Source organism: Sciurus carolinensis, chromosome 2 (assembly GCF_902686445.1).
Source record: "Sciurus carolinensis chromosome 2, mSciCar1.2, whole genome shotgun sequence".
NCBI classification, from domain to species: Eukaryota; Metazoa; Chordata; class Mammalia; order Rodentia; family Sciuridae; genus Sciurus; species Sciurus carolinensis.
Window position 1 is genome coordinate 22,598,643 of NC_062214.1, and position 242,235 is coordinate 22,840,877.

The 242,235-nt window shown below is 42.0% G+C and overlaps 6 protein-coding genes, 1 non-coding gene and 2 pseudogenes across 14 annotated transcripts; 5 read left to right on the forward strand and 4 right to left on the reverse strand.

Annotated features, from left to right (window-relative positions):
* The first annotated feature begins 12,092 nt into the window (after nt 1–12,092).
* Trpc4ap (transient receptor potential cation channel subfamily C member 4 associated protein) lies at nt 12,093–85,746 on the forward strand. The gene is given in 20 exon segments (XM_047540921.1): nt 12,093–12,308; nt 29,386–29,514; nt 31,429–31,545; nt 41,259–41,316; nt 43,513–43,568; nt 44,119–44,247; nt 49,537–49,744; nt 54,779–54,964; nt 69,650–69,792; nt 73,993–74,124; nt 75,860–75,880; nt 75,882–75,919; nt 78,114–78,215; nt 79,342–79,425; nt 80,491–80,581; nt 81,488–81,628; nt 82,123–82,231; nt 83,620–83,732; nt 84,470–84,676; nt 84,861–85,746. Coding segments are annotated over 20 exon segments (2,370 nt in total). The 5' UTR covers nt 12,093–12,140; the 3' UTR covers nt 84,999–85,746.
* LOC124977407 (ELMO domain-containing protein 3-like) lies at nt 58,967–65,803 on the forward strand (annotated as a pseudogene).
* Myh7b (myosin heavy chain 7B) lies at nt 85,728–126,734 on the reverse strand. 4 transcript variants are annotated; one of them, XM_047540917.1, is made up of 43 exons: nt 126,667–126,734; nt 122,150–122,259; nt 108,118–108,242; nt 106,724–106,830; nt 106,443–106,586; nt 105,749–105,905; nt 105,452–105,479; nt 104,358–104,454; nt 102,168–102,191; nt 101,960–102,052; nt 101,760–101,823; nt 100,832–100,930; nt 99,888–99,991; nt 99,588–99,726; nt 99,190–99,308; nt 98,952–99,101; nt 98,656–98,826; nt 97,398–97,577; nt 97,176–97,308; nt 97,007–97,083; nt 96,390–96,477; nt 96,086–96,203; nt 94,496–94,619; nt 94,273–94,409; nt 93,374–93,629; nt 92,294–92,536; nt 91,443–91,619; nt 91,215–91,360; nt 90,865–90,955; nt 90,394–90,783; nt 89,692–89,818; nt 89,483–89,601; nt 89,198–89,394; nt 88,712–89,061; nt 88,471–88,595; nt 88,251–88,366; nt 87,458–87,854; nt 87,247–87,372; nt 86,973–87,143; nt 86,781–86,885; nt 86,604–86,699; nt 86,066–86,203; nt 85,728–85,974 (listed from the first exon to the last, which is right to left on the reverse strand). In XM_047540917.1, the coding sequence occupies exons 3-43, from the start codon at nt 108,206–108,208 to the stop codon at nt 85,963–85,965; spliced, it is 5,826 nt and encodes a 1,941-aa protein (XP_047396873.1). In that variant the 5' UTR covers nt 108,209–108,242; nt 122,150–122,259; nt 126,667–126,734; the 3' UTR covers nt 85,728–85,962. The 4 variants fall into 4 exon arrangements, with proteins under 4 accessions (XP_047396873.1, XP_047396874.1, XP_047396875.1 ...); XM_047540918.1 differs by lacking the exon at nt 126,667–126,734 and adding an exon at nt 125,011–125,027; XM_047540919.1 differs by lacking the exons at nt 104,358–104,454; nt 106,443–106,586; nt 106,724–106,830; ... (1 more) ...; nt 122,150–122,259; nt 126,667–126,734 and having other exon boundaries at nt 85,730–85,974; nt 105,749–105,834.
* On the reverse strand, nt 121,751–121,857 carry LOC124978347 (U6 spliceosomal RNA). Its single transcript, XR_007107383.1, has one exon. It is a non-coding gene; the product is annotated as a U6 spliceosomal RNA (small nuclear RNA).
* Nucleotides 126,735–126,803: 69 nt separating the features above from the next.
* Nucleotides 126,804–154,446, forward strand: Gss (glutathione synthetase). 3 transcript variants are annotated; one of them, XM_047540925.1, is made up of 13 exons: nt 126,804–126,879; nt 130,398–130,532; nt 137,987–138,132; nt 140,878–140,953; nt 141,271–141,410; nt 142,131–142,247; nt 146,547–146,627; nt 146,720–146,797; nt 148,038–148,104; nt 150,693–150,887; nt 151,378–151,459; nt 152,753–152,942; nt 153,919–154,446. In XM_047540925.1, the coding sequence occupies exons 2-13, from the start codon at nt 130,404–130,406 to the stop codon at nt 154,040–154,042; spliced, it is 1,425 nt and encodes a 474-aa protein (XP_047396881.1). In that variant the 5' UTR covers nt 126,804–126,879; nt 130,398–130,403; the 3' UTR covers nt 154,043–154,446. The 3 variants fall into 3 exon arrangements, with proteins under 3 accessions (XP_047396881.1, XP_047396883.1, XP_047396882.1); XM_047540926.1 differs by lacking the exon at nt 126,804–126,879 and adding an exon at nt 128,861–128,879; XM_047540927.1 differs by lacking the exon at nt 142,131–142,247.
* Nucleotides 133,036–134,326, reverse strand: LOC124972582 (N-acylneuraminate-9-phosphatase-like; annotated as a pseudogene).
* A 724-nt stretch (nt 154,447–155,170) lies between the features above and the next one.
* Acss2 (acyl-CoA synthetase short chain family member 2) lies at nt 155,171–200,620 on the reverse strand. 2 transcript variants are annotated; one of them, XM_047540922.1, is made up of 19 exons: nt 200,380–200,620; nt 195,339–195,534; nt 169,922–170,013; nt 169,627–169,730; nt 169,315–169,387; nt 168,968–169,043; nt 168,703–168,817; nt 167,841–167,879; nt 162,698–162,835; nt 161,376–161,546; nt 160,936–161,069; nt 160,612–160,744; nt 160,475–160,531; nt 160,211–160,291; nt 158,630–158,738; nt 156,973–157,041; nt 156,463–156,639; nt 155,844–155,918; nt 155,171–155,711 (listed from the first exon to the last, which is right to left on the reverse strand). In XM_047540922.1, exons 1-19 carry the CDS (start codon nt 200,555–200,557, stop codon nt 155,584–155,586), a joined length of 2,145 nt encoding a protein of 714 aa, XP_047396878.1. In that variant the 5' UTR covers nt 200,558–200,620; the 3' UTR covers nt 155,171–155,583. The 2 variants fall into 2 exon arrangements, with proteins under 2 accessions (XP_047396878.1, XP_047396880.1); XM_047540924.1 differs by lacking the exon at nt 167,841–167,879.
* On the forward strand, nt 173,018–183,514 carry LOC124972589 (eukaryotic translation initiation factor 1-like). Its single transcript, XM_047537085.1, has 2 exons — nt 173,018–173,027; nt 182,870–183,514. The coding sequence occupies exons 1-2, from the start codon at nt 173,018–173,020 to the stop codon at nt 183,241–183,243; spliced, it is 384 nt and encodes a 127-aa protein (XP_047393041.1). The 3' UTR covers nt 183,244–183,514.
* Nucleotides 200,621–202,961: 2,341 nt separating the features above from the next.
* Nucleotides 202,962–230,110, forward strand: Ggt7 (gamma-glutamyltransferase 7). Of its 2 annotated transcripts, none has more exons than XM_047541767.1 (15): nt 202,962–204,148; nt 211,470–211,705; nt 212,274–212,425; nt 213,851–213,980; nt 215,065–215,132; nt 215,344–215,417; nt 215,700–215,896; nt 218,609–218,696; nt 220,477–220,604; nt 220,779–220,867; nt 222,785–222,934; nt 223,053–223,170; nt 223,935–224,072; nt 225,248–225,347; nt 229,459–230,110. In XM_047541767.1, the coding sequence occupies exons 1-15, from the start codon at nt 203,809–203,811 to the stop codon at nt 229,620–229,622; spliced, it is 2,172 nt and encodes a 723-aa protein (XP_047397723.1). In that variant the 5' UTR covers nt 202,962–203,808; the 3' UTR covers nt 229,623–230,110. The 2 variants fall into 2 exon arrangements, with proteins under 2 accessions (XP_047397723.1, XP_047397724.1); XM_047541768.1 differs by having other exon boundaries at nt 202,964–204,148; nt 213,851–213,968.
* Nucleotides 230,111–242,235: the final 12,125 nt, after the last annotated feature.

Sequence of the window (242,235 nt, forward strand, 5' to 3'; positions counted from 1 at the left end):
ATATACGAAGGTGATCCCTTAGGTTAAATGGAGTTGAAAAATTCCTTTTGTCTCAGGGAGCTGGTAACTGTGACAATGTGTAGCACAAGTGCCATGTGTTTGTCGTGATGATGTTGTGAACAAACCTATGTGCTGCCAGTTGTTTAGAAGTATAGCACATATAATTATGTATAGTAAATAACACTTAAAAATGAAAGTAAATGACTATTTATTTATTAACCCAGGGGCACTTAACCACATTGAGTGATTGAGCTCTGCCATCTAGGTTTGGGGAGCATCCTGTGATCTTCACACAAGGACGAAATCACCTAACAATGAACTTCACATCGTGAAGCGACACACGACACATGGTTCCTAGTTATGGGATAATTCTGACTTTCTATTACCTCTTACATTAATTTAGGTAAGTACTTTTTTTCTACAAATTTGTTCCATCTAAAATTTCAAGTGTGTAAACATTAAATTGTTCATCATATCCTCTTATGATCTTCTCCCGCTACCCTTCCCCCTCCCCCTTCTCCCTCTCCTCTTCCTCCTTCTTTTCTTTGTCTGTGGTGATGGAAATTGAACCCTGGGGCACTTTACCACTGAGCTACATCCCCAGATCCTTTTATTTTTTATTCTGAGACAGGAGACAGGGTCTTTCTAAATTACCCAGCCTGACATTGAACTTGCAATCCTCCTGTCTCAGTCTTCTGAGTGGCAGGGATTACAGACATGTGCTACCATGCCTGGTTTATGATCTTCTTACTATTGGAGATTCTGAAATGGTATTCCCTTTTTAAATTTCTGACCTTAATTTCTGGTTGGAATCTCTTTTATTTTACTTCATGTGGTCTGTTCTAACTTGATTGTTTTCTAAGATTGCAGCACAACAGTCAATCTGGGATTTCTTTATCTTCTATTGGCAGCTTTTTTAGAAAACAGAAAACTGATAGTTATGTAAAATGTTAATATTAGGGAGAGCTAGTAAATGGCATAAGGGATGGTTTAGACAATGCTTGAAACTTCTGAAAATCTAAAATTTTTTTTTATATTTTTGTTGGTATGCATTATAATTGTACATAATGGTAGGATTTGTTCTTACATATTCATATTAGAGATTAAAAATTATTTCATGATTAAATGTTAGAAAAAAACCAGAAAATTGCTGTTAATCATTCACTTATTTATCCAGCTCCACTCAGATGGCTTTGGGTTGTTTGTAAAACTGCAATCTACCAGATTCCAAAGACTGTAGAATCCATTCAGGGGCAGGTTTTTTTTTTTCCCTTTTGTTTTAAAAGACATTTTTGGAATTGTTTCAAAGAGGAACTTCAAAAAGGGATTGAACTGGGTAGTGGCACAGACCTGTAATCTCAGTGATTTGGGAAGCTGAGACAGGAGAATCCCAAATTCAAGGTCAGTCTGTACAACTCATAATACCCTGAGGCTGGGGATGTAGCTCAGTCTCTCTCTCTCTCTCTCTCTCTCTCTCTCTCTCTCTCTCTCTTTCTCTCAAACACACACACACACACACACACACACACACACACACACACAGGATTGAAACATTGTAACTTTATTGTAATCATTGTACAATTCAAGGAAACAAGGATTCAAATGTGTTTTGAACTATATTTGTGTTAAAGTTGTGGGTGGGAAGTAATCTGATTGCTTTATATTTCTATTAGATGCACTCTACCTAGAAAGGAAAGAAACCACTGAATTATAGAACAATATTAAAAAGGTTTGTGAGCAAGTATTAAGCAGTAAGACTTTGAAGAAAAGTGGTTCCCAAGAGTTCATGAAAGGGCAGGAATTTAGTTTTTTGTTTTTTTTTTGTTTTTTTTTTTTTGTACCAGAGATTGAACCCAGAGACACTTACCCACTGACTCTCATCCCTAGCCCTTTTTATATTTTACTTTGAGACAAGGTCTTACTAAGTTGCTCAGGGCCTCACTAAATTGCAGAGGCTAGCTTTGAGCTCATGATCCTTCTGCCTCAGCTTCCCAAAGAGCCACTGGGATTACAAGTATGCACCACTGCACCCGCAGGAATTTAGTCTTAAAGGAAATATGGAATCTCCCAGAGTTAGGAGATCTTTCTCACTGTCAGCATGATAAGGAGTCTCTGAGGGTCCTGTTCTGAAATTTCTGTCAGCATGTGGAAAAACTATGGGACTGAGGGCTGAGTACTTGAAGACAAAGGACTGAATTTTGTAGAGCCTTAAAAATGCCAATTTAAAAAGCTAAGTGTTGGAACTCGAGGTATAGCTCAATGATGAGTGTTGACAAATCATGCACAAGCCATTGAGTTTGATCCCAGTACCGGAAGGGGCTTAAAAACAGAAAACAAAAATAAACAAAAAAGCCCAAGCAAGGTGGCTCATGGAAACTGAGTGGGAGGATTGCCTGAGAAGTTCCAGGGACCAGCCTGGGCAACACAGTGAGACTCTGTCTCAAAAAGAAGAAAAAAAGTATTACCAGTTGAGGCCTTTGAATGTTACATATGTTGAACAGAAAATTTACATAGTATAAATTATGTAATAGTAGTAATAATAATACCTGACATTTTTCAGTGTTTACTTTGGCCCAGGATGATATTTAGTGCCTTATACAAAAGGCAACTCAGAATAATCCACTTAAGTAGGTACTGTTATTTTCAGCGTTTACAGATAAGCAGTGAGGCTTCACACAAATTAAAGTTATTAAAGTTCACGGTTACAACTTGTGTGGGGCTGGATGTGCTGCTCAGTGGTAAAGCATGTGCTTAGCACACTCAAAGCCTTGAGTTGAATCCCTGCAAGTCTTACAGGGGCCATTTACAATTAAGATCATCCCAGAAAATGTCAAAGGACAAAGGAACAGGTTTCAAAAATGAAGTTCAGGATAATATGAGCATCCAAAAGAATAACAAAAGGGAAAGGAAACATACATATAAAAAACTTGTATAAGAATATTCAGAGTAGCTTATTCATAATAAACCCAGTCTAAAATAACTGAGATATCCACAAACAGGAGAAAAAATAAACCAATCATTATAGTCATACAATGAATAATTGCCAACAGTAAAAAATAGTGAACCATGGACAAATGAACAAGGTGAAACTAAAACATTATGTTGAATGAAAACAAGTAGACATAAAAGGTACATACGCACAGGCCTATAATCCCAGTGGCTTGGGAGGCTGAGGCAGGAGGATCATGAGTTCAAAGCCAGCCACAGCAAAAGTGAGGCACAAAGCACCTCATTGAGACCCTGTCTCTAAATAAGATACAAAATAGAGCTGGGGATGTGGCTCAGTGGTCAAGTGCCCTGAGTTCAATCCCCGGTACCAAAAAAAAAAAAAAGACTGCATATCATATGGCTCCATTTAAATTAAATTGCATTCTAGAACCATCAAAAGTAATGCATGGAGGCTAGGATTGCAGTTCAGTGGTAATGTCCTAGCATGTGTGAGGCACTGGGTTTGATCCTCAGCACCACATAAAAATAAATAAACAAAGGTATTGTGTCCATCTACAACTTTAAAAAAATCTGATCTGTGATGATAAAATTAAAACAGGGGTGGCTTGGAGGAGGTAGGAATTGACTGGGAAGAGGTATGAGGGAACCTCTGGAGTGGTGAAAATATCTATAACCGTTTCAGTATTCTTTAATTGGGGTATCAGCTCTACAGGTGTACTATTCAAATTTATGAAACTATATACACTGAAGATAAATGCATTTCACAGTATATAACTGATGCCCTAATAAAATCAAAGTAACAGATCATAGCACATTGTACAAAAAGAATTCTTAAGTTCACAGTAATATCCCAGATGAAAGGTAGGGAAGAGTGTTGTCTAATAAAGGGGCAAAGATGATAGAATTAGAAATTGCAATTTTTCAGTCACCAACATCAAGGAAGGAATCATGAAGGCATGCTAAAAACTATGGAGCAAAGGGTGATTAGGGAACAATATATTCTCATAACCTTAAAGGCCACAGATATTTATTAATTAGAAAGGGGAAAGCACCTTTTAAAAAAGGTTCCATACTAGCCAAGAGATCAAACGGCATCATCAATAATGGAACAATTTATATATTTTCTCCTGATGTGAAACAATGGGTAAAATACCCCATGACCCATGTAGCATTCTTGCCAAAAAGCTTAATCCTGATTATATCATGAGAAAACAATCAAGCAGATCCTGATGGTGGGGCATGCAGTACACGTGGCCTCAACTCTTAATTGTTCAGTATCACAAAAGACAGTGAGGATGAGGGACTCTTCTAGATTAAAGAGACAGCATTCAAATGTGATGTATTCAAATGTGATCCAATAAGATGGATTCTGGATTTGAAAAAGGAACTCTAAGGGACATTTGAGGACAGATATTTTAATAGATATCCCAAGATAATATATCAGAATTAAATTTTCTTGGGTGTGATGATATCATGATTATTACAGTGTCCTTGTTCTTACAAGATACACACTGACATATTGAAGTGAGTTGTCATAGCATTTATAATTTGCTTTCAAATGGTTTTGCAAAAAGTGACTTAGCAAAAAAAGTTCCTCTCTCTATATTAAATATACTCATATCTACATGTGAGACTATATGAAGATAGATGTAATGTATTTCTCTGTATAAGAATATATAGAGAGGCTGGGGTTGTGGCTCAGTGGTTAGAGCACTTGCCGGGAATGTTTGAGACACCTGGGTTCAACTTCTCAGCACCACATAAATAAATAAATAAATAAATAAAATGTCCATTGATAACTAAAGAAAATATTTTAAAAAAAGAATATGAGAGAAAGATAAACACACTTGGTGAGTCTCCGCAAAGAATATATAATGTTCATAGTATTCTTTTTCAACTTTTCTGTAGATTGAAAATATCCTCCAAAATCTAAGAGAAGAATAAGACAGTGCAAATGAATTGCTAGGTGCATGGTATAGTGCTCAGCAAAGGGTAAGTGGTACCCAAGAGTATACGCTCCATAGGGAGCAGGGATTTTGCTTTTTTTATTTAGCACTGGTTCGCCACTACCTGTAATAATGCCTGGTACATATGGTGATCTCAACAAATATTAAAAATCAAATCATTAAGAAATTGTACATTAGAAATGTAATGTGAAAAATAGTGTCCAGATGAGACCACAGGATGATGCATAGTTAGGGATAACTCTTCCCATGACCTGAAGATAACTGTGCAAGTTGCTTGGTTAAAATGACTTCATGATTAAAAAACATGATTCAAAAAATTGCCCAAGAAAATTCTGTCTGCCTAGCTGAGATGACTCTGGCAAGTCATTTTACAAGAGGTAATAGTCTATGAATAACATCATCATATTTGGTCAAACCATTTGGGATTCCTGTGGAAACAAACAAACTCACCATTTTGATAGCTTCATTTTTTTCTAGTGCTGACCCCAATCACCATCAACAGGCCTCTGCTGGAGGAGTACTATGCCCTCTGGTGGTGAGAGGCCCTCAGCGGTTTCCAGGGAAGGCCAGAAAAACGGAGAGGAAGTCGGAGACAGGCTTTATACAGAGGTTTCTGCAAACCTGTCTCCTCATTTCCTAATCACATAGTGTCCTTAGGGGCTGAATTTGAGGGGATCATTTTGACTCATGAATAACCATCTTTGGGGAATGCCTGGGCCAGGCTGGACTAAGGAAAGCTACAAATAGGAATGCGAAGTGACATTTGCAGTTGGGTAAAAGCTGAGGTTGGAAGATTTGTCCCTAGCATGATGAATGCCAAGGGAAACCTGGAGGACTGTTTGAACTGTGAAATTTGTCAAGCTCCTGTCTTCTCGCTGTGACAAGGATGAGAATATAACACCGCCATATGCTTCAGGAGGAGCTCTGGGCAGAACCCAGGGGTGGTAGATCTTTGGCTGCTGCCCCGACCACTCACCAATGCTGGCTTTGCATCCCTGGGAATGTCTTCCCTTTTTAAATTAATTTCAACATTGAAAGACATTTTTCTTGAATGTAAAAATGATACATGGCCTATGCAAAAAATTATGAAAAATATTAATAAAATAAAAATCACCTGAAATCTGTCCACATTGGCGATAACCACAGCTGACATTTTTGGTGACATTTCTTTCTTTCAAGGTAATATATGTGTATAAACAGATAGAGTAGGAATGTTAATGTACATCAGTGGGATCATAAGTAAACCTCTTCCTTTGCAATTTGCTTTATCTTGTTGCAATAGATCTCTAGAACCTTTTCATCTTGCAAAATGAAACTCTATAGCCATTGAACAATTCCCCCCCACCAATTTCCCATCACCCCCAGAATCTGGTAACCAGTCTTTTACTTCTATCTCTGTGAATTTGGACTATCTAGGGACCTTCTATAAATGGAAACATATAGTATGGTCTTTTTTATGCATCAACTTATTTTCCTTAACATAATGTCCCCAAGGATTATCATGTTGTAGCCTATGTCAGGTTTTCCTTCCTTTTAAGACCTGAATATTATTCCCATCATCTGTATCTACCACATTTTCCTTGTCCATTCATCTGCCAAAGGACATTTGTGTTACTTCTACCTCTTAACTATTGCGAATGATCCTGATCAAGTGTTTTCAGGTATCTTCAAGATCATGTTTTTAATTCTTTTGAATATATAGTGTTATGGATGGATATGGATTTAGTGTGTCCCCCCAAGTTTTATGTGTTTGAAGCTTACTTAGTCCTCAGGCGGCAGTATTGGGAGGCGGCTTGAAACTTTTAAGAAATGGGGCATAGTCAGAGGTCCTTAGGTCAACTGAGGGTGCTGCCCTCAGAAGGGAATAAGGTAGATCTAGTGCGACCCTTTGCGAGTTCTTTTTTTTGGGGGGAGGGGTGCCTGGGGCACTCCCCCACTCAGGGGCACTTAATCACTGAGCCACATCCCCAACCTTTTTTTTTTTTTTTTTTTTTTTTTTTTTTGGTGTTTTATTTAGAGACAGGGTCTCACTGAGTTGCTTAGCTCCTCGCTTTTGCTGAGGATGGCTTTGAACTTGTGAACCTCCAGCCTCAGCCTCTGGAGCCACTGGGATAACAGGTGTACGCCACCATACCTGGCCTTTGAGAGTTCTTAAGAGAGGGTTTATAAAAACTTGAGCCTGGTCCCATTCAGCTCTCTGGCTTTCTGTTTTGATATGTGATCTCTCCCTTTCAAGCCATTTTGCCATAGTCATTCTGCCATGAGGTGACACTGTCAAGAGGGTCTTCACCGGAACTGAGTCAGTACAAATACCATGCCTTCAAACCTTCAAAAATGTGGGTTAAATAACCTCTTACATTAAGTTTTATTCCTAAGTATTTTATCCTTTTTTGAAGTTGTTATAAATGGACTGGTTTTCTCTAATTTGTGTGTTGGTTATGTGTATTTTCATTATAGCAGTGAAAAACTGATTAATAGGTGTACCCAGAGAGTGGATTGCAGGCTCATATGGCAATCCAAATTTTAGTTTTTTGAGGAAACACCATATTGTTTTTTTTTTAATTGTAAACAAATGGGATACATGTTGTTTCTCTGTTTGTACATGGAGTAAAGGCATACCATTTGTGTAATCATAAATTAACATAGGGTAATGTTGTTTGATTCATTCCGTTATTTTTCCCTTCCCCCCACCCACCAAGAATACAAATAACCCAATTGACAAATGGGCTAAAGAAATGAACAGACACTTCACAGAAGAAGATCTACGAACAATCAACAAACATATGAAAAAATGTTCCACATCTCTAGTAATAAGAGAAATGCAAATCAAAATCACCCTAAGATTCCATCTCACCCCAATTAGAATGGCGATTATCAAGAATACAAGCAACAACAGGTGCTGGTGAGGATGTGGGGAAAAAGGTACACTCATACATTGTTGGTGGGGCTGCAAATTAGTGCAGCCACTCTAGAAAGCAGTGAGGAGATTCCTTAGAAAACTTGGAATGGAACCACCATTTGACCCAGCTATCCTACTCCTTGGCCTATACCATATTGTTTTTGTACCAATTCTTTATAGTTTTGATTTCCACTTTGATTAGTGAAATTGAGCACCTTTCATATGCTTCTTGATTATTGTATGCCTTCTTTGGAAAAATATCTATTTAAGTCCTTTGCCCATTTAAAACCATCTGGTTATTATTGTTGTTTCCGAGTTGTAGGGATTTTTTTTTAAATGTGTTCTGGATATTAAAGAGTCTGCAGCCCCGCATGGTGGCACACACCTGTAATACCAGTGGCTCGGGAGGCTGAGGCAGGAGGATCTCGAGTTCAAATAAACCTCAGCAGAAGCAAGGTGCTAAGCAACTCAGCGAGACCCTATCTCTAAATAAAATACAATATAGGGCTGGGGATGTGGCTCAGTGGTTGAGTGCCCCTGAGTTCAATCTCCAGTACCTGCCACCTCCTTGCCCCACCCAAAAAATGTCTGCAGACATTTGATTTGGAAATATTCTCTTACATTCCATAGGTTGAGAGACTCATTCTGTTGATTGTATGCTTTCATGAGAAGTTCTAAAGTTTGATATCATTCCATTTGTTTATTTTTGGTTTTTATTTTTATATATTTATTTATTTATTGGTACTGAGAAATGAACCCAGGGTGCTTTGCCACTGAGATACATCCCCAGTCCTTTAAATTTTTTTTTTTTTAATTTTAAGACAGTTGCTGTGTGGCCTTGAACTTGTGATACCCCTGCCTCTGGCTCCTCAGTAGCTGGGATGACAGGCATGTACCACCAAATCCAGCCTATTCTTGCTTTTGTTGCCTGTGCTTTTGGCATCATATTCAAGAAATAATTGCCAAATCCAATGTCATGAAGATTTTCCTCTATTTTCACCTAGAAATTATATAGTTTTAGGTGATATGTTTAGGTCTTTAATCCTTTTTGAGTTAATTTCTGTGTATAAAGATAAGGGCCCAGTGTCATTCTGTTGCATGTAGATACAGTTTTCCCAACATTATTTGTTGAAGAGACAACAAATTTTCTCATTGTGTGGTCTTGGCACCTTTGTTGAAGCTCATCTGACCACGAGTGAGAATTTACTTCTGTGTTCTTTATTCAATTCCATTGACCTGTATCTGTTTTTGTGGTAGTACCACACTGTTTTGATTACAGGAGTTTTGAATATGTTTTGAAATTAAGAAATGTGAACTCTTTGACTTCACTCTTACTTTTTTGAGATTGTTTTGCTTATTTGGATTCTTTGAGACCCAAAATTAGGATTGTTTTCTGTTTCTAAAAAAAAAATGTCATTGGGATTTTCATAGACCTTTCATTGAAGCTGTAGGTTGTTTTGGGTTAATGAACATTTTGACAAACTTAAGTCTTCCAACCCATGAACATAGATGTCTTTCCATTTATTTGTATTTTGTTTAATTTCTTCCAGCAATGTTTTGGATTTTCAGTGTACAAGTCTTTCACTTCCTTGGTTAAGTTTTATTCCTAAGTATTTTATCCTTTTTTGAAGCTGTTGTAAATGGGTTGGTTTTCTCTAATTTGTGTGTGTTGGTTATGTATCCTGTAACTTTGCTGAAATTGTTTATTGGTTCTAATTGTGTGGGTGTGTGCAATCTTTAGAGTTTTCTACATACAAGATCATGTTATCTGAAGATAGAGACAATTTACAATTTGAATGCTCTTTCTTTTTATTTCTTTTTCTTGACTGATTGCTCTGGCTTGGACGTCTAATATTATACTGAATAGAAGTGGCTATAGAAGTAACTATTAAGTCAAAAAGTTTGAACTTCTTTATGACTCAATTCATATTGCTAAACAATTGCTTTCTAGAAATGTGTATTGATTTATGTTCTCATCATCATTATTCTACTATTGGTAAAATTGAGGTTTATCCTTTTCTACATTTGCTGGTCATTTCCTCTCTGTGAATTGCCTTGATCCTATCTGCCTATTGTGTTGTTTGGCTTATCTGTGTCATTATGTAGGACTGCATACATCTGTTCATTAACCCATTGGTCCCATTAGTAAATATTTATCACCTACCACGTGTCAGGTACTATTGTCGGTGCTGGGAATGGATGTAGCAAAGAACAAAACACATCAAAATTTTATTCTCTCGTCCAGGGGTAGGGGTTCAGAGAATAATCAACTATATATTTCAGGTGGAGACAAATGCTATTTTTCAAAAGTAAGTAATAAGATGAAGAGTATAAGAGATGTTACTTTATATAGGTAATCAGGGAAGATCTGTCTTTGATCAGAGAACTGGGGGTGGGAAAGCAAGCCATTCAAAGAGCTACCTGGGGTTGAGAACTTCAGGCAAAGAGAACAGTAAATTCTTTGTAAAATCTGGAGATATTAATTCCTTCCCAGAATATCATGTGCCTTTTATAGGTTGTTCATGATATTTTGTACAGATTATCCTGTTGTCAAAGTCAATTTTATTAATCTTCTATTCCTGGTTCTAGATTTTATCCTTAAAAGGTCCTTCTCTGTCAGGTGCTGTGGTGCATGTCTGTAATTCCAATGACTTGAAAGGCTGAGGCAGGAGGATTGCAGATTTGAGGCCAGATTCAGCAATTTAGTGAAGCCCTAAAGCAATTTAGCTAGACCCTTTCTCAAAATAAAAAATACAAAGGACTGGGGTTTAATCCCTACTACCCCAAACAAAAACAAATAAACAAAAAATACACAGAATCTTTTCTATCCCCAGATCTTAAAAATATTCTCCTATATTCACTTCTATTGTTTTTACTCTTTTATTTTTAACAGCTTTATGGAAGTATAATTTGGATATCATAAAATTCACTCATTTTGAATATATGATCCAGTGTTTCTTTGTAAATTTATGGAGTTATACTACCATGATTATAATCCATTATAATGCTTTGATTTTGTTATGTTTAGCTTTTAATATGTCTAAGATTCACTCTAGCTTTTAGTATGAAGTTAGAGACCTATCATCATCATGATCATTTATTAGAGATCTAACATTATTATTTTTTTCCCTTCTCATTGATTTGAAATATCTACTTTACCACATGCTAAACTTCCATGTATATGGATATCTTTTTCTGGTCTCCTTCTTCTAAGGATTTTCCAGGGTTTTATTTGGCCAATACAGGTTTCAGAATTGGGGGATTTCACATAAAAGCCTGACTTTTTACTTTTTTGGAAAAAACAGACAATCCAGCATTAAAATGCTAGAGGTGAGTAGAGACCACACCTTTTAAATGGGTCTCAGTTTGCTCAGGATAATGCCCTATTCTTTAAAGTGTTCACTTAGTTATGAGTCATATCCTAATTCATCACACTCAGCACGCCTGTTTCATAAATCACAAGATTGCATCCTAGAAGGGAAATGGGGAGGAGTCGATGCCATCCTGCTACAAAAGTATGTCAGAAGAATGAGTATGTGGGCTCAGAGTAGAGAGAACATTCTGTCCACTAGGGAGAAATTAGGACAGGTTTTCATCTGACAGTCGATGTAACAATTTACTAATCCTTTCCCTTCCATTATTTCACTTAACTTCAAAACGACCTATTCAGTTACACACCTTATCCAGTAAGTTATTGTACATTTATTCATGTGTGGATCTGCTGTCATCTGTTATAACCTGCATTCCAAAACAGGGTCCTAGACCGTTCTGCTTCAAGCTGCACCCCTGACTTCAGCGAACCATCGAATGACACGTACATAGCAGACCCCTTAGGAAATATCTATTGGCAGAAGAATGAATGGACTAACGAGGAAACTGAGGTGGCAGGTGCAGAATGCTGTGACTTGGTGGAGGTCAGTGGCGAGACTGACTCAGAGGGAAGGAGGCAGGAAGCAGACTTCAGAGCTTAACTCCTGAACTGTAGTCCAGAATCTTTTACTGCCCAGTTGGCTTCATCCTCCACAAATAGGAGAGAAATCCGAGAGTGCCCACTCAGGGACTTCGACTTGGAGGAACCTCGCGGAAATGCTGAACCTATGGCCTTTAAAACTGAAGATACAGGAAACACCGCATCTCGCTGTCACCTGCCCCGCCTCAGAGGGGGACTACACTTCCCAGCAGCACCCGGGGCACGCACGGACCCTGCCACGCGGCTTGTGCCTCTGCCGTCAGCCCACTGGGGGCGCTGCGGGAGCCCTCCGCCGCCCCGTAGAAATCTACGCGGCCCCGGGGCCGCTTGCTTCCTGTTTGTCCGACGAGGAGACATGGCGGAGGCGCCCGCGGCGGCTGGGGCTGGCGCCGGCCGGGGGAGACGGTCGGCAGCAACAGTAGCGGCATGGGGCGGATGGGGCGGCCGGCCGCGGCCCGGTAACATTCTGCTGCAGCTGCGGCAGGGCCAGCTGACTGGCCGGGGCCTGGTCCGGGCGGTGCAGGTACGAGGCCGGCCCGGAGGGGCGGGGCGGGGCGGACCAGGCGGGAGCTGGCTGGGGGCCGGGGAAGAGGCCTTTCCAGGCCTCTGCAGGACGGGCCAGACCCTTCCAGGCTGACCGCAGGGCCTCCCCGTGGACTGCCTGGACGCTGTCAGCCGCGGTGGGGCCGTGGGCAGATGCCAAGTAGAGGCCCCCGGACAGGGACCGAGCGGGACTGGGCTGTTGTGGGCTTTGATGGCGTGTACAAGCCCTCGGCCCAGTTTCTGGATCCTCCCTTCCCTGCGCCACGTCTACACGTCTGGGGGACCCTGGCGAGTTTGCTTTATTCTCTGTGGGCCTTGAGTTTCTTCCCAGTGAATTGGGCGGGGGTCCTCATTGCAACCCTGAAAACGGTTCCCAAGCGTATCATAAATGTCATTTTCTCAGAGAGGCCTTTCCTTGACATTCCTCCTTCCCCCTTTCTAAAGTAGGTCCCCATTGTTAGTGTGTCAAAGCCCCCAACTGGTTTCGTTCACATTACTTTCTTCGCGTGTAATTACATATTTCTTTGTTGTCTGCCCTTTTCTCGTCTGTCTCCCACATTAGGCTGAGCTCCAACGGGTGCAGAGACTGTTTTGCCAGTGTAGAGCGTCATGGTTTTACAGCGAGGACTCAAGTCAGGCCAGGGTTCAAAGCGCTGCTTTCTTTCTTGCTTGTGCAGTTACCATCACGTGCCTCAATTTCTTCATTTATAAAATGGAGATGAGAATTAGTTACTTACTTTTTAAGGTTGTTGTGAAGATCAAAGGAGAACAATTGTGTAAAGTGTTAATATATATTACTGGTGCATGATAAGGATTCAAGGGTAATCAGTGACTGTTATACTTAGTGTTGGACTTGTAATGGATGCCCAATATATGTTAATGTTTTTTAGGATGAATGAAGGACACTACTTTAGCAAAAATCGGAATGGCTAAGAACTATTCACTCTTCACCAAACTCCACTGTCCCTGAACTACTTTCTAACACACCTGTAAAACATTAGCATAATTTGAAGAAAGCTTTTGCATAAAGTTTTGAAGAGTACACAAGAAACTAATAGTGGTTGGTGGAAGAAGGGTAGAAATTGGGTGAATGGAGGAGAGAATGGGAGTGAGATTTTTCACAGTACAATTTTATTCAAATTTAGTTTTGAACCAATTGACTATTACTCAAAAGACTAAAAAGATAGAATAAAATAAATGTAGGTGTTCTGTGTGGAGGATTGCAGATGAAGGATTTGTTCTGAGTGAGCCATATTTTCCTGGACATCAGACAACCATAGATGAGCAGACTTTTTTCCTCTTGCATTCCTTTCTATCTGCCTTAAGATCATGGAAATACTTGCTCTGTCCTATGAACCAGAATACCTTACTGAACTGGGTATGTAGGGACAGGCAGAAAGGAGTAGGGATAACTGCCCCTTAGTAAGCACATACTTATGCTCAAGCACCATGCAAGGTGTACAATATCTTTAATCCTTGATCTTTTGAGCTATGGGTCAGACTTATTTCTTAGCACAGATGAGGAACCTGAGACTGAGAAAGGTTAGGTAGTATGATTTTGAACACCTATCTGGATAATCTGTGTTCTAAAAAGGAGGAGCCAGTAGAAGTTCTTTAGCATGATGAGTGAGGCAATTTAGGAAGGTTAATTTATTTCCATTGCTGAAAAAATTTTAGGATGGGAGGAAACTAGAGAAGCTCACTGGATTAGAAAGCTACTAGAATATTCTCTAGCCTGATTTAGGCTAATTATTGTGGTTATTGATAATTGTATTGCAGAGGTTGAGATAGGGACCCCTGCCCAGAACTATAGTGAAGATTCATCTTTAATATATTTTCTTTCTTAGTAACTTTGATGTATTCCTTGTCAAAGCCCCTCCTCTCTCACACTGCAGAATAAATTATTTGCTTAACCATATCTCCAGAGCACAGTGAACATATCCATTATGACATATGTATAAATCGCAAAACACCAGGTTTTAAAAAACTTTAAATTTTATAAAATTACGTATAACCATCATAAGCATTTATAAGTGTACGAGTCAGTAGTGTTAAGTACTTTCACTTGTGCAACAGATCTTCAGAACTTTTTCATCTTGTAAATCTGAAACTGTATACCAACTGAACAACTCCCCATTTCCCTTTCTTCTGTCCTTGGTAATCACCTTTCTACTTTCTGTGTCTGCGAGTTTGACTACTATTATGTAACATAATAACCTCATACAAATGGAATCATGCAGCCTTTTTGTGATTGAGTTATTTCTCTTAGCATGAAGTTCATCTGTGTTGCAGCATGTGATAGAATTTCCCTAGAAAAAACTAGGTTTTGAAGTAAATGGACCTAAATTGAATCCTAGTTCTGTAACTTAGTAGTTGAGTGACTGAGGTTGTTTCTTAATCTGTCAGAACCTTATTTCTAAAATGGTGATAACAACATCTACCTCATTAGGTTATTAGGAGAATTAAGTGAAATAATATGTCTAAAACGCTTAGCTAGCATGGCACATATTAGGTATTTAATAAATAGTTGCTCTCAGCTAGTAGTTACTAGACAGGGTTTCTTCGTGGAATGTATCTTATTTTTTCTTGGTATCTGCAGTGCCTGAAACCATGCCAGGTACTTGATACTGAGGACTCGGTAATTTAAATACTGTATTCTCAGTCCTTTGTGCATTTGTTCTCACTGCCCAGCAACCCCATGACCTCAAAGGGTTCCAGAGTCAGATTGCCTAGTTTGAAACCTGGCTCTGGTACATACTTGATTGTCTTTAGGAATAATAATCTTTATTCTTCAGTTTCTTCATTTTAAAAGTAGGAATAATAGGACCTAACCTCCTAAAGTTGTAGTGAAGGCCAAATGAGTTTAAACATATAAAGCACTTAAAATAGTAACCAAAATGTATTAAGCACTATAAAGGTTAGCTTGTTTTGTTCTTAATACTCTATATTCTGATGGATCTGAAGTCTTATTTCCATTCCTGATTTCTTCCTTTAGCTCCAGATGGATAGGTGTATCCAGCTGCCTGCTTAGCATTTCCACATAGATGTCTAATTGGCAACCCAGTTGGATTTTGAAAACCAAATTCGGATTCCTCTTTTACCAGATCTGATCATCCCTATCTCCCTAAATGAGACATAAGGGAAGCCTGAGAGATTACAGGCCTCATGATTTAGAATGAGCATGTCCTACTTGAATTTTGTTTGCCGTATTTTCTTCCCTTTTCTGTTCTGCCATTTGTCAAGGTAATAAAATACGCTGGTATACTTTAGAGTTTACTGAGCCCTTCTACATTCATCAGCACATCTGATCCTTAAAATAATTCAGATTTTATAAACCCCTTGCTTAAAACACCCCATCCACATCCCATTATAGTTAGAATCAAATCCAGATTCCTTACCATGTGTGTACAAGGCCCTGGGTAGTCACTAGGAGTTGAGGGAAAGGATAGACAAGGTAGACCCTGTGCACCAGGGCAGTGCACTCACACTACAGGTCCTGACCCACCATCCCTAGACACCCTTCAGTTTGGTAGTCTAGTGACAGATTGGATTATGGGAGCCTCTTTCCGTTTCCCAAGTGCCAATGTGCCCTTTATGATTATTGGTATATCTACCTCTCATCCCATGTTTTTTTTTCTTTAAACACTTCAATAGGAACTACTTATTTAAGCCTTATTCTAAGCATTTGTGTTTGTAAAGCCTAAGGATTTAAGTAAAATCTTCCCTTGCCTGTCAAGGGTAATTGGATACTGAAAAACACTTGGATAGGATAAATTCTCACATAAGAGCTATTCCAACAAGGAAGTCTTTGTATTCACAAGCTCTAAAATGTCCTCCTAATTGTATTTAAACAACACAAACACCATTAAAATGTATTCAGTGGTTAACATTTGTTGTCAGAATAACCTAACAAGATATTTAATCTTTATTAATAATCCTTTAAGATGTCTATTTACTTGCACTTAACTTGGCATTTTGAGACACTAGATACACTTAGGATTAAACAAATAAGATGTACATTTGTTTTTATGGAATTCATCCTTTACTTAAAAAGAAAAGCAGTAAAATAAAAACTAAATGTCTGAAGATGTTTCATTGGCTGAACCAGCTGACAGCTTAGGGTGCTTGATATAAGAGATTATCACTACGGTAAACTGTCAAACCACAAGTACTCTAAGAGAAAAACCCATGTGACACCTGCCAATAATTCAGCTGTGAAGATGACTAGAAGGTGACTTTTTTCATCACAGTACTGTGCTATTCACAAGGAAAACAGAATCCTAATAATTATTTTTAAATGAGAGTAAATGCCTTGTAAGTCAATGTAGAGGCCGTAACAAATTCTTTGTAAAGTTGAGTATTTGGACTGTGATTGGATCTTTGGGTATCCTGAGGCTTGTAACAAAAAACAGCAGTGGCCTACCCTACTCTACCTCCAAATACTTCGAGTTTCATATCCCTGAGGCAATCACTCTCCATGCTGTAACTATTTTACAAGAAAGCCTAGGAGCTGGTGTTTCTAAACAACATGCTTTTAAAGCTATTTCTTGACATTTCAGTTTGCTTTTATCTATTTCTTCCTCCTGTAAAAGATTAGGATTTAATTTATAACACTTTATGCCATCTTTCTTGTCTCCACCATTCACCACTATCATAGGTTTGGTCATTGGTATAGACATTGTGCTGATATAATTACTGTTTACAACAAAACCATATGTGTAAAACAATTGTGTAGGTTTTGTTTTGTATAATTTTAAATTGAAGTATATGCATAGTAAAACTCACTTTTTTTTTTTTTTTGGTGCTGGGGATTGAACCCCCCCAAGGCTTTGCATATGCTAAGCATACCCTCTACCACTGAACTACATGCACAACCCACATTCACCCTTTTTAGTTTATAGTGCTCTGAGTTTTGGTAAACATGTAATCATGTAATTACCACTACATTTATAGAAAATTACCTTGTAGTGGTGAACTCCTTTCCACAACCACTGATCTCTTTTCTTCCTATTTGTTTTTTTGTCCTTTTCCAGACTCTCATAAAATGGATGCATGTCTTATAAATACATATGCAAATATACCATGTGTAACCTTTTTTTAAAATTTTTTTTAGATGTTGATAGGCTTTTATTTTATTCACTTTTTAATATGTGGTGCTGAGAATCAAACCCAGTGCCTCACACATTCTAGGCAAGCACTCTACCACTGAGCCACAACCCCAGCCCCCATGTGTAACCTTTTGAGAGTGGCTTCTTTCACTAGTGTAGAATTGCATCTGTTTAAAATTGCTTTGTTTTCTGTATACTCATAATTTGTTCCCAAATTCTAAGATAATTTTTTTTTTTTTTTTTGGGAAGTCCTTCTTCCTCCTCTTACTGGCAGGAGTTGGGGTTGGTAATTACTACATGTACTATACAGCTGAATTCTTGGGACTTCTCTTTATCACAGTGCTTTATTTGCTTTTCATGTTTTAAACTGGTTTCTAAATTCTGTGTCTGCCTTTTCTTGGAGCATGTTCTTTAGTAGCCTCCCAAGAAAGAGTATATGGGAGGTAATTTTTTTCAAGCTTGCATATTTGAAAATGTCTTTTAGTTTGACATTTGTACATTTAGTTCAGTTAGGTATAGAATTCTGAGTATTTTCCCTTAAATTTTAAATGGTGTTGTTCTATTGTCTTGAAAAAAGTACATTCTTTCAGTCTACAATGTTGGTTAGATTCATCTGTGAAGTTGGTGAAGCTGTATTTTGTTCATTTTCATTGAGATATTGTATTCTATTGTATGAAGGGACCACAATTCTGTCTACTTTTGAGAAATATTTAGAATTCTTCCAGTTTGGGGCTATTGTGAATAATTCTGATGTGAGCATTCTTTTTTTAAAAAAATTTTAAATTAAAAAAATTTTTGTCATAGATGGACACAGTAGTTTTTATTTTATTTTTATGTGGTGCTGATGATCGTACCCAGTGCCTCACACATTTGAGGTGAGTGCTCCACCACTGAGCCACAATCCCAGTCCCAGATATGAACATTCTTGTTCTTGTAGTTAGTACATGTATGCACAGTTTGGGGGTATACATTTAGAAGTAGAATTGCTGAGTTATAGGATATGCATACATTCATTATAAGTGGCTATCTCTAGGGTTTTCCAAGTGGTTGTACTAATTTACACTTCCACCAGTTGCAGTTATGAGTTCCATGTTCTCAATAACCTATGGTACTGTGTCTTTAATTTTTCTTCTTCTTACAGGTATGTAATAGCATATCATTATGGTTTTAATTTATTTCTATGATGACTTAATGAGCACTTTTCAGCATTATTGACCATTCAGACATCTCCTTTGTTAATTGCTGTTCAAATATTTTGCACATTTTTCTGTAACATCTTTTAAAAACTTGATTGGAAGTTTTTTTTCGAATTTTTTGTTGTGTTTTATTTTGTTTTTGCTGTGCTGGGAATTGAACCAGAGCCTTGTACTTGCTATGCAAGCACTCTACCACTAAGCTATATCCTCAGCCCTTTTTTGAAGTTCTTTACATTTTATGGATATGAGCCCATTTTAGTGAAGTTTTACAACTTTCTCTTATTCTGTGACTTGCCTTTTTAATCTCTAATAACATCTCTATATGAACAGAAGTACTTCACTTTACTACAATTCATTGTATCACTTTTCCTTTGTGGTTTATGCTTTTTGTATCCTGTTTAAGAATCTTTGCCTACTCTAAGGTCATGAAGATACTTTGTGTATCTTCTAGAAACTTGATTACATTTTACATTTAGGTATACATTCTGCTGAGAATTGATTTAGGGGTATATTGTGAGGTTTGTATGTAGATATTCAGTTTGATCCATCATTATTGGAAAGTACCCCTGCATCCTGCTCTGTAGTGCCACCTTTGTTATCTGTCAGGCATATATGCATGGTTCTGTTCCATGTCAGTTATGTTCTACTAGTCTTATTTATCCTTGTGCTGGTATTAATGTTGTCTTATTTTCTGTAACTTTATATATGTTGATTTTGGGTAGAGTACATGAAATAGTATTTTTTCAACTTAGTTATAGTCAAGATTGCCTTGACTCTTCCTGACACCCTTTGCCCTTTTTTTTTTTTTTAAGATGGGGGGAGTACTGGGGCTTGAGTGTAGGGGCACTCAACCACTGAGCCACATCACCAGCTCTTTTTTTGTATTTTATTTAGAAACAGGGTCTCACTGAGTTGCTTAGCACCTCCCTGTTGCTGAGGCTGGCTTTGAACTTGTAATCCTCCTGCCTCAACCTCCTGAGCCATTGGGATTACAGGCATGTGCCACTGGGCCTGGCCACTCTTGCCGTTTTTATACCCATTTTAGAATGAACTTGTACATTTTTACAACTAAATTTTAATTGGGAGTGCATTGAGTCTTAATGCATTCATTCTCTCTCTTCCTTTTTGATTTGATCATCTTTAATTTCTGTTGATGTTTACAGTTTTCTGTGTGGTAGTACTGCATAACTTTGCCTGGTTTGTTCCCTGGAATTTGACTTTTTCAAATGATGTTGTAGTGTTTTAAAATTGTACTTTAAAACTGTAGCTGTAAATATAAATTAAGATTAATTGGGGGCTGGGGAGATAGCTCAGTCGGTAGAGTGCTTGCTTTGCAAGCACAAGGTCCTGGGTTCGATCCCCAGCACCCAAAAAAAAAAAAAAAAAAAAAAAAAAGATTAATTGTTTTATATTTCTCATAGTTTGATAATTTATCTTTTAGACTCAGATTATATATGTGTATAATCATATTGAATATCATATCTGCAGTTGAAGCTTTATTTTATCCTTTCTAATCTTGCACCTTATATTTCTTTATCCTATCTTAATCTACTGCCTAAGACCTGCAGTACAATAAATAGAAGTGGCATGTTCCTGATCTAAGAGGGAAAAAACCTTAAACATTCCACCATAAAGTATATTTGCAGTAAGTTTTCTGCAGATACCTGTTACTAGAAATTCACTTTTTTATCATGAATGTCTTGAATTATATCAAAGTGCTTTTTCTGTACCAATCAATATGCTCATATAATTATTCTGTTATTAATGTGGTAAATTACATTGAATAAAACTTTCAGCTACTAAACCAACTTCTAATTTCTAACGTAGACTTATTTTTTAAAAATTTGTTCTAATGGTTATACATGACAGTAAAATGCATTTTCACATATTGTATACAAATGTAGCATAACTTCTTGTTCCTCTGGCTGTACCTGGTGCTGAGTCACACCAGTAATGTAATCATACATGTATATAGGGTAATGATGTCTCTCATTCTACTGTCTGATGTAGATTTCTATCCTTTTTGCTAAATTTGATTCCCTACTTAAAAAAAAAAAAATTTTTTTTTTTTGGTTGTCAATGAACTTTTATTTTATTTATTTATTTATATGTGGTGCCAAGAATTGAACCCAGTGCCTCACACGTGCTAGGCACGCACTCTACCTCTAAGCTATAACCCCAGCCTCTCCCTACTTTTTTAATTATGATTTTTTTTCCTTCTATATTCATTAGTGAATCTGGACTACAATTTTCCTTTGGAGGGATTTTGGTATCAGGTTTATAATAGTTACTGAACATGGATTTACTTGCACCCCATGAGTTTTTGATTTTTTTTAATTGTAAATGGACACAACACCTTTGTTTTATTTATTATTATGTAGTGCTGAGGATTGAATCCAGTGCCTCACTGGGTTGCTAGGCAAGTACTCTACCACTGAGCCACAACCCCAGCCCCTACCCCATGAGTTTTTATATATGAAATTTTCATGATCTTTCATTTGAGGATATTTTCAAATTTCCCCTTTGATTTCTACTTTGATCTGTGCATTTTTTTAGTAGTATCGTTTTTAATTTCCAACTATGGGTATTTTATAGTTATCTTTTTCTTAATAGATTTTAGGTTAATTGTGTTGTGGTCAGAGAACTTAGTCTGTATTTCAGTTCATTTAGGTGTGTTCCCATTTGCTCTGTGACCCAACAACTGGTCATTTTGTAAATGTTCTTTGTACTTATTAAGAATGTGTAGAGAGGGGCTGGGGAGATAGCTCAGTCAGTAGAGTGCTTGCCTTATAAGCACAAGGCCCTGAGTTCGATCCCCAGCACCCAAAAAAAAAAAAAAAAAGAAAAAGAATGTGTAGAGAGTAATTATTGAATGTAGTGCAATAGGAGTGTCAGTTTTATTTGTGTTTATTCTCTATTCTTTTTAAAAATATTTTTAGTTGTAGATGGACATGATATCTTTTTTTTTTTTTTTTTAATGTGGTGCTGAGAATCAAACCCAGTGCCTCACACATGCCAGGCAAGCGCTGTACTGAGCCACAAACCTAGCCTCTATTCTATAGTCTTACTAATTTTTAGATTACCTATATCAGTTTTAGAAAGAGATATATAAAAATTTCCCACTATGATTATGAATTTTCTTATTTCTCTTTTTAGGCTGGTCAGTTTTTGCTTGTGTATGTTGAAGCTTTTATTGTTACATTTAATGTTAGAACTGTAATATCCAGATTGACTTTTTTATCCTTCTGAAGTATCTACCTCTGGTAATGCTGTTTGCTTTGTGTCTCTTGCTGATTTTGATAGTTACACCACCTTATTTTGTTGTGGGTTTCATTTAGCTTTCTCTAAGTGTTTCTCTGGTAGGCAGCATAACAAGTTTTATTTTTAATTGGAACATTTAACACATTTACACTTAATGTAATAATTGACATTTTAGGATTTAAATATAAATACATTTATATATAAATATAATACAGTGTTTTCTTTTTAAATGTCCTACCTATTCTGTGTTCCTTTTTTGATTTTTTATTATATTCTTAAAGTTTTATTGAGACATAATATAGGTGATCAAATTACCATTATAAATGTTTGATTTGATGATTTTCAGCAAATTTATAAAGTTATCCAGCTGTCACCATAATCCAGTTTTAGAACATTACTCTTACTCTAAAAGGTTCACTTATGTCCGTTATTTATTTAGTTTTTATGACAGCTTTATTGCAGTATGACTCACATACTGCATACATCACCCACTTAATGTGTACAAGTCAGTGATTTTTCACTATTTATACAAAGTTATACAGTTATTACTGCAGCCAGTTTTAGAACATTTCATCACTCCATAAATAAACCCTTTACCCAGCAGCAGTTACTGCCTGATTCCTTCTTCCCTCTGGTCTTTGGCAATAACTAACCAATTTTCTGTTTCTGTGGATTTGCTTATTTTGGACATTTCATATTAAAAGAATCAAACCATGTGTCATCCTTTGTGACTGGCTTCTTCATTTAGCATTATGTTCTTAAGAGTATGTATTAGTATGCCATTCTTTTTTCTTGCTGAATAATATTCCATTGTATGAATATATGGTACTTATTTGTACATCAGTTGATGGGCATTTGAATTGTTTCTACTCTTTGCTTATTAAGATTAATATTGCTGTATTTGTGTGCGAGTTTTTGGTGGACATTTGTTTTCTGTTCTCTCTCTTAGGAGTAGAATGGATGGATCATTTGAAAACCCTCTTTAACTTTTGAGTTCTGTCAAACTTTTTCAAAGTGGCTGTACAAGTTTTATATTTTATATTTCCACCTGCAGCAAGTGAGTGTTCCAATTTCTCTATACTCTCACAAACACATCTTATTTTATGTGTTTTTGATTATGCTTTCCTGGTAGGTGTGAAGTGATATCTTATTGTGGATTTGATTTAGATTTCTCTTGATAACTTATGATGTTGAGCATCTTTTTATGTTTCAACTGGCCATTCATATAGCTTTTTTGGATAAATGGCTATTCAGAGACTTGGCCCATTTTAAAAATTAGTAACAATTTCCTTAATAGATGATTTATTCAATGTATCTTTTTAATGTGAGTTTTGGTCGTTTGTGTCTTTCAAAGAATTATTCATATAATCTAAGTAATCAAATTTTGAGGCATGTTCATAGTATTCCTTTTAATTTCCATGAGATCAGTAATAATAACCCTATGAACATTTCTGATATTAGTAATTTATATCTTTTTTTTTTAATTTTGAGAGAGGGTCTTACTAAGTTGCTGAGGCTAGCCTCAAACTTGTGTTCCTCCTGCCTAAGGCTCCCGAGTCACTGGGTTTACAGGTGTGTACCTCCACACCTGGCTTTTTTTTTTTTTTTTTTTTTCTTTTTCTCCTTGTTTAGTCTGGTTATTGAGTTTTATCAATTTTATTGATCTTTTCAGAGTCAGCATTTGGTTTTGTTAATTTTCCCTTGATTTCCTGTTTTTGATATTGATTTCTGTTCATTTTTATTTCTTATTTTTTACTTGCCTTTAGGCTTAAATTGTTTGTCTTTCTCTGGCTTACTAAGGTGGAAGCTTAGGTTTTTGACTATAGTATTTTTTATTTCCTAGTATGTTCATTGAATGGTTATAATTTTCCCCTTAAGCACTGCTTTTGCCTTATCCCACAAACTTTGGTAAGTTGTATTTTTATTTTCATTTAGTTTAAAATATTTTAAAATTTCTCTGGAGATATCTTTGACCCATATTTTATTTAAAAATGGGTTGTTTCTTGTCCAAATATTTTGGGATTTTCAACTCTTCTTCTGTTAATTGGTTTCTAACTTAATTGCATTGTGGTTTGAGAACATACTTAGCATAATTTCTAAATGCAAAGAACATACTTCGCATACTTTGTGGCCCAGAATGTGGTCTATCTTGGTGACTCTTCAGTGTGAGCTTGAGAAGGATGTATATTCTGCTGTTGTTGGATGAAGTATTCTGTGAATGTCAATTAGATTCCCTTGATTGATGGTGGTGGTGTTCGTGTCAACCATATCCTTATTGATTTTCTGCCTGATTATCTTTTTTTTTTTTTTTTTTTGTACTGAGGTTGAACTTAGAGGCACTTTACCACTGAGCTATCATCCCTAACCCTTTAAAATTTTTATTTTTAGATAGGGTCTCACTAAGTTGCTTAGGGTCTTGCCAGATTGCTGACCCAGTGATAGAGGGTTTTGAAGTCTATCTATAATAGCTTTATCAGTTTCTCTTGGTGTTTATTTAGATTTTTTCCTCACTTTTTTTTTTTTGCCTTGTAGTACTGGGGATGGAACCCAGGGGTTCTTTACCATTGAGCTATATCACAAACACTTTTTATTTTTTATTTTGGGACAGAGTCTCACCAAGTCGTGGAAGCTGACCTCAACACTTGTAGTCTTGCCTCAGTCTCCCAGGTTGCTGGAATCGCACATGTCCCCCACTGTGCCCAGCTCCATTCCTTTACTTGTAACCTGTCTATATCTTTATATTTTAAGTGTATTTAGACAGTGTGTAGTTGGGTCTTGTTTTCTTTTTATCCACTCTGGCAGACTGGTCTTTTAATTGGTATGGATGTTTACAGTGATTGGTGATATAGTTGTACAAATGTCTGTCATATTTTTAACCTTTTTCTATTCATTATACTTGTTCCTTTTTTTACCTTCTGATTTTTTTCTTCCTTCTCTGTATTTAATTGAATACTTTATATGATTCCATTATTCCTTCTCATACTGTGTCCATTATACCTCTGGAGTTTTAGTGGTTGCCCTGGAGTTTGCAGTATTTATTTACAATGAATCTAAGTCCACTTTCTTCAATAATGCTGTGCTATTTCATGGGATTTGCATACCCTATTGCAGATATTCCCTGTTCCTCCCTCTTACCACTTTTAAGATTGCTGTCACTCATTTCACTGCTCCAAATCCTGTAGTCACCTAATGTCCTTTTATTAGTTTGAATGATTATTAGGTTCATTCAGAATAAAAAAGTTAAAGCTATTTTTATTTTACATTCATTTGTTCCATTTTCAATACTCTTGTGTGTATATATGTGTGTGTGTGTGTGTGTGATATATTATATATATATCTGAATTTCTAACCTATATCATTTTCCTTGCCTCTAAAGAACTACTTCTTGCATTTCTGGTAGAGTGGGTCTCCTAGTAAAAATTCTCCTAGCTTTCATTTATCTAAGAAAGTTTTAATTTTCTTCGCTTTCTAAGGATCATTTCACTGGTTTCGGTGTTATTTAGTGCAATTTTTTTTTCTTTCAGTGCTTTAAATATTTTACTCTACTCTTGGCTTGCATGACTTTTTAAATTAAACACTATGTAATTCTCTTACCCTAGTTCCTCTATAGATAAGCCCTCCACCTTCTTTCAAGATTTATTTCTTTGTCGTTGCTGTTTGTTTTACACTTTGAGTATGATATGCTAACCTATCATAAAAACAAAACAAAACAAAACTCTTGGGTTCTCTGAATTTCCTGGATCTGTGGTTGTTATTTGTCATTAATTTTGGGAAATTCACAGCCATTATTATTTCCAGCCATTTCTCTTTTCTCTTCAGGTGTTCTAGTTACATGTACACTATACCTTTTGTGATTGTCAGCCACTTCTTGGATATTCTGTTATACTTTTTCATTTTATATTTCACTTTGGAAGTTTCACTGATTATTTCTTTGGCAATGTTCAATATACTGATGAACCCATCAAAGGCATTCTTCATTTCTACTATAGTACTTTTGATTTCTAGACCATTGTATATTTGTAAAATTGAATTGTTTTCTCATTGTTGATTTGCAAGAGTTCTTAATATATTTTGGACACTAGATCCTTATTAGATAACTAGTTTACAAATACTTAAGATTTTTGTGGGTTGTCGTTTCACTTTCTTGATACTGTCCTTTGAGGCATAAAATTTTTTTACTTTTGATGAAGTCAAATTTATTTTTTCTTTTGTTTTCCCATTCTTTGGTGTCATAACTAAAACTATTGCCTAATCTAAGGTGATGACTTTTGCACCTGTTTTCTTCTAAGATTTTTATGGTTTTAACTCTTACATGTAGACCCATGTTGAATTAATTTTTGTATATAATGTGAGGAAGGAGTCCATCCTCATTCTTTTGATTATGGACTATCCAGTTACCCTGTCAGCATTTGTTGAAAAGACTGTTCTACCACTGAAAAATTCTGATATTCTTGTCAAAAGTCAATTGATCTTAAATGTGTTTTAGTTTTGGAATCGCAGTGCTATTCCCCTGATCTAGATGTCTGTACTTATGCCAGAACCATTCTTGATTATTTTAGCCTTTTTGTGAATTTAGAAATTAGAAAGCAAGATTCTTCCAACTTCAAGGTTGTTTTGATTATTCTGGATTCCTTGCATTTCCATATGAATTTCAGAATTCACTTGTCATTTCTGCAGTGAAACCAACTGGGATTTTGATTGGCATTCATCTAATCAGTCAGGGATTATTGCCATTATAATAATAGTAAGTCCTCCTATCCATGAACATGAGATGTCTTTTTACTTATTTAGGTCTCCTTTGATTTCTTTTAACAGTATTTTATTTTCCTGTGTGAGTCTTATATCCCATTTTGTTAAATTTATTCTTAAATATTTTATTCTTCTTGATGCTGTTACAAATGATATTGATATACTTGTATGTTATCTGCAAGTGCAGTTTTTATTTTTTCCTTTCCAATCTGGATGCCTTCTGTTTCATTTTCTTGTCCAGTTGTTTGAATTTCTAGCAGAGTGTCAAGTAGAGGTGGTGAGAGTGGACATCCTTATTTTTTCCCCTCAATACTTTAGTAGGAAAGTATTTCATCTTTCACTGTTAAGTATGATGTTAGGTATGGATGGTAAGTGCTTTTTCTTTTTTTTTTCTTTTGTATTTATTGATGTATAACGAGGGTTTTGTTTTCATTGCTATGATATGCTGTATAACATTGATTGGTTTTCGTATGTTGAACTATCCTTACCTTCTTGGGATAAATCTTGCTTGATCATGGTTTTGTAATCCTTTTGATACATTGCTGAATTTGGTTTGGTAATATTTTGCTGAGGATTTTTACATCTGTATTCCTAAGAGATACTGATCTGTAGTTTTCTTGGGATATCTTTGTTTGGATTTATTACCAGGGTAATACTGGCCTCGTAGAATGAGATGGGGATATTATCTCCTATTTTTTAAAAAATATTTTTTAGGACCGGGGATATAGCTCAGTTGGTAGAGTGCCTGTCTTGCATGCACAAGGCCCTGGGTTCAATCCCCATACCAAAAAAAATTTAAATAATAAGTAAATAAAAATTTTTTTAGCTATAGATGGACACAGTATCTTTATTTACTTTTTTATGTGGTGCTGAGAATTGAACCCAGTGCCTCACATGTGCGAAGCAAACTGTACCACTAAGCTACAGCCCCAGCCCTATAATCTCCTTTTTTAAAGAAAAATCTGAATTTTTGATGTTAATTCTTCTTTAAATGTTTGGTATAACATACTAGTGAATCCATCTTTCTGGACCTGGACTTTTGTTTGTGATTTTTTTTTTTTTTTAATCACTACTAATTCAGTCTCTTGTTATAGGTATATTCAAATATTCTTTCTTAAGTCAGTTTCAGTTTGTATTTTGCTTGTAATTTGTGCTGTTTAGGTTTTCTAACTCATTGGCATATGATTGTTTATAATACTCCATTATAATCCTTTTTTTTTTGTAAGGGTGATAGTAATATTCCTTCTTTAATTTCTGAGTTTTATAATTTGAGCAAGTAGAAGTTAGTTGGTACATCTAAAGATTTGTCAGTTTTATTGATCTTTTCAGAGAATTTTGGAACTTTTGGTTTTATTGATTATTTTTCTGTTCTTTATTTCATTTATTTCTGCTATGCTACAACTTTTTTTTTTTTGGTAGTGATAGGGATTGATTGGCCTTATAGCATGGTCAGCAGGTGCTCTTCTACTGAACTACGTTCACAGACTTCTTTTTGGTACCAGGGATTGAACCCAGGGTTGCTTAACCACTGAGTCACATCCCCAGCCCATTTTTATATTTCATTTAGAGACAGGGTCTCCCTGAGTTGCTTAACCTCACCAAGTTGCTGGGTCTGACTTTGAACTCATGATCCTGCTGTGCCTCAGCTTCTCTAGCCGCTGGGGTTACAGGTGTGTGCCACCGTGCCCAACTCTACAGACCTTTTTATTTAAATTATATTTTGAGATAGAGTCTCAGTTGCTCAGACTGGCCTTAATTTTGTGATCCTCCTTCTTCTGCGTCTGGACTCTCTACAATTATATGTGTGGGTCACTGGGCCCTGTTCCTGCTGTGATCTTTTTAATTTTCTTTCTTGTGTTTGACTGTGTGTACTCCTTTTTCCCTATTTTCTTATGGTGAAAGTTTATATTATTTATTTGTGATATTGCTTCTATTTTTAATATCGTTGTGTAGAGCTGTAATTTCTCTTAAGCTCTCTTTTTGCTGAATCCCCTAACCGTTTGTTTTCTTTCTTTGCCTTCCAAAGAAAGAAGATATATTTCCATTGTTTTTGAGCTTCTGTTGATTTGAACTTGCTTGAACAAAATGAAATTGCTGATAATGGGGTTTGTCCATTATCATAGGAATGATAGATATCAGGATAAAACCAAAATATTGAAGATCTGTTTGTCTTGTACTAATAGTTTCTAGAAGCTTTTGATCTGATTGAAGGACAAATGCACATGAAAATAATTCACATCTGGCCCCTCATAATGGTATGTTCATTGTGTTCTAGAGAAGAGGGACAGATGAATCTTATGATATGATAGAATAAAGTATGCAACAGATAAAGCCCCCCAAAAGAGTGCCTAATCTCTTAGAAAGGAGAGAGGAAGGCCAATCAAGGAAGATTTCTTGCGTTTTAAAGGAGAAGGAACGTTTCAGATAGAAAAGACTGAGAGTGTTTTAGGCAGGAAAAGAACGTGTACAGAGAGATGCAGAGAGAGAAAACACATGCGCTTGGAAGCTAGAGTGTGCCTTGAGGAATAGATGAGGCCGGAAAGCAGGGGTTAGCTTATGAAGGGCATTGTATCGTGAGGTAAGGAGTTGGACTTTTAGTTCATAGGCTCTTGGGAGCTTTTGAAGATTTGTACAAAGAGGCCTTTGAATTGTTTTCCTGGGTACTGTAGGGAGTCAACTACTCTGCTGGCTAGTAGTTCTTTCCTCCTCAGTAAAATGTTCCTTTTTTTCCCCCAATTCACAGTTCACTGAGACTTTTTTGACGGAGAGAGATAAGCAGTCCAAATGGAGTGGAATTCCTCAGTTGCTTCTTAAACTGTATGCCACCAGCCACCTCCACAGTGACTTCATTGAGTGCCAAAACATCCTCAAGGTAATTTGTGGGGGCCCCAAAAGGGCTGCCTTTAGAGTCTGTAGGTGATACAAACTGTGTGCCATTTAAAAATAGCTGGTCTTAAAATTATGTGAACTGTACAAAATTTGAGAATTTCAGAAAAAGTACAAAGAACTAAAAATCACCAGTAATCCCACCATCTGGAGATAATCACCATGAAGTTTCCTGTGTGTTTTTCTATGGGCTTTATTCATGCTTTTTTTATGGTGGTATTGATTAGTTTTGGAGGTCAAAACTGTTTCAAGGATTTGGATAACATTCCCCGCCTCCCGCCATGGTGCTGGGGATTGAACTCAGGGCCATGTGTGCATGGTAGAAAAGCACTCTTCCACTGAGCTACATCCCTACCCCTGGATGACATTCTTTGAACAGAGTTTAAAAGATCCCATATTGCTAAAGGCTCATGAAAGGTGCCTTATAAGTTGTTCATAACTACCATCAACATAAGAAGATTGAAGGGTCCAGGTTTGATAGTTAGAAAGCGGTGGAAAGAGTGCAAAGACATTATGCTAGGGCAGTTATTCTCAACAGTGTTCATCAGAGTGCTGGGCTCCATCCCCAGAGTTTCTGATTCAGTAGGTCTGGGGTTATCTTATTCAAACTTTAGTTTGCAGCTGGGCCCAAATGTAAATTTAGAGTACCAGATCTAGCTGCAGTTATAACCTGTGTAAGTGTATTTATCATAATGAAACTGAATGATATAATGTTCTTTAGAGGTAAAGTTTTGATGATTATATTACAGAAGTTTTAAAATACAATAGTCACAAAGCCTCAGCTTTCCCTTTAGGAAGAGATGTTTTCATGTTCTTGCTCTCATAGTGTCATTGATAGAAATAATTATAGCTTCATATACTTACTTAGGAATGCTTTCCTAAGAATTTTATATTCTTTCATTTTTTTTGTAAAACCTCTCAGAGATAGGGTTGAGGTAAACTTGAGGGGGAGGAAAATTAATATCTGAGTCTCTGATGCCTGATCATTTTTTTTATTCATCTAACAAATACTTATTTGAGGCTTACTCCACAGAGACTTTTCTATAAGATTTTCTATAAGGACTCTGTGGCTCCCAAAATTTGTTGAACCATTGCCCTATTTCTACCATATCAAATACCTGTTATGTCTTGTGACCTATGGTAGAAAAAACAAAGAGGAATCCATTCTGGCCTTCTCTTCAAGGAGCATTGTATTCTAGGGAAGAAATAACATAGATTTATAAATAGATACAAAATAAAAGTGCTGAATGTGATAAATGACTTACAGATTGCTTTGGGCCTTTAGAAGAGCATCAGATTGCTTTTGAATGGGAGAAATCAGGATGGACTTCCTTCAGGATGTGACTCTTCAACAGATTTGGTTATTGGTGCAGACCCAGTCACCATAAAACTTAGTAGCTTGAAGTAGTAACTATCATTTATCTCTCACAATTCTTGGTTGATTGAGTGGTTCTTCTGCCTCTTCTGCTATCAGATGGGATACTGAGACATCTGGAATGTTCAAAATGGCTGGTTGGTGTGAACTGTCAGTTGGAGATAGGCTAAAGGTATCAGTCCTGGCCTTAGTTCTTCTCCTCATGACCTCACTAGATGGCTATGTTGAATTTCTCAGAGCACTACAGTTAGGTTCCAAGATGGTAAAAACCAACTCTTAAGGGTTATACCAGAAGTGGCATAGTGTCACTTCTGTCACATTTTGTTAATTGAAGCAAATCACACCAGCCCAGATTCAGTGTGGACAAGGACCCTAAAGGAGTCTGAATACTAGGAAGTATAATTCATTTGGAGTTATTTATCTTTGTGCTCATGAGGATTCAACTTGTGGCTAAAATGCAAACTGATATTTCAGTCTGTGTTGAATTCTAAAACAGAATATCTTTGTACTATTTTTTTAAACTAGGAAATTTCTCCTCTTCTTTCCATGGAGGCTATGGCATTTGTTACTGAAGATAGGAAACTTACTCAAGAAACCACTTATCCAAATACTTATATTTTTGACTTGTTTGGAGGTGTTGATGTAAGTAACTTTATTATTATTGTTATTTCTCCTACTTGAACCATTTTGAGAATTTAAGTGTTTAAATGGGAGACAGGAAACCTTTCAGAATTTATAGCAAACAATTCAGATTTAATCTTTTAGAAGCTGAGTAGCATTCTTATATGTTGAAGCAGCATATAGTTTTTTTTTAAGAAGAATTTATTTATTTGAATTGATACTATAGCCACCTTTTTTTTTTTTTTAAGATACAAAGCAAAAAATGTGTCTCCCACTTTCCCTGTGTCTCCTTCTTAGAAGCAGTTGTAATTATTAATTTTTTGTATGTCTTTCTAGAGATATTATGATGCAATATGTGTGTAAATACTCCACACTCCTCAGTTTATAGTCTCTCCACATGCAGGGGCATACCATACACTCTCCTCTGCCTTGCTTTTTTTATGTTATTCTCTCTATCTTGGGGATAGTTTCATTTCAGTACACATAAATCTGCCTTTTTTAAATAGCCAAATAGTATTCCTTGATGTAATTATACCATAATTTATTCATGCAGGTCCCAGTTGATGGGCATTTCGTTTTTCCATACCTTTTCTTTTTTTTCCCCTTTTTTTCTACACCTTTTCTATTTCAAGGTTTCAGTGAAGATTTTGTATGTATTTTTTTCTACATGGGTGAGTGTAGACCTTTGGAATCAAAGCACATGTCTTTTATTGTTTATTAGCCTGCAGTTTATAGTTTTATCAACTTGCATCCCCAATAACAAAGTATATGAGTATCTGTTTACTTATACCATCATCAATATATTGTATATATGTGTGAAGTTTTATGGCTTTCTATGGAAGTATAATCTGTATGTAGAAAATTAAAGCAATAATTACTGTAAAATAAATTCATTTTTGTCTTACTGCCTAAATCAAGAAAAAGAACATTACCAGACCTGGAGAGTTTCACCAAACTGTCTTTAAGTATTAACTAAGCAGATGTGAGAAAAGTAGTATTTCTTCATAGTTTTTACCAGGCTTTTGTTGAGATATGATTCACATGTCATGTAATTTACCCTCTTAAAGTATAGAGTTCATTGGTGTTTTAGTGTATTCACAAATATGTGCAACCATCACTGCAGTTTTAGAACAATTTCATCACCCCAAAAAAGAAACTCCATATGGATTAGCTTTTGCTTCCTTATCTTTCTATCACTGTCTAGCCCTGCCTTGGCTATGAATCTACTTTTTGTCTCTGTAGTCCATGTTCTGGACGTTTCATATAAATGAAATCATATAATGACTGGCTGCTTTCACATAGCGTAGTGCTTTCAGGGTTCATCCATGTTGAAGCATTTATCAATACCCATTTCCTTCTTATGGCCAAATAATATTCCATTATATGGATAAACCATATTTAGTACATCCATGTGTCTGATGGACGGATAGGTTGTTTCCAACTTTTGACTATTATGAATAACACTGCTACAAACATTTTTGTACAGGTTTCTGTGTAGACATGGATTTTCATTTCTCTTGGGGCATATACCTAGGAGTGGAGTTGCTGGGTTGTGTGGTAACTCTATTAAACTGTTTGGGGAACTACCAGATTGTTTTTTCAAAGAAGCTTGCACTATTTATTACTATTATTGGGATATAAGAGGTCTTTTATGTATTTATAGTTTTTAAATTTTACATTCTTCTGTAAGTGAGATTGAATATTTTTCATGTGTTTATAAGTAGATCCTTTTCTGTGAATTGTCATAATACCTTTTGCAGCTCTTCATATTTGATGATTAGTCCTTTTTCCTACTGATTTATAAGTACTCTTATTTTTTAGAAATCTTTTGTTATAAGTGTTTTAATGTGTTAACCACACCCCCAACACACATTGAGAACTGAATTTTTACTTTGTGGTACTTTTAAATTGGAAGTGTTTACTTTTTTGTGTGAGATTAATCAGTCTTTCCTTTTATGGCTTCAGAGTTTTCTTGCATGTTTTTTCCTGCTGTTGGATTATAAACTGTGACTGTTTCCTTCTTAATATTTTAAAATTTTTATTGTATCTTTTAAATTTTTATACCACTTGAATTTTATATTTGTTAGGGATTGAAATTTGACAAGTTTTTTTTCTAGATCTCTACCATTTCCTTTATTATTTGGAAGGAATAGAAGGGAGCGATCGTAGTGGGGTGTTAGGGTTATTCTCTGTCTTGATCTAGGTGGTGACTATATAGGAATGTTGTTCTGTTTGTAAAAACTCATGCTGTACTTTTAAGATTTATACTGTTTATTGTGTTATACTTCAATTTTAAAACTTTTCTTTTTTTAAAAATTGTTTTTAGTTGTTAATGGATTTTTTATTGTATTTATTTATTTATACATGGTGCTGAGAATCAAACCCAGTGCCTCACACATGCTAGGCAAGTACTCTACCACTGAGCCACAACCCCAACCCTCCTTTTTCTTAAAGATACCATTTTCCACAAAAGTAAAGAATATTTTATCTGCATCCATATCAACCATGGTCCTTATTCCTCCCTCCCTGTTTCAGTGCCGGGGTTTGAATTGAGGTCCTTGTACATGCTAGGCAAATGCTTTACCCTGGGCTATACCCCTCCCCATCTTTTTTTAAATTGCTGCTTAGCATTCCCTCTTCTCAGCAGAGCCAGTGGTCCTGTAGCATTTGCTTACTGGTCATCGAGGGGGACCCTTTACTTCTGAATTTGTACATCAAGGGATTTACTGATTAAAAACCAACATATTTATAAAAGGAAAAAGAATAATAATGTGGGCTGGAGAGATAGCTCAGTTGGTAGAGTGCTTGGAGACCCTGGGTTTGATCCCCAGCACCGCAAGAAAAAAAAAAAAAAAAGAATAATAATGTAAGTCTGTAGCCTGGTTTCTGTTTGTAGTGAAAGTGTAGCTTTGTATAGTAAGTGCCTGTCCTATATTAGGACCTCTTTGGATCAACTGTTATTGATTTCGTGGGTTTCTTTTTTTTTTTTTTGGTAACAGGAATTGAACGCTTGGGCGTTTAGCCACCAAACCAGCCCTTTTTTGTATTTTCTTAGAGACAGGATCTTGCTGAATTGCTTAGGACCTCTCTAAGTTGCTGAGGCTGGCTTTGAACTTGTGATCTTCCTGCCTCAGCCTCCTGAGCTGCTGGGATTTTAGGTGTGCGCCACCTCGCCAGGTGATTTTTGTGGGGTTTTCTTTCCTATTGTGAATTAGATCAGTTTCCTCAGGAATCCCCATCTTCATAAATATGGGTTTTGCTTTGGTCTTTTGTGTCTCACAGACTTTCAGTTATTGTATTTGTTCTTGTTGAACTTTGTTGCTGTCTTGCCTTTGAAGGTGTTTTTCAAACAAGTTCATTTCCTCTGCTCTGTATTAGCAAAATCCCAAAATAAACCTCTGTTGGTTGTCCTGCCCAAACCTCAGCTGGATTGGAATGACTGACCACAATCTTGGCTGGATTATTTCTTGTCAACTTGACCCAACCCCAAACATGACACTGATAGTATATCTTAGAGTTTGTAAAGTCACATGCCAAGTATGTAACCAAATGGAGCAAAATCATCTGCAGTAATCAAAAGACTACAGAGGCTGTGGAGAACTGTGGAGTTTGTGCCTGCATTTCTGTGCAAGAAATGACTCTTCCATTCTCATCAACAATTTCCCTGAGGGGATGGAAATCTAGATGTGTGGGTAAAATCTCCCAACTTTTTAATAGATGTAGGCCAAAATATACATCTATATTCTATTATCTACTGTAATAGAATATAGCTGTGTTGTAAGTGTGAGCCAAAGCTTGACATTCAGAGACTATTATTCATTGACCTACTCCATCTTCCATTTGAGGTAAATTTATTTTAAATATAGTATTCTGAGCAGTTGAGCATGTTATTTCTTGCTTGGTGATTGTGATCTCTTTTGAAAAGCATTTTTGTAGGATGCCTGGCCACCTTAAAGATCAGTGTTTATTTTGTGTTGTTGCATTCATTTCATGACTGTCTCCTAAGGACATAAATCAAAATGAAGTAAAGCTTTATATAAAAAATTTTTTTAATAAAAGAAAACTTTGTATACATAAATAGTATAACATTATTTGTTTGTGTGTTTACCTTTGTTTTATTTATTTTCATGTGTGTTGAGGATTGAACCCAGTGCCTCACATGTGCTAGGTGAGTGCTCTACCACTGAGCCCTAGCCCCAGCCCCAGTACAGCATTATTTGTAATGATTGAAAAGTATCCAGCCAGGTGTGGTGGTGCATGCCTGTAATCCCAGGGACTCAGGAATCTGAGGTAGGAGGTCAAGGCCACCTCAGCAATTTAGCAAGATTCTAAGCAATTTAGTGAGACCCTGTCTCAGAATAAAAAATAAAAAGGGCTGGGAATGTGGCTCAGTGGTAAAGTGCAACTAGATTCAATCCCCAGTACTACTACTGCTACTATTAATGTACATACCATAAACATAGTTCTTTAACCATTTTTCATTAGTTTCTAGTGTGTTCATGAAGTTGTACAGTGATCAGCAGAACAATTTTCATCATGCCAAAGGAAATTTCATATCTTGAGCAATCATTCTGCCTTCCTTAGCTCTGGCAACCACTAATCCATTTTCTGTCTGTGTCGATTTGCCTATTATAGACAGTCACATAAATAGAATCATACATTGTGATTTTCATGTCTGACTTCCTTAGCATAACAGTTTTATTGAGATATAATTCATATACCATACAATTAACCCATTTAAAGTGGAACATTAAATGGTTTTTCACAAATTTACAGAGTTATATAACTGTCACCACAATTTATTTTAAAACATTTTTATCACTCTAAAAAAGAAACCCCACATCCTTTGTCACATCCCATTTCCTCCTAAGCCCCCCATCCTTAGGCAATCACTAATCTACTTACTTTCTGTCTGTATAGATTTACCTGTTTTGAACATTTCATATAAATGGAATATATAATACGTGGTTTGTGACTCAAGATTTATCTGTGTTATAGTATATATCAGTACTTCATTCCTTTTTATTGTCAAGAAATAATCCCGTCGTATGGATATACCCTATTGTGTTTATCCATTCATCAGTGAGCATTTGGGTTGTTTCCACTTTTAGCTATTTTTAATGCTGCTTTGATTAGTAAAACTGCAATGAACATTGAAGTACAAGTGTTTCTGTGGCCATATTTTAAAATTTCCTATTGGATTGGGTGTTTTTAAAATTTTCTCTTGATATATATGTAGGAGTGGAGTTGCTGGGTCATATGGTAGCTCTATTTAACTTTTGAGGACCTGCCAACTGTTTTTTAGAGCAGCTGCATTATTTTACATGGCCATCAGCAGTATATGGAGGTTCCAGTTTCTCTACATTCTTTCCAACGGTTGTTATCTGTAGTTTTGATTATAGCCATTCTAGAGGGTATGAAGAAGCACCTCATTGTAGTTTTGATTTGTATATCTCTGATGTCTAATGATGTTGACCATTTTTTCTTTTCCTGTGTTAATGTATTGGCCATTTGAAGAATAACTTGGAGAAGCACAAGTTTTTAATTTTGTTCAAGTTCATTTTCTTTAATTTTTCTTTCATTCTTTGGGCTTTGGTGTATATCTAAGAAACCATTGCCTAATCCAGGGTCCCAAAGACTTACTCCTGTGTGTTTTTCTAAGTTTTATAGTTTCATCTCTTATATTTAGGTCCTTGATCTATTTGAGTTTCTTTTTGTTTATTTGAGGTAGAAGTCCATTTTCATTATTTTGCATGTGACTGTCCAGTTGTCACAACACAATTAGAAAAAAACTAGTCTTTTATTGTTTGTCTTGACACCCTTGTCAAATGTCAATTGATCATAAACACACATGGGTTTACTTCTGTACCTTAGTTCAAGATTGTTTTGGCTATTATCTGCCCCTTGCATTTGCATGTGAATTTCAGGATTGGTTTTGTCAATTTCTGAAAAGAAGCCAGCCAGGATTTTGATGGGCATCGCTTTGAATATGTAGGTCAGTTTGGGGGAGGATATCTTTAGTTTCTTTCAAAAATATTATCTTTTCATTGCACAGTCTTGTACTTGTTTAATTTTTTCCTAAATTTCTTATTCTTTTTGGTAAGTGGAATCTTTTTAAAAATATTTTTCTTTACTTGTAGATGTCTATAATACCTTTATTTATTTATTTTTATGTGATGCTGAGAATTGAACCCAGTGTTTCACATGTGCTAGGCAAGCACTCTACCACTGAGCTACAACCCCAGCCCTGGAATTTTTGGTTTGATCATTGCTATAGTTGTAGAAATGCATGGTATTTTTATGTATTGCTCATGTATCCCAAAAGTTTACCGAACTCTTATTTATTCTATAATTTTTTTTCTTTTTTTAGTGGACTCCTTAGGATTTTCTGTATTATAGGTTGTAACATCTGCAAATAGAGATATTTTGCTTTTTCCTTTCGAATTTGGATTCCACCCCCACTTTTTTTTTTTTTTTTTTCTTTCTAACTTTGCCCTGGTTAGAACCTTTATATGATAATAAATAGAAGTAGTGAGAGTGGACATATTTGAATTCTTTCTGCTTTCAGTGGGAAAGCACTCAGCTTTTTTTTTTTTGTTTATTTATTTTTTTTATTGTTAGTGTCTTTTATCAGGTTAGGAAGTTCCCTTCTATTCCTTATTGATTGTTCTCTTTTTTTTATCATGAAAGTGTGTTGAATAGTTTTCAAATACTTTTCTGCATCTATTGAGAGATGTTTGTGTGGGTTTTATCCTTTCTTCTGTTGATAATGTTACTAATTTTTGTTTTCCAAAGGCTGAGTCCTTTTTCCTTCTGGGAATTGCAGAACCAATTACAAGACCAAGCACTGATTAAGCAGTGGAGACTTTTAGTTTGTGCCAAGAATAGGAGAAGTAGGAGATAAACTTGCAAATCAACTTCCCGCTCCTTAAGGGTCTGGTGGGGAGTTTATAGACATAGGGTGAAAGAAACAAGGGGGAGGGGCAGGCTAATAAAGGGGAGGAATAGTATTTTATTATAATAAAGTAGAGATTTTTGGCTGTCACTCTGGCCACCTTGTTAGACCCAACCAATTTCAACCAGCCATCATGAAGATCAGTGTCTGCCTTTCAGACACTGTCCTCAAAGGTAAGAAAGATTAGGGCAGAATAAAAATTCAGCAAGGGCACCCAGGCAATACAAGACCAGGGTGGAGTAACAATATGGTGTATCATATTAATTGATTTTCATATGTTGAACCAACCTTGCCATTCGGGTATAAATTCCACTTAGTCATGGTGTATAAGGGTTTTTATATGTTGCCGGATTTGGTTTGCTAGTGTTTTTAGGATTTTTTTTTTTCCTGTGTGTACATTCATAAGAGATATTTGTCTGTGGTTTTATGATATCTTTGTTTGACTTTGGTATCTGGGTAATTCTGTCCTCATAGAATAAGTTGGAAAGTGTTCCTTGCTCTTCTGTGTTTTGGAAGAGTTTATGAAAAATTGATAACAGTAATTCTTCTTTAAATGTTTTGTATAATTTACCAGTGAAGCTGCTTGGGCTTCTGCTTTTCTTGATGTATAGAAGTTTTTGTATCCTTGATCACTGAATCAGTTGCTTTATTTTTTATAGGCTATTCAGATATTTTGTTTCTTCTTGAATCTTTTTTTTTTTTGTAGTTTGTAGGAATTTGTTCATTTTATCTAGGTCATCTAATTTATTGGCATGCAGTTTTCCTCTGTTATTTTCCATTCTCTATTTCACTAGTTTCCACTCTAATACTTATTTCCTTCTCTCTACTTGCTTTGGCTTTAGTTTATTCCTCCTTTCCCAGTGTCCTAAGGTAGAAGATTATTGATTTGAAGTCTTTTTTTTTTAAAGATCATCATTAGCTATAAATTTCCCTCTCAGCATTGCTTTATGTATAAGTTTTGGTTTATTCATGTATCTCAGATACTTATAAATTTCCCTTGTGATTTTTATTTTTAAATCTTATTGTTTGGGACAATTTTTGTAATTATCCACATATTGATGAATTTCCCATATTTCTTTCTCATTTCTAATTTCATTGACCAGAGAATATAATTTGTATTTGATTTATCCTGAAGAATGTTCTGTGCATACTTCAGTAGAAGGTATTCTGCTGTTGCTGCATGGAGTGTTCTAAAAATTTCTGTTGGGCTGGGGAGATAGCTCAGCTGGTAGAGTGCTTGCCTCACAAGCACAAGGCCCTGAGTTCGATCCCCAGTACCGCAAAAAAATAAAATAAATAAAATAAAAAAACAAAAATAAAAATGTCTGTTATTCCTAGTTGGTTTATGATGTTCAAGTCTTCTGTTTTTTTTTTTTTTTAACTGATCTTCTGCCTAGTCATTTATCCATTATTGAAAGCAAAGTATTAAAGTACTCTTTTAGTCAGCTTTTTTGCTGCTGTTACTAAAGGACCCAACCAGAACAGTTTTAGAGGCGGAAAAGTTTATTTGGGGGCTCACAGTTTCAGAAGTCTAAATCCATAGGCAGCAGACTCTACTCCTTGGGGCTCAAGGTGAGGCTGAACATGGCAGAAGAGTGTGGAGGAGGGAAGTCACTCACAGGATAATCAGGAAGCAGAGAGACTCTACTCACCAGATACAAATATATGCCTCAAAACCACAGCCCCAATGCTCCACCTCTTCCAGCTACACCCTGCTTGCCTTCAGTTGCCACTCAGTTAGTCTCATTAAGTGATTAATTCACAGATTGGGTTAAGGCTTTCATAACCCAATCATTTCTTTTCTGAATCTTCTCACATTGTCTCACATGTGAGTTTTCAGGGGACACCTCACATCTAAACCATAACAAGTATCCTCCTGTTTTGTTTTTTGGTACTGGGAATTGAACCCAGGAGTGTTTTACCACTTACCTACACCTTCAGCCTTTTTTATTTTTTATTTTGGAACAGGGTCTTATTAAGTTGCTTAGGTCCTAAGTTACTGAGGCTGGCCTCAAACTTGCAATCCTACTGTCTCACCTCCAGAGTTGCTGGGATTACAGGTGTGCACCATGACCGACTCCATTATATTTGAATTGTCTCTTTTAGTTCTGTCAGCTTTCACATCTGTACTTTGGAGCTCTGTTGGGAAGTGTGTGTTTATTTAAAATATATCTTCATGATGGATTAACCCTTTTATCAATTATAAATTGTCTCTTTCCAACAGAATGAATTTTTAAATACATATTTATTCTAAAGTTTAAGGAAACTTGTGTACTCTATTAAAAGTATGTAAAATGAAAAATATATGCATATCACCCCCAGCCCTTGGTAAAAATCAGTGCCAATGATTTATGGTATACCTTTTGAGACCTTTTTAATAAACATACATGTGTTCTTTAAGTAAAAGAAGAGCCATGGTAGTAATAATGTTCTGTAGCTTTTCAAATATTAAAGTCACATTGAACCTCAGAGATTACATTGATCTAACTTACTCATTTATAAAAATGAGAAAACCAAGTCCCAAATAGGGACATTGGCATGTGTAAGTTTACATGAAAAATATGTGGCTGAGTTGGGACTGGAATCCAGGTTTTCTGACTCTGGTACAACTCTTCTTCCCCTGAATCTCATTGTCTTCTGGCACAAGAAGATCTTGTAGTTCTGTGACAGCTACTTGGGCCATGAACTGTGGTAGCAAAGAATGTTTTATAGTTTGTGCTTTGAATTAATTTTTCAGATTTTTATTCCTTTTTTTCTTGTTGTTTTTGTTTTTAAATAGCTCCTTGTAGAAATTCTTATGAGACCTACAATCTCTATCCGGGGACAGAAACTAAAAAGTAAGTATGTTTGTCAGGCACTGTTTCTCATTTCCCAATGTACCAGTATGGTGGCATTTCTTCAGCGTTGCTCTTCTTTCCCTTCTTAACTCTTAACAGCTTACCATATTCAGTTCCAATTGCTCTCTCTATCCCCAACTAAGCAACACTCTTCCTTCATTCCATACTATATAGAAATATAGACCTAGCACTTTCAAAAACAAAATAAAGCATGAAAATCACTGAGCTAAAAGAATTGCCTCTTTAAACTTTTTGAACTTTTTAATTTTTTTTGTACCAGGGAATGAATGCAAGGGCGTTTAACCACTGAGCCACATCTCTGGCCCTTTCTATTTTTTTATTTTGAGGTAGAGTCTCCCTAAGTTGCTTAGGGCCTTGCTAAGTTGCTGAGCTTGGCTTTGAACTTGCAGTCCTCCTGCCTCTGCCTCCTGAGCTACTGTCAGCCTCCCTTGCCACTATAAATCTTTTAGTAGTTGTTTGATCCAACTTTTTTTTCTTTGGAGATTCTTATTTCACATATATAGCTACCTGAGAGTAAGGAATAACCTGGTATAATCACTTTATTTACGTTTTTGAAAAACCTATTAGGTTTTTGTTAGAAGAGTCATACATGCTCTTTGTAAAAAGTCAGTCGTTACCAGAGCACAAATGATAAAAAGTCAGAGTTTTTTGGTACTATATAATTTTTATTTTGGGTAGTGAGTATATGGGTATTATTCTTCTATTATTTGTAACTTACACATGTTACAGATGTTCTTTTTAGGTATTCAGTATTTAATTTTTAAAAAGTAAGTAGGGAGTCTTAAAAGCCAGAATGCCCTTCTACAAGCATCACATGTATGTTTTTTTAATTTTTAAAAAATTTACCCTTAACATCAATAACACATATTGTATAAGGCCTCATTTGTGTGTGCAGTAGTGGTTAAGAAAATTCCTATTTATCTTTAATGCCTTAGTGTTGTGCAGTAGGTTAGTCCTTCATGTTCTCTACCTTGACAGCAAGTAGCATCTTGTAATTGGTAGTGCACTTGTTTATTTTCTTCTTCCTCCCTCTAGATTTTGTCTGTCTCTTTCTTTCTGTCTCTCTGTCTCTCTCTCTCTTTTTTTTTTTGCTACTGCTATATGTTTTAGAGTAGGTGCTAAATGAATACTTGGTTAATGCATGAATCACAACAACTCTCTTTGAAACTGGAAAGCCTAGAAATATTGAAATAGGTTGATCTGGTATTCCACCCTGCTCAGAAGCCACTAAATATATAAAGCAAAAAAGGTTGAAGTGGGTTGAGAGGTAGTGATGAGGGATACAGGGCACCTGTATTGTCTCAAGATATATGAGGCAACCTTTCTGGTCAAGCCAGCTTGGCAGGACTGCTCATTGGGACCTCAGGGAGAATTTATGGCAGCATAGGAGAGAATTAAGATAGTTTTTTAAAAAATACAAGCAGTGGAAGACAAAACACTTTTGTCCATGTGTCGTACTTCGTTTTATCATCTCTGGGTTTTGGGGTCATGAAAAATTAAGTTTACATTTTTGTGCTGTTTTATTGTTCTGCTCACAGAGAAATACTGAGTTCACTGGAATCAGTAGTAGGTCAAACACTAAAAGCTATTTGCCCAACATAATTAACAGCAATTAAAAAAAATAAAACACTCAGTTGGTGAATCTTTAGTAAAAGTGGTACCTTTGTTTGCTGCTAGCAGAACATCCAATTGAAATTATAATGAGCAATTAAGATGCTTGTACTTTGGATTTTAGTAGTTCTCTTTTGAAAATGTACCTTGAGGCAAAAATTGAACCCAGGTATAAAGAGGCTATACACACATATTAAGTTGCTTATTTATAGTCTATTTAAATAGCAAAACCGCCCTCAAAATTCTGGCTTATCCTAAACAAAGACACAAAGGAAAAATGACTTTATTGAGTGATGGCACCACAGCAGATTGAATGTGAAGAATGTGGTGTACAGTAGGAAATTGGCTGCTGTATCAAACCAGAAAGTAATATACAAATTGTTTTTTAAGTTCTGATGGGCACTGTGAAATCTTTGATAGACAAATTTTTGACAGACTGGAAGGAGATATACTAAAAGAAAAGTAATCATCTTGGAGAGAATTATTATAGTTCTTTAAAATGTAATAATGTTATACTGTCCTTTCAGTGAGAAAAATAACCAGTTATTGTGCCTTCCCTTTCAGTAAGTGATGAAATGTCCAAGGACTGCCTGAGCATCCTGTATAATACCTGTGTCTGTGTAAGTACCCCTGCCATTGGGGCACCATTTATCTCCCTACCACATCTTCAGTGGTTAAGAAGGGAACGTGTGAGTGGGGATGCAGACACAGGAACTGTCTTCAGACACTCAAGAGAATTGGATTTATTTTATGTGTGCCTTAGAACCAGGACCAACAAGTAGAAATATTGGGGAGGCAGAATTCTGAAATAATTCTTTTAGCTCTGAGTGAAATCACTCACATTAGTCACCAGTTTCTGTTCCAAATCATGTTTGTTTGTTCTCTAAATTTGGGGCTTAGATTTTATAGGTCAACTAAGGCCACTGCCGCCTACTTTTCTCATTCTCAGCTTTAGAGTGGCTCCCTGTTGTGTGTCAGAGGCTTTTTGATGCATGACTGGGCATTTGCAGCTGTTCCCCACAGTTAACACATGATGTCCTAGATTTATTGGGGTACCATTTTTCCAAGGTGAGATTGCTTTCCAGCACCTGGAAGGAAGGTCTTGCTGTTTATATTTTATGGTCACAACCTATTCACAACCTTGCTTTTTCTTCTCTCTCCCTGTGACAGACGGAAGGAGTTACCAAGCGCTTGGCAGAAAAGAATGATTTTGTGATCTTCCTGTTTACACTGATGACAAGTAAGAAGACTTTCTTACAAACAGCAACCCTCATTGAAGATATTCTGGGTGTTAAAAAGGTGAGCTGAGGGCTGGAGATAGCTTAGTTGGTAGAGTGCTCGCCTCGTAAGCACAAGGCCCTGAGTTCAATCCCCAGCACCGCAAAAAAAAAAAAAAAAAAAAAAAAAAAAGTTGAGCTGTGTCCTCCAGCAGGTTGCTGAATAGATGGGGGAGCATATATTAGATTATTAGATTCTCAAACCTAATGTAATGTACAGAATTCCTTCAAAAGAAATTCTTTCATACTTGCAGTGTTAAATTGTTTTTTGGTGTTACTTAGATATATTCAAGTATAAAACTAGTATCAGTGAGTCTTTTATGACTATGAAACTTAAATAAGTACATAAATTAAAACCAAACTAATTAAGAAACTAAAACTTCAAATTGACTTTGTGAATTTAATGTGATAGCCAGTATTTCTTTGCTAAGATAAAATTGCCCCTCGATAATTATTATGGTAGACATTCTTTTTAGCATATCTATACCACTGTATGCTGTGTGGTAACTCTAATTTAGAACCAGTTCTCTGTATTTGAAACTGCTGTGAAACCATTATTCATTAGGGTAAATTCCCCATGGTGGTAATGTTTGGCCTTTGCTTATTAAGTCTTCCTCAGTTTTTCTCATATGCCTTTAATGATTAAGATTGGTTAATTGCTGCCAACATAGTAGACAAAAATGTGAGCACTGAAATCCTGCTACTTGGTTATTTATAAGGTAGACATTCAAATTATCCATAGTTTGGTTGTTTTTTTGTTGTTGTTTTGTTTTTTATAATCAGCATTTAGGTGCAGTGATAAATACCTCTCTTCTCAGCTACTTGGAAGGCTGAGGTAGGAGAATTGCAAGTTCCAGGCCATTCTGGACAGCTTAGTAAGACCCTGTCTTTACAAAGGGGTGGGGATGTAACCCAGTGGTAGATTGTTTTGGAGTTCAATCCTCAGTACCAAAAAAAAATTTTTAAATTAATTAAATTTAAAAATTGTGACTTATAAATTTCTCATCAAGAACTCACAGACCCCGCCAAAAGACTTTTGTTAGAGACTCACTCTTTTAGAATTTTGTTGTGATCCTTGTTAGGACTCAGAGCCTGCTTCCCCAGTCCTTATCTGTTCTGAGCCTCTTTGTTGGTTTCTGGTTGACAGATTTCTTCCCCCTTATGGCTGAGCAGCCTCCTTAAGGTTGCTATCGCAGGAAGTAGGTACTCGTGACCTCAGCTTTCATTTGTCTTTCTGCTATGCTCTTCTGAGGACTTGCTTGTCATTGTTCAGGCAGAAGTAGCACAAGTGACCCATTGTCTATAGGAACACATTGGAGATGTGTGCAGGCCCCAGACAAGTCCTTTGTGCCCTTTGACAAAAAGACTGTTATTTTCCCAGTAATTGTGTGCTCTAGCTAGTGTGTAGAGGGCCTTCATGGCAGAAACTCCACTCTCTAGCAGTCTCGCATAGGAGGCTGATATAGGAGCATAGGAGTGATGACTCTCCATGACTTTCCCCACCTGATCCCTTATGCCTTCTCATTCATTTCTGTGCTGCCAAAAATGATGATGGAGTCTACTATACTTGATGGGTATCTTGGCACAGTTTGCAAAGGGTATAGACACCAGGAGAAAAGTGGAAACTCAAACCACAAACTGGGAAAATGTATTTGCAATTCATGCAACAAACAAAGGATTAGTATTCGGAATTTCCTTACAAATCACTCTGAAAAAGAAACGTAGCATAGTTGAAAAATGAACAATGAAACCAACAAATATCTCACAGTAGAGTAACAAGTGAGCCATAAATGTAAGAGAAGAAGACTGACTTCATTGATAAACAAGGAAATGCAAATCCCATATGAATAGGGAGGGACAGAGGGAGGAAATGTTGGTGAAAATGTGTATCCATGGAAATGCTTACCCACTGCTAATTTTTTAGTATCAGGAGAATTTATTTTTACTTTTTGTTTTGTTTTATACTTGAACAAGCACCTAGGGAAACTGTTCAGAGGGCTGAGGCATTAGTATTTTGCCATGGGTTATTTGTAAACTGTTTCTGAACACACTGTGGGAAAGCTTAGTCTCCAGAACAGTGATTCCTAGAGATGAAAGTGCTAGATAGAACTCAGAGGAGTTATGAAATTAAGGGGTCTAATAACTAAATAAAAAAGATCAAAGTGTGTGTCATGCAAGGGTATTGTTTGAAGATATTTTTTTTCCATATTTATACATTCCCACATGTGTATTTATTAGGCTATGATGGAAAATATAATTTATTCTGTGCATCAGGTAACATATGACAACATTCATAGCATCATTGTTTCAGAACAGAACCTGAAAGCAAGTCAGTGATCCATGTCTCTTTATACAGTGGAATATTGTGAAGTATTATAAGTGAATGAACAGTTGCTTTAGGTAGCAACATAGCTGAATAATGGAAATGATTGATAGAAACTAGTGGTAGAAGACTATAGATAGTATTTCATTTTTATAAAGCTCAAAAATAAAATCAGATTCTGTGTATGATAAAACTCATTGATGGCAAAGCAATAATTCACAGCAGTGGTTACATCTGACAAGCAGAGAGATGTAACAGGAAAGGCATATAGAGGTATTCATTTTCTTATTTCAGAACATGTTGTATATATCAAATATTAAACAAAAAATGTAAAAAGAAGTGACTTTTGGGTGGTGGGGTTTGATTTGGGACCAATACACCAGGGTTACAGGAACTGAAGAGCTGGAAGTAGTTTCCAATAATAAGACTAACATTTATGTGTACAACTGACATTTATGTGTACTGACTAGGGAAAGAAAAGACAAAGGTGGAAGCAACTGCTCCCAGTTCTCCCTCCACAGCAGATTCCTCTCCTCCATCTCCAGAAATAGAGGGCAGTGGGATTCATGAAAACAGTTAGGAATCATTAGCTTTTTAGTGCATGTTTGTGGATTCTTTCGCTACTGGGTCTTATGCTTTAGGGCTCTAGACAAAAGGTAAACTATGCCCCTCCCTCAAGGTAGTGTCACAATTATTTGGGAAATAGATGCAGAAACAAATAATTACAAGTCTACATTATATGCAGTGCTAGAGAAATTCCTGATCCTGTGGAAGTGTAGTAAATCGGTAGGATGAAGGATAGCACGTGTTACCTGGGGAATATAAGACCCATTTGAAATAAGGAAAGCTCACATAGTACACACATTTGCAGACTCCCCCCCGCCCCCCCCAATACTGGGGTTGAACACAGGGACACTCTACCACTGAGCAGCCCTTTAAAAAAATTTTTTTTATTGTGATACAGGATCTGAACTAAATTGCCCAGGCTGGCCTTGAACTTGTGATTCTCTTGCCTCAACCTTCCAGATACCTGGGATTATAGCCTGGCGGCATTTGCAGATTTAAAAAAAAAAAAAAATATTTGCGAGTTTAAGCAAGAAAAAGAAAAAGAATATAACCAACTAAGAGTCATTTCAAAAAAATTCAATATTCATTCATAATAAAAACTAGTATTTTAGTCAACTTTTTGTCACTGTAATGAAATACTGGACACAGGCTACTTATGAAGAAAAAGAGGCTTATTTAGCTCACAGTTATGGAAACTGAAAGTTCAGAGAGCATTGCACAGGGTCTGTGGCAAGGGCTGTCCCTAGGCTCTATCACCTCAGGGCAGGTAGCAATGTGTGAGTATATAAGAGGGAGCAAGAAGATTACACTTTGAGGTAGGAAACAGAGAGAGACCTGGGTGAGACCTTTTATAACAACCCTTTCCCAAGAACTACCAAGGAGTTCCAGGAGAAATAACTTGTGAGGGTACACTCCCAGTGTCATTAGGACCTCTTAGAGTCCCCACATCTTAAGGATTCTACCACCGTGATAGGATTACCCTGGTGATCAATTTCCCAGTATAAAAGCCTTTGGTGGGTTGCAAACCATATTCAAACTGTAGCAATTAGGGCTGGGACTGTAGCTCAATAGTAGAGCCTTTACCTAACATGCATTAAACACTGGGTTTGATCCTCAGCACCATATAAGAATAAATAAAATAAAGGTATTATGTCCATCTATAACAAAACAAAAACAAAACTAGAGATAAATGGAAAATTCCTTATCTTAATATAGGATATGTATTGAAACTTACAGTAAACATTAATTTTGAAACTTTGAAAATATTTCTCTTAAAGTCAAGAAAAAAATAAGAATACTTGCTTTTTTGTACTCTACATAAATGGGTATATATACATGTACACAAGGAGCATCAGTAGGAATATGCATTGTAACATTGTTTCATAGTGAAAGTTACACTTACCTAAATGCATAAAAAGGAGAACACTTAAATTGTGGAATAAAGGGAAAAAAATAATTGAATGAAAGCTATTTGGATCCATGTAGATAAACACACCATTGAGTCAAAAGTAAGGTATAGTATCATAATCACACTGTGCATGCAGAACAGTAGCATAAAATTTAATGAAAATATTTATAAGAATAAAATCATGCCCTGGGAATAACAAATGCAAAGTTCAAAATAATGATTACCTGGGGCTAGGGATATAGCTTAGTGGTAGAGCACTTGTGTAGCATGTGCAAGACGCTGGGTTCAATACCCAGTTTAAAAATAAATAAATAAATAAACATATATATATATATATGTATATATATATATATACACACACACACACACACACACACATATATGTTAACTTTATATATAAAATCTATATATATATAAAATTTCTTAAAATGAAAAAAAATCTAAGCCAGGCATGGTGACTCATGCCTAGATCCCAGATACTAAGGTAGGAGGATCACATGTTTGAGGCCAGCCTTACCAACTTAGTGAGACTCTGTCTCCAAAATAAAAATAAATAAAAGGGGCTGTGGATATAGCTCTGTGGTAGAATGCTTGCTGAACATGTGTGAGGCTCTGAGTTCAACCCCTAGTTTAAAAAAAAAAATCTGTAGCAAAAGTGGTAGTTTATGATTTATGTAATTTGATGCCCCACACCTTTTTTTTTTTTTTTTTTTTAAATAGCCAAAAATGCGTCACAAGAGCAAAGGTAGAGCATGGGAGCTGTGGTGCTCAAAGGATAAATTTAAACCGTGGACTAATCCTAGGAAGTATGTTAGTCTCATTTTACAGATAGCAAGGAAAGATGAGAGATACCAAAATTTACTTATCTCGCACAACTGCTAATTGTAGAGCTGGGATTTGAACACTTGAGTGGTCTCACTACTGAGACCCATTTCTGAGGAAATGCACAAGGGCAGTTAACAATCTCTTGAGCCAACTGAGCATGGGAATTGTTTCATTTGTATCTTCTGTAGGAAATGATCCGACTAGATGAAGTTCCCAATCTGAGTTCATTAGTATCCAATTTCGATCAGCAACAGCTTGCTAATTTCTGCCGGATTCTGGCTGTCACCATTTCAGAGATGGATACAGGGAACGATGACAAGCACACACTTCTTGCCAAAAATGCTCAGCACAAGAAGAGTTTGAGCTTGGGGCCTTCTGCAGCTGAAATCAACCAAGGTAAAGTTCTCAGAATTTTGAGATTATACCTCTGAGACCCTTCCTAAATCATCTAGCTCTTTGAATATCTCTAGAGATTGAGGTGTAAGAATCCTGACAATCCATTTAGAAATTTACACGTATCTGTGTTTACCTAAAAATAAAAATAAATAAAAATCCACTGTTTATCAGAATTACAAATATTTATACCTTTTGTCCTACTAAGCCTCTCTGAACCTTTATCTTATAGATGTATATCAAAGTTATTCATTGCAACATTATAATAACAAAAGTCTTACTGAGTGCACCTGTAATCCCAGCAGCTCTTTGGAGGCTGAGGCAGGAGGATCATGAATTGAGTAAAAAATACAAAGTAGGAATACAAAATGGAAATGTGGCTCAGTGGTTAAGTGGCCCTGGGTTCAATCCCCAGTACCAAAACAAAACAAAAGTCTGGAAACAATCCAAATGTCCATCAATAAGAAACTACTTAATTTATATAATGTTTATATGATGGAAAATTATATAACTTTAAAAAAAGATCTCTATGTACTACCATAGAAAAATCTCTAAGAAATATTAATGATAAAAAGGAAAATACAGGGGCTGGGGTTGTGGCTCAGTGGTAGAGCTCTTGCCTAGCATGTGTGGAGCACTGGGTTCGATTCTCAGCATCATGTATAAATAAATGAATAAAATAAACGCCTGTCAACATCTAAAAAAATTTAAAAAAAAAAGAAAATGCAGAACAGTGTTTATAATACGATACTTTCATATTAGGGAGGGAGACTAAGACTATTCATTTGTTTGCTTACATACAGTCTGCATAAAGAAACTGAAAGGATACCTAAGAAATCTGAAGTGGTTACCTGCTAGGAAGTGGCTGGTAATGGTGGCCAGTGTCATCAGTGGCACTGGGACTTCTTAATAATACTTATATATATTTGATTTATAACCATGTGGATATGTTAATTATTAAAAAAAAAACCCTATTCTAACCAATCTACCCCACATATTTCTTTTCAGTAGCAGAATAACTCTATTTTATTGATAATGTATTATTCTGACCTAAGATGGTTTTGGGGAAACTGGGTATACATCTGGCTGTAAATATATAGATGATAAATTTTTTTTAACTATCTTTACAGTTAGTTCCTTTGAGGGCATTATGTTAAATGAAATAAGCAAACTTAAAAAGTCAGGGGTTCTATGTTTTCTCTCATGTGGAAGCCCGAGAGAGAAAAAGAAAAAAGAAAAAAAAAACGTGTGTGTTGGGGAGGGAGCGTCTCGTAAAAATAGGAGACCAGTAGAATAGATAAAGGAAATGGAGGTGCGGGAGAAGGGGGTAGAGAAAGGGGAGGTAGTATCACATTGTGTACATGTATAAATATGTAGCAACAAATTCCACTGTTTTGTATAATTATAATGTACTAATTTTTAAAAGCTAGTTCTTGACTGTTAACAGCTAGAAATTTAGACATCAAATTGTTGATAAATAAATGTATCACTGCATATCAGTGTGTACCCTAGGGTTAAAAAAATAATAATAATAAAAATGCACTAGAAAACTCTGACCATCCCAAGGTAGCTCTGGTGGTGCTTAGAAAACAATACTTTGTTTCTGCATTCCAGGGCTGTCTCTGCAGAGTTACTGAAGTGCTTGCTACACAGCAGCCTGCTTTTGTAATATTGAATGTGCCCTCCATTAACTCTGTTAAGGTCCTGATGGTTATAACTGTGCTTTGTAGGTTATTAAGGAATAAATTTTACATATTTCAGTCATGATATCTGTAAAAAAAACATGAGTATGTGTATTCTGTGGACCCTAGATGAGTGTGTTTCCCTACAGGTTTGCATTGCCTTCTGTGTCTATAGAAAAGGCCTTCCTTGTTCTGTTAGGTGTTTCTTCTTCTCTTCCTTCCATATGATTTTTGGAGCATTCTCATTGTAATAAGTTGTAAATAATACTTTAAAAAATTATAAATTTTATTATAACTGAATTATACCTTAACACTGACATGAACACACATTACGTAGACATTGCTCCTGCTCTATGGCAAACACTGAGCTAACTTCTTTACGTAGAAGTAGTGAGAAAGACCTCTGTTGTCATTTTTTAACTGAACTCCAGTATTGAATACTTTTAAATGCATATAGCTGTGGCTGCCATATGAAATATCATAGACTGAGGGACTTAAATAACAGAAGTTTATTTTCTCCCAGTTCTGGAAGCTAGAAGTTCAAAATCAAGTGCTGTCAAGATTGGTTTCTGGCAAGGCCTTTCTTCTATGGAGGTGGCTTACATCCTCTTGGGGCTTTTCCTCTGTGGATACAAAGAGAAAGAGAAAGCTCTTATGTCTCTTCCCTTTTTTTCTTTTCTTTTTTTGGGTGACTGAGGATCAAAGCCAGGGGTACTCTACCTAGGAATCTCTGGGGTGAGAAGTAAGGGCCTCATAACCGTGAATGCTGGGAAGGTCACATCTGAAGGGGTATATTTAGTATTCAAGAATAGGGAAAAGTTGGACTGGGTTGTGGCTCAGTGGTAGAGCACTTGCCTAGCATGCGTGAGGCATTGGGTTTGATTCTCAGCACCGCATATAAGTAAATGAATAAAATAAAGGTCCATCAACAATAAAAGAATGAGGAAAAGTGAGTCTTCTGAATAAAGAAACTTGGAGTTATTTATATTGGAGAAAAGAAATACAAGAAAAATCCAATGAGGTAAAAATTTTTGTATACAACCCAAACTCTTTTTTATTTTTAGAAAAGGAATACATACCTAAGTATTTTTTTTTTAATCTAAACAGTACAAAAGGAACAGCAGATAAACAGTAAACAGTACAAAGTTTGTCTCCTTCCTATGTAATTTATTACCAGTCTTCTTCAGAGATCTCTATATGAGCCAATTATAGGATTGGGGGTAGGAGGGAAAGATTGACTCTTGTTTGTATATATGGCAGTGTGTGTGTGTGTGTGTGTTTGTGTGTGTGTTTATTGTAGATGGACACAATGCCTTTATTTCATTTCTTTATTTTAATGTGATTCTGAGTCATCAAAGTCAGTGCCTCACATGTGCTAGGCAAGTACTCTACCACTGAGCCACAACCCCAGCCCCATGTGATTCCCTCTTAATTAAAAAAAAAAAAAAAAAAAACAAAAAAAAAACTTTTAGTTGTAATGGACACAATAACTTTATTTTATTTATTTATTTTTATGTGGTGCTAAGGATCAAACCTAGTACCTCACATGTGCTAAGCAAGCATTCTACTACTGAACCACAACCCCAGCCAGCTCTGATTCCTTCTTATAGCTACATTTTATTGCATTATATGAGCCTACCATAATTTATTTGACCAATGCCCTATTAATGGAAATTTATTTCCAGTTTTGTTACTACAGGTAACAACTTTGTGTGATAGAGTATAATATGCTGGGTGTTGTTTGTATTTTAAACTTTGATGGAAGTTGACAAATTAACCCTTCCTAGTACAGGGCATTTTCAGATTTTTTGATATTTGCCAAGCTGTTGAGTAAAACAATGGTATCTTTAAAAAAAAAAAAAAAAAAAACTATCTCAATATAAATGTTTTTTTTAATTGAAATAAAGGTCACATAACATAAAATGGACCATTTTAAAGTGAACTGTTGAGTGTATTTACATGTTGCACATCTACCCCACTCTGTCTTGTTCCACATTATTTTCTTATTTTGAGACAGTCTTACTAAGTTTTCTAAGGCTAGTCTTGAACTTGGTTTCCTCTCACCTCAACCTTCCATTCACTCTTATTCCCAATGACCTAATTCCCTCTGTTCAGTTTGATGGACATTTGGGCTATTTCCTCAGGCTGTTTCTTATGACATCTACTGCTGCTGGTTTCTTTTCTGTCCTTCCTGGGAGGTTTAATGCATATTTAAATAAATATATACAGACATTAGCCTCATTTTCAAGAAGGTTAAATGATGGTACCAGGATTTAAACCCAATATCCCTGTCATTAAAGTTTATTGTTCTCTTATACTGATCTTAATTTCTCTCTTAATATGAGTGAATGGGATTAGTAGAAATACAAGATGAAATCATTCAGTTATCATTCAATCATCCTTAGAAAGGATGCTTGTCTTCTTTCTACTGGTAACTGTTTGTTATAGGAAAGTCAGAAACTACAGATATGTAGCTTGGTCAGGGGGATACTGGGGGCTGAATCAGGGGCCTCATAAATGCTAGGCAAGTTCTCTAAACCATTGAACTACATCTCAAGATAAGTAATTTTTAAAATTTGTTGTTTTTAGATAAGCATGACATATTATATATACATGGACCATTTTTAAAGGAGCATTTATATGCTTTCCTACTCAGGAATAGCTGCGGTATATTACATGCTTTTCTTCTTTATATGTATATATATATATTTTTTTTAATTTTTAAAAATGTTTTTTAGTTGTAGGTATGTATATTTTAAAGAAACAAATGTTTAAATTTTTGAAGAAAATGAGCTTAAACCAATATTGTTTAATAATTTACTTTTTTCTCTAACAAGTAAATTTAAAAAGTTTTTGAGTCTGTGTAAAAATTTGTGTCATCATTCTCAAAGTCTGTGTTAAATTCCATTGTGTGGATTTATCGTTATATTTAATCAATCTGCTGTTGATGAACATTTAGTTATCTTAACCTTTATACTATTCCAAAAACCACATCAGTGGAAATCTTTATACAGATATTTTTGTATTCATGACTGGATATTTTCTTATGATGGTTTCCCAGAAATGAATCTGTTAACTCAAAGAAACACAAATTTAAGGTATAAGGGTTATTCCAGTATATATTTGCACCAATAGATAAAAGAGAGCTGTAGTTTCCCTGAACCTGCTAAAAATTGAACTTGTTTCTTAAATTTTATTGCTATTTTACTTTGGCTTGGCATTTTTTCTTAAAAGAGCAGCTCTGACTAACTGCTATTTCAGTAAGAATCATTTACTATCATTCATATAGTTGAGTGCTTTAGAGCTCATTTGCCTGGTGATTGTTTTGGAAATTTCCTCATTCTCTTCCTGACAGCGGCCCTTCTCAGCATCCCTGGTTTTGTTGAGCGGCTTTGCAAACTGGCAACTCGAAAGGTGTCAGAGTCAACAGGTACAGCCAGCTTCCTTCAGGAGTTGGAGGAGTGGTACACATGGCTAGACAACGCTTTGGTGCTGGATGCCCTGATGCGAGTGGCCAATGAGGAGTCTGAGCACAATCAAGGTACTTCGGGTGGGTCCTCTGAGTGGTGAGCTATTTTTCATTGGGGAGCAGGGCCTGGAGACTTTTTTTTTTTTTTTTTTTTTTTGCCATACTGGGAATTGAACCCAGGGCCTTGTGTTTGCAAGGCAAGCACTCTACCAGCTCAGCTATATCTCCAGCCCTGGAGACATTCTTAATCACCTTTTCAAGAAGGATTTATTTGAGACTTGCTAAAAGTAGAATTCTCCTAACGTCATCCTAGAGTGTGACTATTAAGACTTTTTTTAAAAAAAATATTCTTTCAGTTGTCAGTGAACCTTTATTTTATTTATTTATTTATATGCAGTGCTGAGGATTAAACCCAGGGCATCACACATGCCAAGCAAGTGCTCTACCACTGAACTACAACCCTAGCCCCAAGACTCTTGACAGCTGATTACAGCAGTCTTTTGGAACTCCTCACAGTGACTGATTACAAGAAGTGCTTTGTTGCAGAACCTGAGGCAGATATGTTTAAGGATTGATGGGAGCCAATAAACAGAGCATTCTTAGGAACTCAGGAAATCTTTCTTGTCTGGTATTCATCCTACATATTTCTTAGTCTTTGTTTTTGCTCTGCCCTAACTTTTTCTTATTCCTTGATGGGACTGGGTAGCTTAATGAGTTCATAGACTCCTAGTCTAAGCCCCATCTTCCTGATAAAGGACTCTGGCCCATCTTGGGCCAGGTGCTTACACCTGAAGCATTTGACTCTGGGCAGCAGGATGGAATCAGATTGTTCAAACCCAGGAATTCTTAACTTCCAAACAAGGAATATGGTACCTCCCTAGGATGCAAGGTCACAAACTTTTCATATCCCCTCCAACTCCCAAATTGAAGAAGCTGAGTTCTTGGAGAGTATGATTTAACCCAGCTCTGTACTACACTCATAATGTGGAAGCTTTGCCCCATGTTTTTCAGGCCAAGAATACTATGGCTTCAAATGCTCTTTCCCTAACTCACTTATTTCCAAAGATTTCACACCAGGAGAGGTAAGTGGAGAGAACTAGGGCCTATGACCTTATTCCAGACTAGCGACTCAGACGTTTTGCCTAAGGGAAGAGAAGAGGTACTTGGTCAGAACAGAACCTGGAGAGATTCATACCTAAGGGCAGTAATTTCAAAAATAATAGAGATTTCGATGATAAGCAAATAAGAGGAGGGTGGTAGTTCTTAAGTAAGAATAACAAACTAAACAAATAAGCTCACTAGTTCACCATAAAAGCAAAGGAAGAGACCTGTAAGAAGAGCTCTCCTAAGGTCAGAACTGACCTCACCCTCAAAATCTATCCCTACTTGGGGCTGGGGTTGTAGCTTAGTGATGGAGCACTTGCCTTGCATGTGTCACTGGATTCAATCCTCAGCACCACATAAAAATAAATAAATAAAATAAAGGTATTATGTCCATTTACAACTAAAAATATATATATATTAAAATTAAACAAAAACTATCCCTGCTTGAATTTAACCATAGCAGACTTTGGAGCAATTTATGCCCCAAGGCATTATCAAAAACAGAATTCAGTCAGCACTTGGTGGAACCTGACTTCTGGGTGTGATTCCAGAAGGGACAGAAAGCGTAACAGAGATCAGGGAAAGAACCAGTCAGAGAGAACCATCCCAGGGAGACTGTGCATGCGCTCTCTGAGGTACAACAGTAAAGTCTTCACTAGACTATTGGAGAAATGGACTTTACTAAAATAGGCCAAGTCACTAAACAAATAAACAACAAGCCCTAAAGGGGAACCATCTCCAGAGTTGTTACAATATATTACCTAAAATGTTAGTTTTATGATACATACAAAGAAACAGAAAAATGTGAGCCATACACGCAAAAAAAGTAAGCAATGAAGATTGCCTTTGAAGACCCAGATAAGAGATTTAACAGTGACTACAAAGCAGCCCATATAAATATGGACTAAAAAGTAAAGGAAACTATATTTGTAGAAGTTAAAAAAAAAAAAAAAGTGCCTGACACAGTGGTGCACACCTATAATCCCAGTGGCTCAGGAGGCTGAGGCAGAAAGATCACAAGTTCAAAGCCAGCCTCAGCAACTTAGGGAGGCCTTAAGCAACTCATTAAGACCCTGTCTTTAAAATAAAATACAAAATGGTCTGGGGATGTGGCTCAGTGGTAAGTGCCCCAGGCTCAATCCCCAGTACCAAAAAAAAAAAAAAAAAAAAAAAAAAAAAAGCTTTGATGATGCTTTCTCATTAAATAGAGAACAATAGAATGGAAATATGAAAAAGAGTCACGAGTTGAATAGTAAAATAACTGAAATGAAAAATTCATTGGAAGAACTCAGCAGTAGATTTGAACTGTCAGAAGAAAGAATCAAAACACTTGAGGAATAGATTAAGATCCAGCATTCTGAAGACTAGCGAATAAACAGGAAATACGAACAGAGCCTCAGAATAATGTGAGAGAATGTTACGTGCACAAAGGTGTGCATAATAGAAGTAACAGAAGGAGATAGAAAGGAACAGGAAAATATTCTTTTAAAAAATGGTGAAAACAACCCAAATTTAATGAAAAACATTAATATACATATCCAAAAAGCTCAAAGAACTCCAAATAGAATAAACTCAATGAGGGCTACACCCAGACACATAATAAAAATGGTAAAAGACAAAGAAAATCTTGCAAGTAGCAAGAGAAAAATGGCTTGTCATGCTCAAGGGTATCCAATAAGATTTAGTGACTGATTTTTCATTAGGAATAGTGGATATCAGAGATAGTGATACCCAAAGTGTTGAAAGAGAAAAACTGTCAACCAGGAATCATCTGTCTTGCAAAACTATCCTTTGATAATGAATAGACATTCCTAGATGAACGAAAACAGAAACCCCTTATTAGACAAATATGTGGAAATTAAATAGTACCATCTTATGAGAAATACCAAAGGAACTTCTTTAGATTGAAAGATGACTTCAGTGATTTGAATGCACACACATGCATGTTCACGCACATGCACAAAAAGCTCCAAAAAAGGTAATTATATAATTGTAAATGACAGTATAAATGTGTATTTCTTCTTTTTTTTTTTTAACATAGGATATGCATTTATTAACAGTGAAAAAGCATTTACCCAAAGTGAATGTTACAAAATACAGAGTATCTCCACACTCTTGCTAGCTCGTCATTTTAGGCATTTTCTCAACATGCATAGGGTTTCTCTCTCTCTCATTTGACCTTTTCCCCGCCTCTATCACTGACCAAAGTTTAAACTTTCAGACAAACAAGGATATTAAATGCCTAAACCTTTACCAGTAGTTACTAGAAGAAACATTAAACAATTTATCTGCTCTCAAACCTGGGTATTTAAAAACTAAAATATCTACTAAATTAAAAAAAATAACAAATTAGATAGGAGCTATAACAAAAGCTAGTTTGATAATGTTCACAGTATCATGGTGATAACTAAAGTATTAAATATAGTTCTTTGGCTTAACTAATTTAAGAAGCATTTATATAAAACTGTGTTTATATTTGACAATAACTGCACCAAGAAAGTGGGTGGGATGAAAGTTGTATTGGAGAAAGGAAAGAATGCTAGATGATAACTTGACTCTAGGGGAATAAATGAAAGGAACCAAAATGGTAAATAATAAGGTTAATGTAAATTCTGCAAATATTTACTTACAGTTTTCTTTTCTCAGGTTCTTTAACAGAGCTAAAATTTTATAAAATAGGGCTGGGGCTCAGTAATAGAGCTCTGGCCTCACATATGTGAGGCACTGGGTTCAATCCTCAGCACCACATTTAACAAATAAATAAAGATATTGTATCCATCTACAACTAAAAAATATATTTTAAAAAATTATATAAAATAGTTATAACAATGTGTAACAGCTATTATTGGGTTTTTAACATGTGTAGACATAATATGCAAAGCAGCACAGAAAGTGGGGAAGGGACTAAAGCTGTATAGGAGCTCTGGAATTTAATATAATTCTGAAAAAAAAAAAAAAAAAGTCTGTTAAGATGTATATGGTAAGCCCTAGGGCAGTTGCTAAGATAGTAGCTTAAGACATATACTGAAAAAATCATTAAAGGAATTATATCGTACTGAAGAATATTCACTTAATCCAGATGGAGCACTAAAGGAGAAATAGAAGTTGGCGTGGTGGCGCACACCTGTAATCTCAGCTACTTAGGATGCTGAGGCAGGAGGTTTACAAGTTCAAAGCCAGCCTGGGCAACTTAGGGAGACCTTGTCTCAGAATTTAAAAAGAAGGGGTGAGACTGGGGATGTTGTTCAGTGATAGAATGCTTTCCTAGACTGGCCAAGGCCATAGGTTTAAACTCCTCCTTCCCACCGCATAGAGCTAAGAAGAGAAAAAGAGCTCCAGAGAAATAGAGGAACAAGAAACCCACACAACATGTAGAATGGAAAAAGTGAAATGGCAGAAATGTGAAGGGGTTGATTCAAAAGACAGATTTTAATATTGGGTTAAGCTTAAAATATCCAATTATATCAAGTGTATAGGAGAGACACTGATTCAAAGACAAAACTAGATTGAAAGTAAAGGATTGAAAAGATGAATCATGTATATTAGCATCCATAAAAAACTGGAGTGACTGTACTAAAAGAGACTTTAAAACAAAAACCGTTGTCAGAGGTAAAGGGGGATATTTTGTAATAATAAAAGTTGACTACGTTTAGAAGATATAACAGTTATATGTATCTAACAACAGTACCAAAATTTATATTAAACAAAAACAAACAGATTTAAAGGGAGAAATAGACAAACTGTAATAATTGGAGACCTTAATATACCACTTTCAGTAATTGCTAAACAATCAGTAGGGATATAGAAAACTCGAGCAATACTGTAAACCAGTTAGAACTAACAGGTATAGAAAATTGCACCTGACAACTGCAGAATACACATTCTTCTTAAGTACACATGGAACATTTTTCATGATAGGCCATATACGATGCTATTTCTTAAAAGCCTTGATTTTGAAAGGTTTAAAATTGTGTGAGGTGTGTCTTCTAATCCCAGTAGGACAAATTTATATTTTTATTTAATTTTTTATTTTTGGTGGTCTAGGGATTAAACCAGGGGCACTCTACCACTAAGCTATATCCCCACCCCTTTTTATTTTTTATTTTGAGACAAGACAAGTTGTGGAGGCCGACCTTGAACTTGTGTTCCTCCTGAGTTGCTGGGATTACAGTTATATGCCACTACACCCAGCTTATAGTGGGGTAAACTTAGAAACTGATAGCAAGAAGAAAAATTTGGGAAATACACAAATATGTGGAAATTAAGTAGTGTATTTCTAAATAATCAGTGGTTTAAACAAAGGAAATTAGAAAATATTTTGAGACAAATGAAGACACAGCATAACAAACTTACAGGATACATTTGAAGAATGGTTACACGGAAATTTATGCCCAAATGCTTACATTTATTAAAAATTTCAGTGACCTAAACTTCTACCTTAAGTTGTTGAAAAATGAGTAAACCAATTACAAAGCAGGCAGATGAAAGGAAATGGTAGGATTAGAATGGAAAATGGCGAAATAGAATAGGAAAATCAACAGAGAAATCCAGAAAACTAAAGTTGGTTGTTTGAAATGATCAACAAAACTGACATACCCTTAGCTATACTGACAAAAAATAGAGAAGGTTTAAATTACTAAAATCAGGAATGAGAATTACAACCAACCTTACAAAGACGAAGAGTACTCCAAGAGAAAACGGTAAGCATTGCAAATAAATTACATAACATAAATGAAATGGACAAATTACAAGAAAAGACAAATTGTTGCAACTGACTCAAGAAAAAATAGAAAATTCAAATAGACATATAAGAATATAGTAAAGAGATTGAATTGGTAATGCAAAAACTACCTACAAAGGAAAGCCCTATACCACATGGCTTCTGTCAGATGAGCTGGTGAATTCACTCGGTGAATTCTACCAAATATTTAAAGAATTAAAAACAGTAGTGCAGGCCATATAGCCCATCTCATAGAGGGCCTGCCTCTCATGCTGGAGACCCAGGTTCGAGTCCCCAGCACTCTGGGATTGTGGAATTAGCAAAGAAACCAAACAACAGTACTTCATAGACTCTTCCACAAAAAACAAGAGGAGGGGGCATTTCCCAATTTGTTCTTTAAGGTTGTTATTATCCTGATACCCAAACCAGATAAAGACATCACAAGAGAAGAATATTGTAGATCAATATTTTATAGATATGGATGCAAAAATCCTCAAAAAAAAAAAAAAAAAAAAAAAAGTACTAGCAAACCCAATACAGTAACATCCATGAAAGATTTTACACCATATCCAAATGGGATTTTTTCAAGATTGGTTCAACATATGAAAATCAGTTCATGTACTAAACCATACAGCAAAAGCATGAAGAATAAAAACTACATGGTCATTTAAATAGATGCACAAAGAGCATTTGTAAAATTCAACACCTCTTCATGATTTAAAAACAAAACAAACCACAACAAACTTAGAATAGAAAGGAATTTCCTTAACCTGTAAAGGGCATCTATAAAAATCATAAAACCCATAGCTAATATTATGTCTTATGGCAAGATACTGTACACTTCCCCTGCAAGACTGTGAACAAGACAATTATGTCTGGTCTTGGCCATTTCTATTCAAATTATACTGGGGGTTCTGGTCAGGGCAGTTGGGGACAAAAAAAAAAAGAAAAAAAAAAAAAAAAGAAAAGAAATTAAAGGCCTCCAAGGGCTGGAGTTGTGATTAGAATACACACCTCACACAATTTTAATCCTTTTAAAATCAAGGCTTTTTAAGAAATAGCATCTTATATGATCTATCGTGAAAAATGTTCCAAGTGTACTTAAGAAGTGGTAGAGCACTTGTCTGGCATGTGTGAGACCCTGGGTTCGATCCTCAGCACCACATATAAATAAATAAATTAAATAAAAGCTCCATTGACAACTAAAAATTACTTTAAAAAAAAAAAAGGCTTCCAAATTAGGAAGAAAGAAGACTCTTTGTTCATAGATGACATGTGAAAAATACTTTAGGAATTTGTTTTAAAAAAATTTTTTACTAAACTAATAAGTTGAAAGTTCCAGGATGCAAGATTCATGTTTTAAAAGATCAACAGTTTTGCTATCTGTTAACAAACCAAAAATCAAATTAAAATTAAAAAAGCAATTTCGCTTAGAATAGCATCAAGAAGAATAAAATACTTAAGTATAACAAAGAAGCGCAAAACCTATATTCTAAAAATTACAAAATATCATTAAAAGAAATTAAAGAAGACCTAATAAATGAGAAGAAATTCCATGTCCTTGATTTAGAAGACAATATTATTACAATATCAATGCCCCTTATCTTGACCTACACATTCATTGTAGTCCCTATCAAAAATCCCAACTTGCTTTGAAGAAAGATGTTAGTTGATCCTAAAATTCATATGGAAATTCAGGGACCCAGAATAACCAAGACAACCTCAAAAAAGGACTAGGTAAGGGAATTCACACTTTCTGATATGAAAATGTAATACAAACCTGTAGTAATTAAGATGGTGTGCTGCTGGCATAAAAAATAGACATATACAGAGCAATGAACTATTATCAAGAGCTCAGAAATAAATCCATAAACATAGTCAGTTTATTTTCAACAAGGTGTCAAGACCATTCAGCAGGGGAAATGATGGTCTTTTCAATGCATGGTGTTGGGACCTTCAATATCTACATTCAAAAAGAATAAGTTGACTCCTATAGCTCACATATATAAAAATTAACTTATAAGAAAGACGTAAATGACAGGCCTGGGGTTGTAGCTCAGTGGTAGAGTGCTTGCCTAGTATGTGTGAGGCACTGGGTTTGATCCTCAGCACCACATAAAAATAAATGAATAAACAAAATAGAGTTATAAAAATATATTTTAAAAAATTTTTTTAGAAAGACCTAAATGTAAGATTTAGACTTATAAAACCTGTAGAGGAAGTCGTAAGAGTAAATCTTGCTGAGTGCGGTGGCTCATGCCTGTAATCCCAGCGGCTTTCGAGGCTGAGGCAGGAGGATCTTGAGTTCAAAACCAGCCTCAGGAAAAGCCAGGTGCTAAGCAACTCAGTGAGACCTTCTCTCTAAATGAAATACAAAATATGGCTGGGGATGTGACTCAGTGGTCAAATACCCCTGATTCAATACCCTGGTACCCGCCCCCCCAAAATAATCTTTACCTTGGATTTGGCAGTGGTTTCATAGATGTGACATCTAAAATACAAGCAATAAAATTAATAATAGACAAATTGGACTTAATCAAAATTAAAACCTTTTATACTTTAAAAAATACCATCAAAAAAGCGAAAAGAGGCAGGTGAGCAGGCTGAGGTCAGGGACAGACAACTGGCCCTCCACAGTCCACTCCAAGGTTGCTGCCTTTACCCCTGGTGCCTCCAACAGCTGGCCTAAGAAACAACCCTGTCTCTCGCTGGGGAGTGCAGGCCTCAGGGACACACGGCCTCCCTCTGATCCCCATGTCTGCAGAGCACCCATCTCTGCCCATAGCCTTGTAATAGGCATCTGCAACCATCCCACCTGAGATCTGACCTTCACAGGCCCTTCCCTGGAGGCTGGTATACTCCACATGAGGTGAAAGAGTTGATGCAGGGCCAATTATGGTAATGGAGTGTCTGTCTTGCACCATTGAAAATCCAATCTTAGCAGTGGCCAAGCTGGCCAACGGCTACTGTGTATACTGTGTTGAGCTGAGGCTTCAAAGGCCTCAGGGACTTCTTCATTACTTACAGAAATAAGCTATACCCTGGTGATGGTACAGGACTATTTTCTTACTCCTGATCTGAATGACTACCAGAAGGAAGGCATAAGATAGGACAGTTAATTGGACCTTTGGCTCTCCTTGTGGTATCAGATCTCAGACCTCAGACCTCAGAAACCCCCTTTTTGAGCCTAAGAACAAAACTTGCTTGAACAAATGATTTTGAGTCTTGAATGAAAAATCTCACTCTTTCTATAATGAGAAAGAATTAAGAGAGAAACAGTTGTGATGCAGAGATGCTCAGAATCCAAGAGGAATGGGAAACCGTGTGTACCATTCAGCCAGACACAGGGAGCTAAGACAGCGCAGACCAGTCTGGACAGCTTATCTCCTTTGTTGAGGTCCTGAAACACTTCCAGACTCTGGACCTCTTCTCCTTCAAGAAGAGAATCTAGCTAACTGTTCAGAGGACTGGACTTGCTGCCTCCAGAGCCCTACCAGGGCCTTTGGAAAGAAAGGGACTTGGTCCTGACCATTTCTCAGTGTGACTGTTGGGGCTACCACAGGACAGATGCTGCATAGGTTGTCAAAACAGAGTGCCACCTCAGTTGAGGCCATGCCAGGACTCTTGCATGTACCCTCATGGTGGGTGAGAGTGGGAACTGAAAGGAGGGTGTCTTGAACACCCAGTTGAGGCCATGCCAGGACTCTTGCATGTACCCTCATGGTGGGTGAGAGTGGGAACTGAAAGGAGGGTGTCTTGAGCACCCAGTTGAGGCCATGCCAGGACTCTTGCATGTACCCTCATGGTGGGTGAGAGTGGGAACTGAAAGGAGGGTGTCTTGAGCACCCAGTCCTCCCCCAAGGGACAGTCTAGCAGGGAGTATGGGTGTGTTTGGGGCAGGTGGCCAGGACAACCATGACCCAGTGCATGGCCATGTCCACCAGACCATCAACAAGAATCTGACAGGCTCCAATCTGGACTGTGCCCTCCACAAAGACCACTGGGAGGACCTGGGCTTTCAAGGAGGAAATCCAGCCACACTTCTTAGAGGGACAGGCTTCCTTGCCCTCCTGCACCTGCAGTACCTGATTATGAGCACGAAGACCTTGCTTATGGCTTGTCACCATTTCTAGCAGTTCTCTTTCAGTTTGATGTCCATGAATGTCACCCACATCACCATCCAGACCTTGAGAGAGGAGTATCTCTCCAGAGAGTGTAATTGGCAGCAAAAGGTCATTGCCGTGGTGAACATCTTCTATGCTGTCACTTCCCTCTGCCTCACCAGTGCCTGGAGGATCTAGCAGAAGACTATCTCAGACTCAGGCTTTGTCCTTAAAGATTTGGAAGTGTTGGTCAAGAAATATCCACAGCAGCTGCTTGAGACCCTAGAGATCAATTTGGCCTGGGTGTTAAACAGATAAGCCTCCTTGTTGACAAAAGTGCCCTGGACCATAAGCCCCTCGCTCCATTGATCTCACTTCCACAGTTGTGTGTGACCTGTAGCCCCACTCATCTGAGAGTGCAGGACTGATCTGAGCAGCCCCAGAGACTGATAGGAAGACTCCTGGTCTGGGCCACCAGCCTTCAGAAGGCATGGGGCAAACCACACCTGGTGCTCCCTGACTGGGCTAATGGCTTTCCTGCCTTAGCAGGTGAGATGGGAAGCTCCTGGGTTTGGTTGCAGAAAGCCAACCACCCTCACCAGGGGGAGACAGCGTGACTAGACCTGACCTACTTCCTACAGACCTGCCTCTAGAGCAATGAGAGTCTTCCCTGTTCCCACCTGGACTCCAGGTCCCAGGTCTGGGTTTCAGGAATCAGTGGCAGTGAGTTGAGCATGAGGCGCAACTGGACACGCCACACCTCCCCATGGGAAAGGAGATTACCAAATAGAAGCAGCTAGAATTCTGACTCCCTAGCTAGCCTCTGGTTATCATCTGAAGGAGAAAGACAGCAAGTGACTGCAGCCAGCAGGAGGCAGCATGACCCAGAGAAAGCCCACTAATAGGCTGGGGAGGACCTGTTTCTCCTCCCCAGTCCCTCCCTTCCAGTCCAGTTTTGTGATTTAGAAATGGACATTGGCTAATGTGTCCTGGCTGCTCCCTCCTAACCATTCATGAACTAGGGCTTCCTCTGGGGAAGGCTGCATACTTGCCCAGGATGGTGTTCTGACCTGAGTGAGGAAGGAGGAAGTGGCTTACATAAGGTGGGTGTGGTAGGGGGAGTGAAAAGACAAACGCACAAGAATGAGGGAGGGAGAACATTTTTGTAAACCAAGTATTGAATAAGGTACTTGAATCTAGAATGTATAAAGAACACCTGTAATTTAATAATGAGACAATACATTTCAAAATATAGAAAAAGGACCCAAAAAGACATTTCTTCAAAGAAAATACACAGATGGCCAGTAAGCCATGAAAAGTTGTTCAGCCTCATTAGTCATCAAGGAAATGCAAATTAAAACTACAATGAGATACCTCTTCATACTCCCTAGGATGGTTATCATTGAAAAGACAGATAATAAGTCTTGAGAAGGATATAAAGATACTGAAATGCTTATTCAGTTTCTTTTTTTTTTTTTTTTTTTTTTTTTTTTTTGGTTTTTTGAGATGGGGTCTCTCTGTGTTATACAGTCTGGCCTTGGCCCTGAACTTGCAGTCCTCCTGCCTCAGCCTCATGACTTGCTGGGATTACAGGCAACCACCACTGTGCCCAGGCTTATTTGCTTTTGATGGCATGTAAGGTAGTGCAGCCATTTTGGAAAATAGTCTTGACAGTTCCTCAAAAGTTAAACATACAGTTACCATATGTCTCAGAAATTCTAATCCTAGCTATATACCCAAGAGAAACTAAAACATGTTTATACAAAAACATTTTCATGAATGTTCACTATAGCTTATTCATAATAGCTAAAATATGGAAACAACCCAAATATCTACCAACTGATGAGTAGGTGAACAGGATATGGTTTTTTTCATACAGAATACTATTCTTCAGTTTAAAAAAAGGAATACTGATACATGCTTCAATACGGATAAATCTTGTAAACATTGTGCCAAGTGAAAGAGACAGTGATAAATGACCACATATTATGTGAATTCATTTATATGAAGGATCCCATAGAGGCAGAAATTAATTGAGTGATTGCCTAGGGCTGGGGGTTTAGTGGGAAGTGTAGAGAGTGACTGCTGATGAGTACAAGTTTTCTCTTTTAGGATATTGAAGATGTTCTAAAATGATTGTGGTGATGATGGCACAGCTAGGAATATTCTAAAAGTCAGTGAATCGTGATTGATTTAATGGTGAAGTGTATGGTATGCAAATTGTAGCTTAAAGCTGTTTTTAAAACCGGTGAGTTAGTATGCCCCAGAAAGTGGAGGGCAGTGCAGACATATGGAGAATGGTCACCACTTTCATCAACGTTAAAGAGCCGAAGACATTTGGAGGAAAGGACATGCCTCTTGAACTAGTTTTCCCTTTCTTCATCCTTGGAAATGACCTTGTTGCTAAGCTCTAGCTATTGCTTTGGAGACCTTCTCTCAAATATTTATCCCCACAGAGTTTGTCAGATTGTACTAGCCCAGCACCAAAAGTTGACTGTGACTTGGGGCAGGATCTGGGCTGTGTCTCTCTCTCCACAGACACTCATTTCTGATGATGCCTGTGTGCCCCAAATTGCACCTGCTCCTTCCATAGCTCTCTTTTCCTGCAGGCCTCTCTAAAGCCCCCGAGCCAGGCGAGCCAGGTCGTGCAGATGTTGGGGCTTACCAGGTTACCAGCAAGTGTGCAGCAGAGGTAGATTGTGCATATTGGTTCCCCAGAGTCTCCACAGATCACTGGACTCTTACAAGATCTGGGAACTGACCAAGGAGTCCCAACATGGACTTAGTAATTCTGGTTTTTCTCTGAAGGTGCAGGAAAATATATGTGAATAGATAGAATTTTCTTAGACTGTCTCTGGAAAAATTTTCCTTAGTCTTTGCCTACTGTCAGTTTAGTTGCTATTAAGATGGAAAAGAAGAAACATGGGTAATAAGTTCGTTAGATATGAGTAAGAAGTTCTGGTGTACTGTTGCCCAGTAGGGTAACTGAAGGTAATAATTATGTACTGTATAATTGTGCTATATCTCAAAAAGCTAAAGAAAAGGGATTTTGAATGTTTTTGCCTTAAAGAAATGATAAATGTTTGAAGAGATAGATGTGTTTAAAGATTTAAGCATTACATAACATATTCATATATATCAGCACATCACGTGGTACCCCATTAATGTGTACAGTTTTTATCAGTTTCAAATTAATTTAAATCTATAAAAGAGAAAACAGAAGAACTCAGAGTTTTTTATTTCTATTTAATACATGCAAGCATATGTTGATAACTTGTGGTGGCCATTGTTCTAAGCACCTCCAAAATACTAGTTTCTTATATTTTTGCAATGTTATTAGGAGGTACATACTGTTGTCATTAGCACTGTTTTATAGATGAGGATGGCTACTAAAGCACATAAAGGTCAACTGAGGCTTCCCAGCTAGTGAATGAGTTTCCAGCTCAGCAGTCTGACTTCAGCATCTGTGCTCTTACCCACTGTGCCATGCTGCCTCCTAAGTCATGCTTCATTTAGCAGCTTGTCCTCTTCCAGGGTTATGATTTTTATATTGGTGATGTAATATGACTGGGAAAAATTGCTCTGGGTCTGTAAGGTGGAATAAGTCAGCTGTTACATTATGACACCCTGCAAAAATCAGTGTCTCCTGGGTGGGCCTTCCCTGAATGGGTTTGGTCACCACTCCTCTGTATGTTTAGTTCTTCTGGCCTTTGCAAAAGGCCTCCAGGGAAATAAGTCCAGTAGGAGCTTGAAAGAACCTTAGCGGATACTGATTCATTCTTTTACCTTAAAGATGAGGAAACTGAAAGGAAGTGAATCTCCTAAAGACACCCAGCCTCTCTGAGCTATCACCACTGCCCTCTTAAAAGGAATCTGATGGTGACTGAGGCTTCCTAAGATTCCATTGCTGGCCTTTTCGTGTCTTCCTCATGGTAACCCTCTCTGTCCACTATAGTAGTTCAGGACAGTCTAAGACCTAGTGAGGAGATGATTTGCCCAGTGTCACTTAGCCAGCAGATTTCAATTCCAGAACCCTCCATCTTCATCATTTTGCTTTCCTACCTTCCCAAGGGTAAACTCCTTTTTGGGGTGGACCAGACAGAGTTTTGTCAACTGGGTAGCAGAGTGAGTGAGTTGGGTTACCTAAAGTTTAGCGCACAATACTGTACAGGTACCAAGCATCCCATACATACTGCTTATCTGCTGCTATTAGTAATGATGAGATCCTATACAATGAAAATCTACTGGTAGATAATGTTCATCTTTATCTCTGCTATCAGTAGTAAAACCAGGTCTGCTTTAGAAAAATTGAGCCTTAGAAAACTTGAGATGGTTCTTTGAAAAATGGGGGAAACCTTCAAAAAGATCCAATCCCTTAGGCTTTCAGCAGTGTGCCCTCATAGAATCTAGACAGAAAAACCAAGGACTCGGAGTCATTTAGTCACTTGAAGAGTTCCATACAACTTGCTGTAAGACTTCTGAACTCTTTCTGCTTGGGGCTTCTGCTTGGGGGCAGGAGAAGGAGTACCAGTGGGGAGGATAGAATATGACACTGCATTGACTATGTCAGAATATTTTTACTTGGTAAAAGTTGGTGAAACAGACCAGAACTACAGTCTGTTTTTGTAAGTTTCTGGCTTGCTTAGCTTCTGGGAGTTTAAGGGAATTTAGAGACTTTCAAAGTCTGATGCAGGCGAGGGCCCAGTCTAATGGCTTTGTATTCTCTTGTCTGTTCAAAGTGGGTTTGAGGGCAGAACGTGTTTCCTCAGGAGCCATGACTTACCCCTTTCCCTGGGGCTGTGTCAGCCTCCACTGTGTTCCCTCCTCCAGGCTCTTCTGAGGAGAATGGGCTACCTCACACTTCAGCCAGGACCCAGCTGCCCCAGTCGATGAAGATTATGCATGAGATCATGTACAAACTGGAAGTGCTCTATGTCCTCTGCGTGCTGCTGATGGGGCGTCAGCGAAACCAGGTGGGCACCACCCTAACATCCCAGAATAGTGGGAGCCAGGAGCAGATGCTGCCTGGCTTGTGGTGTGCTGGGTTCCCTTCTATCAGCCTTCGTTTAGAATGGCACTCACTCTAACCCAGCAAAGCATATGGGTTGTTTTCCTTCTCATAAGGAAACTAGGCTCATTCTAGAGCTTGGGGTCTTTCCAGGTACCGCTGTAGGCAACATTTCTAGACAGCATTGGCACACAGACCAGAAGCAGGCATCTTACCTCAATAAGGCGAGGAATAAAGACTGGCCTTGTAGATGTGCTGGAAGAGTTTCTGATCTGTTGCAAGGTCAGTGTGGTGGGTAGAGCTCAGAGCTGTGTCTACTTATGAAACCTGGGCAAGTACAGAGGGTTCCAGATGTCGTAGGGTTTCCTGAGCCTTGAAGCAAAGAATAAGCCTTGAAGAAAGGAATAAGTTTGTGTAACCTGCAGTGGCAGAAAGAGGGCTCAGAAAGTTTCAAGACTGATGAGAACTAGACCTCTTCTACTAACTCTGCTGGTATGCCAGGCATACTGACAGGAGAGACTTCTGTGGGATGAGAGCTTAGGCAATCAGTAGCCTAATCACATGCATTTTTCTGAGTCAAATGCTGGATCGTCACATTATCTCTGGATGACAAATGTGCAGTTAACCTCATTTTACAAATGAAGAATAACTTCAGATAGGGTGCCCAGGGAAAAGACTCCCTTTAAAAATAACATTTGAAATAGCAGTGCACTGAGGAAAGTGAGGGCCTGCATTGTTGAGACCTGAGACAGCTGACCAACTAGAGGGAGCTATGCCCCTGAGGTGAGAGAAGGCCTTGTAGGTTGGTGGAACAGAAAAGAGACCAGAGTAGATGACTAGGACAGTCAGTGAGAGAGGAGAGCTGAGGGATCATGGGCCAACTTGCATTGGAATGTCATAGGCCATTTGAAAAGACTTTGTTTTTCACTCTGAGTAAAGTGAGGAGTTGTCCCTCTGATTGCTTTTTGAAAGTCTGTGAGTCAGCAAGAATGGGAGTAGGGAAAGCCCTTAGGGACCCAATTGAGCAAAGATTTGGTAGCTAGGACCAGCACTGATGGGGTGCTGGTGGGAAGGGGTTGCATTCTGGTATATTTTGAAGATGGAACAGAATAGATTTGCTGATGATTTGGATGCGGAAATACGAGAGGGGAAGAGTTAAGGATGAGTCCCAAGGTTCTGGGGATCGATTTGCCATTTATTGAAATGGTTAAGACTGGTAGGTAAGGAGTGGAGGGGCAGATTTAGGGAAGATGAGTTTGGTTTTGAACAGGGTAGGATTAGGTGGAAGTTGGAATAACACTTGGATTACCAGCAGTTAGAGTTGGGGAGAGGCTGGGGTAAATGAGTTACTTTGGGAGTCCTTAGCATACAATTAGGTAAAACCAGGACACTAAATGAGATCCCACACTTTCTTCCATAGCCTTGGTGCCTTAGGGTTCTTCTCAGTAAGACAGAAGAGACTTGACTTGGTGACCACCATAGGTGTCAGCTGCACTTCCCTACCCCAGTAAGCAAAGCAAGGTCGGGCTGGGTTTTACAGAAGCCTGAGCAGCAAAGCAGACATCATTTCACTTTGTTAGTCTGACAGATTCTGGACTGCCCGTGCATCTCACACTGGCCAGAGGTTTGACTTCTGTGTCCACAGACATCCATGAAAGTGGAGTCATAGGCAGTAGTACATTTGTTGGGTTTGGTCTCCCAGGATCAGTGATGCCAGTGATGGGCTGGAAAGAGGCAGATCTCAGGATAAGACCCTGAATTAGGTGACATGTCCTCTACCAAGCTTGCCCAAGCTGTGAAGCTTGCTGGACTTCCTTTCCCTGCAAAGCATTGGCACCAGAGCACTGGGCCATGCTCCTGGCCTCACATGCAGTCTCCAACTTCATCTGTATGACAGCCCTAAGATGGGGATAACAACAGCTTTGTTTCATGTTATGTAAAAAAAAATGTAATAAGCAAATAATCCTCAGAGTTGACATAAATTAGTATCAGCGAAGACTGTGTTCCCTCTTCTCAATTTTCTGGGTCTTCCATGAAATAGCTAATTTTACCAGTTGTTAGCCCTTCTAGAGGTATGTATGCTTATAAAAGTCAATAGTTTTTTTAAACAGTCAATAATACAGCATATCAGCATGTACACAGTTCTTTCTTTTTTGGTACTGGGGATTGAACCAGGGACACTTTACCACTGAGCCACATCCCCAGCTCTTTTTTGAGATAGGGTCTCACTAAGTTGCTTAGGGCATCGCTGAGTTGCCAAGGCTGACTTCGAATTTATGATCCTCTTGTCTCAGCCTTCCAGGTCACTGAAATTAGAGATGTTTGCCACTGTGCCTGGCCACTTGCTTTCTTAATATTGTGTATTAGCAATTGTTCAACTCACTACATGTAAAATACCTTGTTTTTTTTTTTTTTTTTTTTTTTTTGCTGGTGCTTTGTATTTCATTGTGTGGATGTACATTATTTAATCCCTGTTGATAAAAATGTAGGTATGTCTGTTTTGGGGGGATTATAAATAACGCTTCCTTCAGTAATGTCATAAATATGTCATTTATTATTTGTAAGTTTTCTGTCTGAGAATAAGAAAATGGAATTGCTGGTCAAGGGGAATGTGATTGTAATTTTTAGAGAGATTGCAAGATCATCCTCCCTGTGCAGGTAGTACCAGTCTGCTCTCTCACCCCTAGAATGTGAGTATATCTGGTGCCTAGTCACCAAAATGATGCCAGAGTTAGATAAAACTTTGTCTCCTTTGCCCATGTGAAAAATCAGTTGAGATTTGAATTTATCTTAAAGTTGTAAGTGAGATTAAGCCTTTTTCATATATTTAAGAACCTATTCTGCCGGGCGCAGAATACATGCCTGTATTCCCAGAGGCTCAGGAGACTAAGGCAGGAGGATCGGGAGTTCAAAGCCAGTCTCAGCAAAAGTGAGGCACTAAGTAACTCAGTGAGACCCTGTCTCTAAATAAAATACAAAATTGGACTGGGGATGTGGCTTAGTGGTCAAAAAAAAAAAAAAAAAAGAACCTTTTCTATTCTCCTGTCTATATTGTATCCTTTGTCCACTTTTTTTCTGTGGGATTTTTTTTTCCCCCCACAGTGCTAGGGACTGAACCCAGAGCCTCATGCATGCTTAGGCAAGTACTTTACAGATTGGTCTTTTTGTCTGAGATTTATAGGATTCCTCTTAGAGGAAATTTGCTCTGCTTATGATATGAGTTACCAGTATGTGTTCTCCGTTCGTCATGTTTAACTTGTGACTTTTACTTTTTGTGAATTTTGTGACAGAATGTTAAAAAGATTTGTGTGGTTGAAATCAACAGACTCCTTTCTTAACTTCCAGGTTTAGTTAATCCTTTTTGTCCACTCTTGGGTTAATTTTATTTTTATCATTTTTTTAAGTTTTCACATAGATTTTTCTAGGATTATTAGCAGGTTTTTTTTTTTTTTTTTTTTTTGGTGGTGCTGGGGATTGAACCCAGGGCCTTGTGCTTGCGAGGTGAGCACTCTACCAACTGAGCTATCTCCCCAGCCCAGCAGTTACTTTTTGTATCTTGCCTCAGTTGAAATTTATCCCATTGTAAAGTATAAGGCACATTTTCATTTTTTTTTTCCTTTTTGGTCCCAGAGATTGAACCCAGCAATGCTTTACCACTGAGCTGAAGCCCCAACACTTTTTATTTTTTATTTCAAGACATGGTTTTGCTATGTTGCTGAGCCTGACCTTAAATTTATGATCTTCTTGTCTCGGCCTCCCAAGTTGTGTGGATTTATAAAGTATGTGTAACCATGCCCAGCCACATATCATCTTCATGATATTGCAAAGATACTGACATTTAAGGGACTTTCTTAGGGTTCTGGAGTTTACACATGGTGAGGTTAAGAATAAACATAGGTCCAAAACTCATGCTTTTAAGATAAGACCTTCTACATTGTGTGACTTACAGGATTACCTTGAGCAGTCATGAGCAAGGTCAGAAAGTGTGTGTAGCGAGGTTATCCAGGTAGGGCATGTGTAGATGTTTTCTTTAAACCTCGACATTCTACTCTGACTGCTTTCTTAGTCCTAAAGATCGTGACTGTCCGTGCTGAGTATGAGGCTTTGGCACGTCTTTGAAGCACATTTGTCTTTCTTACTGTTTTTCCCTTCCCACCCCATGCAGGTTCACAGAATGATTGCAGAGTTTAAGCTGATCCCTGGACTCAATAATTTGTTTGACAAGCTGATTTGGAGGAAACATTCAGCATCTGCCCTTGTCCTCCATGGTCACAACCAGAACTGTGACTGTAGCCCGGTGAGAAGGGAACCTTGGGGACACATACGGGACTTTACTTGCTAGAAACAGTTGTTTCAGGACCTGCCACTGACCCTTTGGCTTCTTTGGGAGTAGGAAGGAACTGAAAGTCCTGTTTTATTATGCCACAGTGGGAAGTCAACTATACCATCCTCTATAACTTGGTTTACCTGCAGGCATCATGCACCACCAACACCCTACCTCAGGAAACAGCTTTGGAATGCTTTGGTTTTCTGAGGCCAAGCACTCACCTCTCTGCCATACATTGTACATCTCACAGTGCCCTAGACAGAATACTGAACTGAGAGTCAGGAAGCCTTTGTGCCGCTCAGCTTTTTGGGAGAACTTGAATGAGTTACTGAGTATCTGTTTTCTTACAAAGACTCTTACAAAAGGAGAATCATACTCCTACTCTTGCTGACCTCTGGCCCGAGGCCCGCCCAACAACATGGGAGGGAAAGTGCTCTGGGACCTTGAAATGCTGTGCAGCCTTCAAGGCCCAGTGCCATGAGCCCCCTGAACCCTTCATTCTGGGTCTTTTCTCGGTATCTCAACTCCCACTGTATCATTTTTTGTCTTTGGCCTTGTCAGATATGCCTTTCAGTCCATCCATTTGAGTTTTTAATTTTATGTGAATATATTTTGTATTTATTTTTTTCTGACTCCTTTTCAAAAACTGCTTGGTTTTTGTTCATGTAAATATGATGTTTCTTGTGTTTTCTACTTTTGCATGTTTTCTTTATATTATTTGTAGCTTACTTTCTTACAGTCTCTTTTAATTGCTCATGGAGTAATGATGCTTGTGTTTGGGTCTTCAGACCCTCAGAGTACAGCTTTACTTCATGTTTGTGGCGAGGCCACCTTGAGCGAGGCTTGCTTTCCCTGGTACCTGTGTAGCCTCAGCCCTGGAATTACTTCTCCAGGGCACCTTTGCTTTCATCTCCCAGGTACTTTGGGGGAGCATCTAACCCAGGGCCAGATTTCATATTTGGTTCTTGGCCCTGTTGCTCTGTTAATATGAGCCTAGGTTTCTGTTTCTCCTGGGAGACTCCAGCCTCCACCTTCGCTGCAGGGTCTTAGAATCCCAGCCCTGGTGTGACAAGGCCCCCATCTCTGCACACAGCCCTCAGCTTCCCAAGTGTCAGCATGAGAGCTTGCTGCTCGGGCCCCAAGCCTGTCTTCATGTCCCATTCCTACAGGTTTCCCTTTCTAGTTATGAACTTAGTCTCACATTTAAAAGTATTTTGGTGATTTTTAAAATTCAATATGTGAGATTTTTAGAAGGAAGGGTCTACATTAATTAAATTTGCCATTGGTTAGATGTTGAGATCTAATAGATGGTTTCTTCTAATAAAGAAAAGTCCTCATTGTGGGTGAGGACCGAAGCTCAAAAGCAGAGTGGCATGCCAGAGTCTCACCAGAGTCTCTTTTCTTTTGGATAGGGCGTTTTTGTATTGTTGTCCACAATCCTCAAACTCTTGGGCCCAAGTGATCCTCCTCCTTCCCCCACCCCCCACACTTTTTTATTGGTGCATTCTAGTTGTACATACTGATGGAATTTGTTGTTACTTATTCATATATGCACACAATACACAATATAAACCATACAATTTACCAGTATCACTCCTAGCACATCCCCCCCATGATCTTTCTGCCTCAGCCTCCCAGTAGCTCACGACTGGTATTGCCCTTTCTTATTAGAAACAATATGACTATGGTTTAAACATGTATTTAGGACATCACCTTGAAGATCCATTTTTTTGAGACTTCTCCAGAGTTTCAGCGACCACCATGAGTAAGTACACACACCATGAATAAGTACTTGTATGTGTCCCTGCAGAGAGAATTATCAGCTGTGTCCCAAAGACCTCTCTTTGTCCTGTGGCTGCTGTCTGCTCAGGAGGAGGATGTGGGAGCCCTCTGTCACCTCCATGTTACCAAGTGTGGCTGCGCTTCTTTGACCCTGTAGTATGAGTTGCTTTTTGACTCACCAGGGGCAGAGCTTTCCCTGAGCCACTCTAATAAGTAGGGATAGACATTATTCACTCCTTCCTACCCTTGGAAACAACACATCTCTCTACCAACTGTCCTCTGATCTCAGACAGGCAAAGCCAGCAGATTTTTTTACCTTGTGTTTTCCCCATTTTTTCTTGAATATGTTCTGTCCTCTCATTTTATATTTTTCAACTTTTTATGGGAAATATACAGGAAAGTTATTTTCTGCTATAAGGATAATAGTGAATGGAGGAAGGAATAGCAACTAACCCTTGACCTTAGTTAGTTAGCATAGTGATGGCAAACTTGTGAACTGGAATGACAGGCAGCCACTCAGCCCCAGCAGCTGTGCATGTATAGAGAACTGATTTCACTGTTGCTGACTTTGGATTTTTCCCTCAAGGAAAGCCAGAAATTAAGATTCATAATGAAAACTGAGCACAGTTGCTCATGCCTATAATCCCAGTGGCTTGAGAGGCTGAGGCAGGAGGCTTGCAAGTTTGAGGCCAGCCTTAACAACTTAGCAAGACCTTGTCTCAAAATAAAAAGAGAGACTGGAGGTGTAGCTTGGTGGTAGTGCACTTGCCCAGCATGTGTGAGTTCCTGGGTTCAACCCCAGGACCATGTTAATTAATCAATCAATTAATTAAAATAAATAAATAAATAATAAAAAAGGACTGGGGATGTATTTCAGTGGTAGAATCAATCCCCTGGAATCAATCCCTGGTACAAAAAAAAGAAAAAAGAAAAACATTTATATAAAAGGTCCTGGTGTTTTGTTTTGTTTTGTTACAGTGCTGGGGCTCTGATTTTTAAATGGTGGTTTAAATTCTTTTAGAACATTGTATAAGCTAACATTTGCCTAAGAACAAATGTGACCCACAGGCCTCTACGACTTCTCTCATCATGTGTGAGCACCCCATGAGAGTTGCTCTGACTGAGGGCACTGATAGGTTACAAAAGTGTATGGGGTTTTTGGTTTGGTTTGAGAAAATGAATCCCTAGTTTTCATCAGACTCTTAAATCAGCACTTGTGTGCAGGGATCAGGGGATACAGCGATGAATGAAAACATCTGTGGCTCCTGTCATGAAGAATACAGGCTGGGAAGGGGTTAGACATTGATCAGAGTATGTCACCAGTAAATGGATGTATGCTGGCCAATGAACATTTTATGTGGGAGGCAAGGAGTATGCGTCTGTAAGAGGATGGCTGGCAGGAGTGCTGTCTGGCCACCTGATGCTCAGGAATTCTTCTTTGCAGAAATAACTTGTCAGCTGAGGCCTGCAAGGTCAGTCGTAGTAAATGTCATGCAGGAGGGTGTGTGGTTGAGCCAGGTGCCCTGCCCATGCAGAAACCCCTGCTGGAGGAAGTGTGGCATGGCCAAGAAAAACATGGTAACCAGATGGAGGTGGTCAGTGACTGAGCCACATAGTGTCTTGGGGCACATTCTTAGCCCTGGATATTTTATGTCCTCAAGCAGTGGGAAGTCAGGGAGTGTTAAATGCAGCTGAAGGCTTCTGGGGGAGCTGTGTGAAGGCTTGATTCCTGCAGGACTGATTAGGAAACTGGCACTGTGTGCCAGACTCAGGCTGAATGAGAGAGAGTGGGAGGTGTGTCACCCCGGCCAGGCCTTTGCTATGTGACTGGCCTCTGGGAATACTGCAGCAGGGCTAGGCGTGAGGAAGGCAGCAGGTATGACTGGATATGCTAGGTGCAGTTGTCTCAAGAAGTCAGATAGAAGTGTTCAGTGGGCAGCAGGAAAGCCTAGAGCTGCTAAGAGACGGGGCCTCCTTAGTGATGTGGCAGACAGAAAGGGCCTCAGTGCCCTCCTGCACAGTGCCACTCGGGGTTGCAAGGTCCTGTGCAGGAGGCATCCTGTGGGTTCTCAGTTTCCCTCTCCCCTCAGGAAATGGGCAGAGGCTTTCTGCCCTGGCACATTGCTGACGGGCAGCCCCAGCTTCTGTCCTTCACCCCTGCAACCCTTTTGTTTAAGGAATAAGTACCTGCTCCTCAACAACCAGGAACTGAATGAACTCAGTGCCATCTCTCTCAAGGCCAATATCCCTGAAGTGGAAGCCGTTCTCAACACTGACAGGTGAGTATAGGTGAGCATGGCTTCGGCCACATTCCTCCAGCTGCCAGTGTGCCTCAGCTCACAGCTGTGCACACAGGTGTACACACTCACCTTGTCTTGCATGTAGGTATAATGTCCCAAGAGCTTCTGTGTACCTGGCAGTTCCTCAGGTCTCCTGTACTTTCTCGCTGCAGCCTTGCAGCAGCCCTAGGAGGGAGTGCCCTCATGACCTCCTCTTTACAGATGAGGGACAAAGGCTCCAAGAAGTCACCTGCCAAAGGGCATCTGCCCTCCCCTTGTCACATGCGTGTGTGCACTCAAGCTGATGTGGACCTTTCCTGCTTAGTGATGGCTGGCCACGCGGGGCAACAGAAGCCCCCCTTCCTCCCGTCCTGAGGGTTAAATCCTTTTATACTTTGTTTGTCTGGCTTTGGGAGCAGGGTAACAAGGGTCATAGGAGCCAGAAGAGGGTGGACCTTTTCTAGCAGCCATAGCCATGACTTTTGGGCCTTATTGTGAAGGGATTGAAGGGCAAAACTCACTCAGGTCAAATTGAACTCGGGTTCCTACCCTAATGTCTGCAGGGATAAAAGAAGTGCTGCTATATTTGAAGAGGGAGTTTAAGGGTCAAGACCCCTGCCAACTTGATCGTCTTCCCCACCAATGGGTCTGAGTCATTTCCTCACCTACCACCTTTGCTTCATATTACAGAAGCCAAGTCCTTATGCACAGCCCAGATGGAACTGAACCTGGGGCTGGGAACACCTGGGCCCCACCCTGTTGGCACGAACTCTATCCCATCTGGCAGAATCTGTCATGGCCTCAGACCCACTTGTGGTGTAAATGACCCTACCTCTAGCAGTTCTGAGCCCCATCTGGCTCTGCATGTGGCTCAGGTCTCTCACCAGCAGGTCTCAGGAAGGCAAGCTGGCCTGAGGTGCAGTGGGAAGCACATGGCTTTCAGTTGATGGTCACAGGAGTCTTTGGGATCTCTGGACCCAGGTGGAGCAGGAGGACACCCTGCAGACCTGGAAATGTCTTTTTTTTTTTTTTTTTTTTTTTAACCATCTAAGCCATCAGAGTGATTCAACCCCAAGGACCCTGTTAATCTCTCAGATCTGCCACCAATGCTCTTTTTTTATATCAGGAGTCTGGTGTGTGATGGGAAGAGGGGCTTGTTAACTCGTCTGCTGCAGGTCATGAAGAAGGAACCAGCTGAGTCCTCTTTCAGGTGAGCCTAATAATAGGTACCTGTCACTCCTGAGGGACCCAGGAACCAAATGTTAGAAACACCACCTTTAGTCCCCAGCATCCACCCTTGAGATGTGATCACTGTTGGGGAAGCTGGCTTGATGGCCATTTTGGCCTTATGCGACTCAGCAGGTCAGTAACTGCCCTGCTGTGGACCTGCAGGGCCTGCCAAGAGGTGACCAGGCATTTATTTGCCAAGTACCTCTTCTGTGCTGGTGCTGGAAAGGAGGGAGAGAAATGGGACACAGACCCTTGCCTGGGTGGCATTCTCTGGGGTTGTGGGGAACAGGCATTAAAAGAAACCCATTTCCATGAAGCATGCAAAGGAATGGAGTGGGGTGCTGTCCTAGGAGCTGTGGGAGCAAAGGAAAGCTCTTCCCCTGCCGGGGGGTGGTGAGGGTGGGCACAGACAGGCCTGCTTAAAGTTCCCAAATCCCTCAGCGACGAGTCTCGAAGGATGTATGCAGGAAGAATTCCAGAAGGTCTGGGTGTGAAACTGTCAGTAGGCTGCACCCCAAGTGAGACCCTGTCACTCAGCCTTCCTAATCCAGACTTCCTATCATGAATCCCAGCTGAGCCCTCTGGGCCATTTGGTTAACATCAGCCATCTCGAGACCAGCCCAACATGTGAACTCAGTGGCCTGTCTGCATATACTTTGTGCTTCCCACACCCATTCCTGGCTCCCAGTTCTGATGTCCTCCCATTCTAAAGGGCAAAGCCTGGAGTATTTTCACATGGGACTTGCTGGAACAGCCAGCTCTTTGTTCCTAGATGCTACCTTCTCTGTGATACAACTCCTTCTACACAGACCCTATAGAAGACTATTCCTCACTGAGCTGTCAACATCCATGAGAATAAGGATTCCCTTGGTCACTGCTGTATCCCTGGGGCCTGGGGTGAGGCCCAAAGCCTGGTAGATATTCAGCAAATGTCTGTAAGTAAATGAAAAGTCAGTAAACATCTCCCAACCCCTGGGGATTTGAACTGGGGCCAGGAGAGGGCAGCTTAGCCACCTGGGCCTGGGGGTCAACGTTTGGGTCGCAGGTTTTGGCAAGCACGAGCTGTGGAGAGTTTCCTCCGAGGGACCACCTCCTATGCAGACCAGATGTTCCTGCTGAAGCGAGGCCTTCTGGAGGTATGGCCTGGAGAAGCCAGGGTGCTGGGTGGCCATCCTCCCCAGCCCCACACATTGCTCTTCTGTTCTGAGCCCTAAGCAGTTCACCAGGAGCAGACCAAATCTCAGCATTTTAAAATGCCAGCACAGATTTTCCTAGGGCTTGCCCTGGGTTTCTGTCTGTGGCTTCCCCATGGTGCTTCAGGGTCAATGCCAAGGCTTGGTGTGTGACTCTGTAGGAGGGTAAGAGTCTAGTTACCCAGCAAAGCCTTTGACCCTGAGGGTATTTTGATTTTGACTAAAAGCTAATTTTTCTTCATTGGGTAATGGCCAGTTATAATTGGTTTTTACAAATCAATATGGACAAGAACCCATGAATTGTAAAATCCATATGGAAAAGAAGTTTTATTGATCCAAATCATTATAACTTCAAGAAAATTTTGAAAGACTTTAACTGTTAGAAAACTTTATCAAGGAGTTGACTTTATGTTTTTGATAAAAATTTGCTTATTTTGGTATAAACACAAAGACCACCCATGGAATCAAAATGTGCCCTGTGCTTTTAAACTCTGGCCTCTGGCCTCAGTGCTAGGGCAATGACCAGTGTTAGATCTGGAGATGGCTCCACTGCCCAGGAGCTAGAGAGCTCTGGCTATGTTGGTGACCACACAGCAGGTCAGAGGCTTCAGCTGTGAGCAAGCAAGTACCACATGCCCAACCCCCTGCCCCTCCTGGTGAGGTATGTCAGCCTGGTCCTGTCCTTGGAGCCACCAGCCTCCTCAGAATCTAGACAAGGCCATAGGTTCCATAGAACTGGATGCTTGCTTAAAGCAAATGTGTAGTCTGAGCTCCATGCCAGGCCCCAGTGGGAGACTAGTGTAGGGCAATGGTATCCACACCTTCACTGTGTGCCCCTCCTCACCCCAGCACATCCTGTACTGCATTGTGGACAGCGAGTGCAAATCAAGGGATGTGCTCCAGAGCTACTTTGACCTCCTTGGGGAGCTGATGAAGTTCAACGTTGATGCATTCAAGAGATTCAATAAATACATCAACACAGATGCAAAGGTGAGGCTCCTCTGCTCTGTGGTGTTGCTGCACTGCCACTAAGTTATCTTGGAGCCCTGATCCAATAGTCCTCCTGGTGTGGGTTTTTAAGTGGAGAGTGCTAGGATTCAGTGGGAGTCTTCAGCAGACATTCGCTAGCACCTAGTGTGTGCCAGACCCCGGAACTGCAGGTGTGAAGTGTGGGGGCTGCAGTGGGAGACCCAGAATGGAGCACTGGCCCGGAGTGTTAGGCAGCCTGGAGTGTGACAGACCCAGTTGAGACTAACTGAAGTAAAAGTGAGAGGAGCCAGCACCCTCGGGGCAGAACCACTGATAAGTGGACCTCAGAATCTCGGCAGCAGGTAGAGAGAGCAGGTCACTCAGGTTGCCTGTCTATAAAGCAGCAGGGCTGGGATAGAGGATCACTGAGGTCTGTGGTGGCAACTACCCACCCTGGGCCACAGCCAGCTTGGCCAGCAACCCACTGCCTCGCCTGAGTGCTGTCTCTGCTCCAGTTCCAGGTGTTCCTGAAGCAGATCAACAGCTCCCTGGTAGACTCCAACATGTTAGTACGCTGTGTCACTCTATCACTGGACCGATTCGAAAACCAGGTGGACATGAAAGGTGAGGAAAAGTCAGGGTTCCAAAGCAAATGGGTGCAGTGCAACGGCATTGGGGTTAGTTGCCTGACTTCCAGCCAGCAGATGGAATGATTGAAGCAGCTGCCCCAGACAGAAGGTGCTTGGAAGGTGATGGTCTCAGCTAATTGACTCAGGTGCTTTGACTTTTCCCAGTTATTTGTGTTTCCTTTGATGAGCATGTACAACACTTTGATACAGGAGGAGAGCCACTGTGGCCAGCAAAATGCAAAAAAAAACCCCAGAAAACCCACTTCCCTCTTCTGGGATGGGGTGAGTGGTACCCCTTCCATCTCTCTCCCTGAGTGTGGGCATGGAGTGGAGCTGTGACTGGGGCAGGGCTCGCTTAGAATTGCGTGCACTGAGTTCATGTTTATGATTATGTGCATACATGTGCTTGCTTTTCCTAGGAGAGTCTGTGGCATCCAGCAGATTCTCACAAATTCGTGAGCACACCCTCCAAAAACAGTTGTCCCTTGTGATAGTCACCTTTGGTTTTTTGTTTTTTGTTTATTTGTTTTTGTGGTGCTGGGGATTGAACCCAGGGCCTTGTGCTTGTAAGGCAAGCACTCTGCCAACTGAGCTATCTCCCCAGCCCAGTCACCATTGTTGATAGCAAGAAGCATCCTGGTGCTGGGGGTGGAGGTACGCACCTATAATCTCAGCTACCCAGCAAACTGAGGCAAGGAATCACAAATTCAAGGCCAGCCTGGGCAGCTTAGCAAAACCCTGTCTCAAAATAAAAAGGGCTGGGGGGTGTAACTCAGTGGTTGAGCACTTGCCTAATGAGTAAGAGGTCCTGGGTTCAACCCCCACTATTGCCCAGAAAACAAAACAAAAAATAAACAAACAAAACAGCACCCTTGGTAATTTAGCCATTTGCCTACTGTTTCTGCCCCTAAAGGATCTATTTTACGGGAATGGCTACATGGACTTTGGTACAGTCAGCCATCACATCCCTTACCCTATAGTGTGTTTGCTCTTTGCTTGGTGCTCACATGCACTGTGATCTTGACAGTGGGAGGACATGTGGTGCTATGTGGGAAACCAGTCTAGTTAGAAGTTTTGGAAAATGATTGCAACTTTCCTTCACTGGTTTTCTTAATTAGCACCATGGGTCTACTTTCCTGTGGATGCACACTGTCCTGTGGAGAGGAGCCACGGGTGGTGCTAGGCTGGGGAACAGGGCTGCTCCTGAGTGTGGTTCTGAAGGACCAGATGGGACTCTGAGAACACAGGCAGCTTTTCTTATAGCTATTCTGGTGAGAGGCTCCCGGCTGCAGTGTCAGGACCCAAGGGGAGCCCCAAGTAGAGGCATAGGTGGCCTGGCCACTAGACCTGAGCCTGCTGCTACCCCTGTGCCTCCCTCCACAGTGGCTGAGGTCCTGTCTGAGTGCCGCCTGCTCGCCTATATATCCCAGGTGCCCACCCAGATGTCCTTTCTCTTCCGCCTCATCAACATCATCCACGTGCAGACACTGACCCAGGTGAGAGGCCCCACCGAAGGGCAGTCAGAGAAGGGAGCTGGAACCCATTCCCTCTTGCTGGAGTGCAGCATATTTCTCTCTCTCACCCTCGCTCTAGAAATGCCTCTCTTGGCAGTGCTTTGCCCACTGCCCCAGTTTACAAAAAGGGCCTACAATGAGGTAGCAAGTTTCCTGAGTTCACAGACAAAGTCAGGGCACAGTCAAGATGGGCACGATGTTCTTTTAACTTCCAGTCAGTGCTCTTCCCCAGTGTCCCACATCTACACCCCTCCAGCTATTTGGAATTGGACCAGATTGCCCCCAATTGTGTCCCTTCTCCACACCTCACACCTGTGTTTTCTAAAATGGGGCAATACTAGTACCTATCAGAGGTGATTCTCTTGTTCTGTCATCTAACAATGTAGAGAAGCTGGGCCCCAGGTGGGGGATGCTTGATGAACAAGACAGCCTGAGACCTCCCTCCCAGGACACCCAGTCTAGTGTGGAAAGTTCTGAAGTGAGACAATTGTACCTAGTATGTGTACCCAGCCCTGCTAGGTGATCAAAGTTTCCAGAAGAGGTGATGCCCAAGCCAAGATCTAGATGAGGACAGATATTGTTGCCATCAGGGTGGGCACGGGGAGTAGGAAGATGCTTGGGAAGGGGCAGCTCAGAGGGAGACCCATGGCTGCGCAGGTTCACCAGAGGCCACTGGGACTGCTGGCATGCACCCAGCCCAGCTGCCTGCGGCTTTGCAGGAGAATGTCAGTTGCCTCAACACCAGCCTGGTGATCCTGATGCTGGCCCGGCGGAAAGAGCGGCTGCCCTTGTACCTACGGTTGTTGCAGCGCATGGAGCACAGCAAGAAGTATCCCGGCTTCCTGCTCAACAACTTCCACAACCTGCTGCGCTTTTGGCAGCAGCATTACCTGCACAAGGACAAGGACAGCACCTGCCTGGAAAATGTGAGTGCCCTGGCCTGGAGTGAGTGGGCAGTGGGCATACAGACCCAGGGCTTCTGAGAAGTATCCAGGGCACAGTTCTCAGCTGGGCTGTGGGGCAGGCTGTTTTTTGTGTCCTTTCCTCCCCTGTGGTGCTAGACTAGGCCTGAATTCTCCAGACACCCCCAACCCCTCTCTTTTTGCCCAGAGTTCCTGCATCAGCTTCTCATACTGGAAGGAGACAGTGTCTATCCTGTTGAACCCAGACCGCCAGTCACCTTCTGCCCTCGTCAGCTACATCGAGGAACCCTACATGGACATAGACAGGGACTTCACTGAGGAGTGACCTTGGGCGGGGCCTCGGGAGGCTACTGGGCCAGGGCCAGTGCCGGTGAGCGTGGCTACATGTGCCACACACGCCCTGCCTGTTCCTTCCCTCCCCTGCCTCCCTGCCTGACCCAGGTCTTCAGGCACAGGCTCAGTGGGAGGAAGCATCCTGGAAGCCCTGGGCCTCTGGATCTGAGGGTCCCAGTCATTGAGGAGCCTCAGTTCCCTCACAGTTCACATGAGGACAGGGCACCATGCCCACCCTTCCCTCATAATCCTGGGACTCTTGGCCTGCCCAGAGGAAGAAAACTTACGAAAAGAGCTCTGTCTGAGCTCCTGCCCGGTCTCTTGGCTGGCAGTCCTGGGATAAGGAGGGAAGACAAGGTCACCCATGTATGAGCCAAGCCTCCCCTGTCCTCAGGCAGAGGCTCCTGAGGACAGGGGTGGGGATACCAGAGAATGCTGCCTTCCCCCAGGCCTACCCATCTGTCCTTCCCTCGTCTTCCTTCAGCTCCTCTGGTTCTGTTTGCTCATTGGCCGCTGTGTTCATCCCAGGGGCTTCCTCCAGAAGTTAGGGGGCCTTTTCTCCCCATCCCTTGGGGCACAGGGTGGCTGTGCCTGCCCTGCCCCAGAGCAGCATCTCCTGCCTGAGCCCAGACACAGGAGCTTGGCTAGGAGCTCACCCTTGGCCCCTCCTGTGTTGCCAATTTATTAACAGCAAATAAACCAAGTAAATGGAGACTATTAAAGAACTTTATTTTAAATGACTGATGTGGACCTGACTTTGTCCATGAGACTGTGTTCCCTTCCACTGAACCCCCGAGAAATGAGGACAATAGCTGTGACTGCAAAGATGGTCTTTATTCAGGGTGGTCCAGGGCTTAGGGGATGTTGGGGGATGTTGGATTGTCAGCCAAAGGGGGTGAAGAAACCACAGGACAACAGGTGTCCCTCTTCATAGCTCAGGGGCTCGAGACAGGTTCTCACTCCTTGTGCTAAGAGGTGAGGGAGGATGAGTGAGCTGCACCACCTCCCACCCCCAACCCACACGCCCGATGGAAGGCAGTGGGCCATCGGACCCCTCACCTTGGGGCCCAGGGCATCCCGGGTCCGCGCTCGCAGCTTGTTGGCCTGGGTCTCTGCCATGTCTGCCCGCTCCTCTGCATCATCCAGCTCGTGCTGGGCCTTGCGATACTTAGCCAGGTTGGTGCTAGCCTGCTGTTCCTGGGGGTTACATAGGGCCTTGGTTCCCCTTTGGTAGTAACAAATGGTCATTCTGGTCCCCATCCCATTCCCAGAAGGAACTGGCTTCTCCTGGTCTTCTACTCTACCTACCACCAGCCTCCCTCATCACCAGGAACCACAGCAGGAAGAAGGAAGTGGAGACTACTTCAGGAGGTGCCTGAGTGCCAACCTGCCCATCAGAGGCAAGCCTGGACAGTTTGGTCTAGTCTCTTCTGGAGCTTTCAGGAAATTCTCTTCCTGTGGGGAGCAGGTGGTCACTGCACTCAGAGAATAGGACAGCCTACTGCTGATGTCTCACCTGACCCCAAGACCACAGTTGAAATTGGGTCACCCTGGCCTCTGACTAGTCTCCCGTGTTCCCAGACCCTGGTGTACTTACCGCCTCCTCAAACTGTCGCTTGTAGCTCTTGACCTTGCTCTGCAGTTTGTCTACCAGGTCCTGCATGCGAGCCAGGTTCTTCCTGTCCTCCTCGGCCTGAGCAGGCAAAGGGGACTCAGGGGTTGCCTGGACTGGGCCAGCTCCAGGGCTGCCCAACAGGATGGGCCCATCACCCACCTGGTATGCAAGTTCCTTGACCCGGCGCTCATGTTTGCGCACCCCCTTGAGGGCCTCAGCATGCTTCTTCTGCTCTGCATCAAGCTCGGCCTCCAGCTCCCGCACCTGCAGACAGGGTGGACCTGCTTGCTGGCAGTTCTCAGCCACCTGCCCACCCACCCTGCTGGGGAAGGACTAGGGGCCTACACACACCTTGGCCTCCAGCTTCTGCACCTGCTTCTTCCCACCCCGGAGGGCAGCCTGTTCGGCCTCCTCAAGGCGTGCCTGCAGCTCCCGCACTGTCTGTTCCAGAGTCTTCTTCATCCGTTCTAGGTGTGCACTTGTGTCCTGCTCCTTCTTTAGCTCCTCAGCCATCATGGCCGCCTATGAGGGAGGAGGTAGCATGGTCAGGAAAGGACCAGCCCCAGGGAAGCTCCTTTGGCCTCTGCTCTACCCCTGACCCCACAGAGTCCTGGCCCAGTCTCACATCGGTGATGGCCTTTTTGGCCTTCTCCTCAGCCTCCCGTCGCTCCTGGGCAGCCTCCTCTACCTCCCCACTCAGCTGGGCCAAGTCCACCTCTAGCTTCTTTTTCTGGTTCAGAAGCCCTGTGTTCTGTGGGGAGGCAGAGTCTCAGCTTGCTAGCAGGCCCCTGCCCTGCTCCCCACAATCCTTGTGGACATCCTTGTCCCAACCCCACCTGTGAATGCAGGAGATTGAGGCGCTCAGTGGCCTCCAACAGTTCCTGCTCTGCCAGGCGCCGGCTGCGCTCGCCCTGTTCCAGGGCAGCCCGCAGCTCTTCCAGCTCTGCAGCCAACAATGCTGCGCGGCGCTCCAGGGCCTGGGCCTGCTCGCGGAGCTCAGCAGCCAGCCGATGCTCCTCATCACGCCCTGCCTGTTCCTCCTTGAGTTGGGCCTGCAGCAGTCGCGTCGCTGCCTGTGCCTCCATGGCCTGGCGGGTGGCATGGCCCAGCTGCAGCTCCAGGTCATTGAGGTCACCCTCCATCTTCTTCTTAAGCCGCAGTGCCTCGTTTCGGGCTCGGGTCTCTGCATCCAGGGAGGCCTGTAGAGACTCCACTGCGCGCTGATGGTTTCGCCTGTGGGAGGCAGGATGAAGGGCAGGCTTGGCTCATGGAGAGGCAGGTACAGAGCATGCGCTCGCAAATACCTAAGGACCCTTGGAGATAGGAACCCATTTGGGGAACAGGTGTCCCTCCCTGTTGTAAAGCCCATCGTGGCTGCCTGTTGTCCACCAAAACAAGGGAGGCCCTGAAATACATGGACTGAACTCTGGCTCTACTCCACTGTGTGATCTCGGGCATACTTTAGCCTCATGGAGGTTCACTTCTAGAATGGGGAGAACCACCCCAACCTGAGAAAGCCATGTGGCAGTGTCAGACTAGATGTCTGTGCCAGTGTGCTACCATGAGCATAGCAACCCTGCCTTCCATCATCGCTCCACTCTCAGGAGGCCAGGAGGAGAGGTACCAGACCTCAAGTTAGTGCACTCCTCATCCTTTTCCGCCAGCTTTCGGTCTACTTCTGCCTTGACCTGGGACAGCTCCAGCTGGATCCGCAGCGTCTTAGTCTCCTCCAATTCTAGGGCCCCCTGGGAATGCAGAGTAGGCAGTACAGGGTGGAGGCCAGGGGTAAGTGGTCAGGAAGCAGGAAGAGACCAGTCAGCATCCACCCATCCCTGCAGCCAGTCCTGACCTCAGCCTCCTCCAGTGCTGCCTGCAACTCACTCTTCTCCCCTTCCAGTGCCTTCTTGGCTTTTTCTAGTTCCTGGATGCTCTTCCCATTAAGGCTGACCTGGTCTGTGAGGTCACTGATCTCCTCTGCAGAATGGAGAGAGTGTTGAAGGGCCACCCCAGGCTCACACCCCAACCCAGGTCACTTTCTTCACTTTTAATTCCAAGGGTGACCCTAAGGTGCTTCCAAGTCCATGTCCTACCCTGTAGGTTCTTGTTCTCCCGCTTGAGTGTTTCCAGGGCCTCAAGCGCCTCCTCATGGCTATGGCGCAGCCGAAAGAGCTCTGTGCCTAGGCCACGGGCCTCCCTCTGTGCTGCCTCCAGCTCCCGCTGCATCTCCTCCTCCTGCCGCCGACGCTCCTCCAGGGCCCTCTCCAAGTGCCGCTGCTTCTTGTCCAGGGCAGCAGCTGCTGAGGTCGCCCGCTCCAGCTCCAGGGTCACATCCTCTGACTCCGTCTGCAGCCGCAGCTTGGCCTTCTCCAGCGATGAACACTTGGCATTTGCGGCCTCTACACCTTCTTCTGCCTCTTGCAGCCGCAGGGCCAGCTTCTTTCTGGGCCATGGATCAGATAGTGTGTGGACTATGGAGGGAGGAGGCCAGCAGAAGAAAGGACCTAGCATCTCCCCTCACCCCCTGCTGGCCCCAAGGCACAGGCATAAATGTGATGGCCTGGCCACCAGATGCTCACTTGGCCTCCTCCAGCTCCTCAGTCCTCTGGATGGCATCTGCCTCATACTTGCTCCTCCACTGGGCCACCTCAGCATTGGCCTTGGACAGCAACCGCTGCATCTCAGCCTGGGCCTCAGCTTCCTCCTCATGCTGTTCCCGCAGGAGGTCACAGTCATGCCGCAAAGCCTGCACAGCATGGGCCAGCGCACTCTTGGCCTGCAGGGACATCCGGGCCTCATCATCAGTCCATGCTGATGGCCACAGCATCCAGCTGCCCATTCTATGATCACTGGCACCAGCTCACCTTGCTTTCTTCCTCTAGCTGCCTCCGCAGTTCCTCCAGGCTCTGGGCAGCTGAGGCCTTCCCACGGCTCAGCTGGCTGATCAGAGACTCCTTCTCTTCCAGCAGGCGGCCCAGCTCCCCTACAAGCAAAGGGCAAGCAGACAGGTCAGGTGGGTAAGGGGCAGTACCTAGGTCACACCCAGTGTGGCCCGGCTGAACCCTGACCTCACCATTCTCCGTCTGTAGTCGCCCACGCTGGGTGTTCACATCCACCAGTTGCCGCTGCAGCTCCTCCACCTTGATCTTGGCCTCACTTAGCTGATCCTCATAGGCCCTGCACAGCTTCTCTGCGCTGGCCTGGGACCCAGAGTCAGGGATCAAGACAAGTTTGTGCACCTGAGGGCAGGGATCTGGAGCTTCCAGTCAGAGACTGGGACCTGGGATCAGGAACTGGAAAGCTAGATATGGGCCCAGGAATCAAGGGGAGACCAAAGACCCACATTCAGGGTCAGGGGTTCTATTGCTAGGCTCATAGCTTAACTAAGGACTCAGAGTGAGAGGGCTGGACCAATCCCAAAGCAAACGGGTCGGGTGAACATTGGATACTAGATTGGTGTCAGCTAAGGATAACAATCACCAGAAGTCAAAAGCTCATGGGTCAAAGTCAGGTGCTGGGTTCAGAACAGCAGAATCAGGACAGGTATTAGTTGAGTTCAGGAGTCAAAGGCTGGGGGTCATAACTACTGTTGGGTCAAGGGTCTGAGGTGAGAATTGGAAGCTGGGTCACATGTTCTGGAACCATCAGAATAGTGATGAAGAGTCAGGGTTGGATGCTAGGTTAATGGGTCCAGGGTCAGATTCAGGGTGAAGGCTGTTGTGGGGTCATGGGGTGGCCAGGGATCAGAGGTCAGAGTGAGGAAGAAGGCTGATACCTTGCCTCGGGCCAGCGTCTCCACACTGGCACCCAGATCGTCCACCTCCATGCGCAGCTCGCTCTTCTCCTTTTCCAGTTTTTGCCGTATCCGCTGCAAGCTGTCCACCTGTTCTCCCAGCTCAGCTGCGCCATCTGCCTGCTTACGCCGCAGGGCAGCCACTGTGGCCTCATGCCTCAGTGCTGCCTCCTCCAGTTCCCGCCGAAGCCGGCCCAGCTCAGCCTCACGCTTGCGGCAGCCCTCACGCTGCCCAGCTGAGGCACCACCAGCTTCCTCAAGTCGCTCACTCAGCTCTTCCAGCTCCCGAGCCGCTTCTGCCCGCTGCTTTTCCACCCGGGCCCTGGCTGCACGTTCAGCCTCCAGCTCTTCCTCCAGCTCTTCAGCCCGTGCCTAGGTGGGTAGATAGGTGGCGACATCAGCTGGTGGGCCTCTGACCTGGGCCTGGCCTGCCTGCCCACCCTCCCCTCGCACCTGCAGCTCCTTGATCTTCTTCTGCAGCTGGGCACCCAGGAGCTGCTCATCTTCCACCCGCAGGTTCAGCTGACTCAGCTCTGAGTCCTTCCTGGGAGCACAGGGTGGGATGAGCCAGCTCAGGCCCTGTCATTCACCTGCCTGGGCCCCATAACCTCCAAGCAACCTCCTTCCCTGAGACTCTAAGTGGCCACATTCCTGTGCACTTGCTGCTCTCATCCCTGAACCACAGGACACTACCCCTGCCCTGGTGACCCATTTCTCAACCCCAACCCCACATTCACTGAACTTCCATAGTAACAAGACTAATAGATCCAGAAGGGAAGGACCTGGTCAGGCCCCATACCTACTTCTTGAGCTTCTCCTCCAGCTGCTGCTTGTCCTGGGTAGTGTCCGTCACTGCCTCCTGTGTCAGCTTCAGGTCGCCCTCGAGCTTGCGCTTGGCCCGCTCCGTGTCCATGCGCAGCTTCTTCTCCTGCTCCAAGGAGCACTCCAGCTGTGGAGCAGGGTGGGGCTCAGCCTCAAGCCAGCCACTACTTGCCCACCAACCCCATGACTCCTGAGCAGCTCTAACTCACATCCTCCACCTGCTGCTCCAGCCGCAGCTTGGCCTTGGCCAGCGCACTCACGCGGTCCTCCTCAGCCTGTAGGTCGCCCAGCGCCTGCTGGTGAGCCTCCTGCAATGCCTTCTTCTCCTTGGTCAACCGGGCCACTGATTCATCCAACGTGGCCATTTCTTCCGTCAGGTTCTTCACCTATGCCAGGGCCAGAGTCACCAAGGGGAAATCCCTCCCAATACTCTGGTCTCAGCAGCCACCACCCAGCAGGTGAGAGCAACTGCCCCTTCCTGCTGAGAGCTCAGGCGAGTCACTACACTGTGAGCCTTCCTCAGGGTGAGTGGAGGAATTAATGGGTGAAGCTCACTGAGCCCTGAGCACAGTGCCAGAGACTGGTGTGTGTTCAAGTTAGTCCTGGCCTAGTCCTAAGCACCTGTGAGAACTTTAACAAACATCCTCCACCCCAGCTCCCCTGTATAAATAAAGGCAGTACTCCCAGTGCTGTGAACCACCATTGTAAGCATTCGTGATAAAAGCCACATGGGGGATGTGAGGGGCGGGTATGGGTTCCTGCCCTCCAGGATCAAGTGGTCCTGGCTGGATGAAAATTATTAGCATTTGCTGAGCTTCCAGTGTGTGGAGCCCTTAAGTGAAGGCCATTTACATGCTGAACCCTAGGCTACCCTACTAAGGCAAGTTCTGTTACTCTCATCTGACAGATGAGGAAACTGAGGCCCATAAGAGGCAGTTAGTTACCTGCTCCAGGTTACACAATAGAGGCCCAACAGAGAGTCAGGAGGGGGACCTGCAGCTGCCTGGTCCCCTTCAGTCCCCAGGCTGAGGCCCTGCCCCATAGCTGACCCTGCCCATACCTTGTTCTCAGTGGCTTGCTTTTCTTTCTCAGCCTTGGCCAGAGTCAGCTCCAGGTCATCAATGTCCTTCTTGAGCTCTGTGCATTCATCCTCCAGCTTACGCCGGCGAGCAGCCAGGTCGGCGTTCACCTCCTCCTCATCCTCCAGTCGCTCATTCAGCTCCTTCACCTTTGCCTCCAGCTGCACCTTGGATTTGATCAGCAGGTGGCAGCGCTCCTCAGCATCTGCCAGGTTCTCCTGCTCCTGGAGGGGACACAGAGAGTGAAGCCAAGCTGACTCAGGGTCAGCTGAGGGACACCAAGCCAGGCCATTGGTTTGTCTATGCAAAGGTTTGACACCCACACTTGACTGGGCCAAGAACCAATGCCTTGACCTGCTCTTGGCCCGAGTGGGGAAAGGGGCAGAAGTGGCACCATGAAGAAAGTAACATTAGACAGGCTGGGGCAATCCATGGAGAGGCCTAAGAAGCGCTCTAGGAGGAAAGCCCACTGCCCACACCCATGCGCTGGGCTGAGGTCTTGAGGGGCGGGTTGGGCAGTGGCAGACATGTGGAGCCCTGCATGGCTACAGAGGGGCTCCTGGAGACTATTCCTGAAGGGGCTCAGACATCCTTTCCTGTTTCCTGGCTGCCTGGCTGCATAACCATCTCCAGCCCTAGTGATGACCACAAGTACCTCCAGGGCTGGCACACAAGCAATACTAAAACTGTGTGGAAGGAAGGACAGTCTGCTCTGTGGACCTGGGGAGTTTCCAGACCTTTGGTCCCTACCTGTGGTTAAGGCCTGTCACCTACCACCTGTGGCTTCAGGGGATACTGGGGGTGAGGGCTTTAGGACACAGACAGACAAGGCCTGCAGATGGGGGCTGGGTATGAACACAAGCCACAGCCTCATCAGATGGCGCCTTCAGAGTAGGAAGACAGATCCAGGTAAGACCTGAGCAGCCGGAGCATTCCAGGGCCACCCTGGCTCTGGATCTTGTGGGTGTTCCTTCAGAAAAGCCTGGGGTTCTCAAAGTGCCAGGAGACACCGAGTCATCAAGGGGACTTCCTCGTCCTCCTCCTACCCCACCACCACTCACTGCCTGTAGCTGCAAGGCCAGGTCATTCTTCTCCTGGGTGACACTGACGTGAGTCTCTTCTAGCTCCTGGCGCTTAGCCTCAGCAGCAGCGAGTGCCCCTCGAAGCCCCCGCAGCTCTGCTCGCAGGGCCGCCAACTCCTCCTCAGCCTGTGCTGAGCGCAAGAGTGGCTTCATCTTGAAGAAGAGCTTCATCCATGACCAATTCTTGACAGCGTTGAAGGCACGGATGTTCCACTGGATGGTGAACAGGGCATCCCTGGGGAGAGGCAGCCCGTGAAACAGGCCCACGACTGCCCACTTCAAGGGGTGACTAAAGTTTCTTGAGCACCTACCCTTGGCCTCCCACTAAGACCGTGTTACCACATCTAGTCTTCCTGATGATCCTCTGGAGTGGGTCCTAATGCCTCTGGGTTAGGGGTGAAGTTGAGGGAGCAGGCCCCACAGGTCTGCCTCCTGGAGGCACTCTTGAGGCCCACATGTCCAGTGCTTGAAGACAGCAGAGGGGGCTCAGCCACCAGGCTGTGGGGGTCTGCTGCCTAGGCTTATGCCCAGCACTCACTGGGTCTTTACTGGATCTGACTGAGGGGTGGAGGCGATCACAGCACCTACCTCTTAAGACTGCCTCAAACTTTAGTCAAGAAAATGCAAATAAGGTATCTGTCCTGAGGCCTGGAAAACACTGAAAGCCATTATCACCCCTCCAAGCCCTGACTCCAGTGGCACGCAGTGGAGTGGTGGGTGCTCTCAAATTCTGAGGCATGGAAGTGGAGGCTGGGTGTTTGGGGGCACAGAACAGATCCTCACCCCAACAAGCCACAGGGAGGGTAACCTGACCACAAGGCAGCATGACAGGGCTTATAGAGCCTACATCCTGTCCCCATCCCTTCTCTCACACCCACCTGCCTCCCAGCATACGCTGGTACTCAAGTCGCATGAGGCGGCCCCGGCTCCGTGCCTGCAGCAGCGTCAGCACCTTGGCCAGGCGTTGGTCTCGGAGCTCCTCCAGGACACCTAGAAGCCCAGCCTTGAAGAATACCTGGGGGTGGAGGGGGCAGCCAGGTGTGACTCCTGCCCAGTGTGACCCCACACCCACGATCGACCCCAACTCCAGTGAACCTGGACCTTGGTGTGGCCAAACTGGTATTGGGTATGGTCAATGTCCAGTGAGCCCAGCAGCTTCTCTGTGGCTTTTCTGCTGTCCATGAAGGTGTCGTCTGGGATGGCACTGGGATTCAGGATGCGGTACCTAGGAAAACAGGGAAAGACTGGTAAGAGGACAGCGCACAGGCCACTGAGAATGGGGACGCCAAAGAGAGAGAAGGCGACTGGGTAGCAGGGAACCATTCCTGGCCCTTCAGAAGTGGAAGAAGTAGTTCCAGAGAGGCACAATGAGCAAGGTGGCCGGGAAGGCAGTGCCGAGTTGGGGGCTGGGCATGTTCTGTTTGAGACCCTCAGGGTGTTTAAATGCACTGAGGAAGTTAAGAGGATGTCATTTTGACAAAAGGCATATGCTACTTTTAAAAGGTAACATCCTGTACCACATCACAAAACTGAAGGAACAATTGAAAAAATTCTACTCAAAATGAGTAAGGCACTGGGCATGGTGGTGCACACCTGGAATCCTAGTGATTCAAGAGGCTGAGGCAGGAAGACTGCAAGTTCGAGGTCAGCCACAGCAACTCAGTGAGGCCCTAAGCAACTTAAGACTCTATCTCAAAATAAAAATAAAAAGGGTTGGGGATGTGGCTTAGTGGTAAAGTGCTCCTGGGTTCAATCCCTGGTGCCAAAAAAATTACAAAGAGCAAGGGTTCCCAGTATGTCCATTTCTTAATGGACACCTGTGCACGTGCAGAGGAAGGAAAAAGTCCAGAAACATGGAAGGCCCTTCACTACGTGGACTCATTAAACAAAGCACATGGTTCACTAGCCTATGGGATGTTATACAGCCAAAAAAAAAAAAAGAATGCTGCAGACTTATGCCTGCTGACAAGGAACAATCTTCAAGACGGACAGCTACATGAAAGCAAACTATGGGAGAGTTCACATGCCAACACAGACATCCTTTAGAAAGGACTATGTGGATGCCCAGTTACTTCTAAAAGGGGAAGAACTCTGGGTATCTGTAGTTTAACAAAATCAAACCTGTGGAGGGAAGAAGGAAGGGAGCTGATGGTAGTGACTGAGTGCTCACTGTCAGGCATCATGAAGCCCAGCTCTGCTGAGCTCCAGAAGAATAAAGCAAATCTCCCGCTTGACTTCCCTTTGGGGTGTCTGCTGCAGACATTTCCAATTTGACATGCTCAGAGCAGAGTTCAAACCCCTACCCTGTCACTTCCCCAGATCAAAACACCCTGCTTTGCATCTTGCATCAACCTCCCAGTTGCTCAGGCGCCAAACCTGGGAGTCACCATACTCTCCTTTCTTTCTTACTCTGTATCCTGGTCATTGGAAGGCCTGTTGGCTCCACCTCCCTTATTTACCCCAAGTCTACTCCCTTCTCTCCCCAGGACCCTTTCCAGGTCCTAGCCACCCCAGGGAGACTTGCCCAGCCCCTCACTGTCCCTGGCCTCCTCTTCAAGAACTGGAACCTTCCTTTATCCCATAGGCTCTAATATAAGCCTTTCCTGCAGCTTCCACCCGGAGCTGAGAGCCAGGGAAGGCAGCTGAGGGTGGAGGTGGAAAAGGAGCCAGGCAGGGCCAGGAGCCACCCACCGCTGCCTGAAGTCTGCATAGAGCAGCCTGTTGGGGAATCCTTGGCGGCAGATGCGGATCCCCTCCAGGACCCCATTGCAGCGTAGCTGGTGCAGAACCAAGAAGGCGTCCATGACCCCTGGATATGGTGGGGAAAAGGAAAAGATCAGAGGTCTAAGGATACACTTCAGGTGTCATAGAGAAGAGTCTAGACCCAAGGTCTAGACCCTGGTTTTACTTTGAGGCTGTGCAGACCCTGCAAAGGCAGGGGAGAAGACTTGTCTTCCCTTCTCCAGTGTCCCCACATACCCCAAGCCAGCCCTACCTGGGGTCTTGTTCTCGTTGGGGACAATGCAGCGGACAAAGTGGGGCTGTGTGGCCCGCAGGTTGGTCATCAATTTGTTGAGGTTCTCCTGGGAGTGGGGAGAGTGGGGAGAAGGTACAGAAGGCAGAGAACCACAATTGGATGTCGCACTGGATCGGGGCTGGAGAGGACTGGGCAGAGGTCCTAAATGTAGGACTGGGGATGCAGCTCAGTGGTGGAGGGTCTGCCTAGCATGCACGAGGCCCTGGGTTCAATCCCCAGCATGCCAGAAACCACATCAGAGGTGCCTAAACGTGCCCTGCACCTTTGTTCTTTCACTCCTGTTCTTTGTGGCAAGGTCCTCTCCCGTCATGACAACCAAAGCCTCCACCCTGCCACCAGATCCCATCCCTCACAGAGGCCCATGGCTCCCTTCCCTCCCCCTCAGCCCTGCCCAGGCAGCGTGGGGACGGGTAGCAGCACAGACTTGCTGTGATGTTCACGTGGAGACGAGTTAAACATCACTGCAAGTCTTAACAGCCGCCCGCCCAGGAAGCAGGGGACATGGCAGGGAGCACAGGATGGGCTGGAGGCTGGTGAAAGCGAGGGTCTGCAATGGGGCCCACTCTGGACCTCACCTTGTGCAGCTGGGACACCGTCTGGAACGATGCTGCCTTCTTACGCTTCTCCTTCACCCCAGACTTAGGGGGCTCAGCTATGGAGACGCAGGGGACACAGTCAGACACTCCAGAAAATGCCACTCCATGGGCCCTTATGGGAATGGCAAGCTTGTTCCTCAGTACTCACTGGAGCAGGAGCCTGCATAGTTCTCATAGAGGGTGGCCAAGAGCCTGTTCTGTGACTTTTGGAAGATGGGGACCACAGTCTCATTCAAGGGATCCTTGTTTTTCTCGAGCCAGCCCACAATGCTATAAGGCACCTGGGCAGAGGCAAGACAGGTGCTGAGCCAAGGGAAGGGAACCCCAAGGAGGGGAGTGGCAGAGGGGTGTTATTCCAATAGGCACCTACCACGCCTGCATAGTGGACCACCTCAAAGTGGGCCTGGTACTTGCGCTTCTTATCAGGTCGAGGCTGCTGGAAATTGGGTGACTTCCCTGCATGGTTGTCATAGAGCTTGGCCCGAAAGCTGGCATCAGAGGCCTTGGGGAACATGCACTCCTCCTCCAGGATGGACAGGATGCCCAGCGGCTGGGGGATAAAGACCAAGTTTGAAGGGCCAGCCCATCCTGGCTGGGATGGACCCGTTTCCCAGAACACCTCCCTCTGGGAAGACATTCCAAATCCCCAACTCCAGCCATCTCCCCAAAAGATCAGAGACCAAACCCACTTCTGGGAGCCCCAACTTCTGAGATAAAAACAAAAGTGAGTGTTGGCTTCCAAACCACTATGTACAATTCCCAATAACTGAATTTCCTTTGTTCATGAGACGTGTACAAACCCAATACCCATTCTCACCTCCACAACATCTGTGGCTCACACACAGTAACACGCAAATATATAAGTTAAAAAAAAAGAAGCCACCAAGTCCACATGGCTTCCTCACTATCTGTGGGGACCTTATGCCTCAATAAGCTTCAGCTTCCCAACCTGCTATCTGGGAAAGTGATTATCTTCAGTGCCAAATGTAACAACAAAAGAAATCCATCACTGAAATGCCCAACGGTTGGGGATTATATGAGAATCATCTGCTCCATGACCTATTCTGCTCAACAATATTCAAAATGCATATGCAGAGGAAAAGTAAGGTATGAACCGAGTTTGTGTCCATAAAGAAAATATATACCCAGAACAAAGGATATGGAGGAAATTAACTCAAGGGCCAGGACAGGCTATAGTAAGAGTGGATGGAAACATTTTTACCCCTTTATTTCTAATATTTATTTCCAAATTTAATTTTCCTCCATTCTTGGTACAATAGGGAAATATGGTATGTTTCACAATTAAATAAACATGGAAACACTCTGTCCTGCACAGGGCAATTTGGAGGACCCAGTGAAATTGTGGCTGCAAAATCATGTGCACCCAGAGGGGTTGTTGCCAACAGACTTTCACACTCCCATTGCTCACACACACCAACACTCTTTCACATCCAATCCTGCACACCTATACAAACGTTCCCATTCATACCTGCATACACAGTCACAATCACACATGAATATGCTTACTTCAATGTAAAACCCCCCCCCCACACACACACTCTTACACAGGCTTGCTCACAAATAAGCACACACTCCCCTCCTCACAGGGGCCTTGCCTGGGGCCCCACCTTCTCAATGAGGTCAATGCAGGGCTGCAGGTCAAGGCCAAAGTCAATGAAGACCCAGTCGATGCCCTCACGCTTATACTCCTCCTGCTCCAGCACAAACATGTGCTGGTTGAAGAACTGCTGCAGCTTCTCATTGGTGAAGTTGATGCACAGTTGCTCAAAGCTGTTGAACTGAGAGGGAGGTGCCCAGCTCAGCAGATGGGATAGAGGAACACGTGAAAGCTCACCCTGCCCCCTCCCACCCATGCTGCCCCACTTCAGAGAGAACTCAGCCAGGGTTGCAGGTCTGTTCTCACCTCAAAGATCTCAAACCCAGCAATGTCCAGGACCCCAATGAAGAACTGCCGGGGCAGCTTTGTGTCCAGTGTCTGGTTGATCCGAGACACCAGCCACCGAAACAGCCGGTCATAGGTGGCCTTGGCCAAAGCCCCCACAGCAAACACCACCTGGGGGAGGAAGAAGGCTAGGCTGGAATTTGGTAAGGAGGGGACCCTGCCCAGCTGCCTCCAGGCAGCCTCACTAACCTCCACTCACCTGCTCCACACTCTGCCCCTTGGTCACGTATTCATTCCCCACACGCACCCGGGGGTGCAGAAGGCCTTTGAGGAGGTCCCCACTGCTGACGCCCATCAGGTAGGCAGCCTTGTCAGCACCTGGCAGGGCACATGGGTTGGCTAAGAAAGGAGGAAGGCAACAATGTGGGCACCTGACTCTATTGCCTCAGCCTGGGGTTAAGAGGAGGGGTGGGAGGGGTCAAGTTCAAGACCAGCACACTGTCAGCCTCGGGAGAGTAAGGGTCTGGAGTTGAATAGGAGCACAAAAGACTGAGGTCAAAGGTTGTGGACATAAGTGAGGGTTAAAGATCATGGACAGGACATGGTAATGGGGTCAATGTGAAGGCCAGGTCAGAACAGGGTCAGGTCCCCCCTCACTCTCAGTGCCATCGGCCTCGGCCTGCTCCTCTCTCTGCTTCTGCTTGAACTTCATGTTGCCAAAGTGCAGGAGGGCACCCACGATCTTGTAGCAGGCACACTTCTCATCCACGCTGAAGCCCAGGATGTCCATGGCATGCTAAGGGTATGGGGAGCACAGAGGGTTGAGAAGTCTGGGGTCCTCCAGGTCCAGTCAGGCACTGCCACTGACAGTGCTCCCTGATCCCTACCCAGCCCACACATCCATGAGCCCCCACACCACAGGCACCCTGCTCAGTTCCCCAGCCCCACAGCCCATACGTCTGTGGCGATGAGCTCCTCCCCATCGTCCATATTATCCACAGTGATGACACCCTGGCTGCAGAAGTGGTAGTCGTAGGGGTTCATAGACAGAAGCAGCATATCTGTGGGCATGAGGCAGCAAAGGGCAGATCAGGCTATGTCCTCTAGCCCAGCATGACAGACCTTAGGGGGCCCAGCCAGCAGGAGTCTAGGGCCCTCCCAGGACTTGTCCAGAGCCTGTTGCTGATCCCCAACCCCATGCCTTCTTTTTATTTGTTCCTTTTTTTTCCCCCCCAGTACTAGAGATTGAAACTAGGGCCTTGTTCATGTTAGGACAAGAGCTCTACCACTGAACTATACCCTCGTCCCTTTTATTATTTTTTTTTTTGGGGGGGGGGTATTCTCTTTGTTTATGCTTCACTGAGGAATGAACCTCTGTCCCTCATGGCCACCCCTCTGGCCCTAGTGCTGGGACACAGGGAAGACTAGATTCTGCCCTCAAGGGGCTTGTAAAGGAGGGAACTTATGGACAGTCACTGGGTCCACTGTGATATGGGTCAGGGGGTTCTAATCTCAAGAGGGACTTCAGTTTCTTTTTTTTTTAATTTTTAGCTGTAGCTGTACACAATATCTTTATTTATTTTTTTATGTGGTGCTGAGAATTGAACTCAGTGCCCTGCACATGCTATGCTAGTGCTCTACCACGGAGCCACAACCCCACCAGGGACTTCAGTTTCTTTGAGAAGATATATAAGGACAGCAGAACCAAGAGGCCTGCTGCCTGGCACAGGAAGGAGAGAACTCAATAATAACCAGAAGTTCCAGAAAGGAGTGCAGAGACAGAAACAGGCTCTGAGTGCCCAGGAGGGAACGGCCATCCCAGGACCTGGCCTGATGGGGGACAGGAAGAGTCAGGCAGTCCCCTTGGGTTATGACTCCTCCCCTCCATCGCTGGCCCTCACCCTGCAGCTCTGGCTTCTTTCCGGAGAGGATCTGATAGTAGATGTGGTAGCCACGCTCACCAGGCAGCTGGAAGATCACTCGAGATTTCTCTAGGAGATCTGCAGAAAAGGGGCACTGACCTGCCATCTCCTAGACCTCCCCAGAGTGGACACCCCAAGAAGGGACGGGGTAGGGAGGAAGTGACAGTTAGGAGCAGGGGATGTGGAAGGTTGCTGTGTCCATACACAGGTCAGCACCTGCATCACTCTGTGGGATGTGTCTATTTATACTGCTGTATCTCTGGCCACACGTGCCTGTGTGTGTAGATTTTTATCTGCTGGTGTGTTAGTCCACGTGTGCTTATCTATTCAGGATCTGACATGCATCCAAAGGGGGGGAAGTGGTCAGCACAGCAGCTCTTCTGTGGGTGTGACCCATTCGTGTGGCCCAAACACTGGTCTCTAGGTAACTGGACTATATCAGACAGGATGAGCAACCATGCAGACAGGTGTTAGGAGCATTCTCTAAGTGTGGACATGAGGCTGAGGCAGGAGGAGCAGAGGGCAGAAGTGCCTGGTCAGGGGCGATGGACAAGATGGGATGCAAGCAGACCCAATCACAGGAGCCTTACTGGCTAAATAAGAATTTGGGTCTCTATCGTTAGGTGACAGGATTTAGGGAAGGTTTTTAAGCAGGGACAGGTCAGGATTAGAGAGACTGTGGCTGGAAGACCAAGCAGAGGAGTGGGGCTGGGAACCCCTAGGGAAGCTGGTGTGACATTGTGTTGAAAGGTAAGGTGGCCTGAAATGGGCAGTGGTCTGATGGCGAAAAAAACCTAGGGCAGGTGGAGCCCCGAGGACTTGAGCGGGATGCCAAGTCTGAATGGAAAGGCTCAAACCAGCTCTGTCCCTTCTTCCCCACCCGAGCCCTCCCCTCACCCCGACTCACAGCTGTCAATATCTGCAGAGGCCAGCTTCCCAGAGGGACCGAAGTGAATGCGGATGAACTTGCCCTGCAGGCAGAGGAGCTGCCCTCAGTCAAGGGGCTCAGGTCGCTGCCCAACCCACTGAAGGCTCCCACCACATGGGTCCTCCTGGCTACTGATCCCTCTCCACCCCCAGCCACCCACTCCCACTGTGGCCACTCACAAAGCGGGAAGAGTTGTCATTCCTCAGGGTCTTGGCATTGCCAAAAGACTCCATGGCAGGGTTAGCCTCAATGATTTGATCCTCGAGGGTGCCCTAGTGGTGGGGGCAGGGGATGAGGGATCTCTCAGTGCTGCCTGCTGACTGGGAAGGGGAGGGGGCTGCTCAGGACTTCATCACTGTTGCCCCCTCACACTGGCCCCATACTTACCCCAGTCTTTGTTGCCAGAAATTGCTAGGGGGTGGGGAGAAGGAATATATTAGAGGATGTGAGGTCTCCCAGGTGTTGGTGGGGAGAAGAGTTAGAAGGACAGTGAATGTTAGTCACCAAGTATTTACTAACAGTAAATGCAGCGCCCGTCTCCCCGCTTCCCACGGCTTGGCCCCTGGGTGGTTAGGAGCAATGTTAGAAAGGCGCAGCGGGCTCAACCCTAGCCAGCAGCTTCAGGCAGGGGCTGCATTAGGGTCTCCTCCTCACTGCCCATTCCCTCCCCCAACCGTCTCTGCCTCTTCAGTACTCTCTCATTTTCCACGCCAATGCAGTGCCACCCATCCCAAGCCCTAGGGGCTCTTGACTAAAATCTCCTCTTTAGAGCCCAGCCAAAGCACCCCCTCCTCCAGGAAGGCTTCCCTGATGCTCTATGGCTGGAAGAGACCTCTTTCCTGCTCTACCTTCCTACCCTAACCTCCCTCTGATGGCCCTTCCATATACTTCTTTGTATTGTGATTACGCATGTTTTCATTGTATGCTGTACACCTATTATTCAAAATGGCCCTACCAGGCACCTGTTATTAGACCTAATTTGCAAATAAGGAACCCAAGACCCAGAACTGGGAGCTGATCTGTTCAAGTGGATGGTAGAGTAGGCCAAACCCAGGCCTCCTGCCTCCCTCAATGCCTACCAGTCTTATGTGCCTCACCCAGAGGGACTTTAGGAACTGAGCCTTGCTCCCTCTTCCCCTCCTAGCCTCATCCTTCTCTTCCCTCCATTTTCTTCTGCCTTCTCTTCCCTACCCTGGATGCCATAAACCTGAGAAGAAAAAGAGAGGAAGGAAGGAATGGATTCTGGAGAGAGCAGATACGCCACAAGGGACTTCGGGATTCACTTATTCACCTCCAGGAAGCCCAAGACTTAAAAAATGCCCTCAGAGACATCGTTGGGAAGACGGAGGCAGGAAGGAAATGGCAGGTACCCCCTCTTCACACACTCCCATCTAATATTTTCATGCAGGGTTCCCTCCAGGACTGTTGGGCCAAGGGGAGAGGGTCAATACAGCTTTCAAGTTCCTGTGTCCTGTGGGCAGCCTTCCCTCTACCTCCCAAGCCTGACCCTTTATCCTGGACTCCTTTCTGCCCAGGTGCTCCCTGCTCCCAAGCCTCTCTAGTTATGTCCTTGCCAATTCTGGCCTTCCCCTGCTATTTTTCCTATTGCTAGACCTACACAACTTTCTGTAGATCTCCCTAAAGATCTTTTGGAAAACAGGGTGGGAAGGGAAGGAAGAATACCAAAAAGTCAACGGCAAAAAACAAAACAATGAAAACAACAACGGCCACAACCAAAAAACAAAACTAAAACAAAAATCAAAAACCAAGAAAATAAAATGGGAAAAAAGAAAAGGGGGGTGGATAAAAAGTAGAAAAGAATAAAAAAGAAAAATGCCCCAGAATAAAGCAAGGCTCAACAGGACCAGGAGTGAGGGCTGTGCAGAAGGCTTCTGGAAGGAAATGGCAGCCCATTTTGGAGTAGATGTGTGGGGGTGAGGGAAGAGCCACAGAACTCTGAACCGCTGGTCCCTGAGCTAGGTATAAAGACAAACCAAAACAAAATGGGGAAAAGGAAAAAAAAAAAAAAAAACCACCTCTAAGAAATTTCCAAAAACCTTAGTGTATCACAGGTCACAAAATCACTGAGAACACCCAGTACCCTTGACTCTGGCTACTGAATGTTTGTGTAAAGCCTGTTCCCTCTGGCTGAGCAGGTAACTGTCTTTGGTGTGTGGAAAACCAAGAAAACAATGACTTAACAGGAAAAACACCCTATTTGGTAAGCTCTCTCAAAATACAAATGTCATAATGAAAGAGAAAAATCACATAAAAAAGTTTAGGAATAGCATCACAGCACAGCCATCCTGTGTTACAGGAGGGAACATTGTGGCAGGCGGGTGTGGGACTAACTCAGTGTGCTTTAGGTGGCCACAGTTTTTCAGGTCAAGCCTTGCTCAGGCCAGAATCTCCCACCAAGGTGAGAGGCTCAGGCAGGGCTGGGAACTGTGGGGAGTAACATTTTAAAAAGGGGAAAAAGAAAGAAAGAGGGAGGGGGAAAAAAAAGAAGAAGAAGGGGAAGAAAGAAAGAACAAGCGAGAAGCAGTGGGAATCTGTGCCCAAGTGGGCAAGTCTTACGGCCTTCTTGCCTGGCCCGTCTCCCAGGGCAGCGACGATGGCAAAGTACTGAATGACCCGCTTGGTGTTAACCGTCTTACCGGCCCCCGACTCTCCGCTTGGACAACACAAACATGAGTCACCAATGCCCATCTTGCCTAGATCCCCAGCCCCAATGCCCTATCCCTCAAGTAGGACACCCTTCTCTCCTTCCCCCATCAATCAGCACCCAACTCAGTACCCCAAAGTCTAAACCCTCAGGGATAGATCAACCCTCTAGGTGCTTTTACAAAGCAAGCCAGCAACCCATTCCTGTGAAATAACACGCATGAGGGTGCCACTGTTCACTAAGCACTAACTTAGCTCCAGGTGCCAGGCCAAGTACTTGACCTCCATTGGCTTAGTTAAGCCTTAGGAAAGAAATCCTGTAGACAGGTACCATTTCCATTTTATGCATAAGGAAACAGGCCTCAAAAATTCTGGACTGTCCCTGCTGTGTGCCAGGCACACATATCAACTCATTAACTTATTATTCTATATAGTAGGTAGGATTGTTCTATTTTTATTGGTGAGGCTCAGAGCTCCAGGGCACACAACAGGAAATGGAAACATGAGAACCTGACTCCAGGTCAACTGGTTTCAAGGCCTCTGCTCTTAACTACCAGGCTGCAAGTTTTTGCATGTGTGTGCATGTGTACACACAGACACTGTCCATATTGGCTTAGCTGGACATGAACCTGATATATAAGAAATCTACCACCTTTCTTTGCCTTCAAAGGAAGAAGGATCAGAGGTAAAAGATGGTGAGGAGGAGGAAAGGGAAAGGAAATCCCTCCTTCTTCCCCCTTTTCTACTTAGCAAAAATTAGAACCCCCAAAGGATCAAGGTGGAGATTCTGGGCCCTGGGGAGAAGCAATACTGGAGCAAGGCCTCCCTACTGCTCACCCACAAATGGGGCAGAAATGCTTAGGCCTGATTTAGCTTCAGCTGGCAAACTGGCTCCCGATGGCAAAAACCCTGCCCTCAAGCACTTTGGATTCAAAGTCGGGAAATTATTTTGGTTCTATCCCCTTCCTGCTGCATATCCCACCCCACCCCCAGAGCCCCACACTCACGTGATCAGCATGGACTGGTTCTCCCGGTCTGGAGGAAAGAGGAGGGGATAGAAAAGTCAGCCAAGGTGGAACACGTGGGGTGTTCAAGGCACCAGCAGGCAGCCCCCAACAATCCAGGGACAAAACCAGGAAGGGCAAGTGGGACAAGCCAGTCTGGAGAGGCACATGGCTGCGCTAGTCTCCAGAAGCATCAATGGATGGCAGTACAAGAGGAGGGAAGGGCATCCTCTACAGAGGCCTCCCTGGGGGCGGGGGTAGAGGTCTTGAGTGGGGGAGAGGAGTGGAGGCAGCCCTTACTGCGCAGCATGTCGTTATAGGCATTATCCGCCACTGCGTATATATGAGGTGGGGCCTCTGAGCGGCGCTTTCCCTTGTAAGCGGCCACAACTGAAGCCGTGTAGACAGGAAGCCATTTGTAGGGATTGATGGTGACACAGAAGAGACCCGAATATGTCTGAGGAGACAGTTTATAGGAAGGGTTTTGTTTTGGGGGTGCAAATTCACATTCCCAGGAGCCAGTCCTCACAACACCATGATCCCTGCAATATTCAAGGAGCCACCTGACAGGCCATGCCACCATTTTTTTTTTTTTTTTTTTTTTTGTGGTGCTGGGGATTGATCTCAGGGCCTTGTGCTTACAAGGCAAGCACTCTAGCGACTTAACTATCTCCCCAGCCCCACCTCCTCTTAACTAACCCTTACTCCTGTCCCCAGCTCCGCCCCCACAGGGCCAGCTAACCTCCTTCCACGTCCCAGCAGCAGTAGTTGCACCCCTGTGGACCGCAGCCACGACTCCAGCTCTGCCCCAGCCCTGGATACGCCTCTACCACACCAGGATCCCACCACGCCCTACCTCTGGGCCGCCTTCACATTTGCCTAGGCTGTTCCCCAAGCCCAGCCTCTACAACCGCAGAAGCCTTGCTTCTAGCCCCACCTCTAGCCCCAACTCCATCCCCGCCCACTAGCAGCCCCGCCCCAGCGCGCAGCTCACGTAGATCATCCAGCGAGCATAACGCTGGCGCAGGTTGTGCAGCACCGCTGCCTCATTGAGGTGCGTCATCATGGCCATGTCCTCGAGTAAGTCGAAGCGGGGTGGGTTCATAGGCTGCAGCTCAGTTTCACGTACTGTCAACACCTGCCAAGAAGGGGTGTCATATGGTGAGTGCTGCAGAGAAACCTACTGACCCTTCCTCATTCCCAGATGGTTCCCAAGGGTCAGGAGTTTTGCCCCCAAAAATAGAGGGACTAATCTCAGGAAAAGGTAAGCTGAACCTTCTGGTCTTTGGTCTCCACGGTGACTCTGCCCCCAGTAGCCTCTGACTTGACCTCGGCCTCCACATAGGCATCCTGTTCATCCGGCACCCAGACCCGCTTCTTTCCTAGGTGCCAGAAAGATCATTGAGCCTTTGAGAGTGGCTTGAGCCCTTCCAAGGGTCCAGGTGGGGTTCCCAAGCCTGTTCATAGAGTTGTACCCCTCCCAGGAACTACTCTACTAGGAAGCAGAAGCCCCAGTGAATACTCCTCCAAACCCAGGCAGAGCTGGCAGTCCCTTGAGATCTCCAAGGATCCCGATCAGAGTAACGGTCTTGGTAGCACGTATGGGTTCAGAACCCTGCTTCAGCCCTACTTGCCCTGCAACCTGGGGAAAATCCCTCATTCTCTCTGGAGTTGTTCCCTCAAATGCACAATGTCTTGAGGCTTTCCTGAGGTCCTCTGTGGAGCAGTCCCTCAATATCAGGAGCATAACTTTCAGGGGGTTTCTGCCTTCCCCATTTCATTGAAGACTCAGGTCTAACTGTCTGTGCTCTTTCCTGCCACCTCTTTCCAGCTGGTCTCAGAGTTTTGGGTAGCCCAGATTTTGTGATAGTTAAAAAACAGACTCAGGTTGCAGACTAAAGGTTCTATTCCTTTCCTTTGTACTTGCTAGCCAAGTGACTTGTTCAGGATCATCTGCTTAACTTGAAGGCCTCAGGTCAACATAATGCAGACTCATATGTCAAAAAAAGCTTATTTAACAATTCAAGGTGGCAACAGTAGAGTGCTCAATCAAGCAACAGATCCTTTAAGATTGGTGCCCTGTGCAACCACAGAGGTTACACACCCTTGAAGCTGCCTCTGGCCCTGTCCCCACCTTCCAGGTTGTTGAGAGGATGCATGCAAAGTCATCTGCATCTGGACCTGGCGCACAATAAGCACTCAATACACATTACCTATTGTTATTATTGTCCTATGAGCAATCCAGGTCATAAATAGTAGTCTTTATTTCTGTCTCTAACAAACAGTGACTTTGGCTCTGTGGAAAGCACTAAAAATAAGATCAGCATAGGTTTTTTTGGACATGTTGAGGCTACCTGCACACATGCTACTGGTCTCATCTCAGAGGCCTCAGGTTCCAACCTGAGGCCTTCGTAGACTCAGCTCCAGGAGGCAGGTGGTATTATCCCATTTTATAGAGAGACAAATCAAGGCTTGCTGACAGACACACATGATCCCTGGGATTTTAGCCTCCAAGACTTAGAATCTGAGGAGCAGGTCCAGAGCTAAGGCTGTCAGGTCAGAGTGCCACTTCAGCCTGCACTGGAGTGTCACTCTTCTCCATTCCTGGTCTGAGTTCAGAAAGGCTTCGCTGAGGCCATGCCCATCCCCCACCCCCAGCCTTCACTTACCATCCCATGGGACAGTGTGCACCTTCATCAGCTCCTGGTAGCCTTGGCGGAGGTAGCGGGCAGACTCTCCAAGTTCACTCACATCCATCATGGCAGTAAGAAGTAGAGAAAAAGGGCCTGGAAATCTGGGGAGTTCAAGGTGGTCCTAGGCAGTATGCATTGAATATGGCAGTGACAAGGAAACTGAGGGACCAAGGGCCCCACACTGAGGCAGGATCCTCCAACCCAGAAGGCCTGATACTAGGTAACTCCCTGGTTGAAACCCGTGTGTGTGTGTGTGTGTGTGTGTCTCTCTCTCTCTCTCACACACACACACACACACACACACACACACACATACACACACACACACACCATAGCATCTTCTCCTACAGATATGGAAGATCTGTAGTGCCACCCATGGGCACTCTTGCCTGCCAACCATTTGGCTCCCACCCCAGCCCTGATCACCCACCTCAGCACCGCGGTGAGGGCAGGGAGTTGTGCTACCCCTTTTATTGCTGCCGTCAAGGTCATTGGAGGAGAGCTATGTCAGCAATCTCCACGTGTCACAGCCCCCCCAGCCTGGCTACAGGACACAAAAGGCAAATTCCCTTTTATCTCCACCAGCATGGCCCCTGGGCTATTTTTACCTCCCATTGTCAGGGGATCACAAAGGCGGAGAGAGACACTCCACTCAGAGACAGGGAGGCTGGGATTCAGAGACTGACAGGGGCAGAGACAAGGCAGTGAGGAACTCAGAGAGAGAAACTGAATAACAGAGACTCTCTTACACCCACAGAAAGACCCTCACCCCCAGAAATGGAGAACAAAAAGACTCAGAGAGGGGGAGCCACAGAATACCCTCTGAGACCATCTAGTTCAATTCTTCTTACACATTCAGGGAGACTGAGTCCCAGAGAAAGAACACTGGCCAGTCTCACAAATCAGTAGAGATAGATCCAAAAGAGAAACAGAATGAAACATCCCTCTCCAGCACCTGGACACTATCTCTTGTATCCCTGCTTTTGTCTCCAGCTCTCTGAGGGTACCTAAGGGAAACCATATATGAAGAAAACCAGCCCTGGGACCATAAAATAAAGGAATGATTGAGCTGAAGAGGAAACAAATCCAGGAAATGTAGACCAATTAGGAACCCCTTCATATTCTGACATTCAAGATTCAAAGGAGCCAGGCCCACACCTGTAATTTCAATGACTCAAGAGGCAGAGGCAGGAGGATCTTAAGTTCAAGGCCAGCTCAGCAAGAAAGCAAAATCCTCTCAAAATAAAAAATAAAAAGGGCCAAAGATGCCATGTATGGTGGCACATGCCTGTGATCCCAGTGACTAAGAGACTGAGGTAGGAGGATTGCAAGCTTGAGATCTGCCTCAGCAACTTAGCAAGGCCCTGAGCAACTCAACAAGATCTTGTCTCAAAATAAAAAATAAAAAGGGCTGGGGATGTGGCTCAGTGGTTCAATACCCAGTACTCCCCACCCCCAACAACAAAAAAAATAGGGGCTGAGGATGTAGCTCAATGGTAGAGTGCCCTAGGTTCCATCCCCAGTACTGCAAAAAGAAAAAGATTCACAAGGAACCAACTTCCTTTACCCCAATCTCAACAGGTTTTGGGGTGCTGACAGTCTATAGACTTCTGAATGTATGGGAGCACTTCCAGGTTTTCCTGTCCATCATCTCATTCAGGGTTTGAATTTGACAATCAAAGAATCCAAGAACCTTAGACACCGGACACACAAAACTAGAGAGTTTCAGAGCCTGGATTCTAACCAGATGTCAGATAGAGTTCATAGAGAGAAATCTTCTGTACTGATGGGCTAACTACTTCAAATGCATAGATGTACCAAATAAAAGATTTAAAAGTAATTTCTAAAATATCTTTTCAACCACGCACAGTTCAAAAACTGGCAAAACTAGTGTATGGGGTTGGAAGTGGAAGAGTGGTCCTCTGAGGGAGTGTAATGGCTGGAGGGGCACAAGAGAGACCTCTGGAATACAGGAAATGTTCCATGCACTGAGCTGAGCAGTGATTACACAGGTGTATCCACCTTGTGAAATGAATGAAGCAGAACATTTAAGGTTTATATGCTTTACTATATATTCCATGAAAACTTTTTAAAAATGCATTGTCAAATTTGGCAATACCTGTCAAAATTCAAATGCCTAGGCCCTCTTAGGAATTAATCCTGTACTTATTTCCCAATGTTATGAAACAATACAAGCCCCCTTTGGGTAGACATTCAGATTGTCTCCTGTCTTTTCCCATTATAGTCAGGGTTGTGGTGAACATTCTTGTACAATCTGATGAATGTCACAAAGTAAACATACTGTTAGGAGACAGAAACTATCATAAATTATGAGAAATTGTTCCCCTAAAACCTTCTTTCAGACAACTCCCCTTCCCCACCCCCAGTCAGGGTATTATAATCCTGACGCTACCTTCATGGATTAATTTTATCTATTTTCAGAATTTATATGTGTGGAATTTTACAGTATATGTTCCTTTCTTTTTTTCTCTCAACATTGTATTTGTTAGGACATCATTTTGTTTTAACTGTCTTTGTAGAACTTAAGTTGTTTCTTGCCTGCCTCCTACTGCTAGAAAGGAACTCCATGAGGCAGGGGCATGGTCTGTATCCCCAGCAGCTTGCAGAGAGTCTTCACATAGTAGAAGGTCAATAAATATCTACTAAGTAAGTGAATAAATCAAACTTCATAGTTTATAGTTTTAATTTCTATATGGGGTCAGAGGCTGGGAGAGCTGACTTGAACCATTTACAGAAAGCATAGAGGGTGGAGAAAGCTCTTCACTGTTGAAGGATTCTCAGAACCAAGGGCTTCTTGCCCAGGGATCAAGCTACAAAATTAGCCTAGCGAATTAGAACTTCTAATAAGCCTAATCTATGTCAAGTATAATGTGGGTCTGATTCTAGAATTGCATGTGCTCAATATATAACCTGGTACTAAAAAACCAACCAAAAACAGTCTAGAATTGCCCTGTTAGGTTCATTTCCACTACCCAGAATACATCTTCCTGCTGAGAGGAGGTCATGATAAACTAACAAAGCAAAGAGAAAACCCAATACCCTGAGAGATGCAACAAAGACTACAATCCACAAGGAGTTAAGGTGCTGACTTTAAATACTTGAAGAGCTGTCCTGAAGCAGAGGGAGCCTTTGGGATTCTTGTGGCCTCAAAAGCAGAACAGTGGGCAGGGACAGGAAGCAGAGTTTGGATGCACACAAAGGAGGACTTTCATACTCCGAACCAGTAAGTAACAGAAGCTGCTGCCTTGGAAGAAAGTGAGCCTGCCCACACCAAGGAGGACTCAGGCAGAGGTTGTGCAGGGCTTGAGGCTTTGGACTGGGTGATCTCTGAAGTCTGTTCAAACTTCAGGGTTCTGGGATTCCAGGATTTTAGAACCCAGTCCAAAATACACTTGCCACCAATACACCTCAGTGCCTAGAATTCCCTCTTTGGGTCAGAGTCCTTCTTTGAGTAGAAATATTGAGGGGACACTGTGAAAAGGCTACAACAGCCAGGAGAGACACAAGACTCCAACTCAACAGGCATCTGACAGCTTCTACTCGGCATCCAGGGTTGGAACAAGAGACACTCATTGTCCAAGAAAGGAAAGATACTCAAGGAAGATGTCCGAATGGAGGAGGCTGAAGGACAAAAGCAAATCTGACACCCAGACTGGCAAGGGCAGGGGCATGACAGGTTTCTTCCATCAAAGAGCTGACATTCCCCTGGGAGGCAAAAAATAAAATCAGCAAATATATTTTTGAAGGTAATTAAAGATTGTGGCAGGTGCTATGATGGGAATAAACAGCAGTGCTCTGGAGGGCAAGGGGGTGTGTTTTACTCAGGTTGACCAGGGAGAGCCTCTCTGAAGGGGTGACATCTGAGGTGGCAGTTGAAGGATGAGAAGTAGCCAACCAGCCCAGAGAAGGTTCATCCAAGCGTAAGCAATGGAGGATACAAAAACCTTGAGGTAGAAAACATGAAAGGATTTCTGAGGCACTGTCCCGATGGTGGTGCGACTGGGTATGGTGAACAAGGGGAGAGTTTTACAAGGTGTAGGTAGAGAAGCAGACAGGTAGGCAAGATCCTTCAGCATCTCGAAGGAACTGGAAGGGACTCTGGGTTTTATTGCAAGTACAATGGGAATCTATTAGGAGAGGAAAGTATGAGATCTGAAGTTCAATAATGGCATCTTGGGGTTCCATGTAGCAAGGGGACTGGAAGGAGCAAGAGATGTAGGAGGGAACAGTTGAAGAGGCTGCTGTGGTGGCTCAGGTGGGAACAGATGGGCCTGGACAGGTAGAGGCACTGAAGGTAGGAGAGAGGGGATGGATAGCATGAGCCAAAAGTCCAAGGCAGAAGAGAGTAAAGGTATGCCTGAGCAGTCACACTGGCTGAGGCTGGGTCCCCAGGGGCACGAAGGGAGACGAGACTGGATGGAGCAATTGGGACTAGATCATGAAGGGCTTCAAAAGCCAGATTAGGATTTAGAGCTTTCCCCTGCAGGAGTTGGGGCACCATCAAAGGCGTTTTTATTTATTTCTTCATCAAAGAGCTCTGAGAAAGGGAATCAGACCGTGTGGTCAGATTTATGTGTTCATCAGATCCTCGTGGCAGCTGGTGTGGAGGATGAACTGAAGGGGCGAGACCGGTGGCAGGAAGACACACTCAGGAGGAGGCTGCCATAATGGTCCACATGCAAGGTGGTGAGGCCCCAGCAGGGACCTGCCACCCTGGCACCCTGGGGGTGGTTGGGCACCTGCTTGTCCCAGGTCTGTTCCCCTCCTGGGGCCCTGGGCAGCTGCAAAGGGCTCAAGTGGGCCCCAGCTCTGATGCTTCAAGCAGAAAATAGGATGAGGGCAGCCAAAAGGCATCAGGGCTGTTTATCCGGAGGAGAGACGCCTCAGCATGGATTTATGGCTGAAAGGTTACTAGGGGGAGGGGGTGGGGAACCAGCTGTCCCCCATCCCCACAAAGGGCAAACAAAGGAGGGGACTATGGTTTCTGTTGCAGCAAGAGGGGGGAGGTTATACATGTGAGGGGAAATGTCCTGATAGCAGAGGACAAAAGGGCCCTTAAGTGATCATCCAAACCAACTGTCATTGAACAGTCAGGGAAACTGAGGCACAGAGGGAGAGCAGATCCTTACCTAAGGTCACATAGTGAATTAAAGCTACAACTAGACCTTTTGTTTCTGGAGACCCCTAAAGGCCTCTTGGAGCATTTACAAGGATCCCTCAAATTTCAGGGTACCCCCGGAAGAGTCCTGGGATGTGGCCATGTCAGAGAGCAATGTACAGATGTAGTTCTCCCAGAGGGATGGACACAAAGATCTGGACAGGACGGAGGTGCTCTGCACCCAGCACCAGTCCTGGTCCAGGTCTCTGTTTTGCTGCATCTGTGAGTCCAACCTTTGTCTTAGGTTCTCATTTTGTCAATAGCTCTGTCTCTACCCTTGCCTCCAAACAGACTCCATTTTTGGCATTTGGTAGGAGTGCCTTGTAACTCTTAAGGGTCTTAGTCTCTGTGTCACCTTGTTTCTCTCTACCCTTGAGACTCCATATTTCTCTGTCTTGGCTTCTGACTGTCTCTAGAGATTAGCTCAGCTGGTCCAATCTCCCACCCGCAGGGGCCCTCACTGGTGGAGTGCCCCATTGTAGACAATGCTTAGGCCCAGTGCCCAGGCTGGAACAGGTGACAGCAGCTGTGGGTCTATCTATAGCTCCCTTGCCCTTCAATTGTTCCCAACTTCAAACAATAGTTGGGCCCTGGATTAGAGATGCATCCTCCACTAGCTCTGCTGAAATGAATCCCAGGGGGAAAGGGGATATGGCTCACCAGGGTTACATGGTGATCTGGATCCCCATATTTCCACCTAAACTGAGCTCTCAGCTCCAAGGCCTCTGAACTCAGAGCCTTCTGACTATAGAACTCATGGGTAAGGGAACAGGGTGTGTCCAAACATCAGACCTGTGCATGGGCATGTAGGTTTTCCTCCTCCTGCCTTGACTGACAAGACACTCATGGGCACTGGGGTGCCAGTTCAATGACAGCAGAGACCTGGTCTTTCTAAGACTCTGCCAAATCCTAGCCTGAGCCTGGTACCTGAGAAGTGTTCAATATACACTTCTTATGATTCAAGCGTGAGAGGCAGACTCAAGTAGTGATGACGAACACCTTATCTAAAGTCAGACAGCCTGGGTTGGAATCCCCGCTCTGCCAATTACCAGTCATGAAATCTTGGAAAATTGTTTACTCTCTTAACAATGGATATGTATAAGCTGTACCTACCTCACAGGGCTGTGATGAACATTTTATGTGTTAAACATCTCAAGTGCTTAAATTAGTGCCTGGCACTAGTGGAGACTCAATAAATTACTAATTCCAAGTAGAGTATTAAAAAAAATAAGTGAGTGGGTAGATATGTAGAACAGTGATAGAGTGCTTGCCTAGCATGTTTGAGGCCCTGGGTTTGATCACCAGCACGGTTGGGGACAGGGGAACAAGGAGCACATGAATGTATGGGACATGCCATCACCTGTGTAAAAATAGAAGAGAGATTTGTGCATTTATATGATCACCAATGGGCGGATTACCTCTGGAAGTCACTCTAGATGCTGGTCACAGAGCAGGCACAGTGGGAGTGCAAACATGAAATCCCAGTTATTCAGGAGACTGAGGCAAGAGGATCATGAGTTCAAGGGCAAACTGCGCAACATAGCAAGACTTTGTAAGTAAGAAAGAGGGAAGGAAGGAAGAAGAGGGAGAGAGATGAGGAGAGAAGGGGAGTTGGGAGTCAGGAGAGAGAAAGAGAAAGATGCTGGTAATATAATTGGTGGAGGAACAGCCATGAAAGGGAGGGACTGTGAACCCAACGGGCACTCTACCACTGAGGTTTATTTCCAGCTCTTTTTATATTTATTTTTAAAAATATATGTATATATTTTTAGTTGTAGGTAGATACAAGACCTTTTATTTTTTAATATTTATGTGGTACTGAGAATCGAACCCAGGGTCTCATACATGCGAGATGAGTGCTCTACCACTGAGCCACAACCCGTCCCTCTTTTTATTTTTTGAGATGAGGTCTTACTAAGTTGCTGAGGCTGACCTTGAACTTGAGCTTCTCCTGCCTCAGCCTCCCCAGATTTTTCCCCCTTGCATGACCTTTTAATCATGTGTACGAACAACTTATTTTTAAAATGTGTGCTACCTGAATAAAGGCCACTTCCAATACGATGCTTGATTATAAAAAAAGAAAAACCCCTACTCTATCAGTGGGGATGGACTTGGGTGAGGGTTCACTGCCTTCACCCCTAGGTGGGGCAGCCTGGGTCTGAACCCTGAGAGTACCTCTTTCCTCCAGCCTCATGGTAGACAAGTATGTCCATTCGAAACTATCCCGGAACAAATGGTAGGACAGAAGGGAGGCTTCCCAGCTTCCAGGCCAAGAATCAGGGGGAGCGGGGAATGCATGTTCCTATCCTCTTCCCTGGCCCCAGCCTCCAATCTTCAGCCTGAGCTATTCTTAGAGCCCAGATAATGCCAACAGTTGCTGCTGCTCATATTTCCAGAACCACCCATTCCTGAGAGGCCCAATCCCATCCCCATCTCCTTTGTGTGCTGGCCTCCCTGTCTGATATGGGTGTCCTGCTGACTCTATCCACCACGAGTAGGTAAGGACCTGGGTGACGGGTCTCTCCAACACTCCTCTTGCCAGGCAGCTAGGAGAGATAGGAAGGGCTAAATGACATCCTCAGGTAGGAGATGCATTCCTAAGGGTTACCATTCAGATAGCTTGGCCCAAACCCATGCTACAAGCTATATTATGAATATGAATGAAAGGTGGTTACTCTGGACAAGGCTTAGCCGGGGGGCTGGGGCAAGGGGAGGGCAGAAAAAGTAGCAAGGAAGGGCCACCAGAAGGTCAGTGCTGGAGGAAGCCAACAACAAGAGGTCTAGGGAAGGGGTGGCAGAAGAGGTCTGACTGTCTAACTCACTAGTGACCTAAAGTAGACTGCTTTTCCTCTTAAATTTCCCGCATAAATTGGGCATAACCTTATCTCACTGGGGGGCTAAATAGATTTAATGAAATAATGTATGTAAAGAGCTGAGGCTGCCTGATCTACAGCCAGCACCATGCCCACAGTATCACTAGCTCCTTAAGAGCAGGTAAGGTTTCTTTTTTAGCTTTGCAGCTGCAGGGGCTTCTCAAATCTTTGCTCTGACATTTGCAAGCTAAGTGGCTGCTTTACCTCTCTGAGTCTTGAGTTCCTTCTCTGAATACAGAGAGTACCTGCCTTGGGAGTGTTGAGAGAAATAAGTGAAGCAGTTCTTAGCCAGTGGTAAGAGGTCAACAGTGTGAACAGGTGAGGCTGTGTACACTGGGGTCTACAATGGGAAAACCTTTTGTCTGCCACTCTGCAGATGGAATTTGAGACAGTGCCTGGGGCAGCCAACATTCTGGAAGAGAAGGACCCAGTGATGGGAGGGAAGTCCCAGGATCTTGCAAAACCACTGTGATGCCACCCCTGAAATCCTGTGCCAAAGTCCAGGCCCTGCCTGGGGTTCTCATGATCAGGATGAACTTGCCCCAGCCTGAGTCAGCTTCCCATTGAGTTCAATCCAACAAATACTCTCTGATGTCCCCCACTCTGGGGCTGGGCTTGCTTCTAAAGTATAGCAACCTCAGACTGGTGGGGGAGACAGGCATCAAAACACAGACAGTTAATAACAAATGACAGGGCTGGGGATGTAGTTCAGTGATAGATGGTGTGCCTAGAATGAGCAAGGCCCTGAGTTCAATCTCTGGCACCACCAAAAAACTTAGTAAAATAGCAAATGACAGGGTATCCCCAGGAATAGCATTTAACCCCACCTGGTGGAATAAAAAATAGGGAAAGAACCCCTCTCTTCAGTAGAAGATCAACTAGAAATGGAGTATAAGGGTGGGGTGGGTTATGATTCTGCCCTTGAAGTCTTGGTCAATCAGCTTGGGAGCTGAGGGAAGAACGACACTCAAAAGATTAATCTGGGAACCCACCTGATAGGTCTACTGGTGCCCAAGATCCACCCTGAGTATAAGTACCTTGCTTCCTCCCCCATCACACAGCATATGGCTTACCTTTCTATGAAGCTGGAAAGTCAAGGACAAGACTCCTCAAGCATAGAATCAGTTTTTATGGATTAAAAATTTTATTATTACAATTATCTTTATTGTTCTAATGTTTTAGGTCTTAAATATTTTCTTTTTTTTCTTTTTTGGTTGCAGTACTGGGGATTATACCAAGGACCTTGTGCATGCTAGGCAAGCACTCTACCACTGAGTTACACCCCCGCACAAATTTTATTTATTAATTGAAATATTTATTGAGATTAGTTTATATTCACATGCAGTTTTAAGAATACAGAAAAATACCCTGTCATTGATATAATCAATTGATAGTAATATAATTTATCAATCTTATTCAGATTTTCCCAGTTTTACATATACAAGTGTGTGAGCACATGTGTGTATCCACATGCATTAAGTTCTTTAGTTTTATCATCTGTGTTTTATCATCAAGATACTGGATATTACCCTTTTATAATCACACCAATCTCCCTACCATCTTTAACCCCTGGCAACCAGTGATACATCCTCCATTTCTAAAACTGTCATCCAAAATGGGATATAAATGAAATTATAGAGCATATATTTTGTTTTGTTTTGTTTTGTTACTAGGGGTTGAACTCAGGGGCATTCAACCACTGAGTCCCCAGCCCTATTTTTTGTATTTTATTTAGAGACAGGGTCTCACTGAGTTGCTTAGCACCTTGCTTTTGCTGAAGCTGGCTTTGAACTCACAATCCTCCTGTCTCAGCCTCCTGAGCTGTTGGGATTATAGGCGTGCACCACCACACCAGACTACATGTAATCTTTTGAGACTAGTTTTTCCACTAAGCATAATTCCCTGGAGATTAATCCAACTTGTTGCTTATATCGAGTTTGTTCTTTTTTATTGCTGTATGGATGCAGTGTAGTTTGTTTAACCAGTTAAGCATAGAAGGGTATTTGGAGAGCCCTCAGTTTGAGGTGCTGCCTTCTTACCAGTGTCCTGGGGGACTGAGGCATCCCCCATACCAAACACACCTGGGGAATCAGGTGGGACACAGCTTCCAAGCTCTTGTTCCAGCTTTCTAAGGACATATGCCAAAACTGGTATTCACCTACCTCCCCTTTCCCATACCAGATAATGGAATTCAGCCACCCCCAAGTATGTTAACACCCAATCCTTGGAGACAAGCAAGAAGAGAATGTCATGGAGTCCCTGGACTTGATTTAGACTTAAAGACTATAGACCTGTATGTTGGCTCCAGCATGACCCAGCCTGTCAACTCCTCAGCCTCATCCTGGAAATGTGAAATCTTTTTATTTATTTATTTATTTTTTGTAATTATAGATGGACAAAATGCCTTCATTTGTTTATTTTTATGTAGTGCTAAGGATAGAATCCAGTGCCTTACACATGCTAGGCAAGCACTCTGCCACTGAGCTACAGCCCCAGCCCCTCAGTCTCATCTTGGGCAGCTCCCCCTTCTCGCACATTCTATTCCAGTTCCACTGGCCTTCTAGGAGCTTATAAACTACACCAACCTCCTCTGTCTCAGGGACTTTGCATCTTCCATTCCCTCCACTTAGAATCCTCTTTCCCTAAACTAAGACAAGGCTGCCTCCTTCTTTCCCTTCAAGTCTCAGGTTAACTGTCACTTCCTTAAAGGGACCTACCATGATAACCTTAGCTAAATTAGATCCTTTCTCTATATGTTCTCTTATCCCCCTCTGTATCACATATCCTGATTTTTAAATTTATTACATTTATCACTTGGCTTATTTATTTATCATCTGTCTCCACTACAAGATTAGATATTTCTTAAGAATTAGGAGCAGACAGGGCTGGGTCTGTAGCTCAGTGGCAGAGTGCTTGCCTAGTACATGTGAGGCACCGAGTTCAATCCTCAGCATCACATAAAAATAAATAAAGATATTGTGTCTGTCTACAAAAAAAACTAGGAACAGGCAGATGGCACTCTGGGTCCCCAGCAGCCAGGATGGGGTTGGGTACAGAAGAGACAGCAATGAGTGCTCGCTGAATGAGCCATGTCTCCTGGGATGTGGGACAACTGCTCTTAAGAATCATCTTCTCACCAATTAGAAAAAAATTTTTAAAATTAATTAAAAAAAAAAAAAGAACTATCTTCTCCATGGGCCTCTCTCTCTGCTCCCTGTTGTTTCCTCCATGCAAAGCCCAGAAAATATCATGACCCCTATTTACCTCCCACCCCAGCCTGGACAAGGCTCTCCTTTCTTCGATCTCTTGGGCTCAGCTGGAGCCAAGATAATACAGCATGATGCTTAAGAGCTCAAGAGTCTGTCTGTCTGTGTGTAAATCCTCAGTGATTGTTCCTTTGAGACAGCACCTGTCCCATACAGAATTAAATGAGGTTAATACATATTTTATTAAAAAACAAGCACAATGGCTAGCACATAGCACATAATAAGTATTTAGTAGATAATCATTACTTTTCTTTTTCTTACCATTGTCATCTCCACACTCAGTACACAGAGAAAGAAAAGTGCATGTCCCACCAACACAGAGATTGGGAGGAGGAAAAGCATCATTTCTAAGACTGTGGGCCCCCATTCTCATCCTTAGGCAATTCCCCTCTGGTCTTGCTGTCTCTACAGCTCCTTCCCCTCCTAGTGAAATTTCAGGGAGATAGAAGGAGAGGACTTTAACCTCTGCCTTCACTACTTACAAGGTGCAAATTGCCCTCTCCTACATACAGAATTGTCAGCCTGCCTCAACATTCCCTAGCTCCATGGTCTCCCTGCAAATAGCCAATATAATCTGGGCCCACAGCTCTGCATCCTCTAACCACTGGCAGAGCTATGCGCATTCTGCTTTCGAGCATCCATCTACCCAACCATGCAAACATTTAATGAAAAATAAGTTTTGCTATTACTATGTGAAATAATAATGAAATCATTTCACAATCACTAGACTGGCAAAGACAAAACAAAACAAAATTTAAACTCCTGAAAGTTCTATATCTTGGTGAAGATGTAGAACAAGGGCAATTCTAACACATTGCTGGCAGGAATGCAAATTGGTTTTAAAAAAAAAAACACTTGGGAGGTAAATTCTAATATTATCTAGCAAATTGTTCATGATCTTCAATATTTAAAGAGGTACCTACTAGCCTGTACCATGTGCAATGGATAAAATGTTAGAGAAAACCCAAAGGGCCATTCATAGAAGAAACCAGACAAAATGTGGTGCTTTATGCAATGAGACCTACAGAGCAGTGAAAATGCATGAACTAAAATTACATGTACAACATGAATAACTCTCAAGATAACACTAAATGAGAAAAGCAAGCTGCAGACATACATGTGATATGTTATCATTTAAAGTCCAAACACCTTGAAAAACAGTATCATATGTTATTTACAAACATACCTAATAAAGGAATAAAAAAAGCACAAGACCTAACTCATGTCATATAAAAAATTAACCTGAAATAAGTAAGACTTAAATAGGAATGAAAAATCTTAGAAGAAAACCTAGGTGTAAACCTTTTTTCTGGATTAGGCAATGGTTTCTTAGATATGACATGCAAAGCACAACCAACCAAAGAAAAAACCTAGATAAACTGGATTTCATCAAAATTTAAAAAGTTGTACTTCAAAAGACACAACTGGAAAGACAACTATAGAATGAGAGACTATTTGCAAATCATATGTCTAATAAAAGTCTAGTATCTAAAATATATAAAGAGCTCTTAAAATTTTTAAATGGACAAAAAATTTTAAATAGACACTTCTCTAAGGAAGATACACAAATGGTCAATAAGCACAGGAAAAGATGCTTAATGTAATTAGTCATTAGGAAAATGCAAACCAAAACCACAATAAAGGCTAGGGTTGTGGCTCAGTGGTAGAGTGCTTGCCTAGCATGTGTGAGGCACTGGGTTCGATTCTCAGCACCACATATAAAACAAATAATTAAAATAAAGATCCATTGACAATTTAAAAAATATATTTAAAAAAACACAATAAGATGCCACTTCACACCAACTAGTATGGCCATAATTAGACGAGTACTCATAAAGATGTAAAAACAGAAACTCTGACACTTTGGAAACTTTTCTGACACTTTCTGAAACTTTTCCACTTTGGAAAACAGTTAGAAATTCCTCAAAAAGTTAAACATATAGTTACCACGTAACCCAGAAATTCTACTCCTAGGTATTTACTCAAGAGAATTGAAGACATTCACAAAAAACCTGTGGGTGAATGTTCTGAGTATCATTATTCATAACAGCAAAAAATGGAAACGACCCAAACGTCTACCATTTGAATGAATGATTGAATCTTGCAAATATGCTAAATGAAAGAAACAAGACACAAAAGGCCACAAAATGTATGACTGCATTTATATGAAATATCTAGAACAGGGAAATTCATAGAGACAAAGGAAATTACCAGTATTCAGAGCTGGGGTGTGGGAAGAATGGGGAATGTCTGCCAATGGGTATGGGGCTTTTTTTTTTTTTTTTTTTTTTTTTAATATGGAACACTTCATGAATTTGTGTGTCATCCTTGTGCAGGGGCCACGCTAATCTTCTCCGGATTGTTCCAATTTTACTATGTGTGCTGCTGAAGCAAGCACGGGACGGGGCTTCTGTACAGAATGATGAAAATGTACTGCAATTAGTGGGGATGGTTGCACAATCTTGTGACTATACTAAAACCCACTGAATTGTGTCTTAAAAGGATGAATTTATTTTTAAAAAAAGGATGAATTTTATGGTATCTCAATAAAAAGTTGCACAGGGTACCATGCCAGTGGTAAAATGTGTACTTAGCATTCACAAGGTCACAAGTTTGATCTCAAGCACCACGTAAACAAAAAAACAAAGTTGCACAGGGATAATAAACACCAAATTCAGGAGAGTCCTTACCTGGGGGCACAGGGAGTTCAGCCATAGTGGGGCACACGTGGGCCTTCAGCTACACAGTAGTCCCCCTCTTATCCAGGGCTTCACTTTCCATGGATTTAGTTACATGTGGTCTGAAAATATTGAACAGAAATTTTTAAAAATAACAATTCATAAGTTTTAAATAACCTCTATTACAATATATTGTTAGAATTTCTCCATTATTACTTACCATTGTTTATCTCTTACTGTGCCTAACTTATAAATTAAGCTTTATCATAAGTATGTACATATAGGAAAAAAATATAGTTTAAAGAGTTTGGTACTATTTGTGGTTTCAGGCGTCCACTGAGGGTCTTGGAATATATCCCCCACAGATAAGAGGGTATTACTACTATATTAGCAATGTTTTATTTCATAAGCTGTATAGTAGGTATGTGGTTGTTCATTACATTAATATCTTTCTCAGTGTTATCAAAATAAATAAAATTTAGAAATATTTACTGAGTTTAGACCTAGATTAAACATTGAATTCCATGGGTGGTATAATGAAGAATAAACCAGATCCCATCATGTCCAAAAGTGAGTAGAGAAGTAGTAAGTAGAGAAAATGGTATTAAGTGAGCCATCTTTACTTTCTGGGCTTCTCTTTGCTCACAAGTAAAATGACAGCTAGATTAGAAGCTTGTAAGAAGAAGGTCTCTGAGGATCCTGGGGCCTAGAAGTGCATCTCAGCCCATAGCCCCTCCACAAGTTCACCATACAAGATGAGAGCATGGCCCTAGAGCCAGTCCTGGTGCCAGCAGTCACTGAGAGCGGGCCCAAGGCAAAGTCCACCTTCTCTATGTCTGTGTCTTCTCAGTAAAATAAGACCAGTAACTTTTCCCTCCCAGCATTACTGTAGGAGTGTAAATGAGATAGCACATATAAAGTGTCAGGACAGGCCTGGCACACAGTAAATCCTCAACACATGGGAGAGTCCTCACTTCGATTCCACAGGTATTTCCTGAGCTGCACCACTGAGCCAGGCCATGCTAGGGGAGAGAAGGCAGAGGAATTCCACTCTGAATGGCCAAAACAGTGGCCCCTAGCCAGGTGGGGAGACAGCCTCATAAATAACAATGCCAGGCAGGGTGTTGTCACTGCTAAAGAGAGACAACAGGCATGTGCACAGATGCAGAACATGTGTGATGCAGACACTGGGGATGGGAGGTGTCCCAATCAAAAGGCCCAGTCCAGACTTGGAAAGAGGCCCTCACCAGGGGCAAAGGCAAGGCACAAAGTTAAGGGACAGGTCTCCATTCACACTGTAGTGCAGCCCTCCTTGTGTCTCCCCCCCCCCCACACACACACCTAATTTATACTCCAATGTTCCCACAAACTAGAACAGAGACTTCAATGAATTCAATTGTCAGCTCATGGACATCCTAAGGTAGGTGAGGTGGGGGATACAATGTCTAACAGTGTTAAGCAGTCTAATCTGGCAAGTCAGGATACCTCTTCAAACCTCCACTTCTCCCACCATAAAATGGAGATCATAATCAGAAACAGTGGCACATGACTATATTCCAAGTTCATGGCCAGCCTCCGCAAAAAAGAAAAAATTAAAGGACTGGGGATGTGGCTCAGTGGTAAAGCACCCCCGGGTTTAATTCCCAGTACGAGAGAGAGAGACAGAGACACACACACACACACACAGACAACTACTGACAAGTTGTGGAATGAGGATTTAAACCCAGATCTGAGATATCAAAGGCTCAGTATATCATTATCATCTCTCTGTACTCCAGAATCTACAGCTTCCCTGTAGTCCAGTAAATGGAATCCATTCTTGCTATGGAGTGAGGACCCAGTAAAGGTTTGGAGCCAGAAAGATCATGGGTAAGTTCCCTCATCCTGGATTTCTTGATCTAAGAATGGATCAAGAATTGATCTTGGGCTGGGGTTGTGGCTCAGAAGTAGAGTACTCGCCTAGCATGTGAGAGGCATTGGGTTCAATTCTCAGCACTGCATATAAATAAATTAAAAATAAAGTCCATTGACAACTAAAAAAGTATTTAAAAAAATAAGAATTGATCTTGATCTTGGAAATACAAGAAATTCCTAAGAGGGCCTAAGAAGATCTGTGGATTCCTCTACATGGTACACACAAAAATTTGTGTCTAATAAAGATTCTCAAAGGAATCTAAGCATCAAAATTAACAAACCACTTGATCTCACTTAGTATGTTTTCTTATCCACTCAATGGAGAAAACAGTGCCTTGAAAGACTGTGAGGGGATTAAATGATATAATTTGTAAGGTACCTGAAACATCCTAAATTCTCAATAAGCATCAGTATCCACTCTTCCTCCCTTCCTAACCTATTTTCATCATTCATCAAATGTTACTGAGTATCTACTATGTGGCAGGTGCTGGGAGGTGAAGTGGTGAACATGACAGATTTTGGTCCAATTTTGATGGAGCTCACATTTTAATAGAGGGAAACAACAGACAAAAGTAACAATTTCAGGGGCTGGGATATAGCTCAATTGGCAGAGTGCTTGCCTCACATGCACAAGGCCATGGGTTCAATTCCCCAGCATCACAAAGAGTAACAAAGAGTAACAATGTCAGGTACTAACCACTACTATGAAGAACACTCACAGGATTATGTGATACATATTGATGGCACCTGACAGGGTGGCATCTAAGAAGAAAACATCTGAAAGACAAGGAACCAAGTCATGCCAGTTTTAGGGGTAAAGCATCTCACAGAGGGAGAAGGAAAGGCCAAGCCCTGCTAAAAAGACCTAGTCCCACCACAGATTGGGTCACTTTGAACACATCATTTAATTTGTGAGGTTCAGCTGCCACACCTTCAAAATAAGAATTAAGCAGCCTTACCTGCCACAATGTGAGGGGATTCAATCAAAGGACTGTTAAGATCTGGAATCCTCCCCAAATCTCACCAACAGATACCCAATACATGTCACTGGGTACCCATCTTGGAAGTGGGGAACCTGCACAGAGAACCTAGGTCACATTTTTATATTTTTCATTCATACTGTGCTAGAAATAACTTCTTTTGTTCCTGGTTAATGCAGTGGCCTTTTTTCGCCCGCTGCCAGCTGAGGACTATTACAATAATGCTACTTCATATCCCCCTGAGGTACAGAAGCAGACAAGGAAAAGACATCAACAAACACTGTTCTGGCAATAAACAGATCACCTATCTGTCACACCTGCCCTCATCCACACAAGAATATTAGTGGGTTCAGCTGGTCCTGTAGTCAAGAAACTGTATGTTTTCTGTAAGGAGTTAGAAGGATTTTGGACCCTAAATTGGGCCACTGAATTATATAATCAGTCATAGTTTTCCCTCCAAATTCTCTATCCATCCCCTCCTTTTTTCCATCCCCATAACCACTGCCTGGCTCACATTTATTGCCTCACCACCCTGTCTGAGTTCTCTCTAGCCCTAGTCTCCCCACTTTCAAACCATTTGCCACATTGTAACCAACGCCTAACATACAACATTGACCATGTCTCTCTCCTGGTTAAAACCCTTCCACAGCTCTCCACTGTCCACTGGATAAGCACCAAACACCTTGACCTGATATCCAAAGCTACCTCTCCAGGATAGAGCCCCCAACAGCCAGGTTTTCCTCATTATCTACACCAAACCTTTGTCTCTAAAACAAGTCCAACAAGCCTCAGGATTATATACACCTTTGTTGGTTTTGTTTTTGCTACTTGGAATACCCAATCTCTTACCTCCACCCCAACACATTCTAACCCATTCTTCAAGATCTGAAGAGCAGCCTTCCTTAAGTCCTCCAAAAAAGTACTAGTGACTGTCTACCTTCGTAATCGGATTGAAGACAGGGGCTAAATTTTACTCATGGTTAATCCCTAGGGCTTGGACCGATATATTTCGTTTAACTTAACTAAAATTCTCATTAGGTGCTTCAAATTGCAAACGATCCTCTCATAACCTAGGAGAAGGAACAGTTAAGATGCTGAGGGCTGCCAAAGAGTAAAGTGGCGGTAGGATCATAAATCCATATATTAAACAAAATAAAATGTAAAAAACCGAAACTGCCCCAGATCCTGATGCAAGAGGCATCCAAAGGGTCTGAGAAACACTGGGTCACCCTCGAACACTCCTGACTTCAAAATTCCAGGAAAAATAAAAATGCTTTCCTTTTGCTTCTAAGGTTTGCCCTACTGCTACCTTAGGGGAGAAAAATCAGGTGGGTTTTTCTGGGATTTGAGTGGTCTAGGAAAATAACCTGGGCGCCAATGCTGGCTCAGCGCCTAACAGGCTACACGACCCTGCGCCAGTCCCTGCCCCTAAGACTCTATTACCACGCCCACCCCCGCCCAACCCCTGAGGTCGTGACTGTCCCTCTTGAGCATTAGTTTCCCCATCTTACACTGGACGTCGACAGCTGTGCTCTGACCCTCTATGAACTAAGCATACCCCCAGCACCCCGACGACCCAGCCTGACCCCTCCCATACTTCCCAAGTCCGGGTTCGCCTGGGTGCAGAAGACGCACCCTTAAAACTAAGATCGCCCTCACACGGACTGCCCCTTCCCGGCCGCCGTCCACCTCCACGGGCACGGTCTCTACCCCCTACCCCCGCCCTACCCTTTAAGTCCAACGGGGGCGGTCCGCGCAAGCGCACTGGGCCACACCGAGACCCCGCCCCCTGAGTCTGGGTAGCGGCGCAAGGGGCCTGAGTACGGTGCGCGGCGGGACCACGAACTAGTAGGTTGGGGCTCGGCAACGGCGGCTGGCAAGGGTCATGTTTCCTCTGGAGGAAAACTGTGAGGGAGGGGTCTGGCAAGCAATTGGAACGCAGATGCCTGGAGACCTTGTAACTCAAACCCATTGCAGGCACAGGGAAACTTATGTCCAGTGAGGGGGGCTGGGCTGGCGCGTGTCGATCCCAGATATCCCAGTTAGGGCGGGTGTCGGGGACACAGTGCCATTGAGACTGGAATCAGAGTTTAAAGGGAAAAAATTAAAAAACAAAAAACTGGGAGCGATTAGAACCAAACTTCGTTCCTGGTGGGAGCGAGCGGGCCCGTGGAGGGCAAGCCTGAACGGGAGAACATCTTTGCCCCGAGCGCTGGGCAGGCACTGGCCTCGCCCTGGTGATAAAGTCCGACCGGGTTTCCCTGTGGGCGTTTTCAGTGTTTTGGTGAATGATTCATTTAAGGTTCACTGAATCCAGTTCTAGGCGTTAGTACCAACTAGAAAAGTAATCAAGACAAATGCAATTCCTGTGGTACCGAGAAAATCAGTGGACAGGGAAGGCTACCAAAACTAAATCAGGAGTAGTGGGGAATGTTCCAAAGGGAAAACAGCACCTGCCAAGGCCTGGAACAGGGAGCGAGGCTGGTGCATCCTGGTCACTGAAGATGCCTCATTCTGTATCTGTTTAGTGCCCAGGAAAGAGAAGACAGCGGGCAGACCTCTGCTACTAACAGTGGAGATAGACATTGAAGAATTCAAAACTATGTACTTAGGCAGCAGAATCCACAGGGTTGGAGTAAAATGGAAAGAACTATACATGAGGCTTGGGTGCCAGGATGAGGTTCATCAGAGAAGCAGATTTTGTTGAGACAACAAAAAATTCCACTCTGGTTGTGTGGAGACTTCCAGGAAGCAGTTGGATATTCGACTTTGACCATCAGGAAAGTACTGCTGTGAAAATATAGATTTGAGCATCATCAGCAAAACTGAAATAAGACACAAGAGCAGAGACTATAGAATGAGAAAAAAAGGGCCCAGTTTGAACTTCTTGTAGTGATTTATACCTGTAATTCCAGCTACTTAGGAGACTGAGGAAGGAGAATTACAAGTTTTGGACAATTTAGTGAGACCCTTATATCAAAAAACAAAAAGGACCTGGGGTATAGCTTATAATATGTGCAAGGCCCTGTATTCAACTCCCAGTACTGCAAAAATAAAAATTAAAGAATGAGACTGGCTGAGCACAGTGCTTGTAATCCCAGCAACTTGGGAGGTTGAGGCAGGAGGATTATAAGTTTGAGGCCAGCCTCAAGAATTTAGCAAGGCCCTAAGCAACTTAGTGAGACCCTGTCTCAAAATAAAAAATGAAAAGGGCTGGGGATGTGCCTCAGTGATACAGTGCCTCTGGGTTCAATACCCATTTCCAAAAAGAGTGACTCTGACCCTTATAGTCATTCTGTTTGGTTCCCTCTCACTTGCTTTCCTGAGTTTGTAATGCCATCTGCATGAGGTCCTCACCAAAGCCAGTGTCATATCCTTGAATCTCCCAAACTGTGAGCTAAATAAACCTCTATTTATAAAGTTATCCAACCTCAGGTATTTCATTATAGTAACAGAAAGTAGAATAATACAAGCACCACACACTGGTGAGAAACTTCACACAGACTTTTCTCATTTAATCCACACAATGAAGTTACTTATAAGGGAAATAATATTGTGTACTCAAACCCAGGTCTGACTGACTTCAGAGCCTTATTCTTTACTATGACTGTTGTTATCTGTCACCCAACAGGGGTGTCATCAGGACTCTCTTGAGATCACATGCTCATGCTTTCAAAACATTGTGCTGAGGCCAGCAGACTTGCATAATTGGCCTAACACCAACTCTGTCATGAGAAGATGGGGGCAGAGCTGAATGCAATGAGGGTTACCTCTCATTCCCTGGCTCTCTTCCTGGGAACCACTGAGTTGGGCAGACATGTTCTGCTCTCAAAATCAAATGACAATAGGTAAGAACAAAATGAATGACTGGCATTTCCATTTTTATCTAGGTCTTTCTAAATTCCTGAGGCCTAGATGCCAAATGAATGAGTAGCAAGGTGTGTGTCTTTGGGCAAACAGTCAGATTTCTTCTATTATAGTAGGCACTTGGGTTTCTGCTTTTTGGGTTTTGTTTGTTTGTCTGTTTATTTGTTTTTCAGTGTGGAACCCAGGACACTTTACCACTGAGCTGCACCTCCACCCCTTTTAATTTTTTTATTTTGAGACAGGGTCTTGCTGAATTGCCCAGGCTGGCCTCAAACTTGTAATCCTCCTGCCTCAGACTCCTGAGTAGCTGGGATTATAGCATTCACCACAGTGCCTGGTGGTTTCTGTCATTTCTATTTTTTTTTTTTTTTTTTTTTTTTTTGTGCTGGCGATTGAACCCAAGGCCTTGTGCTTGCAAGGCAAGCATTCTACCAACTGAGCTATTTTCCCAGCCCAGTCATTTCTATTCTGATAATGTGATTTCTCAAAAATATTTTCTCTTAAAAAAATAAAATAAGTAAGATCTTAAATATATATTTTTTCTCTTTAGGTGCTGTGATAATAGATATCCATACATAGAATGTAATTGTTTTTTGCTAGCATGTTTGCTTCAGGTTAGTGTGAGGGAGGAGTTAACCTTCTCTGCAATTCATGGCATTCCATAAAAGGCTCCCTCCCTGCCTCCTATGTAATTATTTGAGATCTGCTGACATGGGTTGTTGGAATAAGAAGGGAAATTAATCTACTATGATGGCCCCCATCCCAGGAAGACTCATAAAAATACAAGTCTCAACCTCTTCCTCCTATTGGACCTCTTTGAATCAGAATCTCTGGAGTATGGTCCAGGAATATATATTTTCTCAAGCAACCTAGAATGTTAATCCAGGTTTGGAAACAACAGATTTCCCCTATACCCCTTGTTTCACAAACAGGGAATCTGCATCTCTAGGAAGGGAAGGAACTTGTCCCAGTCACATATGACATTAGTGCTTCTTTTTCCAATGAAGAGTATTGGGCTGGGAGTCCAGAGACCCAAGTTCAAGTCTAGGCTTTGCCAGTCAGTACGTAGGGCAAGACCCTTCACTTTTCAGAGCCTCCATTTCCTTCCTATGAGAATAATGCTATTGCTGTATTAGAAATCAAAAGAGAGGGGCTGGGGTTGTGGCTTAGTGGTAGAGCACTTGCCTGGCATGTGTGAGGCCGTGGGTTCAATCCTTGGCACTGCATATAAATAAATAAATTAATTAATTAAAGGTCCATTGACAACAAAAGAAATATTTTTTAAAAATCAAAAGAGAGAATAGCCATGGAAATACTTTGTCAAACTGTTTCATGCATATGGAAGTTAAATGCGGGGACTAGCCAGCGTTCATTCCTCTGTACCACAGACACTGTCTTTTCAGGGGACCCAACCAGGGTCCCACAGTGTTGGGTGGCTATCTGCCAGTTTCAGTGGTTGATGGACCCCAGGCCATGTGTCACCAAGCTCTTTGTCACAGGTTGGGATGGCCACCAGCTGGGGGAGCCTCTTGCAGGATGAGCAACAGTTGGAAGAGTTGGCCAGGCAGGCCGTGGACCGGGCCTTGGCTGAGGGCGTGTTGCTGAGGACCACACAGGAGCCCAGTTCCTCAGATGTAAGTCCTAGAACCTCCCCACAACCTGATCACCCTTCTCTGATCCCACTGCCCATTGCCTGGCCCTGCCAGACTAAGGGAAGATCTTTTGGTTCAGAAACCACATCTCTTTTGCTTTATTTTATTTTCTTCAATACTTAAAATTGACCTCTAGACGTATGTAAAATAAAACAGCAACATGCTGGAGTTATCAAATTTAAATCTGGGATTCAAAGTATGACTTAAGCAAGTTACTTAACCTCTCAGTTTCACTTTCTTCAAATATATAAAAAGGGATAATAATAGGACTTACCTAGTTGGGTCGGTAAAAGAAGATAATTCACATAAAGCACTCTGTCTAGGGAGCTAGTATTTTTTAAGCCCTCCCTAATCACACTAATTTCTTAATAATTGATTTGAGGTAAATCCTTTCAGGTCTTTTTCTGTAGAAATGCATAATTTAAGAAAAAACAAACTGGATCATACTTATTATTCTATGATATGTTTTGTTTTTGTTTTTACAGTCTTTCTCTTAGAACTCTTTCTAACATCTTCCATTAAGAGTCTGTGTCACTCTGATGCATAATATTTCAGATGTGGATGGGTCACAACTTAACTTTGCTCTCCCAAAGGCCATCTAGGTGACTTCTAATATTTTTATGACTACAGATAACACAATAGGGAATACCCACGTACATGCTTGTTTGGACCCTGTATAAGTGTTTCTCTAGGGTTGATATGTAAAAGAACTGCTGAGTCCAAACCATATACATATATTTTCTAAATCTCATCCTTCGGCTGGGCATGATAGCTTGTACCACCTTGTCCCATCTAGGCAGGATGAGGCAAGAGGATCGCTTGAGTCCACAATTCAAGACCAGTTTGGGCAATATAGTGAGACCTCATCTCAAACAAACGAACTTCATCCTTAAAAAAAAAATAAATAAATAAAATAAAATAAAACGTGGTTACTTTGAACTGGGTGCTACATTTTCATGGTTCAAAGTTTAAAATACACGAAATTCAAAAGTTTTTAAGAGTTTACAGTTTAACCTTCCTTTCCACATTTCCTAACTACCCTATCCTGAAGGCAGCTATGTTTTAGTGTTCTTATTTATCCTTTTAGGTAGTTGATTCCTAATAAGTAAATAACTACATAGACCTTTTCTCATTTTTAACACAAAGAAGCTTACTAGACAAGCTCTTTTGTACCTTTTTTTGTTTTGTTTGTTTTATTTGTTATTTTGGTTGTTTGTTTTGTTTTTGTGGTACTGGGATTGAACCCAGGCAAGGTCTACTGAGCTATATCCCTGACCCTTTTATTTAATTTTTATTTAATTAAAAAAATCTCCTTATTTGCCATTCTTTTCTTTATTAACCTCTTCACTCCAAGTTTAATTAATGAAATCATGGACTGTCTAGTCTCATGACCTAGGAAATATTTTCAAGTTGCCAGCTGATACACGCCATGGAGCCATTAATTGATAACCTCCAAGTAAACCCCAAATTAGATGCAGAAATTTGTGAAATAGCAATTATTTCTGAAAATGTGAAAAACAGATTTAAGGCAGATGGTAACCCCAAGAGTCACCCAAGTATTAAAATGGCACTGTGGAAATGGTTCATAGCAAAACCCAGTGTTCTATTAGTTTCATCATGTGTGTGAAACCATTCACTCATAGAGAACAGATAGGGTAAGAGAAACTGCCTGCTTAGACCACATGGAGGCAATTCCCCTCTTACAGATCCACCAGAGGAAAAATGACTTCTGTTGCCACATGATCTGCACCTATCCCCAGCAAGTCTAGTCTCCTCAACTCCACTGTGCCTGCAAAAACAGTAAAAATATCTCTACACGAGGTGAAGATTACAAAGGAATTACAAACTCACTCTAGAAAGGTGTGAAAATAGCGTGGAAAAGGAGCACTACGTGTTGATTTTAGCTGCTTTTTTTTTTTTTTAAACTGGGGCAATCTATTTGTCATGCACACACCACAGAAAAATCGCCCCCCCCAAAATGTCATGCAGAAAATTTAGATCTATAATAGAAAAGTACATACCCAGAGTAGGCAAAAATATGAGTTATGTTAAGAAATATGCAAAATAATTTCACTATGAAATACCTTGATTTACATGAATTAATACTTTGTATGAACCAGATCCATTTGCTTTGGTAAATCTCTATTATACATGCTTTAGAATATCTCTTTTTTTAAGCCATATAACTTGTATTCATGTGTCCATGCATAAGCTATTCTGTGTGGTGTCATGGAGCCAGAATACTAAAAGATTAATAATAAAATAATTTTAAAAAGTCTCAAGTCACAGACTAACAAATAATGTATCCTCAAGTTTTCTGGATTATACCCTACTAAAAGTAACCTATATTCATGCAGTCTGCCTTTTAAGATATAATATAAGTCAGTGGTTGGTTGTCAAAAGCAATAGGATTGGAAGGACCATCACAAAATGACCACTAAATCCTAAGTCAAATTATTCTTAGAACTGTATCATAATATGTGCTTTAAACTGACATACTGACTTTGCAATCTAGATTTTGTAAGAGAACAGGTAATTCTAGCACATAAGGAACTATATAATATGGAATGGGGATGACTTCAGTGGCACTATTCCACTTTGGTTTATCCAGGCTGTTGCTTTCAGTTCTACATTGAGGCCTCCATATATATCAGTTTCTAATGTGTCCCCAACCATCTCACAGTCCCCAGGCTGTACTCCAAGAAGATCACAGCAGTGATAAAATATGGAAGGGGCACATTTCTCCTGTTTATAATTTTTTTATATCTTTAACGTTTTTTTAATGTGGTGCTGAGGATCAAATCCAGTACCTCACATATGCTAGGAAAGCACTATACCACTGAGCCACAACCACAGCCCTGATTTCTCCTCTTTCTGCTTTCCACCTACAACAGTAGTGTCAAAGTAGGACTGACAGGCACAGGCCTCAATCATCTCCCTCTGTGTCTGTCACTTTTTTTTTTGTCCTGGGGATTGAACTCAGGGGCACTTGGCCACTGAGCCACATCTATCCCTATTTTTTTGTATTTTATTTAGAGACAGTGTCTCACTGAGTGGCTTAGTGCCTCACTTTTGCTGAGGCTGACTTTGAACTCAAGATCCTCTTGCCTCAGCCTCCTGGGCCACTGGAATTATAGGCATGCACCACCTCTGGCTTGGCTTGTCACCTTTTGTTAATAAGAGTAGGTGAACTTCCTTGGGAAGTTTGGCCGAGGTCTTCTACTAGGGTCATATGCTGTAAATGAGTAGGTTTCCACAGGAAGTGACATTCTTCAGCCAATTTCCTATTGTTTGCCTTGCCTTTTGTTTCTGGAATTGCTTCTTCCCAGTGTTAAGTTCTCAGCTCTACCATGCATGTACTGTAAGGATGAAAACATTCCTTGCTAAGTTTAACTTGAACTTTATCACAGATGATTTCAGTCTTTTCTTTATAATGGTATTTCAAATGTAAGAGCTTTATTGCCTACAGCATCCCTCTCCTGCTCACCTGGCCTTGTCAATGCGTGTGTCATCCAAGTCAAAGAAAATGCTTTGTAACACTTGACTCAGTCTGCACTTTGTTCAGTTCAGCAGCACCAGCAGCTCAAGCCACAGACCATGCATGTACGAGGCAGGCCAGTGGGCAAGAAATACTAATTTTTATTTATTTATTTATTTTGAGACAAGATCTTGCAAAGTTGCCCAGGCTGACCTCCAATTTGCAATCCTCCTGCCTCAGACTCTTGTGTATCTTGCTTACTTTTTTGTTGTTACTTAACAGTATACCTTGAGAGCATCCTTATTGGTGACTAAAGAGCTCCTAGGATCTTTTTTTTTTTTTTTAAAACCCAACCACATTCTTTTTTTCTCTGTGGTCCCCAAAACTAGTATGGGCCTACTGGAGAGTCCAGACCTAGTAATATGACCAAAGCATATGAGAATGGCCATCATCTAAAGTAGGCTGATGCTGTGAAAAACCTGCCTCTGGCTTTGGGAATAAAATTGCTTTGTTTGTGAGCCTAGAGTTGGTGAATTGTTTGCCAGAATCCAGAATGCAACATCTTTTCCCATTCAAACCTTTCTTTCTTCTGTTAATAAATAGGCATTATGTGGAGCTCCAACACTTAGTCTTTCTTGGAATTAATGCAGTTTAGGAAAGGCCCAATCCTCAATGAGATTAATAATCCAGAGAAAAATACAGGAAGTGTGTGTGCACATGCGTGTGTGATTTCATTCTAAATCTTTACCTGTTGCCTGCTCTATGCCAGACCATCCTAGACACTGAGAACAGAGGTAAGTCAGCCAGAAGCCTGAGCCTCTGGAGCTCAGGGTTTATTTGGAGAACATAACCCAGCACAAAATTAAATAATGTCAGTTCTATGAGGAAACAGCTGTACAATAGTAGCTATCATTTATTATTTACTGTGTGCCGGGCACTGTACTAAACACTTGGGAATTGCTGACTTATTTAACAGAGATGAGGAAACCACAACCCAGAGAAGTTAAGTAACTTGCCTGAGGTCATATAAATGGTGGAATAATTGGCAGAGCCAGAATTGAAATCCAAAGGGTTTGGCTTCTGAGACCATGCTCTCAACATCCAAGCTTTACTGCCTCTCTCAGGTCACCTGGAAGAAAGAATAATTTATGATGATTAGAAGGTTGAGATGAGCGATGATATTGCTAGTCCTTAAAAGACAAATGGGGAAAAGAACAGCATAGCGGGGGCCCCAAAGTAGGAAAAGACAAAAAAGTATTCAAGAGAATGCAACTGAAAGGCAGGGATGTTGTAGAAATGAAGGCAGACCAAAGTCAGATAACCAAGAGGCCTTGGATACAGTGTGGCGTAGGAGTGTGAACTTTACCTTGTGGTTCTGGGCTGTAGGCGAGGCACATGCAAGCTAAAGATTTGGCTCCTGCAGTGTTTACAGAGTTAATTCCTTTTTGAGTAAGTAATGAATGAACAGGGTACAAAATTCAAAAAGACTTTAAGGGTACAGTAAGTCTCTTTGTTCCAGAGACAAGCATTATTCACAGTATTTTTTTTTTTTTTTAAATCAGAGTGTTTAAAAGTCAGAGCCAACATTAAAAAAAAAAATCTTGGGGGAGAAGAGTTGGAGGTACCTACCCAGCCTGTCTCCTCACCACATTTCCCACTACTCTCTGTTGCTTTCCTGACTGCAAAGCAGAATGCTATTGTCATGCACATGTACTAGTTTTTCCTACAGTAGAACAATGCTATTCTATGTTCATTTCTCCGTCAAAATGAGAGATCATGTGTTTAATACCTTTAGCGTGTGAGCAGCAAAGAACACATGTGCACCATTAATCCTAAAATTCAAGGAAGCAATAATGAATCCTGGGGTCAGGCAGGGGTAAGTCTTAGAAGAATAACTTGAGTTTTCCAACCAGCTGGGAGGTGTTGGGAAAGGTGGTCTTCTGACTGAAAGCCAACACCTTGTAGCCATCATGTATGCACTCAGGGTATTCGCTCTCCTTTTACATAATCTGCAGTAATTCCCATTTTAGCCCATAAAGGCTTCAGCCTGAATAAATCTTACTTTTACGAATATCTTTGCTCAGTTTCATCTTAAATACTGAGGAGGGTTATTTGGGAATTATCTGCCAAAATTTAAAATGGATCTAACCTAATTACCTGACATTTCCACTTTTAGAAATTTAGAATTTATGAACCTTCTCACATAAAATATCTAAAATGTGTATTCCAGGATGCTTATTAAAGCATTGATTGTAAAAGGAAAAAAGAAAGAAAACACTCAAGTAGTCATCAACAGGAGGCTAGATTCAGTAAGTTATGGTATATCCAAAGAGTGGATGTTACACAGCTATTAAGATGAATGTAAGTGCTTTAATTGTTAAGGAAATATTTTACAAGTGGAAGAACAGCATATATAGAGAATTTTACATGTATAAAAAAGAGAGGAAGTAGCCAGGCACGCACGGTGGCACACACCTGTAATCCCAGCAGTTCGGGAGGCTGAGGCAGGAAGATTGTGAGTTCAAAGCCAGCCTCAGCAAAAGTGAGGAAATAAGCAACTTGGTGAGACCTATGTCTAAGTAAAATACAAAACGGGGCTGGGGATGTGGCTCAGTGGTCGAGTGCCCCTGAGTTCAATCCCTGGTACCCACCTCAAAAAAAAAAAAAAAGAGAGAGAAAATATATGTGTATACATATGTATTAGTAAATAGATGTCTGGAAGGATTTGTGAAACACTAGTATACTGTTTGTGTCTGTGAGGAACTAGGTGACTTGGTTCAGAGTGGGAATGAGACATATCACTATGTATCCTTGTGTCTCTTAAATTTTGTATCATGTGTTTGTATTATCTATTTCAAAATAGAAGTATTTTTAAAGTAAATATATAAATGCCAAGTTCTTTTTTTAAAATATATTTTTAGTTGTCAATGGACCTTTATTTTATTTATTTATATGTGGTACTGAGAATCAAACCCAATGTCTCACATATGCTAGGCAAGCATTCTACCACTGAGCTACAATCCCAACCCCCAAAACGCCAAGTTCCAACATCATAAACTTATATTACCATAACCACAAACTGATATTAACTCAAAGATTAAACTCGGGAATGCTTCATAATTCAAGTCATAAAGTCTTCTTATCATCTTACCCAAGTTCTAGTTCATTTGTTGCTGGGAATCCCAGAATGCATTTTCCCCTTGTAGAAAGTATCTTAGATGTTTTTTGGGTTTCTTGGTTATGTTAAAGTGCAAATAACCTAGAAAGCAGATGAACTCCAGACCTGTTAACCTGAGTACCTCGAGAGGAGTCAAGGGGAATCACTCCTGGCTTCTACTCAGGGACCCAGAGTTCATTTCTATTGCAGTCCTACCAGCAGGACTGTCCCTCTACCCCAGCTAGAAGACAAGGGGACTGGGGTGTGAGTTCTTAGCATAAGGGGCCTGGACTTGAATTATCAGCCAGCTAGGAATTCATGGGGTAGGTGAATGTGGTTTAGTAACCATCCTGGTTCAAATCCTAGTACCACTTACCAGATGAATATTTTTTGGACTTATAACTTAACTGTCCCAGGTCCTTTATCTGTTAGGTGTGGATAATAGTAGTATCTTCCTTGCAGTGTTAAATGATGAATTCATGTTATGTATTCATTTGTGTTACATGTGCCTTGCACACAGTTAGTGCTTAATCATTTTTGTGGGTTTGTTTTTGTTTTGCTGTTGCCTTTTTGCTTCTTGTTTTTTAAAACATTTAGAGATAAATTGTCACATAATCTGAAAGCTCTCTTAGTATCCCTTACTCACCCTTTCCTCCACCTCCCCTTCCAGATCTAATCACTATTTTGCAATTGGTGTGTTCTCATTAAATGTAGGCCAGGCTTTGCAAAGGGTGATGTTTGCAGAAAGACACCCCCAATCACAGGTTTTCTAACCATGCCCCATTCTCTCTCATTGATTAGGTGGTGAACTATGCCCCTTTCACGCTCTTCCCCTCACTGGTCCCCAGTGCCCTGCTGGAACAGGCCTATGCTGTGCAGATGGATTTCAACCTGCTAGTGGATGCTGTCAGTCAGAACCCTGCCTTTCTGGAACAGACTCTCTCCAGGTACTAGGAAGTGAGACCTGGGGATCCAGGAGCTGCTAGAAACTGCTAAAAGCTCTTGGAGGTTCAGGAGCTGCTGGAAGACTGGTGTGACATGAAGTGTTGCTGTGTCAGTGACTTGGTGGAATAGAGGTCAAGTACCCCACAAGAAAAACAAGCAGTAGTAGTATGGGAGTCAGGAAAGCTGACTTCTAATCCTGGCTCTGTTGCTTGTTTATGTTGCCTCACAAAAGTCCCTTTCCTTCCGTGGACCTCAATTTCTTCATGCAAAAAATGGGAGGCTGGCTAAAATCTAAGGTCCCTGACAGTACCAACATTCTGCGACTCTGTAATCCATGACCCCTGCTTTGAAGAATGAAATTTCCATTTAAAATTTGGGACAGTCAGCCTAGTTTAGAAGAAAATTCAAGAATAGGGAAGGTTATTAGGCTTAAAGTGAGATTTCCTACATCTTCGCCTAAGCAGCGTCCCTATCTTGTCACCTCAGGCCTCTTATCTTTGGGTGATATGGGATAAAGACTGGGCCACACCCAGGACAAGAGGAAACAACCCCTGAAATGGCTCACCCCACCCACCCACCCCTTTCTGTTTCTTCTCCCTGGGTTTTTTTTTTTTTTTTTTTTCCAGATTCTTGGACAAGTGAAATATCTCGATTTATTTTAGAATGAAACACAAATAAGTTATTTATTTTAGCAGGGCATGGTGACACATGCCTGTAATCCCCATGACTTGAGAGGAAAGCAGGAGGATCACAAGTTCAAGGCCAGCCTGGGCAACTTAACAAGACTCGATGTTTCAAAATAAAATAAAAATGTCTGGGGATGTACTTCCATGGTAAAGCAATTCCCATTCTCTCTCTCTCTCTCTCTCTCTCTCTTCCTCTCTCCTGCTCACACACACACAGCATTTATATTTCAGAATTAAGTATATAAATGTACATATTTATATCTATGATATGATTGCATGTCTTTGATAAATTTTTCCTTTTTTAAAATATTTTTAGTTGTAGATGGATACAATACCTTTATTTATTTTTATGTGGTGCTGAGGATCAAACACTGTGCCTCACATATGCCAGGCAAGTGCTCTACCATTGACTCACAACCCCAGCCCTGATTAATTTTTCAACAGATGACTAGATTATTTTGTTAGAGACAAAATCTTCTGAAAATGTGCACTTGGTGTGTGGGTGAATATGATAAGGGATCCTAATGATGAGAATTTTGGAAACCATTGATTTGAAGCCAAAAGCCCAATGAGTCATGCATGTATGAACCCTACCACCACCTTGTTAGAATGCGCCCAGCTTTGTACCTGCAGTTCTTAATTGTGGGAAATATAAGCAGCCTGGTTTATGGCTTTTAACTTAGCCATGTGATTATGTGGGCAATCTTCCCTTCAGTCCATCTCTGTAACCCTAACTTCCTTGTTCCTTTCTCCTCTAACACACACATACACAACACCCTCACTCCTAAGGGAGAACAGCCTCTTTGAGCCTGGGATTGAAAGTGAATACATCTTCAGGAAAGGGAAAATGTCTCCCAATTTTTCTAGACGCTAAAGCCCACCTGGGCACTCTTGGAGGCGTGTTGAGAGTTGAGAAAGTCCCCATGAGAAAACTCACCCTGAGACAGAGCTGGCTGGGAGCAGAGGAACTTCAGGACAGTCCTGAGCTACTTGATTCCTCCCCCACTCTCTGCTGCAAGGTCCCTATAACTAGGTGAGCCTGCAAGCCAGGCTTGAGCAGATAGGCAGAGTCCACCCTGAATCTTGAGAGGCAACAAGTGTGGTATTAACAAGCTATGTCCTCCTGCCTGTGCCTCTTCATAAGGCACCAGAAAGCCATAGCCATAGCAGATGGGCCCCTACTACATTTCACATGTCACAGCAGCACACTGGATTATCATGATCCCACTAAGACACAGCCCACCTTTGTTTAGTTTATAGACAAACAGGAGAGGGCTGGGGATATGACTCAGTGGTAGAGCACTTGCCTAACACGCATGAGACCTTGGGTTCAATGTCCAGCATGGCAAAAAGGAAAAACAAACAGGAGAGATGACACTAATCGTTACGTAAATAAAATGGAAAGATGAACAGTAATCAGTGCTTTAACAGAAACATCCACAGTGCTGTGAGAGCACCTAGCAGGGGGATCTGACCCAGACAGCAAAGGCTCCTCTGAGGAAATCACCTCGTTAGAGGGCTGATTGAAAAAGAAAACCAGGATATTTAATTTGGGTTTGAGAAATCTCATTGGGGCACAGGGATCACTGTCTTGGGAGCTGTGTGGATAGGGAGAAGGAGACATATCCTGGGAGGTACCAAAGTATAGGGGAAGCTATGAAGAGGTAACATCAAGTCAGTCAGAAAGCTTACCAACCATCAAGTGTAGAGTAGTTAGTTATATCACATGCCATTTTTGAGTTCTTTTTGGGACCAGAAAAACATATTCAATTTTTTGCATGTAATGTCTCATTTACTCTTCACTGCAACTCTATAAGTACAGTTATTTTTCTCAAAAGGAATGTGAGGTTGTCTAATGGTGGATGATAGAGCTGGGATTCAAACCTGAGTCATCTGGCTGTAGGGCTGAATTCTTAACCACTATTCTTTACAAGACTGGAATGGGGATTCAAGTTTTGGCCTGAAGACCCAAAGGGGATTCAGGGACCATTGAATGGGGGCAGGACTCCTTGATCTTTAAGGTCCCATGTAGCCTGGAAAATGTTCTGTTTCCTTCTCCAGCACCATCAAAATGGACAATTTTACTGCTCGTCTCTTTGACATCTATAAGCAAGTCTTGGAAGAAGGAATTGCCCAGGTAACCATTGCCAGCCCCTCTCCAAGTCTGGGACCTTCCCTGTCATCTTGGTGGTTTGTTTTGCTTGTTTTGTTTTTACCAGAAGAATTTGACCCAGGCCATAATTTCATGTGAATCTACCTCTTACTGGTCCCCACTGAGTTTGTACATCCCAGCATCCAATTCTGGAATGACCAGAAGAATGATCCTACTGGGTTTGGGAGTATTAGTTAGTGATTCTTACCGTTACATAGAGTTTATGGTACCTGTCTGTTTGTAACTAGATTCTAAGAGGCAGCCCCTGGGCAGATGTCCTCAGCCTTCAGTTTTTTCCACAGACGGTGTTCCTGGGTCTGAACCGCTCAGACTACATGTTCCAGTGCAGCGCAGATGGCTCTCCAGCCCTGAAACAAATTGAAATCAACACGATCTCTGCCAGCTTCGGGGGCCTGGCCTCCCGTACTCCAGCCGTGCACCAGTAGGTTCCTTGGGTAGCTGTGGGTGTAGATATGAGGGCCAGTCTGAGGGAGGTACAATCAATCACTGGTTGAACCAGGGATCTCCAATCATGACTGTGCCTTCCTAGGCCCTGGGTCATGTGTTCTCCCTGTCTGCCCACATCATGTGCCCCGCAGCACAGTTCCCACTTGTAATCAGATTCTTGCTGTATCAGGGAGAGAAGGGACCTCATGGTTTATCTAGTCCTGCTTATCTAGTCATTAAGTAAGTCAGTGTTCCAGAGGAACGGTATCTGCAAGTGTCCTGCAGTGAGAAAGAATTTGACTTATCTAAAAGCATGAAAGGAATTCCAAAGCTAAGGTAGAGAGCAGTGCAGGAGCTTCCATCTGATGGTTGGGTCATAGTATTAGCCATTCCTAGCCAGCACAGATGCTCCAGGTTGCTGTGATTCCAGATGGACTGCAGCAACATTCCAAGCAGCACCAGGGGGGGCCCAGTGTATATGAGGCTCCAGCTCACTTGGACCTCAGAGCTCCTCTGGGCATGTACAATCAAAGGTCAAGGTGAGAGCAGCCCAGCATATTCCAGCTAAAGTGGATCCTCCAGAAATGTGATGGTAAGAAGATTTTAAGTATCCAGATGATTATTAGAGTAATGTTTCTATACACATCTGTGAGGTCAAGGGCAGAGGGATCTTCCGGTCAATCCAATAACTGAGTAGCCATCTCTCTTCCAACAGACATGTTCTCAATGTCCTGAGTAAGACCAAAGAAGCTGCCAAGATCCTCTCCAATAATCCCAGCAAGGGACTGGCCCTGGGGATTGCCAAAGCCTGGGAGCTCTATGGCTCAGCCAAGTAAGGATATAGAAAAATGGCAGCTTTTTTACTGCTTTAGATTCAGCATTCATGGGGTACAGCAACTTCTCCTTTGCTTGACATCATTAGGGAATGAAGGGATTTTGTTAAGAATAGAAATTTAGATGTGTAAGTGCCAAACTTATTTTAATGAAGTTTTGTTTTCATCTTCCTCTCCATCCCCCCACCCCATACCAGAGATTGAACCCAGGGGTGCTCTACCACTGAACTGCATCCCCATTTTATTTTTTATTGAGACAGGGTCTCACTAAATTGCTGAGGCTGGCCTTGAATTCTCAATCCTTTTGCCTCAGCCTTCCAAGTAGCTGGAATCATAGAATATGAAATGATATTGGCTAGAAATAATATTCCTCTTGGTGACTGCATCTTGCTGCAATGCAGCTATGCCACCTAGGGTTAGAGACGCACCAGTACCTCCATTGCAAGGCTTTAAGTTCTCATTTTCTTCATAGGTTTCCTGTCTGCTTCCCAATTATCAGCTCTTCCTCCCCCCCCCCCCTTTCTTTTTCTTTTTCTGGTGCCAGGGATCAATCCAGGGCCTTGAAGATGCTGGGCAAGTGTTATGCTACTGAGCTATATCCCTAGCCCTGTGTTCTACTCTTTACTGCTGTCAGTGTTTGAATTTGGAATGCTTCCCTGCCATCCCCATATCTCCCTTCTGATTTTCTGTGGTTTGGAAAAACAAATGATCACGTTGTTTTGATTACATCTAAAGAGCATGAGGGCCTCTCTGTTGAGTACTTGTGTAAGCTTTGATTTGAGAATTTTATGGTATCCATTTTAACTGCTTAGAGGCATTTTTTGCTTTCTTCCTATTTCTCAACCTGTTCCAGATGTCTGAAGATACTAGGTAAATGACTCAAGATAATTGAGGGATCATAATACTAACAGTTATTGCATTAATATAGTGTTAACAATTATCCCTTAAAGAGCACTTACTAGTGCCATACCTTAGAGCACTTTCTAGTGCCCAAGTGATTTACATACAGGATCTCATAGAATCCTCATGACAAATGCTCCTGAGGTACGTACTATTCATCTCCCCTGTTTTATAGATGAGAAAACTGAGTTTCAGAGAAGTGAAGTGACTTGTTCAAGGTCAAATGGTGAGTTGGTGGCAGAATCCAGAGTTTACCTCCCTCCAGAACTTTGTGTGTGTGTGTTTGTGTATTTTACTGGAGATTCTCTGTGGTACAAGGGAATTCTACCACTGAACTATATCCCCAGCACTTTTCATTTTTTATTTTATGATAGGGTCTCACTAAGTTGAGGCTGACCTTAAACTTTCAGTCCTCCAGGCTTTGCCTCCTGAGTAGCTACAGAGCCTGTATTCTTAATCATGCTGTTGCCTCCAAGAGAGCCTCTCTGGGCTTGCTAAACTTCACTATAATCTAAAAAGAAAAAAAAAATCAGACTATAAGCATTCAGACATCATTAGACAATTATTCTGTCAAGTAGAACTCTTGGTTAGGTTGCATTTTAAGAGAGTGAAGCCATGGGATGGGTCAACTGGTGAGCCGCTGGTGGACAAACACTACAGAGGACTCCTGCCAGTCTGTGAATAACATGAAGAGGAAAAACTCATTGTCCAGAATGAAGCACTGGTGGGTAGGAGCTATGTGGCACTGAAGCTAGAACTGGTTTCTGCCATTTGAGTAGAATAGGCTCTGCTGATACAGTACAATGTCCTTGGCAAGTCATTTCTTTTTTCTGAGATTTAGTTTTCTTATTTGTAAAGTAGGAGTGATAATAATACCTAAAAGGGTGGAAGTGAAAATTAAATAAGACCATGGACCTGAAAAATGCTTTAAAAACTCAGTGTGGTACATTTGATGATGGCAATGATGGTGATGATGATGATGATGATGATAATTATAATAATAAAATAGCTACTATTGAACTAGTGATAATTTTGTTTAACAGAGGAAAAAACTGAGGCTTCAGAAAGGTTTAGTAACTTGCCTAAAGTTATGGAACTTATAAGTTTAGAATTCATCTGCCTCTAAAGCATGAGTTCTTTCTTTTACACTGTTCTCCCTCCAAGAGATATGGTCCCATAGTATGGATTGAAAAACTGAGGCTCAACATTTGTAGAGATGAATTTTCATTAGTTATCTCATGCTTTTTAAGATTTTTTAAAGGATGCCTAGGCAATTAATTATGATTTCAATTTAGACAAAACAGAATATGTGGTTAGAATAAGTAGAATAAGAAAGAGGTTTAAAGGTTGGGAACTATGATCTGATTAACTACGATCTGATTATCTGATTAACTATGATCTGATTAGTGCCCTGGAAACTCAGGGTCCAGGGAAAGAAACACTTGCTCAAGGACACATCACAAGTCACATGGAGAGCCGTGACTAGCACTCAGAGGTCCTCTCTCCAAGCCATCATGCTAGAACCACTTAACCTTCCTTAGGTGACAACTTTTGTAGTCTTCCTCAGTTCCAGCTGCTCATAATTGAAGGAAGGAGGAGGTACAGTGTTTTCTGGGTCTAACTCCCATTGTTTGTCAGGTGACAGAATGAATTTGCAAGAGCATGCAATTCTACTTTAACCTTCTGCCTCCGGCCTTCCCCCTCCACTGCTTCTTGAAAGTAGGCCAGCCTGGGCCAGGTGCCACCCTCCCACATGTGCAAGGGTTCATACTGCAAAATGAAGAACAAGGCCATTGGGCCTCAGGACTCTCTCTGGGCAAGATGGCTTATGAGAGCATCACTTCTAGCTTGTCTCTAAGTTTCCCAGCTCAAAGCCAAGACTCAGCTTAATGTCACATCTGGCTTCATGAGATTTCAGGTAGGCCAGAGAGGGGATGTTTTAGGACCTATATTTTGACCAAGTGGAAAGAAGTCGGGCAAACAGTTCCATCCAAGAGGTTTAGCTAAGGTGGGGAAAAACAGACAAAGAGATAAGAGACCCAGTATAAGAGGTCAGGAATATATGCTTAGCATCCTAAGCCAGTGCTTCCAATGGTCTTAGGAAGACACAACAGGCACAAAGCAGTACAGTTACAGTAAAAATGAAGTTTTGTATTATAAGCATTGGCTTTATGAGGCTGGTGGCTCATAAAGGCTTTATGAGACTAGGCCTATTTTTGACACTAAAAATAGTTTAATTGGCAGCTGAACAGATAGTTCTCTGCATAAGCTTTTCCCTGAGTTCTTAAGCCCCTGCTTCTTTAAGAAACATATGGATAAAGAAAGAGGAAGAGGTCCAGTAAGCCCCATTGAGCCCATTAGTACTGTGGGATCATACCTGGTCAGGTGGACATCACAGAAATGTTGGGAAGCCCCAGCCTTATTTGTAGTTGGATCTGTGGCTTTCTGTAGGGATCTTTTTAGCTCTTCTAAAGTTTTATGCAAAAGCCACACTTTTTTTTTTTTTTTTTTTTTTGGTACCAGCAATTGAACCTAGGGATGCTAACCTCTGAGCCACATCTCAGCCCTTTTTCCTTTTTAATATTTTATTTTGAGACAGGGTCTTACTACATTGCTTAGGACCTTGTTAAGTTGCTGAGGCTGGCCTCAAATTTGTAATTCTGTCTCAGCCTCCTGAGTTGCTGGGATTATAGGCATGCACCACCATGCCCTAATTTCTTTTAGTTGTAGATAGACACAATACCTTTATTTTATTTATTATCTTTATGTGGTGCTAAGAATTGAACCCAGTGTCTCTCATGTGCTAGGCAAGCACTCTATCATAGCTACAACCCCAGCCCCACACTCTTATTATATGCTTAACAATCTAGTAATAGAGTCACTAGCACTTGACCCCCAGCATTGTTCATTTACAAAATACTTAATTGTCTCACCTGTTTGTTCTTCCAGACAGATTTTGGAATCACTATGTTCAGTTGTAAGAAAAAAATCCTCTTGGGTGTTTTAGATGGGTTTAAATCTAAAATTGACGTCATTATAATTTTTTCCCTTTTTTTCTTTTTTTCTTTCTTTGAGGCAGGGTATAAGTTGCCCAGGCTATCCTTCAACTTATAATCCTCTTACCTCAACTTCCCAAGTACCTGGGACATTGGGCATGTGCCACATGCCCAGCTATTACTGTATTTCATATACCCACTGGAAAAGGGAAAATGTCTCCATATTTTTCAAGTTCCCTTTAGAAAATAAGGTGTTAAAGGCTGAGGTGACCATGCCTGAGTTAATCCCAAATTGAGGTAACATCTACTCTTTCAGGGAAACTGTTCTTACTCTTGAATAGTGGGTGGGACAGAGAAAGGATAAGCTCTCACAGCCCCAGGCCATTTGTGTTCTTTCTCCAGTGCTCAGGTGCTCCTGATTGCTCAAGAGAAGGAAAGGAACATATTTGACCAGCGTGCTATTGAGAATGAGCTACTAGCCAAGTAAGTAAAAGAGGTGTCCTCCATGTGGCCCCCATGGGAAGGGCTACTCAGAACACAGCATCCACTCCCTGACTCTTATCCATCTTTCCCAGGAACATCCACCTAATCCGGCGAAGATTTGAAGATGTCTCTGAAAAGGGGTCTCTGGACCAAGACCGAAGGTTGTTTATGTAAGCATCTCCAAGGACCCACTAAACGACTGGTTTATGAAACTCTTCTGTCACTCTTTCCCCAAATGATCTTTCTTTCTGGGAGATGTGATGGTTTGTTTTCTTCCCTCCTAATTTCTGAAATATTTCATTCTCCCAGGAAATTTTGGAGAAAGGCCAAGCAGACTGCTTCTAAAAGGTTGTGTCATAACTGATGACATTTGGGATAAGGGTATCATCCTTAAAGATAACTTTTGTTTTCATCCTCCTCTGAGCTCCCAAATGTTTTCATGCCCCTCTTGGTGGTTGGTCAATCAGGCCTAAGCAGCTGGGCTGGGCAATCAAGGAGGCAGAGGGGCAGCTGGCTTATTCTAGATTCCATTCTCTGAGCATGGGCCTGGATTTGTCTTCCAAGCCAGACCTGCCCTTCCCTCCATGGGCCATTTAGAAGGTGACCACATATTTGGAAATTTGTGATTGTTAAAGTTAAAAATATCCGTAGGATTTCACAATACCACTTACTATTTTTTCAAACAAAACAAAGTGGTTTACTTTCTGGATAAACTAACAATATCAAATAGGAAAAGGGGAAGAAGTTTAAAATGATAGTTTGTATTTTAATTAGATTCATTGTTTAATTTCATTCCACCCCACCATTTTAAGAAATCTTAGGTTTCAGCTACTTTAAAACAATGGAAATACAAGTCTATGTTTGTTTGTATTTGGCATGAGGGATTGAACCCAGGGATGCTTTACCACTAAGCTACATCTGCAGCCCTTTTTATTTTTTATTTTGAGACAGGGTCATGCTAAATTGCATAGGGCTGGCTTTGAACTTAAAATTCATCTGCCTCAGCCTCCCAAGTCACTGGAATTACAGGTGTGCACTACTGCATCCAACTACAAGTCTGTTTTGCTATGCATGGCAATATGATTCTGTTACTCAGTCATTTTGAGGCCATGTGATTTAGAATTTACCTAATTTGATTCCGGTTACCTTCTTGTTTCCCTGTATCCTCCTTAGAATATCTCTAGATGTGGAATATTCTAAACCATTCCATATTGGACACCTCTGTGATTTTAGTGGAAGCACTTGTTGTGTAGGTATCTCCTTTCAATGGTTTCAGTGAACCCCAGCCCAGATCCTGTGGACTGACTTTCAGAAAAGACAAAAGCATTTTGATATACCCTGAAATAGATTGAACCACTGAACATATCAGTTATAATTTAACACAGCAGCTTTTTCTATGTTATGTTCTAGGGATGGCCAGGAAATTGCTGTGGTTTACTTCCGGGATGGCTATATGCCAAGTCAGTACAGTACACAGGTTGGTATTTTTCTGTTAGACAATTCTTGGCCTCCTGGGACCTACCAGAGTTCCACAGAGACCCAACTCAGGTGTCACAACAACCAGGGTTTTTCTGAGTCCTAGCTTCGGTTCCTCCTCAGGGAACTTGCTGCTGGAACCTCCTCCATTCCTGCAAGGTCTTGTTACCTCTCACTCTGCAAACACCTATCTTCTAGAATCAGCATCCTCAGGAATCCACTGCTTTAGTCACTCACACATTTTCTAGAGACAGGCTGGCAAATGTTTAACAGCCACTTTTCTGGCAGAAAAGCACCAGTTTTTTAATATTTGTTGATTTCTGTAGAATAATTTTGAGCTCCCCAACTCTACATCTCTGAACACAGAGCTGGGAAGAGAGGGGTACAGTCAGCTCTCACAAGCTGATGCAAGCTAGTTCTAGCACACCACCATTTTCTTCCTCTTCACTTCTTCTTTATCTGAGTCAGAAAGTTTTTATCATCTGTTCATTCATGTTCATGGAAGTAATGATGTTACCTCATCTTGTTATCCTACCATGTAGTTTCAAAGTTATTTACCAATTCATTATTTCACTTAACTATGACAGCCACTCTGTGAGGCATATAATTATTCCCATTACACAGATGTAGAAACTAAGGTTTAGAGCAATGCAGAGGCTTGTCAAAGGTCCCACAGTTTCCAGGCTTTCTGACCTTCAGGCCAGTGGTATTCCCATATACCATTCTTCTGTCCTACTCCTAACATACATACCATGGAGAGTCTGCTTTCACCTGCAAGAAAGTAAAGGAGGAAATAAGTTAGGGAATAACATGGGCCATGGTCTGGAGGTCATTAGCCTGACTCTGGCTCTTGGGACCATTCCTGGGTTTCAGTTTCTGAAAGCAGGACCTAGAAAATTGAGGAAACTTTTTTCAGGTCTACAGTTCACCTAGGGCTCCCCCAAGGGTTGACCTCTATAGAGGGTAACTGGACAGAGGTGGCAACTCTACAGAACTTCTTTCCTCTAGAGAAGTGGTTAGCAGTGTTGAGAACTTGCTGATTAGGGAAGAAACCATCTGTTGGGACCCATCCTGGATCCAAGTTTCAGGATGAGGGAAGAGGATCAAGAAAACTTGGAGGGCGAGCTAACAAGGTAAAGTAGTGGATATTTTTAGGGAACTGAAAAGCTCAAAGTAGGTTTAAAACATGGAGATAGATCTATAAAGCTTAGTGACTTGCAAGATGACCCTGGGCAAGTCTCTGCTCATGTTTGGGTTTTGCTTTCCCTGCTTGTGACTTAATGAGATATTTGTATGGGCACCTCTGACTCTGCCTGGAACCCCAGACCAATAGTTAAGTGACTGGGGTTATTGGGTAAAGATCAGGTAAAGGTGCTGCAGGGGAACAGCATTGAGTGTGGCAGGAGTTGCTCCTCAAGTGTTAGCCTTGATCCTGCTGTGGATAGTTTGCTGTGATCTGGAGCCAAGGGCAGACTGTCTTCCCAGTGCCTGAGAATGGGGACCAAAACTGGGACATATGATTCTCTGATGTTTCCCTGTTTCTTTTATCCTAAGCCCCTGACACCACAGATCATTCATCCTGTGATCACCCACCAGGCCTTTGTCCATATTTTTCTGTTACCCCATCTCCATTGAGTCTCACCTGTCAGACTGCCTGTTACCAGTTTACTACTTCAGTAACAAGTAACAAATACTTATTGAGCACCTATTAAGTACCAGGAACTGTGTTAGATACCAGGGATACAGAAAGAAATAAGACAAACGAGTCCAGTCCTGATGAACCTCACAGTCTGGTCAGGGAATGGGACATCAGAAAGTTTTTTTTTTTTTTTAAAGAGTGTTTTTTCTCCTAGTTGGGAGGCAACTGCTTTGAATAAAATAGAAGGGTGAAAAGAGAGAATTATGGGAAAACCTACATTAAATAGGGTAGTCAAAGAAGGCTTCTCTGAGAAGGTGACTGAGCCAAGACTTAATGATAAGAAGGATCTAGCCATTCCTGGAAAAAGTCAAAAGAAAGAGAATTTCAGACAAAGGGAAAAGAGCAAATGGAAAGGATCTGAGGAGGTTTGAGTATTTGAGGAATAATAGGTCTATGTGGCTGGAATGTGGGAGGCGGGAGGAAGGGGCAGGGGTAGGGGGTGGAAATAGGGAATAAAGTTTAAAAAACAAACAAGAACCAGATCCCACAGGGTCTTGTAGGCCATGATAAGGAGTTTGGATTTTATTTGATTAAAGGCAACAGATTTATACACTATGAAGAACAATCAGAGTTTGGAGTATTGAAATATGGTGGGAAGCTGAACTCATAAATAAGTGGCCCAAACCCTTCAAACCTCCTCCTCAGTTTTTCTATACCCTCATAAAAGGTTTTTCACCTTCTGTCATTTCCCCTTATTTATCAGTGTGCTAGACTATGAGCTCCCTAAGGAAAGAATCCTGCAGGATTCACACCTGCCTCACAAGGATATTGCAAATGATCCTGGAAGATAATCATTATGAAAATAAAAATCACAATACCTGGCACCTGATCAGTAATGATCAGCAGACATGAACTAAAGTAGATTTCTTTTTGTGTTCCTCCCTCTGCAGAACTGGAAAGCACGCTTACTGCTGGAGAGGTCATGTGCTGTTAAGTGTCCGGACATTGCCACCCAGCTGGCTGGGACTAAAAAGGTGCAGCAGGAGCTGAGCCGGGCAGGCGTGCTGGAGATGTTGCTCCCTGGCCAGCCTGAGGCTGTGGCCCGCCTCCGTGCCACCTTTGCTGGTCTCTACTCATTGGACATGGTACATATGCAACCCATTTCTCTCAGGACAGGCCTCCTGTGGCAGAACCTAGAGCCCAGTGCATTGGAGTAGGTGGAACTGGCAAATATTATTGGTGATGTGACTTGGGTCAATGGTGCTCTGGGGAACCCCTAGAACGTTGGGGACAGGGGCAACCTCAGAGGGCTGGAATTCATTGTGAACTCCCTCAACAAAGGCAGAGATGGGGATGGCAACCAGGGGACAGGACTAAGGCAGGTAGAATTGAGGAATATCTATACCCCCATCTAGGCTGCCTTGTGCAGAGCCTGTGTTGCCAGAGAAAGACCTATTCTTGTGTTTATGACTGCAAGGGCTTGTTGGGATCAAAGAAATGTCCAGTCCGAAGGAGCTTATGGCTGTTCCCACTCCTGCTCATCCTGTAATGCTGTGTGATCTGTATGATTAGCAGAACCCTAGCTACCTCTTTAGCCTTAAGACTGTGTGGTGACTAGTTTCTGCCTCTTGCCAGGGTGAAGAAGGGGACCAGGCCATCACTGAGGCCCTTGCTGCCCCAAGCCGGTTTGTGCTAAAGCCTCAAAGAGAGGGTGGAGGTAGGTGGATCGCCTCTGCAGGGCTGCTCGGTGAAAGGAGCTATCAAGTTGTCACCAGTGCTCACTGGCACTTGCCATGGACATAGGTCAGGCGTGGTGGATACAAGAGGAAGTGTCATAGGTCCCACCAAGGACAGTGTCCCCAAGACCCATGACCAAGTGCTGTGGAGTACAAGGAAATCTGATTAACCAGCACTGGAGAGTTTGAACAACTTTAGTTGGGTAGATGACAGGGTAGCAGGGCAGTAGTGTATTAGGTTCCACAAAGTACGTGTCTGTCTTCCTGCCTCATTTGAAACTCCTTGAGGTCAGGGGTCATGTCTACCTCATAGATCCAGAGATGATTTTTGACCTAGGTTGTAGTCTCTCAGGTAGAAAAGGGGGATGAGTGTTCTAAACAGAAGGAGGAACCTCAAGCAAACACTGGGCCATGAAAGTGTGGTATGTTTTGAGATTAGTGAGAAACTGATGAAGCTGGAGTAGCAAATGGTAGGAGGCATTATAAAGGGCATTAAATATATGTTAGGAAATTGGATTTTATTCTAATGGTGATGGGAAGCCATTAGAGAGTTTTATGCAGGAAGGGACTTTTGACTGATTGGGACCCAAGTGGCTATCAGTGGTTAAGAACTTGCAAAACATAGTGTTTCAGCCATTATAGAAGATTTCCTGGAATGAAGGAAGAGACTGGTGGCTGAGAGACCATGAACGAAGCTGGTACAGTGTAGGGCTATGACAGCATGGAGCACAGACTGGAGAGACATGTCTGAGGTAGTGTCAGAGGTAAAGAGGAGGGAGGAGTTAAAATAGGACTTAGGGATGCCTTTTGCCTAATTTGGAATTGGAAGGTCCAAGAGGGGCATATTGAAGCAGAAATAGAGTTCTGTTTGTACATGGCTGAGTTTGTTTTGGAGACCTGTGGTACATTCGTGTGTTGTCTAGAACAAGAGTTAAAGATTCAGGAGTTAACAAGTTATAGGGTATAGGTAGAACCTTGGGAATGAAAGAGATCTCCCTGAAAAGGTACATGGAAGAGAGAACAAGAGTGTAGGATAGATTCCTGGGGAACCCCAACATTTAAGAAGAGAAGGAACATGTATAGATGGAAAAACCAGGCAGGATGTTGTAGTGATAGGTGTGTTCACTTGTGTAAGGGCTCTCCTGTCAGAAGCCAGATGTACTCCAGTTTTACTGAGCTGGTGTCATGAATTAAGGCTGTTGAGTTGTCCACATGGTCCCAGAAGTGAAGAAGGTAAGTAGAGGGTTCAAGGTAACTGGCCAGTTTAATTGCAGGTAACAACTTGTATGGGGAGGAAATGGTACAGGCCCTGGAGCAGCTAAAGGACCACGAGGAGAGGGCCTCCTACATCCTCATGGAGAAGATTGAACCTGAGCCTTTTGAAAACTGCCTGCTACGTCCTGGCAGCCCTGTTAGAGTGGACCAGTGCATCTCAGAGCTGGGCATCTTTGGAGTCTATGTCAGGTGAGCCAATAAGGAGGAGCTCCTTTCACTACCTCCCTGAAGGAGCACCATCCAAGTGAGCCTGAAGGAAACCCTGGACAGTCAGGAATCCTGGGCCTCAGTCCGAGCTCAGCCAATCCCTAGCTTTTTTACTTTTTGTCTTATCTATTAAATAAGGCCAAGAACTCAAGACCTGCCCACCTCACAGGTCTCTCAAATGGTACCCTTATGAAAAGTGCTTCGCTTCTCATCATATAAAGGAAATTGCAGTTAGTACCAAGAGGATTGAGAATAGATGGTCTGACAGTCAGGAGTAAGAGACTCCAGGGAGGAAGAGAGTTTGGGTCCAGCTCAAAGTCCACTAGAGATTCTGGAGAAAGGTGAGAAGGGTCAGCCAGAGGTCACTCAGTGGCTTTGAAGAGCTGTGTAGCCCCTAGATTTGGATTTGCACACAAAGAATCAGGCAGAGAGAAGGACTTGGGAATTTGTAAGAAACAAGTCCCTCATGCCACTTCCTACAAAATATGTCAAGGTTAGGGCAAGGTAAGGAATACCAGATGCTGCCACACTCCCTTCCAGAACCTGCCCCTCTATACCCTCCCCTTCTAACCACTTTCAACATCTCTGCCTATCACTACTACCCCCACCACAGCCATCTTGAAAGAGAGGTAAGGAAGAAAATTCATAGCTCAGTACATGATTTGAGAGTCCAGATCATGCTAAGTGTTGTTCTTGCTTTATTTATTCTTCAGGACCTTCTTGCAAAGTAAGGGGTATTATCCCAATTTTAAATTGAGGATATTGATAGTTAGAAAGGCTAAGGAATTTGCTCAATGATACAAAGTTTAATAATTTCCAAGCTAGGATGCAAACCTAAATCACTCTAAAATCCAAGCACTGCTTTGGGTGTAGTAGTTTACCCATGTACTGCTCAGCTGGGACCAGGGAAGGTCCTGGGTTTGGTGATATTGTGTGTCTCCTGGCCTCGTTTCTATAGGCAGGGAAAGACACTTGTGATGAACAAACACGTGGGGCATCTACTTCGAACCAAAGCCATCAAGCATGCAGATGGGGGTGTGGCAGCAGGAGTGGCAGTCCTGGACAACCCATACCCTGTGTGAGCACACAGCCTGGACAGCCTGGACTTCGCTCAAGAGACCTTCTATCCCAAGTCCTTGTCACTCCTCTCCTAGCCCTCCCAAGGGGCTGCCTTCCTCCCACCTTAGGAGGATCATTCTCTCCCAAAGTTTTCCAAGGTCTAGTGGGAAGGATCCGAGGACCAGAAATGCTGTGTTTCCATTAGATGAGGTCTAGAGGCCCCCCAAATCTTTGAGGTGTGAGAAGGGAGCTACTGAGGTTAAGGTCCATAAACTCTGCCATACTCTTGGTCCCTCAGCCTTTCTAGCAGTTTCCAGTGCCTGACTTGGAATAGGACTGAGTGGTAGAAAGAGGAGAGATGAAGGAGGATGGAGGGGCACAGACTTTCCCCATCTCTGCCTTAAATAAAACTACATTGCTGATTGTTGAATCATTGCTTTGTATACAGAGGAAAGAGGAGAGTTATAACCTCAGTCGGCCCACTTAAGGTGGATTGGAGCAGGGAATGTGACTGGGCTGTAGTCAGGGTCTCCCTAGGTCCAGACTCAATGGATGGGATGCTGAAGTCCCAATCTTTAGTCACTCACTAACACTCCCACAGGACCATAGGGAAAAGTGAGGGTCCCTTGCAGAAGCCCGGATGGGAAGGCAACCCCAGTGGGACATGAAAGTTGTGAACTGGCTTCAGTCACTCTTGCTTAACTGAAGGACTTGTCAGAGTTCCTATGAGTGAAGCCCTGCCTGCCTTTGCCCAAAACAAAATTTTTAGAAGGAAGACACTGAGGTAGTCCTGGGGAATATCACGTCCCTTCCTACCTGCCACACAGAGCAGCTGCATATGCAGCCTGAAAGATACCTAAGAAACCAGTCACCACCTTCTTAAGGTTACAAACTTTATTCCTACAACCATGGGGCTTAAGCATGAATAGGGCAAGAAAAAGAGTTTCATGTGAGTGTGTCTCTCATGGGCAGGCCTCTGTTCATAGAAAGGTGGGTACAGGACAAGGAACACAAGGTCCTCTGATCCTAGTAACAAAATACACCCACTCCTTCTGAGAAGTAGATGATCCAAAAAGTATCTGGAGATTGAACCGGCTTACATAGTGTCTGGAGCAAATGGGGGAATTCAGATTCAGAACAGAAGCAGCAAAGTATTTTAAAAAATAATTATTATTCCTGACTCACAAACTGTCATTCCTAAAGACAAGTGCATTTCCAAGATAAGTACTGGTGCTTCCTGAGAAAGCTGACACAGGATTATAGGGTTGGCTCCCAGCTTCAGTCTAGGCCCTCATTTACCCTCTGAACAATTAACTTGGGTTAGGGACATGGCCTTCAGGTCCCTATACTGGACTTGGAAAGTTCTTTGGAGACTGGAGACATATTAGTCCGAGGCTGACTTGGGCCTTTGTCCCTTTCGCCTGACAGTCACAGGAAACCGTTTCCGTATAGGAACAAAGTGTGGGTCAGGATTGGCCCTTGGTACTCCTGGATTGGGGACAGGGAGGATGGGCAGAACTTTGGAGAGCCAAGCAGGAAAATCCTGAGTAAAGGAGAGTCTTGTTCACTGGATGGTCAGGCAGCGGTGGCTAAAGAGGTGACTGATGACAGATGGATCAGCCACTGTAGATGTATCCCCCAGGTCGTGGTCATTCTGAGCAATCTTCCGAAGCACTCGCCTCATGATTTTCCCTGGGGGACCACAGGCCTCTGGTTACTTAGTGACAGCACTAACCCACCCAGCCCTGCCAAAGGCTTTCATCCACACACCCCACACCACTGAGCCTCAGCATAAACCCAATCCCTCGAGGTATCTGAACATACCTGAGCGGGTTTTAGGCAAGCCAGGTGCATTCTGGATGTAGTCTGGTGTGGCAATCGGGCCAATTTTTTCTCTTACTGTAATCAACAAAGCATCAAGTATTTCTTCAGCACCTTTAGCCAGACTCCCAAAAGCCAAGGGAGAGATGGTTTGGTTTCCCATCTGTTCCCCACCTGCCTATAGAGTCCTTCTCAGGTTCTCTGCCTCTCTTATTACATCTTAATCCATCTTCATGGAACTTTGGCTCTAGAATCAGCCTGCCAGAATTTAAATACACCTTTCAGGAAGTGTAGTCTTAGGCAAGTGATTTAACTTCTCTGTACCTGAAGTTTCTTCATCTTTAAAACTAGAGTAACAATAGGATCTGTTTCATGGAGGTGATTATAGGGATTAAGTGGGGTCATGCATTTAAAGCACTGAGCCCAGTGGTGGCACAAAAAAGTATTATATAAATGTTGGCTACTATTATTCTCTTCATGGAAAGACTAACGGAAACTGAGTAAGTAGAGATTGATCAGCTCGTGGGACCCCTGAGCTCTATTCATGGTTTGGGGAACCATGCTGCAGCCCCTCCCTAACAACAAGCAGACCCTCTAGTCCTTGCCCAGAGGGGCTCCTCACTCTGCTTCTTGAGCTCCTCAGTGAGGGTAGGGCTGAAGCTGTGGCCATCACACAGGGTAACAAAGCAGTAGAGGCATTCGCCCTTCACAGGATGAGGATGGCCCACCACAGCTGCTTCTGCCACAGCCTCGTGTTCCACAAGTGCTGACTCCACCTCTGCTGTACTCAGCAAGTGTCCTTGTCAAGAGAAAGGAAATGCCATGAGAGATTCCAGCCTTTGCCCCAGCCTTTGTTCCATCAGTACCCACAGGGCAGACCCAGTCGGGTCACATGGGGAATGCCCTTCATTCAGTCCTCACGTGGCATGTTTCCAGTTACCTCACCACCCTGGATCCCTCTTCTAGGCATTTTCCAGTGCTGATCATTCTTCCAAAACCTGGGCCCAGAACTGAATACCACATTCCACACATGGTCTGGTCAAAGGACAGTCCTGGGTCTCTAGGAAGGCTTTAGCTGGGAGTTGTCAGGGGAACAGAGCTAATGAAATGGTAGGGGGTCCTGGGCCCTCACCAGATACATTAAGCATGTCATCAATCCTGCCAGTGATCCAGTAATAGCCATCCTGGTCGCGCCGGCAGCCTGGGAAGAAATGCACCACATAATAAATACCCCACGATAGGATATGTGATCCATATTACCAAACTGCCATACCCACAGCTGTAGACTTCTAACAAGTCTTCCTGCTTCCAACCTCCATGATGCCCCCACTGATCCCCACCTTCTGGTATTTAAAGCCCTGTATAGTACTTTTTCTCATTGTATAGGGTCAGTGCATGTAATCAACAGAATTTGATAGAAATGATGGGATGTAATTTCTGAGATTAGATTACAGAAGACAATGGCTTCCATCTTGGATACATTCTCTCAGATCATGTACTCTAGGGAAAGCCAGCAGCCACATTGTGAGTAGCCCTACAGAGAAACCCAGATGGTGAGGAACTGAGTATTGTTGCCAAGAGCCATGTGAGTCAGTAAGGAAGTGGGTCCTCTGTCATACCTTCAGATAACTACAGCCCCTACCAACAGTTTGATTGCAACCCATGAGAGACACTTAACCAAGAACCAACCAGCTAAGCAGTTTACTGCTCCTGATACTCAGAAACTGTATGAGATAATATAATACTCATTATTTTAAGCTACCAACTTTGAGGGTAATTGATTCTGTGGCAGTAAATAACTAATATACCCATCACAAATCTATATTCTATAACCCAGGTAGTTGTTTTCTAAACAGTAAATTAGTTATCACTCCCCTGCTTACAACCTGTAAATGTCTCTCATTGTGCTTTGAATAAAATCTAAACTGCTCATCATGGCCCACAAGACCCTATATTATTTACCTCTCCAGCTTCATGTGATATGTTTCCCTGTGCTTACTAGCCATACAGGCTTCAGTCCATTCCTCTTTCATTTCAAGCTGTGTTGGAGCTGGGGGTGTAACTTAATGGTAGAGCACTTGCCTAGCATGCACAAGGCCCTGGGTTAGTTACCCAGCACCACAACAAACAAACAAACAACAACAACAACAAAAAGACCAACTTGTATCCCACTGCACACAATACTCTTAAATCTCAATTTCCCTGTATCTGGTTCTTTTTCACCCCTCAAGTCTCTGCTCAAATATCAGTTCAGAAAAGCCACCTCTGACCACTCTCTACTCTGTGTTTAGTAGCTGTCCCTGAAGACACTCTTTATCACATTATTTTTATCATACTACTTACCTCTACCTAAGATAAGCTTATTTACTTGTTTGTTGGATTTATTGTCTGTCCCCTTCCAACTATAATATAAATCCCATGATAACAGATACTTTGACTATGTTATTCATAGTAATATCCCTTGTGATTATTAAATCAGTGGTTGGGCATAGTAGATGCCCAATAAATACTTATGGATGAGTGGCCTAGTGGACAAACAGGCCCCTAACATGGATGACACAGTAGCACAGGAGCAAGAAACAAGAAAAATCTCAGACATTTAATGTCAGATGGCATCATACTGAGACCTTTCCTGCAATACTCATTCCTCTGTGGCTCTGCCTAGTTACCAGACACTGATATTTAGGACATGTTCATTTCTGTTCTTCATTCCTAACCAACTCTTCTGGAAAACTGAAGGTGAAGGTATGTCTTAGGGGAGGTGCAAGGAGAGGATAGCCAAGGCTCACCATCTCCTGTCACGTAGTACCCGGGGAACTTCTTAAAGTAGGTGGTCTCAAAGCGTGTGTGGTTCCCATAAACCGTGCGCATTATCCCTGGCCAGGGCTGTTTAAACACCTGTGGAGGGAGGAAGGCACAGTGATCACAACTGCTAGGCTGTCTCAGAGGAAGATAATCACAGCTTTGCTAAACATGAGGGAAAATACCCTAAAGTCCATTCCTGAGAAGTAAGACAAAGTATAAGCTTTGGAGATGGATGATCCTGGCTTCGAATCCCAACTCCGCCACTTACTAGCTGTGTGATCATGGGAAAGTAACTTTGCTCCTCTGAGCTTCAGAATCCTCATTTGTAAACCCAAGAAAATAATTTCTATCTTCTAAAGTTATTTTGAGGATTAAATTAATAGTATGTGGAAACTTCTTCACACAGTATTCTGTTAGTCATAAGCTTTTAGTAAATCTGAATCTCCTTTTGGGTAATCCCTTAGAAAAATAAGTCCATCTTAAAGCAAAATGAAAACAGTCATATAAAAAAATGGAACTCAAACAGATGTGGTGGCACATGACTATAATGCCTTCTGTTCAGGAGACTAAGCGGGGGGGGGGGGGGGCAGGGGTTACAGGTTCAAGAACATCCTGGACAACTTATCAAGACTCTATCTCAAAAAATAAGAAGGACTAGGGATATAGCTCAGTGGTAGAGTGCCCCTGGGTTCAATCTCCAGTACCACACCAAAAACAAAACAACAAAAAAAGTGGGACCCACACATGAGTAAATAATAATACTCTGTGGTAGCAGATTGATAGGACAGATGGAATTCTAGTCTGAGTCAGAAGGCCTAGATTCAAGTCCTAACCCCTGTTACTAACTTGTTCTTGGGAAAATGAAATTGCTTAGGATCTGGAGGACATGGCTGATAAGAGCCCTATTAAGTACTAACACAAATGTTAGTAATAGCTAACTTTATTGAGCACTAACTTTTAGGTTCTGTGCTAACCCCTTTGCATGAATTATCTAATTTAATCAACCAAACAGCCACAGGAGACAAAAGTACTATTATAACCCAACTTTCCAAATAAGAAAAGTTAGGTTTAAAGGTATTAGGTGACTTCTCTGAGGTCACAGAAGAGGTAGAGCCAGGATTTGAATGCAGGTAGACTGACTCAAGAACCTACTTGCCTACTATTTTTAAGCCTTCTGTCTCAAGAATTTTGCCAAAGGAAAAATTAGGACTGTCTTTCATACCCAAAAAAGTATCATAGGCAACCTTTGAACAGATTCTTAAAAGGCCCATAAGAGTGCTGGAGTTGTGGCTCAGTATGTGTGAGGCCCTGGGTTTGATGCCCACATATAAATAAATAAATAAAAGATCCAGTGATCTTTGTGCACCAAAAGGCAGAGATGCAAAGTATCTATAAGGATTCCCCCTGAAGTCTTTTAGCAGAGAACAAACCCCCAACTGAGGAGCTTCAGTTCTAAGCAGCTACCAGGACAGACTAGGTTATTAACTCTGAAGCAGAGTACCCTTGGTAGTAGATCCTTTCTCTTCTTCAAAGTCCCCTCACCCCAGGCAAAGCCAGGGCCTTACCAGATAACCTTCAGCTTCACCTTCCAACTCTTCCCCAGACTCATTCAGGATTGCAGGAGCTACACCAAAGAATGGGAAGGACTAAAAGCAAATAGGAGACAGAACCCAAGAAAAGGAATGAGACAATTCTTACTCAACTACCAAGGAGCACCAGAACCCCAAATTCCTCATACATATAGGTCCAGTGCCCCACTCTCTAGTAGGCCAAATGCCCCAAGACCCTACCCCTGCCCAGCCCAGAACCAACAGGGGAAATTCACTCACAGCAGAACCAGGTTTCATGGGTGTGGCACCAGGGAGGGGGGTCAGCATGTGGCCACCCTGTGGAAGTCATAGATCAGGGGTTTGAGTCAGTTTTCCAACATTGTCCCTGAGCCCAGCCTTCTGAACCCCTCACTCACTGTCTCTGTTTGCCAGAAGGTGTCCACGATGGGGCAGCGCTGGGCACCTACCACCCGGTGGTACCACAGCCAGGCCTCAGGGTTGATAGGTTCACCCACTGTCCCTAGCACCTGCAAGGATGCCCGGCTATGCCTTGGGCAGGGAATGGGAGAGAGGAAATTTCTGAGTACCACTGGGAGCCAGGGTACACATGTCCTGGTCCTTCTCTTACCTCCTCCCCTATTCAGGTCAGGGAATTGGGACAATGAAAGAAACTATGCACAAAGGACAGCACCCAGCTCTGAAGGATATTGATGGGACAGCAACTGGGAAGGGGGTCTCACTTGATGACAGGTTCATCTCCAAACTTCATGAGCAGACGAATGGCTGTGGGAGCTGTGTAGAACTTGGTCACCTTGTATTTGTCCACGATACTCCACAGTCGACTCACATCGGGGTATGTAGGGATCCCTTCAAACTGATCCCAGTGAAAGTAGATCATTCCTGGTCCTTCCCAATAGTTCTTCCACTCCCCTAACATTCCCTCAGCTTCAATAGTTTGCCCTATCCAACCAACCATGTCTTCAGTGCCTGCCCAGACAAGCAGAGAACTTTCTAGTCACCATACACAACTCCCTCAAGGACTCCTCTTTTTCCAGGAAACAAGTCATTGTGTAAGTCCCACTGCCTCCTAGAATAAGTGCCTTGGGAAGCAGTCACCCAGGATAACCTTGTCCATCCCCCAGCTAGGCCAGGTGACCATGGGTTTCAGCTCCATTCTCACCAAAACACTGGTGGCACCATTTGCCAGTGGTCCATAGGTGACATAGGAATGACCAGTGATCCAGCCAATGTCTGCTGTGCACCAAAACACATCCTCTGTGTGGAAGTCAAACACATACTTGAAGGTCGTAGCCACATAAAGCATGTAACCGCCAACTGTGTGCACCACACCCTGTGAAGGAATGGTGCTTCAGGTTGGGGTCTTGTACCCAACTCCACTGACCAAAAACTGGAAGCTGGGCAGAGCTAGAGCAGCCTTTCTCAGGGATTCTGACCCTGCCAGCATCCCTTTTACAGCATTGTCTCTCTTCCATCTTCTTTCTCCATGCTCTCATCTTATCTCCTTTATCACATTCCTGATATCACACATGCACAGCATCCCATCATTCCCACCCACACCCTCAAATTGTATTTATTTATATTTGGTACTGGGGACTGAACCCATGGGTATTCTACCACTGAGCTACATCCCCAGACCTTTTTATTTTTTTGAGCTAGGCTCAAAATTCCCAGGCTCAAATTTTTTTTATTTTTTTGAGCTAGGCTCAAAATTCCCAGTTCTTGAACTTGCAATCCTCTTGCCTCAACCTCCTGAGTTGCTAGGATTACAGGCATACACCATAGTCCCCAGGAACCTCAGATTATATGTCTAAGCCATCCGCAGCACTCACACACACACACACACTTGCATCTGTGTATTTGCATCCACACACTCAATTGCACATTGTGAGAGTGACTGGAATAAGTAGTTACTCTTATTCCATCCCTAACCTATCCCTAGAAAAGAGAGGCCAAAATTGAGGGGTATTCCAAAGCATGGAGAGAAAAACTTAGGGATGGGGTGGGTAGAAACAGAGTGACATAGCTTTCAAGTCTTTCAGATCAATCAGAAAGTCAGTTTTGTTAAGTCTTTGTGGCAGAGGAGTAGACGTCAACAGTGAACCATGAAGAAGTAATTGAACTCTAAGAGCTAAGGTCCAAGAAACCCAAGAGAAATTCCTGTGCCCACCCTTGACCTTGAATTGAAAGTGACAGCTCTCTTCCAACCAAACCATGAGAGAATGGTCAAATAGCATCCATGTCAGTCACATGGACTGGTCCTTTCACCCTTTTCTGGGAACCATGAAAGCCCCCATCTGTCTTGTCTCACCCTGGGCTTCACCATCTAGTAACTGAGAATTTGCATCTTAATTTGATTTAGAAAAGGTAATGTGACATTTCTAAAACTCAGGGTTGTAGAATAAAATTCCTGTTGCTACATGCCTTCTCAGAAACCCACTTTTTATTCCTACATAGTACAGACAACCATACATATACACTTGCCTTGGGTTTGCCTGTGGAGCCACTGGTGTATAGGATGAAGAGTGGGTCTTCAGCGTCACACCACTCAGGTTCAAACTCATCCCCTGCCTCTTGCATGAGTTCATGCCACCACAGATCAATCCCTTGATTCCAGGAGATCTGCAGAGAGAAGAAGACAAGAATGGCCAGGGAAGGGCTATGAGCAACTCATGATGGGAGCAGGAGATAGCCCTACCTGGCACCTGGAGGGATGGGGTGGGACTAGTAGATGAAGTTACAGGAAGGGAAGGAGGGCAAGGATAGAATGGGGCAAAACAAAACAAATGGAACCACAGGTCTCCTGGGTTCTTCAAGCACCCTGACATCCTTATTCCACCTCTACCCTAGCACTCCCCTCACCAAGGCTCAGGCTGAATTGGTTCCTTCCCATCCTTCAATTCTCAGCTGAAATGTCACCTTCTTAGAAGGGTTTTACCTAAACAATATCTGATAGATTCCCATCCCATTCCTGCTAATTTTATTAACCACAACATTGTATTTCTCAAATAGGACATATTTCCACTGATTTTATTTAATTGTTTGCTTGATTATTGTATCCCCCAACTAGATAGTGACCTCTAGGATGGCAGGGGCACATCTGCCCTTTTTTTACCCCTAAGTCCCCAACACCTGGTAAAGTCCCTGACACTCAAAAGACATTTTTTGTTGGATGAATGAGTATGCACACACAGCCTGCATACACACATGTACTATGGAACTAGTGGCTCATCAGTAGGGATGCAGACACCACACAATTTAGAAATGCAAAATTAGTCAGAGTCTACAGGTGAGGTGGGCACTCAACCCTGTTAGTAGTAAAAGAAATCAACAGATCTTGATCCAAGCACTTTTTCCTGTATATCCAGAACATATCCACATCAGGGGGTTCTCTCTTGCCTTTACAGCAACTGATACCCGGGGGGTTTCCCATAGCAGTTTCTGCTTGAGGAGATAGGTTCCATTCAGCAGGAAGCCTTGCTTCAGGATGATGGAGAAGGACCAAAGTGGATTCCTCCCAGGAGGAAGAATAATTGATAACGACCTAGATCTGTCATCCTGAAAATTATCTCAAGTCTGAGACTATTGTCCTTTCATAGCTACATCACTTTTTTGCAATATCATTTTTTTGGGGGCGAAGGAGAACAATGCTGGGTATAGTACCCAGAATAGGCATCTATCCTACCACTAAGCTATATCCCTAGACCTATATCTTTTTTTTTTTTTTTTGGTACTGAGGATTGAACCCATAGGTGCTTTACCACTGAGCTACATCCCCAGCTCTTTTTATTTTTTATTTTGAAACAGGGTTTTACTAAGTTGCTGAAGTTGTCTCTAAACTTTCAATTCCTCTTCCTCAGCCTTCTGAATTGCAGGGATTACAGGCATGTGCCACCACGCTGAGCTATATCGCCTCTTGGAACACCAGTTTTTTAAATCTACTCTTTGTTGGGTAAAATTGGAATCCCTGGATTTATCAAAAAATTACACTGGATTTTAATTCCACTTCTGCCACTTCCTAGCTATGTGCCCTTGAGCAAGTCAGTCTACCTCAAGTTACTCCTTTTTGAAATGAGGATAGTCATGGGCTGGGGTTGTAGCTCAGTGGTACAGCGGTTGCCTGGGATGTGTGACACCCTGGGTTCAACCTTCAGCACCGCATATAAATAAATAAGTAAAGGTCCATCGACAACTAAAAAAAAATTTTTTTAAATGAGGATAGTCATTCTGGCCTTACCACCTCAAAAGACTTTGAAAACACCAAAAGAAAAGGATATTATTTAATAAACATTAAGTTTTGGAATGTCCTGGGGGTACGTTGGGGAGGGTTGGGGAAGACTAGTGAATGTCAGAAGGGATAGAGGTTAAGTTCAATGACCACTGGAAGATATACTTAAGGGTGTGATGATATGAGAACTGTTTGGGGTTTGCTTTAGATGTCTCAAAGCCCTTTTATATTAATTGGATTTTTTTAAGTACTTGGGATTCAAGCCAGGGCCTTACTTGCTAAGCAAGTATTCTACCACTGAGCTACATCCCCAGCATTTAAAAAAAATTCTCTTTTGTGACAAGGTCTTGCTAAGTTGCCCATGCTGGCCTCAAACTTGTGATCCTGCTGCTTCAGCCTCCCAAGTAGTGGGATTACATGTGTGTGCCCCCACACCTGGCTTCATTAGATTCTTCAATGTTTGATGGCCCTGGCTGACAAGTAGTAATGCCAATGTTAAAGAAATGCCCTTCTCCCATTACATGGAAATATGCTAATTTATTATGTGTATATTTGGTTTAAGAAAAAATCCCAAAGCAGCAGGGTATAATGGTGCATGCCTGTAATCCCAACAACTTGGGAGGTGGAAACAGGAGAATCACAAATTTGAGGCTAGACTCAATAACTCAGAGAGACCCTCAGCAACTTAGTGTCTCAAACTTAAAAGTAAAAAGGACTGGGATAGAGCTAAGTGGAAAAGTGCCCCTGGGTTCAATTCCAAGTTTAAAAAAAATCCTGAAGTATTAGGCATGTACCTTGATTAATTAGAAAATGACTCTCCATATACTCCTCTTTGTGTTCTACCTGCCCCTTACTCTATAGAATTTGAAGTTTTAGCATATGAACATCATAAGAAGGATAATCGCAGTCCAAGTGAGGGTGGCATTAAAAATAACAAAAAGAAGAGAGAGAAGCTGCCTTAGCTAAAAAATATAAGAACATTTTTGGTAGAAGATCTATAATGGGTTTGTGTATATTATCACATGGATCCTGTTTTTCCCTGCCAAATGTTGTTTTTTGTTTTTTGGTTTTTTTTGTACCGGGGATTGAACCCAGGAATGCTTAACCACTGAACAACATCCCCACATTCCCAGTCCTGTTTATTTTTTATTTAGAGATAGGGCCTCACTGAGTTGCTTAGGGTCTTGTTAAGTTTTTGAGGTTGGCTTTGAACTCGAGATCCTCCTGCCTCAGCCTCCTAAGCTGCTGGGATGACAGGCATGCACCACTGCACTCAGCCCAAGTGATCTCTTGAGCTGAAGATGTTAATGTATTTAAGCAGAATTATGTCAATATTGGTTGGAGAAATAATGCTGGTCTACTGTGAATTGTCATAAGATAAAAAATAGTTAACATTGTGGTTCTGCAAGTAGGGTATTCTTGTAAAACTGATTCCTTTTATGTGTGTGTTTGTGTATAGGGAGTAGTGGAGGAGGTGGGGTACTCCAGGTGTACAGTCAATAATGAGCACCAGGAAGCAGGATGAGATCAATTAGTGAAGTAAACTTTGGCTGTGAATTGGGTGTGGGCCTGTGAGGCCTTCCATCCAGGAAAAGGTTTAAATTTTCTAAAGTAAAAATTGGGAAGTTGGTCTTTGCTCTCTGACTAGGATAGCTTCAGGGAGGGGAACTGCCAGATATGGAAGAGGAATATAAGGGAGTTCACTGGTGATATGGTTGGGAAGGGTACCTGCAAGTTGTGCCAGGCCCTCCAGTGAAGATTGCTTAAGGATGAAGTGTCTAGAGCTCGGCCAAGATTTTTATAGCTTTTACTGCCACTTTCAGACCAACAAACCTGGACTTTGTAAATCTATTTTTATACCCTTTGGTCTTTTGGAAACTGATTGTTTTCACTACCAAACAGTAAAAATCCAAGAGCCTGCAGTTTGAGGTAGAATTACAAGAGTTTGTTATTTGTTTTATGGTCTTCCTTTTAGAAATGTCAGTCTGCCGGGTAGGGTAGTGATTCAGTGGTAGAGTGCTTGCCTGGTACATGTGAGGCACTGGGTTCGAACTTCAGAATCACATAAAAATAAATAAAATAAAATATTGAGTCCACTTACAACTAAAAATATATTTAAAAAGAAATGCCAGCCTACTGTATTAAGGGAAAGCAATAACAGCTAACATTTATTGAGTAGTTACACATTAAGCACCATATGTATATTGACAAAATCCTAGAGACAGTTACAACTATTATCCTATTTTACAGATGGGGAAACTGAAGCAAGAGAGCTTAAGCAACTGGTCCAAGCTTACACAGTAGCAGAGCCAGAATTTGAACCCAGGTGGTCTGGCTCCAGAGCCTGTTCCCTAGGCTCCCAAGTTTGTTACCCCTTTCAAAAGAGGGATTTGGTCCGTGCTTGAGTTTTAAAAGGAAAGCAGTGTTTCCTAAGAACCAGATCTGTTTCTGCCATACTGATGAGAATAGAGAAGAAGGGTTTATATATATACCATTAGCATAAGAGATTTATCATAGAAGACTTAGAGTAAGGTAACCTGTGAAGATGGAAAAACTCATATAGGAACAGTGAGCTTTGTTGTATTTTAGTAAGGAAAGGCATTTCCTTCCTTCCTTCCTTCCTTCTCTGGGGATTAAACTTGGGACCTCATGCATGGTAAGCAAGTGCTCTATCCCTTCTGGGCTACATCCACAGCCCAGAAGATGTTTGCTTTTAAACATGTTTATTATCATCTCTCTATTACTAATAAGGAAAATGAAACCCAGAGGGGAGAGATGATTTATTCAATCAAGGTCATACAGCTAAAACTTAGTTTCTGGACTCCAGGTCCACTCTCTTCTCTAACCTAAACTGCTGAACACCCACTTATGGACCTCCCTTCTTAGAAACACCTGCAGTGTGACTTTTGTTCAGTTTAATATTCAATCACATCAAAGAGTTGTGTGCAGTTTGTAAATCCCAAAGTAATATATAAATGTATTTAGGAATCTTCTACTGTCCTATATAAAACTTATTTTTTCATTTGTCTAACTCCTCAACTTGATGGTGAATTCCCAAGTCAGGAGCTGTGTACCTCCTCTGCCTGTTCCTCTTCTGTCTCTCCTGGCTCTGCCCTAGCTAACTACACAGTAAATGTTTTCTGACAGGTTACCTGGTTCTCTCTTCCACAGGGGTCTAAGCATCAGGAATGAAATTCTTGCTGTATTCTAGTTGACAGAGGCAACAACAGACATTTGATTTCACAACACTTCTGAGTGACATAGATGTCAAGGATTGCAGGAGCAAGGGAAGGATGTTAGGTCTGGCAGCCACCTCAATGGGACAAACAAGCAAGAAGCAGATGGACATATGACAAGCACATAGGGAAGCAGTGCCCAAGGCAGTGCAGAAGTGGATACCTGGGGCTGGATGCACTTGAATTTCTCTTTCAGCTTATCCTGTTAAGAGCCCATGGAATGGAAAGGCTGATGAGCAAGGTCCAAGGACAGAGAGGTGGGAGGGAAGGGTGAGTGTGTTCTAAACTCCTGAATGTCTCAGGTTCCCCCTCTTACTAGTTCCCCCTGTCTCTATTTTCCTAATCCTAATTCCAGCCCCTATATGTGTAGAATCCCTAACACTGATTGGACTCTCTGATCTCCCTAAACTAAACTAGGGCCAGTCTAGCCTCAAAACCACTCAGAGGGGGGAAAAGAAAGACAACTCAGGGTCCTTTAAGTCACTGAATCTAAGTAACTTCTGTTCTTTTGAACCCCAGAACTTTTATTACTTAATGCCCCTCACACCTGGAGGCCACCATCAGTTTTTCTACTGCTCCCACCAGAAGCACTGGATTCAAAGCTAAAGAGCCATCCTGAGGGCTGGACCCCGGGACCTTCTGTGGTAGGCATCCCCTTGTCTATAAAGATAGCCCACCCTAAGTCATAGCCCAGTCAATATGACTATATACAATCACCCAAGTTGGCATGTTTCCAACCCAAGCCCACGTCCTTAGGATCACCTGTGCCAATCAAGATACTCCAACCAGCACAAGAAGTCTCCTGCATAACTTTTCATGCTAAGTTCCTGAGGTCCAAGGGCCTCTCTATTCATATTCAAGGTCAAAGTCCCCTGTTCCCAGCCAGCCCTGCAAAAGGCAGCATTCCTACAATGTCTCCCAGATCCTTAGTATTATGATGAAGTAAAGAAAACATCAGACACTTCTTGGGCAGGAAGAGGGAGGAAATCTGAGCCTAGAGGAGGGTATAGCAGTGCCAGACTCACCTGTACATCTGGGCATGGCCTCTTAATTGGGGGAGACTGGCTGGGGGAGTCACCCGTGCCCAGCTCTGCCCGCCCCAGGTGCTTGACCACAATGCAGCATCTCACTGGGAAACCCCTGGAGGAAAGAAAAGCCTGAAGTGGTAGCCCAATTGGCTTAAAAGAGAAGTTGGTGAGACTCACCCATGTTCATTTAGGCAGGGCGGGCGGGACAAGGAAAGCTGTCACTGGGGAAAGGCTCAATCAACCCCGAGCACTAGCCACTTACTTTTCCCGACACTTCTCCAGGGACTCGTCGGCCAGCTCCTTCAGGTTCACAAGCTTTTCCCCCCTGTAGAAGGCATCTTTGGGAGCAATAAACATTCGAAGCCTTAGTAGGCGCTATACTCCCTAGCAGGCACAATGTCCTTAGGGCTCTTCCTGAGTGGGCCTCTTGACTCTGGCTCTTCCAGCTGATTTGGGCTGACAGAAGGTCAGCTGAGGTGGGGCAGGAGAGGAAAGGCAGGCAGTGCCTACCTTCCATTCTGAGCAGCTCCAAACCAACGAGCTGATTAAAGACCAAAATTCAAGGTGTGGACTCAAGGGTTTTGGAGAATGAGTGAGAAAATTAGTCACCTGTAGTGATGAGAAGGCTGCAACTGGAATCCAGGATCCGTTCACATAAAGACTCTGCAGAGAAGCCTGCAAACTAGGGAGGGAAAGAAAAACTGAAGGAGAGAGGGAGGCCCCAGAGATTGAGTGAACAAGGAAAGAAGTGCTCATGAAACAGGATCTCTAAGCCAGGGTCCTGAATAACTGAGTTGGACCTATGACACAAACACTCTAAGCTCCTTAGTTTGTTATTTAAAATCTGTCACCCAAGCCCAACCTATTTCTCCAGAGTCCTGTCCCCATCTACTACCCCTTTTCACCAGTCCAGACTCCTACCACAATGGAGTGCAAAGCCCCCAGGCGGGCACATGCCAGCATGGCCACCACGAGCTCCAAGATCATGGGCATGTAGATGGCCACTCGGTCACCCTTCTGAATGCCTGCAGGTAAAAGACACAGAACATGGACCATGGACCCTTCCTGATGCTACTTATTCCTTCCCATCCAGCTGGCCCTCCTCCCAGCTAACTTTTCTGCCCCTCTAATACCAGATTTTTATTCCATCCTGTCTTCTCCCCACAAATCCTCAGATATCCCAAGGTCAGGCCCTTTCCCACACCCCCACACTCACCCAGTTTACGGAGAACATTGCTGAACTGACAAACTTGGACCAGAAGTTCACGGTATGTAATCTGGGTGGTCTCCCCTGGCTCATTGCCCTCCCTGAGATACACCAGAAAGAACAAGTGATTAGGGGTACAACTTCATCCTCAAACAAGAGACAGGAATAGTCATAAAATCTATCCAGTAACGATAAGGCCTGGAACTGTCCTGTGAGAGTAAGCTATCTTCCACCACACCTGAGCTGACTGGACAGATACTCTGGCCTTTATATTGTGTGTGTGTGTGTGTGTGATTGAAAAGTACACTATCTCTGGGTCTCATTTTTTTATGTTTATAAGATTGGGGTGATGGTTGCTTCTTTTCCATCCTGGGAATATGTTAAGAAGAAATAATATCACAGATGTGACTCTTCCTAATAAGGATCAAGACTGCATTGGTGTTATTCAGAATAGGGTCTCCAGATCACTCACATCCCTGTTACCTATGGAATTTGTTAAAACATAGATTCCTAGGCCCAAACTCAGACCTACTGAATCAGAACCACAGAATCCAAAAATGTGCTTCTTTTTGTTGTTGTTGTTGTTGTTGTTGGGTGTGCTGGGGATTGAACCCAGGGCCTTGTGCATGCGAGGCAAGCACTCTACCAACTGAACTATCTCCCCGGCCCCCCAAAAATGTACTTCTTTATTATAAGCTGGTACAAAGAATCAGTGGGTGATTCTGATGTCCATTTAATGTTTGGAAATCATCACCTGTGGGCTGGGGAAATTACTCAGTGGTAGAGTACTTGCCTAGCATGCATGAAACCCTGGGTTCAATCCCCAGCACTGTAAAACAAACAAAACAACAACAACAAAAAAAAAACAAGAAGTTTCCTTCAGTATTTGTTCCAATTTGATTTTTTTTGGTGGTGGTGGCGGGGAATTGGAGATTGAACCCAGGGGCACTTAACCACTAAGCCTTTTTAATTTTTTATTTTGAGACAGGGTATCACTTAGTTGCTTAGAGCCTTGCTAAAATGCTGAGGCTGACCTCAAACTTGCAATCCTCCTGCCTCAGCCTCAAGTCACTGGGATGACAGGCATGCATACACCATTACATCCAGCAAGTGGTACTCCATAAATGTCTCCCAATCACTTTGCCTACTGGCAACCACTACTACTAATATTTTGTGTGTCTTTCCAGAGACAATCAATTAGCAGATAGGGAGGGCCACTCTTAGTAGGATACGGAGTCTAGACTAACTCAAGTTATTATGGAGTGACCATAATAACTACTTCGGAAGAAGTCTATTTGTTAGCATTTTTCCTAAGATCCTTGGGATAGTAACGAAGACCAAAATTCAAAAATTGAATTTTGGGTCTGGGGGTATAGCTCAGTTGATAGAGTGCTTACGTAGCATGCATAGAGCCCTAGGTTCAATCCCCAGCACCACAAAAAAACAATTTTTGAATTTTATTGTTGTGGTAGTGCTGCTAGGAATTGAACCCAAGGCCTCATGTGAAACAGGCAAGCACTCTACCACTAAGTCACATTCCCAGCACTAAAAATTAAATATCAAAAAAATAGATTTTTGTTAAAGGGATAAGTACCACACAGTCTCTAACCAAGCACAGGATAACAGTGATGGGAAGAGCTGCTCTATTCAAGAGAGAGGCCCATTGTAGACAAGCATGTATTTATACATCTATGTTTATATATTCTCATTTTATACACAAATGATGGTATACAATACACACTATTCTGTATCTTATTTTTAAAACTCAGTATTTTATATATACAATAAACTACACAAATCTTAAGTGTACAACTCAGTCATCTTGGTTTTAAAAATTTAATAATATATATTGATATCATTCTCCATCAAGACTAAAAGAGCTGTTTCATTCTCTTTGTCCATTGTACATACCATAATTTATTTAACAATAAATTCTTCAATGAATATATTCATATATACATTACCTGCAACTATATCTAAAGGATGAATTAATAAAAATTTAATTGTTGGACATTTTAAATATTGATAAATATTAGGAGACAAGCACATTAGGTAAAAGGGTCAAAGAACACCTCTCCCTGGAGAAGTGAATTTTGGCTAAGAACTGAATAATAAGAAGTAGGTTGAGCCTAACTATCATGTATAACTATAAAGCTCTAAAAAAACAAAGAGTAGGTAACCATATTAATTCTTGAGAAGTATATTTAAAGCAGAGAGAGAGAGCATCAAATGGAAAGGCACTAAGGCCTTTTCAAAGAACCAAAAGGAAGTCAGTATGACTGGAATACAATGAACAAGAGGTTAGATAAGAATGAGCACTAGACAACAGCCAAATCATGTAGGACCTCATAGGCAATTGTAAGAAGTTTGAATTTTATTCTACATGGGTTCTTCCTGGTTTCCCTTACACACAAAGCTCAAGCCCACTTCCATACTTTTGATCAAGTCATTGCTCCTTCTCGGAATGTTTCTTGTCCTCCTTTAGACACAGCACCATGTAGCTCTCCCTCAGCACCTCAGGCCTTTGCATTCCCTCTCCTTCCTTACTACCCAGAATACTTATGAAGGAGGAAACTGAAACCTAGAGAGATGTAGTAGCCAGCCAAGGTCACATAATAATAAGTGGAAGAGCCAAGAATAGATTCTCAGGGCTTCTGATTTCATGTCAGGACTCTTCCTCATAGTGTGAAGGACAGGGACTGGCAGGGAAGTCACGTCTTTTCTTACCGACAAAGGTTACACAGAAGATTATCAGCCTCTTTCCAGCTTCTGGCTTGATGAGTCAGTTACTATCCTCTCCTTGGCTTTAACCCTTCTATGGTTAAGAGAAGCCAAGCACAGAGAGCTTACTAAAGTGAGAAAGAACAAGGAGAGAGGGAGCTGGCAAATGGCCCTGAATGTCAGAGGCAGAAAAGCCATTTCCTTAACCAGCCCCCTTACCAATGTTATAGGAACATTAGAACATTTCCAGTTACAGCTGAATGCTGACATATATATCCTCATACATGTGTCCCCACGTGTGTACCATATACCAGCTCACCTATGTGTACTCACTTACATAAAAAGTGTAAACATTCTAGGCACAAAAGTAGTCTATCTGTACACATGGACACAGGTAAGCATAAATATATGTATCTAGAACTAAAACATGGGCCATCTGTAAGCGCCACATGCACATACCCACTATTTTTTCATGAAACTACATTATTTGAAATTATCTCATTTATTTTATTTGTATATTATCCATTTGTATATTATCCAGCTTCACTGGAGCTCATGTCCTTTATAAGCTCCATGATAGCAGAGACCTCATCTGGCTTGTTTATTGCTACCTCCCTAGCACCTGGAATATAGCCTGGTACACAGAAGGTAAACAGGAATATATAGGCACAACCTATACAAGTACAGTTTACTTGAAACCACTTCCAGTCACACATGTGTGTGTACACACACACACAGTGTACATTTCTCTCCCTGGCCATGGGCTCAAGTTCTACATTATTGATCTAGGCACCTTACTCATTCCAGTGTCTTCTTTCTCTGATATATATACCAGGCTGGGGCCCTTGGCTGGTTGCAAGTGGGGAGGGGACAGGGTACTGGCCTACCACAAGATCCCAAACCTCTAGGATGTTAGAGCTCTTTACAGAGCATCCAATTTTATCTCTAACTCTGAGAGTCAAGGAGACTGTAAGTTTTGCTTGGCATCACAGAGTAGGCTGTAAAAGAGCAGGGACAAGGACTTAAAGTCCAAACCTCTTCCCTTCACATTATGAGTTGCAAACTCAAAACTTAACAGGGTCCAGGAAGGTAATATAAAAGAATAAAGTAGACCACATGAAAGAAAATTTTTGACAAAGACAAGATATTATTCTCGTTCCTCTTTTCTTTTTCTTATCTTTCTTTTTTCTTTCTTTCTTTTCTTTTTTTTTTTTTTTTTTTAGTTCCCCAGCCCCACTCCTTCACTTCTCCTCTTAACTTTTCTTTAAAAAAAAAAAAAACAGCAACAACTGCAGTAGAGGGCTCACCCACCATCCAATAGGCCCTGGTTCAGAACCCAGCCCCTCAAGGGTAGGGCAGGGGAAAATGGCAAAGTACACTTTACTAGCATGCCTGCAATCACAGCTACTTGGGAGGCTGAGGCAGGAGGATGGCAAGTTTGAGGACATCCCAGGCAACTTAGGGAGAAAAATAAAAGGAGCTGGAGTGGTAGTACACTTGCTAGTATGTGCAAGGCCCTGGCTTCCATCCTCAGTATTAGAAAGAGAGAGAGAGAGAGAAATAGCAACATATCAACACTTAGCCTTAGTTTTGGTGAAAATGTTAATGGGGGGCAGCAACTAGAAAATTGGAGAATGCATGTTCTGGCAAAAAAAAAAAAAAAGAAGAAGAAGGCATTTAGTACCTGAATTTAGTTACTGTTGACTTTGTCTGCTGGCTCAGGTGCCAATTTTTTTCGAATTTTCAAGAGATTCCTTGAATCTATTTTTTGTCAAAACATCTGAATTTTTAAGTGTTGACAACAAATTTTAAAACTTTTAAATGCTGTGGGCCAAACAAAACTATTAATGAATGACTACTGATTGGGAACCTTTGCTACAAACCAAGTCATATACCCTTCCTCTGGAGGCCATATGGTTAATGAGACAACCCAGGGTTCACGATCACTAGGTCCTTCTCATGTCCTTCCTCCAAGGAATCTTCTCCAGGGAGCTCTCTCTAACTACCTCATCCTTACATTCTCCAAATTTACTTCAATACATTATTGACTCAAAATATATTTAGAAGTAGGTGAGAGTAGAGAAACAACTTCTCTTCACATTTATTGCTACTGTCCCAGTCCAATATCACCATTAGGCAAGTCAGATTGTATCATTACTCCACTCAAAATACTCAGATTGCTCCCCATATAATCTTAAGTAAAAGTCAAAGTCCTTACAACAACCTACTAGTTCCTATGTGATCCAGTCCTTCTCTATTTTCATATATTATTGTTCTCTCTTCCTCTCCTCCCTCTGCTGTACCAAAGGGAGGTGTTTGGTAAAAACACCAAACGCACTTAAACTCAGAGCTTTGTCCTCCACTTGGAGCATTCCTCCACCTAGATAGCCACACAGTTTATTCTCTTTGAGTCATTGTTCAAATGTTGGTTTCTCAGTGGGGTCATTTTTCACTATCCCATATAAGAGTACACCCTGTCCCGTTTAACCTCATGTGCACCAAGTTAACATCTTCCATGAAGTCTTCCTTAGTTTCCCTTTACCCCCATCTACCCAGAAGCTGAAATTTCCCCCTTTTTCCCAAGGTCCTTTATGTCACTTTCCTTGTGATTTGCTTTTTCACCTTGTATTACACCTTGGAAGAAAGAGATCATGTTTTCTTCTCTGTCTCCTCCAAGCATAGCTGGCACAATAGATATTCAAGAGTCATGGTCAAATCATTGAAAGACTGATAATTGACTAGTGACAGGGAAGATTAGTATTCCCCTCTTTATATGAGAAAGACAGACATTAAATTGAAGATTCTAATTCCCAAAACTACAAGCAAAGGACAAAATAGAAATAAAGAACTAAGAGAAAGGTAGGTGGGAGGGCTTGGAGTATAGTTCAGTGGTAGAGCACTCATCTAGCATGCATGAGACCCTAGGTTCAATCCCTAAGAAAAAGAAAAGAAAAAAAAATAAAGATAGGTGAGAAAACTGAGTTCTTTATAGATACATTGAAGGAAAGGGTCTACTGGCAAGTAGGGTCTTCCAGAGGAGAAACACTCAGATAAGGAGTCAAACCTGCTATAAGAGTAGCACCCCACTGAGATGTTTAAGGAAAAGATAAGATATTGAAGGGTATGATAGCAATTCTTAAATATCTATTATCTCTATTCATTCCACCTTAGTTTAAGCTGCCCTCATCTGTTGCCTGTATGACCACAATGGCCCCTTAACTGGTCTCTCACTTCATTCTTTCTCCCTTCCAATCCATACATCATTTGGAATGATCTATTAAAAACATAAATCATACCACATCATCTCTCCTACCTAAACCCGTTTAATGAATTCCATTGCATATAGAAAAAATATCCAAATTTCCAAATCCTGTATCCTCTCCAACTTCATCTCATGCAATTCTCTTATTCTGTTTACTAGACCTCAAACACACCGGTCTTTAGAAGGACAGAACATTCCATGGTTTTTTTAATATCTTTTCCCAACTCTTTGAATGGCTCTTATGTTTCAGGTCTCAGCTTAAATGTCACCTTCTTAGTGAGGCTTTCTCTGATCACCTTTAATAACATCAGTCCTTCTTGTTATTCTTCATTACAACATTCCCTTTATTTTCTTTGTGGCACTTTTCTTTCTTTCTTTTTTTAATTTATTTTTATTGTAAACAAATGGGATACATGTTGTTTCTGTTTGTACATGGAGTAACAGCATACCATTTGCGTAATCATACATTTACATAGGGTAATGATGTTTGATTCATTCTGTTATTTTTTTCCTTCCCCCCTCCCCTTCCATTCCTCTTTTCCCTCTATACAGTCCCTCCTTCCTCCATTCTTGCCCCCCCTCCCACCCTCCATTATGTGCCATCATCCACTTATCAGTGAGATCATTCGCCCTTTGGATTTTTGAGATTGGCTTATCTTACTTAGCATGATATTCTCCAATTTCATCCATTTGTGTGACACTTTTCTTAAGGTATGCTTCTCTAGTTCTTCCCCACCCCCTCTAATTGTCTGTCTCCCCTACTAGGCAGAGGCAGCTTCTGAAGGTAGAGATTAGGTTGGTCTTTATCACTGCTGAATTCCTAAGGCCTTGAACAAAACCTTGTATATAGTAGGTATTCAATAATATTTCTGGATGAATGAATGAGTGAATGAATCTGAAGTATTGTTGTAACAAAGAAACACACCAGCATTATGTAACTATAAATGAAACAGCTAGGTCAGTGAGAGAGCTCAATATAAAGAAAGCATTCTGTCAGAGTTGTCCAAAGATGGAAGGTACTCCTTTAGGAACTTCCAACTCTGAAGATATCATGAACAATTTGGGATTTGCAGAACACTAAAGAGTATATTCTGCCATGTGGACCAAGCTAATCCAGTGTTTCTCAAAATGTGGTCAGATAGTGTTTATAATGCACATTCCAATTCCCACTTCACACAGCTGCAGGATGGTCAGATGTATAGTTTGGGTCAGGGAAACACTTACTTCTACAAGATCATTCTCCAGGGAAGGGACCTTGGAGTTTCATCTTACAAGCTTCCCACATAATTCATGTTCACTAAAGGCTGAGATGACCTGTAAGGCCCTTCCAACTTCAAGATTCTTTCATTTTATAAAATGAAGAAATAATTTGAAAGAGTTCTATGATCCATAGAAATATGGATACACAAATATGAGGCACTCTGAGGTAAGTATGCCCTCAAGTTATTTTCCCTTTCACCAAGGGAGAAAGAAATGGAAGCAATGTAACTTGACAAATTAGCAACCTAATGTTCCCTCTGGGTACTTCTGCCCTCGATGCAGTGAGGAAGGAGAAAGGCTGAAAGAGGAAATGGAAGGAGGTACACCCCAAAACTCATCACGAATCACTCAGAATGCCAAAAGCAAATGAAGTTTTTGAGATCTACCAGTTTTACTTGCAGACGACAAACCTAAGGCACAGAAATGGGAAATGATGACTTCAAGGTTACTTAGCACATTACTGACAACATTATTCTAAAGTAGTGCTGTTCAATAAGTGGTAGTCACTATCCACACAGAGCTATTAAACGCTTGAAAATGAATTTTTATTTTCAATAAAGTTATTTAATTTCAATAAGTTTAAATATGAATAATCACATGTAGCTAATGGTTACCATATTGGATAGAGTGGTTCTGTAACTAAATGTCTCTAGTTCAGGACACTGTTTTCCCAAATGACATGGTATCCAAAAGAGACAGGTATTGTTTCCAAAGCAAAAAAACAAACAAACAAAAAGTATAAGGATAAGGATAAGGAAGAAATCAAAATCAAAGTGTGGTTGAAGACTGCTAAGGATGGACTTTTAGTAGGCTATCAGAAATTTATCATTATCTTTGGCTTCTCCCTCACTTCTGTTCTTTTCAAAACTTCTATAGATCTCTGGTTTCAAGTGATAGCTAGTTTTCAGATACTAATGCAGCCTCATCCAGCTCCTGATTTAAAAACTGGAATCAACTGTCAACCTATCACTTGAACCTGGAAGTACTTCCCATTAACTATAAAACTGATGAAACTAGAGTAGAAAGTTTCAATAAGAAGAGAAATACCTGCCTAAACTTAGTTTACCTTTTATTCCTCCCTGATTCAGAAAGCCAGTCCTGTACCAAGTGATCTTCAAAAAGCAGGAATGATGAAGGAAATACAAATAAAACCACAATGATATCCCACTTCACACCCACTAAGGCAACCATAATAAAACAGACAGATAATAATGTGTTAGCAAGCATGTGGAGAATTGGAAACCTCATGTACTGCTGGTGGGAATATAAAATGATTCAGTCACTTTGGAAAAGAGACTAGCAATTCCTCAAAAGGCTAAGTACAGAGTTACCATATGACCCAGCAATTATACTCTGAAATATATACCCACTAGACTTGAAAGCATATATATATATATGTATACACACATATATATGTACATACACACGCACACACACATACACACAAAAATTTGTATACAAATGCCCATAGTAACATTATTCAGCTATCAAAAAAACGGAAATATCATCCCAGCTACTTGGGAGGTTGAAGCAGGAGAACTGCAAGTTCAAGGTCAGCCCAGGCAACTCAGCAAGACGCTGTCTCAAAATAAAATTTTTAAAAGGGATGGGGATGTAGGTCAGTGACGGAATGCTTGCCTAGCATGCCTGGGGCCCTGGGTTCAATCCCCAGTAACACACACACACACACACACACACACACACACACCCCTTTCAATTGAGGAATGTATAAGTAAAAATATGGTATATCCATACAAAGGAACATTACTCATCTATAAAAAGGATGAAATACTGATACATGCTAAAACACGGATAAACACTGAAAACATGCTATTGGGCATATTGGCACAAAGCCTGTATCAGTGGCTCAGGAGGCTGAGGCCAGAGGATCACAAGTTCGAGACCAGCCTCAGCAATTCAGTGAGGCCCTAAGCAACTTAATGAGACCATGTCTTAAAAAGGTAAAAAAAAAAAAAAAAAAAGGCTGAGGATGTGGCTCAGTGATTAAGCACACTTGGGTTCAATCCCCAGTATCAACAACCAAAATTATGCTAAGAGTCAGAAACAAAAGGCAACATATTGTATGATTCCATTCATATGAAACGTCCAGAATAGTCAGAGTCATAGAATCAGAAAATAGATTAATGGTTGTCTAAAACTGGAGTGGGGAAAGTTGAGAGGAAATAAGGAATGACTTTTATTGAGGAAGGATTTTCTTTTGGGGTGATGAAATGTTCTAAAATTGATTGGGTAATGGCTATACACCTCTGTGAATATCATTGAAATATACATTTAAAACCATTTGTACACTTTAAATGGATAAATTGTTTGGTATAAATTACATCTCAATAAAAAAAATCTCACTGACTTCCAATTAATTATAATAAACATACAGATTAATTTAGAAAAAAAAACAGACATCTTTATAAGTCTTCCTTTCCAGGAAGATTATTAACTATTATTTCATCAGAAAAAATTAATATTATTCGTCTGTTCATTCATTCATTTCTTCTTGGCTTGTTGGCACTTTTTTAGTAATATTATAGTCATGTAGACATCTGTTTCCTTCTCAGTGCCTAGCACCAAGTTTATATATGGTGGGCATTTTATTTATAATTGTGAAATGAATGAATAAAATAATGAATGAATAAATAAACAAACTTATGACTGCTCTTATGATCAGATGAATCCAGGCTAATCAGAGAGAGGAAATGCGGGAGGAAGGAGCGGGGGTAAGAGAAGATATAGACAAAGAAGATAGACCCTGGACAGGCAGGGGAAATGGTAGACACAGAGAAGAAAAGAGTGTGGAACTTTTGGAATGGAATAGAGAAGAGTTTCTTGAACCCCTAAAGTGGACTCAGTCCTGGACTCCATGCCATGAGAGAGACTGGAAGAAGGCCCTGGAGCTGAAGTTCAAAGTATAGTACTTGCTCTGTAATCTGTGCTATTATTGTACCCTGTCCTCTGGCCAGCTATTTTCAGGACTTAATCCAAAGACCTTGTGCCTGTTCCCCTTGGAAGGTAGTTTTGGTGCCAGCTGGACTCTGTACCTCTTCTCTGTTGAGAAGACCTAACATGTGCCAGTACAGAAGGTAACCCTTTTCTCACTGCCTACATGCCTACTTATAGGAGGGAAATCTTACACAATTGTTCCTACCATCCTGTGACACAGCTGGCCTTACCCATAATAAGTGAATGAGGGCAGCTCTCAAATCTTTTATTATCATGGTATCTGGAATACTGCCTAAAAGAGAAATGCAAGTAGGCGCCAGGGGTGGTGGAGTGCTTGCCTAGAATGCATGAGGTTCTGGGTTCAGTCCCTAGCAGGGAAAGAGAGACAGAGGGAAGGAGAGAGAGAGAGAGAGAGAGAGAGAGAGAGAGAGAGAGAGAGAGAGAGAGAGAGAGAGAGAGATTGAGATTTCATTATAATGGTTCTGTTATCTAGGCAAATAGCATTGTTTAAATGGTTTGTCTTCAATCTTGTCTACTCTATTTCTGTGGGCACCTAAACATAAAAGTATTAGGAGATTAAATATCTAGATCTCAAATTTCATGTGTAATATTTCCTAACACTGATCTGTTAAGAAATCTGGAGTTGGTTCCCCTTGCCTACTCTCTCCTTCACAGATTCCCTTCTCCCATGTTATAAAACATGTCATATTCTCTCTTTTATCACAAACTTAATTATGGGGAGAATAAAACCCAAGGCCTCACATATGCTAAAATATGCACTCCACCACTAACATACATCCCTAACCCCTAAATAATTATTTTTCAATGACCAACCCTGACATCAGAATTGTCTGAGGAGGTTGTAAAAATACAAGTCAGGAATGGGAGTGTAACTCAGTGGTAAAGTACTTGATAGCAAGTGCAAAGCCCTGAGTTCAATCCCCAGCATCACCAAAAAAAAAAAAAAAAAAAAAAAAAAAAAGGCAGATGTTTTATCTTCTGGAGATTCTGATTCATTGATTCATTAAGTTTGGGTGGGGTCACAGATTCCTAATAAGATCCTCAGGCACTTATTTAAACACACTAAAATTTGGGAAGTCCTGGCTCTGAATAGGAGTCACCAGATTTATTGTTTACTTCTTATTCAGTGTATGAATGGCACATAATGAGCCTCAGTTTCCTTCTTGATAAAATATAAGATGGGAGAAGACAAATGGAAGGAGGGGGAAGGTTAGATGGATAATCTCTAACATGTCTTGAATTCTGGTTCCATTTCACCCTTCCAGCAGCAGGGAATGGGTCCTCAAAATCAGTTTCAAAAAAAAAAAAAAGAGGCAGACACAGAGAGGAAGAGTGTGGAATTTGTGGAATGGAATTGGGAGTCATGTCAAGAACTGTTTCTTGAGTCCCCACAGTAGGCTCATTCCTAGACCTCTGTGCCATGGGAGAGAATGAAAGAAGCCCGTGGATCTGGGTGAGATTCAGGATATGGGTCTCATATGGGAACCCAATACTTATATGGGAAAGAGGGGGGAAAAAAGAACAAACTTAGCTAAGGTAGAGACCAAAGAAAACTAATGAAACCTACCATGCCTGCCTCACATGGTTATATAAATCAATACAAATTCAGTTAATTCCTCAAATGAATGCTTAAAAATACATTGCCTCACCTGATCCTCACAACTACCTTAGTAGCAGGAGGAACACCTATTATTATCCCAATTTTTTTTTTTTTTTTTTTTTTTGGTACTGGGGATCAAACTCAGGGCCTTGCACTTGTGAGACAAGCGCTCTACCAGCTGAGCTATCTCCCCAGCCCTATTATTCCAATTTTAAAGATACAAGAAATCCAAAAGAAGAGATTTGCCAATGCCACAGAGGGTTAAAGGTAAATCTGACAAGGTTCAAGGTTTCTGACTTCCAGACTAGTGTATGTTCCACTGCACCAATGTGAAGCGCACCCAAATGAACTTGGAGAAGTCTCTCCTAAAAATCTCCAGGAACACTGTCATAAGCTGAGGAGGAGACTCCCAGCCACTTTGAATTCTAGACTGGGGTCAAGACCACATTTACTATGATCTCTTCAACCTCCTGATAACTTCCTGAAAGACCCAAAACTCAAGACAGGAAGCTCTCATGTTCTTGAACCTTCATAGTTCTTGACTTGTCAAGTGTCACAGAAGCAGGTTTATACCCATTTGCTCCTGGAGACATTTCTCCCACCTCCCCATCCTCTTCCTTGAAATAAGAGAAAGAACATTGTTCCCAACATTTCCTAAATAAAATTGCACCTCACAGGCAAAAATCTTGCCCCCATAAGATTGTGAGATCCACAAGGACAAGAAATAGATTTCTCCTGTATTTTGCTATACTCTAAGCACTTATTAGAGTACCTGACATATCTATAAAAATAAAATTAGATTTCTGACAGTATATTTCATATCATGTGAAAACAACTGGATTTTCACCAAATCTGGATGTCACTTTTAAGATTCTCTAACTTAATATTTGTGGTAGTTTGGAGAACATTTCAAAAGGTACAATAATCCTCAAAAGCAGCTAATACTAAAGTTCAATAAGAGACGGGTGTGACTGCTTGCTTGGGTAGATTTCCATGTATTAAAATATCATAGCTACCCTAGTCATTGAGTTGTTGTCCTGGACTCAACAGCTTCCCCCTTGAGCTCCCTCCCCAACTCCCAACCCCACCACCTGCCTATTGCCCAGCTGTTCCATAGGCTGTTTCCACTGAGGAAAAGGAATCATATTGTATGTCTGCAATCTAGAAACTCTACTCTTTCAACCCCTTGCTAATGCAAGTAAGGGTGATAACCTGCTTCCTGCTGGCACTGAGGATTATATCCATGTAAGAATTCAACAGACAGGAAAAAAAATTCAACAGAGAAGTGGCAGGAAGATCCCTTCTACTGTCCAAGGGATTGCTGACAAGTATGATGAAAAGAAACTAGTGAAGGCATTTAAGAAGAAATTTGCCTCCAATTACACTGTAATTGAGCATCCAGAAAATGGAAAAATAATTCAGCTAAAGGGTGACCAGCACAAGAACATAAGTCAGTTCCTAGTAGAGACTGGATGGCATAAGGATAATCAACTGAAGGTTCATGGGTTTTAAGTGCTTGTGGCTCCCTGAAGCTTAAGTAAAGGTTTCCTTGCAATGAGTAGAATTTCCCTTCTGTCCCTTGTCACAAGTTTAAAAACCTCACAGCTTGTATAATGTTTTTCACTTGGACCACTTTAACTGCTTCATACAATACACAGAAATGAAAAGAGCCTACATATTGAGGGGTGGGGGCAAAAGGAAGCAAACACTGGTTTCAAAAATGAACTTCTAGTTAAAAATCACACTCCAAAATGCAGGTCTTGCCAGGCACAGTGGCACATGCCTGTAATCCCAACAACTCAGGAGGCTGGCAGGAGTATTGCAAGTTGGAGGCCAGCCTCAAACACTTAGTGAGACCCTGTCTCAAAATAAAATATTTTAAAAAAGACTGGGGATGTGGATCAGTGGTAAATCACCCCTGAGTTCAAATCCCCAACCTAAATAAATAAATAAATACAGAAAGGGAGAGAGAGAGAGAGAGAGAGAGAGAGAGAGAGAGAGAGAGAGAGAGAGATATGCAGGTGTTGATATGTTAGAAATATTTCCTGCATGAGCAACTGTATATACTACAATCCAGGGTAAAAATAACTTCAGGGTCTTAAATAAAACCATAAAACTTTAAATAAGTAGAACAGACCTTAGATGAGGGCTATCTCAAAGCTTCCATCCCCAAAAGAGATATCAGGTAATGACTAAGGTCCTCCTAGACCTAAGGTCCTGTATATTCCTTATCCCACCTCTGCTTCAAAATTATAAGCTCCCTGATGCCTAGTGCATGAGTTCATACTGCTCCCATATATTTTTGGCTCAGCCCTGTATCCTAGGACTCTGCACTACCTTAACTGATCAATCTGAGTTATGATGTTCCTCTAGGCCTACCTTTAGTGTTAGCTGAAGCTCCTGCAGTCCCTGGCCAAGAATGCTATAATGATAGGGAAATGAATGGTCAGGGGGAAAGCTCCAGATTAGAAGTCAAGAAAACTGAATTTTAGACCAAACTTTGCTACTTGTCACAATATGAGACCTTCTACAAATTAATTCACTTCTCTGGACCTCAGTTGCCTTAACAGTAAATAAAGGGAATATTTTGTTAAATGCATTTTCTAAATCTAGATTTTATTGTTGATTCTGAGGGCAAGAAAGAGAGTTAGAAAGTGAGAATTGGAAAAAACTTCACATGGTTCTGAAAGAATAAGCAGGGGGGCTGGGGAGATAGCTCAGCTGATAGAGTGCTTGCCTCGCAAGCACAAGGCCCTGAGTTCGATCCCCAGTACCGCAAAAAAAAAAAAAAAAAAAAAAAAGAATAAGCAGGACTTAGACTGACCCAGGTAAGGACAGTCCGACAGTCCTTGTTTTTATTTAGGGAGAGGGAACAGTCTTAGAGTTTAGGTGCAGAAGCTGAGAAGCATGACCAATCTAACGGTCAAAGTTAATTCTAAATAAGACTGAAAAGATAGAATATCAAGACAATGATCTATCTTCAAGTAGACTGAAGGACTATTCTAGATTAAAGGAGACTAAAAAGACATAACAACTGTATACTATATGTTATTCTTTGGCAGGGTCCTTCTACTATAAAAGACATTGGGACAACTTGGCAAAACTGCAACAGAGGGGCTGGGCTTATGACCCAGAGGTTGTGCGTTCACCTAGCACATGGGAGACACTGAGTTCCATCCTCAGCCCCACATAAAAAAATAAATGAATAAAATAAAGACACTATGTCCATCTACAACTTAATTTTTTTAAAAAACTTCAACAGAGTCTGAGGATTATATGGTTGTGATATATTAGCATTGATTTCCTTATTTTGATAGTTTTATTATAGTTATATAGTAGAAAGTACTATAAACACACTAAAGTGGTCAGGGATCCACATCACATCTACCCTTTAATGCATCAGTAAAGTTATTTGTATTGTACTTGCAACTTTTCTATAAATTTGAGAATTTTATAATTCTCATTGTAGTATTTTGAGAGTGTTTATTCATCTTCCATCTCAGCTAGTCCTTGTGGCAATCTTTGGAGATTTGAAGAACAAGATTTGCTATCTGATTTGAAAGATCAAGAAAATGAGGCTCAGAGGGATGTCATAACTTGCAAAAGATCACAAAGCAACTAGGGCCTCTGCCTAGACATCCTCATGAAAGGTTTTTTTTTTTTTTTTTTTTTTTTTTTTGTACCAGGAGTGCTTAACCACTGAGCCACATCCCAGGTCTTTTTATTTTTATTTTGAGACAGGATCCAACTAAGTTGCTGAGGCTGCCTCAGGCTCCCAAGTCACTGGGATTACAGGTACACACCACCATGCCCAGCTGGATAGTATGCTTATTCCTTTTAATATATACATGATCAAGAGAATGATGTTTTCAAAATGAAAATCTGTTAGGTCATACCTCTACTTCAAACTTTTCAATGAATCCCTAGCATTTGTCACATTGCATTTTTACATTTCTGTGTACGAAACATAAATTCCTACGCCTTCCCCCAGAGTTCTTCCTCCCAATATCTTCTCCATCTCAACTAATGGAGATTCCATTTTTCCAGTTGCTCACACACACACACACACCTGCATTCTCTTATACTGTTTATCAAGTTCATCAATAAATCCTATTGATTCTTCCTTCAAAATATCCAAAATCTGACCACTTTTCATGACCTCTAACATTTTCAAATCTTGTCTGAACTACCATAAGTGCCTCCTTACTGGTCCCCTGAAGCCTGTTCTCAAGATAGTATGCAGACTATAGGCTATAGATGCTGTTTAAAAAACTGTTTAATGAATGGATGAATGAGCATATCTCAGTTAAGGAAGGATGTCAGTTCCTTGAGGTTTTCTAATGTCTTTTTGTCTTATAAACTGTAGTCAGAATTCCCCAAACCAGATCCAAACCTCCTAAGTAAGCTAAACAGGCTAAACAGATGGCAAACTGTCAAAGAAGCTAAAGCTGTGTAAGTAGATGCACAGTGTCTAGAACAAGGAATGTAAGTGACCTCCTATCTAGAACAAGTTATAACTGCTATGAGACTCTGGTCAAATCTCTTCTACTCTCTGATCCTCAAGTTCCTCATGTGTCATGTGTTGTGAACCACACCCAATTTAAAAAGGTGGGGGATGGGGAACAAATATATCAGTACACTACAGGGGAGACATAGTTTGCTATTACAAATGCATAGAGACATCTTAGGTATTATGAGAGATTATACACTAAGTGGTAAGAGTGTGGCTTCTAATGAGGCTAATGTAATCTTAGATATGTAAAGTCAAAGCATGGTAATAGTATCTATGCAAGGCAGACCATAGCTGGAATACTTAATGAGAGATATTAGCCAACTAAACTATGTCTAGAAGAGACTGTCATGAATAATGAAGGGGTTTAGGAAACACATCATATGAGAAACATAGGAATGTGGACTCAGTATTACCTCATTCATAAAACAAGAATACTGGATCAGGTCAGGGGTTTTCAAACTGAGCTTTGCAAGTCCCTAGAGTTTCCATACACACACCTCACAGAGTCCACAGTGACAAGATAGAGAAATCAACAGAATGTGGCTCTGGGCTTTCCATCTGTGCCTTTATAAAGATTATTCCAATTATGCCTCTAAAAATCTGTGTCACAGTAGCTTATTATTCTCATTTTACAAATGGGAAAAATAGCATTTAAAAGGGTGGGTAATTACCTGGGCGTGGTGGGACATGCCTGTAATCCCAGCACCTCAGGAGCCTGAGGCAGGAGGATCTCAAGTTCAAAGCCAGCCTCAGCAAAAGTGAAGCACTAAGCAACTCAGTGAGACCCTGTCTCTAAAACACAAAATAGGGCTGGGGTGTGGCTCAGTGGTCGAGTGCCTCTGACTTCAATCCCAAGTACCCACTCCAAAAAAAAATGTGGGTAATTTTCCACAAAGTGAATGTTAGAGCAGGGATCAGATCGGAAGGATCCAGAATCAGAATAATAACTGGGGGGGAATATTTGGGATAGGGATATTGGTACACAATTCCTGATAGCATGGGAAATCCAAAGGACCTCTCAGAACTGGAACTGAGAGCCTCAAATTCTTAGATAGAAGTTTAAGGCGGCAGACACTAGTGATAATTACCAGAACCTAATCTGTCCCCAACCAAATCCAGGAAAAGAGGTAAGGTCCATCCTCAGCTCCAGGCCTTCTGTAACGTTCTTTAAATGTTAGTCTGCCCTAAATTAAGAACCCTCATCCCACTGACTACCTACTAACACAGGTTCCCCCACCACAACCTATCCCAGTTACCTTGTCAGAGCAGTCCCGTACATTTGTGTCAGAAATTCTGAAGGTCAGTGCTATAACTTAAACAAGTCTCCTGCCTAGCCCTGACAGTTGTGACAGGTGGGAAAAACAGGCTCAGAAAAGGGTATTAACTAAAGCCAATCTCCTCATTAAATGTTTACTGAATATACAGGAATAAACTCAAGTAGCTGACATGGAACTCAGAACACTAAAATAGTTCTCAAGACAGTTCTCAGAACAATCCATTTATTATTCACTTGCTACCCACTTCCAAAAAAAGTGAGAAAGTACAGCCTACTTGCCTCATTTTCACCACTTTAGGGAAGGGTTCTTTAGACTATCAAGGGTCATGAAACTCAGGAAGAAGAAAAAGAAGTAGATTAAAAATCTATAAACATGAAATCCTCCAGCCCTCTTCCACAATGTGCCCACCTCATTCAAGTAGAGGAAGATTGTTTCCAGCAGCAGGGTATTTCCCACCAATCTCCCATTAGGTTTGAAATGTTTAGTTTCCAGCTACAACCTACCCCCAAGCAAAAGAAGCAGATTTCTCCTCCAGCTCCTTCACCCCAAACCTTCTAAAATCCTCCCTTTTTCTTACCATCTCAACAGAAAACCAGTCTGTCTACTGAATCACCATAGAGTCACTATAGGTTGCAACAGAACCTCTAAAAACCACTTCCTCTTCAGAAACAATCATAGGATTCTGAAAGATCAGAGCCAGAAGGAATCTTACAGATTAGCTATAGTTCATCTCCCATCATTCTCACAAAAGGAAGGCTCAAAGAGGGGGAAGAAAATGATCTAAAGTCATCTTCTGCCTCAAATGAGTATTCTTCTTTACCAAGTATACTTTGATTAGTAGATATACTGTTGTGAAACCAGTAAAGATAGATTGAGGGTAAAAAGTCTCTCTTCCTCTTCACATTACTGAAGTAAACTCCAGACATGGACCTAGATAATGAACTGAGCTATTGAATGATAAGACAATATTCTCTAGGGCTCTGGCATTTCATGTTCTCCTAACAAATCTCCCTGTCAGAATATGGGTTTATCACTGGGCACAGTGGTCCACAACTATAATCCTAGGCTGGGGCAGGACTTAGGCCCTAAGCAACTTAGCAAATCCTATCTCTAAATAAAATATAAAAGGGCCAGGGATATGGCTCAATGGTTAAGCACACCTGGGAGCAATCCCTGGTACCCAAAAAAAAAAAAAAAAAAAAAAAAAAAAAAAAATATATATATATATATATATATATATATATATATATATATATGGGATATATATATATATATATATATATATGGGTTTGTCCCACATTCTCAACCATCCCTACCCTCTCACATACACATAGTTAGTCAGGAATTCTCATGGAGAATCAGGGGAGTTCCCAATATCCAACCTGGAATTCATACTCAGGAACATACAAAGATCCTGAGAGCAGAATTTTAGTCCTCAGGTCACTACTAAAATCACTTACTTTATTAAAGTTTCAGGGGTTTCTGTTTTGTTTTGTTTCGTTTTGTCTGGTGCTGGGGATTGAACCCATGGGCACTTAACCACTGAGCCCCACCCCAAGCCCTTTTTATTATTTTTATTTTGATACAGGGTCCTTCTAAGTTCCTTAGGGCCTCGCTGAGTTGCTGAGGCTGGCTTTGAATTTTCAATCCTCCTGTTTCAGCCTCCTGAGCTGTTGGGAAAATAGGTGTGCCCTACAGCACCCAGTTTGACTTCTCTTTTTCTCTCTACACCCAATTCAAGCCAGCAAATTCCATGGGATTTTGATTCAAAATAGATTCAGATTTTGATCATTTCTAACCACCTTCACAATTACTACTATGGTCTAAATCATTATCCCTCACCTCTATTTCTGAAATAGCCTTCAGGTTGGTCTCTATGTTTCTACTTTTACCCTTCTACAATCCAATCTTCATAAAAAAGATAAATTCTAAATATATGTCAAATCATTGTCTTGTGTTTGCTCAAGACTATATAATGGTTTCCCATTTCACCCTGAATAAAAGCCAAAGTCTACTCTGACTTTTAAAATTCTACATGATGTTCCATCCTCTAAACTCAATACTACTCTTTCTCTAGCTTATACTTCATGAGCTACACTAATTTCCTAGCTAGTCTTCAAACACACCAAGCAGCAGCACACATTTGTTCTTCAAACTATTTGGAACACTTACCCTTTCTACCCCAACTAACTACATGGCACACTCTTCCACTTCCTTCAAATCTCTGCCCAAGTCCGGTGTGCTGGCGCATGCCTGTAATCTCAGCAACTGTAGAGCCTAAGGTAGGAGGATTACAAGTTTGAGGCCAGCCTCAGAAATTTAGCAAGACCTTGTCTCAAAACAAAAAACTAAAAAGAACTGGGGATGTAGCTCAATGGTAGAGCATCACTGGGTTTAATCCCCAGTACCAAAACCCAAACAACAACAACAAAAAAAAAAAAAAACAAAAAAAAACACCACCATACCGTCTCTGTCCAAATGTCACCTTATCAGAGTATCCTTTCTTTATTAATCCCCACTCTGCATTGTCATTCCCCTTGCCTAGACTCTGTTTTATATTTTCTATAAAATTTATCACTACTAGTGCTTGTTTACCAACTGTCTCTTCATACTGAATTATACCCTGCACGAGGGCAGGAACTTCGGTTGAGAATAGTGCCTGGCACATAGTAAGTTCTCAATAAGTACCTGTTGAATGAACAAACTGTTCCCTGCATAAAGCTTTTACTCCAAAAGATTAGTCATTTCACTATTCAAAAATAATAATACCAGTGAGTAATATCTAATAAGTGCTTTCAGTATGCCAGGATTTGGACACTTGGGTTTGTCATCTTTTTAATCTTTCTCAGTAGACAACTCCATGACATAAAAGCTATTTTTAGCCACATTTTATAATTGAGAAAACTGAGGCTCCAGAGTTTAATTTCCCTAAGATAGCCAGTTAGTGTCAGAGTTAGGTCTCAAACTATGTTAGTTGACACTAAAACCTGTTTTCTTAAGCTTTATGTCATATTCCCTCCCTAAAATGCTTTCTTCTTTGTGTAAAAAAATTTGTGTAGTGACTCTTTTTAGTTTTGGCCCTTAATTGCTTTCAGGCTATTTTATAGAGGCCTATTTAGTATTCCCAAATAGGATGTAAACTCCACGAGACCATGGGCTGTGACATTTAAACCTGATAATAAACTTTATCTGATACTTTTAAAGTAAATTTGCAAAGTTAAAGTTAGTTTAAATTAGCTAATCTTGTTAATTTCTCTTTCCATCTGTCACAGCCAAGTGTAAGACTACTAGAAAAAGGTAGTATCATATGGAGAAATAGTTGACTAGGAGTGAGACTATGTGGAGATTAGTCTCAGTTCTGTCTTCAAACACGTATATGACCCTTAGGCAAATCACTTAGCCTCTCTGGCCCTTAATCTACCAATCTATAAAGAGAATTGACCTAGATGGATTCTAACAGTTGCTTTAAAATTCTAAAAATACTATTATTCCCTGAACATTTATAATGTGTCAAGCCAAAAGTAAAAGGTCAATTCTTACTTGCTATGGTTCTATTTTAGCTAATTGGAGTATTTTCCTAAGAGCACCATTTCTTTTGTTGACTATTTCAATGCATATATAAGACATGTTCCAAAACAAGGAATGAGCTACAAAAGTAGTTTGCTAGTGTCACTACGGTTATCTAAATGGCACAGTTAAAATTGAGAAGAAAGCCATAATAAAAGAAAGCTCTATAAGAAGTACAACTGGAACAAATACCTAAGATGTCATTTTCTAAAGCATCAATAAAAGTTGGGCATGATGGTGCATGCCTGTAATTCCAACCACCTTAAAGGTTAAACCAGGAAGATCAAAAGTTTGAGGCCAACCTGGGAAATTTAGCAAGACCCTGTCTCAAAATTAAAAAGTGGAATGGGCTGTGGTTATGGTTCAGTGGTATAGTGCCCCTGGGTTCAATATCCAGTACTGGAAAAAAAAAATCAATAAAAATTTGAACAGAATGAAGGTGGGCTCTAAGAGGAAGGACTTTCAAGGGAAAGAAAAATTTAACAGAATAAATTGTATGATAATTTGGGAAATATGGAGTATATTATAAAGGTAAATAGTAGAAGAAAAAATGGAAGGTAATGATTAACTCCAAAGAAAACAAAAATCTACATAAAAGGAAATGCAACCATAATATATTACTCTTATATAAACTAATTTAAATTAACTAAAAATATAATTATATTGGGAAGATGAGAGAAGGAATTTAGAGGGGTTTATGAGAACTCATCTATCATGCCTACCTTCTTTATCTTTTTTAAAGAAAGTATTGATAGCCAGGTGTGGTGGCACATGCCTATAATCTCTGCAACTCAGAGGTTGAGACAGGATCACAAGTTTGAGGCCAGCCTCAGCAACTTAATGAGGCCCTAAACAACTTGGTGAGATTCCGTCTCAAAATTAAAAATAAAAAGTGCTGGGGATGTGGCTTAGTGGTTAAGTGCCCCTGGGTTCAAGCCCTAGTACAAAAGAAATAAATAAAGAGAGAGACAAAGGAAGAGAGAGAGAGAAGGAAGGAAGGAAGGAAGGAAGGAAGGAAGGAAGGAAGGAAGGAAGGAAGGAGAAGAAAGAAGAGAAAAGAAAAGGAACGGAACGGAACAGAAAGGAAAGATCAAGAAGGGGTAGGGGTATAGCTCATTAGTAGATCATTTTCCTAACATGCACAAAGGTTCTACATTCAATCCCCAGCACCACACACACAAAGATGAAGAAACGATAGTATATTGTTTAAAAATAGAGAAAATAAAGGTAAATAACAACCTATTTGCCATGTTTGAACTTTACTTTCTTATAATAAAAGTGATTTACTTGTAGTTTGCTCTTACTTTATTATAAACATGGAAGAATTAAATAATAATTGCCACATGTATGGACAGGATGGTGTACACCTATAATCCCAGCTACTCAAGAGGTTGAGGCAGGAGGATTACAGGTTTGAAGCTAGCCTTAGCAATTTAGTGAGACTCCATCCCATTTTTTCTCATTATTTTTTAAAATAATGAAATAATTCATTAAAATTTATTATTGAAATAATAAATCATTTAAAAAAATAAAACAATAATAAAAAGGTTGGGGATGTAGCTCAGTGGTAGCGTACCCCTGAATTTAATCCATGAAAATAATAACAATAAAAAGGAAGTAGTAATTACCATTATGATACTTACAGCCCAGTCCTCTATCCCTGTATCCATAACACCTACCACAGGGCTGAGCACCTAATATCTTTAACAATTCCAGCTGAAGGAATGATCAATGTAAAAATGGGGTGAGATGATTTGTTATGAAGTTAAAGAATTCTGCACTATAAATTTAGAGATTATTTAATCCAGTGCTCCCACAAGAATACTGCTTCTTGTGATATTAACAATATACTACAAAAAAATATTTTGGGCTCAAATAAATTTGGGAGGTCCCATGTTAAGCAAATTAATCAGGTATCTCTCGTGGTACTTCTTGGAGACTTCACTATGTTAACATACATTGAGGATCCCACACAAATGCAATTTATTATGTAGTATTTCCCCAACCCATTTGTTTCATGATTTTAGAAACCCCTGCTACACAAACAAACAAAATGTGCACCAATAACACTTAGGTCTGTGGGTATGTCTTAGTGGTAGAGTACTTGCCTAGCATGTACTGAGGCCCTGGATTCAATCCCCAGCACCACAAAATAGAAGAAAAAAAAGTCCCTGCTAATAGCTCAAGTAATTAGTGATTCCTGGAGCATTCTTTGAAAACACTGATCTGATCTACTCCCTTCATCTTACAGATGGGAAAAGACAGGCTCCTTAAAATCTGTTCAGGTAAGGATGGTAGGGAAACCACTGAAATACCAGTGTCTCAGAATTTGGGCGCAATCTCTAATGATTGAACAAATCTGGCCTGTGTTTTCTGGTTTTCAATGCTTTCAAACCTGCATCAGTTCTTTCAAACCAGGAAACAAATTCAGACACAACCATGTCATTTGTAGATTTTTGAATGTTTTCTGGTCCTTAAGGTGCCTAAGGGGTGGGCCCAAGTGTCAGCTGGAGCTCAATCATAAGTCCTAGAGCAGGAGCTAAAGTGAATCTCAACAAACATTAATAGATAGTGAGCTTTGGTGGCAAAATGACCCCCAATCAAACAATAGTAATATGACAATCGACCACTCAATGAATAAATAAATGCTTTCCAATATCATCTCATTTGATTTTTATAACAATCTATTGTTATAAAATAGAAAATTGGAAGACAAGATTGGAATTATAATTCCCATTTTATGGAAAAGGAAACTGAGTCTGAATTATATAAATGCATTGCCTGTGGTTACATAGCAAGTTAGTGGCAGAGATGGGATAAGAACCTAAATTTCCTCTCTCTCAGGTTAGGGTACTTTTCAATGTATCACACTAACTGGGCAAATTTTGAGTGAGGGCCAATTTAGTTCTTTGCCATGGAGCATCCAACTTTCTCCTATAAAAAAATTGATCAGTTTTCAGAATGTTCATGGGTGTTGGCAGAAGCAATACCTCAATCACTAGAAAAGTAATGCCCTACCTATTTGGGTTCAGTACAGTAATACTTCTTAGAGAGCTAAGTTGCTAGGGGGAGAATGTCTTAGGAAGTTCCTGCTAGGGAGGCTGCAGGCCTAGTGGTATAAACAAGGAGTCAGACAGATTTGGATTTGAATCTTGGCTGTATCACTTATTCTATGACCTTACTCACTATGTAACTCCTTTATGCTTCATTTGTACACTTGTAAAATGGATCTAAGAATCCCAGTTTGCAAAGCTGATAGGAGTCAGAGGAATAGTATAGTGTCATGGTTAAGAACTTAAGCTCTCAGGTTGGGACTGTAGCTCAGTGGCAGAGCACTTGCCTAGCACGCGTGAGGCACTGGGTTCGATCCTTAACACCTCATAAAAGTAAAAGAGTAAAATAACTGAAAAAAATGTAAGCTCTGTAATTATACTGCCTGGGTTTGAATCATAGCTCTGTTTCTTGCTAGGTGTTTCAGATAAGTCACTGAGCTTCTCACATTTTGTTTTCCCATATGTAAAGTGACAAAAACAAACTGTTTTTGTAATTGTTGTGAGCATCAAATGAGATAATATTTGTTAAGCACTTACGCATAGTGTCTGGCACATAACTCAGTAAAAGGTAATTATAACAGTGATGGTGGTGATGAAAACCCCAGTATCCCTACTTTTCTCCCAAACCAAAAAAAGAAAAAGGTCACTTAGGCCTGTTCTCTTCCATTTACCTATTGTCTTCCTTCTCCAACCACAAGCCAAGAACACTACACTAGAAGTCACAACACTTGGCTCTGAATGTCAACTCTGTCACATACTAGTTATATAATTTGAGGGAAATAATTCAATTTCCTTGAAGTATTTTTCATACATTGATACTTTGTTTACTGGATTACTGTAAGCATCAAATGAGTTAATGGATTATAAAGAACTTTGTGAACTATGAAAAACTATATAAACATGAACATGAGGGGGTGATTTTTTTTTTTTGTACTGGTTTGACACTGGGGCTTTAATGCAGGGGCACTTAACCACTGAACTATATCCCCAGTACCCCTTTTTTGTTGTTTTGTTTCGTTTGAGACAGGGTCCAACTTAATTGCTTAGTACCTTGCTAAATTGCTGAGACTGGCTTTGAATTTGTAATCCTCCGCCTCAGCCTCTAGAGCCACTGGGATTAAGGTGTGTGTGTATCACCATGCCCAGCAAGGGCTAACTCTTTTTATCTGTCACAGACTATAAAATAAATATTTTTACCAGTAAAAAGCAACTTTATCTCCAAGTTTTTTCTCATGAACATTTCGATCCAGCACATTGTAGCAGATGTTGGTAGTTGCTCCTTTCATCCACTCAATGAAGATTTTCCCTTTAGTCACATCAAAGTTGTACTGGAGAAATGGGCCAGAGCATGGAATCTTCCAGTAAAATTCCTTGGCAATCTCCCCCCAAAACTCTGCAACAAAAAGAGAAGCCCAGGCATCACTAAGCTTTTCAGACATATTTATCCTCAGATGGCTTATCAGGCTCTGCATAGGACCAAGTTACAATTTCCCTGCATTAGGCCCTACCACCTGGATCCCTCCTTTACTGAATTTGGTATCATCTACCAGTCTTAGAGCCTACCTTCTATTCCCATGGCTGAATCCTGATTCAAAATTATTCCTCTGTCCTCTAAACTGTTTATCCATTTTTTACCATCTATTCAAGTCATAACCAAGCATTACCTAAAACAATGTCTAGTACATAGCAGGCAGTTAATGTTTCAATAACATAATTAGTGAAAGGAAGGAAGAAATTCTTTACCCACAGACCTTCCATGACCATCTTTTTTTTTTTTTTTTTTTTGGTACCAGGGATTGAACTGATACCACATCCCCAGCCCTTTTAAATATTTTATTTTGAGACAGGGTCTTGCTGAGTTGCTTAGGGGCTCACTAAATTGCTGAGGCTGACTTTGAACTCTTGATCCTTCTGCCTCAGCCTCTCAAGCCACTGGGATTATAGGCATGCACCACCATGCCTGGCTTTTCTTTAGTTTGTTCATTTTCTCTTAGCAATAATTATTTATTGAGCATCTCTTTCTACTACTACTTGCACAAGTATTACTATGTGCCAGAAGTTACCTTAAGATCCTTATATGTATTATCTCATTTATTAGCTCTAAGAGGTATGCATTATTTTCATTCTCATTTTATAAATTTGAAAATCAAGACTCAGGTTATATAACTTGTCCAAGGTTACAAAATTTACTAAGTCAATATTTGAAACTACCTGAGGAAGATTTTTGCTAAAGTCTAAAAGATGAATAGTTTTTCTCTACTCCCTTACCAAATAAGAGTACTACTAAGGGATGGGAGGAAATTAAGGGTTTATGTTAAGAGAAATTCCTTGAGGTTGAAACACAGAGAATGAAGGAAAAAATAGCAAGAATTTTTGCTGAAGCTGATGTATAACTGGGCAGATTATGCAATTCTTCTGTGAATGATAAGAAAACTGGAACTGATCCCAAGAACAATGGGAAAACACTGAATGGTTTTAAGCAAAAGAGTGACATGATCAGATTTATATTCTTAAAATATCTGCCTTATGAAGAAAACATACTCAATAGGTAAAACGAACAAATGCAGAGAATTTAGGATATATGAGAATTGGATCAGGAGTTAGAGGGAAAGACACACTTAGAACATAATAATGGAGGAATCTTAGCATTTATCACCCCCTCATTTCATTTATTTTTAAAAATTTCTTTTAATTTCTTTTTTCCATATTTTTTATTGGTGCCCTCATTTCATTTCATAAGGAACAAAATTATAAAAGCTAAGTAATTTGTTCAGGTTTATATGATTTAGAATTTATATAGTCTAGGTGAGGCATGATGGTGCATGACTATAGTCCCAGTTATTTGGGAGGCTGAAACCATAGTATTTCTTTAGTCTACAAGTTCAAGATCAATCTAGGTAACATAACAAGACCCCATCTTGAGAACAATCAAAGAATGTATACTATTTGGAGAGATAAGATTAGCAAATGAAATAGTTTTGAATATAGAAGACAATATAATTGAAATCTAAATCACATGATACATAGCCTTTCAATCTATCAAATAAATTCAAATTAAATAACCCCATGACACCATTGTATACTTAGCAAACTAGCAAAAATTTTTTAAAAAAAATTAAACTCAATGCTTGGGTGGCCCTAGGAAAACAGATACTCTTATACAATAATAGCATTTATAAGATATGGATACAATCCTATTAGATAACAGGGTAATGCCTGACAAGAGCCATAAACCTTTTTCTGACCCTTTTATCTGTTAACTCAACTTTGGGGAATATACTCCAAGAAAATATTCCTAAAGGGGAAAAATTATTAAGAGATGTTTATAGCAACACTATTTATAATAGTGAAACTGGAAAGAACTCAAGTCCAACAACTACTAACTAATGAACACAAGTAAAACAAGTAGTAATATACTAGAACTCTGAATGGCAATTAAAGAGAGAGCAAATGAAACCAGCATTTAGTGAGTTTACATTATAGTCTGACAAAGTATGTATTATCCTAATTTTATTGATGAGAAAACTGAAGTTCAGGAAGCATAAGAAACTCTCTCCAAAGACAACATAGCTAATCATAAGAGTGTACATATTCAAAAAAATTAAGCGTTAATAGTAGACACGTTATATAAAACTATTTATGAATCACACTTACGTCCATCCACAAGGAATGAAGAAAACTGAGTTTTATGTTCACTTAGGGTTTCCCCCGCCTCAGGTGTCTGTGTGTGTGCATGTGTGTGTGTGTGTGTGTATCAATCTGAATGTTCCCTTGGCATGTTCAGAAGAAGAAAAAGATGGACTGGGATGATTAGGAAAAGCTCTGTGGAATTGGCAGGGTTTGATTAAGTAAAAAGGAACAGAAGGAAATAGGTAAAGTTGCAAGGACGTTGGAAGGGACCTTTGTGTATCCAGAATGTAAAGGAGAAAAGTACCTGTGAATGAGGGGTGGGGTAGGGAGTAGCAGGAGATAAGAATGAAGAGGTGGGGTGGGGCTAGATTATTCAGAGGACTTGAAAGGAAAGCAGGATTTGAAATTGAAGGAAATAGGAAACGATTTGGCAAAAAACATTTTTTTGTGGGGGAGGCACCAGGGATTGAACTCAGGGGCACTTCACCAGTGAGCCACATCCCCAGCCCTATTTTGTATTTTATTTAGAGACAGGGTCTCACTGAGTTGTTTAGACCTCACTTTTTGCTGAGTTTGGCTTTGAGTTTGTGATTCTCCTGCCTCAGCCTCCGGAGCCACTGAGATTATAGACATGCACCACCATTTGAAAGCAGTGTTTCCAAAATATCAACCTAATGGTGTTTAGATAAATCTACTGGAGAGATGGAAGGGAAGGTGGTAAAACTCAGAAAGAAAGGACAAATTAGGAGGCTGCTTCTTGATTTAAAATGTCCGTGGGGGTAGTCGTGATGTAGCTCAGTGGTAGAGCACCTGCCTAGCATGAGCAAGGCTCTGGCTTTCATCCCCGGCACCACAAAAAAACAACAAAATGTCTGTGGGAATGCAAGAAAAGGTAAATCCAAGAGGTATTTTGAAGAATTATTTGACATAATTTGGGGAAAAGCCTACTGTGGGATAAAGAAAGAGTAACATAATCATTGTTAGGAGGATAAGTGCAGCAGTTTAGACTGTTGGCTCAAATCCCAACTCCACCACTAACTAACTTTATGACCTTGAGCAAGTCAGTTAACCTAAGATTCAGTTTCCTTGTCTGTAAAATGTGGAACATTAGAGTCCCCACATCAAATTAAACTGGAATTGTACTTAGTAAGCAGTAAGCAATCTATAAATAGGTAAGATATATAGATAGATCTTATTAGAGGAGAGACTGATGGAAGAGATTTACAGTTTGGGAAAGTGCCACTTGACACTGACAAGTATAAGAAAATTAGGGAGGAGAACAGGTTTGGGAGGGAAAATTGCTAAATCTTATTCATAGTCATGTTGAACATGGTATAACATCACGGTGTGCAAATACAAATAGTTTATAATCCTATGAAATTTGGGACCAAAACATAAGTGGGTATAGGGCTAGATATACAGAATAGGAATTATTGTGGTAGTAATAGCTGACCCCTGGGAAACAGATGAACTTACGATGGGAGAAAATATAAAGAGGAGAGAGAAGTGAAAAGAGGTCTGACAACTCAAACTTGGACAACCTGCAGTAATCAGCCACTTCACACTTGATTCAATCTTATCTTGCATTACTCAGTAACTACTTCATCCATGTTGTTATTTTTATCAAACTAATCACAAATTTATTGAATGTTTACAATTCACCAGACATTCTATAAGGCACACTTATTCCACACTTTAGTCTTCATACAAACTGATGAGGTAAATATTATTATTCCTATCTTATAAGTGAAGGAAAGGAATTTCAGAGGGTTTAAAAATCTGCCTAAGACCCCACAGTAAATGAGTGGCAGAGTCAGCGTCTAAGTCTGGATTCTCCTGGGTGTGATTTGTGAAGAGTGCTTGTCTCACTACCAAACAGCATGTTGCCTCCCAACTGAGGTGCAGTTTTGCTCCCTACCCAGTCTAAAGGCAAAGTCAGGGAATTTTCCTGGTACATTTTTAAAGACATGGAACCAACTGTCGGAATCTGACAATCTGACAATTAGTACAATCTCGGCCCAAATTTTAAAAGAAAAATGACATTGTAGTGACTTATTCAGTCTTATATTGGCTAATTTATGGGAATTGCTGATTAAAAAAAAAAAATCTGGAACTCTCAAGATGGGGACCAGACCCGTTACTGCCCCTGAACAATTGAGACTAATTCACAAGTTAAAGGTCTCAGGAGTCACTGGCCGAGTTGGTGTGAAAGGGAGGCAAAAAACTCTTTTGGTGGCCCTTCTCCCCTCAAGAGGTCACCTCACCCCTTGGAGCCCCTCTGCTCACCTCCTGGAACTTGCACTCTCCTCACCGAAACCTCCCCTCTTCCAGTCTCCTCGAGGAACCTCTGCTCTTCCGTCACGGAACCCCCATCTCCTCACAAAACTGCCAAGTCCCAAGGAACTCCCCAACTTCCAGGGAACCCTCAGCTCGCAGAACCCCCCATGCTCCTCGTACCATTTCCTCCCGGAATCCCCTTTCCATCTCTTCACAGAACCGCACTTCTGTCAGTGAACCTCCACCTCCTCACAGAGCCCCCAACCCCTCCAGGGAGCCCCTGCTCCTCTCCTCACTGGCGCCCCCCAGGCTCGCCCGGGCCCAGCCTCACCCCGCGGCTCCTCCACAGAGCGCCGGTGCAGCTCGCGGTAGCGCTGCAGCGAGGGGACGTGCGCCGAACGGCTGACCTCGGGCGGCGGAGACCAACTCCGTGCCCGGCCCCCGGCTCCAGCTTCCTCCCGACCCCCGCTCCCACTGCCGTTCCGACCCCGCTCCTCGGGAAGCCCCATCACGTCAAGTTCCGAGCACCCGGGTTGCCTTCGCGGTCGCCGCGGGTGGCCGGGCGGGGAAAACAGGCCGATCCTAGAGGCGGAGCCTTAGGCGAGGGGCGTGGCCTGTGTTTGGGGGCGGGGCTTGTACCGGCGGTAATGGGCGGGGCGGGGCACTGTGGGCGGGGCCAGGTTAGCAAAGACAGAGCTATGGAAAAATCGAAGGATAGGGGCGTAGCTGTCTTGCCGGAAGAGGTGGGAACCTAAAGTGAAAGCGAAGGGGCGGGACAGAAGAGAGGGTGGAACCATGGAATGACAGGGGAGGGGCGGGGCCAGGCGTGACAGGAGAGGAGGTGGGCTCATGGAGTGATCCAGAGTAGCCGGGCTGGATATGACAGGAGAGGAGGCAGGGCCGTGGAGTGATCAAGTTGGGGTCTCGGAGTGACAGCTAAGGGGTTGGGTTAAGGCAGGGCTCCAGCGGGAAAGGGCTGGGCTAATGAGAGGAGTTGGGTCAAGTCCGTCATGGAGTCGCCCTGTAGTGTGATTGCACAATCCTGATTGTCGCTCCACCGAGTTGCAAAGCCAGGTGGAGTACAGTCCCTTCTAGGTGACATACTTTCTCCCAAGTTCCCCACTCTCAGAAATAATCCCACTCCGCCCTCCAGAAAAACTCCGTGACCTTGATGTCAAGGCCCTCAGGACAGGACCCCCTCCCGCTCTGCTAATCCAGGGACCAGTTCTGATTTTCTCCTACTTCTGAGGACATATTTTCCATTTTCATTGCCGCCATAAATCTCTACCCAGTACAAGACTTATTAAGCGAAAATACAAGACTTATAAGTGAAGAAGTGTAGGAGGAGCCTTTGGTCTGTGCTTAAAAACCCACCTACTCATTGCACAAATTGTAAACTCAGGAAAGGGAAGTAGCTTTCGCAAGGTCGTGGCAAAAAGCATCCAAATTAGCACCATACCTGTGGTCTCTCATTCAGGTCTGTTTTTATTCCCTCTGGTTGAAGCTAAGGTTTATAAAGTGCCAATCTATGCAAAGAGGAGAGATAATTCACCTATTCTTTGCTTTCCAATTTCTTTATTTCACCAAGGGACACCTCCTACTTGCCACAACTTGAGCTCAGTTACCTCTGGTTTCCCTCTATTCTCTTCACCCAGAAAAAAGAAGCCAGGCAGGATCCTCCAACTCCTACCTGTGCTCGCCAACAAGAAGGGCCCTCCACCTGTCAGTCAGAGACTGGCTGTCAATGCAATAAATACACTTAAATATTTAATTCCAAGAATGATTCAGAGGTCTAAAGCAGGCAGTCCCTGCCTCCTGGTGCCTACATAGAACTTGTGACCCCATTTAGCCCTCCCTCACCCCTCCTCCTCTGTTCTTTGTCCAGCTGACCATAAGTCCAGAATGCACTAAGCTGGAAAACATTTACCAATGGTCACACATATGATCCAGAGCCTACCAAGTCTTGAAGGGAGGAATTCAGTGTCCAGTGAAGGCATACAGAACTTGTAGACTAGACATCAACCCCAATGAAGGGACAGATATTTCACTGAGGAGGCATCAATCCCATTGGAGGGACATATGCTTTGCTTAACATACATAGACTCCACTGAAGGAGCATAGATCTTGCTGGAGTGTCTTAGATCCTATAGAAGGACTCTGGGCCCTTCTAATAGGATATGAATAGCATTGAAGGGCACTGACCCTACCGAAGGGACACAGATTTCCCCCTAGGAGATACAGAGGAGGCAGACTTCACTAAGGAGATTTGGACCTCAGTGAAAGGATTCAAACCTCACTGAAGGGCCTCCAACAATGCTGAAGGAGTGAACATCACTGGGGGCACAGGCATTATTTAGGTTCCACTGAGAGGATCAGTCCTCTGTAGTGTAATAGGCTCTACTGACCTCATTCAGAAGATAAGAGCCTCACACACACAACCAAGCTCTAAACCGATGTCCCACTCTCTCCTACCCTCTCCCACTGTCTCCTACCCTCTCCCAAGCCTTTCTCCCAAACCTACCGCAGCTCCACCCACTGCTGCCCCCTCCTGTCTATAGTGGCACTGCAGCTGCTGTGTCCAAACTGGGTCTGAAGTCTGGGGTTGGAGAAGGAGGGGAAATGTGTCCAGGGGCTTAATCGGCCCCTTGCCTCTACCTGTGGGCTGCACAATAATTTGGAATAAAGACCTCATAAGGGAGGCCTCCCCCATCCTTGGAGATGGGGAAGTAGACCAAGTTGTGATCTGGTTGGAATTCCTGACAGTAGGGAGATGAATGGGTTTGGGTGGGATGAGAATTCACAAGATGAAGGTGATGAAGATGATGATAATGATGATGATGGTGGCATTTATTGAGTAGGTACTAAATCCTACACAAAATATCACCTTCCATCCCTTATTTAATCCTATGAAAACTGTCTAAGAGGGATACTATTATCCTTTCCATTTTACAGATAAGAAAACTGATACTTAAGGAGATTGTCTTACCCAAGATCACAAAGTTTGTGAGCAGTAGTGCCATGAATAGAACCTAGACTACAGAAACCTTTTATCTTCTTCATCCCACCAGCCCTACCAAGCCACCATTATTTCTCAAAAGAACCACATCAAAAACTCTTTAAATGATTGTAGATATTCAGGTTCCAAAGACCTCATTCCAGTCTACTGAATGAATCATGATCTACTGAGTAGAATCTAGGGTTTGCTTTCAAAGATCCTCTTATAACGTTTGAGGATCAATCTCTTACACTGATCCATCAGGGGATCCAGAAGGGTTGTGGTTGGGAAGAAGAATCTGACAAGTGTCATTGTGCAGGACGGGATCTGAAGTCCTGTATCCAAGGAGGGTAGGTAGGTGAAAAAGTGGTCTGGGGATGAATGAGGGCCTGGGATTTTAAAGGTGTCTGGGGGTGGGGTGAAGAAAACTGGAAGTTGAAGAGAGGTCGAGGGTGAGAGGAGTAGTCTGAGATCGGAGGAGGAGAATCTTGGAGTTTAAGGAGAGTTTGGGGGCCCAAAGAGTTTGCGACCAGAAGCAGAATCTGGGGTCGAAGAAGGGTTTGCAGTCAGTGAAAGGGTCTGTGGTCCCAGGAAAGAGTCTGGGTCTGAGGAGGATACTAGTTGGATTCAGCTTGTAAGGAGAAAGGGGTTTGAACCTGGAGTTGCCTGAAGTCCCTGGGCCCACTGTGGTCGCAATTCCAGCGCGCTCTCCCCCAGTGCTCCACCGCCCTTTTCATCCACCTGCACCTGCGTCCCCACGGCAGGATGACAGCTCTAAGCAGGCGGGGGCGAGTCAGACCCGGACACTGCCAAGGGAGGGGGCGCCCCCTCCCGGTTGTCCAGGTCCCAGGCCCCGCCCTCCGCCCTCGCACTCCCCCCAACCCCCGCCGCAGCCACTTCCGGCAGGCGCTGCGCTGCTGGGGGGTGCAAGTGAGGATGGCGGCAGAGAGCGAGGCCAGCCAGGAGAGCGCCCTGGGCGCCTACTCGCCAGTGGACTACATGAGCATCACCAGCTTCCCGCGGCTGCCGGAGGATGAGCCAGCGCCCGCGGCTCCGCTGAGGGGTCGCAAGGATGAGGACGCCTTCCTGGGAGACCCCGATACCGGTGAGGCCCATTTGCCCCGTCCCTGTCCACCCGTGGGAAGTCCCCGGTCCTCCTTCATCTGTGTTGAACATCCACCTCCAGCCTCCATATCCTTAGTTCATTCCCTGGACCCCCATCCTCCTGGACCTCTCCTCTCTCCCTGTCTGTTAATTATCTAGTGAGGAAGGAGGTGCATTTCTGCCTTGGAGGCATAGGATGCGACAAGGGAGCTGGTGCCAGGGACTGCAGTAGGAGGGATTGGGATTACCTCTTGGGAAGAACCAACCAACAAGGAAGGAATGTTGGAGGGGAGATCCTAAAGAACAGCTGTGATCACCCAGTAAAAGGCTTTTCTCTAGCCACAGAGGACAGGATAGAAGAAACCAAGTCAGAAACTGCAGCAGGAGGGATAGAATCTAGGTTTTAAGAACTTCCCCATGACCAGGGATTATGGAAAGCAGAGAGTCTGGGGAGATGCTGAGAATCTCTTCATGTCCAGGGAGGGGTAAAGAGAATATGATTCCCCTCTGTCTGGGAGTTCTGGGTATTGGGAGACAGGGGGATGGACTGCATGACCTCTCAAAGTCCTTGGGGACTAGAGTGCCTTTTCCATCCTGTGGATTACTCCATCCTCAAGAGACATAGATCTGTCTGGGATGTTAGTAAGGTACCCAGCTCCCTAGGAAGCAATCTCCAGAATCTTACTGTGTTCTGAGCCCTCTGCAGAAACTGCAAGGACTCAGGGTAGGGAGGGACAAGACCCTGCTTGGGAGAAACCTGGGGACGAAGAGCTCTCTAGCATTCCTTCCCTACTGGTCTCTGTCCTATCCATGTGGCCCAGCTCTATTCTCCCCTCCATTTCTCATCCTCCATCACCCAGCCCTCTTTCCCTTAACGTCACTTCCTGGCATTAGAGCATCCTTCTGCCTCTCTTCCTCCCAGTGCCTGCACTTGAGCCTCATCCCTGACAGAGGCTGCTTCTCTGGCCCAGTCCCTCCCTGGTCTGGCCCTTCCATAGCTGTTCCCAGTCTGACAGTCCCCAATTCTCACCCCCTCCACAGCTTTCTGGTCATCTGACCCTGACCAACATCCCCTACCAACCTGACTAGACTGTACTCTACCTGTGATAGGGATGAGGGGATGGTAAGAGTGGGGTGTGGAGGATTGGGGGCATCAAATGTCAGGACTGCAGATTGAAACTTCCTTTCCAGAGGGGGTAGCTTTGGAATCACGAGGTAGTAGGGAGAGGAGTGGGAAGATGTGGCTTGGTGGATACCAGCCTGAAGCCAGGTCTTTCATTTAGAAGTCAGGAGCAATGCTTCTGGTCCTAGTGTTGCTCCAACTTACTGTGTTACAACAGGCATATCTCCCCTGTACTGGGCCTTAGATTCCTCTTCCAGCTCCACAAAGAATGGCAGTTTCTTCTAACCCAAAGACTGGACCCCCTTGATTTGTTTTCTCCTCCTGCCCCCACAAATATCTTAGCATTTTAAAAGCCTTCAATTTTTTGTTTCTGCAATGATGTGATTATTCCATGTCTGAGGGCAGGCAGGGATCACGATTATTTTAATCACTCCAGCATCCAGCAGAGCTGGGCACTCAATAAATAATTATTGAATGAATACATTAATAAAAGATTTCTGGATGAAAGAATGGCAGGGAAGGAAGTTCCAAAACCTTGGGGAATATCTTGGAGTGTCAATACAGGCTGTGTCCTCACCCTGGTCACCTGAGCTTCTGGAAATGTAAACTTTATGATGAGGTTGTACACCAAGGTTCCCAGGGACCTGTCATGTAGATACCAAGGACGTTGCCATCATATTGGTATAAGTGTTTCTGTACCATGTCACCTAGCCCTGCTTCCAAGTTCCAAGGCTTCTTTCTTCCAGCTAGACCAGCATGCTAACATGGCCTCCTATTTTCTCAGCCTAGTGGTGCCACCTAGTGGCACTGCCCCATCTTCTTAGCTAGGACCTTGGTTGTGCCTGACTACCCTGCCACTCCCCAAAACCAAGTACCAGGTATCCCACAGCAGTCCTTCTGGAAAACAAAGCTAGTCAATGACCACTCCAAGATTGGAAATACTCTCCTTTCTTTTTTCTGTGCTCCAAGCCCATGTGTGCCTCCCTCTCCCAGGCATCAGCCTCTAAATATCTTCCAAGTACCTCATCTTGAACTTATTCTATGCTGAACTCATCATCTCTTCCCCATACACCTGCTCTTCTCCAATGTCATTCTCAATTAACACTGCCATTTAGGGGCTGGGGAGATAGCTCAATGGTAGAGTGCATGCCTTACAAGCACAAGGCCCTGGGTTTGATCCCCAGTACCACAAAAAAGAAAAAAAAAAAAACAAAAAAACTGCCATTTAGCCATTCTCCAAGATTCACCCTGGACTCCCTCTTTTCCTCTCACCTCCAAAAGCTGATCAAGTGCTCTCCCCCATCCTAAGTATTTTCCAAATTCTATATCACCATCCTGTCATCATCACTGGACTAAGCCACCAACCTCTCATACCTATATTACTCAGATTTGTAGCTACTCTTCCTGCATCTGCCCTCACCCCAATCCATCCACCATCCTATACTTCTGGTGATGTAACCCCTGGTTCAAAAATCTTCAGTGATTCTCCCCTTACGGGAGTAAGCAAACCAGAGATGACCTCAGTCTCTATCCAAGATCTGTCTTCTGGATTATGAACTCCCATAATTCACTCTTTTCAAGGTTCTTTTGTTATAGACTCAGTTAAAATAGTTACATCTAAAAAAAACATTTTATTGGATAGCATAACTGGAAAGTCCAGGAGCATGGGGCTTTACACATAGATGGATCAAAGTGTCCTAAATAGGGATTAATTAGGCTGGACATAGTAGCAATGCCTGTAATCCCAGTGATTTAAGAGCCTGAGGCAAAAGGATTGTAAGTTCAAGACCAAACTTGGCAATATATCAAGACTCTTACTCAAAATGAGGAATGAAACAGGCTGGGGATATAACTCAGTTGTAGAGTGCCCCTGGGTTCAATCTCCAGTACCACAAAAATAGAAACAAAAACAAATACAGAATTAATTAATTTAGACCTGGTATGGTGGCACACATCTGTAGTCCCAACTACTTAGGAAGCTGACGTGGGAGAATCACTAGGGCTCAGGAGTTCCAGACCAAACTGGACAACATAACAAGACCCTGCTGCAAGAATAAAAAAGAAAATTTCATCTCTTCTCTGCCTTTGTTTTTGTGGGTATAGTCAAGAAACCTCCCATGTTGTTGGGGGAAAGATGCCCCCACCAGCTACAGGCTTACATTCTACCAATCTAGCAACCTATGCAGAAAGAGGGCTTTTCTGATTCCCAATAGTTCTAGCAAAAGAACAAAGTTTGGCCAGGCATGGTGGTGCACACCTATAATCCCATCAATTTAGTGATAATCTGCCTCAAACAAACAAAAACAACAAAAAACTAACCAAAAAACAAAGTTTGAATCTTATTGGTCTGATATAGAGTTAACTGTTCTGATTGGCAGAACTTAACTGTGGTCAAGGATGAGGGAGTTGGCTGAAGGAATGAAGAGGGTGTTCCCTAAAAGAAAATTGAATGGGGAATGGTATCTAAACATCTGAAAATTGGATGTCTACTAGACTAGCTGTCCTCTAGGAAGCTCCTTTTGGTCCCACAAATTTGAAGTAATCAAAATTAAACTCATCATGTTTCTCCTAAGAGACTTGTTTCTTCTGGTTCCAAACTAATCTCTTCTCAATGTCTTATATATCAGTAAAATTAGTGATATTATTGCTGCAGCATTTACATAGTGCATATAGTAAGTACTCAGTAATTTTTTATTTTCCTTTTTTTTTTCCAGTAAATGTTTTTTGCTGAATAGATGAAAAACAATGCTGCACTGATAGAATAGTCTTAAATAGATCCAGTTGTGATGGGATCATATCAACTTCATCTCCTGAACTCTTATCTCTTACTGGAAGAAACAGATTGAAGGACAAGTCCCTAGAAATATCAACTAAAATTAGCTTGTAAGGTTGGTTTTTGAGTGTGGAAATAGCTCCTGATGCCATAAGGAGCAATAGAAAGGAGTCTTTTGAGTAATAAAGTCTCTTGATTTCCTCCCTAGTTAATTTTATGACCTTAAACAGCCTCAGTTTCCTCATCTATACAGTAGGGAGATGAGGTCTGTCTCATAAAGTCATGGCACTTCATTGCGGGGATATATACAAAGTGGATGGTATTGGCAGCATCAATAAATATATGTTCAAAACTCTTTCCTGCACTTCTTTTGACACTTTTGGGGGGTACTGGGGGTTGAACTCAGGGTTACTCTATCACTGAACTATACCCCCAGTTCTTTTTTTTTTTTTTTTTTTTTTGAGATAGGGTTTTGATAAATTGCTTAGGGCCTTGCTAAATTGAAGAAGCTGGTTTCAAACTTGTGATCTTCGTTGTCTCAGCCTCCCAAATTGCTGGGGTTTAGGTGTACATCAATGCACCTAGCTTCTTTTGACACTTTTAAGGTCCAAGGAGAGTTCTGTGCCCACAGTGAGTGTTTAACATCTGTTTGTTGAAAGAATTCTAATTTTATTTACAGACTCTGTGATGCTGATATTGGGGGCTAGAGGCAAGCATGAGTCTGTCAACTGAGGCAGACTCCCAGAAGATGAACTTTTTTAAAAAATAAAATTTAAAAACAAATTACAGGGGTAACGTAAAAACAAAATAATAAGGAAAAGTAGAAGTGCCCTTCTCCATTCCTATTTCCCTGTAAGTTTCCCTTCTTATTTCAAAATACATATGTATTGATTTGTTTTAATTTTTAGTTGTAGATTGACACAATACCTTTACTTATGTATTTATTTTTATGTGGTACTGAGGATCAGATCCAGTGGCTCACATGTGCTAGGCAAGTACTCTACCACTGAGGTATAATCCCAGCTCCCATAAGTTTTGATGTTTAAAAAGACATACTTGTAAGTGATACAATTTTCAAACAAAAAATTCTTTTATCACATCTTATTCCCACTTGTAGTATCTTTTCCCACAAGTAATCCCTATAAATAAATTCTAAAAATATCTTGCCTATATTAGCATTTTGCTGATATTTGTGATTTCTTATTTATATAACAGACAAGAGTATGGATTATGGAGGACCTTAAACACTAAGTCAAGAAGCTTGAATTTTTTTATCATGTTAATTTTGTATAATATTTTATCATGTTAATTCATGGTTCAATGATCAATGAACCATGATAGTACTTTTTTTTTTTTTTTTTTTTTTGATAGCAGGGATTGAACCCAGGGGGATTCAACCACTGAACCACATCCCCAACTTGTTTTTTATTTTTCATTTTGAGACAGGGTCTTGCTAGGTTGCTTAGGCCCTAGCTAAATTCTGAGGCTGGCCTCAAACTTTGATCCTTCTATCTCAGCCTCCCAAGCTGCTAGGATTTCAGGCGGTGAGACACTGTGCCCAGCCCATGATAGGAAAAATATGTCAGTTTTTAATATGATAACAAACTTTTAAAGGGGTTATATTCCTAATCCTTGGAATGGTGGCACATACCTGGAGTCCCAGCTATTCAGGAGACAGAGTGGGGAGAATCACTTGAGCCCACAACTTAGAATACATAGTGAGATTCTGCCCCTCAAAAAAAAAAAAAAAATCATTGGTTGAATAAACTTTAAAAATGTGAATATAGAAAGGTGTTAAGGTCATGGTACCAACTTATTCTTTATTGTACACAAACATTCAGGACCTTTCAACCATTTAGGGACTTGGGTTCAAGGACAACAGCATCCAGAGGAGAGAACTATGGGATAGAAGAGGATCTTAGCTCTGGTCAAGGTAGAAGAGGAATGGAAATAATAACAATTTTTAACTACTCTATGGCTATGGTGCACTTGGTGTATATCACACATCACCCTTCTTAGGGATTAGTTCTGTTACCAGGATGAGGAAGGTGAGGCCCATGATATGAAGTGATTTGTCCATAGTCACCCAGCAAGCAAGTGGCTTTCAATTCGTCCCTGCCTCCATTCTTACTATCCTCCAATCTATTCTCTAGACACAGCCAGAGGGATTTTTTTTTTTTTTTTTTTTTTTTCATTTCTGGGGATAGAACCCAGGGCCTTACACATGCTAGGCAAGTGCTGAGCTTTGTCCCCAGCTCCCAGATGGATCATTTGAAATCACAAAACTGATGAATTCATGTTCTTGCTTAAAATTCTCCAGTGACCTTCTATAATAACAAGGTAAAATCCAAGTTTTTCAGGCAAACGGAGGACCCAGCTGATGGAGACTATGCTCTCTCCTTATTACACTTTCCCCTTTCCTGCTACCCCAGAGCCACCCAGGCCTTGGTTTTTGTTTGTTTGTTTTATTTTATGTTGTTTTCTAATGTACCGAGTTCATTCCCACATTAGGGACTTGTTGCTTCCTCTTTCTGGAACACTCTGCATACAAACCCAGTACTCTAATCATAGTAGACTCCTTATCCCTCAGTTCTCTGCTTAACACCAGCTCCTCTCTTCCCTGATTTCCCCAGGTAACAGTCTTCCTCCAACCAATACACTCCCCCCCCCCATCTCTCTCTCTCTCTCTCTCTCTCTCTCTCTCTCTCTCTCTCTCTCTCTCTCTCTCTGTCTGCAGGGTTGGGGATCAAACCTGGGACCTCTTATCATGGCAGGGCAAGTGCTTTAACACTGAGACACATCCCACCCTGCTCTCACTATTCTGTCTTATTTCATCCTTATTTTTCTTCATAGTACCTGCTACAACTTGTAATTATTATTGCTTTGTTTACTTGTTTATTGCATTTTTCCTCCACTGGTCCATGGACCCCACTAGGACAGGAACCTCTTTCCCTCTCCCCCTACATCTAGTATAGGGCCAGACACATAGTAGGCTCTTCATAGTTGTTGAATAAGCAGATAACTGGAGCAAGGTTGGAAACTAGGGTCCTGCCTGATAACTGCTTCCTTGCATAGAAGGCTGGGCCCCAACTGGGGCAGGATCTGGTTTCCAGGGAGGGTTGAACCGGTCCACCCCCTCTCCCAAAGTGTTCTCAGACCTGGTTCCGGATCACAGAAAATTTGACCCAGGTATTAGTCAGGAAGGGGTGCTGGGGCCCAGCCTCTCTCAGCTGCCCAGTTGAGGGTCTTTGTCTCTTCCTAGCCAGGGACCACAGTCCCTGCCAATCCTAGGGTGGTCCCGGAGACCAAAGGCGAGTAGTGCTGGCCAGTGGGGTTTGTGTGGCAAGGGGAGGGCCTGGAAACCTTAGGCAGGGCCAGGTAGGAGACGGCCAGACCAACCCTCGGCCCGGTCCGCTTTGCCTGCAGACCCGGATTCCTTCCTGAAGTCGGCGCGACTGCAGCGGCTGCCCTCGTCGTCGTCGGAGATGGGCAGCCAGGACGGCTCACCGCTACGAGAGACGCGCAAGGACCCATTTTCCGCGGCAGCGGCTGAGTGCTCTTGCCGCCAGGATGGGCTTACGGTCATCGTCACTGCCTGCCTCACCTTCGCTACCGGCGTTACTGTAGCTCTGGTCATGCAGATCTACTTCGGGGACCCCCAGGTGAGGGAGGCATTTGGGCAGAGAGGGGAAGAGAGAGTGAGGAAATACTTGGGAGAGGGGCGTTAGAACTGAGGAATGACTGAGTGGTGGAAGGGGGCCAGGAAACAGGAAGGGGAGAGGGTGGTGACTTGGGAGAGGAAGGTCCCGAAGGGAAGAGTCGTGGGACAGGAATGGGATAGAACAAAGAAGAGACTCCATCAAGTAGGAGGCATTGGGGTAATGAGGTGGGGATCATAAGGAAGAGTCAAGGTGACAAGAGGAGCAGGGTGTGGTGGCAAATGTCTTTAATCCTATCCACTCGGGAGGCTGAGGCAGGTGAACCTCAAGTTCAAGGCCAATGTGGGCAAAAAAGCGAGACCCGGTCTAAAAATAAAAAGGGGTGGTTTTGTAGCTCCGCGGTAGAGCGCTCTGGAGTTCAATTTCTGGAACTACAAGAGGCGCAGGCAGCAGAGGGCAAGGCTTGCATCCCGCAGCCCCCAGCCCCCGTAGAGGTTCCAGGGTTAGTGGAGGTGCCTTAGGTGGGTGGAGGGCTCCTACTGCCCATTCCTAGTCCCCTCTCCCCTCCCAGATCTTTCAGCAGGGTGCTGTGGTGACTGATGCTGCTCGATGCACATCACTGGGCATGGAGGTGCTCAGTAAACAGGGATCTTCCGTGGATGCAGCTGTGGCAGCAGCCTTGTGTTTAGGAATCGTGGCCCCACATAGTTCTGGCTTAGGCGGGTAAGGAGCTCCCAGCCCTGGTCACCCTGGCCTACTTCTTGTCTCTTAGTCTGTAGACTTCATGGAGTTAGTCTCCCACTTTGAATAGAGGGAAAGCTGAGCCCCAACTCCTTGCATTTTTCCCCCCTTTCTTAATTTTTAGTTGTAGATGGACACAATACCTTTATTTTATTTATTTATTTATGTTCGTGTGGTGCTGAGGATCGAACCCAGTGCCTCACACGTGCTAGGCAAGCGCTCTACCACTGAGCTACAGTCCTAGCCCTGCATTTTTTCTTTCTATACCAAATTTCACTCTTTTCTCCCTGAAGTCAGAAGGGCAAAGCTACCATATGGAGAATCTGGAGGCATTTCAGGAGCTTCCTCCCAACACACCACACATGCACGCACACACACACACACACACACACACACACACACACAGGGAAAGGAAACTTGTAAATTATGAGGTGAGGTGCACAGTAAAGTATACTGTCATCAGTAAAGGCAGTGATGCTTTAGGGTCACAAATCTCTGTGAGTTTAATGCAAGCTATGTAAGCTCTGTCCTCCAAAAAATATACTCTATGCTAAGAACTCTTAAAACAGATGTTATAAACTGGTCACCCATGGGTCACACAGCACACAGAATGACTTGTTACACACTCAAATTTTTTAAAACTTGTTTGCAGTTGTTAAAAGATAGAGAATTTTCATTTTTAAATAAATCTAGATTTCCAACATCTCTTAAGGAATCTGAAGATCTGGTAACACTGCGCTCATTTTCCCACATGGCTACAATTATCTAGAGCTTAGTAGAAGCTGTTCTCCGTGGTGAGGCAGGTGCTACCCACCTTGCTAGAGTTCCTACCACTTTCTATTGTTTATCTGTACTGCTTTTCTGATTTTGTTACTTGACTGCAGGCATTTAAATTTGCACCCTGTCTCAAATGTAAATAAACCACAAAAAAGGAATATGCTAACAAAGTCCACATCTTGATTCCTGCAAGACCAGTCCTCCAGGCTCTACCAAAGAAATTCTCCTTTTGGCTTTGCACAGTCTATCCTTACATAATCCAGTCCTGGGGGAGGGATACCAAGTAGGCAGGTTCAGAAGTTGGCAGAGGTTCAACTCTGGTCTAGGGTGGGGGCAGGGACAAAACATCTGCTCTCCCAGTCTCTGGGTTTCCCTAAGCAGGGATTAAAGTCTCTAGTAACAAGCTAAAAGAAGTCCTTGGACCCTGGGTCCTTCACTCCCTTGATTTCACTCCCTACCTTTCTAAGGTAGCCCAGTCTCTGAATCCCTGCTGGGGAGGGGACTCAGACACCTGACTCAGGATGACATACTGTGCCTATAACCCTCACTCCTGAGGACTGAAGGGTGGCGGGTTAACGATTCAAAGAGATGGCATGTTATAATCCCTTTCCTCCTTCTGTGTCTCTCCAGTGGGGGTGTAATGCTGGTACATGACATCCGACGAAATGAGAGCCAACTAATTGATTTCCGGGAGTCTGCACCAGGGGCACTCAGGGAAGAGGCCCTGCAGAGATCCTGGGAAACCAAGGTGGGGACCCTGGTGAGAAGAGAGGGCTCAAGGGGGTGTCCCTTCACTGCCCTTCTGCTAACTCAAGCATTAATTTGCTGAGTATTTACCATGGGGATAGGATAAAGAATTGAACAGGATCCTCTTAGGCTATAGAAAGGCTGGCAGTCTCCATAAATTAAAATAATGAACCAAAATTCTGGAACCAAAATTAGCAGGTAATACTGCAACATCTTACTTCTCTGATAATCTTACCTCTCTGGAATATAGAAAAAGGAAAATAAAGCCACTGAGTATCCTGAGATGTCACAGAGTTGCTGTGCTAAAACTTATACCTCAGGCATGGAGATGCATGCCTGTAATTTCAGCTACGGGAGGCTGGGGCAGGAGGATCAAAAATTCAAAGCCAGCCTTGGAAATTTAGTGAGACCCTGTCTCTAAATAAGAAAGGGGCTGGGGATGTAGCTCTGTGGTAGAGCTCTTGACTAGCATGTGGGAGGCCCTGGGTTCAATCCCCAATACTGCAAAACAAGCAAACAAAACACTCATATATCTCCCTCTGAGCCCTATGACTATAACTTTCCCAGCCTACATCATGTTGAACGAGTAAGAGGAACTGCTCTTACTAGGTAGAGGCAAATCTGCTGTCCAATAAGAGCAAAAGAGGAAACAGAATAACTTGGAAAAGTAGGTATTCAGTGCAGTGGCAAAAGCCAAACAGATTCCTGAGTTCTCACAACTCAGAGCACTAATAGTGTGAAAATGAATTGGTTAAATGAAGGTCTTTTGTCCATCATTTTAAAAGACAAGGGTAGGTATAATCCAGTGTGGACGGATTTCTATCTAACTTGGTTCTGTCCTGGCTCTTAATGGGGTTTGCGTAATTTATTAAATCCCTCAACTATGATGGATAAAGGCCTTTCTGCATTTGCCTATAGAAAGTCAGGGAGATGGGAGGGATACCTGTGGGGGCAAGCTTGTCCCTCTCCTGGGATACTTGGCCTGTGTCTCTCCCCTGTGCCAGCCATTCCTGGCTTGGGGCTCTGCAGAGTTCAGCCCAGCCCCCCCCTTCCAGTGACCTGGTCTCCTCTCTCCCTCGCCTGCCCGCCTTGCCCAGCCTGGGCTCTTGGTGGGGGTCCCCGGAATGGTGAAGGGGCTACATGAAGCTCATCAGCTCTATGGCAGGTAATGACCCTCACCTGGGGACCAGGGGCCCCTGCCTGCATCTCTCCTTGGGTGGCCTTCTCCTTTCTTCCTTGAGTCTTCCCTTCCCAACTCCCCCTCCTAATATCCCCTTCCCTTGCCAGGACTCTCCTTCCCAGGAACCCCCCTCCCCCCAGGACCCCTCCTCCTCCCCCCAGGACCTCCTCCACCCCCTGCTCTCCGGCCCCCCCAGGCTGCCATGGTCCCAAGTCCTGGCCTTCGCAGCAGCTGTGGCCCAAGATGGCTTCAACGTGACCCATGATCTAGGTCAGTGGGGTCTGGGGGTTGGGGGGAAGGCACACAGTTGATTGGGGGGACCTCTCTTCCAGTTTGTTCCTCAGTCTTCTTCCATTTCCCATCCCACCCTCACCTGGAGAAACTTCAAATGAGGGAATCTGAGAAAGGCAGATCCTCCCCTATAACAGGCTCCTGGGGGACCAGAACACTTAGGGTCAGCCACTTAGCCCTCATGCACCCCGTCTATTATGCATCTCAATCATCTGGCCCAGTCCTGGCACACCCTGCCCAGCCTTCCATCCCTGCCCCCAGCCCGGGCCTTGGCTGAGCAGCTGCCTCCCAATGCATCTGAGCGCTTCCTAGAGACGTTCCTGCCTTTGGGCCACCCACCACTGCCTGGCTCCCTGATGCGTCGTCCAGATCTGGCAGAGGTGCTGGATGCACTTGGCACTTCTGGCCCTGCTGCCTTCTACAATGGTGGCAACCTCACACTGGAGATGGTAGCTGAGGTAAGTGTGAGGGTAGAAGATAGGGGCATGCCCCAAGGACCCTATTGCAGGGATGCCCTCTTCCCCCTTTCTACCTTCCCTACCTTTCTTTTTTCATATAAATTCTGATTGTATGTATTTGAAATTCTAAAATAAACAAACTAAACTCTGGTGATAGAAATCAGACCAGTAGTGCCAGGTACTATGGAGCACACTCGTAATCCTGGCAACTTGGGAGGCTGAGACAGGAGGATTGCATGTTTGAGACTAGCCTCAGCAACTTAATGAGACCCTCAGCAATTTAGTGAGACCCTGTCTCAAAATAAAAAACAAAAAAGGACTGGGGATATGGCTCAGTGGTAAAGTGCCCCTGGGTTAAATCCCAGTACCAAAAGAAAAGAAATTAGGCCAGTCAGGGTGGCGCATGTCTATAATCCCAGCAACTCAGGAGGCTGAGGCAGGAGAACTGAGAGTTTAAAGCCAACCTCAGCAACTTAGCAAGGCCCTAAGAACTCAGTGAAACCCTGTTAACAGAATATAAAAAAAGGACTAGGAATGTGGCTCAGTGGTTAAGTGCCCCTAGGTTCAATCCCCAGTACCAAAAAAAGAAAAAAGAAAGGAAGAAAGAAATCAGACTAGTGATTGTAAAGGATTGGAGGGGTTGCCTGGGATGTGGCATGACAAACCTGGATCGATAGAAATGTTCTGTCTTGATTGAGAGGGTACCTTTGGACTTATCAGACCTGGTGCCAACTGTGCAGGGGCCTGGCCTGCTCTCCACTGGCCTGGTAAAGACCCAGAATTGACCTGTTTCCCTAAACCCACAACCCTCCATGCTCTGGGGGTTTTCTTTTTTTTTTTTTTTTTTTTCTTTTTTTTTTTTTTTTTGGGTGCTGGGGATCGAACCCAGGGCCTTGTGCTTACAAGGCAAGCACTCTACTGACTGAGCTATCTCCCCAGCCCCTCTCTGGGGGTTTTCTAGGGACTGAAGGAAACACCTCCACTGGTCTGTCAGGATTGGGTGATGGACACAGGAGGTTACCACCCAACCTCAATGTGATTTAGTCTGAGGCAATAGTGAGTTCTGAGAACTGTCATCTATAGTCCAAAACTCCTAATGAAAGTTATGTTCAAGAATAGGATGCATGGACCAACTGAGTGGCAATCTCCTCTGTGCAATGAAGGTGTTATATAAAACTCTGCCATACTACAGTGGGAATTACATAGATGTGTCATTCATTCAACATTCAGTGTCTGCTCAGTACCAGACCCTATGCTGGGTACTAGAGATATGGTGGTGGTAATAGAAGACCATCCCAATGGACTTAATTAGAAAGTCCAGAGAGCACTGGCTTTAGGTCCTGCTGGATCCATGGACTCAATCCATATTGTCAGGATTTGGTCTATCTGTCTGTCTGTCTCTGTCTCTGTCTTGTGTTTCTCTCTCTCTCTCTCTCTCTCTCCCCCCACCCCCGTACTTCCCTCAGTTTGCATTCACTCTGTCAAATCCTTTCCGTATGTGCTCATCAGCCCATTTTAGGCTATCCCAGAAAGCCATCCCAGAGAAACAATATTTCACATTTCTCATAGTTCCAGCAAAAGCCTCGTGGTTGTGTCTCATTGGCTTGTTATAGGTCACATGACTATTCCCAAACTAATCACAGCGTCATGGAAAGGAATGCTCTGATTGATCACATCTGGGTCACACATCCTTACCTGGAGGTGGAGAAGGGCATGCAGGATACTCTAACATAAACACCATCAGAACTTCAAAAGAAAAACCCAAATTGAGTTTACTAACTTGCCAGTCAAAGGAACACACATTGAATCAAGAAATTCAATATGTAGTTCACTCAGTTTGAATAAATCAAAGGTTTCAGGTACTAAAAAGTACAAAAAAGGAAAAGATTCAGAGTAGTGCTATTTTAAGATTAACAGTTAGCACACTGATAGGATGGAATGAGCCTGCTGGTTTGTACCAGATTGGTTCCTTGCTCAGTAGGCAACAATAAGGGTCAGACCTAGTAGGGTCATTCAAAGTTCATGGTTTTAACTGGGTACAGTGGCACATGCCTATAATCCCCAGAAGCCTGGGAGACTGAGGCAGGAGGATAGCAAGTTCAAAGCTGGCCTCAGCAACTTAGCCAGTCCCTAAGCAACTTAATGAGACCATGTTTCAAAAAATAAAAAGGGCTGGGGATGTGGCTCAGTGGTTAAGTGCCCCTGGGTTCAATCCCTGGCACCCTTCCCCCACAAAAGAGTTCATGGTTTTGTAGTGACTTTAATTGGTTGTAGTGAGATGCAGAATTTATTTTGATATCTCCTAGGTGAGTGCTGCTGTAAGGGTAAGTCTTCTTTTTAGAGTCCAAGAGGGCAGCACTTGAAAAGACATGGGAGTGAAGTTCAGGAGCTGCAGATCACTGTGTAACTGTGTAGAGCTCACTGAGGAACAGCAGGACATGAGGTGGAAGAAGTAGGAAGGGACCAGATTACAAAGAGCTTTGAATGCCAAGCCAATGAGGTCCCTCATGGACTCTACCTAGCACAATGCCTGGCACATAGGAGGTGCTCAGTGTTCATACTTTTCCCCTTCTTCCTAAGGTACTTAGGACTTATGATGGGGCTTGCAGAAGGCATAAAAGTTGTAAACAGTCAATCTGTTTGTGATGCAGATGTGTGTTATAGTCTGAGCCACATGCTCACAGTAGTGGGTGGTCATTTTCTCCCCTCCAGGTTCAGCATGCAGGGGGCGTCATAACTGAAGAGGACTTCAGCAACTACAGTGCCCTTGTGGAGAAGCCTGTATGTGGGGTGTACAGAGGTGATTTCTCCCTCAGCTTCCAGGGTTCCCACTCAAGAGAAGCATCCCAGTCCAAGGCCATATCCTTTTGGCCTGGAGACTCCTCTCCATTCCACAGGAAAGAAACTGAGGCAGTGAGCTGCCTGGTCAACCAGCTGTTGAAGCAAACCAGAGCCAGTCCACCTTCTGAAATAGTCAAGGCAACAGTTACCCCAAGTATTTAGAATGGGGGGGGACACATCTAGCCAAAGGCTCAGACCTGAAAGTTGGGAGTTCTGAACATCCGTTTTCTTGATTTTGGAGCTGTGTTACCTCAACCCCAGCCCCAGGCCCATTTTTATTGCCCAGTTCTTCTTGAGAAGAATTTGCCTGGTATAGTGGCACACACCTGTAATCCCAGTGGCTTGGGAGGCTGAGGCAGGAGGATCGTAGGTTCAAAGCCAGCCTCAGCAACTTAGCGAGGCCAGTGGGACCCTGTCTCAAAATTAAAAAGTAAAAAAGGGCTGTGAATGTGGCTCAGTGGTTAAATACCCTTGGGTTCAATCCCCAGTACCAAAAAATATAAATTAAAAAAAAAAAAAGAATTCATAAGACCAAAGTCCATCTAAGCTTCAAGGCAGAATGAACCCTTTATGACAGTCACAGACTTGGCCCCTCAAGTACTAAAAGAAAACAGCCCTAGGGAGGGAAAGGAACTTAACCTGCAAACTCCAGAAAACAAATAAGAAATCCAGAAAGCTGAATTATGGCATGGGTGAAGTCCATGTTTTCTCAGCCCACAGTGTTAGATTCTGGGTCCTTCAGAAGTTCTCGGGTCTTTCCTCTCTGGGAGGGCAAGATCACCTCAAACCTCAGAAGAGGCTACTTCTGAATTCGAGTTTCAGGCCTTAATCTCCTGCTTGATTCCTCTGCTGGAGACAGTGTTATATAAAGTGGAGGAAAGAGTATATAGCTCTGGAGACAGAAAGACCTGGGTTTGAGAACCATTTGCCTCAAACAAGTCACTTCCCATTCTGAGTCTTGGTTCACTCCTTGAAATGGAGATGATCTCAGGGTGCCTGTGAGGATTTGATGAGATGGTGTAGGAAGCTGCCTTGATCAGAGTGGGCATGGAATGTGTCCTGGACTTTCCACTTTCCCTCCCAGCCTGAGTTGTCTCAGCAATGCCAGTGTCCTGAGTGCTCCAGGTTCCCCTGGTCTCCTATAACCTTGGGCCAGTTGCCTCTCTGTGCACAGTGTCAGTACCTATAAAACTGGGGTGATAACAGTACCCATTGTAAAGATTAAATGGGTCAATTAGTTAATGTCGGGATTATCTGTCAGGTATTATTATTCCTTTGATGTCCAAACATTTATTAACAGTAGAAAGAGGAGGTTCCTGCTCCAGAGAGTTTCAGGTTGAATTGGACCATTAGGGGCCCTGGATACTATTCTGACCTGTGGGAGGAACAGAAAGGAAACACACTGTGGGCTAGGAATCTGGACATCTCACTACTTGTCCCTGCCCTGCCAATGGCCAACAATGTGACTCTGGGTAAGTCACAGTACTCATAAGCCTTAGTTGTCACATATGGCAGAGGAAACTGAAGACCAGTGTTCTGAGTTCAAGTCCTGGCCCTGACTTCAACTTGGCCTGTGAACTTGAATGGGTCCCTTCTCTTCTCAATGCTTCTGTTTCCTTATCTGATGAGGGGCTCAGTGCAGTGGTCTTAGAGCATGTGATAGTGGGATGTGCAGCTGGAATGTGGAATGTGAAGACTTGACCCTTCCCCTGCTCTCTCGTCTTTTCCTCTCCTTTCAGGCCACCTGGTTCTCAGTCCCCCACCCCCGCACACAGGACCTGCCATCATCAGTGCTCTGAACATCCTTGAGGGCTTCAATCTCACCAGCCTGGTATCCCGGGAACAGGCTCTTCACTGGGTGGCAGAGGTAAAGCCAACACCTCCATCTCACCTGGATTTGGGGACAGTTGGAATGGCAAGATGGGTTACTGCCTTGAGGCAGGACTAATCACCTCTTAGATTTCTTCCACATGAGGTTCCCCTGGATGGGGCTGCTGAGAGGGGCCTTGCAGCCTCTTCTACATCCCTGCTGTGTTTTCAGACCTTGAAGATTGCATTAGCCCTGGCCAGCAGACTGGGAGATCCCATCTATGATTCTACCATCACTGAGAGCATGGACGACATGCTCAGGTGGGTCTTGGGGCAGGATTCCGAAGGCTTCCTAGCTGGTGGTGGGTTTGGAGAAAGGATCAGGTGAAAAGCAGTTGGTGAAGTCCCAAATCAGTTTCAACTGAACCTCAGCTCACAGTCTGACACTGGATGCATCTGCCTGCCCTTTACCTTCCCTGTTGGCGCATTGAGTTGCTCTATTTCATGTGGCTCTTAAATTTTATTGACCCTAGCAAGGCACCCGTGTGAACCCATCTCTTCCCATTTTGAGTGTAAAAAGCCTAATAGCAATAAAATAGCAAGCAAATTCTGGAAGGGGTGGGGATTTTGAATACATGTATATTCATTTGCTGCATAATATAGTAGTAAGACCATGGACTGTGGTGAGTCTGCCTCCATTCAGATCCCAGCCTTAACAGGTACTACTGTGCTGCCCTAAATCTGCTGCCTACATCTCAGTTTCTAAAAGGGGGACTGACAATACTGTATCAACCTTGTGTGGTCTCCATGAGGACTAAATAAAATCACATACGTAAAGCATCTAATACATTGTCTAAGTACATGATAAATGTTAACAAATGCCAATTATTGCCAATAGAGGTAAGGATGGTTAATACACAACCACTACTATACTTGACTTACAGCCTAGCTAAGGGAAAATCAGAAGTCAAAATACAGTTGTAAATTTGTGTTGTTACTCAAACAACCCTATGTGAATTAAGTTGGAAATGATAGAACTAAATGAACAACTTATAATTAAAAAAGCAAAAAGATGGAGTTTAAACTGGGCATGGTAGCACACACCGGTAGTCTCAGGTACTGGGGAGGCTCAGGCAGAAAGTTTGAAACCATCCTGAGCAAATTAGTAAGACCCTAAGCAACTTAGTGAGACCCTGTCTCAAATAAAAAATAAAAAGGGCTAGGGATGTAGCTCAATGGTCAAGCCCCTGGGTTCAATCAAAAAGGAAAAAAGGAAAAGAAAAAGAGAAAAAAAAAGGGGAAAAACCCAACCAAACAACAAACAAAAGTTTGAGACCAGGCTGTGTAACTTAGTGAGACTCTGTTTCAAAATAAAATTTTAAAAAGACTGAGGATATAGTTCAGTGCTAGAGCACTTGCCTGGCATGTGGTAGACCCTGTGTTCTATCCCCAGTACCCCCACCCCCCTGCACACAAAAAACATTGTGTTAAATTATGGGTTGTGTACTATGAACATATCACTGTGAATCCCGCTATTTTGTAAAACTATAATGCACCAATTTTTAAAAATCATGTCATACATGACAAATGCATACAATTTTATCTGTTAAATTAAAAAGTTTACATCACTTATCCTGAAAAAAAAAAAAAAAAAAGAAGAGGCAAAAAGAACAACAACCAGAAACAGTAATCACATCATGGCCACTGCAACAAAGCCCATGTTCTTACACTGTGTGGTCATCAGCCTTCTTGGCTGAAAACTGAATGAGTGTCTTCAATAATCCTTGGTAACTTATTCTTCTCTAATCATTATGAATTACCCAACACAGTTAATAGCAGTAATCTGAGAAACCATCCCTTGAACTTTAAAATGTCTGGAGTTCTGCTGGGCATGGTGGCCCACACTTAGTGAGACCTTAAGCAATTTAGTGTGACCCTGTCTCAAAAGAAAAAATAAAAAGAGCTGGGGATGTAGCTCAGTGGCAAAACATCCCTGCGTTCTATCCCCAATACCAAAAAAAAAAAAAAGAAAAAAGAAAAAAATTAATTTCAGAAGAGAATCTGAATAATACCTAAATAAATCTATTCAGTTCAATTACTAAGCAGTAAGAGGGCTTCTACCCTCAAAGGCCTAGTAGTCCAGTGGGGGAAGGAGATTTAATCAAATAATCATCACAGGTAGTTGGGGTGTAACAGGAGCTTGTTGTGTGCTAATCCCCCACCCCTTGTTTTTTTTAGCAAGGTGGAGGCTGCCTACTTCCGGGGCCACATCAATGACTCCCAGGCAGCCCCTGCCCCTCTCCTGCCTGTCTATGAGCTGGACGGGGCACCTACCACTGCCCAGGTGCTGATTATGGGCCCTGATGACTTCATCGTGGCCATGGTCAGGTATGCCAGCTCAGACTTAGAACCTGGAACAAAATATCATTTGAACCAAGCAGGAGGTGGGGTCTGGGAAGAAGTGAAGGTGGCCACAGGGCTCATCTGACCCCATCTCTGCCCCCAGCTCCCTGAACCGGCCCTTTGGCAGTGGCCTCATCACCCCCTCGGGGATCCTGCTTAACAGTCAGATGCTGGATTTCTCCTGGCCCAACAGAACTGCTAACCACTCTGCACCCAACCTGGTAAGGTCTTGCTTCTCTCCTCCCCTGGGGACCCTGAGGCTAGGTAAGAGGTACAGCTATATGGCTGCTTCTTCCTCCCTATTTCCTCTAGGAACTTCTGTTATAAAGAATAAGATATCCACTTCATCCCTAGTCCTGCTAATTCTGAAGCATGGATTCTGGTGGGTCAGAAGAACCCTTATCTCATTCTGCCACTGTCTTATTCTGCAACTCAGGGAAAGTCTTGCCCATCTCTGGACTTCATTTTCTTCACCTGTACAATGAGGATATTGGCTCTAATTTGATGCTTTGGGTTTTTTCCAGCACTAGTGGTCTATAACAGCATGATGCTGAGCTGGTGGGGCTCAACTCTGTGGCTGAGCACCAAAAAAGAAGCCAAGGAAGAAGGACTTTGGAATTCTTGTTCTAGTTGGAAGCCGGCATTCATACTCTGTCAGCTGTCTGGCAGGGCAAAGACACATAGAGATGATCCAGTGGGGATTCTACTGTGCTTCCATGTTGCCATCTTTTTGTCTTGGTTCTTTCCCCTGCCATCCATAGCAGTCTCACAGCTCAGTGGATCCTCTTATTACTCCCCTTTATCCACCCTAGCCTTCCAAGCACCTCTTCCTTTTCACAGACAGCACACTATTGCCTGGAACAGGAACAATCCCCCTTTCCTGTAGATAATGCAAAAGTCAGGAGTGGAAAGGATGGTGGAGTAGCCTTTAACCTGTTTTGCCCCACCCCACACCTCCCTTGCTGTCTCTGCCCTCTAATAACAGGAGAACTCGGTGCAACCAGGGAAGCGGCCACTCTCTTTCCTGCTGCCCACTGTGGTCCGACCAGCAGAGGGGCTCTGTGGGACCTACCTCGCCCTGGGGGCCAACGGAGCTGCCCGGGGCCTCAGTGGTCTGACCCAGGTGAGGTTTCTTTCCCTATGGGACTTTTGCAGTCAGGAACCAGCTGTGGCCTGGGCTGGGGTACTTCTATATCTCTGACTTGTTTCTCCATCCCTTATGCAGCAAACATGAACCAAGTTGCTTTATGCCAGACCCATCATGGGCACGAACAGGCAGTGCTGAGTTTCTTAGTGAAAATGGGCCCTGAAGCCCCTGTCTTTCCAGGTTGCAAGGGAAATTGCAGGGCCACTAGAACTGAAAAGTGATACAGCATCCAGGTCACCTGTGTTCCTTAAATCTCAGGTCCTATCATTCCTCTACCCTGCATCTGAATAGACAACCAGTCCTCCTTTAGAGTCTGGGCTTTTTTAAACCTGTTTTTTATTTTTTATTTTTTTTATTTTTGAAGCCGGATTTTGAATGGAAGGGCCTACTACTCTCCAGAATACCTCAGGACACTTCCTTGAGCACCTGTTATATATGTCAGGCACATATTTTGGCAGGTGATGAGTTAATTTTGGAACCCGACTCCCACAGGTTCTAGTCCAACCTGCAATTTCCAACTATATGATGCTAGGAAAATCACTTAACCTCTCTGAACTTCAGTGTCATCCTCTATAAAACAGAAATAATAATAATAGCTAACATTTGTAGAGTTCTTACAAGGTACTGGGTACTTTTAACTTTCCCAACTGTGGAAAGAAGGCTTATTTCTATTTTATAGATGAGGAAATTGAAATTGGAAAGGTTAAGAAGTTAGGCTGAGTTTCTTCAGCAAGCAAGGGTGGGCAGGCATTTCAGATCCAGAGCCTACTCACACTTCTAACCACTAAGCTCAAAGTACCAATGTGGTTCCTTAATTCACCTCTAGCTATTAACCCTGCCCTGTCCAGAGAGAAAGAAGGGGAGCCCTGAGCTAGATTTAAAGGGCCGGGTGTGGTGCCTCTTCCCTGGCTTTCTCTAAACTCTCCAGTGAATCACTCTCCTTCTCTGGCCTTCAGTTTCCTCCTCTATGAAGCAGAGACAGTTATCACAGGCCTGCCTCTCTGGTTCTAGGGTTGTTGAGATGCCCAGATGGCACACCTGGTGTGAGGATTCTAAAGACTAAAGAGTCTGAACCAAGAGTGAGAGCTGGGGAACCCTGGATCATCACCCCTGGGTCAGCCCCAATTTTTCTGCCCCTTGGCTACCCACAGGTGCTGCTGAATGTCCTGACCTTGAACCGGAACCTGAGTGACAGCCTGGCCCGAGGCCGCCTTCACCCAGACCTGCAGTCCAACCTCCTGCAGGTGGACAGTGAGTGCAGAGCAAAGACTCCCGTGGGGTGGCCACAGAGACAGGTTTCCCCTGCCTTGATCAGCACCAATTTCCTTCTTGTGAAAATTTGGTTTCTTTCTACAACTTCCTGTTACAGTGATGAAAGATCTGGGGATTGGAACCATTTTGCCATTTCTTGGCTTTGTGTCCTTGAGAAATCCATTTCTCATCTCTGAACCTTGGTTTTCTCATTTGTAAAATAAGTTACACTTGTTCATTCTGCAAACCTTTGTTCATTCAATAGTTTGTATTGAACGCCTGCTGTGTGCCAGATGTTATTCTAGGTGTTAGAGATATTGCATTTATAGGCAGATGAGGAAATAATCAAAGAAATAAGGGAGAGTGAAATAAACACCTAGCTGAGCTTTAAAACAGATTGAAGTAACAGGACAGACTCAGTGAGATCTAAGCTGGAATCTGAAGAGTGAGAAAGAGCCCACCATGCAAAAAACTGAGGCAAAGCTTCGTAGGCCAAGAGAACAAGTGCAGAGAACTCAGAGCAGAAATAAGCTTGGTGTGTTTGAGGAATAAAAAGAAGACCAAGGGCTGGGAAGATAGCTCAGTTGGTAGAGTGCTTGCCTTGCAAACACAAAGCCCTGGGTTCGATCCCCAGCACCGCAAAAAAAAAAAAAAAAAAAGAAAAAAAAAAAAGAAGACCAACCTGAGTGAGAATGAAATGAGATCAGAGAGAAATCAGGGACCTTCTAGATTTATGGTGAGGAGATAGACTTGCCTCTAAGAACAGGGGCTTAATTTTGGACACAGCTTAATTTTGTAAATAGGAAAGTGTGTACAACTTTGAGAAGTTTTTGTTATAACAGAGCATTTTCTATGCTAGTCCAAAGGGGACAGAGAATTGATTGAGATACAATTCTTGTTTTTTCAGCATCATTCCCATTTTGCAGATAAAGACACTGAGGCATACAGAAGTTATAAACTAGTCAAAGATCAACCAACAAGTGGTAGAAGTGATATTAGAACAAACCACTGGCTAATACCAAAGACTGATTCTTTACTGCCTTACCCTTTCTATCTCCTGGACTTGAAGCATGTTAGAAGCACAGTCCTAGGTCATTAGCATTCACACCCTGTAGCTGGTCAGTGATATCAGACCCCAATTGATGCATGAAGCAGACTTTTTAAAATATATATATATTTTTAGTTGTAGATGGACACAATAACTTTTTTTTTAAATTTTTTATGTGGTGCCACGGATGGCAGCCAGTGCCTCACATGTGCTAGGAAAGCGCTGTACCACTGACCCACAACCCCAACCCTGAAGCAGACTCTTAAAACTGAGTTTTATTCAACACATATCTACTGGTCTCTATTGAGTGTAAGATGCCATGTTAAATTAGGGTAGCTTATCCCTTGAGGGGCTCATAGTCTTAGAAGGGGAAATCAAGTGTAGGAGGTCTAGTAAAAGAAACATTCATCCACCTGAGACCCTGGGGAGGCTTTATGGAGGAGGTGACAACTGACTGTGACTTGAAGTATGAGCAGGAATTTGGCATGTGGAGATAAAGGACATTCTGAACAGAAGGAATAACCTGGAAAAACCCCAGAAAGAATAGCTTAGAGCTCAACCAGGAGGCTAGCCATTTCCCAAACTCCTGCATTCACCCAGCATCTTCATGACTTTGGCCACATTTATACATGGTCTAAACCATTGTTTACATAATGCCTCTCTATAAATGGACTTCTTTTTTCCCTAAATGTATTTTAAAAGTAAACCTTACACTAGAGAGAGATTCTTTTTAAAAAAGTAAACCTTATATGGGCTGGGGATGTAGCTCAGTTGGTAGAGTGCTTGCCTGGCAAGCCCTAGGCCCTAGGTTGAATCCCCAGCACAGCAAAAAAAATAAAATAAAATAAAATAAAAAATAAGGGCTGGGGAGATAGCTCAGCTGGTAGAGTGCTTGCCTCTCAAGCACAAGGCCCTGAGTTTGATCCCCAGTACTGCAAAAAAAAAAAATAAATAAAAATAAAATAAAATATTTTAAACTTTTAGGTAGATCTTATTACCTGAAGAAGGCTCTGAGACCTGCTTTTTTTGAGACCTGCTTTTTTTTTTTTTTTTTTTTTTTGCGGTGCTGGGGATTGAACCCAGGGCCTTGTGCATGCAAGGCAAGCACTCTACCCACTGAGCTATCTCCCCAACCCTTGAGACCTGCTTTCTATGTTAGAAAAAAAAATTAGACTATTAAGAGGCCAGACTGAAACTTGGTCCTTGGGATAATCAAAAGGACTGAAAGTGAACCATGAAGTGAATAGATTTCTGACTAGGTGATTTAATACTCAATAATGTGTCTTTTATCTCAAGAACTACCTAAACTCATTCTGTTTGTAGAAATTAGAAGACCAGATCTTTATAGAGGAGTAGTGAGAGGTGAAGTTAACAAGGCTTATCATGGAGGGCAATATTAAGAAGGAGATTTTCTGGACACTGTGGTGCACACCTATATTCACAGCAATTTGGGAGGCTGAAATCAGAGGATTGAAAGTTCAAGGCCAGCCTCAGCAACTTAGCAAGACCCTGTCTCAAAATAAAAAAGCAGGAGTTGGGTATGTAGCTTAGTGATAGAGTACCCCTGAATTCAATCCTTAGTACTGTAAAAAAAGAAGAGGGGGAAGAGGAGGAAGAAAGAAGATGAAGAAGGAGACTATCCAGTTGAGTAGGACAGATGGAAGGGAAGAGAAGGTAAGTTGAGGAAATATGAGAAGCAGCTTGGATATGGCTCAGATAAGAGATGATGAGAACCTGAACTTATACAAGAAAATAGGGGTAAATACCCCTATCTGGTAAATACCTGCTTAAATTTTACTAGGTACTATGTCTAGGCATTGGGAAGCAATAGCAAACAAGACAACAACCCCATCTTCAAAAAGCTTATAACCTAGTGGAGGGAGACACAGCCAATAAATAAAGAAATACAAGTGGTATTATGTACTTTGAGAGAAAACAAAGCAAGGTAAAGATGGTGGGGATTGCCCTTCTAAATAATGGTCAGCATAAAGCCTGGCACACATTAAGTGCTTCTCAAAAAAGTGCCTTTTGACCAAAGACTGGAATGAAGAAAGGAAGCCAGCTTTGTGACTATCTGAAAAGAAAGCATACCAGGCAGAAAGAACAGAAAGTGCAAAGTTCCTCAGGTAGGAGCATGTTTGACCTACTTTGGGAACAGCAAGGAAGCCAGTGTGTTTGGTATAAAGTAAGATGGAGAATAGGAGGAATGAAGGAGAAGAATTTAGAGAGGTAGCAATGTCCTAGATAATGTTGGGTCTTACAGGCCTTAGTAAGGGTACTTTACAACTGAGCTCTATTCCAAGCCTTTTTTGTTTTGTTTTTTGTTTTTGTTTTGTTTTGTTTTTTGCTAAGGACTTAACTAAGTTATTGGGACTGGGCTTGAACTTATGATCCTCTTGCCTTAGCCTCCCAAGTCACTGGAATTATAGGCATGTGCCACTGAGCCTGGTTGGTAGAGTATACTGAGAGATTAACAAAGTCTGACTAATGGTTTTAAAGAATCCCTTTGGCTACTGTGTGAAGAGACTAAAAGGAAGAAAAAAAAAGAAAAAAAAAAAAAAGGAGATAGAACCGGAAGCTACAGGGAACCAGTTAGAGGACTGTGCTATAATCCTGGCAAGTAATGATGGCAGCTTGGCCTAAGCAAGTGGAGATGAAGACCCTCAAAACCATTTTTCCAGTATTAAGATTGACCATATTTTTGAACATTTGCAGCATGTAAGGCTCTGAGTTCAGTACTTTCTGTGCATTATCTCCTTTAATCCCTGAAACAATTTCATGTAATGGCTCTTTATTATTCCCTTTTTTTTTTTTTTTTTTTTTGCGGTGCTGGGGATTGAACTCAGGGCCTTGTGCTTACAAGGCAAGCACTCTACCAACTGAGTTATATCCCCAGCCCTATTATTCCCACTTTATACATGAGGATACTGAGGCTCAGAGAGGTGAAACAATTTGCCCAATGTCATGCAGAAACACCCAAGACCCAGGACTCAAATCCTAATGTAGTTCTCCTTAACCAGTGCTCTGAACACTAAATTTGTGTATATTGGGGATGGTTTTCAGGTGAGTTCACAGAGGAAGAGATAGAGTTCCTGGAAGCCAGGGGTCACCACGTGGAGAAGGTAGATGTCTTATCCTGGGTCCATGGCAGCCGAAGAACCAACAACTTCATCATCGGTGTGAAGGACCCTCGGAGCCCAGATGCAGCTGGAGCCACCATCCTGTAGAGCAGCGGGGTGGGGCGGGGTCTCTGCTCCCCACCTTTGCATGTTTCTAGAGTCCCTCCTTCTCGCAGGTTTGGTCTCAGGGGGACCCCAGCGATGCCCCAGATTAGGGGCCGAGGGGATGCTTAGCAAACCTTATCCCAGAGTAACTGGAAAATTCTCCATCATGAGGCCCGTGGTGGTGGTGGTGGTGGTGGTTTCAGTGTCCACAACTAGGCAGGTGGGACCTTGAGGAGTCTTTCTCCTCTCTTCTCTCAGCCATACTGGCTCTGAGCTTAGGGATGTGCTTGCAAACCCTTCTCAAGGGTCTTACAACCCCAACATCTACAGACTATCCTGACCTGGGCCTTGTCTTCCAGCTCCCTTATCTTGTCCCCAGCCTCATTTCTTAAGCGACTAGGATTTTTTTTAATGGACCATCATGGGAAGAGGATAATCCTCTCCTGCCACCAGATTGAGGTGGGGACCTTGCATCTGGGGGTCCCTAGGGTGTGGGATAGGGGTGGGGGTGGGGACCAGCTCAGGGGCTTCCATTTGCAAAGGGGAATTAAAGAAAGAATATTGCTTACCCATGACTCTAGCTTGATTTTTGTTTAGGTTGGAAGTGGGAATGGGAGAGGAGAACTTGGTATTCTGTCTCAGAAGCTGTGCCTCTAGGGCAAACTAGAGCCACCTTTTTAGGTGTTGTATATCCAAAACTGCACTAATAATAATAATTTGTTGTTGTTGTTGTTATTATTATTATTATTATTATTATTATTATTATTAGATAATATCTCTGGAGCACTTAATGTGTGCCAGGCTCTATGCTAAGTACTGTATGTGAATAATCTTATTTAATCTTCCTCAAAAACCTAATGAGGTAGGTACTAATATTATTCTCATTTTACAGATGGGAGATTGGTATAAGGAGGTTAAGGGACTTGCCCAAGGTTCTTCATCTATTAAATGGAAGAATTGGGGTTCAATCTCATGATGTCCAATTCTATAATCTGTACTCTTAATTCCACATCTAGCAGGTGATCTGTTTGTTGTAAAGTATAATTTGTAGAGTATATATCAAACAATAAGTATCTTTCATAGATTATGACATTCACTCATCCATGCCCTTATCCTTCAATTATGTTCCAGGAACTATTAGGCACTGAAATTCAGTACTGAACAAAACAATAGACTATTTTTTTTTAATACAGGTTTGCAGCATATAGAAGGAATCAAACATTAAAGAAATAAGGACACTTTGGACTGGGGATAAAATTCATTGGCAGAGCACTTGCCTAGTGTATCCAAGGCCCTAGGTTCAATCCCTAGCACCACAAAACAGACAGACAGAAAAAATAAGGACACAGAAAATTAAGATAATTGCCATCACAATAATCTCTATAGTATCCCTCATATAGAACATAATGGATGTCACAGATGCATTAATTATTCAAGTATTAAATATTTCATAAATATATAATATAGATGATCCACCCCCTCAAAATCCTAACAACAATAATCTCACTATCAATAATTTAGTACATATTCTTCCAATTTCCTTTTCTGTGCATTACATGTATTATCATTTAAAACATGAAAATGAAATTATATTTTCATAGTCCGCAAATTCCTTTTAAAAACATTACCAATACAGCATGGCATTTTTTCATATCAATATATATGAATCTACTTCATTATTTATAATGATGTCATTCATTGAAGGGTTTAACCAGTTTTCTGTTGATGGACAGGTAGGTGGTTTCCAATGTAGTGGGGTTTTGTTTTTTTTTTTCAGTCCCGGGGATTGAATTTAGGGGCACTCTACCATTAAGCTACATCCCCAGCCTTTTTACTTTTTATTTTGAGACAGGCTCTTCCTAAATTGCCAAGACTGGCCTCAAACTTCTGATTCTCCTACCTTGGTCTCTGAGATTATAGGCGTGTGCCACCATGCTCAGCTCCAATGTAGTTTTGAACAGCTTTGCCCTGATATTTGTAGGTGCTTGACTCTCCTAGACTGTCTTTCAAAATGATGGAGTGTCTTAGTCCATTCAGGCTGCTATAGCAAAATACCATAAAGCCTAAGCAACAGAAATTTATTTCTCACAGTTTTGGAGACTGGGAAATCCAAGATCAAGGCATCAGGAGATTTGGTGCCTGCTGAGGGGCTACTTCCTCCTAAACAGTGCCTTCTGTGTCCTCCCATGGTTGAAGGTACACAGCAGCCCTTTTATAAGGATACTAATCTCCCTCATGAGGGTTCTGCCCTACTGACCTAACCTCCTCTGAAGGCCCAATCTCCTAATACCATTACATTGTTGATTAGGTTTCAACTTGTGAAATTTGGGCTGGTGGGGAGACAAACATTTGGATCATAGCATGGAGTTACAGGACCTTCCACTCAGCATGCTCCCTGGGGGTCACATGGGTCTGTTGGAGTCTTTTATTTATTTATTTTTTTTGCGGTGCTGGGAATTGAACCCAGGGCCTTGTGCTTATGAGGCAAGCACTTTACCAACTGAGCTATCTCCCTAGCCCATTTATTTTTTAAATACAGAAATAAAAGTAGCTTTGAATAAAGAATTCATTCAATGGAAAGATACTTGCATATTAAAATTCTGATGTTAGAAAAATCTGTTTCAACATTCAGGATATAATACCACATTTTCTCCCATGGATATTTTATTAAGTATCTATTCTGCATTATATGGCCCACGGAACTGGAGACACTGGTGAACAAGATAGACAAGGTTCTTGCTCTCCTGGATCTTATGTTCTTAATCACTTTTAATTTATTTAGGTTATACTATCTTGAGATATCATAGAGAATGTAAAATTTGCCTCATATTAAGAACCTAACTTTTACTAGCTATGGAATGAAGAGATAAGAAATTTCTTAGAAATCTAAAGAATTTTCTCAATATTCAGTCAGGCCTCAAATAACTCAAAGATATAATTACTTGCTTATTAATTTTTGGTATTTCCTTCACCCTCTTGGTAAACATTCATAAACTTTAAAAATAATCATTATTGGCATTGGTCAGTATTATTAGTCTTTTTCTTCAGGTCTGTTTCTTGTAACATAAGAAATATTTTCTACAATAGGAGGGAAATAATCTGGATCGATTACATCATCAGAAGGCACAAGAAGTCAATAATGGCTGGGCACAGTGGCACATGCCTGTAATCCCAGCAACTTGAAGGCTGGGGCAGGAGGAATGCAAGTTCAAGGCCAGCCTCAGCAACTTAGAGAGACCTAAACAATTTAGTGAGATCCTGTCTCAAAAGAAATAAAATAAAATAAAATAAAAAGGGTGGGAATGTGGGAAGTGATTAAGTGCCCCTGGGTTCAATTCCTGGTACTAAAAAAAAGAAAGTCAATAATAAAATTAAATGTAAGTGGATTAAGTAATCATCAAGAAACAGAGATTATCAGACTGAATATAAAAATAAGATCTAGCAATATGCCTACAAGAAGACACATTTAAATTCAAAGATACAACTAGATTAAAATTAATGGATGGGCAAAGATATATCATGCAAATAGCCCATATGAAAACTCGAGTGGCTATACTCATATCAGACAAAATAGACCTTAAAATTAAGTAAAGACACTTAAGGATATTTTGTAATGATAAAAGGTCCAGTCTATCAGGAAGATATAAAAATATATGCATCTAACAACACAGTCAAAAATTTGAAGCATAAACTGAAAGAAATTAAGGGAGAAATAGGAAATTCAAGAATAACAGTTGGAGACTTCAATGCTTCATTCTCAATAGTGGATAGGACAACCAGACTGAAGATCATCAAGGAAATAGAAGCTTTGAACAAACTGTAAACCAACTAGACCTAACAGACATCTATGAAACACTCCACCATAAAACAACAGAATATACATTCTCCTTAAGTTCACAGAACATTCTCCAGGGAAGATAATATGCTAAAGCATTAAAAAGGTATATGTAAGAGTAGAAATTACAGTGTGTTTTCCAACCACAATAGAATGAAATTAGAAATCAATAACAAAAAAATGGGGGGGAACCACAAATATGTGGAAAATAAACAACACCCTTGTAAATAAACAATGGGTCAAATAAGAAATAAAGGGAAATTAGAAATACTTTATGATAATTGAAGATGAATATAAAACATCAAAAATTTGTGGGATGGGGGCTGGGGTTGTGCTTAGTGGTAGAGCGCCCACCTAGCACTCATGAGGCCCTGTGTTCAGTCCTCAGCATCATATAAAAATAAAATAAAGGTATTGTGTCCACCTACAACTAAAATATATATATTAAAAAAAATTTGTGAGGGCTGGAGTTGTGGTCAGTAGTAGAATGCTTGCCTAGCATGTGTCAGGCACTGAGTTTGATTCCCAGCACCACATATAAATAAATAAAATAAAGGTTCATTGACAAATAAAAATATTTTTTAAAAAATTTGTGGGATGCATGTAAAGCAGTGCTCAGGGGAAATAACCTAACCTTCCACCTTTAGATGCTGGTAAAGGAAAAGCAAACTAAACTTAAAGCAAGCAAATAGAAGGAAATAATAAAGATTAGAGCAGAGATTAATGACATAGAAACATGAAAAACAATATAGAGAAAATCAATTATATCAAACGCTGGTTCTTGATGGAAAAAAAAATCTGACAAATCTGATCAATTGGGAAAGAAAGAAGACTCAAATTACTCAAATCAGAAATGAGATGATACAGTACTACCAACCCTATAGAAATGAAAAGGATTATAAAAGAATACTATGAACTATTGTATGTTAACAAATCAGATAACTTAGAGGAAATTAAAATTTCCTAGAAAGACACATATCAAAACTGACTCAAGGACTGGGGTGATAGCTCAGTTGGTAGAGTGCTTGCCTTGCAAGTACAGGGCCCTGGGTTCAATTCCCAGCACTGCCAAAAAAAAAAAAAAAAAAAAAAAAAAAAAAAAAAAAACTGACTCAAGAAGAAATAGACAATCTGAATAGATGTGTAACAAGAGATTGAATTAACAATATAGACTACAAAACAAACAAGTTGCTTACAAAGAAAAACTCAGGTCCCAGATTGCTTCACTGGTGAATTCTACAAAATATCTAAAGAATTAATATCAATTCTTGACAAAATCTTTCAAAAAAAAAAAAAAATAGAGGAAGAAATATTTCCTACAAACCTAGTTTTACCCTGAAACTAAAACCAAAGACCAGGGCTAGAGCTGTGGCTCAGTGGTAGAGCACTTGCCTGGCATGTGTTGAGGCCCTGGGTTTGATCCTTAGCACCACATATAAATAAATAAAATAAAAATATCCACTGACAACCAAAAAAAATTTTTTTAAATAATTAAAAAAAATAAAAAACAGGAGCTGGGATTGTCACTCAGTGTGGTACAGTGCTTGCCTGGCATGTGTGAGGTCCTGGGTTTGATCCTCAGCACCTCATATAAATAAATAAATAAATAAATAAATAAATAAATAAATAAATAAATAAATAAATAAATAGATTTAAAAAATAAGGGTCCATTGTCCACAAAAAAAATGTTTAAAAAAACAAAGACCATAAGACAACTATAGATCAATATCCTCTTATCAACATGAGTGCAAAAATCCTCAACAAAATACTAGCAAACTGAAGCTAACAACGTATAAAAAGCATTATGTACTAACAAAGGGGGGTATATTCTAGGAATGCAACTTGTTTTAACATCCAAAAATTAACTATTGCATCATATCATTTCGTCGAATAAAGCAAAAACCATAGATCATCTCAATAGCTACAGAAAAGGCACTTAACAAAATCCAATACCCCATCATAATTAATTTTTTTAAAAAACTCAACAAACTTGGAATAGGAAGGAATGTCCTTAACCTGATAAAAGGCATCTATACCAAACAAACAAACAAACAAACAAATAAACTCTACAGCTAGTATCATACTTAATGATGAAAGATCAAATGCTTTCCCACTAAGATCAGAGGATATCCCTCATGCTACTTCTATTCTGGACTGTGCTGGATGTTATCATAGTTAAGGCAATTAGGCAAGATAGATAAATAAAGGAATCCAGATTGGAAAGGAAAAGTAAAACATTTGCAGGTAGCATGATCTTGTATCCTAAAATTCCTCAGGAATCCACAAAAAGTAGGAGAGCTAATAAGAATTTCAGCAAGGGCTGGGGAGATAGCTCAGTTGGTAGAGTGCTTGCCTTGTAAGCACAAGGCCCTGGGTTCGATCCCCAGCACCAAAAAAAAAAAAAGAATTTCAGCAAGATTGTTAATATAAGACCAATTTAAAAATCATTTGCATATCTATACACTTATAATTAACTATCTGAACATAAAATCGAGAAAACAATTTCAAAGGCATGGTGGCGTGTGTCTGAAGTTCCAGACACTCAGGAGGCTGAGTCAGGAGAATTCCTTGAGTCCACGAAATCAATCACCCTGGAAAAACATAGGAAGATCCTGGCAAAATAAAACATTTCCATTTACTGTAGAGTCAAAAAGAATAAAATACCTGGGGCTGGGAATTGTAGCTCAGTGATAGAGGTTGTGCTTAACATGCAGAAGGCACTGAACTTAATTCCCAGCTCCTAAAGAAAAAAAGAATAAAATACTAAGGAATAAATTTTGTTAAAAAATATTAACTTAACAGAAGTCTGAGGCAGAAGAATTTAAAGTTCAAGGCCAGCCTGGACAGGGAGATCCTGTCTCAAAATAACAGGGGTGGGGTGGGGGGTATAGCTTTAAGGTAGAGTGCTTGCCTAGAATGTGTGAGGCCCTGGGTTCAATCCTTAGTACTGAAGAAGGAAAAAGAAAAAACTTAAAACTACAAAACATTGTTAAAGAAGTTAAAGAAGACTTTAACAAATGTAGATAAATTCTGTATATTAGGATTAGACTTAATTTTGTTAAGATGGAAATACTTCCCAGTTGATTTATAGATTCAGTATAATTCCTACTAAAATTAAAAAATTTTTTTTTCAGAAATAGATAAGACAATCCTAAAATTTTTATGAAAATTGCAAGGAACCCAGAATAGCCAAAACAATATTGATAAAGAAGTATGTTGGAGAAATCATACATTTCAGCCTTAAAACTTACTACAAAGTTACAGTAATGAAAATGGATACTAGGCATAAGAATAAATATAACAATGGAATAGAAAGGAGAATCCAAAGATAAATTCATATATCTATGATCAATTGATTTTTACAAGAATGTCAAGATCATTCAATGGAGAAATAATAGTCTTATTAATATATCCACGTACAAAAGAACAGAGTTTGGCTCTTATTGGACACCACATTCAAAAATTAACTTAGGGCTAGGGATGTACCTCAATGGTAGAGGGCTTGCCTAGCATGCATGAGGCTCCAGGTTTGGTTCCCAACATGCTAAAACAAAATCAAAATCCCCAAAAGTCTCAAAATAGATCAAAGACCTAAACAAAAATGTAGTTCAGTGGTAGAGCACTTGCCCAGCATGCATGAGGTACTGAGTTCAATGCAAAGTATTAAAAAAAAAAAAACTGGGGCTGGGGACATAGCTCAGGCGGTAGAGTGCTTGCCTTGTAAGCACAAGGCCCTGGGTTTGATCCCCAGCACCCAAAAAACAAAACAAAACAAAACAAAACTCATAACCTTGCTTTTGGCAATGATATCTTAGATGTGACACCAAAGTGCAAGCAACAAAAGCAAAAAGAGATAAATTGGACTTCATCCAAATTTTAAAAACTTTTACACATCAAAGGACACTGTCAAAAGAGTGAAAAGATAGCCCCTTCCCCAAAAGAACAGGAGAAAAATATCTGCAATCTTATCTCTGGATACTTTATATAGTCCCTAGAATATATAAAGAACATTTATAGTTCAACAACATAAAGACAACAAACCCAATTAAAAAATGAATGAAGGACTTCACATTTGTTCAAAGAAGATATGCAAACGGTCAACAAGTCTATGATAGGATACCGAATATCATAAGTCACTAGGGAAATGCAGATCAAAACCACAATAATATACCACTTCATACTCACAAGCTTGGCTATAATAATTATAATTTTTTAAAAGAAAACAATAAGCTGGGCACACCGTGGCACATGACTGTAGTACCAGCTACTTAGGAGGCTGAGGTGGGAGGACTACTCACTTGAGCCCAGGAGTTTCAGACCAGCCTGGGCAACACAGTAAGATACCGTCTCAAAAACAGCAAAAACAAAAACAAAAGTGTTGGTGAGGATGTGGAAAATGGAACCTTCATACAATGGATGGGAATGTAAATGGTACAGTGACTGTGTATACAGCTGGCATTTTTTTAATAAGCTCAACATAAAATTGCCATATGACCTAGAAATTCCACTCCTAGATTCATACCCCAAAGAACTGAAGACAGATGTTCAAACAAAAACTTGTACATGAATGTTCATAGCAGCATTATTTACATTATCCAAAAGGTGACTACAACTCAAATGTCCATTAGCAAACAAATAAACAAAAAATGAACATATAAGGAGATATTATTCAACTATAAAAAGGAATGATACAACATGGATGAACCTTGAAACATTGTGCTAAGTGAAAGAAACCAGACACAAAAAGTCATATATATATATAAAATGTCTAAAATATCCACAATAGGCAAATCTGCAGAGACAGAAAATAAATTGGTGGTTCTTTGGGCCTGGGAGAGTGAGGGTTTGTGCAGAGGATGATATCCAAAGGGGGCAGATTATTTTATAACTTGGCAAAAATGTTACTATACTAAAAATCATCAAATTGTATACTTTGAGTGAATTGTAAGATGTGTAAATTATCTCCATAAAACTATTTAAAAGGCTATAATAGTAGGAAAACAAAAACAAAAACAAAAAAAAACAACTAGAGGGGCTGGGTTTGTAGTTCAATAGTAGAACATTTACCTAGCAGTGTGAGCACTGGGTTTGATCCTTAGTGCCACACATAAAAATAAATAAATAAAATAAAGGTATTGTGTCTATCTACAACTAAAATTTTTTTTAAAAAACAACAACTAGAGTTGAATACATGCAAACTTTATAACCCAGCAATACTAGTCCTAGGTATGTATCCAACAGAAAACTGTACACATGTTTCTCCAAAGGTGTATACAAAAAAAGTTCATAGATGCATAATTTAAAATAGCCCTTGCTGGGCGTGGTGGTGCACACCTGCAATACCAGCTACTTGGGATACTAAAGCAGGAGGAATAAAAGTTCAAAGCCAGCCTGGGCAACTTAGTGAGACCCTATATCAAAATACAATTTTAAAAGGCCTGGGGCTGTAGCTCAGTGGTAGAGTGCTTGCCGAGCATGGACAAAGCCCTGGGTTCATTCCCAGCACCACAAAGATAAATAAATGAATAAATAAGCTCTAAAGTGGAAACCTAAATACTCATTAGAAATAGAATGGCTAGGGCCTGGCGTTGTGGCTCAGTGTTACAGTGCTTGCCTAGCATGTGTGAGGCACTGGGTTTGATTCTCAGCACCATATATAAATAAATGAATAAAATAAAGGTCTATCAACATCTTTAAAAAATATTTTAAAAAAGAAGTAGAATGACTACACTGTGGTAAATCCGAATAAGGAAATTCTAACCAGCAATGAAAATGAATGAATTACAACTACATGAGATAATATAGATGAATCTCAAAAACATGAAATTGAGCAACAGAAACCAGATTCAGAAGAATACATTCCGTATGACTCCATTTATATAAAGTTTAACTCCTGGCAAGCCTCATCTATGGAGTAAGAGGTCAGACTACTGTTTACCCTTAGGGGCATGCTGGTAACCACTGCAAAGAGACAAGAAGAGGCTTCTGTGGCGCTCATAATATTCTATTTCTTCTTCCTCCTTTTCCTCTTCCTCTCTTTCTTTGCAGCACTGGGGACAGAAACTACAGTCTTACATGCTAGCAAGCCCTCCACCCTTGAGCTGCAGCCCAACCCTTGTTTTCTGTTTCCTGATTTGGGTGCTGATTAGACTTGTGTATTTACCTTATGAAAATTCTTCATGTTTTACAGTTAGGATTTGCATATTTTAATGTCTTCATTTAAAATTTTCAGAATATTTTTTTAACTTATTTAAAAATTATTTTTAGTTATTGATGGGTCTTTATTTTTTATTCATTTATTTATATGTGGTGCTAAGAATCTAACCAGTGCTTCACACATTTGAGGCAAGTGCTCTACCACTGAGCCACAAGCCCAGCCCAATTCTTTAGAATATTTTTGAAGACAGGTTTTTTGTTTTTTTGTTTTTTTTTTTTTGGTGCTGGGGATTGAACCCAGGGCCTTGTGCTTACAAGGCAAGCACTCTACCAACTGAGCTATCTCCCCAGCCCTGAAAACAGGTTTTTAAGTACAAAGAATGCCCCCATCTTTTAAAAATCACTTCCTGATACAATCTGATTTTTTTCAATCGTAAAGTTATCACTCTATTTCTTCTATTTTCCGATTCTTTTTTCCTGAACAGCAAGTCCTTGCTTGCTCATTTTAGGCCTTTATGCAAAATAGAAGTGACCCCCTCCTCAAGGTTCTTTCCATTTGTCTGAAAATTGTTAGCTAGTCATATTATAATAACAAGGCACTTTATTGCCATCAACTGGTAAATTATCACACTGTAATGTGGTAATTTACATTTTACCATGTCTACCTGGTGAATGGGGTTCACTTGGAAGTGGTATCTTCCTGTAGGGCACAACTCAGTCAACTAAATGCAGTAATCTTGCCATTTGGCACTGTTGTGAGTAATGCTGCAGATAGTAGAAAGTAAATGCTCTCTAGGTGGGTTCATTTTTTCTTTTCTCCTATTTGTCGTCACTGAGCCACATCCCCAGCCCTGTTTTATATTTTATTTAGAGACAGGGTCTTACTGAATTACTTAGCGCCTCACTTTTTGCTGAGGCTGGCTTTGAACTCTGAGAGCCTCCTGCCTTAGCCTCCTGAGTCACTGGGATTACAGGTGTGAGCCACTGCACCCGGCCTCTTTTCTTTTCTTTCTTTTTTTTTTTCTCCTTTGGTAAGGTTACTGGGGATTGAACTCAGAGCCTCATACATGCTAGGCAATGTCCACCACTGAGAAACTGAGAGACGTCATCTCTGGCCCCATGAAACAGGGTCTCACTAATCATCTAAACTGACCTTAAACTTGCAATTACCGATTTAGCCTTCCAGGTACCTGGGATTACAGGCATGTGCCACCACATCTGGCTTTGTTGTTTTTCTTAAAGATATCATTCAAGTATTCATTATCAACCTTCTCAATGCAAGCCCATTTGAACACAGATTTGCAAGCAGAAGTTTAATAAATGCTAATCGAACTGTTCATATCAAAGTCTAATTGATTTGCCATTTTATTACCCTACTCTGAATTGGGAACAATCCTGGATGTTTTAGGACTGCTCTTCTTGCTTAAAACATTCTGTGAAACAGCTTCTTCTGAAGCCTCAGTTAATCTGTCGTGTGTTGAGGCTATCGTGCACACTAGGCACTCTTCTGGACATTTATGTGTACTAATCAATTTAATCCTCATGACAATTTTATGAGGTAAGAGCCCTTATGATCTGCATCTTACAGATGTGGAGACTGAAACAGAAAAGTTAAATTACATTACAAGTGATGACATTACTGTTAGCTTCCTTAGGGAGAAAGATTGAAAATCAACCAAAATAAAGGGAAAAATACTTCGGACCTTATCACATGATAAGGTGCCAGTTTTGGGTGCCAGTTTCTCCTTTTTGTATACAAAAAGGAGATTGGCTTTGCCCAAGATCACAAAGTTTATAAATGGCAGAGCTGAAATCTGAACTTGGGTGTTTTGACTTCAGAACTCAATCTTATAATTCTACTACAGTATCTGCCAGTTCATGTCCTGCTTTTGTTCCAGTGCTACGTTCCCAACAAGTATTTATGTGACCTATGTATCTGTTGTTTTCACCTACAAAATATATCAGTGCCCAAATGGACCTCTGTCTCTTCTACTCCCTATGTCCTCAAAGATCCCAGGAAAACCATGAACCTTCATTTAAGGACATGGACAATAAGGCAAAAATATGAGAATAGTGGCTCAGTTCTAGAATCTTTCTGTGTGTGTATATATGTGTGTATGTGTGTGTGGTGTGCATGTGTGTTAAAATAATCATCAAGAAGCAATAAATATTCTTGTACATGTAAAAAAAATTAAAATAAAAATCAATTTGCCATTTAAACTATTTTTTTTTTTTTTTTTTAGTACAAGGGATTGAACTCAGGGGTCCTCAACCACTGAGTCACATCCTCAGTCCTATTTTGTATTTTATTTAGAGACAGGATCTCACTGAGTAGCTCACTGAGTTGCTTAGCACCTTGTTGAGGCTGGCTCTGAACTCATAATTCTTGTCTGAGTCTTCTGCCTCAGCTTCCCTGAGGCCAGCCCACACGGCCTTACCCATTCTTCTTCTTTTTTTTTTTTTTTTTTTTTTTTTTTTTTTTTTTTTGTGGTACTGGGGATTGAACCCATGGCCTTGTGCACACAAGACAGGCACTCTACCAACACTGTTATATCCCCAACTGAGCTATATCTCCAGCCCCACCCTACCCAATCTGTCTGTGGGTACTTGGATTGCTTCCACTTT

Excerpts from the sequence above, each read along its gene's own strand:
- Ggt7 (XM_047541767.1), top strand. The coding sequence starts at position 203,809 with ATGACAGCTCTAAGCAGGCGGGGGCGAGTCAGACCCGGACACTGCCAA. Across the intron at positions 213,981-215,064 it reads AAACCAAGGTGGGGACCCTG|CCTGGGCTCTTGGTGGGGGT; the intron begins GTGAGAAGAGAG and ends CGCCTTGCCCAG. Across the intron at positions 215,418-215,699 it reads CAACGTGACCCATGATCTAG|CCCGGGCCTTGGCTGAGCAG; the intron begins GTCAGTGGGGTC and ends CCCTGCCCCCAG.
- Gss (XM_047540925.1), top strand. The coding sequence starts at position 130,404 with ATGGCCACCAGCTGGGGGAGCCTCTTGCAGGATGAGCAACAGTTGGAA. Across the intron at positions 130,533-137,986 it reads AGGAGCCCAGTTCCTCAGAT|GTGGTGAACTATGCCCCTTT; the intron begins GTAAGTCCTAGA and ends CTCATTGATTAG. Across the intron at positions 146,628-146,719 it reads GAGAATGAGCTACTAGCCAA|GAACATCCACCTAATCCGGC; the intron begins GTAAGTAAAAGA and ends CATCTTTCCCAG.
- Acss2 (XM_047540922.1), bottom strand. The coding sequence starts at position 200,557 with ATGGGGCTTCCCGAGGAGCGGGGTCGGAACGGCAGTGGGAGCGGGGGT. Across the intron at positions 169,731-169,921 it reads CAATGTTCTCCGTAAACTGG|GCATTCAGAAGGGTGACCGA; the intron begins GTGAGTGTGGGG and ends TTTTACCTGCAG. Across the intron at positions 156,640-156,972 it reads TGACATGCTTAATGTATCTG|GACACTTGCTGAGTACAGCA; the intron begins GTGAGGGCCCAG and ends TCTCTTGACAAG.
- Myh7b (XM_047540917.1), bottom strand. The coding sequence starts at position 108,208 with ATGATGGATGTGAGTGAACTTGGAGAGTCTGCCCGCTACCTCCGCCAA. Across the intron at positions 99,992-100,831 it reads AAAGAAGCCAGAGCTGCAGG|ATATGCTGCTTCTGTCTATG; the intron begins GTGAGGGCCAGC and ends TCATGCCCACAG. Across the intron at positions 87,144-87,246 it reads CCAAAAAGGCCATCACCGAT|GCGGCCATGATGGCTGAGGA; the intron begins GTGAGACTGGGC and ends CCTCCCTCATAG.